The sequence below is a fragment of the Rissa tridactyla genome, chromosome 1 (genome assembly GCF_028500815.1).
Source record: "Rissa tridactyla isolate bRisTri1 chromosome 1, bRisTri1.patW.cur.20221130, whole genome shotgun sequence".
Taxonomy (NCBI): domain Eukaryota; kingdom Metazoa; phylum Chordata; class Aves; order Charadriiformes; family Laridae; genus Rissa; species Rissa tridactyla.
In genome coordinates, this window is record NC_071466.1 from 175,339,803 (window position 1) to 175,628,160 (window position 288,358).

The 288,358-nt window shown below is 38.6% G+C and overlaps 4 protein-coding genes and 1 long non-coding RNA gene across 7 annotated transcripts in view; 1 reads left to right on the forward strand and 4 right to left on the reverse strand.

Moving 5' to 3' along the window:
- Positions 1 to 22,465: 22,465 nt before the first annotated feature.
- On the reverse strand, positions 22,466 to 24,542 carry MYF5 (myogenic factor 5). Its single transcript, XM_054217399.1, has 3 exons — positions 23,913 to 24,542; positions 23,343 to 23,418; positions 22,466 to 23,204 (listed from the first exon to the last, which is right to left on the reverse strand). Exons 1-3 carry the CDS (start codon positions 24,417 to 24,419, stop codon positions 23,014 to 23,016), a joined length of 774 nt encoding a protein of 257 aa, XP_054073374.1. The 5' UTR covers positions 24,420 to 24,542; the 3' UTR covers positions 22,466 to 23,013.
- A 3,489-nt stretch (positions 24,543 to 28,031) lies between these two features.
- MYF6 (myogenic factor 6) lies at positions 28,032 to 32,259 on the reverse strand. Of its 2 annotated transcripts, XM_054188123.1 has the most exons (4): positions 31,527 to 32,259; positions 31,183 to 31,273; positions 30,785 to 30,917; positions 28,032 to 30,253 (listed from the first exon to the last, which is right to left on the reverse strand). In XM_054188123.1, exons 1-3 carry the CDS (start codon positions 32,043 to 32,045, stop codon positions 30,799 to 30,801), a joined length of 729 nt encoding a protein of 242 aa, XP_054044098.1. In that variant the 5' UTR covers positions 32,046 to 32,259; the 3' UTR covers positions 28,032 to 30,253; positions 30,785 to 30,798. The 2 variants fall into 2 exon arrangements, with proteins under 2 accessions (XP_054044098.1, XP_054044097.1); XM_054188122.1 differs by lacking the exon at positions 28,032 to 30,253 and having other exon boundaries at positions 30,260 to 30,917; positions 31,527 to 32,257.
- On the forward strand, positions 30,873 to 39,440 carry LOC128904171 (uncharacterized). Its single transcript, XR_008464422.1, has 3 exons — positions 30,873 to 31,008; positions 34,092 to 34,150; positions 34,508 to 39,440. It is a non-coding gene; the product is annotated as an uncharacterized LOC128904171 (long non-coding RNA).
- A 15,349-nt stretch (positions 39,441 to 54,789) lies between these two features.
- PTPRQ (protein tyrosine phosphatase receptor type Q) lies at positions 54,790 to 194,283 on the reverse strand. Of its 2 annotated transcripts, XM_054224768.1 has the most exons (62): positions 194,160 to 194,283; positions 191,034 to 191,171; positions 190,290 to 190,425; positions 188,948 to 189,202; positions 187,737 to 187,954; positions 185,396 to 185,582; positions 184,975 to 185,259; positions 183,072 to 183,356; positions 182,143 to 182,412; positions 180,668 to 180,928; positions 179,040 to 179,170; positions 178,730 to 178,859; positions 177,332 to 177,482; positions 176,713 to 176,819; positions 176,133 to 176,230; positions 172,183 to 172,345; positions 170,267 to 170,527; positions 167,241 to 167,401; positions 166,176 to 166,287; positions 165,060 to 165,286; positions 161,089 to 161,158; positions 158,831 to 159,030; positions 157,165 to 157,414; positions 153,873 to 154,001; positions 152,956 to 153,102; positions 151,160 to 151,332; positions 148,521 to 148,731; positions 146,776 to 146,928; positions 146,483 to 146,662; positions 145,582 to 145,689; positions 142,767 to 143,048; positions 139,690 to 139,872; positions 138,861 to 138,962; positions 136,359 to 136,479; positions 132,493 to 132,653; positions 130,816 to 130,961; positions 123,888 to 124,053; positions 123,107 to 123,397; positions 122,552 to 122,827; positions 121,621 to 121,772; positions 119,891 to 120,032; positions 117,406 to 117,675; positions 107,215 to 107,547; positions 100,604 to 100,725; positions 96,690 to 96,876; positions 94,144 to 94,388; positions 93,437 to 93,503; positions 92,689 to 92,847; positions 91,236 to 91,458; positions 90,809 to 90,882; positions 86,925 to 87,024; positions 86,020 to 86,148; positions 76,010 to 76,036; positions 75,258 to 75,339; positions 70,112 to 70,202; positions 68,616 to 68,692; positions 66,175 to 66,309; positions 65,937 to 66,062; positions 63,654 to 63,802; positions 61,733 to 61,868; positions 57,914 to 58,037; positions 54,790 to 57,627 (listed from the first exon to the last, which is right to left on the reverse strand). In XM_054224768.1, the coding sequence occupies exons 1-62, from the start codon at positions 194,205 to 194,207 to the stop codon at positions 57,590 to 57,592; spliced, it is 10,161 nt and encodes a 3,386-aa protein (XP_054080743.1). In that variant the 5' UTR covers positions 194,208 to 194,283; the 3' UTR covers positions 54,790 to 57,589. The 2 variants fall into 2 exon arrangements, with proteins under 2 accessions (XP_054080743.1, XP_054080749.1); XM_054224774.1 differs by lacking the exon at positions 76,010 to 76,036.
- Positions 194,284 to 201,715: 7,432 nt separating this feature from the next.
- Positions 201,716 to 288,358, reverse strand: part of OTOGL (otogelin like) — an 89,724-nt gene continuing 3,081 nt past the window's right edge. Inside the window, exons 4-55 of the mRNA XM_054188395.1 lie at positions 286,971 to 287,092; positions 286,046 to 286,251; positions 283,122 to 283,252; positions 282,193 to 282,299; positions 279,217 to 279,323; positions 278,394 to 278,519; positions 277,543 to 277,651; positions 277,244 to 277,290; positions 275,917 to 276,062; positions 274,230 to 274,353; positions 272,378 to 272,555; positions 271,327 to 271,451; positions 269,321 to 269,530; positions 268,365 to 268,530; positions 267,174 to 267,248; positions 266,371 to 266,423; positions 265,521 to 265,683; positions 264,003 to 264,110; positions 262,609 to 262,747; positions 248,925 to 249,059; positions 248,376 to 248,522; positions 246,547 to 246,666; positions 244,209 to 244,325; positions 241,195 to 241,351; positions 240,637 to 240,663; positions 236,574 to 236,741; positions 234,736 to 235,014; positions 234,017 to 234,134; positions 232,712 to 232,791; positions 231,521 to 231,781; positions 228,954 to 229,825; positions 228,124 to 228,301; positions 227,109 to 227,251; positions 225,766 to 225,789; positions 225,544 to 225,636; positions 224,674 to 224,863; positions 222,203 to 222,417; positions 219,317 to 219,458; positions 218,790 to 218,975; positions 218,084 to 218,296; positions 217,066 to 217,170; positions 216,647 to 216,754; positions 216,203 to 216,304; positions 215,062 to 215,166; positions 214,933 to 214,973; positions 213,879 to 213,942; positions 212,721 to 212,899; positions 212,256 to 212,360; positions 211,333 to 211,452; positions 209,300 to 209,345; positions 205,143 to 205,222; positions 201,716 to 202,630 (exon numbers count right to left, since the gene is read on the reverse strand). Of these exons, the coding sequence (XP_054044370.1) occupies positions 202,430 to 202,630; positions 205,143 to 205,222; positions 209,300 to 209,345; positions 211,333 to 211,452; positions 212,256 to 212,360; positions 212,721 to 212,899; positions 213,879 to 213,942; positions 214,933 to 214,973; positions 215,062 to 215,166; positions 216,203 to 216,304; positions 216,647 to 216,754; positions 217,066 to 217,170; positions 218,084 to 218,296; positions 218,790 to 218,975; positions 219,317 to 219,458; positions 222,203 to 222,417; positions 224,674 to 224,863; positions 225,544 to 225,636; positions 225,766 to 225,789; positions 227,109 to 227,251; positions 228,124 to 228,301; positions 228,954 to 229,825; positions 231,521 to 231,781; positions 232,712 to 232,791; positions 234,017 to 234,134; positions 234,736 to 235,014; positions 236,574 to 236,741; positions 240,637 to 240,663; positions 241,195 to 241,351; positions 244,209 to 244,325; positions 246,547 to 246,666; positions 248,376 to 248,522; positions 248,925 to 249,059; positions 262,609 to 262,747; positions 264,003 to 264,110; positions 265,521 to 265,683; positions 266,371 to 266,423; positions 267,174 to 267,248; positions 268,365 to 268,530; positions 269,321 to 269,530; positions 271,327 to 271,451; positions 272,378 to 272,555; positions 274,230 to 274,353; positions 275,917 to 276,062; positions 277,244 to 277,290; positions 277,543 to 277,651; positions 278,394 to 278,519; positions 279,217 to 279,323; positions 282,193 to 282,299; positions 283,122 to 283,252; positions 286,046 to 286,251; positions 286,971 to 287,092 (7,563 nt within the window). The 3' untranslated portion in view covers positions 201,716 to 202,429. The remainder of the gene's footprint in view (positions 202,631 to 205,142; positions 205,223 to 209,299; positions 209,346 to 211,332; positions 211,453 to 212,255; positions 212,361 to 212,720; positions 212,900 to 213,878; positions 213,943 to 214,932; positions 214,974 to 215,061; positions 215,167 to 216,202; positions 216,305 to 216,646; positions 216,755 to 217,065; positions 217,171 to 218,083; positions 218,297 to 218,789; positions 218,976 to 219,316; positions 219,459 to 222,202; positions 222,418 to 224,673; positions 224,864 to 225,543; positions 225,637 to 225,765; positions 225,790 to 227,108; positions 227,252 to 228,123; positions 228,302 to 228,953; positions 229,826 to 231,520; positions 231,782 to 232,711; positions 232,792 to 234,016; positions 234,135 to 234,735; positions 235,015 to 236,573; positions 236,742 to 240,636; positions 240,664 to 241,194; positions 241,352 to 244,208; positions 244,326 to 246,546; positions 246,667 to 248,375; positions 248,523 to 248,924; positions 249,060 to 262,608; positions 262,748 to 264,002; positions 264,111 to 265,520; positions 265,684 to 266,370; positions 266,424 to 267,173; positions 267,249 to 268,364; positions 268,531 to 269,320; positions 269,531 to 271,326; positions 271,452 to 272,377; positions 272,556 to 274,229; positions 274,354 to 275,916; positions 276,063 to 277,243; positions 277,291 to 277,542; positions 277,652 to 278,393; positions 278,520 to 279,216; positions 279,324 to 282,192; positions 282,300 to 283,121; positions 283,253 to 286,045; positions 286,252 to 286,970; positions 287,093 to 288,358) is intronic.

A 288,358-nucleotide genomic window follows, 5' to 3' on the forward strand; every position in this document is an offset into this window, starting at 1 on the left:
GGGTGCCATTGGGAACTCTTGCAGAAGGCACAAAATTATATGCCACATTTGCAGGAGAAGAAACTGTTTATTCAGCTGCTAATTTTAGGGATTTTAGAGTTCTAAATGAAATTAAGATCTCTTGAGCAAACAAGGTTCCTAGAATAAATAAAAAAATGCTAAACAGGAAGGGTGGTTTTGCCTGTGTTTGAAATAATACAGGATTTTAAGCATAATTTCAGAATTTAAAATAGTTATGCTCATAGGTGATGTATTTCATTACAGGATGAGAGAAAGTAGCAATTATTTCAAAATCTTTCTGAAAATGGGATAATAAAACTGACCAAACAGTCTCTTAATGCAAAACTTTGTCTAGAATAGCTAAGGGGATCCTTGCCTATATAAGCAGAGGATTATCAGCTGGAAGTAGTACTGTCCCTGCATAAGCGTTAGTGAGACCATTTCCATATCCAGCATTCAATAAAACAAAACAAGTTTCAAACCCAGAGAGTATTCTGGGACAATTGGCAACAGTGTGCTGCCTGCTGCAATACACGTCTGGTGAGAAATACAGCCCATTGCGCTTATCCATGAGAAGGTCAGGAGGGATTGGGGACAGCAAGAACAGCCTTGCAAGCAGACCCCAGCTCACCCTTGCTCGTCCATGAAGCGAGTGCAGTCCTGAGTTCTGAACTAGCAAAATGATTTTGGTACGTTTGATGGATTCATTGCCTCTACCATCAGCTGTCTAAAAGCAAGCTGTGGAGCTCACACTGATTGTTTCCACAGTCAACACAGAGAGGCATCCCTAGAATGCGATTCATTCCACCTGTCTCTGACATCTATCTTAAAACAGGATAAGGCATCCCATAAATGGTGTTATAAGCAGAGCCACTAACTAAACTGCCTAAATTAGTAGCTTGAAGTTAAGTCTTTTTGGGTTTTTTTGCTGCTTCACTCATACACAGCTTCCTAATAAGTAAATACACAGCCACCACTGTTTGAATTCCGTAGTTGAATACCTCTGCGCGCATAGCTCAGATGACTTAACAGTCCTTACACGTGATCTGGTTTGTAAGGAGGTTCTTGCTGCTACAGACCTGCGTTCTGAAACATTGTAAGACATTTAAGAGCTCAGCGCAGGTATCGTTAGCAAAATGCTTTGGTTGTGGTGTATGTAACAAGCCTCAGTCTGTGACTGCTAATAGCAGAAGTCTATATTGCCACCCGGGCCGCTGGGCTGGTGTTCATGCATTTTACAGTAGAGGAAGGCAAAAAGATGAACAATTGCTTTTAGTTTTTGGTTACAGAGATGCACAAAACCAAAAGCCATCAAACTTCCAACACAGGAATTACTGACACCAAGAGTCATAGCAAAACTTGACCAGTTCTGAAATCTAGAAGCCTGCAGATATCTAGGATTAAGTAAAAAGATTACAAAAGCAGATGATGTCTATGAGGAGCAGCCAAAATCTAAGAGAAAAAAAAAAAAAAACCCATAGGGGTTTAATCTTCAATCTGCTTTTAATTTACTTTCTTATTGTTAGTTTCACTGTCATCAACTCATCTGACCAAAAGGGAAGCATATGATTCAGTTACTGCACTTTTATCAAACCCATAAAGAGCTGATAGGGTGGATCAATACCTCTTCCCTTCCTTCCTCTCTCTGAGGCTTGGGTGAAGCTGGGTTCTGTCTGCAGAAAGGTGACACTCAAACACATCCAAATGCTACAGAGAGTTTCTTCATTCGTCAGATCAGAGTTCCTCCCCACCCGCAATTCTCAGTATGTTTCCTCAAAGTGGGCATTTTTTATAGACTAACAAATTCATGTTTATTTCAAGGAAAAATCAGTGTTAAGCCTGAGGCTGTAAATCTTGCCCAACCTTTTCATTTTGACATCCCAAGCCAGACCAACTATTGCACTTATAATAATCCAGCTGGGAGCCTGGGAATAGCTTGTAAACTTGCCCAATTAAAAACTATATCCCAGGAGTCACTTCTCTAACATTTTTGTCAAAATGAAAGAAACGTAAAAGATAAACATGAAGTATAACTTCTGAAGTACAGAAAATAGCCAGTGCAGTACTACAGAAAGGGGAAAATACTTAGGATTTTTCACACACACGTGAAAACTCCAGGAATATAGAATATTATTTTTCTCTGAACAAGTTGCTTTTCTATGTTGGGAGGACAAGCCACTTCTCTAGTAGCGGGTTTTGGTAATAATAAGGTAAAATGCCTAGCTAAAATGAGAAACAGCGTGGGAAGAATTCCAGGTATGTTAAGGTAGCCACAAACAGTTTGGTGGGTAAAGATGGGTCCACCTTAGAGGAGAGTAACCCAGAGATACTTCTCCCACTGCTCTCTCTCCTGTCCCAAGTCTACTCACATCTAATTCCCCCCACACTTTTTTGCCCCCCAAATTCCCTTGGACTAGAGCCCAAGTATCACCACAAAGCTATTTCAGTTCTCCCCCTGCAGTGTTCCCCTCCCTTTCATTAGAGTTTTCTCTTAGCTGAGCAGTGACACTTGCTGACCACATGCAATCTCCTCAGCCAGCTATGGCATTTAGGCTTTGCCAGGTCCACCTTCACTTGCGCTAGGTATCCTTTACCTGCCCTCTCATGGCCACCATAATCAGCTGTCTTGTTTCCCCCCCACAAAAAAAATTTAACTACCCGTGAGGAATACAGGGGAAAAAAATGTATCGAGGGGGTAGAAAAATGGTAGTCAATTCTTGAAAAAAATTTTTTCAGGGTATACCAAGAATGTCCCCTCTTTCCTGAGTCAGCTCCTTTTCAGCAAGTGGTGATTGTCACCTTCATTTGGTTCCCTGCTGACAAAGCAGTATCTGCAATGACAGAGGTTGTAGAACAGCCATACACGCTTCTCTGGCTGGCTGGAACAACAGCTCCTTGTCTGGAGTTGATGGACCTCTGGACCTGCTTGAAGGCACTGCACAGTGAATTCACACACGTGCCATAGGTCAGAGTTACTGTGCAGGCACTGGACATGTGAGTGGTACAGAAGAAGACGCAGCACGTCTGGCACACAGACCCGTGTCTGTCTGGGATTCCAGAGATGGAAATATGGAACTAACCCCTGGCAATATCCTAACATAGACTCTTCATCCATCCAGTCTGGAAATGTTTGTATTAAGAAAAGACATCCAGGAACCAATGCTCAATCGGTTTCAAAATTCTATTTAAAAGTAAGTTTTCAACAATAAGAATGAGAATCCAAGCACCTTTCTTAAATCGTTAAGGACCAAACATGCAGAGGACTATTAATTTCTCCATTTCTTCATGCTTCAGGTGCAGAACTTAAGATGCCAGCACTACCTTTCAAGCCTCAGTTTTGTGCATGTCTGTGCTTACCTTGTCTGTAGTGTTGACAGAAAGAAGTTAAACTACCATTGGGTCTTAGTACCCCTGAAGGAAAACATAAACTTGGCTGCTTACAGGAAGGGGCTTAAGCTGCGATTAACTCAGACTAAAATGTAGGTGCTGACTAGGTCTTTTGTAGCAATATTGTCTCCACTGTTTTGTGTTGCACCAAATAGACAACTTCAATAATTTCTTCCAAAACATGTTAGATTTGTTTCCTCCGTACATTCCTCCGTTGTACCAATATATGTGGCTGTCCTTACCTGCATTTGACCATGCCTTCCAGTACCTAAAGAGGGCCTACAGGAAAGGTGGGGAGGGACCCTTTGCAGGGAGTGTAATGATAGGACGAGAGGTAACGGTTTTAAACTGAAAAAGGGGAGATTTACGTTAGATATTAGGAAGAAATTCTTTTGCGTGAGGATGGTGAGGCACTGGAACAGGTTGCCCAGGGAGTTGTGGACGCCCCATCCCTGGAAGTGTTCAAGGCCAGGCTGGATGGGGCTTGGAGCAGCCTGGTCTAGTGGGAGGTGTCCCTGCCCATGGCAGGGGGGTTGGAACAAGATGATCTTTAAGGTCCCCTCTAACCCGAACCAGTCTGTGATTCTGTGCTCAGCTGGGCAGTGAGTGTACGGCTCTCGGCTGAATAAATACGCTAAGGGAGACGCCTAGCGTAAAAAGATGTTCATAGCATCTTTAGCCGCTCATTGCAGCGTCATTGCTGTGGAGTTCTTTTTCTGCCAGCATTGAAAAGCAGACGGGCACGGATGTACGCAACATTCATTCAGCATTTTTCCACACCTTTCACAGTGAATGGACAGTTCAGAAAAGGCTCCGTTTAACATGTGGATACTCTGTGTGCTAAGAATGGCGAATAGCAATAGGATAGCAGCAATAAAAGCAATATTCTTACCCTCGTAATAATTCTATGGTTAATGTCAGTGTTGCTTAATATGATTAGCGGACTGCACACTGATCATGCTACAGGGTCTGATCATACTACACCTGCGGTTGGTGCTGCTGAAAATCATACACGTGCTCATGAAAAAATTCCACAAAGCACCATGAGGCAATTGTATCGCCCACGCTGAAGTACATGAACCACGAAGCACACGTCTTTGTGCCTCGCTGAAGGGAGCCGCCTGAACCAGCTGCAGTAACAATTTGATGCAAGTCATGGATCTCACGCTGCAGCAGCTGCTCTGCTTTTGGGGAGGGGGATGTGGGGGATTGCCAAAGGTACTTATCAAATTGGGTTTCCCTGGTAGCTGTGATTTTCTTGAAGATGCTAACAGTCTGTACCGCTGCCTGGCACTACCTTCCTCAGAGTAGCACCCAAACACAGTCCCAGATCATTAGATCCAGCTGTATGGCCTAGCTGTAGTGGCATTTTATTTCCCCTGTTCTAGACACTTCAAATTTTGTCCTTTTTCTCCCCAAACTCTAACTAAGGCTTTGATATTTAGCTTAAGCATGCAGGTATTTGAAAATTTTCCTTCTTTTCAGTAGGGAGAATGAACTAGGAGCTACAGTTTGTACACCGCAGCTTATCTTCTCAGGCAGCTTCCTCTCTGAAAGACGGCAATACCCAAGAAGCAGCAGCTTGATAAATACAGGAAGCATCAGAAAACTGGCACCAATGTTTGAAAGAGAAAACGCACATCGCCAGCGGAGGGCAGCCAGGATGATGAAACAGTCCTACCTTCGGCAAGCTCCAGTGGTAAAGTCCAGACACAGACAGCCTTGACGTTTTTTTCCATGAAACGTAAGGTGCAAGGACAGCACCTAGAACTAAGGCAAGGGCCAGATCTCCTGTTCAGTCTTCATCCTATGAGTATGGGGCTTAACAGCAGCACAAATTCTCCAGTTCTGTTAGGAAGCCACTTACTCTGATAAGGGTTAAAATCCTGGACAAAGAGGGGCAAAATGAGACCTATGCTCATCCTGGTATTGGCTTTAAAGACTTTAAGGCTAAGTGAGGCCAAAAACATATTTTGACACAATGTACGTTGATTGCTTGAAAGCTTCAACTAATAATCTCCTGACATCTGCAAACAAGTCTTCCACTGAGACTGGGGCAGCTGAGGCCAGTTTCTTCCCTGTCTCCCTGGCTAAATCTGGGATAATTAGCTTAAATCTGAAGAGAGCAAGGATGTGAGAAATAACTCATTGGCTCTAATTCAAGTGCAAGTGATTTTCATGAGATACTGAAGAGTTTCCAACCAGATTCTTTGCTGAACTAATGAACCTGTGGCAGCTATCTGCATAACAATTAGTACACCTCCAAAGCATGACTTAGAATCAGTCATCTTGCCTTTAGTAAATTATTCAGCTCAGCTAGTCAGGAGTAATACTGATCTGGCTTACTAAGGAGATAAGTGCGATCTTAAAGCAAATTTGCTCTGCAAACCAAGAGTCAAAGAATGACAACCTTCAAAGCTGGAGAAAAAAATAGGAGGAAAAAAAGAATACTTCCAAATGTCAAATCATATGAAGATTTGACAGATTTTTCAGACTGTAGAAGTGACTGTTGAAGTGGCTGAAGTGACTCAGGAGTCAGTCAGAACACCTGATGTTATTTTTTTCAGAGGCCAGTGTCAGTGAAGGTGCGATTCGTTGCAGCTAACGTCTCTCTAAAATAGAGATTTCTGGTCTAAGCCAAGCATGAGCTGCTGCAGTTAATGGAGGGAACAGTTATCTCCAAGGGGTGATTCACCTCATCTGTGTAATGGTTACTGACACAATATAATACTTTTTTTTTCCCAGTGAAGACAGCAGAAAAATTTTCTAATCGTCCTCCTCCATCCCTCTCCCCTCTGTGTTGCCAGTCTTTACTCCCATGCCAACTTTAACAAATTTCAGCTTCCTCTATTGAAGCAGCATAAAACCTTTCTCTCACCTTCCCCATTGAAAGTACTGTGGTTTCTTGGTTTGTAGGAACATCTTATTCCCACCTTGTGGCTGAAGAAAATATATTGGGTAATTATATCTCTCCCATCTCAGAATATCATTAATGGCAAATGCCTCTTTTTCTTCATTTACTACAGAGGGAACCTAGATGAATAGATCAGGTAGGAAGCCTAAATTTTAGATGCTACACAATGCAACAATCTGGCTGATGGGCACAAAACCATTTGCCACTGGGACAGTAACTGCCAAAGATTTGTGCATAGAAGCCAAGCAAACTTTCTGGCTGTATGACATGAATAGGCAATAACAGAGACAGAGAACTATGCACGTCGCCTGTAGCATACAGACGTTATTGAATCAACAACTACTAGGGACCGCTAGGGTGCAATTCTAGGAAATTGCATGCTACTGGGCTATAAAACCATCTGGTGATACATCTTTTGTTGGCTTCAAGAGAACAGAACATTAAAGATCAGGGGGATCACACTGGCTGAAACCAGGGCTAGGAGCCTCGTAGTCCAACCCCCCAAGAGCGGAAGGTGGGACAAGCGTTGCACTGAGCTCCCCCCCACACCCTGCAACTGTCTTCCAGCTTCCAGCAACTTTGAGTTCCTCAGAAGCTTCTTGAACCTAAAACAGGCGTCACTGTATTTACTGACCCTTGATGAATTTCTCTTACACTAGTTTTTCTATGACCTTTTTGAAGCTCCTGTTTTCAGCAGCCACCCATCCTGTAGCAGTTTCACGCTTTACTTACACATCCTGCAAGTAACAATTCCTTTTTGTTTTGAATCTACTTTTTTTTTTTTTTTTAATGAATTCTGTGCCCTCTGGTTGCTCTATTGGGACAGACATTAAACAATCATTCCCTCTCTGCCTTCCCATGCCACTTATGGGCTTTTATCTTTTATCTAGGTCTTTTAATACAGAGCTGCCTCTTCTTCGAGTCATCAGTCTTCTGATGTTGGATAAATGGTAAGAATTAAAAATAAAACAGAAGTCCTAGGTTACTCTGCAACCTACATTCCTTGTAGAAAAGCCGTTTGGGAATCTTTGATCAAATTTATTGCCTTGCCATGAATTTTTTCCTATTCTGCTACATAAGTCTTCAGATGGGAGAACTAGAGGAGCCTGGTTAGTCTGAGGACGCACTGAGGTTTGTATAAAGACATAGTGATATTTTCTGATTGCTCATTATCCCTTTCTCTATAACACTTAGTACCATTTATTATAATTCTCAGATCTCTTTCCTGAGTGGCAATTGGTAAGATAACCCACGATTTTATACAGGAAGTTAGCAGTGTTTTTCCCTGTGTCCATCTTTTTATATTTATCAAAACTGACTTTCGTCTACCATTTTAACAGCCACTCATGAGTCCCATTAAGTCCTTCTGCAGTTCTTACAGACACTCCTGATTTATTATTTATTATTTACTACCCAGATTTATTAACATCAATAAACTTTTTCTCCTTGCCAGTCACATCTTTTTCCAGATCGCTTACAAATACGTTATGCAGTGCAGATCCCCACAGGACTTCACTAGTGACTCCACTGTGAAAACGAACCTTTTACTTCAACCTCCTCCTGTCTAACTTTTCTCCCATTATTTGTTTATCCAAGCAAAAGGAACAGCAAGATTCCTATACAATTTTCATTACTTTTAAAAAGTGTTATCTTTTTTTAAGATATTTATTCAATTTTCTTGAATTGCTAAAGATCAATTTCCAACTGTAGCAGTTATATACAAAGTTGTTTGGGGGTTTTTTTATTTTACCTCTTCCCTCCTCCAGAGAAGTTTCACATCCCCTGTCAAATCTGAGGGCTGCTGGGAGAGGGGGTTCAGACGATCCACTCAAGGCTGTCGCTGCTCATACCTCCCAAGACTGAGTTTCTTCTGGGCATGCATATGTGGAAAGCAATATGGAAATGAATATTTGTTTATAAAACAGACAAACCATGCCATAAACAAAATAATTCCCTGTATTTTACATACATTTTACTTTATGTAATGGGCTTTTGCCTCTTTTTATTTATTTATTTACAAAGCAACACTAACAACAAAACCCCAACGAGCAGAGCTTAGTCTTACCAACAGACTAAAAGAGACATATGGCTGAAAGAACAAAGACATTATTTCATGAAAACTTGAGCGAAACAACAGTTTATATTGCCAACAAAAATATTTAATTTACTTTAACCGCTTGCCTGGTGCCTTCTAACAATTCCTTTGAGAAGAACTAATAGGAATGACAGAAAAGCGCAACCATTGCATTTACCATGTAAGACCGTAACACAGTTAGCAACCTGCTACTGTGCCGGGCGGCTCCTCAGCCCGGCGGGCACATCATTTCCCCATTGTCACCTGGTGGTTTGGGACCACCCTTGGGGCATGCCACGCTCCCCCAGCTGGTGTCCCGCTGCCCAGGGCTGCCCCTGCCTCTGGGGATGCTCTGCTTACTGCCCACATGCGCTGCCTTACTGCACGTATATATGTGCTGCCCTATGCGGCTACAACGTTCGTGCAAGGTTTAATCCTCCCTTCTATCCCGAATACTTATCCTGAGGCCAGACGCTGCCTGTTTGCCCCTAGAGCTGCAGTCATTCTACTTTCTGTGATGCTTCAAAGAAAATTAAAAGCAAGCAAGCAGGATCTGTGTCTGGAGAGCCATTTGGTCATGAAATGGCGATCCAGTGCTGCATTTTACAACTAGAACCCCAAATCCTCTAAAAAAACAAATCTAAACTCTGCCTGAAATCCATTCCCTGAGTGTTTGAAGTACCACCTGCCTCTTGCTAAAAGAAAAGACTCCAGGAACGAACTTCATACTGAAAATGTTAACCATATCTAGGCAGGATCAACTCATTTTACCAAAATTCATAGCAGATGGCACATAACATCATAAATCATTCTGCAGAAAGCTTACCAGTATTGAACTAGATACAATAGCAAATGATCACAGAAACCCGCCATGTGCAGATTTTAAGATACTATAAAAAAAGGTGACAAAATTACACTTATGCAATCAGCATGTGACTAACGCTGCCTTTGTAGCACTTTCAAAGTGCTATTACTTATTAGGTACTGATTATCTCTTAAAGGTACAATCACAGATCAAAACTTCATTGCAATGTATGGTACTAAGCAACAGAAGGAACGATCGCCAGCTATAGCCCAAGGCACGCAACCGCACACCTGCATTTCTAATGCACGCCCCTGGCTTCACTGGGGAGTCCCTGCCATCGTAAACTGGCCACGCACAGGAATATCCTATTGAGAATTTACAGACAGAATATCTGAAGATTATATATATTAAGATAAGGTGCCTATAAGAAGAGGCAAGACCCATGGACTAGATCCCACAGGCATCATGGGAGCTAGGAAAATCCTCCCTTTTAAACATTTAAGACCAAAAATGAGATTTTTCAGGGTAATCCCAGAGGTGTTGATAACCTTGAAGGTACCAACGTTTACCAGCGCCTCAGTGTCCACAAGGACATTTCTGGAAGCCTGCTCTTCCTGACAGCACCCTTTCTCATCTCACCTTGTTTCACCCTCCCCTGTGACCCCGAATCCCAACCAGAAGAGCTCCCACATCACCCACTTCCCCAAAGAGGCAGGTGGCCACTGCAGCGCCGTGTTCATACCCACTTTGTGTGGCCCTTTACCCCTCACATCACCAGAGTTGTAGATGTGGCATGTTTTACCCTGTACTACTATTACACAGCCCATCAAATAGGTGGTTGGATCAAACAGCTCCTCCTAGTTAAGCATTTCTGCTGTGGACAACTACTCTATATGTTACAAAGATGCTTGTTTAATGGCACGCAATCGGTAAATGCAAAGGGGATGGGAACAGCTAGGTTTGGGTTTGGGGTTTTTTGTTTCATTTCAAATATTCCTACCATTTCTGGGGTTGATTTTGACAGGTAAGTTCTTTGTAGATACAGACATTTCCTAGCTAGAGTGGAGCCATATAACGAACTTAGTTCTGCCCATCTTTATTCCAACATAATTCCTAATACTTGCAGAACAAAGTCCTGGAAAATGTGAGTATGAGATTAAAGGACAGTTTAATCTGATGAAGTCCAAAATTTCAAAGTAGGACTGTGGAAGGAACCGTAATTTGGAGAGATGGTACCATTTGTACCATGGTGATTTATAATAGAGAAGACTGGGAAGCAGCAGAAAAAAGGGCTCAGTTTATACGCATGAGGACAGTATCCACCTTCATTAATCCCTTTCCCCAGAGACTCAGATGGAATATTGTTTTGTGCATTTTGCTGCCACCCCACATCACAACAACTTCTGAAAAGTGCAAGCAGCAGCCTGGCCCTTTGTCATGCGTTAGTAATAGCGGATGGATTTATTAAGGCAGCGTACACTTACTTTTCAAACAGTTTTTCCTTTGGGGGAAGAGGTAAGCAGGTACAAGCAGGATAAGCAGTTAGAAGCATCCTGTGTACTGCGAGATGGACCTTGCTGCTTTAGCATCCTTAAAACGTGCAAAATCCCAGGAATCTGGCACTGGTGACTGCCACCACTTTAAGTCACTTCATCACAGGATTTTAAAGGGTACAGCTTAAAAAAATAAAATAGTGACAAATGCTGGTGCCAGAGGAGTACAGGCGTATGGGGAATCATGCAAATTATACTGCCTGTGGTAAAGAGAGAGGACAAAAAAAATCTGCCTGGACATTTCTGCATCCTTCAGCGTCACCACATGAATGGCTGCCCCCACACATATCCATCCTTAGGGTTTTCAAGCCAGCAATTACTTGACCGTTGGAAAAAAGACCGCTCTGTGCTGTGCGCTGCTGCCGGATCCCAGGACAATCCCCAATCCTTACAGCATGTCCCAGCAACACTGCAATTTGCAGCTGAATTTTCTCAGTAATATCACAGACATAACACAACAACATGCTCCGGCACATGCACCTGAGCTAACTGCTGGTGCCATTTCACCCTCAGTTCATTAACCTGCTTCTCATATAGTCATCATTCAATTCAACCACAGAGATCACAAATACTTGTAGGTAACACAGATTTCTCTCTCTCCATTGCTTATTCAGTGGTCTGACTTGCTGCAGCAGCTACTGTGTGTTATAAGCAAACCTGTTCGTCCTTCTTGGACATGACTATTCAAAGTACATGATCACCACTGGAAAAAGACCTCCTCCAATACTTGACAAAGGCAGAGAATAAGTTATTATACATTGCTATTCCAGTATGTACGCTCAACATTTATCAGAAGCCTTGCTGCAACCATCCTAAAGCTCCAGCTTGTCCCAGGAGGATCAGGTTTGGCAAGGAGGTGTCCTCTAGAAAGCAAGAAGGTCTAGAAATGTTTACCTGAGTCACTCAGCAAGCAGTTGTGTGGAGTACTGCGTGCAGGTCTGGAGTCCTCAGCACAAGAAGGACATGGGTCCAGAGGAGAGCCACAACAATGATCAGAGGGCTGGAGCACCTCTCCAATGAGGACAGGCTGAGAGAGCTGGGGTTGTTCAGCCTGGAGAAGAGAAGGCTCCAGGGAGACCTTATAGCGGCCTTCCAGTACCTAAAGGGGGGCTACAGGAGAGATGGGGATGGACTCTTTATCAGGAAGTGTAATGATAGGACAAGGGGTAACGGTTTTAAACTGAAAGAGGGGAGATTTAGGTTAGATATTAGGAAGAAATTCTTTAGTGTGAGGGTGGTGGGGCACTGGAACAGATTGCCCAGAGAAGTTGTGGACGCCCCATCCCTGGAGGTGTTCAAGGCCAGGCTGGATGGGGCTTTGAGTAACCTGATGTAGTGTGAGGTATCTCAGCGCATGGCAGGGGGATTGGAACTAGATGATCTTTAAGGTCCCTTCCAACCCGAACCATTCTGTGATTCTGTGATTCTATGGTTAAGACCCCCCTGTTACTACTGCTCATACTCCCTCTCAGGCCACAGCAGAGTCAATGGCCATTCCTGCCACAGGGGCTACAGCTCACAGCTCAGTGTCTAAGCAAAGATCCATCTTCTGCAGCAGCCCAGTGGTTGCAAAGTTCTTGGTCTGGGATGTCCACACAGCCTGTTAAGGAAACTTCCATGGGCTGTGAGTCCTAACCCTGCCTACTCTGCACAATGGGAAGTATGGCCCCTTTGTGACCAAAATACATGTCTCATCACGCAAGGGACACACATGAAAGTCGACATGAGCAGATTGCTCCCATCGCATGCCTGAGCATACACAGGTGGCCCTGAGAGCACGCCTGGCCATGATCTCCTTGCAGGATGGAGAACACCAGCAATTTAGCCATTTACTAGTTGTGCTTCCAGGCACGTGACCAAAAAGATCCTCCAGAGCCCATCAGAAAAAGGGGATCATATGCCACACATTCATCCACTCCACAACCTGGGGAAAAGGGGAGCAGGGAGCTGATTTAAGGGCAAAATAAATGTCTGAGAAGCCAAAGTCATCCTGCGAGCTGGAGTTTTAGTCGTGCAGTGGAGCAGCTCAAATGCGCGCTGAAGACACCATGCCCCAAAACAGCCTCTTCTCTCCTAATCAAAGCACTCCCTTCCATATCGTCAGGAAAGGGCACTGACTCCTCTTCACTCCTCATGAGTCAGTGCTGTAAGTGATAACCTGTCTAATAAAATGGGAAAAAGTTCACACCCCCCTTCTACTTTGTAAACAAAGTGTTTATTCCTCCTTAGACTGTGAAATGCAGGGCTCAGGCACATGAAAGAAAGAAAAATCTTGGCTGGGGGAAGGCACTATATTCCAATCCAGATTAAGACATTTAAGTGAGACATGTTCTTCATCAAGTTCTTCTTGCTGTTTAAGCAGAGCCCTGCTTTGCATAATGCATTCCCAGACATTACACTGGGGCCCAGGTGCCTCGCTGTATGCTGTGAATTTCCCGTATTTACAGCGTTCTGTAAAGTTAGAAAACGTTCTTGGCACTGGGCATCCCTCACCCCCCCTTGCGGCTCTGGAGTCTGATTCTTAAATATATTTGAACACCTAATCCCACGGGAGAATTTGAGCCTTCGTCTGCCACAGGGTTTTGAAAAGTGCCTAACTCCTATAGATTTCAATTCTTTAAATAGCACAGTTGATTTCTTTTAAAGTCATATATTTCAAATTCTGCACTGCAACACTTTAGAGAAATAGGATTATTTATTTTTTTAAATCCCACATTCATTCTTTAGAAAATCTGTCCCTTACCTTTCAGAACTCTATTTTTTTTTTTGGGGGGGGGGGGGGCAGAGGGGAATCAGACCTTGTCCTGCACTTCCTGATTTTTTAATTCAGACTAGAAAGATTTTTGCCATGATTAGAGCTACTACTGGGCCAAAAATAGACTTCCATCTCCAAATACTCCCCGGTGACAGCTGAGTAGCATAATGATGCTTTATCCCATGTTACTGACAAAATAAATTGCTTTTCCAGCACACACACGGAGCTTTATAAAAAGAATAATCCCACTGGAAAAAGGATTCTTCAGCTTTGAATTCCTGCACCCAAAAGGGCCTCAGCTGCAGCAGCTTCCTCTGGAGAAGCCAGAGGGAGTGAAACCCCATGCGAGTGCAGGGCATGACTTGAAGGTAGGCACTTCTATTAAGACCGAAATAAAATAGGTTATAGTACTCTTATATTCGAGTGCTGCTGAATTATTTTTAATTTTATAAGTATTGGTGTGTTATACTTTCTGCTGGATCAGTGTTATGCTTATAAATTCCAATTTTCAGGCTACAACTATTTGAGTCTCGTTTGGCTGGGATGTACAGCATATGCTTTCAATATGGATTGGATTTATTTTTTTTTCCATTCTCTTACCAATTGCTTCATTTCATTTAATTGCAGTGGAAGAATTACAGTGTCAAAATTAATCCGTAAGCTCTTCCCCCAACTTCCAGCTCTGAATTAGAGCCCAGGTCTGCCGGTCTGCCGTGCAGAAGAGCACAGACCTCACCTCGGGACCTGGCCGAGTCCCACCTGAGCGTGCATGTCCCTAGGGAACTTTGAGTTATCCGGGTGGAAAACCCCACTGCGCTTAGTCCTGGGAGTGAAACCCACCGGTTTGGGACTGCGCTGACCCACGGGATATGATGTATGGTGTGTTGCAGGTCTCCTGGGATATTTTAAAAGGCAGCACAGGCATGTTCCAAGCAGACCGAGGTGCTGCAGTTTGAAATGCCCTTCTCAGGTGTGCATTCACGACAGGGCGGCAGCGGGGAAGACCGTGTTGTGTGGAGCAGCTCAGCAACCTCACGTGGTGTGTGACGGGAGGCTCAGCCAAGCCCCAGGACTGTTTAGTGTTGGAGCAATGCTCGTTTGCTGATCTAATTCTTACAAGGCAGACAGTTCTCAGATAACCCATATTTTCAAGCAGACTATATACCGCTTTTCTATTTTTCTAAAGGAAACAAGGAACCAAAACCTAAAAGAATTCATAAAACACAAAATATTTGCCAGGCACATTTATTTCTGAACTTAGACGAAGAGCTGTAGGTGTTGCTCATAGCTTTTGACCAAGTGACCTTCAAGATCGGAATCAAACAGAGCTCTTCAGGTGCATAAAACAGGCAGAACTTCACCCTTGCAGAGCTACTGTCTGCCACCAGCCTCCAACTTCTCTAGGGAAGCTCCTGAACTTTCCAAAACAATTGCCTGCAGCAATATGATAATAAAGCTACTGTGGAAAGGCTTTGCTAGATACGCTATGGACATTTGCACCCGACAAGCCAGGATTATTTATGGCAAAAATTAATTAGGCCCTGAAGAGTCTGTCAAGCATAGGATGACCAATCTCCAGACAAAGCTGTCCTATGTCAGTTTACATAAATAATCTGGTAATACTTATGTTTCTCTTCCTTCCCCCAAATCACTGTAATCATAAAGAAGAAACTCCTTGCCTCTATTTTTAAGCCTTGAACTTGCTAAAACTTGCATATGTAAAGTATGCCTGGGTGTAGGTATTTCCACTGGTTCAAAAGGATGTAAAAATAAGCTTGGCTGCATCTTACACTAAGATCTTATACACAGTGATTTCTTTTTAATGATTCTAATTATTTTCTTTAAATGTGAATTGTTTTATCATATGTTCAGCAAAATTTTCTCTCTGACTATACTCTATTTTAAAATATATAGGCGGGGAAACTGTAAAAAAAAGAAATTCGGCTCCAGAGCAAGAGATCTTCAAGAATTCCTCACACTTACAACCTATCCTAGTATTCAGTAAGAGCTGGTTGGCATTGAAGACCGTCAAAAAATCACTGCAGTTATTGTGAGCGTAATTTCAAGCTCCTACTTCTGGAAACCACGGCCAAATAAAACAGAAAACATGATTGTACTTGATATTCCGTAGTGTGTGAACAGAGTGTGGGCCCTGGCTCTCAAGCACGCTGCAAGCTGTGTGAACCGCTCTATCCATTGTAATTGCAATAAAAAGCGATTTTCCGCAGCAGTCTTCATTTAAAGAAAAATTCCTCTCCGAAGGCATTTTTGGGGAGCGGCGCAGCATGTCTCCCAAGGATGCTGAGCTGAAAGGGTCAACCCCAAAATCTTGTCCCGCAGGAGCAGGGAGGCAGAGCCGGTGGGGAGGGCACTGGGCAGCCTTTGGGGCTGGGGCAGCACCTCACACCCAGGCTCCCTGCAGTTAAGCCTCAGCATTAGCCAGGCTAGTCCTTGTTTAAGCTTGACTACTAAAGCTGTGCCCCTGCCCTTGTTTACCCTCAGCAGCGGTAGCCCCCTCCTTTCCAGAGGAAAGGCACAGTTTCGGATACCAGAGGATTTGGAGCAGAGGATCTGGATATTTTAATGTTGTTCAGGCTTCAGTCATCATGAATATCACTTTACAGCTTGGCGCATAAACAGTCCATTTCTGAGGCATGAGAAAATGAATATATTGTAACTATATTCTAGGCCTTCTGGCCCAAATCCGTTCCTGGTGAAACTCCAGGGGTTTCAGTGGGGTTGCAGCAAGAATAAACTTAGCAGTCTAGCTGTACTTTATAATACACTATTTCTGATTAAAAGACCGTTTACATGAAGATGAAGATTTGTTTCCATACATATTAAAGCAAAACGGCATTCAAACTTATTCATGTAACCAAGTGCATTGTTTATAAACAATAGAACTTTTTATAGATGGAAAAAAATGGAGAATAAAAAGCAGTGATAAAAATAGGACTATTCATTCTATAAGTAGGAATGTAAGGAAGTACGGTATTGCTGAAATGATGTGTTAAAGTAAGACTATGCACCAAAATACATACATTTTTTTCTCATAGTCCTTATCTTCCTCAGAAAAGAGAGAGGTGGGGGCTCGGGTTGTGGGAGGCAGACATGGTCAGGAGACCCCTCAGAGCAGACCACTTCTGCTTGAGCAGTCAAATTTCACGAGCACTTTTCTAAAAGGAGCTTTCACTGTCCTGCTTATTAGGAAGTTCAGAAATAACAAGTTTCACATTTCAAAGTTCAGTCATTTTTGTATTTTGCCCAGGCGCTAAACTTGTGAGAAATTTGTACCCTGTGAAAAATGTGCATTTCAGGCACTGGTAGGATACAGCTGTCTCGGCCCTTGTTTACTTGGTTTCTCCTCTACTTTACGCTCGGCATGGGGGATTTTAGAGTTATTAAACTTTTTTCGCCAGTTGCCAAGAGTCACCATCCCTTTACTCCATACTGAGTAGTTTATACAGCCTGAGACAACTGCCCTCCCAGCTTTCAGTGCTTACCTTTCCAGCTTCGGCAAGAGCCCTTTTTCCTCTCACCAGGCACATCTTCCGAAAGGAATTCTCAATTTATGAGACACTTACTTTCCCCAGGGCTGCTCCCACATTTCCAGCAATCAAACAGCTCCAGATTATCGAAGTGTCCCCTTTCCCACTGCATGAGACGCCTGCATGGGATGCATCTTCCTTGGCCGGTAGCAAGTCAGGGATGAACTCCTCCACTACACCTTGCCCAGGTAGACAGTCTCATAGAGTTTGCAAGGAAGAAGAGGGTGGATGCTTAAACTCAAGTTGAGGACAAAAAAATCCCCATTTAATCTTGCTGGGATTATGAGTTTAAATTTTCCTACTTAAGTGCTGCTCAAGTCTTCCCTACCGAGATCCTGCAGGTGCCCAGGTGGGTGCTGCTCACCCAGTTGCAGAAGTTTACAGCTAAACAATTCTCCTACATGTTTGGGAGTTCACAGCGTTATATATACCTGAGAATAACAGGCCTGAAGGACTCCCAGTTGCTTATTTGAGACGCAACTTTAATGAAACATAGGAGTCACAGGACCAGAATGACAGGCATAGACCAGGGGAGAAGGGACTTTGGTGGTCTGTTCCTAATAACAACTTGATACTATCCAACGAAGAATCGTGACAGTGAGGACCAGAGCAAAGGCATCCACCTCCCAGACACCTGACTGACTCTACTCCAGCCTCTTCTGACACGTCTTAATGTTTTTAAAGCTACTTTTTCAAGTCACTGAGATAGTTGAGTTAAATCTAAGAATTTTTGCTGTGATCTCTACTGTCTATGGAGGCATTTACCACAAGTCTACACTTAAGAGCCTTAAATTTGAGGAAGGGATTTCAGATATATACTTCGGATGCAACTTAGTGTGGCCAGCAGAGACATTTCCTCCTCCGCTTTTCAAAGCATTGAGGCAGCGAGTTTCAGAATTGCACAATTAGCTCAATTTGAAGATGCTCCAAAAGAGCAATTGTAGAAATAAATACTTTTCAAAATGGAAATACTGTTTGTCTTTCTATTTCTTCAAAGCATCACAAAGTGGACAGGAAAACAAACAAATCTTGTGTTATTTCATGCTAGTAAAAAAAAAAAAAAAGAAACCCACAACGTCTTGCATATATGGTAACTTCAAACATGGATATGAGGGGAACAGAATGAGTTTTCGGCGGATTCAAATACTTCCATTTACAAAAAAATGAACCTCTTTCCCGGAGCAGTGGTGCATTTGCTAATGAGGCCTTTGCGCTGAGCTATACACAGGTGTAATTGAAATCATAGTCATTGTTTGCTCACCGTTAATTAAGGAGTTATTAATTTATTAATTTAATAAATTCTGTGGAAACAAACTATTAAAGGCAATGGGCTGAATTCAAACTTAATTTAACACACAATTTGCTCCCTATAATGTATTATAGGCACACCAGCTTGAGTTTTATACTCCAGCCAGACCTTTGCTGGGTTCCTGAGTCTCTGCTACGTACCTGAGTCCCACTGCAAGCAGCAGGACTTGGCACTTCCAAAAAAAAAAAAAAACAAACCCAAAGCAAATTAAATTTAGTTTTTGTAGGATTTAATTTTTTTCACAGTGTACAGGTTAAATGGATTTTTAAAACAGAAAATAATATCAGTTCAAAAGCATATATTCATAGAAGATCAGAGAAATAAAGATAAAACCCACACATTTATTCTTCTCCTGCTACTCCAGGTTTGAAGGTCTTTCAGAGAGTATCAGATTCAAATGCCCTTGATTTAATGCAGACACTGAACTACCCTTCTGATCTCTCGGTGGGCTTGCTGACCCTCATATATCATGCCCTATCACCTTCTTCCAGTACAGCTGAGCAATGCCTTCAGCATCATAGCCACCAACATCTTCCATCAGATTGCCAGACAGTCCATAAATGTTACTAGTGCTCAAAATGAAGCCGGACTCCAGGACTGGATGGTGCCTTTCAGCTGGTTTGGGGAGCAGAGAGCAGAAAACCTTTGAGAAAGCAGATGGACTCTGCAGTACAGTGGGTTTGGTTTGAGGTCCATGAGCATCCAGGATGCAAAACCTCCTGGAGGAAGGCAAACAGGACACCTTCTGAATGAAGAGAAAATGTATCACACTGTGTTTGGGAGGGAGAATAGCTCACCCAGTCCAGCCCTGGTCTGGTGGATGGGTTTATCTCTTGGACTGAATGGAGAGAACAGAATGAGATGTAGTGAGGGCAGCGAAGGCGACTGGTGAAGCTTAAGCTCAAAAGAAAACCCAATTAAAGCACAAGAAAAATAGCTCTGCAGTCTCTTTTTTACTCATTCCACTAATCCAGTGGCTGCAGGATAAGCCTAGATCTGATGCCCCAAGGCAGCACGTGGACAGATGCACCACTTGCCCCCTCCACATTTGAGGGTGAACTCCTTCATCCCACACACGGGGTCAAATTAGCCAGCAGGATCCCAGCCCAGTCTCCAGATGGCCAAGCTCATTAGGTCTTTAGTTGCCAGGAAGGCAGTTGTGGCCAGCTGTAAGGCTGATACCCCATGCAGAGCCTGCCAAAGGTCGGCAGTCATCGACTGGCCAGCTGTGGGTCCTCCTGTGGGACCCCAAGGTCCAGCTGAGAGAAGCCAGGAGGAGTGATGAGCGAGTCAAGAGCTCTGCAGAGGAGGAGGAGGGGAGGGAACAGGTCTGGGGTGGGGAGAAGTCAGCTGCCTGCTGTGGTTAAGCCTGACTGCTCCTGACAAGCAGGATGAGCTGGGAAGGTGAAGATGCCGAATTTCCCTGGAAATACAGCCATGATTTTGGTATGTTCTGAGGCATATTTTGACAAACAGTGTGAATTAGGACCCCTTCATCCTCCAAGAACTAATTTCTAAACGTTTATAACTTCTAAAAGCCTTACCACAGGAGAAGAGAGAGGTTGATCTTTGCCTACAGGGAAAATGAGTGTTTTGCCACACAAGCAACTCAGAAATACTAACATAGAGCAAGGAGGATTTTTGTCCTGATGTTGTATTTAAGAGATCTTTGCTAGGTTCCTATGTTAGTTTTGTAATGTACAGTGGAATTTTTGATCTGTGATTAAAATATGTATTTCACTGAAGACCTCTGCTTGGTTTCTTGAGAAAATATAAAAGTTCTTCACACGCTCAAAAAAGCACAGCTGCCTCCCTCAGTCAGAATATAAGCCTAGAAAGCATGATTTTCAGAGATGAAATTAAATAAAAAATTAATTTTTACTTTTTAAATTGCACTTGAAAACTGCCCTTCATTGCAGCGTGTGATCGTCAGAAAACTTGCAGCTTCTGTTATTACATTATTCTGACGCTACGAGGCATCCCTCCACCTGCCTGCGAGGTCACTGCATGTCCTCGCACAGCCTGCAGCGCCCAGCCAGGTAGTAGGAGTTGAGAGAGGCGGAGCTCAGGTTTTCTAGACCATTATCTTCTCACGTATTTGTGGGCAGAGATTTCTTTAAATGAACTCGAATACATAGAATACAAGTCTTTCTTCGCCGTTACACTCATTATTACTATTGAATATGCAAAATCTGACCCCAACGGCGTATCTCTCAAGACAGCAGCCTTTTACACCTTGTTCTTCCCAATCCACGGCCTAGAGGTTGTTTCGTGGTGCTAACTTCCACTCCTTCTGAGGATTACAGCACACTTCGGCCCATGGGAGCTTTGTTTGTAGATGTCCTGTAATTAAGAGTTTGTTTTCTTGGTGCGTATAACAAAACCCTCAGATTGTAATCTAGTCTAGTAGAACCGAGGAGGCTGTGGACACGCATCCCACAGACGGGATAACTTCTCCTCACTCTCTGAAAAGCTGCTTCTCAGAAGTATTGACCTTTTTGCAACTCTTGAAATGTCTGCCAGCCAAAGAGAGGTGTACATTACCAACATGTGATTTGCTAGTGTTACTCTGCATACTTCACAGGCGATGTCTTGCCAAGGTCAGCACAGTGCAGAATGAAATGCTGAAAGTTCTCCAGCTTAGCTCATTTCAAACCATCATTTCAAATGGTCTGCACTCTATTAGACCCTGGCCTTAAGCAGTATCCTTGGGATGGTGTTTTGGTTGAGAGGAGCGAGCACTGCGGCACTGCAGCCATGTGTGAGAAATCATGAATAAATCCAGTGACGCTCACGGTCTTGCATAAAGATTTCTATGAACAGAAGGCTCAGGAAGCGATCGACTGTAACCAAGAAAGACTATGTTTGAGTTAAGGCACTTTCATACTCCTGAAGCACCTGTAATGACAGGAGTGTGTGAATACCTCGTTTATACCTCGGCACGACCTCAATCCAGGGGTTTCAAACCACTTCTTTTATTCGATGATTACTTGGGACCTATCTATATAGACAGAAAGCCCATTTTGGATAAGGCTCCTCCTGAGCTACTCTGTGGGAAAGAAAACATTTCCCTCAAGGTTACACAGCAAGGGCAGAAAGTGATTTTGAGGGAAGCGGCGCAGGTGGGGTCAGGCTGGCCTTGCCCTGCGTCACAAGCACAGCTGCCGGCTGCCCAGCTGGGTGGCTCAGGCAGGTAGGTGCCACCTCGCTTTCTCTGTAGCCCTTTGCACGGGGGGACGCAACCCCTCGAGGAGCTGCAAGGACGGGGCCATCCCTAAGCTAGGATTCCTTCGTCCTCAGTTCAGAGGTGCTGCCAAAGAGCAGTCAGGTGGTAACTTTTAGTGACACGACTACGCTGGGCTGGGTTCAAGTGAAAGATTTATCAGAGGTGAAATGCCACTTGCAGGCCCCTTGGCCACCCATCAACTAACAACATAAACACAAATGGAAAATACATCCTCATCCCACGCTGGTGAGGTGTATATCCCTTCCCACTCAGAGTGTTTATCATAGGAGACATTTCTGGATGCACTGAAGGAGGCCAACTCTCCATCTCATCTCTGTCTTTTTTGTGGGAGTTAAAAAAGTTTTGGATTACAACTAGAGAAGTGTGAAGGGCGAAATTTTTCATGGTAGAAAGACTTAGATTTAGTGCCTGGAAGGAAATACTTGTTAATTCTGAAACTCTCAAAAACTGGCTATTTCCAGTCCCGTGTAAATAACTTAATGAATTTTCATCCTGGCTGGTGGAACCAAAGTCATTAGGAGCAAATAGATCTATATTGCTTTCTGAATATTGTGAAATGTACCTTGTGGATTGTGAAAGAGATACTTGTGGTTTGTTCTTACTAACTTTACTAAATTTGTCTCTGACAGAGCACTGAGGGTGACTGAGAGGAAAATTCCCCAACAGGGTATCAGAGCTAGATCATACAGTTACTGTTTTACAGAGGAGAGTCACCATGCAATTTTAGGGTCAAATCCTGGAATAGGTGTTCAGTCTTCATAGCCAGGGGAACAAACGAGGGCTTTGCAGGTGGTGGTGGGGGGCGAGGAGAAAAAAATGAAGACAACGAAATATTTTTAATTTGCAGAAAACAAAGGAAACTCTGGCCATAGCAGGAGAGGAACAGAGGGAGAATTTGACCGTCCGCATTTTTGTTCCTTATGTACCCACTGGTGATGGGAGAAACATGCTCCCAGGCCCCCATCTGGCAAACCAACACATCTCCCGGCCCAGGACCGCCGTGACGAGGCAGGTCCCCACGCAGGCAGGTGACCGAGGTGGGGACCGAGTCTGGAGCAGGGCTGAACACGGATGCCGGTGGGCACCCCGCAGCCGGGTCTCGCTGCCCTCCCCACTACCAGGGAATGCGCTTGAAGAAGCAGCAGGCCAGACAGCTCTCTTACAGCACGTTTTATTTGCAGCGGGGTTTCCAGGGTAGCGCGTATGTCCCGACCCCCGGGGTCTGTCTGCCCCGGGGGGACCCCGGGCCGGGACACTTTGCCCCCAGCCCCGGGGGGAGGCAGCGGGACGAGCGGCGCTGGGGCTGCCCCTCTTGCCCGACGTGCGTTTGCAGGACGCGGCTGGGCGAGGGGGGCGACCCCGAGAGGGGTTAGCGGTGGCCTCGGAGGCGGCGGTGGGTCCCGGCCCCCCCCTTGGGCCCCTCAGAGCGCCTGGTAGGTCCGTCGGGGCGGCGGCGTCCCGGGCGTCCCCGGCCCGGAGTCGATGCTGGCGCTGGGCGAGAGGGAGTCGGCGTCGCGGAGGGGCAGCCCCGGCTCCTCCGCCGGGGAGAGGCGGTCCACGATGCTGGAGAGGCAGTCCAGGCTGGAGAGGCTGCTCTGCTCGGCGGCATACCCTGCGGCCGGGGGAGGGGGGTCACGGCACGGCAGCGCGTTACAGCGAGGTCCCGCGCTGTAAATGCCACAGGAAGCGGAGCGCCCCCCGCGGCGGCCGCCGCCTCCTCCACCCCCCTTTCCCCGCACGTCGGGCTTACCGCGGGCCATCTCGGAGCAGCAGACGGCGTCGAAGCTGCTGCTTCTCGCCGACCAGACGGGGCTGCCGCAGTCGGCCTGCAAGACAGCGAGGGGCGAGTGCCGGCCCGGCCCGGGGACCCCGACCCCGGGGCCGGCGGGACGCTCCTCCCGGAGGGAAAGCGCCTTAAAGCCCGGCGCGGGATCGGGGCAGCAGCCCCCCGGCCAGGCTGCCGCTGGGCAGCGCCTTCCACGTCCCCCCCCCCGCCCCACGCCTTACCCCTCTGATGCACTAAACTGGGGAACACACACATAAAGACGAGCCCCCGGAGGCTGGGGCGCTTGCTGGGTGCTTTCTGGCAGTGTTACCGCCCCCCTCCCCATGCATTCCCGGAAAGCCCATGTGCATGCTCGGAGTTAAATCTGAGAACGGGCCTGTTTTAACCCAAACCCTCCGCCTTTTCTTGACGTCCGGCGGCATTCGGCCCGTCCCAGACCTCCGGGATCGGCCCCACGACGCTGGGCCGAGGGGGACCTGCCCGCGGGCCTTCCTGGGGTCCCCACAGCCCCATCGCTCCTGCCCCTTCTCTTACCATCCCATCGGAGCAGCTGGAAGTGGGGCTGGTCGGTTCGGAGCAGCTCTGTCCCGGCAGGTGATAGTAGTTTTCTACCTGTTCTCTCAAGAGCTCCTGGAGGCTCTCGATGTATCTGATGGCGTTCCTCAGGATCTCTACTTTGGGGAGTCTTTGGTTGGGGTTGGCAGTGGTGCATCTCTTCAGGGTCTCAAAAGCCTGGTTCACTTTCTTCAGCCTCCTCCTCTCCCTCATGGTGGCCGCCTTCCGCCGGTCCATTGTGGTGGATTTTCTCTTGCAAGCTTTGCAAGCCCACATGAGGCAGTGGCCGGCCTGGTGGTGGCCGGTGGGAGCTCGGACATGCTCCTCTTCCTCGGAGCAGGCGGGCTCGGGGGGTTCGTGAGCGCCGAAGGCGGGCAGGTCCCTGGGCTCGAAGTCCTCGGGGAACTCGCCGTCCGGCGAGGAGAGGCAGGAGCTGTCATAGAAGAGCTCGGAGGGGGAGAACTGGCAGCTGTCCATCACCTCCATCCCTGCAGCGGGGCGTCCGTGTGGGGCGGCAGCCACCGGCTCTCGGCGAGGCGCTCTGCAGCGCGCTGGGGCAATTTCCTCAGTAATTAGCGACCTGAGACGAAGTGTCCTTTGGCTGATGCGGGGGGCCCTTATATATAGATGTAAAGGGAGGCTGGTCCGCGGCGGCCAGTCTGTATTAGCATATCCCACCACATCCCCTGCCGGGGGCTGTCTGGGCAAGCCCCCTCCAGTCCCCAGGAGACAATTTGCTCCGCACCGCTCCTTCGGAGAGCTGCGAGCCGGGCACTTCTCTAATGAACGATCTCCTCACAACCGGTCGCGACATCTCCGAAGTTTAAACCGAGTCTGGGAATTTGCGATTTTGGTATGGAAAGAGAAAGAGGGGCAGCAGACGCGCACGAACCGCTAACATTTGCTACAGAGCCGTTCCTCTTCCCTGTGTTCCCATCTCCCATCACACGCTGCAGCGGGGGGAAAGGGGGGACACCGGCTCTCCCCACGGGGGAATTAACGTCGACCCCCCTCACAGCACCTACAGTGTCTGCTTGAGTATCTTTATTCCCCACAGCCCGTGGTCCAGGTCTAACCTGAAACAATTTACCCCTCTTTTCACACCTAAGATTTGTTCATTTATCTTGGGGAGCGCTTTGTCCTGTAATTAAAGCTGTGTCACCAGCCGCTTAAATTTACAAACAGGGACACAAAAATGCACAGCTCCGCGTGGCCAGGAGAGACGAGGAGGGGGGAAAACCCAGATTTTGGTGCTGTCGGATCGGATCGCAGGGAAAGGTACTCACAAAAGAAAATTGTACGTGTTTGCTGCGAGACAAATCCCTTTCCCATTCTTACTCCTACTCGTGTGACCCGGTGCTGCCAGAGACACAACAGTCGAGCAGTGCCTTGGGCTTGCTAATTTTCTGCTTTCAGGCAAACTTGTACCGTTACAGATGCGTCCCAGCTGCCAGTGCAACAAACCCCTCCTGGAAGTGTAAAATTTCTAACCCCGCAATCCCTAAGTAACTTTACACAAGTCGGGGACAAAAGCTTTGCAGAGCTCCAGCCGCAGCAGTAGCTGAGCGGAGCGGTGCAAGGGTCATTAGAGTGGTAATGAAGCCATTTAACAGGCATTTGCTAACGCGCAGGAATCCTTTGGTTTCATCCAGGTGGCTTTTGTAGTTGAGGAAAATATTGTGAGAAGGCAAAGGAAACCTTCCCTACCTGGGAATAAAATTATGTGACCTAGGTTAACTCAAACGGAGAGCGAGTGACCCAGCAGCGGTTCAAACGCTACGGAGCCGGTCTGCGGGCCCAGGAAAAAGGACTCTTCAATTAGCCTCTCTTCGGGAAGAGGTAATGCGGAGGGCATGGCGAGCCGGTTGTCTCCAGGAGCCGCTCTTCAAGTGAGCAAGGCGGGTAGGGAAACACCTCCTTGGAGACCACAGCCCTGGGAAGCCTCCCGATCCGCCGGGAGAGCGGCCGGGAGCGCGGCCGGGGCCGGAGAGACCCCAGCTGCTCCTTATTCCCACCTCTCCATCCCCCAAATCCACCAAAGGCGGATTTCCACTCTTAGGCTAAAACTTCCCCCCCCCCCCCCCCCGCAAAAAAAACAACAAAAAAACCCCCCAAAAAACCCAAAACAAAAGACCAAAAAACCCCCCAAACCCATGCACACACCCTCCTTCCTACGAGCGGGTGCATAATTATCTAAAGTCCGGGGAAGGCTACATCTGTACCGCTTGGGTTTATTTGGGGCCATAAACGGGGGGAGCCCCCTTTGAAATGAATACTGTAGGAAAAACAGAGAGTTTGATAAAGGGGTAAAGTTACAGAAAGGGGAAAGCTCAGAATTTGCAGGCTTCTGCCGCTCCAAGGTGCAGGTTGCTGTTTAGCAGGGCCACATCTGAAACAGGGCAGTTCCCTATTGTTTTCCTAAAGAAACCGTCCGTCAAGGAGGGGTTTTGGCTCGGCGGTAACTTGAACTCTTCACTGGGCTGTGGCGTACACACACACACAGACGCACAATTTGATTTACCACGTTCGCGCTGGCTAAAATAGACCTGTTTACAGATCTGTGCTTTTTGCACAAATAAACTTGATCTTTTAAGTGCCGGTTGCAGGGTTCTGATCACCTTTCAGGGGTTTCTCTCCGAGCCTGCACCGCGGATTCTGCCGGTGCACAATGCCAGCCCCGCTCTCCTGGCTTCCATAGCTTTAGCTGGCAGCTTTAACTCCTAATCCAGCGGGGCCGGGGTTACTAAGAAACGTGCCTTTCCCCAAAAGTCCTTGAGGACCTAGGAAAATTTGTTTCCTTTTTCCTTGAATATTTTGGGGGAAGGGGAAGAAAGGACGGAACAGCTTGTGACTCAGGAAGGAAAAAAAAAAAATCTGTAATTAGTATCCCTTAAGAGCCCCCGGCTCCTCTGGTAAAGTGATCTCAAAACAAATTTGCAGAAGTGCAGTAGGCGAGTGGAACTAAAGAAAGGGGAGAGAAAACACAAACTGCAGGGCTGGCTAATGAGGCTGATGGGGATGGGGGGGGAGGATAGTGCTGGATTTCAGGAGACGGGAGGCTCAAATCTGGAAAGCGGGAACAGCGCGAGCACCAGACCCTGTCTGCTCCCGCGGACGGGCAGGGAGAAAACGGTGAACGTCTCAGGACCCCTTTAAATGGTGTTCCTCGCCCCAGCCCTCCCCGCTCCGCAGCAATTGCCGCGCCGCACCTATTCCTGGAGGGATTCAATCCCATCTGGGGACCGTTTCCAGAGCGAACGCCCGGCGCAAGGACACAGCAACCGGCAACGAGGGCGTGATTTTGGGGTGTATTTTATTTAATGGTGCCTGCGGGGACGGCGGCCGGTACGAGGGAAGCCGCATCCGTCTCGCTCCGTGCCGCCTCCGTCCTCCCGCCGTCGGTGGGTGCCGGTGCCGGGGAGGGCTCGTCCGCGCCTCCCCGCCAGCAAAACTGTTTCCCAGTCGGGCTGGTGGGGCCGGGCGCTTCCAGGCGTGTGAGAAACGTTTGGTTCCCCCCAGCGCTGGGAACCCCGCGCACCTAAGTAAACACATTAGTACCTGCCAGAGGGATTTGTACAGAAGACAGCTGAAGAAGGCATTGGCCTCTGCTGGCACTCCGGGACTCCCAGGAGAGATCAAAGAGACACGAGGGGGGTTTTAGCAGCCTTGAGACTGGGAAAAGTCGCTAGTTCCTGCTATCGGAGGGACGTCCCAGCGAGCACATGGTTCAATTATTCAACCTCCTCCCTCCCCTGCCCCCCACTCCCATTCCCCGGCTCATTCCCCACAGAAAGGTGGAAGCTCTGGAAAAATCGTAGGGGTAAAGGCAGCAGCGATCCAAGCAGGAATTTTCCCCCTGGAAATAGCTGCCAGGTCGACGCCTTGCCCGCCTTGCCTTCGACCTCAGAAAATAAGGCCCGCCGCCGGCTGCCCGCCTCCCTCTCCGGGTTGCGGGCGGTTTTACGAAGGAAAATAAAGATGCACAATAAAAAAAAAAAAGGCTCTAAACACTCGGTGGCGTCACTTCAGAGCAGAGCGGTGACAAGGCAGCGGCACTGAAGACACCCCTTCTTCCCCCCCCTCCCAGGCCCCTGGGGCGGGCGGCGGCAGCGCCGGGCGGGGTCCCCCCGCACCCGCACGGTGGGACGGCCAGCGATGCCCCCGCACCCCCGTGGGGGCGAGCAGGTGGCTACCTGGAGGAGCGGGGCAGGTAGAGGCGAGGGAGGCCGGTGTTCAGCGTGGGCTTTGCGGGAGCAGCGCTCCAGCCCGCCTCTCTGGCGTTAAATCAACTTCAGAGGGAAAGGGAGGAGAGGGGGGGGGTGAGGGGGGGCACCGGCATTCGTGTAAAAAACTTCGGTGACTTTGTGCGTGGCCCCTCCGGAAAAAGACTTGATTAAATCACAAACCTCTCGTCCTTACCCAGTTATTACCCTTTGATTTTGTGATTCCAGGCCTCTGTTTGGTTTGGCTGGGGACTTAGGTAAAGATTATCGTTATTAATATCAAACACAAACATTTTAATTGCAAACACACTGAGGACCTTCACTGGGAAGCCCGGCATGTCAGCCGCAGCCGTGGGGGTCACGGAGAGTCTCTTCGGGAGGTATTTTCTTTATTTAATGAAAAAAAACCGTCCTTTAGGCAAACTTATTCCAAACAATCGCTCAAGTTACCCTGCTGCTGGAGGAGACCCTGCCGGGGGGGTCCTGCCGGGTGACTGCTGGGCTGAGGGCAGACCCGGCAGCAGGCTGGCAGGGCGTCGGTGTCAGAGCGCGGTTTCGGAGGTGCCTCAGCACCGCTCTTGCCCTGCTGCGGGAGGCGGCTCCTGCGGGGCCGCATCGGGCGTAGGGACCGCCCGTTGCTCTTCTCTCGGAGCCAGCGGGGATCGGGACAAATTCTGAAGGAAGGCGACGAGCTGCAAACCCGGTCTGAAACTCTCTATTGCTGATCGAGTCCCGCCGCTACAGAAGGAAACTGTAATATCTCCGCTTTTTCGCCGAAGTGCAGAGATTGCAGGCGAGAACCCGCGATCCCCCAAGCGCCGCTTTCTAAAGCGCCTCCGGGTTCCCCGAGGCAACGGGGTTTATTTGAAACGAGAAAAAGGTGTGTGGGGGGGGAACTGCCGTGTCACACTGCGTGCCCACCACACTGTGCCGCCGCATTTACTCCTCACAACGGAGTATCTCATTAGAGGGCAATTAGAGCGAGTACTTCACTGTTTTAAAAACCAGGCTGGCGACGGTGGCACCAAAGGGGAGGGAGGAGGGCACCGCGAAGGGAGCCAGCTCTCGGGGCGGTCTCTTCCCCTCCCGAGGGACGTACCAGTACCCGTGTCCGTACCCGAGCCGGCCGAGAAGTGGGACACCTTCCCGAAACGTGGCTGTGACCTTTCAAAAAAACGAAAACAAAAAGTAAATCACGGGTTAAAGCTGGCGAGGCGAGCGCCCGCGGGCAGCGCTGCAGGAGCGCCGCTCGGCTTGTGCCAGCTCCCCGGCGAGCCCCGTGTGCGTTGCCCGGTGCTCGCCCCTTCCCAGGGCACGAACAGCCCGTTACAAGCCACAACGCTCCGACGGCGAGCGGCTCCGCTCCGCCATCCTCAGAGAGGCCGTGCGTTTTTGCATCACGGAGTGAAAGGCCTCATATGTTGTTTACCCCTCCACCCCCTTTTCGGCCGCTTAACTCTTTCCTCCCTGAGGGACCCCATTCCCTTCTCTCTCAGGCTCAAGGGGAGTTACCTTTCCCAGCAGGAAACCACAGCCCACAGCCCCACGGGAGCGGGTTCCTGCCAGAGCCGCTCGCCGTCACCCCGGTGCCGCTAACGGCCCCAGCGGTTTTGCCGCAGAGCGGGCCTGGATCAAGTCCTCCGGTGCCGAGGGAAGGTGAGACATGCTGAGCCTCCCCCCTTCTCCAGGACCGGGGCGGGGGGGTGTCTTTGGCGCTTCCCCTTTCTAAACTCATCCACCTTGTGCGGGACGAGGCCGAAGCATCATCCCTGTCTGGCGAGCTACGCTGCCATTTGAGGCGTTTTGGGGGAGCAGTACCGCTTTCCGCAAGCACGACGGGGAAACGGGCTGCGGGGTCCTACCCCGGCACCCACGCGTCCCGGGCCGGGGAGGCGGGTAATTAACACTGCGAATTAAGGAGAGACGCTCCTCAGAGGAGAAAACGAAGGGAAAAAATGTGTCCTGAGTGCTGCCTCCCGGTCACACGGGTCGTGGCTCGGCGACGTGTCTTACTCCTCAGGGCTTGATGTCGCTGAAGTCAGTTTTAACTCCGGGATCGGGTTATTATTTAATTACGAGGGTGTGTGTGGGAGAACACTGTAACACAAAGAGCTTTATTTTACAATCCAAGAAATCCATCTGTTCTTATATACAGTATCACATTCCACCATTTAAATATATATTTGTTATGTTTACAAAAGAAAAGACAATACTAAAATTATTTACAAGAACGAAACGAGGCGGGAACTCTTTAAATACGACTAACACGAAATGCAACCAACAGCTTCACTCAGACAGGAATGAACTTGCCGGTGAGTCTCAGACAAAGTGGGTCACCGGTACACAGGTAAGTATCTTAAATTAACAAAAAAAAAAAAAAGAAAAAAAAAGAGGGGTGGTCTATGCAACACAATTTAAAGAAAACAAAACTCAGGAAAAAAAAAAAAGGAAAGAAAAAGGGGGAAAGTCTGTTTGGCTCGAGTCAGTGAGAGCCATTTTCTTTGGGGTAGATGTACCTTGACTCGACCTTAACGAGGCTCCTGCCTGGGCTTTCCACTGTGTTAATTTGCTTCATTACTTAGGTTAGAGGGAAGGGGGTGGGGGCTCCATCCCCGTTAAATATACTACCAGAGCAACCGGATTTATTTCTCCACCACTTCCTCCGCGCTGGGCAGTTTGGGCTCCTCGGAAGAAATACTGTCCACTATGGAGGAGAGGCATCGAAGGCTGCTGGAGGCCGACGACTCGACGATGGAGCTTCCTGCTCAAGGAGAGAAAAGGGATTAAACGAGCAAACGGCTCCTCCTCGCCGGGCAGGGCTGGCGGGAGGCGGAGAGCCCGGGCGCCGGAGGGTGAGATACCGCTGGGGCCGCGACCGTTAGGGACTGCGACCGTTAGGGACTGCGACCGTTAGGGACTGCGACCGTTGGGGCAAGGGGAGGGCGCGCGGCTGTGCAGGCGGCGGGTGAGCAGGGCCCGGCGGCTCGGCCGCTCACAGAGAGGACGGCGGCCGCGGTGCGAGTTACCTTCCTTGGGGCTGACTCCCAGGGCTCGGGAATGGTCAGAAACGCTTTGCCAGTCGGAGCTGCAGGTGCTGAGGAAGTCCGAGCTGGGGACCTGCGGCAGACAGGCGGGGGCGGGAGCGGGGGGAGACAACGGGGAAAGGGACGGGTATTAGTGAGGCGGACGGCGGCTCCCCGCGGCGGGCCGGCTGCCCGCGGGAGAGGCCCGAGGAGCTCGCACTGTTCGTGGAGGAGCCCCCCTCCGCGCCCCGCCGGCCCGCCGCAGAGGAGGGGAGGGGAGGGGACGGGCACGGCGGTTTCGCAGCTGGGTGCCAGGGTGGCTGGAGGAATCAAGAGGCAGCGCTTACATTTCCCTGCTTGGGGCTGAAGCTGAAGGGGTCTCCCCCGATCTCCTGCATTTTGTCCTGCTGATCCAGCCTGTGCAAGAGGTCCTGCAGCCTCTCGATGTAGCTGATGGCGCTCCTCAGGATCTCCACCTTGGGCAGCCTCTGGTTAGGGTTCGCCACAGTCCGCCTTTTCAGAGCCTCGAAGGCTTCGTTGATCTTCTTCAGTCTCCTCCTCTCCCGCAGGGTGGCTGCTTTCCGTCTGTCCGTGGGGGCCGACTTTCTCTTGCAAGTTTTACAAGCCCAGATCAAACACTGTCCGGGGCAGTGAGGGGGTTGTAGTCCCGGGGGTGCCAGCACATGCTCCTCTCCGCTGCTGTCACTGCCGGCCTCTGGCGGCATTTGGTCCTGACAGGGGGACAAAGTGCCATCGCTCCCTGGATACAGCGGGGATCCCTCGGCCATCTCCAGCTGCTGCAGAGCTCCATTCTCCCCGTCCAAGTAGAAGAAATAGGAGCCAGTTTCAAAAAGGTCCATCATCATGCTCTCCCTCGGCCTCTCTGCCTGCTTGAGTTGGGTGGCAGGCTCAAAAACACCCCGAGGAACAACCCAGATGGAATTTAATTAGTGCGGTGACATAAGTCCCCCCTGCTTTATATAGGAGCTGCTGAAACCCTATCCAACTTTTAGCTGTCGCGGTGCATCACCCTCCAAAACTGATTCCAGCCAGTCTCCTGGGCGCTGTCCTGAGAACATCTCCTATTTAGAAGGGGGGGAGGGGGGGATAGGCACAAGCGGAGGGGGGCAAAATAAAATGAAAAAAAGGAAAACAAGCGAAAAAGAAAAATACAACCCAACTTCTTCCCTCCCCCCAAAATCTTGTGAGCTTGGAGTGCAGTGAAGGGAGGTGAGGTGGGGGCTCGGGAGCCTGTCCGGGCACAGCGGGTGGCCCGGTTCCCACTGCAGAGCCCACGGGGGCACGTCTGGAGGACAAAGATGCAGGACTGCACAGGGAGCCCTCCCACAGCCCACCCCTCACACCGCCAGCGCACACTCCTTGCCCTGGTGCTAAGTATAGATCTATAAGGAGAGATTTCAAAGGCAGCCATCACTCTCCAAATAGACGGGTTAATATTTTCAGAAGAAGCCCCTGCTATTCCCCCCCCGCCCCGCCCTCCTCCCTTGAAGCATGCCATTCCTGTGACCCAAGCCACCCAGGCCAGCCCAAGGTTAGGAGCCAAGCTCACTGTTCCTCCACACACTGGGGGAAGGTTGCCAAGGCAGAGCTTTGCTTCAGTGCTGAAGCACCTACGGTTATTGCACCTCAGCTTAGGCTTTTAATCTGAACTTTCCCACGTTGCCCGTGAGGTGACCGGAGTGATTCCAGGTGACTGAGTTACAGTCTGATGGAGCTCTCCAGATAGCCCCTGTCCTTGATGGGGTTTAGGGCAAGCAAAGCCAGGCATATACTGTAACTGCAGTTTAATCTCTTGGGCCTGGCAATGTATATAGAGCTTCCTAGCCCCTGAGACAGAAATGGAGCTTGTGATCACTCCCTGTTAGCGTATACTATAATGTCACGTCATGTCTAGTCTTCTCTTACATCAAGAAAGAGAAGGTATGGGAAAATGGTGTGTTTGCTTCTTTCCCTGGACTGCCTTGTGTTCCTTAAATCCCATGTAATTTCTCTCTGTTTATGTAAATATATGTGTGTGTATACGCATATATATGTGTCCGTATCTATAGATACGCACACATACGTATGTATATTTATGTAGATAAGTAAGTATATTTCTCTGTGTGTGTATATAAGCGTGTACATACCTGTATAAACACATATATATGTACACTTTTTCATGGAAACTCACAATAATAGATGAAGAGTGCATGAGCCCCTGGAATACCTTATCTCTCAAATGTAGCTTCTAACAGGAACTGCGGCATTTTTATTCATTTCTCAAAAGCTACAACGAAACTGATCATTGACTTGACTATTTTTCCAAAACTGATTGCAAACCATTTTTTCAGAGTACAAAAATCTTACAGAGTAGTTGTGATTTTGTTTTGACCGAATTGGTGGTGTTGGAATGAATCTCACTTCTGCTTTAATGAAGTAGAACAATATCCAGTTTTGGATGAGACAGAGAAATTCAGACTGTTCTTAGCGAAACTAATTTTGTTATTAATATTCCAGCACTGACGTTTTTTTCCTCTTCAGATTAAAGAAAGTGTAGTTTTGCAGTTAAGGAGATGAACATAAAATACAGTTTCTGTTTCCATGCGCTACAACTTGCTTTCTGTTTGACCTTTGACCAGTCATTTAATTTCCCTGTGATTTAATTTTCTACCTTTAAAAAGGGATATAATGTTGATCTTTACCCATCCCTTGTGTTTCTCATTTAATTTGCTGATTATCCAGGAAGGAGCCACCCCTTGGCGTTCCATGCTTTGGAGTCCCACAGGGATCTTTGTCCCATACCATCAGTGATGGTAGTAATTAAAAAAAAAAAAAAAAAAAGTTATTCTGCTGATTATTATTATTTAAACATTTACAAATTTACTACAGTAATTTTTTCTTTTAATCTTTAGTTTCTTCACTACTGCTCTGGGAATGTTTGGAACAAGACAGAGACGAGATCAATCTACTGGTAAGGTACACAAATGAAAACTTGGTTTAAGGGAGAAGTATCATTACCAAATTGTTGTTGTCCTTTCAAGAGTTTTAACTGGACTTAGGGAGTTGGGAAACTGGGATAAGCCAGATGCTCCTTCTGCTGTCAACAGACATACCCTTTTTTAAACAGGAAACAAAATAAGAAGTTCTTTTTTTCCGGCACTTAGTGCTAGAGTAAACAGATTTGGTTCCTCACAGTAACGTGGGCACAGCATTTTTAGCCCTTTATCAACTGTAACTGAATTTTAGTTTGAATGAAGTCAGCCAGTTTCCCCATCAGACAAGCAACTTGAATTTTGCTGTAGCCATCACACCACATCTCCCATTCCAGCTCGTTGCTGAAGGTAACACGGCTAGCAAACAGCCCTGGCAAATTTGAACAAAAAGTCCTCAGTGATGTTCTCCGTTACAAAAGTGGATCAAGTGGAGCATTCAGAAGTTGGTGCTGGTCTTCTTTTCTTTTCATGCCTTGTGCTCCAGATCGTGTTAGATGTAAGCACAAAGATATATAAGAGGAAGTAAAAACACGTGAATAAGAACAACTGGACATAGAATTGGAAGAAGGATCACTGCTGAACTCGCTCGTAACTTCGGTCTGCTTGATAGCCCCTTGGAAAAACACACTCTCAGTCTGTGAAGCCAATTCTTTATTCAGTTGTTACTGCTTCCATCAGAATACTGTGGTACTTTACTGAGAATGCACTTCCAATGTATTTAAACAAGTAAAATATGACATGTACTGTATTTCACTGGTCTACAAGGTTTGTTATCCTACCAAAGACGTATCTCAGTAGTCGGCGAGTAGTAAATTCAGTAAGTGGTCCAAGAAAGATACACTGCATTTTAAGTCACAGCTTATCTCCAGAATGTCGATCCCTCCAAATTCACTTTTCAACATAAACTTTTCTGGATAGCTGTGGTTGAATAATGGGCCTGGAACTGCCCAGATCACTCTTGACACCTTATGGTTTAAGCAGAAGTTTGGCCCAGAATTACAGGGAAATATTTTGTCATCTAGGACGCACATAGCACTGCATACCACTCCAAATACTTCCTTTTTCTCCTTCACTCTCCTCAAGATTCTTCCAGCTGCAGACAGGCATTGTGTATTTATGATCTTCGATCTCTTCAACACTTCTTTGCAGTGGTATCAGTAATTGGTGGGGATCAGGCATATTCACTCCTATGTGGCACCATGGAAGGGCACCTAAGTGAAGGTGAAATTTTCAGCCTGCCTTTGTTTTAGCCCTATTCCACTCACACAATACCCGCCTTGATTTGAGAGATGGTTAGATACCTTGACTACCAAGTAATGGTTCTTAAGTTGTTTCTTGCAGATGTCTGAAGTGCAGGTTATCAGCATAGGCCCATCTCTGGGCATACTGGAATTCTCAGACTTTGCGCTTCAGATACGGAAATTTTTCTGTTCACATTCCCATTCTCCTTTTTTTTCTTTTCACACTCATATTCAACAGCATCTTTCTTACATAAACTTTTCCTTTCAACATATTTTATTGTTAATATACAATGCTATTCTTCCACCTTTATTTCTGTCTTTCTCAAATGGTTTATATTCTTCAAAACTTGTGTTTCACCAAGTTTCTGAAATCCCTCTAATATTTGACTTGTTTTCTTCTGCTGATATTTCTAACATGTCCATTTTATTTCACAGGAACAATAACACCTCCTTTTTAAATTTTAGTATTTTTCATCTAATTTCTCAACAGAAAAAAAAATAAACACTGTCCTCATAGTCTCAAGGCAACCACTTTAAGTACCTCTTTGCTCTCACTCCTGTTCTCTGTCAATTCCACTTCACACAGAAGACCACCTCACCTGTGTTTGGTAGTGTATTTTAGGTAAGGGTAGGTGGCATGTCTGGGGATAGGTGTTAACATCTATGTTTTGTTGTCACTTGTAACCTGTATGTTACATAGTTAGGACACCAAGCTAAGCTATTAGAGGGTTAATTGTCTGCCTTTCCTCCTGATATGTCAAGAGGTGCACTCCAATACTCACCTAGGATGTGTTTACATTCTCATTTTAATTTGTCAGGAATGCCCATGTGGAGAAAATCTCTGAATAGCCCCCACTTAGTGCACTTTTGGTACTCCTGGCAGGGTGCTCTGAGCATGTGTCACCTTGGTTCTGTTCAGGAGAAACTAAGCTGGAAGACACCCTGAAATGTAAAGTGGATGCTGGGCCTTCAGCACTGCCAGTTTCTACAGATCTGCTCCTGATGCACCTCTATTATTTGCTGATGTATAGTCACAGTTCATTGGGAAGAACTAGAGAAAACCTTCACATGTTCCTGCACCATGCCAAGGATTGCAAAAGCTCAGGAGGATGAAACACTGAATTTCTCCTTTCCCTTTAGAAGAAAATTTTAAGCAGATGTGAGGGATTGAGATATCTTTACTTTTTAAAGATGTTTGAAATGGCTGAGAGGTATGGAAACTGTAAGGGGAAAGTTGGTGCACAAAAGATAGGTAATCTGGTAAAGAACATATATTTATCTCTGAATCTACAGCATATTACAGAAATATTTGGTAAACAGAGATTAGAGATATACCATGAGTTTTCTTGAAAGTCTGGGCAGTGGAGAGTCTATGGGGGACCAGCATTTCCTATGCTGACAATGACCTATGGGAAATTTAAGCAAAAGAACTGTACTGACATTCCTGCTGTGGAACAGAGCAGATGGAACTTCATGGCTCGTGGTGTGTAGGAACACTTCTTAGATGAACTTCATTATCTCTTCTTGCCTTAAAAGGTCTGAATTTCACAGAGGTCTGCAGGCGTAACATGGGCCAGCTAATTCTTGATTTTCATTTATATATGTTGTTAGACTATCAACTGACTTTTGCTTACCTAGACTCTGTTGTTTACTTGACCCTATTCAAATTCTGCTCTTCCAAGGAAATAATATTATTTGCATATCCACATCATCACTGTAGATTTAAGAACTGACTAGAGGAAGTGTGTGTACTGTGCATGCCAGTGCTCATGTATAAGTATGTGCCATTTCAGAGAATTTAAAAGCATGTGGGAGCAACCATCCCTCAAATGCAAGTTTGGCAAGTGGAGTAGTGAATGGTGTAGTGTATCCTCTAAAGCTGGGAAGCTGGAAAGGTAGAAACCTGGAAAAGACAACTTTGGATAATTTTATGGTCTTTGTAGGGGAAGATTTAAAAAATCTTATTCACAGAGGCCTTGGCCGTAGAGCTGTTCCAAATCATTGCTGTTTTCCTTTGATTGGATATGGACTTTAGTGTTCATATCAGTTACAATCCTGTTAGTATCTGAGAGGTGCAACCTTGCTAACTAAACAGACTTCTCTGGTTCAATATGGTAAGGTAGGATTTCATTACAGCTCTCATGTTGGGCAGTTATGAGGCACAGTTCTAAATGGCAGATGCTTTAATGCCTGTGTCAGGGTCTACAGTGACAAATAGTCACCACTGCACAAACACATTTATTTTACTACAAGACGTTTTCCTGGGGAGGAGGGAGTGCCAATCAGAAACCGGAGGCCTGTTGTGCTGTTGCTGGCTGGGACGAGCATTTTCCATGGTTCTATCAACAAGCAGGCATTCCTTGCAGGAAGAAAGGTAGTAGTAATGACAGATGTCTTCTACTTGTGATTGGGCAAAAAATGGGGACATGAAATCTGACATGAGTACAAGGCACACCATGTGCTATACAATAATATTTTTGCCATCACATTTTTTGTAATTACATGAAAGGCCATTTTTACAGTCATATACTTATTTGTCTGTTTACACTACAGACAGCTGGAAGCATTTTCACACTATGTGTGTCACCAGAACGTGATGACTATGACATCTAAACCTAATCTCAGTCGAAAGGTTAAACCATAGTGACTACTACTAATTTAAATAAATATTAATTTAATTCTGCAAATGAAAGTAAGGAAAGGGTGTGTGGAGAGCTCGTTTCTGCATCCAACACTCAGGTCAGTTACATCCCTGCTGTCTATGGACAGAAAGAAGGCTTAGTCCTCCAGCTCTGGAAAAATGACAGCTTACTTTCGGGGGGCTCACAAGGGATTTTTGCAGAACCATGGATCTTCATGGAATACTGGTTTGGAAGTGGAAGCTGCGAAGATACAGTGAAGGTAATGGGTGTAGACAACTCCCTCCTCAGCAATAACATAAGGATAGTTTTAACAGCCCACCACAAAACCATGAAATGTTTATGCCGAATGGTAGCTTTTTATACATAAATTATGTTCAACTGCTTCATCATCCATTGCCAAATATTCTTTTAGTTTCCTGGTGTTAGTTCTCTGACATAAGGGTGTGCCAGCTTAACGAGCCATTTGATTATAGATACGTAGCATTGGATGATTAAGATAAAGTTAATAGGCTGTAGTAAATGCAGGCGTTACTTGGTCTTATTTCCTGGTGCTGCGTTAATTCAGTCCTCAATTATTCCATGCACATGTGGATTTAAAATGCAGAAACAACTGAAATGGGAATCTCCTGAGATATTACTGTTGCCAAAATATAACTAAAATATTGGAAGTAATGCAATCATGTCATAGCCCTATAGAATTCCCTGTTCCTCATGAGATTTTATAGATTTTTCTATGTTGTCTATAATTTCAAAAATTGTTAATTTTATTTTCGATATTATTCTGCCTTTGTGGACAATCAATTTAGCTCATAATTTCGAAGAAGTGTTGGTTCCACCATGATTTGTCCTTTGTGCATTTTACATGATTTGTACTTCAAGGTTTTGTTCTCCATGTGTCATCGTTACCTCTTGCTTTCCACATCCTACATTGCTCTTAATTGAACAAATAAAGCTTGTGTCATGTACTTTGTTATGACTTGCTTGAGATCCTTTGGGTGGTGTGCCATCAATCTTTTACAGTATATGGTAAATACCAAATGTTGGGTTTTCTGTCCTGTCACATTTTCTGCTTTAGCAGAGATAATTGCTATGTCCTAAGTGTTCTCCTCCAAGTTCTTCCTTAGGTACAACGATTAGCTTTGCTGTGTCAGTCTCAGCGTTGAAAAGCATGTATGCACCATCTTAATTTCCATAAATATGTTCCTGACTGATTTGAATGTAATGTTCACAACATGTACTTTGGGTAGTCTGGTATGTGATGATTCCCTTTCCAAGCATCAGTCAGATTCCTTTCTCTGTGTAGCTTTTCACAGCTTTTTTGTTGTTGTTGTATATTCATAATCCTTGAGCTTTAGTGGGCTTTAATGAAAATTAAAAAAAAGAAAAAAGGTTTGTTTAGTTTGTTTATTAATTCTTAAGAACATTTCCTATTTTCTCCCTCTCCTTCTGTGTTGTAGCAAAAAAAAATGTTTTCACAGATCTACCTTTATCCTTTAAGAATACATTGATCTTCAAATGTTTTCATTATTCATTCTGACTTCTTACCATCTCCACTTGGTTTGGGCTGGTACACTAGTTGGTGTGTTCTGGGGCCCTTTTGCACCAGTTACAGTCTCCTGCATCTGCTGGCTTCTTCTAATCATTGAAAGACAAATGTAGTTCTACATCTTCCTGGTGATAACCTAATCAGTTGCCCACCTGGAAGATACCTCAAAAGTCCTTAAAGTTTTATCTCCCATCAAATATAGGGATGAAGTGCTCAACGTGCCAGAAATTATTTGCCACACTGCTGTCCACCAAATCTGTCATCTGTATTTTCTGAGAAAGGTTAGTATCAGACGCTTCAGTGGAAGATACAGGATGCTCTGAAGAGGTTTCAGCAGAGGTTTCTTCCTAATCTCTTCAGTTACAGTGGTGTGAGCCCTCAAACATGACAGTCTGTATCACCCTCAAACTTAAAAAAAAAAAATCTGTATAATGTATCTGGGACTAGAGAAAATGTTAATACAGAATCCCCAGGTATCTTATCTAAATGGGATTTCAAAAGTAAAATAGCTGCTGCTTTTGGAAAATAGAAGCTATTGAGAGAAAAGCTTCCGGAAAGCAATTCGCTGTGTATTAAATAGCAGTAATGACCTTGAATCCAACATATATTGTATCATGTTGTTATTGGAACCTGTTGCACAGCTGCAAAACTGTTTTAGGCTGTGAAGGTCATTCTGTTATTCGTCTATGTATCATTCAAGGTACATGCTTGTAAACAAGGTTGGTTACCTGTGATTTGTCAGTGCAAGAAATACAGCAGTTCATCTTGTAGTCCTTTACCTCCCTGTTCGATTCATTTCACATAATTTCGTTTCATAACTTCTGCATATTTGTATACTAAGATTTCACTTGCTTTGAGATTCCTGAGGGCTCAAAAATGTGTTCTTTAAAGTACACTGGGATCCGGATTTGTAACATCATCTCTTGAGCATGCCTTGACTATGTGGTGCGAAGAAAATCTGCAAATTTGTTGTTTGAGCTTTTTGAAATAAGTAGAGTCTTACGGTCATCCTAAAGGAGAACATGAAATTTCTCAAGGTATGGAAAGAACCTTGGCTGAGCTGACACCCTTCTTCATGCAGTTCACGCACATAGGACACAAGACAGGAGTGAAAAGGAGATAGTATTCAGAAACACTGCATGACAAAATGGATCTTAGCCTTCTCATTTTAGTCAGATTTCACAAAACAAACCATGCACAAAAAATGCCTGTATTTTATTTTTCACCAGATATGGAGAATACTTCAGAGAAACTGCATAGACTAAAAGATTGCCAGATGTCCTCTCTGCCTGCAAAAATAATACAAAATAAGGCTTCAACTGAATTGATGTAAGTGCTTGGATTCTTGGAGAAAGTGTACTAATTATATTTTGGGGGGAAATGATTTGATAATTAAGCACTGAGGAAAAGTTTAGAAGAAAGAAACACAATCTATTCTGATTAGGTAAAATCCCTGAAAGAGCAACCTTAGATCTGCATTCTGAAACTAGCAATGGGACAACATATAGCTATGTTTAGACTTATAGAAAATAGTGAGAAAATATTTTTGTTGTGATGTGTGAAACAGTTGGCTTATAACAGAATCTGTTGACCTGCAGTGTCATTATTTTTAAAACAACATTTGTGTATTACAGCAGGCTAATGGGAATGTTTGGCCGGAAGTGCTAAGCATTACCATTATTACTTTGAAGTACTGTTACTATCTAATAACTGAAAAATGGACAGAAGTAATAGTGCACTAGCAGTTCCTAGATAAACTCCAAGCTCCAAGTGACAAATAATCAATTAATTTTATGTTCATAGGTCCATATGTAGTAGCCTAGCCTGTTGTTCCTAGCCGTGTTCTGTTCAATGGGATCTGCTGAATGCTTTGGACTTCTAAAAAGCTCAGTGTTTAAATGAGATGGCTAATTATAGATTATAAATGTAATTTTATGAGAATACAATTCATTGTAAAATCTTTGCATTGGAACTACTGCCTTCAGTTTGGGACAGCAGTAGCGGAACAGCAATAGCTTTTCAGTAATGTCTGCAGGTGGTTTCTGAAGCCAGATGGTATATGAAAGCAGAGGAGTTAAAACCAAATGAGTTTACCAGTTCATGTAGCTGCATCTTGTCTTTCTTTTCCTTCAGAATAAGTTACTGGCAGTCATGTTAATTAGCAAGCTGCAAATTCAAAAGCCAAGGTAATGAGAGCAGTTGTGCTTACAGCAGGGAGACAGTCTTCTGGGTACAAATCTAATCGCAGATTGCTCTCAACTTGCATTCACATTGCTGTCATCAGCAAACCATGTCTTGCTTTGAGGAATTGGGCTCTGTTGAACTAAATAAAAGATATACAAGACAGAACCTGTATTTTAGAACTGAATACCAATCTGGAAACTACTAGAGAAAAAGAAGTAATCAAACTGAACTGGTCATAATAATCAGGAATATGACTGTCACTGATAAAGTCATCGGTGCAAACACTGAAAACTCAACCACATTAACATTCACTGGACAATGCAAAACCATCCAAATTTCTGCTTTGTCTGTGGAGGACAGCATCAGTGGGTTTTATATCAATTTAAAGATTCTGAGTGGTGTTCCTACAAAGTCAGTTGAGCCCACTCAAGAGTATGAAACAGAATCACCTAACAAAGATTCTCATTTGCAAGCATCAAACATGTCATTAACAATAGGATAAAGAAGCTTTGTCATATTTAGAAGGTATACAGTGAAGAATATAAAGCCCCTGAAATGTTTACAAGAACGATCATTGGAAGTGACATGGGTAGGACAGAAGTTGCCTCGGGTGCTCGTTGTCCATGAAGAGTCAACCTTTTCTTTTTCAAGCTGCAAAGTCCATCCTGCGCAATTTAGTAACCTTCAAGGTCATTATGGTAAAGGAATTAACATTATGAGAAATGACAGATGAACTTTTTCTACAGTTCTTTCCAAGAAAATCACTTTTCATTGTTACAAGAGAGAATTAGAAGTCAGCATCCAAGATATCAGTGTCCTTAGTGAAGAATGGCCAAGAAAGATTGCCAACTAATTAATAAATAATTAATTGAAATTGCTTTTGGAGAAGAGAGCCCTCTGAAGGTTCTGGATCACCAGTGTTTCTCCATTTGGATCCAAAAGTCATGTCAATTTACAGAAACAATTTGTATACGTACACAGAATCACAGAATCTTCATGGTTGGAAAGGACCCTTAAGATCATCGAGTCCAACCAAACAACCTACAATCTCTGCCACTAGAGCATGACCTGAAGTGCCACTTCTAGACGTTTCTTAAACATCTCTAGGGATGGTGACTCAACCACCTCCCTGGGCACGCTGTTCCAGTGCCTGACCACTCTTTCAGTAAAGTAATTCCTCCTAATATCTAACCTAAACCCCTCCTGACCAACTTCAGACCATTTCCTCTGGTCCTGTCATTATTCAGTTGGGAGAAGAGGCCAACGCCCACCTCTCTACAACATCCTTTTATCTTGACTCAGCTGATGATAGGCTTCAGTATTTCATGGAACAAGGAGTTATTAAGGTGATCACACAACTAGCACCGTCTTTATGAACAGTATCATTTATTATACAAGCCAAAAGATAGCATGTGAGCACACTCAAGTAGCATCGGTGCCTAGTGACTGCTTATATTTGGCTGTCCTTCCAGACAGGATGTGTCTTTGCAGAATTCGATTTTACACAGGGAGCAGCAATAGTTTATAAATGATAAAGACTCTGCAGATGCTCAGATTATCTCCTCTCATTGGGGCTCTTTCTCAGTCAAGCACCTCACATTTGACATTTCCATGGTTCCAGGAATTTTCTAACACTTCACATAAACTATTTTCCAGAATTCCAACTGTTCAGTACTATGATTATGTCCTGATGCTAGGTTCAATTAGCAGTGAACTTGCTGAGAGTTTTTGGGAAGTTTTAAGCTGTCCATTAAGTCATGTATCTGAAGTAAGAGGAGAAAATAAGAGACTGGAAAAAAGCAATGTCACTTTCTTGAGATGTATGACATTCTCTGACAGAAGATAAATGTGTGCTCACAGTGTCCCTGAACTGAAATTCAAGGAAAAAATTGATGATCAATACAGAAACTGCCTGAAGTGATCAAACGATTTTTCCCTCACCAACATAAGCTATCTAATCAAAAAGAAATTGTAACTGTTTTTTCATTTTAGAAAAAAAAGTTACTGATTTATTTTAGTTACACACAGCACATTCAAGAACTGCATGTGTGCGTGCACAGACCAATATTGTGCCTGTAACCCAAACTGACATCAGTATATAGAGTTGTAAATGAGACTAACATTAGTCAAACCACTTAATGTCACTTCACGAGAGCTCCAAAATTTCCCAGTAAGACATGATCTAGGATGGTCTTAGCTGAACCAGGCTCTTGCAAGGAATTAGCTTTCTGACTGTGATAGCTTTTGGTTTGAAATATCTTGAGGTTATTTTCATCACAAATATCTGAAGTAGTAACTTGAATTCTTGATCATTTGTTTGTAACTTTGTAGTGTCAGACAACTGAATTGTGTCTGTTATACCAACAGCTTTTTCATTAACACAGGAAATTACACCTCAACATGAGGAAGAACTTCATTTTGCGGGTGCCAGAGCACTGTACCAGGCTGCCCAGGGAGGCTGTGGAGTCTCCTTCTCTGGAGATATTCAAAACCTGCCTGAACACGTTCCTGTTCAACCTGCTTTAGGTGAACCTGCTTGGGCAGGGGCTTTGGACTCAATGATCTCCAAAGGTCCCTTCCAACCCCTGCCATTCTGTGATTCTGTGATTTGAGCTGCCATTGCACACTGCTGATCCCAACAAGCAGTGATGCCAAACTTTGGTGGACACAACCAGAAATGCATTACAGATATTCTTGAAAGAGATTGCATGCTAAGAATTGTCAAGTTCTCATTGTCCTGCGTAGCATCCCTTGTCCAGTTTACTGGACAGTAAGTCCAGCTCAGGAAGATGGCATCTTAGCTCAAATCTTTCTGATCTTAACTCTGTCGTACCTAAGGCAATGCAGTACTAGCACAAACAGATTGGATTAATCTCTGCCATCCTTACATTCCTTTTTGTCACAAGAATTCATATCTCAGACACTATTGAGCGGACCAAATGGCTTCATTCAACAATTACCAGAGGCATAGGACCTGTCTTATATGTAGTCTAACTCTATCATCCACATACTTCCAGAAGTAACTAATGAATTAGTGTAAGTGACTCATCTAACTTCAGCACAATGGAAAAAATAAGTCGCATGTAAGAAATATAAAATATGTGAGAAATTCCCTGCTGGGTCAGTCCATCTAGCAGAATATTCTATTTAGAAAGTGCATTTGAGCCTGTCCATCTCTGGTCACTCATTCCCTTTGTACTTCCTCCGTATCAAGAACTGTCTCATCACGGATGTTACAGGGCACATCCCTGCCTAGTTCTGTTAGTATCTGTTTACGGATGTGTTCCCAATGAATTTGTCTAATCCCTTTCTGAACATCTCAATAGTGTCTCACCTCCCAAAGTATTTTTTGTAATTACTTACATGTGATAGTGCATGCAGGATCAGGTCCCAAAGGACAGGCCACTGAAGGGAAACCTAGATAGATAATCCTTCTTGGACTAATCATGAGAAGGGTCTCAGAGCTGCCAAAAGACATCGGGAAAGGCATAGGTTAGCACATGCCAATTAGGAGTAATGCCATCAAGGGCCTGATTCCACATGGGGCTTAAGTGCCTGTGCCCCACTTGGGGTGCCTAAATTCACAACGTAGATTTTCAAGCCTTGCAGCAAAACCTTAGAGGTGTCTGAAAAGTACATGTGCCACGTTTTTCTTCAGTAAATTTCCACAGATCTCTAAATATCATCTTCTGGACATACGCAGAAACCCCTCACTGTTGTCACAGCAGAGCACCTAGGTGCATTATTTTTAATGTGCTTCTGCCTGATGTATTGGGGGGACCTAGAACAGATGTACTCGGAACACACTTTCTAGATTGGACCTTGTACACAGCTTAGCCAGGGGCATTTTATGTAGCAGTTCAGGACTTACTAGAATGTCATTCTTCTTGATGAGACTGTAACTACCTCTTAGTGAAACCGCAAGATAAATGGTGATCTTGACAGAACAAGACCCTGAGTAACCTGATCAAACTTTGAAGTTGGCCCTGGGCTAGATGACCTCCACAGGTCTTTTACAGCCTAAATTATTCTAATATTCTGTTCTAAAGATGAGGAAGAGCAGTCATGAACAAGGTAGGAAAAAAAAAATGAAGACAGTACTAAGCCTGGGAAAGAAAGGATAGCATAGGCAAGTTAGGACAAAGAAAGGCAAAGGACAAAGCAAGAAATAACTATCAAAAGACATAAAAAGTAAGAAGAAACTTTCATTATGTATTGCAATAGCAAGAGAACTAAGGGAGCCTGAACAAAGAGAAAGCCATTAACAGATGATGTTGTGCTTCATGCCTCTGTCAATTCAAATGACAATGAAAAGATGAAGTGCATTTAGCTAGTTAACACAATTATTAGCACTAGTAAAAAAAGGAGAAGGAGTCAGGACAGGACAGGAAAAACAAGAGGTAAATTAATTAGCTTAACTTTCGTGTCAAAACTGGTTTGGCCTCAGTGTACTTAGAGAACTGGCTGAACTGATCACAATGCCATTTTCTAATATCTTTGAGAACTTGTGGAGGATGAGTGAGATTGCAGAAGAGTATAGATTGAAAATGTGATGCATATTCTTAAACAGAAGGAAAGAGGGACTTGTAAATGAGTAGTTCAATCTAAGTTTCTGTGAAAATACTGGAAAATGATACAATATTTGTGTGCAGCTGGAAGAATATAGAGGGGTGAATAATGCCAACATGGCGTAGTCTTGTTCCCATTAAGAAATCTTCAAGACTAAGCCGTTCCGAATCAATTTATTGTCCTGCCATAACAGGATAACAATTCTTGTGGTTATGGGATAAGCAGAAGTCACTTACTTGATTTTAATGAAGTTTTTTTTTATACAGCTTCACATGACATCCTCATATGAAGACTAGGAAAATGAAACTCCTGTGGAGTATTCAACTGCTTGGTAACTCATCAAAGAACTCTCAAATGAGGGAATTCCCAGGGTTCTGCTCTGGGAACTCATGTTTTAATTAATAACTCAGATGATGGAATAGAGAATACGCTCATCAAGTTTGCAGATGTGACAGAGATGGTGTGAATTATCAGCTTGTTGGAGGATGTGCTTAGATTTCAAATTGATTGTGATGAATCAGAAATATGGTCTTTAATATGTTTCAATTTGATGAGTACAAGGGCACAAATTGTCACTTAGGAAAACCAGATCACTGCAGAAATATAGAGTGAGTAACTAGGTAGGTGGCAGTTCTACAAAGGAAGGAAAGTGATGGTTACAGCGAATCGTAAGATGAACATATGCCATGCTGTTGAGAAAAAACCCACACATCCCACTAGGACATACAAAGAGGAAGGAGGCACATGAGGTAGTCCTTCTGTCCTGTTCAAGGCTGGTAAGACTTCCGATGCAATTCTGTGCCCATTTGCAGGCACTGCATCTCAAAACAGGTGCAGCTGGTACAACTAGAGAAAACACAGAATGCTAACAAGAATGACAAGAGGCTTAGAAATGTTGACAAAGTAAATGTTGGATGAAAGTGGTGGTATGGACCGGAGCACAGAAACGTCAAGAGAAAGTGCTAGCAGTGATCAAGCAAACAGTAAACAATTGTTGCAAAGAGGAACAGAGTAAACTGATGCTGCTGATTATGCGGGTAGAAAAAATACATGAAATTAATTAGAACAAGGCAGATTTAGGTAAGTGTCCTGATGTAAGGAAAAACACCAGTCCAGCTGAGCTGCAGAGCAGCAGCTGTGGAAACCTCTGTCAGCAGTGATGTAGCCTTCAAGCAAAATACAACAGGCTATAAGACTTCCTAAGATATTTTTTTTTTGTCCTTATTTTGCTATGAACTGTGCTGTCATTGTTCCCAATTAGAAAGAATTCTACTTTGTTCGGGATAACTGAGGAGAATTAAGGATGGAAAAAAAGAACGGCAGCCTAGGTCTCAGAGCTCTTGCAGGGAGGGAGAAGATCCAGACAGGCTCCTGTAATTTTTTTAATACTGTACTTGGGTGTTTGAACAGCTGCCTTTCACATTTCATGTGAGAGCCTGCCCCCCTCAGGCTACATCCCTTTCTGAATTAATATTTGGATATTCTTGAAATGGCAACTACTGGGGCAAGGCAGATAGAGCACATGTGATTCCCTGGCAGCCTTAGCCCAGGGATCAGCAGCTTTGCCTGAGATGTGACAAACAGGGATAAACAGATCCCTGCTCTGAATCAAGCAGAGGATGATAATAAATAGGTGTCTCCTATGTATTATTTGCGTGCTTAACGTACAAACCTAGAGCTTTACTCCTGGGTTCTTTGTAGAAGAGGAAATCAGAATTGGCAATTCCAATTGAATTAGACAACAATTAAATTATAATTAGATTATGATTCCCTAACAAGAGAGTACGACAATCATAGAGCTGTGTGGGCACGTACATGTTGCCACTTTTTATCTGCATTGTCAGTCCTTCTTGCCTCCTCAGTCCCATTCATAATTTCTGAGAGCGTTTTTCTAAAGTGGCTGTTTTTCTTCATGCTTTGAGTTTGAGCACTTACTTGTCACCTAAGGATTCTGCTGGAACAGCAGGATGTCCAAGAGTTAAGCACTGTAACACTCAAACAGTCCTCTGTTTTACTTCATTACTTCTGTCTCAATACCTCTCTCTTTGACCTTCAGACAGAGGAAAAAAAAAAGAGAACTTCAGACACAAAAGGGCTTTCTGGAATATGGAGTGGATTGTAATCTGTCAGGGCTGTACACTGAAAGCTTCCTGTGCCCAAGAGCCACAAGTGCTTCTAGTATCCAGGCAAGCAAGAGAAGAGCATGCGTTTGGAAGGGCTGGCATGCAAGAGATGGCATCGCCTGCCCTGTGACCTCACCGCTCCGTTGTGACACGGGACTGGGCTGAGCGTCTGGGCTATTTTGATGATGTTGGCCTCAACAGCTTCCACTGGCTTCACTTCCTCCCGGAGTTTGGATTACCCAGCAATGCCAGCAGACCCTCATTGCCACTCATCTGATACTTCTTTGGCGTGGAAACTTTATATGACTTGTGTGTAAACTGTGTATGGCACAAGGCTACCCTCTGCTGAAATACAAAGCCTAAAATTACTTCTGCAATCCTGCTCCAAGAAGAACTATACGTAGTTCTTCTACAGTGGATACTCTCCCTTGATTTCCTAAATGTGATTGAAAATATTCTATATAGATCATAAAGGATTGTTTCAAAATAGTAACAGAAAATCTTGTTTCGATTGATTCGTAATCTCTTAGAAATAAAACCACAAGGGCTTTCTCACAGATTCGCTTCCTTGGAAAGATGAACTTTTTACCAAAGTTCATCAAAATACTGAACTCTGACTTACGTTTGAATTTCTTAGGAAAAAGGAAAACACATGATGTTGAACATCAGCAGAATATAGTATTTCTATATTTAATTAACACAATATTGTTTTCTTCTAAGCATTTTAATACATGCTGTGTCAAGCACATTGTTTACAATGGATTTTTGTTAAGTACAAGGTTCTTTTCATACAGATATTGGCTCTATTAACATGGTTTCTTCAAGCTCATGTCTAAGTTTTAAATCCTTCTGGAATTGACACCAACTGTCCATTTTGACACTTGTTCATTAGCTTTCTCTCAATGGAAGCATTCTCCTTCTTTCAGCTGTTGTAGCAATTTCATATTTCACAACGTCTCCTTACAAGACCCTGCTGAACATTTTTCCTGGTTTTGGAGAACCAGATGATGTGACAGCCCAAAGTATTTCACAGCTCCATTAGAGCAAATTGCTACTTGTTCCAGTGCACATTCAAAAAAGGAAAACTTCAGTCTGACCCCTTGCAAGTCCTTTTTTTTTTTTTTTAATCAGAATCAATTACTTCTGTAGATCAAGGCTTAATGGTCATGACAACTATTAACTGAAGTCATGCTTCCCTTTGCCACCTGAATCAAGCTAGACACACCTGATCTGACTGATTTAGATGTCCCTTTACTTTCAAAAGCTTGAGCATCCACTTGTGCAGATAAAGGTGTGTGATAAAGGGTGTGTGGATGTGGTATATCATAACAGCGATCACAAGTTAGAAAAAACGTTGGCATCTTAAATAAGTTAATTCTTGTAATTTTTCTATTATTCCTGAGATAGATTCAAGGGATTTTTGCCCAAAGACTGAATAAGAAGGAAGATGCCTTTTGTGACAAGTACCTGCTGTGCTCCTGGGGTGCTCATTTGGAGCCTTTCCATAAAGATGAAGTTATCTCTTTGCAAATGCCTTAGCTAATGCCCTCCATAGTGACAGCCACTGCCTGCCACTAGTGCTGTATTGCCAAGACGAGAGAACTGAAGGGATGATGAAGGGATAGCGAAGCATGAGCATTGTGTGGCACTGATGCTGCTGTTGTGGCTCTTGACAATCTACTGGCCATTGGTTTGTTTTGGGGTGACGTTGACAGGAGAAAGTACTTTGAAAGCATTCTAAGTTGTGATAGGAGGTGTGCAAAGACATTTTGGGAGAAACTGCTTTCCCCACAGAACTCCCAAATATAAATAGATTGGACCCATAAATGTTTGAAAAAAAGGTTTAATAGCAATTTCTTTCCTTTTTCTTTCTTTCTTTTTTTTTTCTTTTTCTTTTTTTTTTTTCTTTTTAGCATAGGGAGTTGAGATACACAGAAATTAAATGATTTGTTTCAGACATGCAGTTTGTGAAAACTTGGAACTAAGCACAGATCTCCTCCCACGCAAGCACAGGACCAGCTTTCTTTGACTGCCAGTTGTTTCTGGTAGTGACGTCAGGGATCCCTTCTGGTTTCAGAGCGAGCACACCAGTATGCAGGAGAGGCATCTTCACCTCATTAAATTTTGTACAGAGTTAGCATAGCTGACACAATTAATCTCCATTAACCAGCAACCTGATATGTCCCCAAAACCTGCTTAGGAGTGCCAGTAAAGGATAAGAAGAACTAGAAGGGCAAAAAGAATGGGAAAATCAAGAAGTGATAAATGTATCTGCCTTCTTGAACATTCAGTCACATTCTTAGTGTACAGTGTATTTATTTGATATGTTCTTACAATAATGGCCGCCCCACAGGAAGCAGGTATCTTTTTGTGGAATTGCAACAATATGGCCATTATTATAGAACATTTTTTTATCAAAGCATCCTCCTTATGGCTGTTTTATCAGGTCAGCTCAATATTTTCCCAAGACAATCTGTAACTATTCCAAAGTCACTATTTCAAAATTCCCATTTGGAAAAAGAGAAAAAAAGATATGAAAAAGAGAAATGTGTCCAAACTTTGAATGCAAACCGTGAAGAAGACAGTATGTCTTTGTAAGCTTAAGGCACTATTAATACCAAATAAATAAGAAGTTTTGCGTCTCAGTGTCCTAAGCAGCAAAGATGAGTTCCTGTGACTTACACTTCTCTGCACAGGGATTTGGACAAGGAATTACATGATGTCTCCATTTCCTACTGAAGTTAAACTAACTTGTACATTTGGTACAAAGGGTACATTTTGTTTAGAAGCTCTCCTCTGCTGAAATTTACAGAATACAATATTTGGCAAATAGTTGAATTGTATAAACTCCTGCAGCCAAAGGAGAGAGACACAGAGTAAATTCACTTCTGTATAGGTGTGTCTCTCAGACATCTCTTCTAGATCTGGCATGAACTGTCCTCTCTGTTTGCCCATGTCTCCCCATTGAAAGTAGGAGATGGTTGGCTTAAACTGCACGAGTAACTATTATATGGCTAAAACTAGTCAAGATTAATTCAACTTTTAACATACAGGAAGATTTAGAGTGCTGATCTAGGCCTTATCAAGGTATTACACCAAAGAAGAACATAAGATGAATCTCAGATAATAGTGATCTTTAGTGTTCAAAGTATAATGACCAGATTGGAAATATTGGTATATCTATTTGCCTTATTGCACTGTGTATAGAATTTCAACTAGTTGCAGGATGATAAATAAAGGTTTCAGTGACAATGCTAGCTCTGAATTTTCTTATTAATCTTTAGCAGAGAAAAGTTCAGGTTAAAATCCAACATGTAAATGTCAGTCAGCTTTGGGAACGTTTTCTGGACTCCCTGCCTGGGATAGTGCCTTGTCAGATAATGGTCCTGCTCTCAAAAGGGAGTAGGATTACATGCTGGGCAGCCAGTCTCCTCAGGGCAATTCCTTGCCTGTGCCTGGAGCGCAGTATGATGTTATTGCAGCTCATAGAAGAATTCTGTGCACAATACACAAGCCCAGATTCACACTATTTGGATTGTCTCTCTAACACTGACACAGAATTAGTAGAATTCCGTAAGAAAAATAGTTAAACAGACCTATGGTGCATCCCAACGGAAGAGCGGTAAATGAAAAGGCACACTTCTGAAATTGTTACATGCTGGATTCTGAGAAAGGGATTACCAATATATTAATCAAATGAGTAGTGGATAAATTTTATTTATCTATAATTATCCCCAACTGGTGAGCACATGCAGACAACAGACTCAGGAAGAGAGAGGGACATACAGGTTTAATTACTTTTCTCTTTGTGCCTCCATTAGTGGAAGAAAATCCTCTCCTCTGTCTATACTCTGTCCGCCCGTGTTCTCTGCTTGTGGCGTCAAAATATTTGTCTATATATTTAAGATTAGTGAAAGTATTGACTAAATAGAGTCCTTTGGTCCCTAGCACTAACCTGAATCACAAAGGATGTTATCAGCTATCATAATAGGTGTTTCCTGTAGTTGTGTTTTTCTGAGCTAGGGCCATTTTACAGTGACGCTTATTTAGGTGCGTTCCTGCGTGAATGGCAAGAGTGCCCTGTATCTTGCAGTACTCAGCTCAAAGGTTGTGTTACGTTGTCCCAAATATGCTCCATGTGTTCTAGGACACATTTCCTGCTCAGCGGGCTTCATGGAATGCAACTGTGAAAGGTAAAGCTTTAGTTGCATATTAGGTTTCCAATATCCAAGTATTCTTTTCATATCGTTCAGAACTCCATCTCCTGCAAAATATTTCAGGAACATCCTTGTAAAACTTCCTTCAGCACATTATTGACTGCAAAGAGTACTGGAATGGTTTATTCATGATTACAGTGGATAGCTGGGTGCAGCTGTCATCCTACAAAAAGATCGCCCTGGTAACACCAATCAACAAGCAGAGTAAGATGATCCCAATATAACTGAAACCTTCTAAATGTTGTCTTTCAACTGAAATATAGAGGCACAACTTTATCCCAAACTTTGCCTGATGAAGTGGGATCCGTGAAATGTATCATAGACGTTGTTATTTGCTGCTGAAAAGCCATTGATTTTCAGTTTTCTTTACATAGTGGAATCTGAGAAATGGCCTACAAGATAAGAGAGCTTTGAGAATAAATAATTAAAATAAGTAATTAGTTCAGCATTGTTTGGGAAAAATTATTGGGAAAAGACAATCGCCATGCAAAATATCAAACATTGGCTCCATCTGTTTTCAACTGACACTGAACAATGACCAGTCCTAAAATGTATATCATAATTTATTATAGCAGTAGGGGGAACTTCTGGATAGGAAGCCAGTTTATCCTTAGGATTGCACACAGTGCCCATGCTGCAAAGACATGCAACCGATACCACAGTTCGGCTCTGCGATCAGCACAGCACTTGTCTCATACCTCGTAACCACAGCCGTGTAGAGGACAGGGCAGAAAATGTATTCTGGGCAAGAGCTGGTGCAAAAATGCAGCTGATTATTCCATGATGTCACCTGCAAATGAACTCACAGGGAGAGACAGAAGGTTTGAAGAAAAACCACTACACACCTTACCTGAGACCGATGCATGCCTGTAGGTTGTGCCTGCAGTATTTGAATCGAGATGATCCACGTTGCTGCTTACAGTTCCTTCTAATATATTCCCATATAGACAAGCAATACAGCGTTAGAAAACAGAACAAAACATGGACTTGCCTTTTCAACACCACGCGTAGAGTGGTGACACAGCAGTCACGCAGAAGTGGTGAAACAGTGGATCACCTTTCAGCACATTTTCTCTCACTCGGTTCCTTAAAATGAAAACCGACAAAGATATGTCCAACACGATGTGTCGGTGGTTTCCAGTTACAGCGTACTGCACTCAAAGCTTTGCAGGTTTTGCAGCACTGAATGGGCATGTAGCTTAATTATAAACCAACCCCGAATCCATTATTACCATATATATATCCCCTAAGACAGAGAGCTAATTGGATAATTTTCACAGTTCTTAAAACAAAAATTAATTTGGATCTTTCTATTTTTATTATTTCTGTATTTCCAGGGATAGACAATGATCTTGTGTAATGCTTAATATACATGTAATACATATTCTGAAACAGGCACTTTTCAAGTTTTATTTTTACTTGCTGTCAAAATATTTCCAGAAAATATCACTTCTGCCCACAGACCTCCCAGGACATTCTGTCCCGAATCTCTGCAAATTCATGTCCGCATCTAGGAGGCTTTGGAATTTCTGTATGCAACCAGGAGAGCGCACTGTCATGTTACTTTGGTATGAAATATGATCGATTCGTTGCTCTTTGCTGCTTTCTTTGTATTACAGCACTACACAGATGGTATTACACAGATTAATACACATTATTAATCTTTCACATAATGTTATGAAATTAAATTACTGAATAGCTCCATGTATACAGTAAGAGCACAAGTTTGAATGCACAATTATTTTTATCAGCTCCTTTAACGGTATAAAAATATCTTTAAATTCAATATGAATGTGATGACCTGCTTTCTATTACTTATCTAAATAAAACAGATCAGTTTTTGAGAGCACTGGTAGTAGCCTCTTCTAATGATATCCAGCAGAACTGGCTATAAAAATATAAATAAAGATTGTTTCTTCTATATATAGAGATATACCAGTCTCTACAGAAATTGCCTGAATAATTTAATACAGTATGACCTAATTTCAATACAATTGTAATCATCCTATAGAATTTGTGTATTCTTCACTTTTTATTCATTCAGTTTCTAATTTTCACAGTGTATATTCTTGCTATATTAGTAGCGCAAAGAATCTGTAGAAAATTGAGTGGGAAAATTAAAAATGAAAATGATGTGCTGCTTTATATATATATTTTTTTTTTTCTTAAAATAGCAACTGGACAAATTCTGCTTGTCTCCAGCTCTCCAGTTCTGTCAGCAGCACCACTGTAGGTGCCACTGCATAAGGGAAGGAGGGCTGGAAGACAAGACATTATGTGGAAATTCTTTCTTCATGACTGAACTGGGGGATCTCCTGCTACACAGATGCTCCCCTATCCCTGTAAAGCATTGGTCAGTTGGTTTTATTTTGTATTTATATTGAAAACCAGTTCTTGGAGACAATTGCTTGGAAATATTTCTTTTCCCGACCATGTATGTTATGAAAATTGTGACCAGTTCACACTGAATATTGGCTTTTACTCTAAAGCCAATACTAAATGTGTCACGGTAGCATGTATCAGACTGCTTACATCAAATTGTACAATAAACTACTTGAATTACTTTTCAGTTTTTCAGTTTGCCTCTACAGGAAAAAGAGTCGCATTTTCTAGTATCTTATCTAAGCTGTCAGACAAGAGTGCTACTGAATGTCGTGTTTGAGCACAGGCAGGTCCCCTAAAGGAGAATGTAGGAATCTTCATCATTAAGTACTTTATAAAATAGAAAACACTTAAGCACATTTGGAACTTCTGGAGTTCATCTGTAAGTTGCATAAGGTTTCTTAGCTTTCTCCTCCAACTGAAAGAGGAATGACGCACACATAGCTCTTCCACCTTTGTGGAGATAAGATTATACAAGATTATGACTCTATAATATCAATTTATCACAGTGCTGCACGTACTGCTACCAGGTACAAATACAAATCATGAAAAACATCTGTAAGTCCCTATAAGCAATTTGTCAGAATACTTTAAAGTACATGTATAATAAATGAAGAACACATGTTTCATAGGAACCAAATGAAACTAGAGCTGTACCGAATGCTTTGCCAGAGACTTGAACAGCTGTGGACATCACCTCTCTCTCCCTCTATCCAGCTTTAAAAGGCATTGTTTTCCTTTTAGCTTGACAGGTGATGTTTACAATACCGTCAGTCTTCCTGAAAGACAGACTCCCCCAAATATGTCTGTAGACCATTTCCTTCTCCTTAAATGCTGCCTTTTGATTTTCATTTTAGATATTTGGCGCTTTCTGCTAAATGACAAAGGGTCCTCACTGCACCATCCTTGCCAGCTTCTAAAAAGACATCAAACACCTACCGTCATTTACTTAGGAAAAAATATCAGGCTATATATGCAACTGTATAGTATTTTCTGTCTGGTACCTAGAGTTAAGAGATGGAAAAGTTTTGTACAGTTAATATTCTGGTCAGAGTGTGTGCACACAAACACACCCACATCCATACGTCTTTCAAGCTTCTAAAGAGGTTTGTCTGACTTTTCCTGAGCTCCATGCCTCAACAAGGCTCTGGATTTCTTCTGTTTGAGCAGAATATAAGATGGAAGCTCCAAAGTCTCTTTGCTATTATGTTTTGCATCTCAGATCAAGGGCACAGTTTTCGTATTATTCAGAACGATACATTTCTTTACACAGAGAAAAACTTAACAACCACACCCTCCCCTCCCAATCATATCAGTTGAATACTGTCACTTGCATGTAAATCCTGGGCACGCAGTTTAATTATCTCTCTATAGTCTTCCTACTCTACCAGTTTTTGCTTTGCTTCTCAGATAAGAGCTTCCTGCTTCTCTCATTCCTGTTTCAGATTTAGCTCCGATAATGACAAGCAGTGGGAGTGGAAGATGTTTTCTTTTATTAAATCTGCAAATATTAGTCCCCATACTTTTCGGTGTCTACAGTGATTTGCCGAACCTGAGAAAGGAGCAACAACTGTTTTACTTGACAACTCTGTGTTATAAAATATATTGGTATTAAATTTTGAGTAACCTTTCAAAATACTGAACAGTATTATATGCAGGAAAGGTGAGTGAATGATACACATTCTATTACTCAAGTCAAGCTAACATGCATTATAATATATAATAAATTTATAGTTTTACTTTGTTTTATCTGCTTTAAAAAGTAGCAGGAATGTAAAACACTTTCTTCAGCACCGAACATATGCAATCACCATTGTATATTTAAAAAAACAACCCGCTGATTATAAGATAGCTTAAATAGCCCCAAGTGTCCCTGAAGAGCTACTGTGTGCTGTGTAAAAGCTGAATAATCCTCCTCATGTCAGAAGGTGACTCTTCAGCTGTTCAGGATCATGAGCTGTTATGCTACCACTTGTAAAAAAAAGATTCAAAACACAAGAACATACATTTAGGTAAAGATCACTGTGATGGTACTGGAATTAATCTGCAAGAGCTGACAAGATTGAAATCAATCTAGCAAGAACGATTCAAGGATCTGTAGCTTTTACTTAAAACCAAACCACAAAGAACACAGCAAATTCACACCAAAATAAGTTCAACGGGAATATGAAATTTCTACATCATATTTGGCTCATTTTTCTTCTTTTACAAAGATAACTGGAAAAAAAGGAATATGTCCAAACACACTTTCTATTTAAATACATACTGAATGCAGTATTCATATAACACTAGAAGTGCAGCCTGTGCAAAAGTACTCAAAATCATTATTGCTCAGTGACCTGAATAAAATACTTTAACATTTAATAAAGGCACATTGATAGAAGAAAAGCTGTTTCAATCATCTGTATTTGTTTTAATCATCAAAATAGGGGAATTCACTTTGGCCCCTGTGCTTAGAAAAATATGACTTTGACTTTCAAAATCGCATTAGCTTTAATATTTAGTCTTAGTATTTACATGGTAGTTTCTTCCCATTCAAGCTCCACATCACCTACAAAAGAAACAGATACATTATATTAACTTGCCTTGTAAACAAATAGTAACTAATGGCAGATAACTGTTTTGGCTGAATTTAACAGACCTTGCAGGGAAAAAAGTGTAAGGCTTGAGCAATGACTATTACCATGTGGGAGACTAAAGGGCAGCAAAATGCTAGAAAATTACACTTCTGAAGTGAAAAAATGCACGTCAAAGTATTTATTTCTACTTCTTAGTCCGGACAAGTCAATGCACCCGCTATGAAAAAATAATATTTGAGACAATCTGTATCTCCATACCTTCCATGGCATCCAGAGAGTCCATCTTTTGCAGTGCTGAGTAATTTACAAAACATATGGGCTGACTACTTCCCCTGCTTGTCAACAGATCCAATACACATTGATGCAAAAATATATATTGTGCCTGTAAGATGTGAATACAAAGATGCTTGATTAGAAGAAAAATGTAAATCTAATACCAAAAAACTTTTCAGTTTTTTGTCTAACATTTAGATCTTCTCAAAGTAAATGCTGTTTAAATCAGCAATCTCAATACTTTGATGATCTCATGTACGCCTGATCTGATTTCATTCATTATGAGGTATAATGCATTAAAATTTGCCAAAACATGTTAATTCTTATGCCCAGTAAGATATATGAAATTAGACTAATCATAACTGAGACTAATAGCCTCTTCCACAATTTTCTGTAAAGGTTTCTTCTATGAAAAGAGCTTTGATTATTTTTTGCCACTGGATTCAGACTGAAGAAACTGAACCACACGAATGTAATATTTAGATAAGAATTTTTTCATTTTCCTAGCATAGAGAAAACCAGCAGGGTGCACTCAAATGCAAAAGTTCAAGTAAATCTACATGTTCTAGGAGCGTACATCATTGCTAAGAGCAAGAAACCACATTATTTCTGGTGATAGATCTTAGACTGTAGCATCATTTTTAACAGACTGTAATGCAAACGGTAGGCAGCTAAAGCTCATCTGACACTTCCAAGGACATAAAGTAACTCTAGGTAATGATTACTGAAAAGAGAAAAATAAACAAAAAGGAAATGTAAGAATGAAATAAAAGAATGACAGTAGATAGAAAGAAAATAAACAGATTAAGCGAATCTTCACATAGAAGAAGCACTGGGTATGTAGATGCAGAAAATGAACCAGATTACTGATTCGTTTAGGTTGGAGGGGACCTCTTGAGATCACCTAGTACAATTGCCACTGCTGAAGCTGGGTCAGCTAAAGCACATTGCCCAGGACCTTGTCCAGATGGGTTCTGAACACCTCCACAGATGGAGATGACAAAAAATAACTACCTTGACTTTTGCAGGGGTAAATATATTAGTGTACTTTTTCTGCTCAACAATTGTTATTTTGTTTCAGAAGTACCATCAATTTTCAATTCAAGTGTCTCAGTTTTACATGAGAAATTTGTGTTTACACAGATATGTTTTAGGGTCTTAGCTCCAGAGCCATGGGTAATTAAACAGACTTTCACAGGCCCCTGAGGTACACAGTAGCATTATGCTTTTCAATAGCTTGCTTACTGAAGCAACAGCATGGCATTCCTTCAAAGTAGCCTTTGTACTTTTCTTGTCAAGATGATAAACTTTAATGAATCCACTGGACAAATACGGATTTCTAGAATAAAAGTCTTAAGTTTCAGTGAAGTTTAGATTGGTTATTCCAATTCAGAAGGCAGACTCTGAAAGCTCCATAGTCTCTTGCATTCATACAGCTACTTGTGAGCCTGTAGCAATGAAAATCTTTCTGGGTTTGCCAGGGCAGAGTGACGCAGGATACCTGGGCAACGTACATGTGACAGATTATTTTCCCAGTTACAGTTAATGATGTTCTTAATTATTTGAAAGTCTTTTTATGGTTGGAAGTGGGAGAGAGAATAAAAAAGTTCACTAAAAATTAGGTTATGCACTTCACCTGTTGTCCAAGGACAGGCCTTGGTAACGTACAGGCCACCAGGCAGAGTACCAGGGTATTGAAATTATATCTACATTATGGAATAAAATAGTGCCTGGGTACATCGCCAGCTGGTGCAACTTGATCATCCAAACTACTTCAAATTGTTTGGATAGTCCCTCACTTAGTTTTGATCCATGTGAACCAGTGCTGTCTCAAGTAATTTCCAGGTGTGTTTCAGGAGTTACTACAGACTATGGGTCATTCCCTCTAGAGAGCTTGGACACAGCTATCTTTTGTGAAGAGAGTGGTAATTGCAGAGGTGTTTAATTGCAGAGATGTGGGACATTTTGAGCCCATTCGCTACAGCGACAGCGAGTGACTCTGTTGGCAAAAGGAAAACTATTTTGAAGAGATAATCAAGCAAAAAACGGGTCTGAGAGCAACCAGTTTTTATTTATTTTACTCATAGATTCTGCAGACAGTTTGACTGAGGGATCTCTAAACTGAGTTCTGGGAAGGACTTGCTCCTCTCTTCATATCTTCTGTGCTGATCATATAAAATCTGAATTATAGACTACTAAAGAGTGTTTTATAACAGAACTGTCAGAATAGCTTGACTACTGAATCCACCATAAAACTTTACAAGATTTGCCTCTTTTTGGGTAAGTTTTAGTGCTGATCAGTATTTTGTAGTCCTGCAAACATGAGCTAGAAATGGCCTGGAAGGAGAACAACCTGCCTGAGGATTTTGCAGCTAGCATATAGATCAATACTCGTTCTGGTTCAAAACTACAAGACCATCATCTCCTATTGCATTTTGGCACATCTTTTTCTAGCCTCTGACAAAATACGCAAATGAAGAGGTACACAAAAATAATACACATTTTAAAAATGTACACTGATCTTATCAAATGTCTTACTGTTTTAAGGTGTTATTTTGGGGGACCTCCCATTAAACTGCCTTCCAGCTTTTGCCTTATTTTCAGATGATTCTATTTCTAGTCAAAAGCGTAAAACAGCAACCAAAAAAAGTATTCCCAGAATTCATCATCACAGGAAAGTCCTGGCAATTGTTTAGCTGCATCAAGACTCCAAAAGGAAAAACTGAAAGCAAATGGTAATCAGACAGCACCTTGCAAGAAAGAGCATGACACATTATCACCAGAAGGCCTCACAAAATCTTCTGAAGTGCAGTTGCTGAAGATAGGTTAATCTCTCTTTGTATGTTCCGACACACTTTTCGTATATTCTGACATGATATATAAGAGCAGAATTGCATTCCTAATGGAACAAGCCTCCTTACATTAAAATCAGTTTAAATCCGTCAGTCATGTGGAAGTTCATCCTGAAACTGCTCACCCATACTTAGAAGTAGGTCAGTCAGGCTGTAGACCCAAAGGCTTCAGGCAGCAGCCCTGGGCTGGATTTGCAGGACACTTATGGCCAGAAGCCTTATGCAAATACAGCTGGATTTCCATTCCACCGGGCATTTAGGGTCAGCTTTGAATTCTGCTGTTACTCCTCCACAAATGCCCAGATCTCCAGGTACAGCAGAGGTCTTCCTTACTAGCAGGTCATCAATAACTTATATCCATACTCAATAAGTCTGCCAGAAATGCACTTCTTTTTTAAACCCAAAACCCACCATTACCTTGATTTTGCAAACTCTGAAGTTGCGCTTAATTCTATCCATGTGTGTTATTTTATTTGAAGCAATTTTAAAAGAATCAAGGAATCATTAATAAGGTCAAAGGTAAACGAATATTTAAAAGTTTGTAGGACCATGCCACATATCCATACACAAAAAAAGACAGTTAAGTAGTAAATAAAGTCAAATTAAGTAGTGCATGAGCAAATAAATTTTTTATTTTAACAACTGTTCTTCACCCAAAACTCGAAATGAACTTTCTCAAAGTCTGAGGAATCATGACTTAGGTTCTAAAAACTAAACATCTCAGAACTCTTTTCAGCACTTGTCAAGGCTTTGCTGGCCAAATATACTTAAATAGATAAAAAGAACACATTTGCACAAAGCTTGAAAGCCAAATAGAAGCAGGATTTGGTAGAAAATGGATTAGGCGGCTGATTGTTACGAGCTTTCAAGTCTTGTTATGTAGGAGATGAGATGATCACATTAGTAACTTCTTAACAACAGAAAACAGAATAGATAAATATGTAAATCTTACCAGATTCTGTACCATACACATTCTTTCGCTTCTTAACTCAGCCACGAGTCCATAGATATCCACAAAATCATGGTCATTTATATGTTGGGTTAAATGGTCAAGTGCAATATAAACACCTGTTCTTCCAACACCAGCACTGCAAACAAAATACACAAGATAAAATGAAGTTTTTCTGGTTTAGTATAAAATATTTTCTTAGAATATTCTAGTTAAATTAAGTTTATTGTGAAAAGAAAACTTCAGAAAAAATTAAATGTTTTTCACTCTGTGTGTGTGTGTCTCCTTGCTGAATGAGATCGAGTGAAATCCGGATTCGAGTCATGTTCTGGTTTTGATTTTACAAGGGGTTGCATCAGACAGATGAGATATAATTCAACCAAACCTGTATAAGTGGAAAAATGGTCCTACAGCTTTTCTGTGAATTTTCTAGAGCTCACTAATTCAAAGAAAAAGACCCACAAAATTTTTTGAAATCCCACCTGGATTCTATGATGCTTTTGCTATTTGAAACAGTATGGGGTATAGCAAAACTTTTACAATATTTACAACACTTTTGAAAGAAGGATGTGTGTGCAAGACACACTGGTAGCCAGTGTTATTTTATTTCAAGGCTTGAAAACAAATAGGATTTTCTCAAAATCATTATCAGACTTCTCTCCACTTAGTGTAATAAATGCAGAGTATATTACTGTAGATAATCAGGAAATTACAGCAAAACTCTTGAATATGCAAGATCTAATGATCAGAAAGTAATGAATAAGCTCTCTGGATATGAGAACACATGCTGCTGCTTTGTAACACTGGGAATTTGAGCAAAGGGGATGGGATTCATTGCAGAGGGGCCCCAAAGCACGTAAGTGTCCTCAAAATACGAAGACCGTGTAGTTCTCTCCTGTAATAGTCTCTCCGGCCCCTGCAGTAAAGGGAAATGTCAAACTGTCAATGACAATGACATCAAATAAAATGAGGCTTTATCACTCATTGTGGGTGGCACGTGTAGGACACTGAGGACAAATAAAAAGAACTCCCAAGCATGATAATCTTGGACTTGATGACCTTAAAGGTCTTTTCCAACCTAAACCACTCTGTAAGTGGACAGTTAGGGAAGAGATTTGTGGCACCAAACCCAGCTTTTTCTTCCACATATTTCCAGACTCACACTGAGTGAGAATGGGGCAAAGAATCAATCACAGACCTCTGAATTCCAGTCACTATTTTGGAGCACTCATTTGGTGGGAACACTGACCTGCATATAAAATGCAGATGCACTCACCACCTTCCTGAAGACTCAGCCTTCTTCACACACTTACTCTTTGAAATAGCTGCTTGAGAGTCTTGGGTATGAAATCAATGGGAACTATGACAGCTGAACACCTCTAACCACCAGACCTTATATTTAAGAGCCTAAATATAGATTTTAGCTGTTTACAGGCATCCAAGCTTGAAATCTGGCACATGCAAACCCTTATTCCTATTCGTCATTCTCTGTGGCTCCCAAAGAGTTTCTTCCTCTTGATATGTGGCGTGTACATTTAATACAATTTTTAATACTTATTTCTTAAGAGGAGCTATAATTATAATGGAAATAATTTAAACCAACATGTCAGTTGCTATTCCTCTTCTTACAATAAAGAGGAAAATTGAGAGAGAGGAAAATCCAGCAGTACTTTATGGTAATTGCTGAACTAACTATTCCACTGACATCACCTCAATGGGATTTCCACAAGTGGAAGAACAGACACATTTTGGCATTTTACTCCTAGAAAGGACTAAGGAGCACCACTAAAAAACCTTCACTGTTGTCCATACTGGAACCACACCTGTGCACTCAGTTTTCATCGTTCTTCTTGCAACTTCCCTCAGCATTAATATGCACTTGAAATCCTAAGATAGTAAATAATGATTTGGTGAATATGCTTACCTGCAGTGAACCACCATTGGTGTATTATCGTGTGCTCGGCTCGCACGGATAAGTTTTACAAAATGGATAATTGGTGCTGTAGTTTCAGGGACTCCATGTTCTGGCCAAGAAGTAAAGTTACACTGTCGCACCATCATGCAGTCTCCATGCTGCGAAATATAAAATAAGGCAGTGTTTGCAGAAGAAATGTGACAGAAGATCTGGTAAGCTGCATCTAACCTTCTCAGCAATTTCATGTAAAAATGAAAGGCAAAATAGCATAATAAGATGTGCTTGTATCAAGGGATAATTCATTGTGAAGGTTTTTTGAGAGCTGGCATCAAGTCCATCTTTTAGAAAGTATTAACGTCTTCAGCAGTCACTCTCCATTTGACTTCAGTCACTACATCAATGTAATTTGTAGACTACAGGTTGAAGCTTCTATAGCTTGTTTAGAAGTTTAATGCGTTGGGACAACAAATTTATTTAGGGAAAAGCAACCATTCTAGGACTGATCGAATGTAATAAAGGCAAACACACATATGTTGGTAAACACAGATATGTTTTCCAAGTGTTTGATGCCCTCTCAATCAGAGCAGCAGCAATATAAACTCAAAGAAAAGAGCAGGTTATGATCTGATATCTAAATTAACTATGAAGGACATAAGAATAAAAGCACAGCATCATGCCAAAGGCCTGTCTAGACCAATATCCTGTTTTCCAACAGTAGGCAAGAAAAAATCTTAGGGAAAATTATAAAACATGACAACAATGTGTCTATAGTTCCACCGAATATCCTTTCGATTCGTAATCGTTTGTGATACGTGAACTGCCTCAGTTAGAGATGATATCTTGAAATTTAGTAGTAATTGTCAGAATTTTCTTCTACTAATTTCTCCAGATTTTTTAAGTCTTTAGCATTCACAATATCTTGCAGCAAGGAGTACCACAGTTTAATCAACTTTTAAATGTATTTTGAACCAACCACTTGCTCTTTTCCTATTGCAAGGGACACTGAACAACTGTGAACAATTATATGTAGCAACTACTTTGGGTCTGTATTTTTAAAATTGATCAACATAAAAACAAGAGAAGTGACTTTGGATGCAATATGGCAATAATTGTGAATGATTTCCCTCACATATGCTTTTTACCTTCACTGGAAGGTCATAAAAAATCCATCCATTTGTAAATGGAAGATGAAGCACAATCTTAAAATCAGCAATGTGGCACATGCAATGAAATGCTTATAAAGGACACAGCTTCTTGTGCAGGGTAGTTCAGCTACAGTAAATGGATCACTTACTCAATTCAGCTTATGCTTTGTTTTCTTTTCAGCCTCACCCTGGTTAACACAGGTGACTTGGCATTTGCTGGCATGCATTTTTACTCTAAATTGTCCCTTTTCTACTCTATGTCTTTTGTCTATGTCATTTTAAAATGCTCAATTGTCCTGTACTATGTGCACAACATATCCGTATGGGGTGACCACTGAGACAATCCCCTATCATCTGCTGTGTTCCTTTTGTCACCTGCGTGTGCCACAGGATGGTAATGTATTGGATTGCCCAGTTCAGGTCCTAGGATGTGGCTGCATTACATACAACACAGGTCAATGTTGGGAGTGCAAAAGAAGACTGACTTCATCTTGGGTCATTATGCCCGGATCGCTTTCTGAGCCTACCTACTGGTCTGACTTAACACTGGGTGCTAATTTTTCCAAAGAGTGGAACCTGTAGTTGTGGATCATGACAAAGATGAACGTCTATGCTGTACCCCTCACCCCCCTTCCCAGCACAAAGAGTGGGAGTAATACTGATGATTCTCATTTATATTGGGTGAATCTCCTGGGGGTGGAGGCCAATATGACGGGTGGTACAAGGAAAAACAGCTGCGCTGCACCAGAGAACTTGCCCTTTAATATGAGAGGGATACATTCAAAGGGATTTGTCTGATCCCAGAATGGTTAGGATTACTCCTTTCTAGAAGAGACAACTGAGGTGTCCAAATAGAAACTTCACCTCCCACCAGACCAGAGGTTCAGTAACCTTGATAGGCCCTTCATAGCATGTCAGCCACATATCTGAGCTCTTTGTGACAGAAACTGGAGAATATTCTCAGGAAAAAAACCAACCCAAATGAGGAATGAAAAAAAATATGCAGGAAAACCGGGCAGTACAATGCATATGCATTAAAAAAAGTAAAAGACTAACACTGAGGGATAGTTGGGTGGGATGGAGCACATCTGATGTTCTTTGAGGTGTTGGATGGGTTTTATTAAATCAGGTTCCAGTTCTGGCTTACCCTTTCAATTTTTAGATCTCTGATGGTCCAGTCTATTTGAATATCTTCCATCAATTTAGTAATCACTATATCCCCAAACACAGTAACCGGTTTATTATCTTCTGGCCAGTACTGATGACATCTTATCTGCAAGGAGATGATTACTAATTAACAATGATCATAGTATAATCTTGACGGAAACTACATACAGAATTTCCAATTATATCAAATGCTGTTAATTGGTACACTGGTAACTTACCCGTCCTTTTTCAAAACATTGTGTAAGCATCACAAGTGTTTTTGCTCTTGTCTCCCACACCATTCTCCAGAAATCGCCCACTGTTCCTGGTAACGGTCCCTGAGTTGCAATAAACTCATTTGGACATAAATAACCCTAAGAAAAAGAAAATACTTAATACATAATGGCTGGCAAGGAAAAAAGAATTTGCATGTGACTCACAGTTGTGCCTGTATCTATCATGCCTGAGGCTAGGACCTTGTCAGACATACTAAACTAATCGGCATAGGTCTGGATAGCCATTGCGTGGCAGATGGCCTTGGAAACCTGAAGAAGTAATGGCATTTTTTCCATCGTCTAGATCAGTTATGCACCAATGCTTTAATAAAGTTTGGGAAATGCCATCCTAATAGAAATGCATTCAGTAGAGAAATTACAGAGATATCAGGTCAGTAATTCCCGTTTTAAAATATCTAAACCTTCACATTAGCCTTACTGCAAATCCAGCCAGAGGCTACCAAGAACTGTGTCAGGAAGAAGCCAACAAAGTAGAATTAAATAGTGCGGAGGAGCAGTGGTCTTTAAGAAACCTTCTGTAGGGGTTGACTTTTATTTTAGTGTTCGATTCTGCTGTTAAGTTCATTTATAAATTGATGTAAAACCTGGGGAGAAGGAAGTTCGTTGAAAAAAATCTGTGTAAATGCTGTGAGTGCATGGCTTCTCATGGATATGGTTTCTCAAAGAAACTAAGCATACCCTACAGGAACTCTAAGTACTACAGAAGGTCTAATATAACAATAGCAATAATAGCAATAAATTTATGCTGTAGAGCTAGCAGTCTATAATATCACAGAGTTCTGCTTATTGCTCAAAACAACTGACACAGTGGTTTATAGCAACACTCCTTGTTGGAATTATAGGCCTATAATTCACAGCTGCCTGTTACTTCTTCCATCTATAATATAGAGAACAGGTGGCAGTGAGAAATTATGTTAATCCTCCCTAGTTTAAGAATGAGGTGAGAAACTGTAATTCAGGGATGTAAAGCTCACAGTTCAGTTACTGACTTTTTCTTGTTTAACCAATGAAAGTAAAAGTAGCATCCAGGTTCCCATTACTGTATACCAGCCTGCTCTTTCCCTTTCTTTATATGTACGCTTATGTATACACACCGAGATAAATAGGTGCTAAATACACACACACATATGTTGTATATTTACAGCTACATGCACATATATATTTACGCATCCACAAATATGTGAAGTGAGAGCGTATAAAGGGCAAAGCTTTAGCCCTGGGAAATGGTAACATGACAGTTGCCTGTTCACGGATGAACGGGGACCTAAAATCAGATACCTGTATGCAGTAAAGACATGCCAAATCTTAGCAGGCAACACTCTCTGCAGCTGGATTTTCCCGCTGTTTTGTGGGAGTTGCTGTTAGTGTTCCCTGCTAAGCCTTGGCATGTCAGTGAGAGGAAGGGAAAGGCGAGGCCACGCTCCAAGCTGCCTGGTCCCCTCAGTGGTTCTGCGTATAGTCCCAGCCTCAAGTAACAACGTGACATGGCTCTTCTTTTCTGCCACCTGTCAGAATCAGGACATTCCATATAAAGTGAATAAATAACTTTTGCTAATGAGAAGGGGAGATGCTGTTAAGATATTCACTCTCAACTCTATTGCTTCTTCCCTGTGAATGTCTCTTAGTTACCTGGAAATAACTATTTCTACTTGCCATTGTGCCATCTGTTTAGACTACACTCTGCATGTCTTGCTATGTGTTTGAATAGTGCTTAGTGCAAGTCAAGTCTTGACCTCACCTGAGACCACCAGCCACTTCTACAGAAAGATAAATGCATAATTATGAGCGATGCTTGGAGCTTCAATGGGAAAAAAATGAGACAGGCAAGACTGGAGACAGAAAAATAGATAGAATTTACTGAGAACGCAATTAAAAAATGGAAGGTCTTGGAAGAAAGCTGAGGATTAGAAGTATAATACTCATTTCTTCTTCAAGAAACCTATTTGCATTTTCCTCCATCATCATTTTCACAACATAATAAAGGGCACACCAAGCCCTTTTTCAGTTATCTTTACATTGTCCTATTCATACACAATAGCTCCAACTGCTGAACCAAGAGACAAAATAATGCCTGTCGCTAAACAATTGACTTCAGCGGGAGTTTCACTATTGTCTTTAATGCTAATGGTATAACACAACTTATAGAAAGTAATTTGCTGGATAGTTTTGATTACTACTGAAAATCATTGCTTAGCAAGGAAAATAGGATAATTTATATTTTTAACTAGTCGTGTTCATTGGCACAGGAATCACTTGAAGCATGCCATGGCAACAGTAGCTGTAGTGAATGAAAGAAAAATTAGAATCCTGCTATTGCAAGTTATTTTTTACTTTCTTCTACCAGAAAACAAATATAGTAAAAATATGAGAAATTCTCTACTTACAGACACATAGCTGGCATTAATGTAGTCAGATCCAGGAATCCCAGCATCAGGCATCAGCTTTACTCTGTTGTTATTATCTATGATGGAAATAAAGTCTAGTTAACTAAAAAATTTGTTCAAAAACCATAGATACATGTAACAAGTGTTCCTAGAGTGCTAAGAAATCATAAGTAATGTTATTGTTGTTAATCTATCAATATTTGACATCGTTGAACGCTAATTATAAAGGCAATTCAACCAATTTCCATTACCGAATGGTTATCCTTTAATGTTCCAGACATATTTTAATATAATACTTTCTTATTAAAATGGTGAACATGCCCAACCCTCAAATTTGACGTACGTATGGGAGGATCCTCTGCCTCAAGGTAGCCAGTGTAGTTTAAGCCATGCTGCTCTAGCACAGACAACCCCCGTGTGAATCAGACAGCAGGGTCAGGGCGCTGACGGTCTTTCCTGTGTACTTGCTGTCCAGTCACAGCTTTGAGCCAGATCCTGGAACCTTTACATACTTTTACTTCCTTAACATAAGGTAAGCTCATTGTTACAGAAAAAATAAAATGATTGAGGGTTTCCGATTTGGGCCCACAGCATGCACGCGGAAATTACAAAAACCAGGCAAGATGTGAATATGTAAATGCTGAAAACAAACATTCCAAATTTTGTTGTTTGGTCCTCGACTTAGAAAAACAGAAAAATAGAAGAAAAATAGAATACAAATAGAATACAAAGTTAAAGATCTATGAAACTCATCTGTTTATATTTCATTGTGTGTCACAAATATCATTTTTTTAGTGACTGTAGCCTAGAGTATGTCTTGAACAAGGCAGTAGATAGCAGGAACAGCTGCTCTGAAAAGTTAATAGCACAGAATGTAGCATTATTAACCAAGGAATGCCATGCTCCCCATCTCACATCACAGCTAATGCCTAAAATAATAATGACATTTCTTGTCTTATTAACTGAAAAATGAAGCAGTGTTGAGTACAGAGAGACAGACTCCTGTCTCCTGTGATAAAATCTAGCCTTGGCTTATAAGTTATCATACAGTCACTCTGATCTTCTGTGGGACCTTTGCAGCACATGTACACATATCCACGACAAAGCATACCCAGGCTCCTGAGGTAGCTGAATGCACAAACATGTGGATTTTATATGTTTAAAAAAAATACTCCCTAAAGGGCAAAAAAAACCCAAGGAAGAATGTTAAAGAGTTTGCTACATGGCTTGAATTACAAAGCTGAGAAACTACTGAGGCTACAGTTTCTTGCACCTGCATATTAAAGCTTGTGAGAGCAGGTTGAAAGCTACTTGCAAATAAGTCTCTAAAAAAACACAATGAAAAGACAGATTCCTTGACAGAAAATTATTTCATAATGTGGACATGACTGTTCTGCCATTTCAAAGACCGATCAAACAGAAACACAGTTGTGTTCCAAATATATGCTGCACTACCGAAAGCAGAGAGCAAAACAGGTATCAGTAAACACACGTACATGGCTTTATGTTTGGGAAACGATTCTTAGACCTGTTCCAAGGCAGATCAGCATCAGTTGAAGCAAGGTCTTCAAGAAACTTGGGGAGTTCCTGCAGGGGAATAAACATTTGTTGGCAAACCTTTGCATTTTACCTTCAGTAAGTATAAAAAATGACACAATCACTCCAGTAAGAGCAAGAATTCTTTAGTTCTGCAACAGAGTGCATTTCTAAGAACAGCTGAAAGCATTACAGAGCATTCCACCTCTCTGTCAACCCCAGTTACACCAGAACCGTTAGCTGCAGCGCTGCAGACAATGCTGTCAAGTTGAACAATTAAAGCTTACATGAACTTTCACCTTTACAAGTCTGGATAAAGTCAGCCCATCACCTTTGGTAGTTCTTTGCTGTCTCTTCATAAAGTTGTATGCTTGGTTACCATGCCCTAATGACTCAGCCTTACTCTTGAATAATGCCTTTTCCTGACTCCTGTAGCTTGGGAGAGTTCTTGCCACAGCATGAGAACTGATGAGAATTTAATTGAGACAACTGGCAATTATCTATTGTTCACGGGACTGCTAGTGAAAGGGGTGGGAAGAGTTATTTTGGGTTGTACTGGAGTTTCATAACTGGTCATTAGTTCTGTTTCTGAAGGGCAGAGATGGATAAATCATTCATATTGAGGAACTTATTTGATGGGGGTGTTTGTGTACATAAATAGGTATATTTTCCAAAGCTGAGTAAAAGAGTGGAAACAACTTCATTACTTGTTAATGGAGAAAAAGTATTAATGTGATGATTTCATAGTGGTGATAAGAGAATAGAAAACTCTTAGAAAAGACAGAATTTAGCCAGAATTTCTAAGTTAATAACCACATTAACTGTAACAGATTTTCCCTTTGACAAATGTTATATGCAAGTCTATTTCAACACCTAGCTAAGATACAAATGAAGAGATCTACTTATTGCTTTGAATGAGTAAAATGCAAAATTTTGCTGCTTGTGCTGAGTAATCCCTTCAAATTTCTCTTTTAATATTAACAATTACTCTCTGGATGGGCTACTTCCAAAAGTGGGGCAGACAGCCCTACTATCAGGTTCCATATTAATTATTTTCAAGTGCTCTTTTGCTCATGTATATGAGACAATTTTTCTTCTATAAATAAAATCTAATGGGCAACTATTAGCAAATAAATAAATGAGGTAATGAAGAATGGAAAAAGCAGGAGTATTTTTTATTCCAGTGGTTTTCTTTCATTGTTAATTAAAATATTTTGTCAGCCTTATTTGATGGGTCAGGTATTAAGAATAATTTAATGTAAGGATTAGCAAAATGGTATAACTTAAAAATTGATGTCATAAACCAAGTCAATAATTCATCTAATCTTATATCCTATTTTGTACAATGGATAACGTTTGACACATAAAAAAGATCTTGAAACCCTTGAACTGTATTATATGCAATATTATCCCATGAGAAATTTCTTTCTTTCACCATCTGACAAAAATCCTATGGCCTCAAGCATGAAGACTACTTCACTCCTACAATTATATCCTCGACAATATAACTGCAGGTGCTTCTGAACAGGAGGGGAAAGATGTTTTCACGATGACAGCAAAGGACTTTCAGGCAAGGGACCTGACTTCTCTTCCAAGTTCTGACACATATTTCCTTGGGAAAAGAGTTAGGAGAAGAACGGCAGAGAACAACTAAGATGCTCATCTCCCTTTGAAAATTAAGAAGGGACTAGATCCCATCCACGCCCTTCAAAATCTCTCTTAATATCTATGCTTCCTAGGGATGAAAAGTCTATGATTACGCCCCTTCTAAAAATAAAGCTTCTGACTTAAAATCACCTTATAAAGAATGGCTGACTTTATATTTACATCCGTACATTAAAGAATTAAAAAGCATGGTTAACCGACATGAAGTAAATACAAAACTAAATGAAGCACTGTAACATACTGTAGAAAAATATCTTTAAAGGCACTCATTATTTTAAAATCTTGTCTTTGAACCAACCTCTGCCATTCTGAAGGCACATTTCTTTAACCTATTCATTTGCCTGTGCCTTTTGTCTCAATAATCCCTTAGAGAAGTAAAGCCACAATCCTACAACTGAACCTAAGGAAAGATCCCTGTTCTCAGACAGACTGACTTCTGCGCATTCCTGTCAGGATTTGATAAGAACAGTAAAACACAGCTAAAGGTGGAGATGTTAAAATTCCTCTCATTCAGAAAGCTGAAACTCTCCCACAAAATTTCAATCATTCAAGTTTGCATGAAGGAAGAACATAGACTAAATGCCTGTGGGGTTTTGCAGGTGTTACAGGTCATGGGATCCCATCTCACAGGCATGTCATGTGAACTTTAACTTTTCCCATTTGCCTGACTCCTCTGTGTCTTAGCTTGCCAGTTGACTAGTATAGAAGTAGCACTGTTGCACAGTACTTTGTAGTAGAGATGAAATGGAGAAGCAGATTATGTTATTTTTGTAATGATGCTTCCATATGTGAACAAGTACTCAAAAGCTGCACACCAATTCTCTGCATCAGTATGGATTTCAGTCTAAATTATTATTTTCGGAGCTGGGGAAAGACTACTTGGATTCCCAGATTCAATAACAAATCATCACAGAAACCATATTTCTTTGCAGGCTCATAAAACTTTGAAATAATTAATTTGCACTTTTTTACTGTAGTACTCTTATGGTACGTGGTGACATTCAGAGGTATTTCACTTTTTTATTCATGAACAGAACTTATTGTAAAACACTTATGGAAGTATTTCTGTTTCAGAAACTTGCCAGTTACTAGAAAAACTTGTTTTCCCAAAGGTATTGAGAGACACATGAATCGTCTGAAAAACTGGAAGTCTGAATATCAGCTAGCTGGTGTCCACCATCAGTTACTGTGGCTCCCTATGGTTTCTTTAAACATGTATTTTCTGACAATAGATGGATCCAGATCCATCCCAAGGTCCAGATTCTCTTCTCATCATGTTTACACACAGGCCATGCTCACATGCGGACCAAGACTGAACCCTAGAGACCTCCAGGCCCAGCAGCTCGGTCAAATCAGCAAATTAGATGAGACCAGGATTGTCCCTAGCTTCCAAGACTGAGTGAAATGAAAAGAGCCACATTTATGTTAGAAAACTCCAAAACAGGTTTGCTGTCTAAAAAACGCCTATTGTAAATGATCCCTAGACTATACCTACCAAAACATACCTTGGAATTGTCCAGGAAGACCGCTAGTTGAAACAGTCCAAATTACCATATTCACATGTCCAGTTCCTGGTATAATTGCATTTACTAGTACAGACACAGCCAGAGAGCCCAGGCGAGCACATGCTTTTAGTTACGTGCTTCAGACACCATGGTCCATGGGTTTATATTTTGAGCCCATCTCTCCTACACACATTGGAGGAGTCTTGAGTCATTTACGTGAAACTAAAATGATGAATGTGGATGGAAACAATGCAGGTGACGAGGTCTGCTTGGTTTTTGTGTGCATTGTCATTTCTGATGTCATTTCAAGCGCATTGTCAGTCCTATTATTCATTTGACAACAGATACTATAGAATATACTCTCAATCAGGGACCGGACCTATGCTGCAATTCTGCCTGTCCTTGGACAACTCACCTGGGAAGATCTCCCTACACTCTGCAACGTGGAAGCTGAAGCTCAGAGAGAAAAAAAATGGAAGCCCAAATGACATACAAACCTGTTGATATTATAAATTGACTCTATAATTTAGTTGAATGAGGCCTCAGCTACTTATATTTCATTAAATTTGAAATGGATTGCCAAGATTTTGATTTGATAAAACACTATTGTTTAAGTTTTAAGGCATTACAGTGCTGTAAGGATTATCCAATGTGGGTCACACCTAAAGAAAGCAACACTAGAAACTACTCAGTGATGAACATTAATATGTGAAAATGTTATTGCTAGTAAAACTTTCATCTGTTCAGTCATGCATAATATAACTATAATCACTCTTGTTCAAGTGAAATAACACTTCTGTTCTTGGAAAAAAAGTTCTCCTTACTTTATTGCTCAGAGAATTTTATGGTGCTTTTTATTATTAAATCCAGACCAATTTTACCTAAGGAGCATAACAAAAAAGCTGTAGGAAATACCATTAATCTTTTCACACTTTTGTTGGTTTTCCCTCAGAGACTGAAATATTATAATCTCACAGAAGAAAAGCCAATTGTTGAGTCTTCATTTTTGTTAATCCAACTGGTAAGCAATTCATGGTAAATCTATAAATCCCAAATAATAAAGTCACTGGAGACTGACAAATTATTTTTGTGAGGGCAAATGACCGTATGTGTTAAAAATGATGATGATAAAGATTCTAGAATAACAAGAAGAGGAGATATTGTTTAGAAAAAAATATGATAGCCGTAAAAATGTTACTTAATGAAAATAGTGAAAACTTTGAGATTTAAATTTGAAAGTATATATGCATTATATTATATGTAATGTATATTTTGAAAGCTGGTCTCTTTTCAGAAAGAAAATCAGGCTTGCTGTGTTCATCTGCTCACATAAGGAGATGGAGGCTATTCACACGGAGGCTATTCTCAAGAGCATGACAAGTATGACCTATTATTTGTAGAGGAAGAAAAAGCAAAGTACCGTGCACAAACTTTTTACTTTACACACTGAAACCTATGAAAGAGAAACATTTCTGAGTTCCATGGCAGTATGACTGGGGCCTGAACCTTTCACAGAATAAATGTCAGCTGTGTTTTTGGGGTCACCATCACTAAGGAAAACGAACTTATTTAAAGCAGTTAAATATAACTGTATATATGTTAGAAAACTATTTCTAAAAAAACCATTCTCAGGTAAACTACATATGCATCACTACACATGTAAAAGCATAAAGATTACAGCGTACTTGCAAAGATCAGAGTCTAAAGAAGATCACCTTTTGCTGTCACTTAGGTGAATAATTCTGATCAGGTTGCAGTGTAGACAGCAGAATCCAAATCAGTGTAATATTACTTTCTAAACATTCAACCTGGTAATTGGGTATTGATTATCAAGGCCAGAGTCCTTCACGGCCTTGCCTGCTTAAAATGGACATGAAATGTGACACATGAAACGACTGAAGGTCTTGCGATGTTGTGACAACTGCTAGCAACATACCGAAAATTCTTCCTGAAACTTTAGGTTGTTGTTTGTGCAAAGCTCTTCAACATGTTGTAGGAAGGATTTCTTGCTTATTGGCCTGAAAGTAATGACAGAAGAATTAGAAACCTATAGGGAATTTCTCTGTCATTCTTTTTATTCTTTTATAACTGCAGTTTATTAATGAACGATGCTTTTCAGATCAATAGAAACAGATACGGATAGGCAGAAAATTATAAATTGCTTACAGCATGCTTATTTGGTTTGTTTTCAGTCACCTAAAATAGAAGCATTTTCTCCCCTTGTTGTTCCCCCTCACCAGATTTTTACCGTTGCTAACGTTAACAGTACTGTAGGGTAGGATTGTTTTTATAGGTAACAGCATTCCAAGGCAAGGTTTCGACATTAATGGAAATTTGTAAAGTTATCATAGCATTCTAAAGTACATAATACTTCTTTGTCGCACAGAAAACATTTTATACATTGCAAGGTTTTAGACATATAAAATATTGCAGTGACCTCATTCTCATAATGACATGGTTTTTAAACCCCGAGGAGTTTAAATATCCCTGTATTACTTCCCAAGCTAAAACACAGACATGCAGACTTCACCCCAGAGAGAGAGAAAGCATTTCTCCAGTTACCATGCAATTAGTCATGCTTTTATGATTTATACGCAGCTTGGAGTTTTTTTCCAATAAACATAGAGGAGGGAACCACACATTGAGACTCACCGATGACCACAATATAAAAATCTTTAATCAACTTACTTGATGGATTTTCTATAACTAAGTAACCTGCAACAGAGATTTTTGTTAAATGTAGCAAGCTGAGAGGTAACCAACATTGCGCATGTATTTTAGATGAAATACTCAAGTAACTAGAGAAACAGATTTATTTCTTTCATGAACTCAAATGCTGTTATATGTCAGATATTTTGGGTGATTGTCTTGCTCTGGTTTTATCTCAGGTATTGGCAGATATGGATATGGTAGATACAGTTTCTATCATTGTCTTCAGATCATTTTACAGTGTTCTGGGCTCATATAGCCCTGGGAAATCCATACTTCCAGCACACCACTTCATATACATTGACAGGCTTCATTTTACACTATGTACTCAACATCATTCTTCTAAGGGCCATTTCAGAGCATAAGGGTAGGATTCACCTGACTGAATACAGACACCTATTTCTGAGCCAGTCCCTCTAGATTCCTTTTATAATCACTAAAGAGAAATAGGTGTGATTTCATCTCATTTAAAGCAGATATCTAAAATAAGTCACCGATGAATCATGCTACTGGTGTGCCTCTACAGAAACCAAACAGCTATGGCTGTTTTTCTAAAGATTTTAAAAATAAACGCCTGTTTCCACGTTCATTTTACATGTTCACTGCTCTTTCTGGTACATGGCAAATTTAGAAACTGTGCTACTTATTAAATCTTTAACTCAATCCCACAGCAGGTTCATGAAGATGTTACATGAGCATCTATACTCAGGGGACGTCCAGATGGCCTTGAAACTTGGTCATCACCATCACCTCTGAACACATTTTAAGAGTGTCTCAATGTTATGGATTGAGAAGCCAAACATTGGGCGCTCAGACTCACAAAGCTTGTCTAAAAGACCAAGCCAAAAAGTTCGAAGCAACACAGTTTAAAAGACAACGTGCCCCTTCAAAAAAGCTGTAAGTATACCTTCGTATATTCTTACGTACAAATACTACAAAAACTATTCTATAATACAAACACAGATGTCTACTGCTGTCATAATTTTAGTAGAAAAGACAACAATTTGCTTTAAAAATATTTTGGTTTATGAAGTTATACTTAAATATTTAAATTTTAAATTAGATAATAAAGTGAGATTAATACAACTGTTGAATAATTTGTTATTAAGTATCAGAGAAGCTAATTTCAAAGCTACTACAGAGGCTTTGTGGCACATACTTTGTCAGGACAGTTCTCTTCAAACAAAACACACTGGCTATGAAAGCCTTGGGTCAGTCTCACTGGAGTGAAAACAAATGTAAGAAGTCACAGAAAAAAGGCTCAAACCCAAAGTGCTTACTAGGACTGAAGGAGAGCTTTAGAATGAAAAAGAAGGCAATAAGATGACAGAATCTTCAGAATGTTTAGACATCTAGCTAGTGCTTATCGTATCACTTATGCTCACATTACGTGGCAGATGAAACTACCATCTAGTAATATTGGCACCATTATAGAGCTAAAATCTCCTAAAGAAAAAGTATTCTTAGTAGCTGTGCCAATGTACTGCACGCAAATAGATTTGTCTTCGAGCAGAGAGTAAACTTTTTTTAGGCTTTTTTCAGGACAAAGTTATAAGCAGTCTCTGCAAGGAAATCACACATTTGTTTTTCCTTCGAATTCACCTGTCTTCACCATAGAACAACAGAAAAAAAGTCATCTCCCAGTTGACATCTCAGTAAGTTTTTGAATACTGTTGGCTTTCCTCCTCTTGAACTGATAGCAATTAGGGGCTTACTGCACCTAATTTACAGTAAGGAAATGCAGTTTTGTGATTAGGGAGTAAAAACTACATCTATGCTGCACATAAGCAACCTGGGTATGTCATTTAGTGCTTCAGTGCTGAAGGTACGTGGATCCAGCAGCAAAGAACAGAGGAGACAAGCAGGAGCATTAACACTATCGTACTCAACAGTATTTCATTTTTTACTTTCACTCAAAGCAGGGACGTAAAGCAGTGATATAGCTCAGGAAATAAACTAAACACTTAGTGGTACATATGTTGCTTTCTAGTTAATTTTTAATATTAATAACAGGTGGGGTTTTTTAAGGCATAATCATATATTATCTTTCACAAGCAGTAAACATTTTCAAAGGAGTAAGGCACCTACAGATTGACACTTGAACCTCTCTGTGGGCATTTTAGTGAAGAACTTGATTTTTAGAACTACTGACTCTCACACTTCTGTTGGTAGCAAGTGCACATTGCAGTGGCTTGGCAGCTCAGAAAATAAGATGATCTAATTTAAATGCTTATATGAGAATTAATGTCTAACTCGAAGGCTGTGGCAAAGATGTTGGCTTTGTTGCATAAGAATCTTCAGAAGGGATGAATTTTGTATGCTCACTAAAGACTTACAGCTATGCTCAGTTTCAGCATTGTCATACTGCAAAAATTTTTTTTCAAGTCTCTTGACTTGGAATATGTGCTAATAATCTTTCTTCAATGAACTAATACTCTACCACCTGTAATCTTGTTCTCCACATTTCCCAGTCTTTTGTATAAAGCATGAGAATTTAGGTATCGCTAGATCTTGATGAGCACAACTTAGAATCAAACCATGAAGTTGCAAATTTCCCTATTTCAGCTGGACAATTCCAGATTCCCACTTGTCTGACTTTGAAACTAGGAAAGAAAAACATTCTCTAAGATAAAGAATGCTTTATTGCCTTAAATCTGATTTTCTTTTAAAACAGTGTATTGTTTCATGTGTGGGATATTTTTGAGGTCTATCAAAAATCTGAATCCCACTCAGATTACTTATGATAGAGCTAGAAAGAAGCCATTTATTTGTGTTGGCAGTGGTAACTGAAGACCATATTGTCACACAGACTCGGCTTTCTCTCTGGGTCAATCAACTGAAATCCACAGGGAATTAAAACTTCGTCCAAATAGAAAACAAAAGAAATGAGTATGTAGGCAAAAGGCTTAACTCATAAGCACCATTGATGCTTCCTAGGAACAACGGAGGAACTAATTTTTAGCAAGTTAATTGAAAGCAATATGGAGCTTAACCCTTCCTAAATATTAAAGGCCTAAGGAAAGAGAACACATGGTCATTTCTTCCATTGTACCATGACACGTACATTCATAAACCTTGTGCTCCTGGGATATAAAGCTCAGGAAGCCTGGTTTTGATAGTTGATTACTAAAGGGAAACTTGTTGAAGAAAAAGGCAAGGCAGGAGCCATGCCTATCCCCACTCAAAGAAAGAAGAAACAGGCTGGTCTAGAGAAAGTAACGTGCGTGCAGAAGTGTTACCTCGAATATAGACACCTACTGAATGCACAATACATAGGAAAGGCAAGATCAGACAATAATTTTATATACAATACTTTTCCATAAAGAGTTCTGATTACCTGGTATTTGCAAGGGTTACAGTGTCTGTAATTCAGAAATATTTCTTCTGAATCTGTGCCCCATTTCATTTGCTTGACAATCTGTTTCACACAGAATGAAACAAAAGTCTCAAAGCGTCCACCATAAGGTGTAACTTCTCAAGGAAAGATCTTAAGAAACGGAGGCCTACATGGCTTTAACCTTGCTGCATAAACTACTGCAAAAGTAGGGTGCCAGAGAAGAAGTCTCCAAGGTGACCACCTGGAACAGGGAACAGTTACTTGTCCCTCGCCAAACCTGGTGCACCCTGAAAATTTAGTGACAGAATCTATTCACAGCAGATGAATGTCTGCTTTGAAAAAGTGACTTTTTCCAGTCTTTGACTTGAGGCTCCAGTATACGTATATTCGGTGTGTTTAATGAACCAATGTTTAATTCAGCTTAGGCTGATGGGCCATATAGCTTTTAAAAAGGGTTATTTTTTTTTCTGTTACTGCATGTCTCATACCATCTCCACCATCATGGAGATCAACATTCAAAGTTAACATTTTGGCTTCACAAAGCGGATCTTATTTTCCACTGAATTCAGTAAGACTTAATTCTCTACATGTGCTCTGAAACTACATCCCATTAATTAATTGCCTAGCAAAGACTTGCTGCAAGATGGTGTATATGTATTAGCTAGTATTAGTAATTTTCAGACACTGAAGTTTTCTAAGTAAATTTTTTTCTGATGACCATTATGTTAAAAAGTTACTACTGGGAACTGAGAAATCTCCTGATTTGAAAAAAATGTTGACCAAAATAAAAAGTTTCAAAATTGGCAAAATGGGATACTTCGCAATTTTAAATTTGATGGTTTTTCTGCTTAAGCTGACTCTTCTAATGCAAAATAATTCATAGTAAAAATGTTATAAAAATGTGTTAAATAAAATGGGTTTTATTAACCTATACTGAACATTTGCTAAGTTTTGGTTCCTTAAACTTTTCAAGCTTTTGAATTTTTCGTCTGCTACATTTCCAGTCATATTCTCACAGAACAGAAAAACCTTTTCCTACTTCTTTTTATTTCTCATGTGATACCAGCTACACAAATTTTCTGAGAATATGAGCCAAGATCACAGGCCACGATCCACTAAGTATGAGAGAATGTCTGAAGGGACAATGTATGAGAGACAGTCAAGAGCAATCTCATGGAGCAGGGTAGAGTATCTTGATTCTGTGGATGAACTGTGTCAGCTGCAAGTCCATGCCTTTACTGATTTATAGTAGTTAACGTGATAAATAATATACTGGCTGAGAAATGACAAGACACCTGGTTTCCAAAGCATCTCCTTCAAATGAGCACTGAATGGGATGACTAGTACGTGCAGAAAAAAATCTATACTGCTCTTCTATCACCTAAGACTTTCACACAAACTCCCCCTCAACCTTTCAGGGTAAAAAGTATACTTAGTTGGACTGGATTTCAGATGATTTACTGCTATCCAAGAAATACAAACAAGCCAGCCTGGAAAAGGAGCCTGCCCATCTATGCTATCCTCATACAAGTACAAGACGCCATGAACTGAAACCAGCATTCTGCAACACAGCAAGCTTTTCAAACACAGCTGAGACAGCTGACTAAATGCAGCCAACGTACGGCAGTGGGTTACGCAGACGCAGTCATGCATGGTCCCGTTCCAAATGCATGGTGAATTTGTAAAGGTTGCGCTGTAGTCATCAACAGGTAATCCAATAGTTTAACATGCTAACATGTCACTGCTTTAACCACAAGTCATGAGAATGGTAAGGACAACACAGGAACTGGGACGGTGGTTGGTTTCTACATAGCTATTCCCCAAAGCCAACAGGTGCAAAAGTTCTTTTGTGGTGCAACTGTGGAAGTCTGAAAAGAGGCAGCAAGGATATTTTGGACATTAGGTTCTGCTGTAAGCTGCCTTGGTGCACGCTGCCATGCTTCCATCAGCTTCTTGTTATAACTCATCATTACTGGGAAGGATGTATCTATGTGAAAGACAGCATTAGAAACACCTAAAGTACAGGCTCCTTAAGAAGGACAGGCAGGGGAGATGAGGTGTCACTCTCTATGTCAATGACCAGCTGGAGGGCATGGAGTTCCACCTGGGAATTGATAAGGAGCCGACCGAGAGCTTATGGGTCAGGATCGAAGGGAACACAGGTGCAGATGGTGTTACAGTGGGGGTCTGCTACAGGCCACCCAACCAGGAAGACCAGGTGGATGAGACCCTCTTGTAGACGGATAGGAGCAGCTTCTCATTCACAAGCCAGGAGGCCTGCATGGATGAACAGGGAGCTCCTGCAGAAACTCAAACTCAAAAAGGAAGCCTACAGAGCATGAAAGCAAGGACAGGTAGCCTGGTAAGAATACAGAGAAGTTGTCCAAGCAGCCAGGGATCAGGTTAGGAAAGCTAAAGCCCTCATAGAGTTAAATCTGAACAGGGATATCAAGAGCAACAAGAAAAGCTTTTATAGGTATGTTGGTGATAAAAGGAAGACTAGGAAAATTGTGGTCCCTCTCCAGACGAAATGGGGGACCTGGTCACCTGGGATATGGAGAAAGTTGAGGTAATCAATGACTTTTTTGCCTCGGTCTTCACCGGCAAGTGCTCTAGCCCCACCACCCAAGTTGCAGAAGGCAAAGGCAGGGACTGGGAGAATGAGGAACTGCCCACTGTAGAAGATCATCACACTCAAGACCATCTAAGGAACCTGAAGGTGCACAAGTCCATGGGACCTGATGAGATTCATCCGCAGGTCCTGAGGGAAGTGGTGGATGAAGTTTCCAAGCCACTGTCCATCATATTTGAGGAGTTGTGGCAGTCCAGTGAAGATCCCATTGACTGGAAAAGGGGAAACATAACCCCCATTTTTAAAATGGGGAAAAAGAAAGACCCAGGGAACTACAGGTTGGTCACTCTCACCTCTGTGCCTGGCAAGATCACAGAGCAGATCCTCCTGGAAACTCTGCTAAGGCACATGTAAAATAAGGAGGTGATTGGTGACACCCAACAAGGGCAAATCATGCCTGACAAATTTGGTGGCCTTCTATGACGGCATTACAGCATTGATGGATAAGGGAAGAGCAACTGACATCATCTACTTGGACTTGTGCAAAGCATTTCACACTGTCCCACATGACATCCTTTTCTCTAAATTGGAGACGCATGGATTTGATGGACAGACCACTCGGTGGGTAAGGAACTGGCTGGACGGTTGCACTCAAAGAGTTGTGGTCAATGGCTTGATGACCAAGTGGAGACCAGTGATGAGTGGTGTTCCTTGGGCATCAGTATTGAGACCAGTGCTGTTTAACATCTTTGTCAGCAATATGGACAGTGGGACTGAGTGCAACCTCAGCAAGTTTGCTGACAACGTCAAGCTGTGTGGCGCGGTCGACACGCTGGAGGGAAGGGATGCCATCCAGATGGACCTTGACAGGCTTGAGAGGTGGGCCTGTGCAAACCTCATGAAGTTCAACAAGGCCAAGTGCAAGGTCCTGCACATGGGTTGGGGCAATCCCATGCACAAATATAGGCTGGGTGGGGAACAGATTGAGAGCAGCCCTAAGGAGAAGGACTTAGGGGGTGTTGGTTGATGAGAAGCTCAACATGAGCCGGCAATGTGCCCCTGAAGCCCACAAAGCCAACCTGAACTGCATCAAAAGAAGCGTGGCCAGCAGGTCGAGAGAGGCGATTCTGCCCCTCTACTTCACTCTAGTGAGACTCCACCTGGAGTACTGTGTCCAGCTCTTGCGGCACCCTTCTTATGTCCAACATAAGAAGGACATGGACCAGTTGGAGTGAGTCCAGAGGAGGGCCACAGAGATGACCAGAGGGCTGGAGCCCCTCTCCTATGTCAACAGGCTGAGAGAGATGGGGTTGTTCAGCCTGGAGAAGAGAAGGCTCTGAGGAGACCTTATAGCAGCCTTCCAGTACTTAAAGGGGGCCTACAGAAAAGGTGGGGAGGGACTCTTTATCAGGGAGTGTAGTGATAGGATGAGGGGTAATGGTTTTAAACTGAAAGAGCGTAGATTTAGATTAGATATTAGAAAGAAACTCTCTACTGTGAGGAACAGGTTTCTCAGAGACGTTGTGGATGTCCTGTCCCTGGAAGTGTTCAAGGTCAGGTTGGATGAGGCTTTGAGTAACCTAGTCTAGCAGAAGGTGTCCCTGCCTATGGCAGGGGGCTTGGAACTAGATGATCTTTAAGATCTCTTCCAACTCTAACCATTCTATGACTCTAAAATGTCTCTTTTGGTCACTGACATTACCAGAACAGAATCTTACACTTATTGAAACATTCTTTAAAGCTTAAAAAAAGCCATTAAAATGAAAAGGTTTTGAGCAGATAAAGGATATCCTGCCTCTCATTACTATACGTATGTTATCTAGTAGGGTCCCACAGTATATGTACTGACTTCCAGTTGAAAAGATGGCATGAATCCTGGCCTGAGGAACTCTCAGTGCCTGCACTTCAAACTTCAACAATTTGTCGCAATATCCAACAAAGGACCTGGGCAAGGAGCCTGCAGTAGCTTCATTGCAGCTACTGTTTGAAAAATAATAATCCAAAATTTAACAGCTGCATCATGTACCTTACAAGAGTGGCAGAAGAAGAGAGTCTTTGCTGTTGGCAATTAGAGTGGGGAAGGAGGAAAGAGAGAAATACAGATGGAAGGACATGACAAACTGCAAACCAAAATGTGACACTGACTGATTAAAACAAGGGTGATGTCACTAAAACTGCTGAAGCACTGTTCATTAAAGGCCTTGCTGTGCATAAATCACACAATGAAATGCACGTAAGTATGAAATATTATAGTTTCCAATTACCCTCTAGAGTTTGAGACTGTACAAATCTGAATATAATTTAGACAGAAAAGTGTCAGATTAGTATTCTGCAAACTGATAAAGGATTTGACTGCCTGGATATGTTGCTGAGATTGTAACAGCATAGTACAAAACAGCTGCAGCGGGAGTGAGTACAAAAGGCAGTGGAGAAAAAAAGGGAACTTCTCTTAAGTACATACATTCTAACTGCCAAGGGAAAGAAACAGCACGTTTCTTACATCGCATTTGCACTACATTTGCTTCAAGGATGTGTTGTATATATCAGTCCTATATTGTCATAACGTGTTACAATCTCCCTGTAAAAATTGCCCTGATTTATTTCAAAATAGTTGTGGGACTGTTGTACCTTAACATTAGGGACTAAAAATAAACATGATTTCATGATGAAAAATACCACTGTTTGTCACTAGTATAGCTGCAAAGATTGACATTTCATTTTGATTAACTGTATCATTCAATATAGGATGGTAGCACACAGGTTAAGAGAACAGAATGGAAAACACACCACGTTGCTTCAATAACACAAAAACTTACTGGATGACAAATATCTCCTTGCGTCTAAAGAAAAATGAAGAGTATCTGGAAGTAAAATCCATTGACACTTTAGTATATATACAAAATTAGTACTATCCTTATTCATCTAACAGTTTGGAAACAAGGCCATTTTGAAGATCCATCAAGATCATTTATACAAGTCACAGTTATCACAGTGCATTGGCAATGGTTCTGTCTTCAGATAATGTTTTCCACTGTTATTAGCAAGTACTAAACAACACTATGTGAATGACACGTGCCCCACACAGAACATACCACATCCATTACGTCGACGATTTCCAGATGATTCATAGTATGTTTTCTCATCTGTTACAAGCAGCCATTCCTGTGTGCACTATTTCGAACAGGTTTGTACATGCAATCAACTTACTCCATGCCACACACATAGACATACACACACTCAAACAAAACAGGTCAACAGCTACCACCTTTCATCTTCCATCTATTCCTAGTCTGCACCAGTAGGATGCCTGACTGCTAGGGCAAGACTATTTTAGGCTTCTCATCTTTAAGGAGACTGCCTACCACAGCGTTTCATCTGACACAGCGGGGAAAATACAGGTAGGTAAAGAATGTTCACCAAACATTTCTAACTCAGTTGGACGTCATATATTGTTGAGAATCAGCATTATATTTATTCGGTGAATAATATCCATATTTCTGGCAGTTTTCCTTCTGATAAATATCTGTGACAAGATTCTTTGTCAGATAGAAAAAATGAATAGTACGGAACTGCTGCATACACTGAGTATGCTATCAGGGTAGCCAGTGTGCTGAGGTCCACAGAAACCCAGATGTTATGCAAATCCCTTTGTGAAAAAAATACTTTCTAAATGTCAGTTAAACAATGACAGATTAGTTCTTGAATTAGTTGACTGGGACTTCTGGGAGTTTGACTCTTTCAAAACGCTTGTATAGGTTTTGCGGTCTACACAAAACACTGGGCCATCAAAAAAACTCAGAAATTCTGCATGTTTAAAAATATGTAGCCCTTTTTTTGCTAACACAATTAAACAGTGATTTGCACTTAGATCTTTATCTTATTGTAAAAAGAGCTGAAGATTAAGTGATTTTCTAAAAGCTAGTGAGAAGCGTCTTGAGGATGGAGGTCATTCTTTGAAAGAGGATCTTAGTGACCTGTGTAAATAAGAACACCACAAACACTTCCAAACAAGCAAAGGTCAGAAAGGGGTCATGGCTACAGCCCCTTTGGACTACTGTTTTGCCTAAGGAGTACGCTTACCGTGTAAATCTCTCATCCTTCAGCTCCAGGTCTGCCACTGTGATCAACTGATCCAATTTAAACTTAGTGTCAATAATTTCAGCATCTCGTGGGGAGTATGTGCCTCCCTCTTTTTGCTTTTGCCGAATTCTAAACAGAAAATAATAGTGAAAAATAAACATGCAAAAGATTAAAGGACACATATGTCAATACTTTGATTAGATAGGCTGAAACTGAAAAATGGTTGCTGGGAATCCTTCCTTGACCTTTATTCTGCTCCAGCAGTTACACTGTCTAAAATTCATACGGAAAGAATCTAGCCTATATACTCTTTCAGTTTTCCTACATCAATTCTTTGGCAATGCCTGAATGATGCAGCTGAGGAAGAAATTATGTTGAATGTGCAAGCTGACACCATGTATGCAGTACATGATGCTTCTTTACAGGGACATTTTGTTCACAATTTGAATTAGAAGTCGATTTCTCTTTCACATGCGAGAATTCAATGTATTTAACTGATAAATTTATTAGTAAGATGGAAAACAGAATTTAGAGTATTTACTTCATGTCAAGCTGTCAATAGGGTTAGCCATCATGCTAACCAGCCAGCTGACGCTCTGATCTGTATCCTCAAGTCAATAGAGAAGGGGGTCTGAACGGGTAAGACAGGCTACTGCTCTGATTTACCCTCTGAAGAAGTTGTTTTTTTCTCCTTCATCTGTGGAGGCTACACTCACTAGACTAAAGCATTTGTCAGTCCCTCCCTAAATTTCTACATAAAGACACAACAACAGAAAAAAAAGAAAAGAAAATGCAATACATTTTTAAATGACAGCCTGGTTCCATTTATAGGACTGTTTCAACTCTTCTTTAAAACATTTTTGAGTGTTTGCAAACGTGATATGGCAAGGATACATAAATCTCACCTTGCAAAAGCATATACTGCAGCCACCAAAAGAACAACTGAAAGTATACACAAAGTAACAGCAAGGATAACTTCTACAGATCTTCCTGACAGTCCTTCTCCTGCAACATAAAGTAGAAATCTATTTCATACATTCATTATAATTTTTACATTTCTGACAGGGTGAAATCAGGGAGTGATGAGAGACAGACACTTTTATCTCTGTACAACCGCATCTGGTTTGTGTCAGTCGAAGGGCAGCTCAGGAAAGAAAAATACAACAAAACCAGAAACAATTTATACAAAGGTTCCTAAGCATTGCTCATCTATGCAATACATAGTGCTAATAGCGTGTGTCTACAGCTATGGGTGCAGCCATCCCCCGCTGCTTTTCAGGTTTGCCTGCTGAACAGGTTCAGGTAGGTGTACACTGCAGCTCCATCGGTCTGAACACTGAAGCCTGAGCTGAGCTCCTGCTTCAGTCTCTGTGCAGCCGCTGCTCTAACAGCTAGGAGTACTCAAACTCCAGAAGGGGAAGAGCCACAACTCTAAAGCTCTGAGGCTTGCAGCCGTCACTCACAGGCACAAAATAAAAGATGCTTTTTTGGAGATACTCTCCTCAGGGTGCTGAAGGAACCCACCTAGTAATCGGATCTGAGCTTTCTGGATTAATCTGCCTCACTGACCGTTGACTCATGCTCTTTATTTATGTGGGAACTGGTGATGTTGTTAGGAATAACCACCAGCAGGCCAAAAGAAATCATAACGGCCTCTACGATGAAAAGGTAAATGTGCTGGTATTCTAATCAGTCCTTCCAGGGGAGAATGAAGGCTCATTCAGAGACTGATAAACCATTTAGATTAGTAGCTTCTAGACCTCTTTTTGAACCTGTTTGGTGCTAAATTTTTGAGACTCATGTAATTCCCCACCCTTCTTGGTAATCCTGTCCCTATCCCAAAAGCCTCAGCCTCTTTTTTCCATAGGCACATGGTGAAAATAAGAAAAGCAAGGGAATACTACTGCTGGTATTGTTCACCTATGCTGACATTCACCTCCACTTGCTGATCCACTGTGGAAAACCAGATCCTAGCTATGAAACTTAGATTTCCCACTCAATGAACAGCATTCTCATAAGGACACACTGGGAAACACTGCGGTCCTGGCTTTGTTCCTCTCAAAAGGCTCTGATTTTTGGATTAGAGAGTATATTGCGGATGATCTAGACTGCATAAACATTGAAGAACGTGATTTAAATTCAAAATGATACTGATTTAGCTGAAGAAGTGGTCTTAAAACAGTAGGATGCAATTTTGTAAGGTCGAGTGCATGGTTCTACACGTAGGCAGTAATAATCACCTACAATAATACAGCACAGTAAGCAGTAGTTAGGTAGAAATTTATCAGAAGAAAATGTGAGATTATTGTAGACTGAAACCAACATAAATAAGCAATATCATGCCTGTATGAAACAATTCTTCCACTGCATTAGTAAAGTTTCACATGCAACACTGGACACTACAAGGTAAGAACAATTCAGGCCAGGGAAAGAGAATAGAAAAGAAAAGCAAGTATATAAAAAAATATTGCAAGGAGAAAAGGAATGGAAAAGTCCCTGCCACTCACTGATCTCTGTGATAAGGCACAAATGTTAGTAACATGGAAGAAGAACAGAAGAATCTCCTGAGGAACCTCTACAACAGTTCTATCCATTTTGCCCTAAACAGTGAAGCTAATTTTAAACTCTATGGGTTAATATCAGTCTAAACATTGTCGAGGTTATTAAACAAAACTGCTGGCAGAATACCCACCAAGAATAAAAAAAAATTCTTTGCAACAGGGAGGGACCACACACCTCTGTAGAGATGATCATGGGCACGGGAAAGGAGACAAAACAGAAGACATCTGTTTATACAACATGTATAATTCTGAGGCACTGCAATTCAATACATGATGATAACAAACCGCAATAATAGAATATCATAAGGTAGGTTTCTATGAAAAAGCCGGTGTCAGGAAACCCCATTTTGATTATTTCCTGTCTCATCAGCTTTGTATTTCACAAGGAAAAAGTCTACACTTACACAGGACTACCAGCTGCCCTACAATGGTTTGCTGAACTAGCTATCAGAGTTTATGAAAAGGTTATAAGCTGCCTTGATGCATTAGAAGTTTAAACAGTATTTGTCACCACGTCTTAATTATCTCATGGAAAAATCCTGACCTTTCATTGTAGTATGGACATTACTTTTGCAGTGTCAGTCATGGATTATGAGGAAGAAACTCCATTTCTCCAACACAAGAGGAGAGTTGTGGTACTCCAAGAATGGTTGAGTGGGAGCACCGTATTAAAATGTATCCTTTACTATAATTAAAAACCCATTATTGCAGCTGTGTGTTCCAATAATTTCAGTTATATAGAAACATTATCTGCTTCTTGTGATATATAAAAGTTTTGTTTCTTGCTGGATAGGCTTTAAAATTTAGAAGTTAAGGCCAGACAAGAGTTTGCTGTAGCACCCATTTTAAAAGCAGTGTTTGATATTAAACTTTAGCACAGAAGGCACTGGATGGGTATGAGGAGCCATGGATACCTGAGGAATTTATCTATTACATTTTATTCAGCATACAAACAGATCTTGCTTGTTTATGATCTACACCAAAGGAGAATGTGTCACAAGCTTTCAGTAACAAGAGAAGCGAATTAATTACATGATCTGCCTGACACTGAAGCATGATTTCTTTAAGCGTTGCAGACTTTTCTGTTAGAAAGGAGAAAGTTGTCCAGAGGACAGGATACATTTTGACTTATTTCCAGGAGGCTTGTTTTCCCTGATTGGACACACTGTCTTTCCCTTACAGGGCAAACTTTGCTTCACTGACTTAGAACTTTAAACTCAGAACATAGAAAGACAAGTTTTGTGTTGCGCTTTCTAAAACATTCAGGGCTAGAGAAATAGTGCCAGATCTTTTCAGAATATTCAGGTAGTGAATTAACATTTCAGGATCTTCAGTATCAGATCATGTAACAAATTTCTAGCATGGATTAGATGAACAAGGGAGCTCATATCACAGAAGATGAATGCCAAATGAAAAATACGTGCCCACTAAAATTCTTCTGGGTACTCATCCAGTTGTCTTGGGATCCCTTTTCAGAAAGACAGGGCTAATGCTTAGCTAAGTAAGTTTTGGCTTAGCAATATATTAAAAGAACTTGCAGATCTTATTGCGATCTGCTATGAGAGTATTCACTCCCAATTTTGGGGGTAGGTCAACACTGCCATGGAGGAATTTATGCTGGATATAAGACCCCATAATGGCTGGCCCATTGGCCAGTGACATCAGAACCAGATGGATTCTATTAGACAATATTAATTTATTAATTAATACGGAGCTTTATCTGTATATAAAGGATGAAGGGCTACAGGGTCGTGTCCTCAGATGAGCTGCCACTCATTCTGATTCTGGTTCAGTTAGGTCCAACAAAACATATGTCATTGTTAGGTTTATGGTTGCACTCGATGATCTTAAAGGTGTTTTCCAACCTAAAGGATTTTATGATTCTATTCCAGTGAGCCTAGTATAGGAAACCTCTTGGCTGCAGTTTGCCAAGCAAGATGAGCTATCCTGGCAAAATGGTACTTTTATTGGTATAACTGAATCTCTGCTAACGAACTTTGTCAATACTGCTTCTTCATTTAACAGTCCAGGCTGAGGTAAAACCTCTTGACAACCTCAAAAGGACATAAAAGGGAATGGATATGTTTCCTCAGCCATTCCGGTTAAGCTAGGTCCAACAAAAATTGACATTATTTACTTCAGGGAAACCACTGCACTAAAAAGAAACATGAAATTGTCTAGATTCTTTGGAAACAGAGAAATACATTAGTAAATGACACTCTCCTTACCTAAAGTTTTGACAGGGTCAGAATAGTCAGAATCTGTAAACTGTCCTTTAATGTTAGTTGCTCTGAACTTAAATCTGTGAAATAAAACCAAGAAAACTAATGAAATGGAAGTTTATGTGCATTTTCTTAAATACTGTTTCACTTAGAAGCTAAAAACTATTTTTCTTTTTTATTATAATATAAGCTGGAATCATTCACCTGCTAAAGTGACATTATGACGGACATCAAGGACTCAGTGTCAATGTCTTAAATGTATAATCAAACTATATGAATTACTTCCCATGACTTCGTGCTTATTTCACTTAAGAACTCAGTAAGCATCTTTCAAAAAAATTTGTCTCCCGTATTTATGCTTTTGTATGTTTGTATATATGTATATTTCATTTAAGTCTTTCTCTTGGAGAAATATTGAGACAAATGTACTTACAGGTACTGCTTTCTTGGTTTCAGTGGACCATTACATATTTTGTCTTGACTGCCTGGTACCATACATGTAGTGTCAGCACCTATGACATATATCTCTTCTTTGCCACTCAAATCTTCTTTTCCTTCGATACATGGTGGGTTTGGAAAGCCTTCATTTGTAAAATACGGCCTCGGTCTGTTGAAGTAGGCATCATACCACTTAGTAACATTCCCATCATGCTGAGCTATTGTCAAGAAAAGAAATAATCAGAAACAATTTACATTCTAACCAGACTGTAATTAAAGAAGTTAAATAGGAAATTAAATTTTTTAATAGCTTAGCATGCTATCAGTACCATTTACACAACTAAGCCTATAAGTGTATTTGCACTTGAACCCAAATTTCCTTATTATCCACACTATCTATATTTTTTTAACTCACAGTTAAGTCAACTGAATCACCACTAGAAAACTTCAGGGGCAGTCTCACACATGAGCTCTGCCTATGGGGGATATAACTTGTGCAAGCCACCTGACTTTGAAACTGAGCATGGCTAGCAAAGAGAATAAAAGGTGTTTACCCTAAAGACAGTAACGACTGTTTCATAAATGAAATTCCTAGATTTCCATAAGTGGACAGTACCCAGAAGCTCAGGAGAAAAATCTTCACAATGTTGCTTAACATGGTATTTGCGTATCTATCAGTTCAAGGGAATATTCACAGCAATAGCTATGAAGCAAATGCTTGTAGCATTAGTGCTAAAATGCAAAATTCAGAAAAAGGTGAAAGACTTAATGTGAATTCACTTAATGCGGATGCTTTTACTTTGAAAGCAAGCAAAACAAGGCAATTAAATACCTGGGATTTGTCCTTCTTAGGTAAAGTAAGCCTGACCATATGATGTCCTATCTTGAAACTCCCACTCACATTGGTAGGCGATTACTCAAAAGAGTATCATGGTACTGTTCGTATGAGTAAACGTTCACGAGTCCATACAAGGGAATACACATTCTAACCCACAGTCTACAGAAGGGATTTATACAAATCCCTCTGCCCCCGTTATGAAATGGGAATATCAACTGCACATGACTGCATTCTTTTACAGGCAACACTAATAGCAACAGAAGAATAACCTTGCAAAAAAAAAGTTTCAGATTTATTTACCTTTCACAAATGCCAAATGAAAATATAGAAATATAATGATAAGAATAGGGCCAGAATAGTATCGGTGCCTTCAAACGGAACGGATGACTCTTGGCAAGGGTTCCCAAAATTCAGTGCCCAGCCCACAGGTATTGTGAAAGATACTTTGCTCTTAGTACTGTCGCCACATCTAAAGTGACTTTTTTGGCTGTTTTCTAGCGTGAAATTACTAAGATCCAAGAAGAGAAATAAGACAAAAGACAAACAGCCTGAAAATAAAGACATAAAAAAAACCTGAAAACAATTTTCAAGAGAACTTGTAAAATACTACCTCCAGCTTCCACAACAAGAACTTGTATCTTCTTGATAGGGCCGTGATCATCACTGTAATAACATATTGGCATTCTGATTGTAATTGTCGTAGCTGTGACGAGTAATGCCCCATTGGTATCATAAACTGGTGCTGGTTTCTTTTTAGGCCGTGGTGGTTCTGTTTTTAAACAAAAATATACCACAGAGTTTTGTTTTAAAAAGTTTTCACTACAAGTATTTTGTTCAGGCGCGTAGCTGTGTTATGCAAGACAAATCTTCAGCATATTTTCAGGGACAATTTAATGTTCTATTTAATGCCTTAAACCTCTAAAAACTGTATTCTGATAAATGCCTCAGCTTTCAATTAAAAGAGAAAACAACAGAATGACTGAATCTTAGTTTTTCCATGAATTTCAATCAATGACTTTATTTATTTCCACAACGGTGATGCTGTGTACTTAGCTATACTTCTGCAATATTCCTCTAAGCTGTTCACTGATGGTAACTAAAATACTGAAGTCAATATGATTACTTCACTGAGTCTGCACATGGTTTACAGGATCATTCAGATACGAATAGCAAATGATCTGTGATATGCAGCGAAACTGAGCACTGAAATTCAAGGCTATCAGTTATGTGTTCCTGTTCCTACAATATGTAGCCTCTAAATAACAGACAAAGGCGCACAGCTGTGTACTCACAGGTAGAACAGTAATTTCTTCAGCATTTAGAGAGATTTCAGCTAAAGGGTACTTTATGAGACATACCTTTGATATCCATGGTTATTTTCAATTGAATTTTTGGCCCTGCACCAGCACCATTAATTGCATAGACCTTAAAAAAACCAAACACTTATTTTAATGAGCATTTGTAATAGCTTCAAATTGGCCAAATCTGGATATATTTGAAGCAGCAACGAATGCTGCAACGCTCCTTTTGTCATTCACACTTTGCTAGAACTTACTTCATATTTCTTTACAATCCTAAGCACAGTAATACTTCATCGCTTGTAATTTAGCTCTTACAAAAAGCAGAAAAACAAGCCCACTTAAACAGTTATGTTGCCTCCTCTGATGCCCTAGTCTCTGATTGTTTGAAAGCACTTCACGTACGTACTTCTAGCAAGCTCCCCTTGCAGAACTGGACCTTTCATCTGAGCCAAATGACAAATGCAAGTAGTGGAATTAAGAGAGAGATTCAGACTTGTACCTGTGAGGATGTGTCACAGGCTGCTTTGCTAGCACATGAACTGGTGGTCCAGAGTACAAAGCTAACCACTATTGATGTGTCCTGCTCCCACTCACTCCACCCTCTTCATTGCTCCCCTCATTCCTCAGACTTGTCTCTCTTCACACCCGCTAACACTCTCGGCATGAAAATCTTACATATTCAGCCTTGGTTTATGTTCCCTGTTCCGGCTAATCTCTCACTCATATCAAAGAAAAAAATCCAAAGAAAAAGTATCAGTTCTTACGCTGACATTGTAGGTATGTCCTCCTTTTAGTCCTTCTATCATGGCAGTGACTGACTGATCTGTTTTATCAATGACACTAAGGTTGTGGATCCGGATGGCAGCAGGGTCATCTTCATTGTAAACCATAGCTTGATACACCTGAATATTTCCATTTGGTTCAGATGGAGGCACAAATGTTACTTGGAACTTTGTTACTTCGTCTGGTATCTTCTGAAATGTTATGTTGTTAGGTGGGTCTTCAGGCACTGAAATTAATATTTCAATGATCCATTTAATCAGTTTATTACTATTACTATCAGAGTAAAACCTGACAAATTACAAATTATATTTTTGCATATCAGTATTATTTCATTGGTATTTTCTGGTTTTATTAAAAACATCTCAAATACTTATTGCATATGTAAGTATTTATAAAGGCAATAAAAAGCTGAATATTTAGCGAAATCCTATTCGTAATGACAGCATTTAATGCAACAAATAGTAAAAACAATGATTAGATAACCCTCAGTAGTCTCTACCCACAAAAGTTTCTTCTGATTTTCTACTCAGAAAGCCTGAAGGCATCATTATACCTTGAAATACCTCTGGAGTAAACAAATCCTTGCATGGGTTGACAAGCAAGAAGCAAGTGTTAGTCTTGAGTATCCCTTTCTGAAAGCTCTCTGTCAACAGCAAGCTCCCTCCCAACATATAAACATCCCACTCTGCTCCTGAGAGTCTCTGCTTATCACAGCTAACTCTTTAGGAAAAAACTTTCCACTAGCCGATGCTCAGACACAAACACAACGTGCATTTTTCCCAAAGACAGTTTTTTGTCAAATGCTTATTCCAGTAGCTTATTCTCAAGACAGCAAAGGTATAAATCATTTTCCCAATGTCCCTATCTGAAAGAAAAGGCTGTAACATTCTTTCCAGGCAGCTAAATATTTATTGCGCTACCTGAGCAGACAAGTATGTAGCGTGACCTCTAAATAGTGAAATCAAGCAACTGAAAGTAAACGCATTCCCTCAGCCAAGGATTTAGATGCAGTTGTCATACCTTCCAGGTTTTTTAGACCAGACAACAAATGCTTACTCAGGCTTCTTTGGAGTAAGTTTGTGTAAACTGGTCCTAACTCAGCCATATGCTAGATTGTACAAACCAGATGAGACGAGATGAGATGGAAAAAATAACTGTTCCTCTCTAAGGTTACTGCACCTCCTAATGTATCGCATTTTTACATAAGAGATAAAAAAGATAGCTCACAGGATAAACCCAGCTACCACCTAATTTAATCTTCATTAATTTTTCCACAGTAAAAGACTATATCAGCCTCTAGGGATATAAACAGGTCATGAAATTGTTAGAATTTAACGTATTAAAGGCATTAGAGAGAGATATACACACACTCATATCATATCATATCATATCATATCACATCACATCACATCACATCACATCACATCACTAGGGACACTGGATTTTCATACATCAAAGAAAAGATAAATGATAAATACAATCACTGTGTAGTATGTCTAAATCTGAATTTAACCTGAGTATATAGCTAAAAAAGCTGACCTGCAGCTAACCTCACTGGAGATAAGGCAATTGTAGTTTATACGCAGTTGATAATTAGTTTGAATGAAACAAAACTTCAGTATCTTTTCAGAAAATATTTTTTGGTTGTTTTGTTTGTTTGTTTAACTATCTTTAGTGAACAATTCAAAACCAGCAAAGATAGTAGACCAGGAACTGTGTAGGTAAAGCTAGGAGTATATCTTCCCCATGTACATCTGTTTATATTTTCCTGAGCAAACACTATCTGCTTTTCCATAACGTAGCCTCTCGGTGTCATGAGATCCTTACACAGTTCCTCACTTTCATCTCTCACTTTTATTTCTCTGAGTAACTTAATAGAATCATGGAATCACAGAATGATAGCATCAGCAACTTTTGTCACCTTTGTATCTACCTCATTCTCCAGATAGTTTTGAATCTGTGGAACAGCTGACTCAAGCACAGATCCCTGTGGGCTTTCACTAGCAACCTCCTTCCACTGAGAATACACGGATCGTGTCCTCAAGTCAGTACAGGTACCATTTGGTAGTATTCACTTCACTTAATTTTTATATGCTTAGATTTTGCAACAAGACCAAGGATGTTGTACATTTTCCACTAGTCTCTTAAGGGAAACAGGCACCTCCACAGGGGGGAGACATCCCTTCCTAAAACAGGTATCATACATATATATACATGCCAATATACATAGGACCTCTCTTCATTGACTATAAAAGTAATCTAGATGGCTGTGTTCCACACACATCCATATTTTACAAGAAGCAAGTTAAGATCTCTGCATTACTAAATGTAAAATGTAAATAAATAGTATTTATTATCACCATCAAGCTTTTTTTGTTGACTGCCATCTTTTTAAATATTAAAGAAAAAATACTGTGACAACAAATCTGCATTAGAAGTGCATCATGTGTTCAAAACTCTCATTTATTTGTCAGATGAAGGAAAAACTGCAAAATTTGATCCATATAAAGTAGAGAAAAATACAAACCTGCTTCAAAAGTGGAGACAATTACTGGAGAACTAGCCTTGCCTTCAAGGAGTGCAGCATTAACATCCCCCGTAAAGGCAATGATTACTACAGAATACCTTGTAAATGCTTTTAAATCAGAAATTTCTAAGACTTTACCCTCATCATTTGTCTTCAGAAATTGAGCTTTATAATTGTCATTATCTACCTGTAAAATAATAATTAAAAAACACAATTACAAGACTTGAAACAGACAAAATCAGGACATTATTATTTGAACACCTTTTTTCTCTTTCCAATTTTCTAACCATTTAGATAGAATGGTTCACAAGAAGTCTCTAGCTGCCAAGACTCAAAAGCTGCATGGGGGAGTACACTTCCATCTCACCCACGTGGTGCCTCTTGAGCACTTCATGAGGTATGGGATTAAGGAAATGGGCTATTTGCTTGGTGCTGTCTTCCACCAAGCGAACATGAACCAATTGGTAGACACTAGGCCAGGGGAGATGCAGTGACCTGAAATGGGAATCAAACTAGGTAGAAATTCAGATGAGCAGCTATATAGCAGAAAATTGGTTGGAATACAAAAACCAACAGAAAATTGGGCAGCAATATAGAATGTTGATATCACTGCAGAAAGTGCAATTCCCCTTGGAATTAATAGAAGCACTACTTATGATATGGTAGGGAGAGAGTAATTCTCCCACTAGAAAAGCTGGAAACCAGAAATAATTGGGGTTCAACGTAGAAAAGAGAGGATGGTGTAAGACATAGTAATAACTTCAAAATATACAAAAGGCTGTTACTAAATTGAAGATAATCAATTGCTTCTAGAGTTCATGAAAACACAAGAAATTTTATTTGCAGCAAAAAAAGATTAGAATTAAATATTACAAAAAATGCTATACCTAAATATGTAACTAAAACTAGGACTATAAGTTTAGTTAAAATCTAGAACAATTTATCAAGGGTTGCTGAGCAATTTTCAGCACCGCATATTTTTAAGAACAGGAAAATGAATAATTTATGAGGGAGACTCTGGGTACACATGTTTCTGTCTTAGAGCAGAATATGGTCTGGATTACTTCTTGGGATCCCGATCATCCCTACAACTCAAATAATCCACAGTTCTGCAGAAAAATCTACAGTGTTGGGATTTATATACAATTAAGCAATTTTAATATAGGCTTTAAAAAGGAGAAAAAGGAAAAAAAGGGACCTTTTTGTGTGTTTGATGAAGTATCATTCACAAAATTATTTTTGTCTACTCCCACTACTTCAGTTAATGATGTTTTCATTATTGTTTCTTCAGTGTGTAATTTGAAAAGAGGATTAGGTAGCTGTACAGTAGTTTTCCCACTGGATGAAATCTGTATTAAATACAGCTGCTAAAACATTAGAATAGTTCAAGCATACCTTTTATTTGACAGATATGCATCTATCCCCACTGAGAATTAACCTGAACTAAACTTTCTGATGGACTAAACAGACATTCATTTCCTGGGATGGCCATGAAGAGCTGAAACACTTTTCCTATCTGAAAATCAAAAATCTGGCATATAAATATTTATACAAGAGCTAAAATACAATCACAGCACTACATCATTAAATTTATTTCTATTCTTCCTGAAGTTTAATGGTTTCGTTCCATCTTCATTTTCAGGAATATTTTATTCAAGACTACTTCTAATTATAGTAGGCAGCAAGACAAACTAAAATATGACTCGAAGGAATAATAATGAGTGAGTACTTTTTAGTTTTTCTGATCTATAAAACTGCAAGGAACATTCTAGCAATTTAAACAGAACCCTAATACATTCACTAATAAATACTAATTACTACCTTTTAAGAATAAAGACATCACAGAGTAGAAATCTGAAATTATTCTGTACTGTGAGCCTATTTTTATAAATCCTTGAAGATACTCAGTTGAGAACTAAAATGAGTAAAGTTACACATACAGGAAGTTTGTGGAATTTGGAGTCTTCATAAAAATTTTCCCACTGGGACAATAAAATATATACTCAAATTTTCACTGAAAAAAGATTGTGACAGCTTTATTGGCCTTTAAGAAGGAATAGATTTGTCTACTAAGATGATTATCTACAGAACTGATCCCCATAGTTACTAATCATTAGACAGACAACATCTGATTACAAGGAATCCCTAAACATAACCTAGATATCTGAAATATAGTTGTAAAAACCCCACTTTGTGAAAACAAAACCAAAGCCCTCAAAACTGAACATTTAAAACAGGTTTTAAAATTCCTTCTGAATGCGGGCGGGCTCACACGAAACATTCCACAATTCATCTTACTTTAGGAATTTTACTGTAACTTATATTGATAAGGTATTTAAACATTTTCATAGTGTAGGATTAGATGACAACCTGTTTATAATTTAGGAACTATCAGACAGTGGAGAAATTGTTTAAATACAAAGTGATTAAATATTACACACACAAAAAAATCAAGCTTTGAAAATTGAATGTGGAAGTTTTATCAAAAGCATGAAAAGGATTTTTTTCTGCTGAGGCACTATAATGCTGTTTAGTCAAAAGTGACAGGAACTTTTCACAAGGAAAAAGTCTTCTCTAACTTTAGTAAAAGAGAAATAAAAATTGTCATGTAGTTTCTAGCAACCTACCCAATGAGCCAAGGAACCGTTCCTTCCCTGTCAGCATTCCCCTTGTTATTGTACTTCCTTCATCCTGTCATACTACCGCTGTGGTGTGTTCAGAACTGACCAGATTGCACTCTACATATTGTACAATGAAGTTAGAGGAAGAGAAAACCTTACTCTCTCTTGTAACTTTACTGAGGAGCTTAAAAATATTAGGTATTTTTTACTGATCTCCCTAGAAATTCTGACACAAAAATCTCAGCATTAATATTTTGGCGTATCTATAATTCTTATGACCAAGTCAGAAACATTGAAAATACACACATAATAGTCTTCCTTTCTTCTCAGAAAATTGAAAGAAATTTCTATTTGAAGTATTTAAATAGTTTGAAGTAGTTTTAAATTTTTTTCCCTGTTATCTAACAAACTGATTCAGGATTTTTGATTTTGCAAACAGCAAGTTTTCCTGGGTAAAGTCTGGTAAACTGGTTCCCATTTTCACTGATAGCTCTGTCTGTATAATTTCTGGAAGATCAGGGAACCTATATCCTACTTAAAACTTCTCATGTGCTCGAACTTAGAAAGTTTCCTATCTCACCACAGGGCAGGAAATGAGGTTTATTAATGGTTGTTTTAAGGAGTATTGTAAGGGTAGTAGAGGATGAAAAGAGAAAGGCTACTAGAGCTTTTCTCTTATGTCAGCCTTTTTTTTAACTTATAAAGATCAAGGAGAAAGAAGTGTTATTGCTGTGCTACCAAAATACAGCTAATCTGATGGACAGAGCACCAAGTGGAAAGTGGGAAATCTAGTTTGACTTTAAAGTTTGCCCTTTGATGCGCTGTGTAACTTTGTACAAGTCAATTCCTTTTGCTAGGCTCTCCACCATGGTTTGTAAAATCATGACAACGAACTTTTCCTTCCTTTGAAGAAGAAGAAAAAAAAAGTCATAATTATTTTTACTGGTAAACAGCTTCAATATTATTAGAAGGAGGTACACCTCTGCAAAGCTCAGCTACTGTTTTCCTGTATACATTTATAGCTACATTTTTCTTTCTCCAAGATCTCCAAGATCACTTTTTCTTTCTCCAAGATCACACATTTTTTAATACCTAGTAACTAACTTATCTTCCATTAAGAAATTTATAAACGTACAATTAATTCTTATGTGGAGTTTATGTGGAAATAGAAACAGTCATATTGTTTTTCAATCCAGTTTAGGTCTGTCCTGTAGTTTCTGTAAGAAATCTGCTGTGGTATTTGTATCACCACACATCTCTATTACTACCAACAATAAAAGAGAGTTGCCTTACTGAGGTAATGTCTATGAGGTAGCATGTTGGTCCAGTAATGATGACAGGTTCACTCCAGCTGATATTAATACTGTGAGGAGATGTGGCTAGAACAGTCACATTTTCTGGAGGACTGTCTGGAGCTGTAGAAAGAAACATGTATGCGAATCATGGTCAAAGACGTTCACAACAAATAACCCAGCAATTTTAGTGGCCAGTAGAGATTATTTTCCAATGTGAAAATAAAACTTTTTCACACATTTACCATTATACACTACTTAAATAATTATAAACTTTTTTTCTTTCTCATATATAAAACATACAGTGTGATTTAGAAACACATCTTTCATTGCAATTACTACAACTTTTCTAGAGTATGAACTGCCTACAAGTTCATCTTTAATTGAAATGATAGGGTTTTTTTAATTACAAGTTATTTATATGTATTTCACGACACAAGCAAAATATATACAACTATTTAGACAAATAGAGAAGCATAATATATTTGCTTATGTCAAACGAATCATTCAAACAAATTGTGAAAACACAAGTTCTTCTGCCTGCTAGAAAAAAATTTCCATCAAGGTTGGAAAGTACTAATGCAAATAATTTTATACAGAAAAAAAATATTTTCTATGTTTCGTTTCAACTTATTCTTAACATGTTGAGAAACTCTGGAAAACACACACAAAAAAGTGATAGGAATTGTAAGCGGGCAACAATGCTCACATTAAGAAATGGGATTTTCCTAAAATTTCCTTTTATCAAGGTGATATGTGAATTAACTTAGTTATTTGTTATTCATGAATAAGAAATGAATGGAATCATAACAACAACATAGCAGTTCTCAGTAAGTGGTATTACTTTTTCATAGTGACCGTGGTAAATCTCAGGAAAATAAAATTTGGAATACTAGTGACAAGATTTATAGATAATGCCAGAACTTGGCTCCACGGTGCCTTTTTTTTCAATCTACCACAAAAAAATACAACTGTAATACATATCAGTGAACTGTCTGTTATAAAAAATGATAAAGCTCATCGTATCTATCCTAATCAGAAGACGCAGCCTCTTTTCTCAAACATGATTAATGCACAAATATGTATTTTTTCACGTTTAATCATCAGGTGAGAGGGCTTAATGAGTAAAATTGGAGACTATACAAGGCTACTTAGTTCTTTAGGTAGAAAACAGGTTAGAAAAAGGGAAAATAGCATGGGAGGATGAATGTAGCTATTTAAATAAAGTGCGAAAGGCTAATAAAGAGAAATCATAAAATTTTGCACTGTGAAGGTGAAAATTTTGCACCACGGTTGCAGAATAAACCAGGAAGATTTGGGAGTTGATAAGGTGCTATGAAGAGTTTAGGGTGTTGGATACGGGAGGTAGATTGCTGTGCTGAGATTAGCAGGAATATACTAGACTTTGTAGGCAGGATCAAATTCAATCATTGGAAGCAGTCCTCAAAAATACTGAATAGCACAGAAGAACTGAATGAAGAGCGTAACTGAATGACCCACGAAAGCACATGAGGGGTGGTGAAAGAGGAGACTGCTCGGAGAAGGCTGGCTGACGAGTGGGGAGCTAGAACAGATAAAACAAAATACAAGGGCAAGCATGTTCCCTAAAAACTAGCATTAGCACAAATCAAGCTTCTTTTGCAGGTAACGTATGTCAGGCTTGTTGCTCGGTGTGTTTTAGTGTAAACAATTCTTTCAGTAACTGTGGTAGTGGTATTACCTTTATCACCAGCTGCAATCTCTGAAAAACAGTATAAAATTATATACATAGCTTCTCACGCCTTAGTTTCCAAACCAACCAAGTTTACAAAGATAATTTTCCATTACTTTTTTATAACATTAACAGAGCATTTAATCTCTCTGTATATTTTTTTCAGAAGCCACATATAGGTTTATGCATTAGACAACGATGGTGTGAAATATTTTCAAAGCATAATCATCTCTACAAATTATCCAGCCTGAGATTATTTGTATGAATAATTTCCATATGTAGTTTATATTTGATACATTTTTAGATCCTTGCAAGAAAATTCTAATTGAGTATGCTGTTTTAAGATACTTATCTAAAATACATCTAAGCATTAATATCTATTTTATTTTCATCATGAAAAGTACAATACCAGACATTAATTGAATGATACTGAAATTTAGGAATATTTTCTGAAATAGCCTGTATAATTACAAAGAAAACTAGAAAATTAAATGTGTCTAAAGTGTCTCATGTCTTACAAAACCCATCATTTTAAAAACTGTGTTTGCTTCAGTGAGTAACTGCCACGTTCTGATTTAGGTTTGTTTGTGAAATGAATCTAGTCAATACGAGGCCATGATATCACTATACCCTTTCACTTATAAATCACAGCAATTTACTCAGTAGAAATGACCTAGTCTTATTCTCTCATTCCCCCATAATCCAATCACTTCCTCTCATAAGCGCTTTTCTCCTGGTTTTCACAATAATGCATTTTCTGTAACTAATAACCATCATTTCCTGATTATCATGCTTCTATCCTTGCACAGGAATGTGGGTCTTATGGAGGTCAGGGTCATCTTTCCCATCCATCTGTGTCCTGATGCTAAGGCAAGTGTGTTAGCTTGAAGATAAGTCTGGATAGCCCATCATTTAGCATAGCCCCCAAAAATAAGACCGAATACTCCAGTCTTCTATAAGAAATTCACGCTTGTGAGTTTGGTTAAGACCAGCTCTTTTTTTTTCTCTTCCCCAACAAAAATTAAGTGTGAGGTTCAGTTATTTCATTTTATAATCACCCAGGTTACTTTTACCTATATTTAAACATTTATATCTTATATTAGACCATAATTACTTTCCATTGTTTAGTTCTGAGACAATGAAAGGAACAAAGAAAAACAAGTTTCAGGCAAAACCTGCCAGAAGAAAAGGCACACAACAAGACATGAAATCTCATTGCTTTTCACCACACAGAAACACTTCTTTAAATATACCAAGCAACTGGGTATCAGTGAGGACTGGGAACGAAGGTGCTGAAAAGGGAAGCATAACCCTCTGCCCCATGCATCGATGTCCTAGCCTTCATGGGACATTTGAACATCTGGGATTTTCCTTTGTATCTCTGTATATCCTGGCATTAGGAGACTTGGCAGCTTACCAAAAAGCATTGCATTGTGTAACTGTACGAGATCCAAAATGAGATCAGTGATCTCACTGCCATTCATTTTCCACCTAACACTGACCCTCCAAAGTGATTTTTCTCTCAGAAAGCACAAGTTTGGCCAATCTTATTCTCCTTATGAATGTAAAAGTGAAACTCGGGGTAAGTGCAGGTGTGAAGGAAAAAGGTTTCCCTAGCTATGGAAAACATTTCTTGCCCTTTCCCTTACTGTGACACAACACTGTGATCTTCTGTGCTGGTAACTATATAAATCTAGGTTATGTTGAAAATATTTCATCTTGCAGAGTAGATTTGGCTCTTGGGTAATCCATCAGCTAAGTAATAACAGTGCCATCAAACTACTTTATGAGACAGTAGGACAATTCCTGCGAGGATAATCTGCAAGACAGAAGGCTGAATAGTTTATCTGTGTGATGTGAGAACTGGACTGTACTGAGAAACCTATAACATTTTCCACAGAGTAACGCTATAACCACTTTCGGTGTGGAACACAGACATTGCTTTTTGTTTGAAACTTTCAAATGCGTTAAGGAATCTTAAAAAGAATTCCTGTAGCCTTAAATTTACCTTCATAATGAGCAACTGAAATAAATAGCTAAAATCCTCACCTTAGTCACTGGATATTCAGAATTATTAGGTATTTCTACTTTAGCACAACAGCCAAATCCTCAGCAATTATAAAGAATACTTAGGGTTTCTGTTATGTATTTTTCACTGTTATTGAGATTTCATCTCTTTATATTCTGGCTACTGAGTCTACCGGTTTTCAGCTTAAATGCTGTAACTTCCTGAATATGAGTAACAATAATTATAGTATTTTTGTTAGGCTTGAGAGAAACATGCATTTCTGAGAACCCAGTTACTGCTGAAGAAAAATCATTTGACTATTATTTCACAACCAAGGTAACTGTACCTTTGGCAGAAGCAATGTCTTACAGAGGCATTTCTTGAAAATCAGAAACAGCGGCTAACTTCTGCCCTCAAATCTGCAAACACAACTTCCATTGATTTTATGGGCTAAGTACTCGGGCTATTTTACATAGCAGCTAAGCGCCCTTAAGCCCTAACAGACCATGTATATTGGCTGTGTACCAGCAGGCTAATCCAGAGGATGCTTGGCCCTGTCCACGAGGGAAAGGAGAGGGGGATCGACACCTGTTCTCTGGGTACGCTCCACAAGGCTGCCCAGAGTGCCGGCTCAGTTTTTTTGTGCATCCTGAATTTCTCTTCCCTGCTACACGCTGCACCCTTTGCAAAAGAAAGAGGGGAACTAAGGGTTTTTTAGTCTGCTGAACGATATTTCTAAGGACTAGTCTTCGGAAAGCGTGAGGTCAGGTACCTAGAGAACTGCCCTTGCTAAAGACCAGCCGCTGCTCAGGGAGGCTCCCAGCACTGCTGAAGCACGCCGGAGCTGCCAGCTGGCTACCCAGCTGTAACATGTCACCTTCCTCTTTGTTTTCCTCCTCAGCTGATTGCCATCACCCCAGGAAAAAGACCAGCACCCAGCCACGATAGCTGGAACAGCGCCCATGCTTCCTTGACTCTGTGGTGGTGTGTTTTATAGGCAGCTCATCTCTTGACGTGTCGCTGATTTAGCTCACAGGAAATTTGTCGCTGCCCACTTCCCTCACCACAGACACAGGCCAGCAGCCCCAGGCACTTGGGCTGGAAGAACTGGTGGAACTTTTTAACTTCTACCCCACCACCATTTGTTAAACTAGCTAACAGAGCACACAGAGGACCCACTGCTGAGAATGCCACTGTATTGGCTTGGAAAGGGCTTGTGCAGTCTAATGGGATTTTTGTACTTTTAACTACCACCTCCTCAGTGGGACTGATAGGAAACTAGGTCTTTCTTAAACTAAATTATCACTGGCCAGAGAGGAAATCGGGAAGAGGCTCTTACCTTTATGTGATTAGGTGTGTTTTAAACTGCCTCTCCCTCAGTTTAAATCCCCTGCTTTCCGAAATTCAGAAACAGTTTTTTGAAGAGAAGTATTTGCATATGTCAGCAGCTGAGATCTATCCAACTAATAGTAAGAAATCTCCCTAGAGCTGTTGGCTCAAGAGTTGCACAAATTCTGTTAGCTGTTTTCTGCTCCACCTGGCGTTATGTGGGTTTTTTGGTTTTGGTTGGTTGTTTCTTTTTTTTTCACTTTCATTTAAAATACTGCATTAATTTACAGGCATAGCATCCCCATAGGAACCGCTGGACAAAGAATGACACTGCACATGAGAATGACTACAGATGATTCCAGTGCTTCTCATTCCAATGGACTGCTTCTGTGCTTTACATGAAAAATGGGCTGTTGTGATGTTCACTATCACAGTGTCCAAATCTCTTTGCCCTTTGGGGCTTAGAATTTCTGTATTGCAATTTCTCATCTGCAAATGAAAATCATAGTATTTCCTTACCTAGTAGAAAAATTGTGAGGTATTTAAGGATAGAGGTCTGTATTACCGTACAGAGAGTACACGGATACTATGATGAGCATTATATAAAAGCCTCCTGGATTCACATCACCTAACTGTAAAAACAGGACCGGAACAAAATAAGTATGTGGACCATTGAATAGTCCTTGGTACACAGCTGTTTAAGTCCTTGGTATCTCTATTGTGATCACTTTGGAAAGGAGTGAAGGAGCTGTGATTTAGTTAGGCCACTCATGGTGGTTCTCAGTTGTTCTGCACAGGCCAGAGGCCGGATCTCTGATGTGCTCTGACCTAGGCTGGCTGTGGACTGGGAGGGAAGGTCATATGTCAACATGACAACTTCCTAAATAATTTATGTTTCACGTTCCGTTCTCTCAAATATCTAGTGATGACTTATCTGTGACAACTAACTCTTCTCTTACTTGGAAACTGAAATCCTCAGCTGAGGCATGACAGTTCTAATATGTGTCACGGCAGTCCTGTAGGTGTTACGTGGCTACTCTGATTTGTAATCTCTGTAGGTGGATATGGTATTGGAAAGAAATCTGAATTCCTCTGAAACTTATGACTTAAATTCTATTGCCAGGAATGTACAGCAGAATTTCAGGAAAGTGTTATGACATTGGAGTACAGACTTTAGTCCAGGAATTAAAAAAAGGACTACTTTTAATTGACGTACCCCACATGTGGAGATGGATTGAAAATGGCATATCAACCCATAGTAAGCAAAATTCAGACTTACCAATTCTGGATGTGGAATAGGGCTGAGGAATGAAATCGCTGTTGGTTAAGCAGTACATACAGTAGAGCATCCAAAAGGCATTAATATCTGAAGTAGTGTCAAGTATGCATACCTCCCACATGATTTAGATAATGATATTTCATACTTGAGGAGTTGCAATAAATCCTTATTAACTTCACCAATATTGTGCCTATGAAGAAATAACTTCTACCGAGTGGTTTTGCTTATTTAGGTGACTATCACATTGTCATAGCATTATGACACATGGCAAACCTCCTTACTTACAGCCAGGAAGTGTTTGTGTAGAAATCCAAGGTGAAGAACTGCCATAACCAACATTCGTACTGGCAGCAACTGCAAATCTGTACCATCTGTATTTTTTCAGTCCATACACTGTCTCTTCTATCCGGTCATCCACGACGTTTTCATATAAATATTGATGCATCTCATATTCAATACATTCCTTAGTTTCCCAGTCACTGCAGTGGATGGACTGTAGCTGTGTGGTAATCTTGTAGTTTTGAAAGTAGCCAAGGATAGATTTCGGTGATCTCCAATTCAAGGTCACACTTGTTGATTGCACATTGGAAAAAACAATATCCCTGGGAGCACTAGGAACTACAAATTAAAACACTTGTAACACATCTTCATTTGAATGAAGTGATTGCAACTATAACTGTTTTATCCCGTGTTAAATAAAATATTTTAATAAGCGTGTCTAAAGACCAAGATTCAATTTCATATGGTTAATAGGGAGTAATACCATTGGCATAAATCACACTGTACATATATAGGTGGCATACATTTACTGTAGCTTTTGAAATAAAGAAAAATACTTTTAGGTGTGTCATGCAGGGGCAGCTTCGAGAGGTGTGACTTTGCTCTTGCTACATTTGGGGCTATGTCTCAACTGAGGGAGGGAATATCGAGCAAAGTTATTTTCGGCCTACCCATAGCATCTTTTACTGCTGTTGCTAACTGGGATTCTCTCACTTAGAAATACTCATTTGTCCCCCTCTCTCTTGGCAATGTATGAAATCCTCAAGCAACACCTTAAGGTTTCATAAGTGTCCTGTTTCACCTTCTGAATGGAAAGTATCAATACATGCAATATGTTTGTCTATGTGTGCTTTACAAGCTGTTCAGCAAACAACAAATTAAAGGAACGCCAACAGGAAGAGCTAAATAATATGGCAATAGAAAGCAAAAAAAGAAACTTCCTATAAACTTTGCTCCCATGTATTTATATACATACATATATGTTGGTATGCACAGGTCATATTCATGTGTATGAGACAAAAGTAGCGCATGTATGTACATACACACATATACACACATGCACGCACATTTATCCGTATCTATATTAAGCCACCGGTGTACTCCCAGCTCTTGCAGACTGTACGCAACATATGGTTTTGTGCTATATCACATAGTCATACAGTAAGCTAATATTATCTCTAAGACTCTGTAAGATAATACTAATACTGTCTGTGGCAAAAACTGTGCGGAGAAATCAGCTCAGAAATCATTTTGTGCACTTAGCTTTAAAGAGTGCTTTAGAGTCTTTGGGGGAAGAAGTATCACTGGTAAAAGAAAAACACACGATACATCCCCAAACTGAAACTGAAGAAGCCCCAAGGCTTACATAAAGAATAAAAGGATCCCAGACCAACATTACTGGGAAGAAAGAGAAAACCCTCCATTTTTTTTCAGCCTTGTGGGAATATCTGATCTCTGCTTTCATCTGCAACAATTTGTTGAAAAAAATCATCAACAAGCTGAAGCCTCTCCACCAAAGATGAATATTTAACAAGAGATGTAAATTCTGAGTCAAACCAAGCTGTGACAATGAAAATATTGAGAAATTCAAATCTCGTCAAATGAGCCCAAAGCAGATGGACCCTGCAGAAGAGGGGCCAGGCACAGCAACCATGGGTGAAGCTTCCCTGAGTCCTTCTGCTCAGCTCTCACACACACGTACACAACAACAGCTCATGACACAACAGCCCCGTGGGCTTGCACCCTGCTACACACTAACCAGACACAGAACAAGAGCAATCTGTCTCAAGAAAAAATCTTCACTAGAGACAACTTTCACCATCATACTCAGTGCTATCAAAATGAAAGCTGTTTTGCTCTGTTGTTGTTAGCATGAAGTACAGGAAGTAGTAAATAAAAACAAAACAGGCAGTAACAGTCTCGCTTGATCACAGTTTTGGAGATATAATACTCAGTTTGCCCACTTTCAAAAGAATAAACACTGCAATATTTTCATAATAGCTCTATAAACTGTATTTGCTACTTGTGTAAATTAGAAGAAAGGGCTTAGTTTGATCATTAATTAATGGAAAATAAAGGCAGAGAAATGTTAAATGTTTAGTATAAAAAAAAAATCTGTATTTTTCCTTAAAAAAATCCTCTACTATATTGTAATATAAGCTATTAATATCTGATAGGATACTGCAAAGAATATGAATCTTACACACTCAATTATGAGGATGATAAAATGTGGGATAGAATGGATAAAACTATTTAAGCGAAATAAAAGTTACCACCCAGTCTCACTCTGAACTTGAATTATAGTATTTTTAAGACCCAATACTATATATTCCAGGAATTAAAAAATTAGGAGTCAGCAAATTCCAAAAACATCAGCACAGATAAAAATTAAAAGAATTTAAGAAAATTCAATTCTCCTCCTTCTCACTGAGAGGAGATTACTCTTTTTTTGATAAGGAATATGACTTCACCTTCTGAGGCACATGACTCCAGGTACTCTTGCTGCGATAGGAACAGCCAGCATTGGCAGGTTTGGAATAAAAATGTGGAAGTACGCAACATGGAGATGGAGACCACTGGTTCTAATGCCTCTTAGTCTACCATTACAAACTTCCACCTGCTTAAAACTGATTATTGGACTATACTCCAATTTAAATGAAAGACTGGATCAAATACTGAAACAGGGGCTTGGAATAAAATAGATGGCAACTGGTTGCTTGCTGGGTGCCAGGAAGAAGATGGAAATATACCTTCACTTGCTCAAATGTGCAGCTGGTAGAGCCATGGCTGGCACAACTGCAGTCTTTGCACCTAAAACAAGTCAGGTTAAAGAGGCTAGTCACAGGCAGAAAGAGCAATGCCCATATTCTAGACAGCATAGTGGGCTTTCCTTCTCAAGGAGAGTACCTTGTTCCCCCAGTTTCAACATGGATGATGCTACCAAAAAGAACTGAGAGCCAGCAACGTTGCAGTAAAGATGGAAAAGACACTTGGCAGTTTCCCTGAACTAGAGATTATATCAGGAAAAATAACAGTGGTTCTGATTTGTAGGCTCTCACACAGACCAACAAAAGTCTAATAAAGCCATCCTCCATGAGCTCTCCTTGTATTTGGTGGAAAGAGACAAACTCCCAGACAGCGAGGGAAAGAACGGGGTGCAGGAAAACGATGTTTCTTTTTCCATCTGTCCCCTGGAAAAGTGACCTTTTTCCTGCTGACTACAGAGGGAACCCATGCAAATTACTCTCACAAGGCTGAAGACAGTCTCTGTGATGATCCTAGTGAGGAATACTACATCAAAACCACCATTTTGAAAGATAAGTTTGCAGGTATGAAGATAACAGATTAGTCAAGTACTTCTTCTTTTCTACAAAATCTTTTGTTTATATTTTATGTCATCATTTTTCCAGTTTACTAAGACCCATACATGCAAAATATTTCTAACCTACAAAAGAAAGGGTCAGTCAGCAGAAGATGTAGGAAAATTTTCTCCATCAATGCCTAGACAGATCTTTAAAATGGAATCAAAGCCTTAAACATTATTCAGTTTAAAATCTAGTCCATTTTATCTCATTGCTTATATAGATAAATAAAATATAAATGTAATCCCTCATTAGAACAAATGAAAAGATGTGACCTGAATCCGGAGCAAATCAGAGGTTTGCTCCGAGGGCGGCAGTGAGGAGCAGTGACACCCAGTGGCACAGTCTCTCTTGCACTTGATGATTGCGTTCAGCGAGACAATTTCAAGACAACTATGCTATTGGGTTACAGATACAAAGAGGATTACAATTACTCTAGCATGGAGAATCAGGTTTCCATTCCTCAAGAATGACTAAAATTCCCCCAACTTTTTCTGTCCACAGATGGTACTGATTTGAACAAACCATTCCATGCTTCCTAGAGTAATCATGCAGCTTGTTTAAATTTTCTAAACATGACTCAACAATGATGAAGTGATCACTGTTCACACTAAAAACAATTAAAGCCAAAAACTGCATCTTTGACAATTATGCTTTCAGATTAAATTGGATCTGTAACAAAGATTTATGTTACCTGCTCTTACACACGGCTGCTTTGATAAGTGCTGAACAGGAACTTTATTATTATTCTTGGTTTCCAGGAAGGCATGAAAAGGCATGAAAAAGGCTGTGTTTGTGGTGGTGTAAGACACTGATAGTCTAGGACTGTGCTCTGATTTGCTAGCTGGCATTCTAGTGCTAATCCCATATTTAAATTTCCCAGGAATCACAGGTAGGTCCGCTCAAGTGTCATCATCATATATCTGACAGTCTTTCCCTATTGAATTATATTGCATTTGCTATAATTCAGCTAGCTCTGGGAGTTGGGAGTTTTTCAAAGTCTGAAATTTTTGGTGCAATGTACTCTATCATTTTCCATTTAATAGCTTTTAATTCAGCTTTTGAAAGCCAGCTAGGGAGCTGGCAGAGAGGCTGGCCATGAAACGACGGTGAATTCAGTTTCTGGACTGGAGGAGGAATGAAGTATTTTCAGGTTCATCCACCATTGTTCGCATGATGGCCAAACTCCAACGAAAAGTGCCTGAAGCCAGATCCACATGGGATTTTAAGCTCCTAAAACCTATTTACGTGCCTGAACTCCCACTGAAGTTGACAGGAAGCTAAGCACCTAAATAGAAGTTACTTTCACAGATCTTGGCCCTGGTTCCCTACGCTCATCTGGCTGCAATGCTAATCAGCCCGTCCAAAGCTGGTGGACTGTTCTGAGATTAAGTTTTTATTTGAGAACCTAAATGAAAAGAAATTCCTGGTAGAAAAAGTACTAGGACTGCGCAAAGACTCAGATCAAGTTGAACGGTGCCACTGCAACTGGTTTAAACCAACAGAAATACTCAGTAGAAAAAAATCTTACAATGCAAAGATAACCTAAGGGCAGTAAAGGACATACACACAAAAAAAATCTACTGAGAAAAGAGAGAAGTTACGGCATTCTGTAAAGACTTCTGTGGAAAGCAATGACTACAGCTGCGCGGGCCGGGAACAGAAGACGGTAATATGATATGGCATAGTTCCTAACGAAGTTAATAAAAAAAAGTCTGCCTACAGAACAGCTGCTTGTAGCTGGAGTTTGGATTAAAAGAACAGCGGCAGCCTAGAAGTCTGTTGGGTGGTATTAAGAGCATCAATAGGAAGAAAGTGAAGAACAAAGTAGAACAGATAGCAACGGGCACACAACGACAGTCTTCAGAAAATGGAGGCATCTGAAAAGAAGATGAATATTCTGTATTGGTTATCTCTATTAATTTTTGAAAGCTTAGTTACCCAAAGGAGTTCCCTGGGTTAAGCTGACATCCCTGATCATATTCAATAGTACTCTAGTATAGACTGCTAATTGCAGGGGGACTCATCATGATACAAAAGTCCTGCTCAGTATGAACAAGGACATCACAAATACGTCCTGCATGATTTTACTAACATAAAAGTGTAAGAAACTGTAGACTATGTTTCCCATGACTTGGGACTGATACTATCAGACATGCTTTAAAGGAAATTGCACAGTTGAGAACACGTCTTAAGAAACCCTGCTTGGACTGTGTCTCTTAGTCCTAAGCATATTAGAAAATTCAGTCTCTAACTATGGGATCTAAGCACTGAAAAATCAAATTCTACATATCTAAGGAGAAATGCACACCTTGAAGCTAAGCTATAAAAGTAGTGAAAAGCTGTTAGTATTCCAGTCTGATATTAAATAAGAATGCTCAGCTTTCCGACAAATGGGACCACTGTTTACTTTTCAGCAATTTATTTTACCTGAAAATGCTTTCAGTGTCAGCTTTGTATGTATATGTCGCCACCTTTTATTATACATTAATCTAGAGTTGACTTAGTCCTTAAAAACATATTTCATTCATCCTACACTACATGATTCTTCTATTTTTATCTACCTGCTTATAAAAATAACATCAATGCAATTTCATTGGCAGCAACGAAGTGATCATTGCATTTGTCTAGTGAAGATTTGCCATAAACATCAAAGCCATTCGCTGACATTTGGATTTACCAACTAATCAGAAAATCTGAAAAAAAATAATCCACATTACATTAAATAAATAGAAATCTATTAAAATAAAAAATAATCAGTCATCTCGGAAAGAAGTGTTTCAAAGATTCTTAGTGATGATTCACTCTGCAATTTTTGGATGCTTTTACTTTAATACAGTTTGGAAACATGAAGCTGCAGCACTGATTGAACATATGAAACACACTGCTCTTATCTGTAGTAGTGACAAGTACACTGAAGCTCTTCCATGTCCAATGGCTTTGCGGTAGCTTGATTTTTCTGGATAACCAGGCCAACACACTGCAGTGCACACTGCACTGCACGTCATGCTTGGGGCCCTAAGGACCGCTTTAGGGTACGGACTTAAATATTTTTTCCAGTGCATTATGGTCATCTGTAGCTCTCTTCACAGGTTAATAAGGAAATTCATGTAACTCCAAGTCATAGAACTGACATGAGCTGCCACCTCCTACGAAACAGATTTATAGTGAAGGAAACAGAGCATTATCCTTGGATACGAAGAAATCTTTAAGCCCACGCTATGTTTTTGTGCTCCTCACCGGCCTGGACGAAAAGAAGACCCACATCTTCCAATGGGCAGCTCCATCCTGCACGTACAAACCCAGAATCTTTAAAGGTTCCACTATGGAGAGACTAAACACGGTTTGTGCACAAGTAACAACAGATGATGATAATTTGCCACCTCCACACTAAAAGACGTAAGAAACTTTCCCATTACGATTCCTTTTAGGCACAAGGCATACTTCTGTGTATAGCTACAAGATGGTATGGGCCAGCAAAATTAAGCACACATTAAATTAGAAAATGTTTCCTGGACACATTCCTAGCCATATTTCTTTTAAATGTAAGTTATAAATGAATCTCTGTTAAGTAGAAAACAAATGGTAAGGACTGCCACTGCAGTTCCTAGAACTTGTATTCAGGTATAGTATTAAGTAGGACTAGCAGTAAGGAGGGAAAAATTACTCTGCATATCTTAATACTATAATAAATATGATTAGTATTTTCAGAGAAGAATAAAAATCCTATGAAGAGAAATCTAACTGAAACAAACTGAAAGCAGCAACAGTTTTCTTTTGATTATCGATGCTTTGAACCCCCCAAGTGGCTTGTTAATTGTTTTATTTTTTTTCTTAACTGAATGACTATTACACCTCTCCCAGACTTGTGAGTTAACTGAATCTTCACAGCTTTAGTATGCCTTTTGGAGAAATTTCCTACCATTTTATGCCTCTATCTCCCTTCCAAAACCTCACTCAACCTTGATGAAATTTCATTTTAATATGTCTGTTTTCTTGAAAATTATCCAAGGATAGCTATTCAGTCATAAAATCCTAATTCATTTATGCATGTGTACTTGTTATATTATCTTTCATACTCTGTATAATATATTGAAATACGAAGTGATATTACCACTACAAAGTTGACAATTTTTATAAATACTGCAACCTGGCAGAAGTGGTTTACCATGACAATGGAGCTAGATTAGACACAAAACACTACTAATCTCCTCATAAATTTAATCTTCATGATTCATGTTTAATTGTACCCAAATACGAACAAATTTACCTCAAAAAAAGGGCAAATAATCTTGCTAAGAATGTAAAGGTCAAACACTATGCAGCGAGACACAGAGCCAAATTCGATTTCACTTTATGTCAGAAATAAATGCATTGTCAGTGACTCAGTGCTGGTTACATATTCTGTGACTAATCTTAGACCACCATAAATAAGAAGCTGACAACAGCTATAAAACTGTTTCCATTCCTAACCATGAATCTCCAATTCCTAGTACCCAGTCACCACAAAACAATTCATGCAAACACACAGTTAAGGAAATGTCCTAATAATAACTAGTTTGTTGTAAATATGACTAAGCAACAACACACAAGCCAATGCTAAAACAGCAAGAAAGGGTCTGTGCAGTGTATGTGGCAAAAAATATATGTATTGTAGTACAAACCCTTAGGAAAACTCCCAGTGATAAGACACATAACCCCATGTTGTCACAAAATAAAGTCTGGGTGTTTTCTCCTGCTGGCACAACTCTATGTAACATAGACCACAACAAACTAGCAACCTGTCTCTCAAGCCCAGGCTTAATACCACATCCACAGCTTCTCCAGGCTTTCCTCAAGCCCTAATTAATAGCCAACCCCCAATTTCTCAGAATTCCCAACAATTAACTTTCCCAGGTGCCAGGCTTCTTTAACACCATTAGAAGCCTTTCCCCCATCCTCCAAGAAGTGAGGTACCTGGGAAGCCTCTTGGTCTCCTCTGTCAGAGGGTAACATGTCCTCTATAAGACTATCTCCAAAACCTTCAGGTTTTGGATGAGTCCAGTTTTAATTGTGCATCGGCCCACCTGTCTGCACACTCATTCCCAGCTTCAGTTTTCCTCAGGCTCTGAGTCTGGGCTCGCTGTTCAGCAGCCCTGATTTAAAAGAAAGGGTGGAGAGTTATGACTGCAGTTGAGAAGCGTACTGAGGTGCACACTCGCACACACACGCATACAGCATCGCCATTAAGCTCACTACACTATTTCCAGCAAATACTGTAAGATATGAGTATGCTCATCTCTACTATTTAATCAATGCTTCCTTCTGAAGTGGATTTTGAAACCTGCTGATGGACAGAAGTTTCTGAGCAAACAAGAGGGTGGATGACCCAGGCAGAAGTCAAATCGCCAAAGAGCCAGACTGGAGGGCACCAACAGGAATCAGAAAATGGCAGAACGTAAAGGGGGCCTGTTGTTGATCAGGAAGCCAATTCAGAGAGGAGATTTTTACCAGAAAAAGGTATGGATGTGCCACCTCATTGTTCAGATAGGGAATGTGGCCCGGCTTTAGTGGGATGGACCTTATTACAAGGAGGGGCAGTCATCAGAGTACAGCCCTGGCTATTTTCACAATGTTGGCCACATTATGCCTTCAAGGAGCTGCTTTGCTTGTCCTCACCTGGAGCTCAGCCATTTGATCTGGAACCAAAGCAGCAATAGTTCAGCTGACGATACAGTCGTGGTCTAGATTCAATCAGACATGCACATCCGCAAGTCTAATTTTAAGACGTGGAAATCAAAGTTCCGAGCAGGGCACTAAGGCTTTGTGAATAGGAGAGATCCAAAGGCTGAACCTAAAGCTGCTCAGGAAGCTACCAACAGGAAGTCTAAGCATAAGGGTAAGTTTGATCTCCTCCAAGTTTAGATGTCTGATTCAAGTCTGCACATTAGAACTGCCCCTTCATCTTGTCATCCAGAACCTAAAACCTGTCACTGACACAGATTCTTCTATTATTTGCCAGAACTGAGCAGTACTCACTCTTTCAGTTGAAATATATATGTGAATGAATGCTGCCACTCATCTTTTAAGTTATTCAATAACGTAGTAATTAAAGTATTATGAAAGTTACATTTGTTTCCTATTTTTTATTGTTATACTGAGCTATCACTGAAGAAGAAAAAACCAAGAGAAATAATCCCAAGAGTAGAAATTGCCCCTAACTAGGAAAGAGAGCTGAAACAGGCATTTAATTCCTGGATTGGGCACTGGGTTTCCAGTTTAGAAGCTAGGTACATAGCTATTTACACAGAAGCAACACCATATTTTGCACAGAATTTCATCTACGAGTGCATAAGGAGGGTTCAGATGGCAGATGAAAGCACAGCCAGGATCAGGTGAAGTGTGAAGTGTGTGTGTGAAGAGAGAAAGGAAGATAGATTTTGGGCAACAATTTTTGACTCCAATGCCAAAAAAACTGCCTACGTTTTTCTTTGGATTTAGCTCATAATTTTCTTTGTTGTTAAAAAATCCTATTCATCAAGAGTTAGGACAAAAGTCTGCCTCAAGAAGTTGCATGCTTCTTAATTGCACAAATTCTGAACAGCTTTATTGTTCTCAACACAGAAAAAGGTACTCTCTCTATGCTTCTTTAAATGGCAATTAATTCCATTCTCATTACCAAGTGTATTCTAAAACAGGAGAAAGAGGAAGCCCTGCCTCTCCTCACCCACTATTAGCATGAAATTTAAACAACAGAAGGATTTAGCCGCCTGAATTGAAACAGGTACTTCAGGGCTGCTTGTTTCGTGGTCATCATTTAAATTAAACAAAAGAATTAACTTGAATAATTTGTTACCTTTTTCTGGAAGCGTACTGGCATTGCATAACTGTTCTTCACCATCACCAGCAGATGTTGCAGCTTTTATTTTGAATTGATAGGTAATATTGGAAAGCAGATTTCTAAAAGTATGCAATGTATCATAAGATGAAAAATTTGCAGAATTTCCTTCGACTGTTATGATGTAGTGAGTAATTATACCGTTGGATGAAGCAGGAGGGTCCCACCGCACTAGGATCGATTGCCAACTCGTTGCAATACAATGAACATTCTGGACAGCATCTGGTACTTAAAAGACACACACGCACCAAAGATTAACATTCCCACACAATTAAAATGGTAATCACAGAACAATACAGTCAGAGAAGCAGACCCAGCCTTCATAGCAAGGGTCAAATATTCCAGTGGCAGAAAAATTGATACTGTAAAAGAAACACATCGAGAGAACAAAAATATGTCTTTGTCCTCATTAGACAGTTCCTTTCCAACTACTATGAACATGCTAGTACTTGAAAGAGAAGAAGCCATCTATCTGGCTTTTTCCTAGTTGTGTGCTACAGTTTTAGTTTTACAGCTGCTCATATTTTCCCCATGTTTTTTTAACCAAAGTGTAGTAAAACATACACAGTAGCGTGAAACCCGTATACATAGTCCACAGCAGCATGAACAGCAGAAGTTCCTTATTTATGTTAGCTTTGTTTCTTTTAGGCACTGTATTATATCTCTTTCCTTTCAGCAGAGGCACGACCTGAGCAGAAGTCATGGGGCAGGTTTCAGAGCTGTCGTATCAATGCCATTACCTCAGTGTTCCCCATCTCCTTGCTGGTTCCAGCAGGAGAATCTTTTTTAAATGCTCATAAAAATTTAATAAAACACAGCAAACATTATACTCATGCTGAAAATAGAGCAATTACCTGTGAAAAACTGGTTAAATAGAACAATGAAATAAGGTATCTCAGAAAGGGCTAAAGTGCTGGCTGTACCCTCTAAGAGAAAATGAATACATAATGAGGGGTGCTGCGATCTACTTCCTCTATTGAAACGTGCCCAGGAATCCATAAAGTAGTGAAAAGACTGTCAGTGAGAGACCAGAAATAGAACAAAACACGTTCATATAGAGGTAAATTGATTTCTTTAAAATGATTCATTTTCTTTCCACAGTTCAAAGAAAAATCTTTTTTTTAAAAAGAAACATCTGCAGAGGAAAGAAAATTAACTGGCACTTTTAATACAGATTAGAGATTGAATCCTTAGATGAACTCAATGAGGAAATGATCCAGCAATTGCCCAAGATCTGGATTGGAGGGAAAGGAAACAACGCTGCAACTAGCTGAGCACAAAATCTGAGAAAAAGCTGTAAAATGACTAGACCATGCTCCTGTGGGCCATATCTCTTCAGTACTTCTCAAGAAAGTACCATGAGTATGCAATGTCAGTGAGGAAATGAGACAACTGATGGATGACCACGGCTGTTGGGCAGGACAACCTCCAGTTGCAGGGATCCAACAGCCAACCCGAACCACTTCAGTGATGGTCCAGATTTCTCATGGTGTAGCAACTGCCGGGTAGAATAAACAGCATAATTTTTCCTGGAACCCCTGCTTTATCAGCTCTGGAAAGAATATCTCACTGGAAGCGTGGTCTTGTAAAGCTGTAGTCACCATATGGGATCTTTTGATACCTTGTTTGCTCCCTTTTCTGTCAGTATAAAGGAACCTGGGAATTCAGACGCAGCCCCCTAATCCATGCTAGCTTTCTGTCACTGACAGCGCTTATAAAGTCCATGAGCCTGGGGATTGCTCTGACCCGGCAAAGGAGCTACAGTTTTCCACAAAGGCCAGTTTCAGAGAGCTCCTGGGCTCTCTTTAGTGAATGCTGAATATTCACTTTCACGTGATACAATTTTCCACTGTGAAACAACCTGCAACTTCAAAAGACATGTAGAAGGCACAAGACAAAACTGTACTTAATTAATTAATTAAGCCAGCTATATTGCATAATACTCCCCAGTTGTCAGGAAGAATAAGATCTAACAAATTACGATATTTAATTAGTAGCTAGCTTCCCTTCCCAAAATAAATTATAAAAAATGTTAAAAATTTGTATTTGTTTAATAAAATTTCCAGTTCATTTGCCAATCTTTTGTCCAGCTGCTTTCGATACTGCTAAAGTTTCAGTTATTTTCACAGGGATCTGAATTATCGCTTTGATCTACAAAGATCTAATTTTCCTCCCTTTATCTGTGATGCTATTAAAAGATTTATAGTAGCCATATAAGCCTCTCATTTCAGATGAGGACATTTCTAATTCTACACTTCCGACATCAAACTTCAAACCCAGCCTATCCGGTACAATAGGAATGTGAATCGGCGTTACACAGGCAGAAGACAATGAGATAGTGTTATGTTACGTTTTCTTTGGAGAGAAGAGGAAGACTGTTGTTCAGCCATACAATGAAAATATATATAAGCAGAACTGCAGCTTAGAAAAAGTCACGTCTAACCTGATTCCATCGTTGTAAACTGGACAGCATTACTGAACTGATTGCCATTCCCAAGCTTCGTAAATGCAGAGACACTGATAAAATAGGGGCTGAACGGTTCTAATCCAACAAGGTTTGCCTCATGGTTTGAACCTGAAACATTCTTAAGGAAGGAAAAATTATTAGTACGCAATTAATCTGTGTAAACATTGTGGGCCTCACCTTGAACCTACTGAAATGAACAGAAGATTTAGAGCCTTGCCCCTTCTACTCTGAGTAGCTTTCAGTCAAAGTAGTTCCTGAGCTCAACGAAAAAGAATGCAGGGTCAAATTCTTCCTTTCCTTTCTCCTCTCCCTCTTTCACTGTGGCTTGTAAGGAAGATATGCCAAAGGATGGGATCATAAATACCATAGCGCTGTTGGAACAGATCAATTCCACATATGCCTTTTTTTACCAATATTGAAAAATCTTGTCACCTCCACACCGCCACATCAACCCTCTCTCACCTCCTACTCCTTACTACACCTCTGCAGTGGAAGAGGTCATGGGTCATAGCTTCTCTTTTCTTTTACTTTACCTAAGGCAGACACACAGCTTTGAAACTAGCTATAAAACACAGTTCAGTTCCTGATAGCTGTTTTTCCCAGAGCATGCAAGGCATGTTTTGTGCAAATGTTGTGAGGGCTATAATAGCAGCAGGGAAAGAGCTGAATTCCAGCAAGAAAACCTTGTGAATATCTTGTGGGATCCAAGTTATGGCGCCTACAATATTTTTATATAAATTGCTCTGCCTGTCTTGCTGCCACAACCTAAACCTAATTTCTTGCCCATATGACATTAAAAAACATGAATAAATGTAGTGAATAGCAGAAGCATTCAAGTGCTCCGGCCAGGTTCCGTATTCTAATTTGGTTTGAGTCTGCCTCAGATGGATAGTGGGGAATAACCTTTGGTGGCCTCCATGAGCACCCAAAGAATGTGTTTCCAAAGGCAGTAATGGACCTCCTCACAGTCCTGTGTGCGCTATAGACTACATGTCTTAAACTCATAGCTCCTGCAGCAATGCCTTTTCCCTGCAGCTTTTACACGTCTCGGGTGAACAGAACTCAGTATATAGTTCCTAAGCCTGAGATGCAGTCCTGGCCTCAGCTTGCTGCCCTTACAGTTCACGGTGCCATCGTTCACATTTCTCGATGCCATCCGAGCAACCAGATTTAAGTAGGTATAAATGCCTTGATCAATTTTTGTATATAATTTTACAGCATCTATTTCAGTTAATTATTTTCAGCTATTCTTATTCTGCAAAAATAATAAAAAAAGCAAATCTCTAAACAATTTTTAAGTATTTTTCAAAATTACTAGGACAGTCTGTTTTCCTTTTTGAATCTCGAAAATCCACAGATGCTAAATAGCTACCCAAAGAGAGCCACAAAACAGTAACTTCTATTGTTTTCTATCATACACTGAAATATGAACTAAAGATCAATAGAACTCATCATTAAAGAAATACTAGAAGCTCAAAACCAAATTAAAATCCAACAAGCTTTTTTCTATCTAATTTTAAAAATGGAACTATAGGCGTGGTGGGAAGGTAAATTAACTGTCTTAACACATAAGAATTTAGAGGAGCTTCATAATTCTAGGAGAATAACAAACATTAAAAATATTTGTCATACATTTTGTTCCTAAAGCATGAAAAAAGTATGTATCTGCCCCCCCAAAATTTAAAGAATGTTAATTATAAACATACCTGAAAAAATATTTTTTCAGTGTTGTTTTGATAAATCTTAAAATTATATCTCATAATAACACCATTTGGCTGAGGACTTGGATCCCATTTTAGCCACACAGAATCTGCAGTGTAGTTGGTAATGGTCAAATTCTGGGGTGGAGCTAATGGCACTGCAAAAGAGAAACAGTCTTGAGTGTTTCAAATAATCCAGGCAAAACCAAACACTTTGGAGAAGCAAGAGAATATATGTACGTTTGTTACTATTTTTATCTGAACTCAACAAAACAGTATTTCATTGTTATATTAATTCTTTTCTTTCTTTTTAGCATGAAAAATTCCATTAACCTGGAATACATGTTTAGTCAGCAAGGGATCTTCTTAGAGAGCTAAGAAATCTGTCCATCACTTAAACATCCCCATTGTCAGAACTAAGGCATTTAACAAAAGTTGTATTATGTATATTAATGGAATGTGATATACTTTGCTTCCTATATCACGTATTGAGCGCAACTCAATATATATTTACAAGATATGTCATTTACCATGCAGATGAGAGGAGACCCATGTAAAGGAAACCTCAGGATGTGTCAGAAATATTTCCATGTTTCATTATTATTCAATTACGTGGGGGGATGAAGAGAAAGGTATTGTTGCTTCCTTCAAAACCCCTGACACTCGGCAAACTGTAACACATTCCAAAGACAAAAGACATTTCTTCTTGAAGTTATTTTTGTACTCCTATGCAGAATGTGACCTCCTTTTGCACACTGTGGTGGGAGGAGGAGAACTCAGAAGAGACTTCCCTTGTAGTGTTTCCTTCTTCTGAAAGCTCTTCACATACAGACCAATGGAAAATTAATCCTTCATCTCAACTCTCTCAGGTCTGATGTTCAGGTCTAAGATGTATAGGGCCAAAATTCCAAAGTTGGTTACAATTGAATTTGCTCACCTGACTCATCTGTGTAGAACTGAAGCACGGCAGATGGACCAGGTCCTTTTATTGTTCTTGCAGCTGCATAAATGCTGTATAATGTGAATGGTAGAAGGTCTTCCAAGATGATAAAATTATTTGTGGTAGAGAATGAATCATTTCTTTCTGGCCCAAATAAATTCAAATCATAACTTATTATAATACCACTCGGCTTAACAGGAGGGTCCCATGAAAGCATAACTGAGGTAATTGAAAGATTGGAAAACGTTTTGATTATAGGTGCTGATTCTGGGACTACAGGAAGAAATAAGAAAGAGAAAAACAAGGATAACTTCAGAAAAATATGAGTTACAATGAAAAATGTCTTTTAACTATCAGTTAAAGTTGTGCTCTAAGTGGAAAATTCTATTTCATGGTCTCAACACAGAAATGTGTAGCAGTTGTTTGTGTGGTATAACAAAAAAGCTTTAAGTAACATGAGAAAAATAAACACAATAATATTTTTCTCTTTTAGAAAGCTATTTGGTTTTTTTTTCTACATTTCCTTAGGAATGTATAAAATACTTATCTTACCATCTTCATCAGTTCGTATATGCAGACTTAGAGCATGCATTTCAGAAGATCCTTTGTCAGTGGCTGGTGTGATTTTCAGAATGTAATCAGTATATTTCTCCAGATTGTCAAAAATGATGCTTGTGTTGTAAGTAAGGAAAGACAATATCTTATTGGTTCCCAGTTGCAATAAACTTAGAGAAACATGAAAGAAGACTAAGCCATTTGGCTGGGATGGTGGAAGCCAGCTTACATTTACAGAAGATGAGGAAATGTTTTGATAGACCAGATTTTCAACAGAACCATCTGGGACTACAAGAGATAATAAGCAAAAAATAAATGCACGGATTACAGTAATAAAGAATCTAATAAAGGATCCAAAACTCAAACAGAAATAAATGTCCAAAGTAGATTAGTTTGTAAACCTCATTTGTAATATTTTGGACAACTTTTAAAAATCATTTATGTTTCATTTTCAAAAGCAAAATAATTTGAAGACATATATGAATAATCATCCTTTTTTAATTTGATTCATAAAATATTCTTAATGATAGTTTAAGACAGCATTTCTATTGCTCTTATCCAAAGAAGAAGCTTGTGAACTATGTTCTTAGTGTTACAAAGCAAAGACTCAGATCAAAATGTCTTACTTGCAAAGAAAAATACTGCAGTGCTGAAAACAGTACTTTCTGGATTTTTTTTAACTTTGCCATCATAACAGTAAAATAATTTTAAAGTTAGAGAACATTTAATAAATGGAAGTACTGATATTCACTGAACATTTAAAAAGGTATTAACTTACTATCCTGATCTGTATGCACGTCTATTATTTCACTGGTTTTGTTTCCATCTCCAAAAGCTGTGCTTGCAGTTAACCATAGAGTATAATGGCTGTATTTTGCCAAGTCATCCAGAACTGCAGACTGGGGCATATTGACATCACTGTCATTACTATGACTTGTGAAATTCTAAAGAAAAAAAAAAGTGTTGTCATTGAAAATATTATTTATTCATTGATTTCTCTTTCTAGTTTCCCATTTAGCCATCACCACGTGATATGATTCTCCATAGAGTTCAGGAGATATAAACCTTACCTTTGACTCTTAATAAGTCCTGATTTTTATTGAAATACTCAATTTATTGTAAGATGTCTATTGTTACTCCTTGTAAGTACTACAGAGTACTGAATTCTCCTCCTGTTGTTTGTAGTTGATGAATGTCAATCCATCTTTTTTTAAAACACATTAAATATGGGATATCGCAATCCATATTGCAACAAGAAAACAACAAAAAAGCTGCAAATTGCTCATAGATTACATGATCACACATGTGATTGCCTTGCCTGACCTGCATGAAGCAAATCAAAGGACTTCTCTCACTTTATTCCATTTTTATGAGAGCAGTTCTTACAGAAATTGTCTCATTCTGAATTTAAAACTTCCAGTGGCAGAGATTTCACCACAACAATTGACAAACTGTTCCTTTTGTTAAATGTCCTTCCCATTAAAAACATGCCATTGTTTCTAATGCACACGTCTGTACCCAGTGGATTGTGTTAAACTGAAGGAACTGACAGAATTTCTTTTCCTTGTGCGGTTACTTGCTAACAAAAGGATTGCACCAGAACCAAGTCCCACTTTCTTTTGAACTACATAAAAAATTCCACTAAAACTGTGACTGTTGCAGTAGGTTTGTGCTCTAGATCAGTCCCTCTGAGGACATTATTCCTGTTTGGAATGAACCATTTTGGAAACTGAAAAGGGACAAAAATAAATCAGATTAATTATGTATTGTGAGCTATGCCACATAACTGGATGTGTCAAATCACCCACTGCTTTATGGGAACCTCACTTAGATGATCCAAAGCTGTTTGATTCATGATTTGCAAACTGTGGAGAGTTCATGTACCCCATAAGCATATTCAGCTCCAGCATTGGGTAGGAAGTCAAAGCTTTGGTCCTGATTTGAAGAGTCAGTATCACTCCTCTCCAGCAGCCACACTGCCCTGTTGAGCAGATGACACGGGCAGCACTTCTCAGGACCAAAAAAGTCCTCCTAATTTTTCTACTCAGCAACATTTTCATGGTGAACTGGATTTTGCGCAACCCCCTGATGAATTGCCTTGTACACATTCCAGTTATTTGGCCTGCCAACTATTTTTGGTGCTACATCTTATTCGCACCTTCCATCTCCTTAAAATCAAAGCTGGCTTTAAATTAAATTATTTCCTAAAAAAGAGAGGCTGAGATAGCAGACTTACTAAAACAGGAGGAAGAGACAGTAACATTTGCATATTTAAATTCAGAAATACCACATATAAACACAGCATATTAAAACTGCATACCAAAGAACGTGTTATATTTCCCTTGAGGAACGTTCCTACTGAAGCAGTCACTGTTAGACACTCTATCAAACAGTTGAGTCAGTATTGTGCAAAATGATAGTTCAGTATGCAATCTTGACGTCTGTCACCAATGTGTATGAATTTAAATATCTAACATAACAACCAATTTTTTTGTACAGGCAGAATTATTTTATTACTGCAGAAAACAATAGGCGACATTCTCATTCATTTCCCTGAGATTTTTATACCAATATATACCAATACTGAATTTGTATACCAATATACCAATGCTGAAGACCTAGTTTTGCCCACAGTCACTAGTGCTCACATAACATAAATAAGTAAACAGTTTGTTTGGCAATGAAAATGTAAACCTTTGTTTTGACTGCAGAACAGAAGCTGCATCAGTAAAAATTCCACCTTAATATATAACTTTCTTCTAAACATAGATGGAAGCTCACACTATCTTCACGTAACTAGCTGAAAAAGGCTGGGAAGAGCTTTGCCTTACACTTGGGTAGTGTAAGATACAGAAAACAGAGGGTCGAATTCTAATTCTTATTTCTGATGCTCAGGCACAGAAAATACCTTCTGATCCAGAAGCATCATGGCAATACCCTCCCTCCTGTTGTTATTATGAGATATTTTAATTATTAATTATTAGTAATTATTAATAATATCTAATAAAAAGATACAAAAAAAGGACCTTAAATAATTCTCTGAGTTTTCAAGGTAAAAATGTCAAAGGTATTACATCAAGTTGTGATTCTAGATTTAATGGGAGTTCATTGGTACGAACAGCTGAAAATCCAGCGCTTAGTTTAAAAAGCATACCTTTACAATTTAGTCAGCTGCCTGGCAGTTAAGGACTCAGTGAACCAATGTGAACGCTATAACAACAGGCTTTTTGATGCTTCAACAAAAACTGTTTTAAGTGGTAGTCCCTTTACTATGAGAAGCCCAAGGCCCAGTGACTACCTCAAACTTCTCATACGACAAAATGTTCTAAAAGAATGAACACTTAATTAAGAGTAAGGGTGAGCAGGAAGAACTGTGTGGGTACAAACTGAGAAAAGAAGCAACTTGCACTAATTGTACCCTGGGGATAGAACACTATAGGAAGTTTTACAATTAACTGTGGCTGCAGATGAAAGCAAACAGCTTAGGATCTTTGGCTACAGCTGAAGAAATTCTTCCTTCTGTCCCCTTCTTCATCCATACATGAAAGAAGTTTTGACATAGCAAAGTATCAGATTATTAAAAGCAGCTAAGTGTAAGCAATACACACAGGCCGTGAAAGCGTCAGCAGAAAGTAGTATCTTCTTCACCTCAGGAAGCAGCAGAAGTTTCCAGTGGCACAAAGCTGTAAAATTAGTTGTATACAGCCAACACAGTGCTGCTGTTCTTCACTGTCAGCCTTTTTACCTCGTTCTGTTTCCTTCTTTAGGTTCATTGTCTTGCACTGTTGTCTTGAGTTAGAGTATCACATATTTGACTCTGGCAACCAGACGAGAGTGGTGACACTGAGGGCTAATCCAAGACATCCCTCAAAGAGTGTAATGCACACTGCTCCAGTACCAACCTAAGTGAAGATATTTCCTTTTTGTGTGCTGTACCATTCTGAGGCCATCTTTCAAAAAATTTGCAGTGTATTTTAGGGAAGTTCCCCTTTTATCTCTATTTTGGTCATATTGGTGAAAGAAAACACTTGGTTGTTCAGGTAAGATAGGATGGTGCCTGCATCCCTTGTCTGCATCCTGAGGACAGGCAAAGCCAAATTTCACTCCGAACTGTATTCAGTCATGTTTGCTTAGGTTGGCTTGAAGTACAGCGGTTGGATGTTCGGAGTCTAATGTTCAGACTCCAGAAGGGCGGTGGGCTTTTTTTCCTTTCCTTAGCTCCTGGTTCCTCTGTCTGGTTTGGCAGAGCAGGACAGTTGTCATCTGTACTGAAATTCCTCCGCTGGAGAACATTCTCCAAGCATGAATTTATATTTGTAATTAGCATCTTTCCCACTTTCTTGCTAATCAAAACACAAGTACAGAGAGCCTGAAGAAAAGAGTTTATTCAAGTCAATGATATCTCTTATTTAGCATAACAGTATTTAGCAATAAGACAATTACTTCCATAGAATCTTTGACTTCTTTCCTCGATAAGATTGAACAGTATGATTGCTTCAAGCATCCTGTAAGGAAACCACAGAGTAAAAATTGCAAAGCTGCTATCGCAAATAGCGAAAGCTCGAACTGTAGGAATCCAGCAGTGTCACAGAGAAGTAATGTGAACAAGAGGTACAGTGCCATGTCATCCCTGTAAGAAGTACCCTTTTTCAGAATATGTGCCATATCTTTACTGCACTGGGGCAGAGTACCGTGCATAAAGGAAAAGTAGCATTTTCCCTAGAGCTATGGCAGCAGAGGACAAAAGATAAAGCTGAACTTGAACCTAGCCTTGTGCTCCTTCTATTTGGTTACCAGTCATTCTTCCTTCTCTGACGCTTTTACAACCTGTCAACATCCCCACAGAAACAGACCACTCATCTACCAAAATCCTCACATTTAATCTCCATCACTAAATTTTTCCTTCTGTGATTCTGGATATGAATCCTGGGTCTGAGCATCCCAGGCCTTCTGACTGGACAACCAGTGTGATTTTTCATGTAGACCTGTAAAGCAAAGAAACTATTATTTTTCTGCCCTAGGAAGGCATGTAACTGGGGCGGGGGTGGGGAGGGGGAAGGGGAGTGCCTCTTTTTAAAGGAAAACTATTTTTCCTGCAAGTTTCTGCATCATGTCAAGGAGCAAACTGCACCCTTTATCTCAGGTCTTTTGCTTTCCCCCCTCTATTTACTCTGCAGCTACCGATTTCCTGTTTTTAACAGTGCAATTCATAATCAGTGTTTTATATTCATTAGGTTTTAATATGCCTGAGGAGTTTGAGAACATATGAGAAATGACAGCTTGAGACAACAGAATAGTAGTAGTTTTAGTATGACTTTTTATCTATTTCAGATTATGACAGCATTGGAAGATGTTAGTTAGCTTGAGATTCTTCAGTGGGGTTGCTTTTCAGGCACCTAGAACATGGGCTTTAAGATTTGGACCTCTGTTATTATTTCCTGACAAAGAAGCAGATGAAAGACTGGCAGAGAATGGCTGCCTACAGCAGTGTGTCTGAGAAGGTGGGGTTCCTAGAAATGTGAAAAGATCACCTACTTTTTTAATTCTCCTGTATCATTTCCCGAACTCAAAATATAGTTTGGATAAATATAAGCCAGAATGGTGACCTAGATGCAGAATATTCGAACCCAGGGTTAATTCTTTCTAAATGTGTGCAATACAAACTCACCAACAGACCCTGCAACCACATGGTTGTATTTCTAAGTTACAGATCGTTGTTATCTGTATATGTGCCTACACTCATACAGCTTACAACTCTCCCTATATGTCACATATACATAACATATATACATATCAGGCTGGTTTTCACATGTGCATTTCTCTTTTGTAGAAAGAGTAATATAAAATATCTGACAGAAGGGACCAGGGGAGAGATGTTTGTTTCTCCTGTTTGAAATCTGCCTTGCACCTACAGGAATGCCAAGGTACAGAATAGGACTGCAATGTAGATACGGTAGTTGCCATGCCAAATAGTGAACGGAGACATGTGAAGGGCAGCGGGAGTTAAGGGAAGCAGACAGATTAGGAGTGGATCATGATTTGAGAGATTAATGGTGATCTCCCATGGCCCGTAAGAGACAGATGCAACAGCAGCTGAAACCTATCTTCTCACAGCTTTCTGCAGAGGGATGGCTTAAAAATCAAAGATGAAAGGGCAAAAATGGTAGTTTCCACACCTGGAAGTGGAGCTACTGTCAGCGCATTTTTGCCATCCACTACATAATATGCCAAAGGAGAGGTAACTTCCACCCATGCCACCATCCTGACCTTGCCAACTACATCACACAATAATGAAACTGGACCCTCACCTTGCTGAGCCAGTGCCACTGTGCTCCACCTTCCCTATCTTGTTCCTTCATTTCCAGAGTCCTGGGCACATCCAGAGGGATTAGAGCTCTCAGTGTAACATTTTCACCTTATTCATTCACCTCAGAGTTCCACCTTCCTAAAGGCAGGAATAGCCCAAGTCTGTAGTCCTCCTTTAAACTTGCTTGAGTTGTCCAGGAATTAGATAAATGCAGACACTCTTCGTAGGATGGGCTCGTTCAGGTAATGCACTGATGTAAAGGTTTCTCCAGGGATTTGTTAGGCTAAGAAAAATGCTGTTGGTATAGCAGTGTGTGCAAGCAGAGGCTGAAGCTCTGAACTGTAGCCCTGATTTTAATCTCATCAGAATGTGAATTCATGGCACAGTCCCGCTTGCATCTGAAACTATGCAGACAGAGCCTGGCAACCACACAGCTTCACAGAAGTCAGAGAAGTGTATATGCTGAAGTATGTCAGCAATTATTCAGTCACAGGTATTTGTAAAATTTTTGAGTATTTTTATCTAGTTATCCTCAAACACATGCATACCTCACACAAGACGTATCTTAAGCATAAAGTTATGCAGGACATGTAATTTTTCATGTATTAGTTTCTTCATGAATTTATCTATCTTTCTTTTCTTCCACATGTCTAAAGCTTATAACCAAAATCCTGTAAAAGAAGCTTATTTCTTCTTATTATAATATATTCTTATAAAGGAGAAGAGAAAAACTATATATACAATTTATAAATGTTGTGCACAATTAAGGATCAAAGTAGCAACAAAAAACTCTACACGAAGATGTGTGGATCACCAAAAAAAATACAAATAACATTTTATTTGTCTTTTATGCTTTAACTTAGGAATCTCAGTATCTTTGTTTCAGTATACTGAACAGTAACTTCCTTTAGAGAGTAACAAAAACATGAAAAAATAATGTGTTCACTAACTTGATTTTATCTTCTTATTTTCAGTACTGTATTAAACATGCATTAAAAAAGTAAAACCAGAGCTGTTACAGAAATGTATTCAAATTTAGATTAGACTAAAATAAATAGTCTTAAGGATGTGCAATGAATGTAATGGTTCTTGTGTTTATCTACTTACATATGTATTACTTGTATGTGTGTACATACATGTACATATAAACCTTGCAATATGGAATACTACTCAAAATCTATTTGCTTTAATGCTTAATGATATGAATGTCCAATGAGGTGCACAATGCAACACATGATTTCAAGACATGCTTCTGTCTATATAAGTTAAAAAACTGCCTTGTGATGAAGGAATTATGAAAAAGCAATAAATTGATAACTATAAACTTGATTTAATCTTTAATGGATTATTAGAACACTTTATTGAATTCTACAAAAGAAGAATATAAAAATAAGCTTACCTGTATGAATATTCCTGAATTATTTCTGAAATAAACTGAGTAGTACAGTATATTTCCATTAGGCTTTTGAGGAGGAGACCAGAATAGCATTATTGACGTGGAAGTAAGGTTTCTGTACACAACATCTTTCGGTGGATCACTTGGTGCTGAAAAAATGTTAAGTTTCAGCATAGTTTTTTTACATTTTATTGCTCAAGAAACATCCACCATAGATTTGACCACATCCTACCTCAAGTTAAATGTATTTCTGATTATGGTACAAAAACTGCTTCTAAAATGGTGAAATCAAATAGTAGGTATAAATAGTTTTTTAAAACCCTATTTTTTCAGAAACATTAGTATTTAGCTGCACTTGTAAACATACTCTTTTCTCACCAAATTTTTCCTGTACTTACTGGTTTGGGCACATGCAAAGTCTAATTTGTAGACATGGAAGTAAGTTGACTGAGTTAGGCCTCTATGCTCCATATATAGTTAATAGGAAAAGATTTGTTTCAGAAAACCTAAATTAAAAGCCTTGTTCTCTCTTTGCTGATTATAAACAGAATTCAGGCTCCCAACTCATGTAGGTAAACCAGATACTTAAGCCTGGACAGTATGATCATCTCTGGTTTTTCCTCTTTCCTTAGCCTATTACGCATGCAGGAAGGACTCTGTAAGTCTTCTTCAATTAGCCTCTCCTCCTGTCCTGTAAAGAATAGCAGCATATGGTCCTTCTCAGTAGCACAGTGATGCAGGAGAGTCAAATTCAGTTCCTTAAGTCAGCTTAAGAGAATTTAAATCCATATTTCTCACCCTCCAAGAAAGTTCTCTACACAACATACAGTAGAGTACTGAACACTGTAACTTATCTCTCCTGCTTTGTGCTGTTCTAGTTTGTAATATAATACTAAAATATTAATTGGAGAGGAAACGCCAGGATCAGTTCCTAAAACTCCTGCCCTAAAAAGTCAGTTCATGTTTCCATAACAGCTTCAATAGCAAAGACTGGGAATACCTACAACCTGATGATTTAGACAGTCTTTTGAGGGATGGCTTGGATAGGCACTAATCCTGCCAGTAATTCTGTATTGGGAAGTCAGTTCATCTATGCAGGATGATTCTGAAATATGCCTGCATACTATCCATTTTGGAACAGATCGTAGCAATATAATTGATGGGAAAACCAGATACAATAATTAAACTGAACGACTTTCAAAGCACAGTATATAGTATGATCATTTATAAAAGTCATCTACCATGTTGGAAGTAAAATCATTAAAATAGAATAAACAAATCAGTGTACACTTGCAGATTACATTTTCAAATTAAAACCATTTCAGACACTAAAGAGTATTTTCCCATCAGTTGTGTCACAGCAAGATAAAGCAAAGAGCTGTTAAAATATATTATAAAATTAATTTTATTTATTTCAAAATTTAAAATAAAATTGTTTTAATTTTACCCGTCTTGAAGGAAAATACAAAGTTTTGCTCAGTAAATTAACAGAAATACCCAACATATAGAGCCATAGATACATGTACACACAAAGACAGATACACACAAATAGACAGACAGAATGCCTGTTCTTGACCAGTCAAATACTGCTTCTGGTTCAGTAGCCTTATTAACTTAAATAGGGCTGATAGAAATGTAAGGCTGAATGAAGATGAAGACTCATACTATATATATGATTACCTCCTTCAGAAGTTCTGAATGTTATAGTATCACTTTTTATGTTGCCATCTCCAAATCTTGTACTTGCTGTTAGGTAAGCACTATAATCATAGTTATTTTCCAGGTCTGTGAACTGCAATGACGTTTCTGTTACATTAACACTCCTTTTTGACATTTCATTCCTAAAGAAAAAGTATTTTATTAATTATATATACACATCATTTCTGTATGCTTACAACTGTGGCATGTGATATAAAATTGAAAAATGTAATATTGTGGTAAATACAAATATTTTAGGCTTCATAAAAAGACTGGGATAACTTTTGTCTTTTATGTTGAAAAGCTCACTTTTGTATTGTTGCATCACAATAGGGCACGCACTTAATTTTGCTTAAAAAAACAACCAAACCACAAAAATATATTTGTCGATTTCATCAGTAAAGACAATGATCATATGGAATATCAAGGAGGAGCATGTCCATCTAGTAACTGCTATCAAATGGTTATGTGGTACCCTTGGGAAGGACACAGTAGGGCATAACTAAACTGTCTCCCTGGACAGGAATAGCGAAATATAAAAAGATTATAGCAGGGAGCATGCCCTACTGTGACTCTGTGAAATTGGTCAGAAGGCTGAAGTTATAAATGGAATAATAGAAGATGATATGGAACAGGAATTAGCTGGTGCTGAGTTAATTCTGGTGGAATGTAGCAGGGGATCAGAATGGAACTCTAGTCAGGTCAAAACCCGCCTAGAAAGACTGTGAGATGTAACATTAATAAAACGCTGGTATTAGGATAGGTATGAAATGATTATCAGAAAGTAAAATAAGATACAGAAATAACTAACTTGAATTCAAAAAGTCTGCTATTCCTCATTAAATTAATTTAATCTTTTATGAAAAAAATAGCAGGAAAAAAGCTACCCATTCCTGTAAAGATTTCTACATGACTGGGTGCCCTGTGTCTTTAATGAGATTTCATACAGGGATGATAATTTGAGAAGTAAAACCACATATCTTGCTCCAGGAGTCACTATGGAGCTCTTCACAAACAAGAGAATGAGTTCTAATTAACAAAAAAAAAAAAGGGGCGGAAAGGCTGATTTAAAATTATTAGATGGGCTGATTTTCATCCTTTCATAATGAATGAATGTCCCATTAGCAAAGATCACCATCTGATACTCCTGAAATAAAGTTACATTAACAAAAAGTGGAATGATAAAATGTATAAGAATGAAAAAACTAAATTCTCCCTATCCCTTTCAGATTTTGAGTGGAATGTCTCTTGATATGGGAAATGCTCTTGGCAACCGAGAAAGTTAACATTTACATTTTTCCCAAACTTCTGACATTTTGAATAGTCAGTAAAAAGATACAAAAGGTGGCAGCTGCAGTTATCAAATTCTATACAAAGAAAAGACATCTTTTGCTGGATCTTTGCCTGATATATTCTTAGTATGGAAAAACGTAGCTGGTTATAATTTAAGTAAGAAGAAAATCCACAGCTTAGTGCTGCAAACACTTCTACTCTGAGTAATTGCATTCTGATAGCATCTTATTTGCCAAAAAACGTTTCCACAACTAGGCATAGTTAGGAAAAGGAACAAAAGCTTGGGGTGTTTCAAGAGAAGTTGATTTTCTCTTTAGAAACAACTGAGATTGCAATCAAAATAATATGAAAACACTGATCAAAGTGAGCGCAGTCTTCACAGACAATGAGAAAGAAAGTACCTATCAGACTAAGCTAAGGCAAAGAATTTTAATGAAGAATAATAATATTAACTTTTAAATGAGAACTTTCAGAAACCCAGACAAAAGAGATTCTAAGAAACTGCATACTTTCACTTGACAAAGACGGGTACCATATTTTCTTAAAAATCTGTACCTCAAAGTAGGCCTGGTCAGTAATTATCTCACAAAAAGTTGCTGAACAGGATAATGCCAAAAGACAATAGCTATATACAGGTTCAGCAATTTGTTAATATGCCTTTAATACTCTAGAATTGCAGACTCGGGCTTTGCTACCTGCTAGCACCCAAAATCATCTTGTCCTGTGACAAATTCCATGAAAGATAATAACAATGAAAACATTACAGATATTACCCTTTCTATTCTAGTAGTTGGGGATTTTTTTTCCCCAATCCATTAAAGAAAGGTTACCAAATTCTCTGTAACTGTTGCAATATATTTAAGAGAAGGAACATTTATTTGTCATCTGTATTAACCTTCCTTTTTCTGCTTTATTGAGAAGCTCTGGGATTAACAATCTTCCCCAAAAATATACTGAATGCCTCCCAAAAGCAGCAACTATGGCACAACAGCTTGCCTTGTCAAATCTCACCCTGCAATGCTTTTTATAAAATTGTATAGACAATTCTGTTAAATACTTAAAATTCCCTTCTTTCCCCTCTCCAGAAAAAAACCCTCCAAGGAAGGAGTGAAGTTGTGGGCCTTTTGAAGGCAATGGGAGTTTTTTATCCAGTGTCCTTGCCTCAAGATGACACTTAATGCCTCTCTAATTTTAGATATGGCACAGTAAGGACAGATAAGACAGAGCAAGGACAATATGGAAGGAAAAAGTACAAGACTTACTTCAAAAATGATGTGGTTGCTTAATTCAAATACTTAGAAAGACAGATCAATTAACAGTTTTTTAAAAATAATTCTTAGTAACTCATTTATCAAAATAACAAAAGCGGTAAACTTTAAGGCAATATAAGGATGAAAAGTTGTATAACCCCAAGTCTTTGAACACAGCCTGTATCAAAAACATAATTCTTATTGTGAAGTAACTCTTTTCTAGCTAGAGGATAGTCTTTAATGTTTTTTGTGGCTAAAGAGCACCAGGCCTTGCCAATACAGTAGAAGTAACAAGACAAGACAAATTTAACTTTTCTGGAAAGAAGAGCTCACTCCTGTTCACTTGATCACCAACTTAACTGAAAGCTATAATTTAAAAAAAAATCACTAGGAACCGAGGCCAAACTCTATCCCAAAATCATCAAGTAACATTAAAATAATAAATACAAACTCAATAGTAGTGTGTTTATAAGGACTGCTGATTCGCGCATCTGGTTCACATCTCATGAGGTGCACGTTAGCATTTGCTTCCTGCACCTTAGTAGTGGCAATAAAATGGTACAGCATAAAAGCAATATATTAAAAGTGATCAATTAAAAAAAATTTTTCACTCCCAGTAGAAGTTATACATACGTCTTTGAAAAGATGCCACATCACTAGACCAAACTATATTATGCAGAGAATAAGACAGAAGCTGCAAGTTTTAAAGTGACAAAACTATTTTTTAAAGGTGAAAAAGGATTCCAGGAGGGATGACAGAAATAAAAAGATAAAAAGAAAAGATAGATGGAAAAAACCCCAACAGAGTAAATGAAAAATACCTGTTAAAAAATACTCATTTGCGATGAATACAATAAATACAAAATATAACACTAGACATAACTGATAGCACATACAAAGACTCAACATTGCTTTCACGCTTTCTACAAAGGAAGCAATATTTCTCTATTTGAAGCCTATTTCAAATCTCCTTGACAATTTAGCATAGGCTTGTGCCCTGTCTTAAAATAGGCCTAATCAGAATATAATGAAAATAGCCACCATGCTCTAAATTAAATTTGAATTCATTTACCATAACATAACCTTGAGAAAAATCTGAAAATGCTTACAAAATATTTAATACCCCAATTTTCAGCTACTACATTATACCTGAACTTGTATATACAAAAGGCTAGTATTTTAAGTGTTGGATGAATATTCATTCTCCAGAAATGTGTAATCAACACATTGTGTAAGAAAAACCTAACATTCCTGATAGGTTACAGATTAATATTTATCCTCAGAACTACTTCCAGAAAATCTTACCAGACGTAAACTGTGTAATAGAGGATAATTCCATTTGGCTCCAGTGGAGGTTTCCATGACAACTTCACAGTGACACCCGACAACTGTTTTACGGAGACGGATTCTGGAGGAGAACTCGGAGCTATAAAATGAGAGAACAGGACACAACATCTTGTTAAACAGCTAAGATCGATGGGTTACGCAGCATCCTTAAATAGGTTTTTAATTATTTGTGATGGAAAGTGAACTCTGTACTACACCAGTACAGTATCCATCAACTAACGTTAAGGCGCAGCTTCTTTTCCTTTTTCTGACAGATGATAAAAGAAGATTTTGCATGGTGGTGTTAGAACATCTGTTTCTGTGATTCAATGGAAAAAGTACTTCATGAGAAAACAGAGCAACGGGTAGGTCACACTGATTCACCTACTGTCCAAGTACATTGCTGTAGGGTTTTTTTCCCTTCTAATAAAAGCAAGAGCTTTATAGGTATGAACACATGTAAAATATGGCAAAATAGTCCCCCTGAGGAAAAAGAGGTGCTGTAAAGAATTATACAAAGCACCAAAAGGTGGAAAAATGGATAAGCATGGCATTGAGAGATGATAAAAATGTGGGATACTAGGCAGTGGTAAAATCTATCCACTCCATCAAATAACCACCACATTCATACATTTAACATGTCACAAGGGCAAATATAAAGATAGGCATTGACTGAGACCCTTAAAATCCATTTTAAGATGAACTCTACGTGACACCATATCACAATTGTGCAGGGAAACAACATAAGTAAATGAAAATATTAGACTATGTTTGATTTCATTCTAAAGCTCATATAAATATTGCTGAGGAAAAATATACCCACGTATGCATAAGTGATACTGGTTTGTATTAGCATGGTATTGAAAAACAAATCTTTTTCTTCATCTTGATTCACAGATATATGTATGACTAGGAAGGAATATTAGAATTACTTTTGTTTTTCTCAAATTAAACCAAAGAGCATCATGCACTAAAAATTCAGGTCATAGCTGTAGTCATGCATGAAAATTGAGAATATGAGCATAGCTATTAGCAAATCTATGAAACATTTGGTCTGAACCTTGGAACACTGTGTTCCTGTGAATAAAGAACATGTGGTGTATTATAAATATTGTTGTTTTTCAAGTTGTTGTTCCTTCTTTCGCTATCTCAAAAGTTGGCATAAAGGTTTTAGAACTCTGCACATTTAAGAAAAAAAAAATCATGAACAAAGGTTCACTGAATTCAGTGAATGTCTGTATTTACTAGCGAAAAATGGTGACAGCTGTATTTAGTGTTTTACTTGTTATACTATCCTCAGTGGCTATATAATAAAAGATCTGTCATACTGTGAATGTCATGTCTTTTTGGCATGTCTGGTTCATTCTACATTTCTTATTCACAGGATATTTTTTGCTGGAGAATAGAGCCTACATTGCTCTAAACAAAATACTCTATGCAAAAGATGGATTTATCCAAATTAGCTGTTCCCAGTGTTCTCCAGCAACATTACTCTTCAGCAAAGGTTTATTGCTGACAGTGTGAATGTAAGCCCATCAATTTGGAGATTTGCAGATCCGTTATCATCAAAAGCTGGATCTTAGGCAAGTCAGTGCTCCCTAAGATGTGAAAAGAGAATTAATTTGGGAATGGCTGGTGGGATGTTTGTGTCAATACCACTTTAGTCTGGGTTCCCAGAGACTTCCTCCCTAAGCAATGGAGAGTGACAGACTCAGCTTCCTCCAAACTGTAATCACGGCAACTAAGTTAAGATTCTGCGCTGAATTTTTTTCAGGATTCCCCTTCCAGAAACTATAGAGGGGACCAATGATAACTTCCTACAAGTAAATGGGGTACAAATATTAATTTAAGGTTCCTCTGCTGATTTGTGACCTACTGTACTAATTAGCAGAGGATGCAATGACTGTGTTCTACCCTCAGCCTGCAGTGCAGAACACTTCCCTGCTCAATTTGGAAGTCCAGTCCTACAGATGATAGACTTTGAGCATTTTCATAATATTAATAATTTTACATCTATATATTTGTGTCTGTGCATGCATCTGTTTAGAAGAATCAAAAAATCTCCAAATGAAAGAACTGGAAATGTCCCTGGACCATTCAAGCTGCCTTTTGGTGGTTTTCCCTTTCTCTGGCTCTCACATTTCTGCAGAACCATATACAAATTTAAGTCTACTATGTGGCATATTAGATTAAAATAACATTAGTAAATTAAGATTCTTCAAATTCATAAGATATCGGTAAGACCAAACTTCCATGCAGAGCAATTACGCCATTTCACTTAGGTTGTACTGATAAATATATTACGTAACAGATAGATAGACAGATGTGTATGTTTGTGTGTAGGTAGATAGATACGGATATCAATACAGAGACACAATTGCAATAAAGTATATAAAACCTACACATATCTGACATGAAGTGTAAGATTAGTTTAAGACTACAAGCAGACAATGATACATTGCAACTTCTGTTCCGACTTACCATCTTCATCAGTTAGTATATGTAGAGGCAGACTACGAAGGCCCTCCCCCACTGTGGTACTAGCAGACACTTCTACAGCATATTCTGTGTATTTCTTTAAATCTAAATAAAGAAGAATAATTCAGTAAACCAACCATTCAGTGGGCCAAATTAGGTTTTTTAATGGACCATAAGTAGTTCTGAAGTGCTGAATAGGCCCATCACTTACAATGATCTGTGTCTTTAGAGACTGAAACAAGCATGAGGAAAACTCGAACACAAAGTATTCTTCACGAATAAAAGAAGGGGCAAAGCGATAATTACCAGTTTATACTTAATTTTCCTAGAATGCTTTACAGATTGTCCTTGGCTGTAGTCTGAAAATTTACTGGTTAAGATGCCAAGCTCCCAGCGTTAACTGCTGTGTCACGCCTCAGTAATAATGTCAGAACATAGAAAAAGATGCAAAGGTGAGTGGAAAGTGAAATATTTATTTTTGTCCCGGCTAAGATCAGAAAGATATGTAGGTCACTTCAGTGTTTACTTTGTTACAAGGATAGATATGCAAAGACATTTACTGAAGTTAATTGTACTCTAAGCTGTATTGTACTCTAACTGTATTGTATTTTAGACAATGAGATGTATGTTAGAGTCTATAGTGATCGTGGCCCATTCCACCACCTTGCTGCAGGACACAACAGGCTACTTCTCAGGACAGGTAGCAAATAACTTTCAGTAAGGACAAGAAGGATCATGTCCAACCAATGAACTAATTTAACTGCATCAGTCTGCTGATCCCTTCTCAGAACAATTTACAGTTGCCATAAGTTCCAGATCATTATATACTGGCCTGTAATACGTAGCGTCAGAAGAGTAGTGTTTATGATTCTTTGCTCGGTTCCATTAGTCCTCTTGAGATATATTGTGTAGGTCTGTATGATTCCATTGGGAATGGATGGTGGAAAAAATGATAATTCAATTTCCGTGGATGAGATGTTCCTATAGGTTATGTTTTCTGGTGCAGAATCAGGAACTAGAAGACAAAATTTAGACTCACAGAAGATTCCAGTTTCATTGATTTGTTAAGCAATTTCTTAAACTGGTTTAAATGAAACACACTGCAAACATTTTTATTTTTATCCTGTTTTTGTACAAAATAAATTTTAAAAGAAGCTGAATTGGAATCAAAAACACATGACAGACACACACTGTAACAAGGTAAAAAAAAATAAATTATGTAAATCACCTTAACACGCTAGATGAAAAAATCCGGAGCATGGCACTAAACTTTCCTTCTAACACCTCATAGCTATCACTGCAATCTTCCAAGTTAGCTCTTGTTAGGAGATTTTTCATGTTGTACTGCCATAATTTACACTTGTACCAGCAACCTGCATTTTCTTCCTTTTCTCTGGGTGATCTTTACAAACTCTATGAATACTTGAACGGAAAAACAATGGGAGCTTAACATATTGCTGTAAGGACCCTGAGAGCATCCCCCCTCCTGCAGGTTCGGCTGCTGGGGCTCAGGGCCAGCTTAGCAATAGTGTAACCAAGGGCTGCCTCCTCCTCCTTGCTGTTGACACGCTCCCAGGCAATGCTGCAGTGGGGTTGACCACTGGCCTCTGGGAGTTGCTTTCAGCTGGGGTGCTTGTGCTTTGTCCCTGTCTGAGCTACATCTCCTGGTACATCACTGCCATGGCTGTGCTTGGCCATGGACCCACTGATCTAGTCCCTGACTTGCAGGCTGATGCCACAACTTGACCTCAGCTTGGTCCCACCACTACAGACCTGCCCAGCTATCACCTGGCTGTGTCTGACTTGGTTAGTGTCACTGAACCTGTTAACTCACTTTCTTGGCTTGACCTCAGACTTGCCTCATCACTGCGGAGCGTTTGTCAATCTGGACTTCAGGCTGCCCTGCTCCCTTCACTAAGGTTGGTGGGACAAGTCCTAGCTAGTGAGGCATCTGCCCCACAGGCCCAGGGTTCCCCTCAGCTCTTGGCTCCCCATTCCTCATGGAGCAGCTGGCCCTTGCTCTATCATAACAATGGGGTTTTGTGCGGATGTGTCTGCCTGTCCCCCCAAAAATACACAAGTATGTTTTCCATCATCCAAAATTGGTCTGATAGCATAATATATCTTGTTCCAGAAAATCACAACCATACAATGACAGCATAATTTGCCCAAAAGGTCAAGTAAGGCTGGGTATGCTTTAATATGCCCTAAACATTCTTATAAATGTACTGACATTTGATGAAACTCCACATTCAAAAGTATAAGTAATTTCTGCTTAAGCATCATCCAGAAAAGGGAATAAATGCCATGAAAGGCAGTGAAATCAGCCCACAATTCTGTCTAATTTCATGGTAGAATGGTAACAGAGAATTCCCAAGAGCTCTTCAAACACCATTCCATTAACAGGTTGTGTTTCACTCAAAATGCTCTATCCTCCAGATCCTGCCTTGTTTTTATTCTTCTCATCTCAGAAGATGTTTTTGCAGCTTCTCATCTCTGTCACAAGCAGCTGGAATTCAAATTTTTGTTTTGAGCATCAGAAGAGCTAGGCACTGAGAAAGAACTAACCACCTTAAAATACAACTTAGACAAAAGATGGATGTCTAAGTTAAAGACAGCAATAAAAAAGGTTATGCCTAAGAACATTGTATCTGATGGGCAGGTGCCTATATACCTATTGTATCTGACCCCCCCAAATCCTCAAAAGTAGCACAATGTCTTGACAGAGCTAGCTTGGTGCTTCTATTATGACTACGGTTGCATGCAATCTAAAAACTAGGTGTTTGTGTCCCCATTCCTTAAGAGCTTGACTTGTTAGGCAGGCCTGGACCACAGCTACTTCACATAGGAAAAATCAAAGTTCATTTCAGAAACAAGGAGAAGGAGCTAATAGCGATTCCACTGTGTCTTAACAATCAAGGAGCCAGAACATCTCCCTGCCCCTTCTGAGAGACATCAGAACGTGCATAACTTTCCTTACTGAGAAAAATGCAATGCTTAGCTCCAGGGCTAGATCTAGGTATAGATAAAGTGGGCAGCTGTCTGAGGTAGCAAATTGGTGAAGATGGCAAAAGACCCCCAAAACTGGATGATCATCATACCAGTGCTACCTGGATATGGCCGAGTCCTAAAGGAAACTAACCTTCATGCCTGCCTCCCCAGTCACCTTTCATTCCTGAGTCTACAGCATAACCCAAACATTTATTCCTCCATGTAAACCATTACCCTCAGTGTTTTCTCTAATACCTCTCCTGTTTAACTCTACTGAAAATTTAATGACCCTCTGCCAGTATTTTATATCCCCTTTTCTACATCGTCTTACCTTACAGCTGCTTACTTATTTGAAGTCTCCTCCTGTGCCTTGTTACACCTCTTTAATGCTCATCCTTTGCAATCTTCATTTCTAAATTTACTTTCCTTTCTTGGAAAAACTTCAGCTACTCCAATCCTCTGCTATTTTGTTTTATCTGTACCTTCTCCAAAATATTTGTAGTAAAATAAACAACTTTGCTACAAAATAGCACCTTATCTGTGAATTCAGGGGGGTTTTAAGCATTAGGATTGAATTCTTATCAAATTTCAGTTCATAACTTGAATTACAAGTCACACACACTTTTTGAAACCCTTCCTCTCCTACAAAAAATTATTTTCCTGCAAGACACAAGGAATCTTCAAGGACAAATAGTAAAACACATGAAGGCCATCAGGCATACAATTTCACACTGTTTTCTTCTTAATTTTCCTTACTATTTCCTTACTTTTGTTTTCTATATAAAAAAGAAAACAGGGTTCAAACTTACTGCTTTGCAAAGCAAACACATACTTTTAAAATGAATTAAACTGATCTCCTGGACATCAAATGTAACCATAAAGCAGCCAATTGTGGGAAACTTATATTTTTATACTCACCAGTTTCAGAAGTTCTCACCAGAAGTGGGAAAGATGACTGATTCCCATTGCCAAGTCTGGTGAATGCCCTTACAGAGATGTTGTAGAGAGTATATGGCTTCATTTCACCCAGTGATATACTTGTAGATGAGGCATTTTTGATAAATAAGTCATTGGAATCACTGCACAGAACTTCATAGTGAGTTATGAGACCATTAGGCTGCTCAGGTGGTAACCATCTCAGGTTTATTTCTGTTGCAGTTACATTTATTAACTCCACGTTTTGGGGTGGGGAATCTGGTTCTGCAATATAGAAATCAAAGAGAAAAAAAACAACTTCTGAGACTTTTAATTAATTGAATATAGGACTGAACTCATAAACCTGTTGGATCCTAACATTTAGATATTCTGAAGGTTACTGTAGCAATATGCATAGCTAACTGTACCAAAAGGGCTACACTCTCTCACTCTCCTTCTCAAAGCTTTACCACTTTTTATCTCAGTTAATTTCTATATTTCTTCTTTTTCACTAATAAAACTAGACATCTTTTTGCATCCCAGACACTTTAGCTTTTCTGGAATTTCTTTTCTCATCCACTTACAAATTTATCCAAAACTGCATCTATTAAGAAAAAATCTCTTCTGTCTAGTCCTCTCATGCAGGTTGATCCTTCAAATCCTCTCTCCAGCTTCCTCGAATTCAAGTTCTTTAACTTTGTCTGAATGGTGTCTTACTGCTTTCTTTGTAAATAACCACCCCTCTTATTTCACCCAACCAACCATGGAACCAGGAGAGGGACTGTACACACTGTAACTAAACTCCCTTTAGTTTACTGATACAGCTGCTAATTGATGACCATGAAGACCCCAGTGTAAATCTTGCATGTACTGGTGTGAAGGTCATGAACAAAACAAGACCAGCTCCGGGGTAGTATGTTGGCTGAATCTACTAGCAACATATGATTTAATGTGACTCCGGTGAGCTAATAACGCATGGAAGTGTTGAAGAAGTAAGTGGGCTGCACTTATGAATAAAGTCAGCTTTGAATGTCAACCTTGATTCCTCCAAAGGCTTCATCACTTCACCCCTGAAATAACCTGTCTATAAAATTTTAAAAGAATGCCATAAGAACCTGGGATTATGCAATTCGGTTTGTGTACAAATACCCATGTACAGATATTTTGGAATTTATCTTGGATTTTTTTGACCTAAAGGTCTCACAAACCATTTTCATTCCTGACTTCAGAGCCCACGAATGGAAAGTGTTAACTGTAACAAATGATTACTTTGGATGGCAGGACTGCTCACATGGGTATTTCCCATGTGAAGAAAGAAGCTTACTTTTCCATTGAAATGCATTTTCCAATTTATGTGACATGGAACAATATTTGAATGCCACAACCTAGTATCTTCCATCCTAACACAAGTTATCTAAGACAGATGTAGTGCATCTTTTATTTGGAGGTATCTAGCTTTTCAACTAATCAAGAGACAAACAAGTTTTCACTCCTAGATTGGCTAGAGTTAGGAGACGTGAATCTCAACTTGAATTACCTCAGGAAAATTAAAGAACAACAACAAGACAAGACTAATTACGCATAGTCTTGTAAAAGATAGGAATTACAGGTGGCTTTCTCAATAGTTTCATCTAGGCTTGCGGGCATCTCATACCAATGGACAAATTGTTGGCCTGAAACTCCACTCAGTGAACAAATTTCTCTCATGCTCAGAGGCAGGGAACTGTAAACTTTCAGAGAAAAAGATACTTAGGTAGGTAATTTTCTGTTCTTGTGATATGCCTTGCCTCTGCAAAAAAAGTAATAGCATAGAAGCATGCAACTTTTAAAAAAATTTACGAGCACTTGAAGTTTCACTCTTTAATTTGATATTTTGGTTGGTTGGTTATTCAAATCATCTAAGATTCATAAATCAGCATAATTTTTAATCCTGTAATCCTTTGCTCTTTTTTATTCCCACTTAATTACTCTTCCTCTATCGTAGCATATTTGGAAATGAGAGAGAGAAATGTCAATTGGACAATTACCTTCTTTATTACTTTGGCAAAAACTGGAAATAGCTTTGTGAAACCAGTGAAAATAAAAATCTGATATAAATGAGAAAAGACTGATGTTTAATACTCATGACTCTGCTTTGTAAATCAAATTCCTGTGTTCTCTTTGCAAAGGCAAAATCCAGGTACTGCCCCCCATACCTTCATGGGTGGAGACTACCTTGCAAGCAAGCAAGGTAGATCCAGAAATCTTCATGAAGTAGCATTATATCCTACATTAAAACTATTCATCAGTCTTAAAATTCATAAAGTCCCAAACCCATATAAAAATAACTGCATATAATATCATTCCGTATAAACCCGCTCACTTTATCAGCAGCTCTGCTTAAAGACACCAATATGGCTTCTGAATTGTTGAAAGCTGTCATTTCCAGATGCTTCAAAACCAACCTAATTTCCATATGATAACATAAAAAAAAAAAAAAAAGATAAGCTCTAGTCCCAAAGAGAATTGATTATGTTTTAGATGGTGCCTAGGAACACATTATTTTCAGTAAAGGAACCTCAGCTTTGCAGCTTTCTTCCCATTTGTCTCTCAGAGTTGAAATTACTTGATTGCTGGTCATGCTGCAGCTTTCATCATTATTTTTAGCATTTACCTAAAATTGGGCTGAATGAAGTCACTGACTGATAGAAGACTGATAATTTCAACATTGCTTTTATTTGTACGCTTTCTTCCCCTCCTTATGTATGTGACCAGTCTTCTGACGAAGCAAAAAGGTCAATATAGAAATCAAATCATCATTGCAAACAATGTTATTTACCATCTTCAGGGGTTCTCACGAAAACATCATTCTCTTCAGACAAAGCACTTTCTCCAATTGTTGTAGAGGCTGCGACTCTCATTTTATAATTTGTGTATTTTTTTAAACCTAAAAAGATCAGGTAAAAAAAAATATTGACTATTGACTTCTTAAACGTATTTTTTCCCTCACAGCTACTTATAAAACTATAAAAATTGTTACTGTTTTTAGAGGTTTTGGTGCACATTTGTCACCTAAAGGACAGAATATGTGTAATACCATTTATTTGGGAAGAGACAAATAGGCACTCATTCAAATCAATAGATTTTGAAATAAGTCAACCAGCTTCAACCCTGTAAATAGCTTTAAGAATTTATTTTTCAAAACAAAGGATGTGTATGTCTACATCCAAATACATGTTTTTATTCTATATGCATTACTCTGATTAGCATAAATATGCTCATGAGGAATGCATTTTCTAAAATTACTATCAAAATTATCACCTTAAAAGAAGAAAATTATGTCAGAAAAATACTGTGAAAAAAATTGAAGCTGAAAGAGAACTGACAATTTAGGAATGTTTTTCTATGTGGAAAAAAGAGGTTGAGGAAATAATTCTAAGGAGAAATCAATTTCACAACTTACTACTCCGTACATTTCACAAATTACTACTTGGCACATTTCACCAATTACTTCTCATCTTACCTAGTCCTCTCCTCCCATCTCACATTCCCTACATACCCTTCCCCAGTGGACAAGTCTGGCAGTAGTGTCCCAACCTTGCTTTTACATGCAGTTGTGTTGTGCGTGTGTGGATGGGGAGATTTGCTCCACCTACCTTGCAAATGGCTACAGTACATCAAGCTGGAAAAAATAATTTTGTATAACGTAATTTATTTTTTTTAATCAAATGACACTTTACCTGTCATAAGTAAGCTGTTGTTTGAAGTTACTGTATGGAATGTTCTTTTTGTATCCAGTTCCATTGCATAAACAGTATAATGAATGATTTTCCCATTGGGATTTGCTGGAGGATCCCAATATAGCCAAACAGAGGAGGAGCTAATATTCTTGTAAGATATATTTTGTACTGAGCTTGGAACTTAAAGGAAAACAGAAAAATATGACAATAAGCAAATAAATTATTAAAGAAATTAAAATGTTCACTGAAAGAAGACACGTATGTTAACTTATATTAGAATTACAATATTTCACCTTGTTCACGTGTCCTGACTGTGAGAACTGATGGTGGCCCTTCTCCAACAGCAGTGGAAGCAGACACACTGATTGTGTAGTCTGTGAAAGGTATAAGGCCCTCTATAACATACGACAGTTCTTCTGCCAAAATGTTAATGGGATACCGATTACCTGGGATTAAATGGAGATAAATAGTTACTCACTCATAAACTTTTTTTTGTCTTTTCCATTCTAAACTCACTGTGACATGGTGACCTGGAAATATTTTATTGCAAAAGAATTAACTTTCACAGCAGTTACAAAAACATAAGGAAAAGTTTACACTCCGTGTCTTAACTCAGTCAAAGAGAAGCTATTATAGGTCGACTTTCATGTGTGCAATCCTCTCTGCTTTTCAGAGGTCTTGTATGAAGTATAGAATTCAGACAGTAGGAATAATGGATAGATTGGCCTAGGTGAAAGAATGAATAGGTAAGAACTAAAAACATGAGGTTTATACTGACAGCTATCTCCAAAAAAATTTGAGAGAAATTTCCTAGGAACTCAAAAAAGCCTTGTAGATGGCCTAGACTCGCCAGTGACTTCAGAACCATGGCTCCTAGGTTATTGGGGCTTTTGGTTTTGTTTTTAATGTCGGGTTTTTTTAATTGAGAAAGACAGATTCCCTCTTTCTTGCCATCCTAACTGTGCTATAATGACTATATTTGAAATGGCTCCCCTCATGGATCCCTTCACACTGGTATTTTTTAGCAGAAGAGTTGTGGTCAGCAGAATAAAGTTCAAAGTCAGCAGCAACCCGACTGTGATAGTCAAAATCACCTGTTACAAAGCTGACATTATGCCACTGCGATATGAAAAAATGTGGGTGCTTCACATAACTGAGTATCAGGTTCAGAGTTTTTCAACACCAGCATTAAAATGGAGGCATGTAAAAATCAGCAGGTCCTGTTCAAAATTTGGCCGTCGACAACTTTAGCTACTATAATAACTACTGTAAAATAATAATCATGTGCAACATACCATGTCTGAAATCAATTTTTCAGCAACACAGACATCTTTTAGCAACTAAATACCCCAAGCTGAATGAGGCTGTAAAAAGAAGATTTGCATTTAAAGCAGAAATTAAAAAGTAAAAACTTGACTTTCTGCATTTTTCAGTGCGAGTTTCAAAACTCTCACTGAAAAAATTTAGAGTGGTATTTTAATTCCCTGCCTGCTAACTGAGGCCTGCTTAATGATTTGTAAATATCCATACTTGGTAAAGAAACACTGGTCCATTGATAATACAGAACAAGTGTACACACTAATGACATCACCATGTCATGGGGTCATCTCCACCTGTTTGTCACCCATATAGCAAAGTTGTAACTTTTTGACCTATTTACCTTCACTGACATTTGAAAACCTATTAGTCAAAAGGCTTAGAAAAATCAAGGTCTCTGAAGGGCTTGGAGATATGTTAATCCCTGACAATCACACCTGCTTTGGCAACTGTAATAACTGATTGTCTATGCAGCTTGGCTGATGGCTTTCGGGTGCTCCTTTCACTAGGAAGAAGGTCAGCTGGGTGACAAGGGGCTGGTTCCTGCCTGTGTGGCATTCCCATTTGCTTCAGAAGGTTATTTGGTAGTAAAAAAATCCGACTCCAGCAAATGACCCATTCATAATTTGCTTGAACCATGTGCTAAAGATCATATCTGGGACAGTGAGGAGGGTCCTTCAGAACAAAGGAGCAGGTAGAAAAATATCCTAAAATATCTTACCCAAAGCAGAATGTAATTCTGCAGATCCATGTATAGCAGGCAAATTATCACCAGAAACACTCGTAAATATTACTGGGGAAGCTGTCTGAATGCTGGAAAACATTTCAGCTGAACCTTCATATAATTCATTGGCTGCTTCCATTGAATTCCAAGCAGGAGAAGGTTTGAAGTTTTCATTTATCGTGTATGGTTCCAAAGAATCAATCGAATACTAAAAATTGAAAGTATAAAAATAAATCACAAACATCGTCATCACTAAATTATTTAATTAAATTTATATATAATATATAAATAATGTTTGTATTTTTGTTCATATATTTACACACACAATATACAAATGTTGGTATACGAATATTATCTTTCATTACAACAATAATTAACTTCACAAAATACAATATTTCTCATGAAAAAGCTCAGCTGCCAGTTGACTACAACCTTTTATTCATTTTTATTGTTTAAACAAACATCATATTCTTTGTTTCCTTTTTTTAAAAATATGGGGTTTATAGTAAAGTAGCAATTCCAGAGCAAGGCCTTTAAGTTCATATAATATAGTGCTATATCCTTGGAATTATATTGAATAGACACATATTTGAGCTTGGGAGATTCCATTTGCGCTAGGCATGTTCTGAAACAGGTTGCAGGCACTAAAAACAAGACAGCTTCAGATGCTCCTACTAGGCTCTGAAGAAAAGGAGTAACAGGTTGACTAGATTGCTGTGAGGAAAAAAGGGGATAATGAGTGAGAAAAACAGAAGCTAATGAAATAAAGGGGAATGGGAAAATAAGGGAGAATATATGTGAAAAGGGAGAATGAAAGGGAGGTGATGTAGGACAGAAGGCACAAAAGACAAATGTTGGAAAGGGATAGCAGTAGCTATAAGGGGAGCAAGAACTACAAAGAGAGGAACAACAAAAGCAGAAGAGAAAAGAGAGACAGCGTAGAGTAGAGGTACAAAATGGTATGTAAGCACTAGATCATTATGCCCCTTCAGAATCTGGGACCAAATCCAGGACTCCAGTGTCTCTAAATTGTTCTGCTGTCATCTGTGAACACTCCCCACTCACACATATGGCCCACTTCACTGCCAGAAAGAGATGCTTTTACAGTGATGTAACTAATACACATTATCTCTCTCCCTACAGACTCTGGGTGGAGAGAGGGCAAAGCAGCTTTTTTACTGTTGTAACTAAGGGGTATTAACCACAGGCAGAGACACAGCATCAGTCTCACCTAAGTACCATCAGGTAAAAGCTATATATGCCCCATCTTCACCAACATTTTTTAGCAAAAGAGTAACCCATATGGAAATACTTTTTTCCTCTGGGTATTTTCCACCTACAAGATAACAGCCTTTTATTGGTACTAGTTATTGAGTACTGTTAGCACTGTGGATCCGACAGTTCAAATCCTGTAGATGCTCTAAACTTGGGTCAAGGGGGTTCTACATAAAGTAATGTTTGTTATTATTTCTTTTGTTTGTTTTTTTTTTAATTAGAAAATTACATTCAATAAACTACAATAAAGCAGCAATGATGCTAAACTAAGAACTCAAAAATTAGGAAATCCCATCATTAAAACATGTCTGCACAGACAATTTTCATTTTTTTCTGTCTGTACTATGATACAATCATTAATTACAGAGTTAGATACTTTCAATTTCCAAGGATGCCTGCTTGGTTTAATGAATGGATCCTTATCCTCATTTTTTTTCCCCCTTACTCCTTATTTAATGTTTGGCTCCAGGGCTTTCTTTAATGTATACCATTCAACTTGAAAGCAAACTCCTTCATTGAGCTCTACATCAAAAACTTAGATTCCGTGTCAGACCCAGAGAAAGACATCATTGTCTCAAAAAAGGAATTATTCAAACTTTGGGCTCCTATGTTCAAAATTAAGACCAGAAAGCCCTCCCTCAGAAAGTACTCCATTCTGAGCTGAATGTTTGTTAGGGGTCCACAGTTCTGTGCTGCATGCTCTGAGCTGCCCCATCTAAGCATGTAGAGCACATCAGCACCCAAAATCCAGAAGCTAGACTGACTTACAGAATAAATCTCCTAAAAGATTTGATCCGGTAGATATGTACAGATATCCTTAGCATACAACCATAGCATGGAGTTCAGTATGTAGTATCAGACATGTAAATTCAAGGATACAACCAGGGGCAGAAAGTCTAGGGGTGTTTGCCTTGCAAGCAGAGCCTTTGACCAGCCTTGGGAGACTTATGTTGAGTTCACTTCTCCATAGGATTCATATCCACACCTTCTAGGAGTTTGCTCGAGTGGCTATGTATCAATCTAGGCACCTAAATCTATACTCTTCCTGTTAGGTCACCCTACAACTGCAAAGAACTCAGGGGCTAGAAGGGATAGTAAGATTATGGTCTACGGCTTCCTGCCTTCATTGGCTAAGAAATCCTGGATCATTTAATCAGAATTATTATTTGTTTTCATGTTGTGGAAACAGCATTACTGGAATCTCTTTAAAACCCAGCCAAAGAGGGTGGGGTGAGGAAGGTGGCTTTTAAAAGCATTGGTAACTCATCTGTGATGGCTAATTTCACATTCTGTACCTATTGGATAAGGCAGAGAAGCAAATTTAATCTAGAAAAGAAATACATATTAAAAAACCTAAATACCTTATTTTTTCCTTCGAGAATAGTGTTTTCCAGAGTCACCTCTGTTTCCTGCATGTGTACTTTAACTCTATACTGGGTAATGATTCCATTCGGTTGTTGTGGCTTCTTCCAAATGATTTTTATAGATGTGGCTTCCACTTCTGCTAGATGTAAATCTGATACAGCACCTGGGACTAATTATTCAAGAAGAAACTTGATTTAATTAAATATCTCTGATTATTACAAGCTTTTTCAGCACTATGTGCTAAGTACAAAGGCATTTAATCAAATTTCACATCATTATCTTTTGAGTTGCTACTGTGCAGGTAGAGAGTTCACATGTTTTTTTAGCAAACAAGTTACAGTTCTAAAAATATGTACACAGTTTTTTGATATATATGACTATGTACGAATATGGTCAAATCCTGAGATGATGTAAATCAGGATAGCTCTACAGAAGTCAATGCACTGGAAGCAAGAAGACCTTTACTAGCTTACTATATGGAACTTCAAGTATATTGAAAATTAAAGCTTAATTCTAAAATCATCGAAACCATACAAGAATGACATAAAAAGCTGGGGGGGGAAAATGCATGTGATACATCATCTTCATTTTATTTTTATAACAGGTTTTGGTTCAATTTCTCCTTTAACTACACAGTAATAATGATACTGTACTTTACATAGGACTGCCAGAGTTCAGAAACATTTATATTCAATAGAATGATATTCAGATTTGTTATGAAAAATATTTTTTTCCTAATATACCACAGAAAAAGACAAACTTGAAAATTACTTGCATAACATAGATTTGATGTTAAAATCAGACATTCTGTGTCACTCTAAAAAAAAGAACCCAACACCAAAATCTTCTTTGGCTTCTGATGGTGAGTTTAGACAGAAGATGAGCATGGCTGTACTGAGGCAGCCCATCTCCGAAAATTGTCTTTGAGAGCTGACAAAAGCAGATACTTCGGATACTTCCGGAAAGAATACGATAAATAAGGACATGTGTTCCTCCTGCTGTTGCACCTTGACAGCAAGCATTGCAGCAATCACTGACTGAAAGGTCTTCTAAATTTGTGCTGCGTGGCATAAACACAACACAAAAAACAACCATCTTGAAATGCCTGCCTGTTACACACTGATTCTCAGATTTTTCTGCAGACTAATATTCCTGCACAATCTCACACACATGCAAGATGATAAACTGCATTTCTGTATAGCAAAGGCTCTCACCTGGTGAGGGGACTATTGGGAGCCAAAACTCCCAGCGACAGGGTTGATGGCTCAGGGGCAAAATTAACCACTTGATTGCCCCAGGACAATGCCTCAGAGCTATGGTCCCTGGTAAAGTGGCTTCATTAGAAACTGGCATGGGGCCTCGCATTTGGTGAAAATTAAGTCAAACGAGATGTTTAATAACAAACATTCGGGGCTGAACAAAACAGTCAGAGGGAGGGGAGCGGGGGGGTGGTGGTGGTGGAATCCTGCGCTGTTCTTTCTCTTCCACTTGCTGCCATCTAACGGGTAGGTGGGGGGCCTGCAACATAATTACCGTACCTAAAAATAGCTACTTTCATTGAGGCAGAAACTACGTAAATTTAGTGACAGTACATGAATTCGAAAAAAATGGATAAATGAACGTACATAATAAATTTTCAGGTCATTTCTTTCATTACCTTACTATCCCTCTCTTGTAAGACTCATAACACACCCGTTCTTTCCTCTGCAAAGTACATAAAAGGCTCTGCAGGGAAAACTGAAACCAGTTATCATGTACAGACCATTTACTTCTCTTCTTTATGCTTACTTACCATCTGCAGGAGTGAAAACTGTAAGGTTAGTCTTTGGCCCTACCCCAGCACTTGTCTCAGCACCAACGTATGCGTTGTATGTTGTAAACGGCACAAGGTTACTAAATACAAACTTATGATCTTTTGTGCTGTTATCCAGAATATGACCTGGAATGAAAAATGAAGAGATCTCGGCTCAAAAATAAAAACAGTCCATTATTCGCTTATACCAAATATAGCTACATTCCAGGACAATGAAAAGACAAATTTATTTGTGAAAAAGCTAGTTTGGCATCAACCTCATTAGAAATAATATTGAATGCCTGAAAAAATCCCCCAAAACCATCTCAAGAACATATGGGGTTTAAGAGGTGGGTATTTTTTTATAGAAATTAATTTCTATTGCTTTTCCTGTGTGGTCCCACAAAAAAAACCCCAAACATTAGTATGCCGCTCATTAACTTCTTACTTAACTACAGGCAGTTATAGAATTTCTTTATATATACTTGTCTGAGTCAAAAAAATTACAAAAACATCAAAACGGACTCATACAGTTCATTGTATGCTACAGGAGAATGAAAATCCTCCAGAATTCTTTAATGGAAAGATAAAAGAGTAAAGGTAAGATACAGAATGATTTGGATATATAAGCACCCTAATTGAGCTGCGAGCTTAGCCTACCATCTCTCTAAAAGAGTGAGGAAAGTTGATTTCCTCCACTCTTAATAATATCTAATGTGAATTTCATTGCTTCCTCTTCCTCATAATGGATAGACTTCTCTCTTAAAAGTAACAAATCTATTAGAAAGTCTATAGTAATAAGGATACATAGCACTGCTTTCAAATATTGGTTCTTGATTTGCAAAGACACTAAGAATGCAAGTGTAAGGAAATAATCACAAAAAAGAAAAATAAATAAAACATCAATTCAGACTTACCAGATGGTCCATACAGCTCAACTCTGTAACTAAACTTTCCTGTTATTATGGTTGGTGGGTCCCACATCACTGAGAAGGACTTTGCTGTAACGTTGCTTTTGGCAAAATTTTGTGGTGGATCTTCTGGAACTTAAACAATATTGGAAAAAGTCTTTGAACATAAAGTAATTTATATTAGGATTTCCCAAAATCCCACACATCAGACAATTCATTGTAAATATAAACATTAAAGATCCTGAAGGGAAGCTACATTATAAGCACATCTCATTAAAATTACCTACTTTTATTTCATTTATTTTCTAAGATAATGCTTGCCAAAGGTATCAGGAGAGCTGGCAGTAGGCAAATAAGTCTTAAAAGACAAAGGTGGCAGGGATAATACCAAGTTTAGCATGGAGTTCATCGTGATATAGATTACATACAAAAGATGCTCAAATACAATTGTGATGCTCAGCAATACAGAGCTCACAGCGGGTATGTTATTCTTCCTTGAACAGGTTCTTCTTTATAGAGACAATACTTCATATTGAAGATTTCTGACAGCACTAAGATATACGTTGTTATCCAACATAATAAAACAGGAAACAATTAAGCTTGCAAAAACATTGCATACTTCAGTAATTTTCTATTTTCATTAAACTATTCAGATGAACTTAATTAATTTACCATTTAATACTCAAGTGAGTATGGGATACTCATACTCATTATGGCATCTCATCCATATCCTTTCTACGGTATTGATAAATTAATGAGAGATTACTATTGAGATGAAAATCTGGATCCAAAGACAATTAAAGGAGGTGGAATTTTTTACATCCACATAGAGTAAAAACAAACCCGATTTTCAAAAATGCTGCATATCCAAGTAAACTTATAGAAACTGCTTGATATAAATTTCTATGAAAATGTCATGTGTGAGATTTAAGCCAATGTGTAGATATAGACTGATCCTGTAAACAAATATGTAAGTTAACTAACGTATTAAAAAGTACTATCGTCTTTTGTAAAAACTAATGTACAAATGAAAAATCCTGTAATTCCTAAAAGATATACTATAGATTAGTCAGTACTTACTACTTAATCATTCTGAGTTATGCAAATTGCATCAGCTAAAACTGCACATAATTCTGAAGTATTGTCTTAAGAGTCCACTTTTTTTTTTTTCAAGTTTTAAATCTTTTTCTCTTTGTAGAAGTATCCTCTCCTCGACAGCTGTCCGAGTAAAGGAAATATTTGCATGCTGGATTTTCACAAAATATTTAGAATGAAGCATTTTAAAATGCTTTAAAGAAGTAGCCCCTTTTTCAAAAATCATAGCAAGAAAAATATCTTTTTTCAAGAACAGAGAAGAGCTTCATCACAGCTCAGACAATTCTGGTTGGAGGGGCAGAAATAATTTTCCACATTTTGAAATGGAACACCAATGAGCTACACAGCAGAGACATATACCACCTTCCTCTGTGTGACAAAATGGGCATGACAACAACTCTGTGTCATGCTCCTGTGTGAGCTGGAAAGTGATATTTGAAATAAATGCACTCTCCATCCTCCCACCTGCTATCACAAATTATAACCTATTGATTCCTCTCCCTCAAGCCTCATCTCAGATACTCCAGTGGGGGACTGAAATGTGAGGTTTTGGCCATACGAGAAACTGGTAACTTGGAGGGGGTGGCTAGGGTTACACTAAAGAGATTCTTGTAAGAACAAAGACATTTTGAAAAGGGAAGTTGATTTCAGTAATTACAGAGAGACTGGATGATGGTGCTTGATAGTGGAGGGCGACCTGTTACAAAGCAACACTCCTAAATCATTATTTTGCTATATAGGCTTTATAGATAAATAGAAACTTTAGCATGTAAAAACAGCTTCCCCACTGAAGCAAATGAAAAGTAAGAAAATGAAAATAATGCAGCAAAACGTCTATTAACTCATAATGCCTTCCTAACAAATCACCAACCAACTCTATGGTCAGCCTCCAAACAGGCTCCTTGGCGCACAGGCATGCAGGGCTCTCAGGGGAACAGTTTAACTGGCACCTGAATGCTCATAAGGTGATGATCTGAGGTGGATCCAGAAGCTTGGATGGGCCAGCGTGCTGCTAAGAGGAAGGACTTGCTGAGGCTTGGGCCATAGGCGCTGACTGTGGTTGTGCTCTGGGCACACCACGCAGTCACCCACACCAACCAGTAAGACAACCTGCCTTTTCCCAGACCATGCTTTAATGGATGAACCCTGGCTGTACAGGCACTCAGTAGGCAAGAATTGGAGAGCTTATCTTTCAAACAGCTGACATCTTTCTATGTATTTGGCAGAACTAAATCCCATTGCATAAGCTTTTAATCATTTTCCAAGGTTTTCTTATTACCAGTGCACCTACTGTAGAATGTTAACAGGGTAAAAAATAAAGTGGGAATTAGCTCTGAGATCGTTGTAACAGAAACTATCCAAAACTTCATTAACCACCGACAGAACAGCAAGCTAAGGATATTTTAATTCTAGCAAAACAATTCAAATGAACAGCGCTAGGAGGAAATTAAATTTCTTTTCATCTGAACAGTGCTATGAACTCCGGATGTATGAAAGGGGAACCCAGTAACATCAAACTGTGTCAGGCAAAAGAATGATGTACAAGCAAACAGAACGACAGAATAACATTTCTCTAGAACCCCTTTTTGGGGGGGTTATATATATAAAATAATGTTGGCCACTCCCTAAGCCATTATAAAGCTCCTGCTCCTGGACAACCTTCATTCAGTGCATTGCAGGTAATCCAAAACCAACTTTCCCAGTGTTTAAAGATTTCTTCAGCCCTGAAGAACTTTCTGCAATATATCCATATTGAGGAACCATGGGACAGGAGTTTTCTTCATACTGCTTATTTTTAAGCTTTAAGTGCATTGCGATGTACACAATACACATACTTCTTAAATACCGTGCCTGACACCTTTTCTCTTTATCTGTATTTTCCATTCTCCTTCCATTGTGCCGTTAATTGCAGTTCTTAAATTATCCTCAGATTTTCATAAAATTTTGATCTGTCCTGAGCATACTTTGGTATCTTTGACTTGTAATAAGAACTGAACTCCCCCACACTGTACATTATTAGATACATTAATATACACTTCCAGTTGATTCCATCAGGTTAAATTAAGTAATTGTGTAAATACAAGAGCATAATACAGATAAAGACAGATTCGGATTGAAGTATTTTGCAAGAGAACTTCAAACTGATATTTGAGGTTTTCACATAAATATGAGAATTTTATTTCCATTTGAAAGCAATATATACCTGATTCTGGTGTCCGAACAATTGCACTGTCAATGTAACCTGCTTCAGTGGTGACTGCAGAGACTTCAAAAAGATAGGTGGTATATGGCCTGAGGTTAGTTATAATAAAACTAATTGGTTCATTCCAAACAGAGCTCATTTGACTTGGTGCCTCTGTACTTGCTGTAACTGTAGTCCGTGAAGGAATTGTGGATTTGCCAAAAGTAGTTGAAGGAGTGGTAGTACTCCACAAAAATGATTCACTGTTATCCTATAAAGACAAAATATGAAATATGATAAGCTGCATCTATAACTTATAATTGTAAATACATATAGATCAAAAAAAGGCAGACCACCTGTGAAATAAAATTACACAAAATTGGTTCTCCTTTTTATCCTTCAATCTCCAAATTTAGGTTATCATTTCATTAGTTGACATTGCTAGTACATGCTGTTAGTGACTGTATTATAGTTTCCTGCCTTATCCCAAAATTTCTCAAATCGAACTGAACAGAAGCAACTCTCTAGGATTCATTTAATTATTCCCAGATTCCATTTTCAGCATTCAGTCTCTCTCTTAACAAAAAAGTCCCCTAGTGAGGTCCTTCTACATCACATCTATGTTCTATGTATGTATATATACATATATAGCTTACATATATCTATATATAATGGATAAGACCAGACAGGGGTTTTCTAATCTGTACTGTCAGGAGACACCTCTGAAAAACTGCTAGACATTACAATAACCAATGCTTATGATTCGGTAGGTGGCAGTCTCCCTTCTCAGCGCTGAATTAAATCAGCCTGATGTTGGGAATCTTCACAATGCCTAAGATGATCTTCCAAATAAAAACTGAAACCAAAGAACCAAAGTCCTGATATCTGTTATCATTTAAAACCGCACTTTTCATTAAAGTACTAAACCTATCATTCCAAAAAAACCAAAAAGTTAGGCAACTTGACATCTGCGTAATCACAACACTCTGCTCAGGATAAAAAGGAAAAGGAGAATAAACTGAAAAAGAGAATTTTCTTCAAGAAATTCTTAAAGATATACATTGGTTACAAGTCTGAATCCAATGAACAGTCAAAATTCAGAAACTTTTCAGTGAATGCGTATTTTAAGGAAACTCAGACTACCAACGTTTTAAAAAAAAAAAAATAAAAATCACTCTGCTAAGAGTGGGTCTTTTTGTTTTCATATGAAAAGTATTTAAATAATGTTGAAATGTGATACACAGAATAAAGCATAAATTTAAAATATAAAAAGCATTGTCATACTATATATAAAAATAAGACATTAACATTACGTCAGCACTGACAAAAAAAATAATTCTTGCCTTTTATAATTGCTGTAAAAACAAAAATAAAAAAAAGAAAGCTGAAAAAAATTGAAAATTATCTATTTCATCACTTTCTGTTAAAAGGACGCCAAATTGACTCTTTCTTAACATTTTTACTTTGATTAAACTGAGCTTTTCAAGGAAAAGTATTCCATTTAAACTATTTTGTACAGAAAGGTTTTTCTTCAACCAGTATATCCTGCCTTGGGCCTAAGTTTGTAAAGTATTTGGGATTGTTCTGAAAAGCAAGCCTCCAAATTTTTTATGTCTCACAATTCAAATATAGAACTATATTCTGCAGCTTGAGTCTACTTCTAATTTAAAAGGTTTATAGCACTTACATTACATTCTGGTAACCTCCCAGACAGAAGGTCCTCTACTTTAACCAAGACATCTTTCACTACAATTCCACTTCTTGCATGTTTCACACTAATCTTGAAACTAGTTATCTTTCCATTTGGTTGCCGAGGGAGAAACCAGATCAGATTTACAGCTGAATAATTTAAGGCTTCAACTGTGAGATTCACTACTTTACCTGGAGCTTGAAAACAAAACAAACAAAAGTAGTGAGACATACTTTCCTTCTCAGCACTGGAAAAAAAAAATAATCCCATTTCTAGCTTCCAAACCCAGAAGCAAATAAATAACAACCATTCACAAACACATGTAAAGCAGCTGATATATAACCAGCTCTTTTCCAATCTAGTTTAAGTGAGAAATTTAATTATTTCAGTCTCATAGTAATACAGTGATTGGTTTGGTCAACATCTTCCTAGAAGTAACTCATCGACTGTGTCAAAAATAGCAAATTTTTGTTGACTTTTGTTTGTTTAAGAGCATATGACAGCACTGGGTGTTTTATTTCATCTTACATGCGTCACCTTTTCAGCTGGATATAGATTTTTGGTAGCTTTAAATAGCGCAACTTAATTTGAATACTTACTACTATTACAGAAATGGTGTTCTTTGTATCAGTGACAGTTTCCAGGCCCTTTTGTCAGAGCATTTGTATTAATCACGGCAAAAAGGAATGGGATGCAGCATCAAAATGAGATTTTACAAGCTATATGAACTTTCCTGAGAATTAGAGCACTGTAGCTCTCTCTTAGTCCTGCCTGCATGCCACGGGCAGTAGAAGTTTCTGTGATAGCTACTTAGTACTAAGGATAAAAGGGTTATGCCGCCTTAAAAATATACACATATACAAGTGCCCACAATTACAGAACTTCCATAGCTGAATTGAGACACATCCTCCAAGCCTCACGTTCAGCTCTTGCTTAGGCCCTGCTGAATCTTTTGCAGATCTTTCACCCCCTTCCCCCTCCTCCCAGACTATGGCTTTTATATTTATGTAATTATATCTTCTGTCTAACTTCCCTACTTTAAACTGTACCTCTTCATGTTGATCAAAATGTTGGGGTTTCTTTAAACATCAAAGCATGAGTTAAAAAAACCCAAAAAGTGAGAAGGTAAAAGTATAAATGTAGTATCAGTGACACAGAACTCTCACCTAGAATTTGAAGAAACTTTCCAATTACATTTATAAGAAGAGATTTCAGCTTTAATAAAATGTAAGCAGAAATGCAGCAAAAAGTAAAAAGCTAATGTTCTCATATGGAGAAACACCGATGCCTCTGTCAAACACGAGTAAATAAAGCTTGCAGAAATAAGGTCTTCTACCAACAATAACATACAGAGGATAGTTAAAAATAATGATTTTGCACAGCTCCGTATGGCAAGTACTACCCCTTCTCATATTTTGTTTCATAGTTCATTGCATTATCCCAGAAATCTGATGCAGAGTGATATTTGCTGACATTAACTCAGAGGTGGAACTCTGCGGTTTGCACAGCTAGAAAAACCAACCAGAAGACCTAACCACAGAGGGATGGGCACTGCCATGGCAGCACAAATTCCATATTCCACTCAGACTTCTTCATCCCAATGTAACTGGCCTGGTGCCAGCTCTTCAGCTCAACTGCTTGTGGAGGGTAAGCAAGACTACAAATGCTAAATTAGGAAAGATTATGCAAATTCAGACTGTAATTATAAATTTTTAGTCTTCAAAACCAGCAAGTCAGATTTTAATTTCAATCGTGTATTATAATAATTTATTTATTTTTTTTGCTTCAGAATTAAGAAATAAAAACTTAGTAAAATATATTCTGTGCTGGCCTTTCTAGAGAAGGTATTTGACTCCAGCACTAGGCAAATATGGCTTGACGTAAGTAGGCAATGCCAGAGCTGATCCCACAACAAAGTCTGTCTCCTAATACTGCTGCAGGCAACAGCAGATGGGTCCACTTGATAGGTAGCTCTGCTCTCCTGTGACCTCGCTTTCTGAAAGTAGCCTACCTAGAAACTGGCATACAAACAGACTTTACATATAAGAAATGCCCATACGTGCACACCTTAATTGCTGTTATTAGCAAATAGGACAAAATGCACCTTTTCCACTGAGTGAGAGAATAAGAAAAGAATTAGGATTTTGTTCTAAATGCATCAGAATTTGTTCAAGTATAAAATGTGCTATGGATACTTTATTTGAACAAATTATAGCAGCTTTAATTAAAATAATTAGCAGCTTTATTAAAATTACCACTTTCTGCAGTCTGAAAAAGAAAAGGATCACTAAATACTCCAACACCAGCACTGTTCTCAGCAGCCACCTACAGAAAAAAAAAAAGCCACATTAAAGAATCTATAGGATATATAGTTTCAGGGACTAGGAAAATCTTAAGGATACACAGAGATCCACCTTCTAGTTTTTAAACTATAAATATGCAAATGAACATGCCGTTTATAGCTGTACTGCTCAATTTATACTCAATATTTAAATGTGAAAAAATAAAATGGAAAAATTATGAAACAGTGTAAGAAAATGAGAAACCCACGTGTGATTGGCGACACCTCAGAAGTTCTGTGTCCCCATTTTATGCTAAAGTCAACAGCAAGAATAACATCAGTAACGCTCCTTTTCCTTACCACAATTCACTTAAAGCAGTTTCCCCATTCCTATTTTACTCATATTATAACTAAAGAGAGCAAAAAGGAAACTAGGTTCTCTTATTTTTTGAGCTCCTGAAGGATAGCAAAAGCAGGTCAACCTCCCTCAGAGCAGAAACCCAGAGCAGAACTGTGGATGCATTTTACGGTGGTTGTGCCTCAATGCTCACGATCACACCAGAGTCTTCCCACAGCAGGGCAGTACATTGTGACTTTGGTAGAATTTACAGAGATAAACACGACAACGATGCTACGTGCTCTGCAATATAGGGCTTACTGATAATTCAACTCAGCAATGGGCCACGGCATGCAATACTTACGAAGAAAGAGGAGTGAAGTCGGACTCCTTATTTTGAAAAGAAGTGACAGAGACAACAAAAGGTAAAACATGAGCAAAATTCCAACAGTGATGGTGAGAAGTGTGTGAAAGAAGAAGCAAAGCGAAAAGGTCTCCAGCAAGGTTAAAGCTGGCAGAGCCGTTCATTCCCTCCTGCCAGTGTCAGGTATGGCAGTGGTGCTGAGGGAGCTGACTGTGCGGACTGTGGGGAAAGTGGGGGTAGAAGGGGCAGATGTGCATGACTATGTGTGGATCATAGTAGAAGTGACAGACAACACGCAAAGGATAACAAAGGACAGAGTGTGGAAGGCACCAGCAGGTCATAAAGTAAAATTGTTTTAATCACTTCTCAGGACTAAACTGTACATCTTTCAGAAGACTGTAAAGCTATTTAAACAAAAGCACCGAGCCACGGCAGACAAGCCACAGCAAAGAAATAACGAGGCAAGATGGAAGACTTAATCCAGGATGTAAAGAGACGCATATGTTTACGACCACTTCCCAATGCAGTGCATGTTCTGCTTGGTGAAGGAGAATCTGTATCACTGGCCAGCTTCTTCCTAAACCACGCAAACGCTCCCTCTCCATGCACACACACCTCATGAGTACAGCCAGCTTTTGTGTCACTGAAAGAATGACTCCAAACAGGCACAGATGAACTCTACAGTAATTGCAACAGCTGAGGAAATTACCCGGAGATCTTCAAGGGATTGACAGGCAATCAGAAAATTCTGACAGTATTAAAATTACATTATCTAAATCTAAAGGTATATCCACACCTGAACACTGATTTTTTTATCTCATCTCAAAGTAGGTATTGTAGAAAGGATCCAGAAAGGAAAACTAGCATTAAACCAGAGATGGAAACTCACATTTCATATGTGTAGTTTCAAGAGAACTCAAGGCTATTATGACATACGCATGCAAAAATGTGCATGGTAAAGATGTCAGCTACACACACCAATTAGCTTTGAAGAGAAATCAAAGCAAATGCTTACACAATGTACTGTTAGATTTTAGAGATCGCTACCACAAAGAGACATAGAAAAAAAGCCTGGAAACATTTAAAAAGGATGGGTATACTATGCAGATGATCAAGTACTATCCAAAGTTCAAGTAGCTGCAGTTCACATTTGCAAGGAGTATTCATTTTTATGCTTTGAAGTATGACATTGACACTAATTATTTAAGTTTTGAAAAAAAATCTTGAGCGCGTATTTTTACAAAATTACCAATAATTTACAAAACTATCCCTGGCTCTCCAACATTTAACAAAGTATCACTTGTAATTGCTATTTCTTTCAAAATGTTTTTTTCATTAAATGTAAAGAAATTAAGACTGGGCTGTTACAAAGAGGTTGGAAACCCATATTCAAAGCTTACAGGGTTTGTTGAACTGTACTGTCACAGTATTCACCAGAAGGAATTTAACAACAGGACCAAGCCAGGTACCCTAAAACAATGAAGAATTTTCACCTATGCAAAAATCAAGAGCTACTTTCCAGCTACTATCAAAACATAACAGACTCCAAAAATTAACCAAAGAACCACAAGAAATTGCTCAAGAGAAGGAAAGCATGTAATGTTTCTTTTTGGCCACATCTGTGCGGTAGAAAAGGCATTTCCACATGAGTTGTTATTGAATCCATGAGGTTGCGCATGGGTCAGGCAGTCAGGGTGCCCACCAAGGCAGAAGGTAACGTAACAGCACTCAGCTTGCCAACAGACTTTTATTCACTCAGGAGAAAAGCCACACGGTCCCTGTTAGACAGAGGCTGTTGGGTCACAAGTCACTTTCCTGAGTCAAATTCTGCTCTAAGATTAACGTTTCAGGCACCAGTAATGGGAAGGATTGGCTCCCATATATGGCAACAAAAGGCAAATTATTGCTAAGTAAAACAAATGATTTAAAATGTTCCATGTTTTTCCTGGGGAAGATTCATATATGGACCAAAGAATGGAATTTGCAAAACCTTTAATACTGAATTCCACCCGAGTGCTACTGAGGTACAGAATTGCAAACTATATTCTCTTAATAACTAAATTTCTCTGAGGACATTAATCTGCTTAGAGTCTAAGTGATAATATTTTTCTCCAATAGTAGCTGAACTTTTTGCGGGGGGGTGTTGCTATTTTTGGGTTTTTAGCAGACGACTGGAGGCAGGAGATCAAAGGATAAACATTTGTGCAGCTGTGGATGTACTGGCTTTTATCGGCATGGTCATCACAAGTAGATTCACAGCGAACAACCTTCCCACAACGGCAGGTGTAATTACATTTGTACTTTCTTACACACACACCCCACCTTTACAAAGAATCACTGCACAGCCCTATTCCTAGTCTGGTCAACTTCAATATTTTTTTATAGTTTTGTGCTGTATGAACTTACATGACATGGAATGAAGCAAAACGAACACATTATTTTGTTTCTTTCTTGATATTCAAAAGAAGTACCCCTCCAAGGTTCTTATGAAAAAGTAAGTCACGTGAAGAACTGCTTGGGAAATATATTCATTTCTGCCCACCTGAAGTCAGCTATTGTTGAAGAGTTCAGAGATGGATCAGGAGTGCCTAACCTCAATGTAAACAAATCCCACATATAGAAGTCATGAGAATACATGTACTGATTTTGGCAGTAGATATTCACTGTGGATATCTAGGCAATAAAATCGATGGGAAGGGAATGGAAAAGTATGACACCTTTTATTTCAGGAGATAACACTAGGTAAAACTCCCAGGCTTAGGGAAACCAGGCTAAGGTGTTTACAGGCTACATCTAAACAGATATTCAGGCAAGAAAACTCATTCTTAAACTAATTACGTTTAAAATCAAAGAAAGAAGTATGTACCTACATGCTTTTCTGGATCTGGCTGAGATGATATCGAAATCTACATGTGCATCAGTGATTTGAAAGATTAAATCTCAACAAAGATGAAGAAGGATTTAGATGTTTTTGAAAATTCTACCCTTTGCTTTTTACTTTCTACCACATAATGCCATATGTCAATAAGAATATCAACAGAAGAAATTACGGTTTAGTACAATTCTGGTTGGAAATTACTTCAAGTAGATTTAAAACGCACTACTGTAAACAAATACCTGGCTGATATATTTTTTTATATGGCAACAGTAATTAGCAAGGTCCTTCAGAAAACACTATATGCACCTACCATAAACTCACACAATGTACAATAAATCAGAATTCAAAATACTCAAAGGCTTTTACCGTAATTTCGTAAGTTGTTCCAGGGTTAAGACTGGTAAGAAGAACTTCCAAACTATCTGGCTTTGTTGTGACCTGTGTATAAGCTGTTTGCATCCATGGGCAGACCTCTTTGTATTTAACAATATAGGAGAGAATTCTCCCATTTGGATTCCGTGGCGTATTCCATGACAGCAGAATCCCAGCAGAGCCCACCCTTTCACCTGCAAGGAACACAGGGGGTCCAGGATCTAAATAAAATTAAAAAAAAAGTAATTTTTTTTTATATACACACATACACATATATAAACCAGCTTTTAATTAAGTTTCTAGATGATGGAGACACCTTCACAGTTTTTATAAAGAAATTAGATCATCTGCCACCAGAAACCAGTAAAACTATTGAAAATTAATGTACTGTTGAATAAAAAGATTTTTTTCTGGCTGGAGTCCTGGTACAAAAATGATTAAACAAATTTTGGAACACTGGGAACATTCTTCTATAAGAATGTAAAAAACGTAATGCTCAAGATCTTCATGGACAAAACAGAGTTTAATGCCAATTTAATATTTGAGATATTCTAGCATGCTTAGTTTCAGTGCTTTTCTCTAAAACCACTCAAAATGAAACTGCACTCTCTTACAAAACATGTCTGATATGGCTACAGTTTTCTGAAATGCCTCCAAATTCTGCCACTATACATATGTCGTGGTTTTGGCCAAATTGGCCAAACTGGACAACGTATAAATTGGGATATGGATATTACTACATGACACAATAGCAAATTTTTCTAAAGCTTACAAATTGTTCTCCTTTATGCTTTTTTTTTTTGGCCCTTTTTTTTTGGCCTTTGTTTGTTTGTTTGTTTGTTTGTTTTTAAATAGTCAGGCTAACAGATGACTACAACTACAACTCATATCCAGGGCTGCTTCTTAGAAGTATCTGATAGAGAAACTCTCATGCTTTTATAAAACACCTCAGATTCAGTGTATATTTTTATGGTTAAAGAAGATGAAAATTTCTAATGAGTGTTCAAAACTGATTATCATTTCTCAGATACTAATGCACATATAATAAATACAAAAAAGCATATTTAAAAAAAAAAATCAAGAAAATTTCATCAGGCATCATTAACTTACTTGTCACATTTGTTGTCACTGTTCTACTTGCAGGTGAACTGTGTAGTGAAGAAGAAACTGCAGAAACTGTGACATTGTATGCTGTTCCAGGAATAGTATTAGAAAAATCAGCCTGAAATAGGACATAGATTCATTTAAGTCTTTTACCAAGAATCATGAAAATGAAAAAAAACCAACACCAAAACGAAAAGTTTAAGCATTGTATTACTGAAAGTGACCTGTTAATAAGCTTTTAGAAATACAACAGTATCTACAACAGTAAAAATAGTAGTTTACATATTAGCTACAGTACAATATTTTGCCATCTTATTTAACTATAGCCTCTATAAGATTTGTATAACATTCAATATTAAAGAACAACAAAATTAACTATTAATTTTATCACAGAATCACCTATCAGTGTATCTATAGAGGTTTTTCTGTATCATCATTGCTATTAAGGTACATACGAAGCATTATAAAATTCCTTTTTGAAAGAATAAACACAAAAGCAGCCTGAAAAACTTACAAGTTTCTGACCCTTAAGCTACCCCATCTTTTGAAATAAACATATTTAACAACTTTTTAGCAAGCATTTATACAAAATACCTGTATCTTTGCAGTTCCAATGAAAAACAAAAGCAAACCAACTAGAACAACCATTATTTCTGTTAATATTATTATATTTTCCTGAAAGCAGAATCAAAAAGTGCTTCTATTTCTTTTTGATGGCTTAGCAGTGAAATGTTGCCTGCATTAATGATTTAAGCACAGATCTTCCTGGCAAGTACACAATTAATGAGTCAGTACTACTCAGTAGCTCTGCCCTTCCTTTGTTAAACTATTCATGAACCCTTGGGTGACCGGCTGTATCCTTCTAGCAGACTTAAAAAAAAAAAAAAAGTAAATTCACTACCTGTTATTAGGTAACAAACTCTGGATGCTGAAATTTGCTCTCACCAATTTTTCAGTAATGATTTCAAATTATATTTGCATTAAATAGCTAAAGAGGTGAGCTTGAACTCCTCATCAGCACAGTGCATAAGGAAAAACTGGCCATGCAAGTCCTGTAATAAAAGCACATACTTGATACTCCCTAACTCCAAGATCTAGGATAACAACAGAACCGTGATCAGGAATAAGATCCACATGAAATCTGTCTACATGTCCATATGGTAGTCTCCAATACAGTGAAAAAGAATATGATGAAACATTGAAGAATTTAAGTCCTTCGGGCTTTGCAGGTTCTGAAAGAGAATTATGGAATAAAAGACATTAACTTAAATAACCCCCTTTATATATAAAAGCATATACTTGCTACATGAAGGATAATTGCTAATTAGCCCAGATACAGCAGTATAGTTGCTATACTACCTCTAAGACTCAGTTGATAATCTCCAAGCTATGCTGTGCAGACATCCCCATTCACAAAGAGCAAGCTCAAGTATCTCTGCCCAGTGTCCAGTTAACAAAGAATCTCTGCACAGTCCTGGTGCTTCTGCTGTCCTCGACCTTAAGGCTAGCACTACTACTGTCATAACTAGTGCTACTGTTACCCTACAAGATGTAGCTGCTGCTTGTTCTGTTGCTGGCCACAGGGGAGTGAACTCGTCTATACTTTTCCTATTTTTGGAATTCTGGTAATTCCATGAAGTCTAGTGAGTTTAGTCCCCAAAATTTGGATGTTTTACTCCTTTTATTAAAGACAAGTTTTCACCCTATCCCTGTCAAACCATCTCACTTTCTTCTGCCCTTAAATGCACCTTTAAATCTGTATCATCCACTCAAAGCTTAATAATGAACGAGATCTTAGCTTCTTCAAGAGCTCATTAAAACATCATCTACTTTTAATATTGTATAATTTATCCACCTGTCTAACCCATAGCCATGTTCATCTGTCTCCTTTCTACTTCGGAAAGTACGTGCAGCTAACTACTGTCCCTATGCTTATCTCCCAGGGCAAGCCCAGTCAGTGATGCTATCTGTCACATTTGAGATTTGCCACTGCCCTTGCACTCAGTCCTCTGACTCCCTTCCTAACATGGTTCTTCAGAATTCAAACTAAATCTTCCAGTACTGTTTATACACTAACTCATACTATGCAGTCTGAGTATCATATCACTTCTGTCCAGTAAGAGCTCCGCTCCTTTCTTATTTACCATAAATCTGCTTAGATTATATAGCTTTCACAAACTCTTTACATAGACTACCCAAAGTTGCAGAATCATTACAGATTGCTCCAGTTTTGCCATCAAATAATCTATCTGATATATTAATATATCCAAATATTATATTTAGATTTTATATTCAGTCTGTAATTGGCTAATTTGTATAATTTTTAAATTGTTGCTTTATTTTAATACTAACAGAACAAAAAAAATTAATAATATATGTGGAGGTGTGCAAGTGTAACTGAGAGCATAATTTCTTCCTTTTAGAATACTTTTAGAAATTCTATGTCCTACTGTTACCATCAGCACTATTATTTCCATGGATCTCAACTTCCTTTAAAGCTGGATTTTATGCTTATAGAGGTCTTTTTACACAGAACCATGATTAATCACTGAGTGTGCAGTTATCACAACACTTAAGTCATCTCTTTACCTCAGTTACATTTCTTCTGACTCAGCAGCAGAAGACAGCATAAAAATGTCCTCATGGAAAGAGAAATTTAGTCCCGTGAAGCTAATGAGCTCTCTACTATTATCCCATGACTGAGAACTACCCTTCCCACTGACATTGAAAAAAATCTTCAGTTCTACCCTTCTGCAGATTTAACCATATATGTGGGAATGCGTATGTGAGTATGGTTCACTCAAGCCTCATTGCACCTGCTCTTCTTCAGTCCTCCTCTCTGTTTCATGCACACACACCTCTTACCAGCAGTGGTCAGCATATTTGTGTAAAGTATATAGCCAGTATATCTGTGTAAAGCATAGTCAGAACAATTTGCTGTAAATTTCACAATTTCTCCTCCAAAAATACTACTTAATGTCTGCAATATATATTCTGAGTGAATGGACTGAAAATTACTTGAAGTTGAGTACATACATCAGTGAATATGGAGTGCAAAACACAACAACATGTTAATTTTTCCAAAAATTAACCATTATAAACCAGCAGGCTCAGCACCACAACATAATCTCAACACATTTAAGTAAAAGGAAGCACAATTAGGTCAACCAAACTGACTTAAGTCTTCTTTGCATTAGAAAAAAATATTAATTGCAATTAAAGTACTATAGCATTGTGGTCCTAGTTTGAACATTCAAAGACGTGTAAGATTTTTCTTATTAATTTTACCCTCAAGACATTACCTCAAAACAAATGTAAGGATTTTCAACCCTACATCACTTTATTTTAAGGGCTCTCTTTGACCTCTTGCTTCAGTCCGCCTGACCAAGGCAGAAGCACCAACAGTTTGTCAAGCACTGATCCCAAAAGAGACATACAAATATCATGACATTTGGTCAAAGTAGTCAATCAATGACAATTTCCAACACTTCTCAGGTCTCTCCCATATAACCATATCATTGCCACGAAAATCCCTATAAAAAGTACTATAAGAAAGTAGTAAAAGAAACTGGCTGAGGTAGTTCTGATGCATCTTTCTGCTCTTTAAATTTCATCTGTAAATTGCAGACACATGTGTCAGTGTTGAGATTTTACCCCACTAAGTTCTAATCACAAACCTAATAAGAAACAGTCCTTGAATGGAGTAGTTTATGATCTAAAGCGTTAACTCTACAAGCATTTGTAAACCTGCTTAACTTCACTCACTGCAAAAAAACTACTGAAATTATATAAGGTATGTGTATGTGTATCAGCTCATGTGCAACTCTTTGCAGGATAAGACCTGAAAAACGATGAAAATAGTAAAAATGGTCAAAAGAAATGCAGCACAGCTAAAGAACTTGTGTTTCTGGTAGCACTAGATGCAGACTGAATAGGGTATAAGTAACGTTTGTCCACAAGCACAGAAACAGTGGTAATGCAAGATCTCTTGAAATTCCAATGTTATTATACAAAGTGAGATGTACAAAGCCAAATGTGCACTGTTATTGACAGCTACCATTCACCCGCAAGGAGAGAAAGAAAGAAAGAATACAGACCTGTTACAATTTCAATGGAAGCAGAAGTTCCTTCAATATTTCCTCTTAATCTTTGCAGTGTGAAATTATAAATGCCCCCAGCAGTCAGGTCTGTAACACTGAAGTCAGTCAGTGCTCCTGGAATCCTGAACTTTTTTATAAAGGTGTTGTTTGATAAAGATGCTTTATAAGAAGTGAAGTTACTCTTGGTTGGATTCCACATTAAAGTTGCAGAGGAAGTATTTACCATTTTTAATGCCAGACCGCATATCCCAGCTGGTTCTAGAGTGGAAATTATTCAGATTAATAAAGAAAAATGTAATGCTTAGTCCTTTAAAATATAAGGAAAGTGCCATCTCCTACAGCTTCATGAAATATTCAGACAAATTCTAGAAGTAAGATTGCATAGTAAACAGTGTCATTATGCTGCACAGGGTAAAACCTGGGAATGTATCTCCTGCATGCACTATGTAATTTATGGAAGAAAATTCCATACTTATCGGATCTTCTGTTAGAACAGTAACGTTACTCACTGGTGAAACAGAATGAGAATGGAACACTTTGTAAACAGAAGCAGAGATTTTATTCAGTTAAAAGTTTTCTAAAATACATCATAGGCCACATAATTTCAGAAAAATGTTCATCTGTTCACTTAGGGATACAGTAAAATACATAGTCTCAGTGATTATCCCTTTTTTCCTTTTTAAATATTCTTTTTGGTTACATTAAGATTCCTAAAATCATAGATAATTATTTACAAATAGCACTCCGTTAATCTGTGCAGCACAGCTGCGGTTAGAAAATAAAAATGTTTCCATTCCTCTTAAAAAATGAGTCTTTCAGATTTTTGATTTATCTTGCTTGAAGATTTCTGAAAAATCCTAATTAGCATAATCCCGTTATGGTCTGGATTATTCATCATGAAAAAAAGTCCTAAAGGTTTGCCATTAAAATGATAGAGTAATCTCTTCATAATCTAGCCGTATACTGGGCTCATCCACAATACTCTTGAAAATATTTGCTTGAGGATAAAAAGCACCTTCAGGACCACGATGATGATTTTTCTGTTGCACTTTTCATTAACAAGAATCTGCAGGACTAGATCTGGTTTTCTTCAGAGATTCACTCATCTTTAAACAACTAAGTGCAGAGCCTTCTTTACTGTCTACTGGGTTAAGGAGTTATAGTTCAAACAAACCACACAAAATCCATCGAAGAAGGGAGGAGGTCTATGACATGCACGTGTATAAATCTCAAAGCTGATTTATTTTCTGATTACACTTAGCTGCTCTTTATCTGCTTTGCCAGTCCAGCATCCAGTATAAATCTATTCCTTCAAATACCTGCCACAAACAAATTATCCTCTTATTGTGCTGTATCACAGCAGCATTGGAAAATCCATGTTTGTTCAGAGACAGAAAATGAGTGTGAGAACAGGTTAATTTTCTGGACCTTGTTAAGCTGTCTGAAGCACAATTTCTCTTACTCTTTTAAGCATTCTGCAGCCTTGTACAGCAGCAATCCTCCAATCTTAGATCACGGGCTTGCAAGAGTTTAAGAGATGCAGAAACAATTGTAAACAAAATGCAAGGTAATTCTTAAAGCTTAGGATGCTATTCTGGCAAGATCTTACTCTGCTAGAGCTGGAAGAATTTTGCGAGTCCACCTCTTTTTTCAAACAGGTATCTGCAACTATCTGCAACAGATAACAGGTATCTGAGGAGTCTAGACTCCTCAACTTCAACCCAGCAAGTTACATACAAGGCTCCCGTTTAAAAAAATATCACAAGAAGCAGCGGAACTTATGCCCCTAAGTTAAAGTTTCATTTTGAACTGTGTAACCCTTTTGAGTCACTTACACAGAATGATTTAAATGTCTCTGAACATTTACTGTTTTTCAAAAAGAAAAAAAGACAAGTTATAAGGTATTTTCTTACTTGTGATGACTTTTTTCTCCACCGCCACAGAGGAATCCAAGCCTTTAACTGTCCTTAACTGAAAAAAGTATTCTGTCCCAGGGGACAAATTTTTCACTACAGCTCTGCTGTCATAAACAGTTCTGGTAAGTACCTTTTCATTATTCTTCAGAGAATATGAAAGCTATGGAAGAAAAAGAATTTCTTACATCAGCCTATTTCACATTATAAAAGTAATGTTCAGAGAGTCTAACTACCTGTTTATATAAAAATATTTACAGTATTTTCCACATTTTAAAGCCAAGAAAAAAATAAAGAATATAGCTTAAGTTTTATATTATGTTCCACAAGGCTGATCCCCTACTTACTCGAAATTCCTTGGTGAAGGCAGTGATTTTAATCTTTAAAAATAGATGGAGGAAGCAAAGATAAGTCATGGCTTACAGGTTTTATTCTCAGAGGAAGGATAATAAAGTGTACTCTGACTGCTCAGTCACACAGCTGTACTGATGAGCTGTGCAATTAACTACAAGGTAGAAAGAATGAGAATAGACGAGGGGAAGAAAAGCAGCCTAAGGATTAATCAACAGGATAAGAATTATTTTTTTTTTAATTCTAAAATGGAGACACTGCCGAAATCTCTGTACCTTTCTGGCGAAAAAAGAAGAAAAAAAAAGAAAAATTAAACAAAACCAACCAACGAATCAACAAACAACCGTGCACTGTTCAGAGCTGAGATTCTGCAAAGAGTCCTAAGGAACCAGCCACTCAACTCTGCTCACTGGTATACTTTGAAAACTCACTTGTTTAGAGCCACTGCAGAGAAGTGCTGCAGATACCAAGTGATTGAATATTGGGCACCTAATATTCAGAGTTTATTCTAGAGGCTGTGAGGGTTCCTTCTGACCTCCTAGATAACTCTAAGGTGAGAAAAAAAACTTCCTGTGATAGTCCTTTCTGTGGACATAGAAAACTGTTGCTGCAGACTGTTTCATACCTGCACTAGCGAAAGGCAAGACGCACACTGTGTCTGCCCTGTGGAGGAGAGCTCTAGACAAGCATCTCCAGCACACACACAAGGGTTTCTCAGATGTGGCAGTTAGTACTAAGAGATCAAGAAGGTTTGCAACTGCCTTCATCAGTGTGTCCTGTCCTTTCCTCCAACAGAAGAGGGATATTCTACACATGGCAGTGACCTAAAAGCACTTCGGTTCAGCTGCTATTCATTTGGGGAGGAACGATCCAATTCCCCTCTGTATATTTTACCAGCACAGTATCTGTTAATACACGCTAAATCTTGAAGACTGTCATCACCTTATTAGAATTACAGCACTGCAAAATGCTAGAAGCAAAGCTATAGATTAAAGATTTACATCTAGTATAAACAAGTTTGGAAAGTACCTTTTGTATGCTTTTCGCTCTACAAACTACAATATATTGCATAGAAAGTTGGTGAGCTGGGATAATTAATTTTAAATGATTAGTAAAATGATCCCTTTTATGCAGGTGCACCTTACTAAGCAACCAGTCTACTGAAGCCTTTCTCATTAAAGATTTAAAGATAAGCTCATTTATTCAGACAAAGCACTGTCTAATGTGGCTGCTTGCTCTATGAGATGCTGAACAATAATACTGTGCCATAAAGATTAATATTACAGATGACAATTACTTTCCACAGGATGGTAAAAATAACCTGCCCATGTACAAAAGTATATCTGAACTGGTTCAAAACATGAATGAGAGAACTGAATTTAATTTTAAAATTTTTAAAAATACTCCAGGCTACATCAGCAAATTGTGCTGTGATAGGTTAACTGGCTACTCTTACTCATTCGGATCAATACAGCTTTACGCTAAAGAAGAGAGAAAAAATGTCAAGAAACTATACTAAGAATAGTCAGATTTCAAGTTTTAGGTAAGGATATAATAAAAATCATGGGGAAGGGGAAAGAAAAGAATTGGACACTGTAATATTGGGGTATAAACTGTGCAAGACCATTAAAGCAAAGTCTCATGGTACTGCTACATACTAAAGAAGTAGTAGTGCTACATACAGAAGATATATTTAAAGAACAGTTTACTATCACAAAGTTTTATTGACTGCATGACTGTGGTCATACAGTGACTGCAAAATGCAAAGGATAATACAAGACAGACTGCAAAAGACAGGATACAAAAGAGAGACCAGTTGAATGTTGTAGTGAAACATGACCCACAGACGAAGTATTTAGATGTCGCAGTGGGTTGTTTCTGACCAGAGAACTGAAAGAACAGAAATAACTCTAGAATTTGTGCTAAGAGTTGCAAAGGTTATGGTTCAAACTACAAATGCTGAAGAGTCACTCTATAATAGCAACCATGAAATATTAATACTCAGCTTCTTTGTAAGAATAAAAATAAAAAGTCCAGCATAGTGACATGTAATTTGAAAAGTAGAAATATTTTAATATGAACAAGTAAATCAAAAGGAAATTATGAGGAGCACCCAAAAGTATCATGGTATGAAAAACACTGAAATGCAACTATAATACATAATACACTACTCAAGAAGTTTGTAGAGGGAATGTAGAAATAGCAAAAACATTTGAACAGTAAAGACGATTACTTTAAAAAAAGATATCCTTACAAAACTGTAGATCATGTCAAAACAAGAAAAATAAAAACTATAAACTTGTCTAATTTATGCAAACTAACTTAAGAAACACAGGTCAGCAAGCCAAAAGAGACACTGAAGAGCAAATTGAAATGGTATAACAGCTAATGAAAACAATAATTTAAACACACAATAAGCTTATCTGGGTGTTGGGGAGGCCATTAGCTGACCAAAGCACAAAGGCAGCTCTCAGTATAGACAAGCCCATATGAGAAATAATAACAGTATGATTTGTTTCAATGGTCAAGGATGATCCCACACCAGAATCATTATTAATGAACTATGAATTTTGAGTCAAATTGAGATGACTCAAATTGAAATGTCCACAGGAGAGGTTTTTAAGAAAGTCTGACAGCAGTCAGAAGTAAGCAGCATGTTATTGCCTAGGAAAGGAATAGGAAGCAAAGCAGAAAACGCTATTAATCTTTTGATAACTCTATTATGCACCCAATCTCAAGAAAGATACCAAAGGCTTAGAAAAATAATAAAAAAAAAAAAAATAAGAGATGTAGAACAGCTTCCACATAAGAACACTTCACAAAAGACAACTGAAAAATTAAAGCTTATAAAATCATGAAAGATATGGGTATGGTAAATAGGGAAGTATTAGCTCTTTATAATACCGCAAGAACATAAGGAATACCAGGTTTAAAATGAAAAAAGTGTACTCTTTCAAATAGAGCATAAAAAAATTGTGAGGTATAACGGTTTAAACAAATTCAGGAGAAAAAGCTACTGTTTTTTTATGTATGTCCAGTTTCAACCTATCACTCAGGAAATCCCTAAACTACTTAGTGCGCAGGGCCAGGACGGTATGGGAGGTATCAAATGTTTGCAGTCTTGTCTTGTAAATTGCTATATTTAAAAAAAAAAAAAAAGGTTTTATTCTGTAACTTTCTAAACAAAATATTTACATCCTTCTATAAAGAATTATTTTTCTTTATTATGCAGTTTAATTAAATTAATTTGTATTACAAACTTGGAAAGCTAAGAAAAAACGCCTACATTGCAGTTGCATTCAATCCTTGACCTGTAATCTTCTTTTTTATTGCACACTAGCTGAAAAACCAGGTTTTGAAAGCTTTTAAAAGCATAATTTTATAATACTTTAAAAAAATATATGTATTATGAAGTACGTATTTAGCTGATCTTCTCCCATAGCAGTATTTCCCTCCCATACTTATTTGAACTATAGAGACAAATATTTATTGTTGGGTTTGCAGTACACATAGGATGATAATTTCAATGAGAAATTAACAAATAAATAAAAAAAATAGATGTAAAGGATTGCATTGGTTTCTTTCCATTCTTATCTCACCTGAAACATATCAAATCCTCCTCTTGGTAGTTTCCAAGAAAAATAGACTGTATTTTCTTCTTGCCCAAACACCTGTAAATCTGACGGTGGATCAGGATCTGAGGTAAAGCAGTGGATGCAAAATTTAACATCAAAATAATCTATATTCATTTGAAGGAAATTAACATCTACAGAAGACACTGCTGTAATTCATTATTTTATAGTTCAGTGTAGAAAGACTACTTAAGAAGAATATAAAATAAATTAAATTCACCTCTACATATTAGCAATAGAATCAGAAATAAAAGCAATTTTGTAAATTTTTATGGAAAAGTTGTATCATCCTAATACTACTGCTGATTCAATTACTGGAAGAATCCCATTAACTACAGAGGAAATTTATTTGTGTTTTAAAAGCTTTTATTTACTTAGTAACTTTTAAGGATGTTTAGATTGACAAGAAAGACATATATACATTAACCCAGACGTTGTTAAGATGCATTGATTTAATAAGGAATAGCTTTTCTTAGACAACACCTTAAAATGTAACAACCCTAGTTAACTGAAATCATTAAAAGTTATTAATAAACTGGGAACCTACAGGTGCTAATCTTGAGGATAGTGGGGTGACTTCTTTTTAATCCTTTGGTTGTCACAATACTGATTAAGAAATCAGTGCCTGGCAGAAGACTCTCAAATTTGTACATTCTACAAAGATTAAAAAAAAGAGATTGTGTTCTTTAGGATTTTAAAAATGCATGTTTTCTTCATATGTTAATTCTTCATAGTATTATGGATATTATTTACACATGATGCATGTATACTTGTGTATATGTTGTCAGTCAAAAACTATTTTAGTATGATAAAATCTTAAATATGATGCATCACACTATGGTTCACAGCAAGTTCAAGTTCAAGTAGAAAGTCTTAAAAGATTAAATTAAAGATCCAGAATGACGCAGAGGTTCTACTGGTGCTCACTCCAGTGCGGTATTTTGTTTGCTCTTCTTCGCACAAACATATCATGTGAGATTTGTAATTTGCTAAAAAATGCAATTCTTAAAATAATCTTTTTTTCACATAGGTATAGCAATGTGTATCAACTAAAACACCAAATACATATCATATATAAGTAACACTGCAGCCTATTTATTTTAAATATACAGTGAAACATCTATTTTGAGTTCACGTCAGTTATTTTTTAAATGTAATCCTCATACCTTACACCGGAACGTAACATTTTCTCCTCATTGAAGACCTTACTGTTTATTGAAATAACATATCCATCAAACGTATTTTGGGCTGGTGGCCAGGTAACAGTTACTGACTCAGAGTCTCTGCTACAGTTCAGATATTTAACTGCGCTTGGTACTGTGTGACAATAAAAAAAAAGCATTACTTTAAAAATACTTTTTAAATACATTACTTTATGACAGGACTCATGTCATCAGAATGCAATGAAAATTGCACAAAAATAATGTCATGTCCTTGCTTATCTCATGGACACACAAACTAATATCACTGCGGTAATGTGTATAGGGACTTCATTATCCACAAGATGCAGAGCCAAACTGTTTCCTACTCTGTAATGCTACTGAATGAAGTTCTGGCACCACTGTTGTGGAGTTCCTCAAAAATGAACAATTGCTCAAGAAGAGAAATGTCAGTATAACAGGTAAGATACTGGGCTGAGACCAAAGTCCCCACTAGCACAGTATCTTGTATTCAACAGTGGCAAAAAGTGTAGGTCTACAGAAAAGCAAGACTTGCATAGAGTGATAATCCCCTTCCATAATCTCTCAGACTGTGGTTTGCAGCCCAAGTATTTCCTGAGTCATTGGTGATACCTGAATAGACTTATTCATAGCGACATCAAAAAGAAGCAACATACTTGTGTTACAAGTGAAAGCCTGATATAGACAGAGAGGAGAAACATAATTCCAAAAATGAGAGAATCATTTAAAATGAACATATTGGCTGGTGTGAGAAAAAGAAGCAGAAAAATCTGACTTCAAGGGATGTTAATTTAGAAAGGAAAAAAATAACAATGAAAGAACAGTTTTTAAATGTATAATGGAAGGAAGCTACTAGCAGCTAGGAGAAGAACTAGAACTAGAATAAAACAGATTTACTAACCCGAAGTAAACTACACATAGAAAACGCCAAATTTAGTCCTGATGTAATGGGAGACCAATGAGAGAATAACATAAAACTAGTTTAGCTCTGAACACCAAAGTGTGTTCAACCTAGCTGAAGTGAGAAATCAAATGTTAAACAGAAGTCTAAGGAAAAAGATTTTGTTTTCTGTAATGTTGGTAGACAGATATTGTGCAAGTATCAGTTCCTGGAGTGTACACCTGCTTGGATCATTATGAAGTTAACATTGGTAGTTCATTGTAGTTCACGGTAACCATACTCAAATTCCCACTTTTAAAGAACACAAGCAGTCAAAGAATAAGGAAAATAACAATGAAAGAGAATAAGGAGAAAATTATGAAGATGAATGAATTGCTTTTCTCTATTTGAGACAAAAATAAAATTGAAAAAAACAGTAGAAGAAAGCAAGACATATAGATGGAGTAAAATAAATGCTGAATTTGACAACGTTGTGGTCTCACCTGTCTCTATTTCCTTTGTCACAAAAATGCTGTCTCTGAAACCTTCCTTTTCTGTTCGAATTGTAAAGTTGTACAGCTTACCAGGAGTAAGGTTAGAAAATGTTGCTGTTTCTTGCTTGACCTTCTGGACCTAGAAAACCAAATACAGCTTTCACAGAACTGCTTGCAAAATTTACTTATTTTATATAAATGGTACCTCCACTTATTCCAATAGGAGTCATGGCATTTAATTTAGCCTCTCATTACTTAATAGGAGACTTGAAAAAATAACTGCAATGCCTATACACGAGTGGTCTTTTAAAAAACATACCCTGAAAGCACTTGCACAGTTTATACATGTGACTTCGTATTGATGAAAATCTCCATCAGCACGGTCCCAAGCAATCTGTATTGAAGTGTCCGTAATGTTACCTTCTCGTATGTTGAGTGGAGCTGCCAGACCTACAGAAGCACATAAACCACATTATTGTTCAACCCAAGGCTTTGTTCAATCCGACACTTTTTATATCTCCTGTGGAGTCATAAAAGTGAAGACGATCAGTAACAGTTTCAAACAAATAGAGGGCAAAATCCCATCTCAGGAATGCAACCACATGGACATTCCAAAATAGGAAAATGGAGGAAGAACAAATAGATAATACTGCCACTATTCAAAGAAAATAGCTTGCTTGCTTATCTTAAACTCACATGGGGCTGAACATGCACTTCTCCCTGAGGATAGAGCTGGCACTCCTAGGAAGAAAAATCCTCCAGAAAGAAGTTAATCCCTCCAATACCACCACCATAGTGCTCAGGATGTACCTAAATTTTGTCAAACTGCTCAGCAAGACAAATACACTTTATCCCTAATTAGTACAGCCTTGTATGGTACACTTCAGATCCCATTACCGAGGACCTTCCATTCTTCTCTGCATCTCTTTCACCCCTACTACAGCTCTTTCTGGCTGGAATGTACCAAAAATTATACTTTTTCTAAGAAAAACTGTATACATGCAAGGGGCCAGTTTGGTTTTTTTAATTCCAAGTTTTTGGGGACCTAGAAGAGACAGACCAAAACTAAGTTTTCTAAGGCAGTTTCACGCTGAATTTAGGAAATACTTTCATAAGATTCATCAAACCCCAAGTTTTTATTAAAACTATTTTTTAAGACAAATCAGATTTCAATGTTTTCACTATTTAGGGAAGAATTTTTCTGTCTTGCAGTCATTCTCTTCTGTCTTCCTTGCTTCTTTTTATCCTTTCTTAATTTTTCCTTTTATAATGTTCCTACTCTGAGAGAAATAAAGTAGAATTTCAAAGGAAAATGCTAAAACAGGAAAAGAAAAACTTCTAGAATTATAATTACCATTAAAAATAGGAAAGTCAAAACATAGAATTTCAGCAGGTATTTTAAAACAGTTCTTAAGTTCTGACTAAAAATCCTTTTTAAAGGCCTTGCTAGAAGGAGTCCCCTTCCAATAATACTTTTTAAAATGTCATTGTTATTGAATTTATTATCTTGAAAAATGGGAATCTCAATGCTTTCATTATTTACTTAAAGATGAACTGGGAGGAAGAAACTTACTAATTTCAAGACATAGAAATAATTCCATTGATACTAATCTTCTTGACTAAACCAAATGATAAAAATGTGGGATTTTTTCCCACAAGGACAACAATTTAATACAGCCTAAATTCCTGAAATACTTGCTAGACATTTTTATAGACCTGATAAAAAAAAGCAGTTTAGAAAGTTTAGAAATGATACGGGATAGTTATAGTCTTGTTTAAAAACCAGCTAGTGTTAGTATAATTCTTAATTGCTTTCACAGCTATATCAAGGTGGTTTTTAAATAGCCTGTGTTTTCTACTGCACTGAAATCAAAATAAAGTTAAAAGAATTTATAAATCAAAATTCAATTTGGTGCAATTTTATAGGAATAAACTTAAAATACTCACATGTTTTTACACCAGATACACAATAAAAAGAGCTCAACATTTTTCCACTTTTTGTGGAGACACAAAAATCATATTCTGTTCCTGCAGTAAGGTTCTCAATTCTTATTTTACCGTCGCTTTTTAAAATGAATGTCACATTAGGTCCTCCTTTACTTGCAACATATATACCATCAAAAACTCCAATATCAGGCATGCGAACAAATAATACCACAGCGTTGCTATATAGCACATAAGGAACTACAATTTGAACAGGCTTGGGTTCTAAGAGAAGAAGGAAAAAAAAAAAAAGCCAGATGTTAAATCAGTTGAAAATAAATTCAGTGAAAACCACACAATAAATCTGAAGCAACTGCCCTGAGAAATATGCTTGCCCCGTGCAAACAAATATCTACCATAATAAACCACGTCGCTCAGAAACAGTAAACAACCTAATCTTTTTAGGTGTTTAGTACTGGAATCCTAAAAGCATTTGACAAATGATTTAGGAATCAAAGCAAGTTAGTCTTCCGAAGGTACCAGTGAATTACTTTTTCAACCACAACTGTACCAAGAGGGTAAGTCAGGAGAGCTGAAAAAATATATAGAAAGGTACAGGTAGACAGGGAGATGAACATGAAGAATGAGATACATTTGATGGATGCAATATTGATGTGTTTCGTTTTCTTCCCTTACAGCTGGCTCTGACAGCTGTGAAAAATCACATCTAGAATTTTCTGTCATCTCTGTCTTGAATGAGGTATTAAATCTAATTCTATATAAAAAATTCTGGAAAGACTAAGCCTGATAACCTCCAAAATACTGAAATCATTTAGAAAAAATGACAACGCAGCATTTCATATATCTATAACCTGACAGCGGCAGCCTTCGTATACCGCATGCGTAAGTGGATCCTGCCCATTCCTTTCACATATGGAAAAAATGTATACTGTGCCAAAAGCATTTCAATATCTTGATAAATTATGACTAACAGGAAAGACCCTTTGATAAACAATGTAAAGTTTCTACCTTTCAGCTACTACTACTTCTAACTTTGAAGTTCTAACTTCCTAACTTCTAACTCCCAGCACTCTCTCACAAATAGCAGGCTAATTTGTCTCTCATGGTTCACAGAACACCTAATGCATCTGCAAAAATTAACGGTCTGTTTCAACCATTCCAATATTTTGTTATTTCAGTGCAAATCAGTGATTCACTAAATTTCTTCTGTCAGTGGGAAGAGTATTCCCCGCTATAGTCCTCATCACAGCCAAACAATGTTCACTACTATCAATGTGTTTCCCAAAGCTGCACCTCCTTGAAAGTTATCAGCACCTGCTTTCCTGTTAACAGCTAGCATTGGATCGGTACATTTCACATTCTAATTTTGATCCTTGGCAAATTGGCTTGCTCTACCAAATCAGTTAGATGATAGTAATGATAACGAGACTGATGTGTGTATTATAGTCTGTAATTTCCACTGTTAAAAGATATCTTACTTAAAGTGCATTGAATAGTCTTCAGCTCACTCATAGTTCCATTACTGACACTTGCCACAGCTATTTCATAAGCCATTCCAGGAATTAGGAGATCAATCTTAAATTCTTCTGTATTGTTTACTAAAAACTTCATAGTGTCATCTATGGCTGCATTAGGTTTCACTTGAATGTAGGATTCATGACCCTCCTGTGGCAGCTTCCAGTGAAGAATTACACTCTCTTCTTGTACATCCTCTGGGCGAATATAAACAGTTGTAGGTGGACTGACAGCTTGATCAAAGAAAAAGATGTCAGTATGAAACTATAGATCAAACTTACTGTCAGTTTACAGTCACTTACTAATGATGCCTTTTGGTTTATTTTTTCTTCTAAAAATTTCATTATTTTAAAACTACTAATTCACTTAATTATTTCTTAAAATAATTTGTAGACAGCCACCTGTTACAGGCAGATTCTGCTTTCTGTTTTCTCATAACAAAACGGGACTCATTTTACAAGCATACTCTGTTCCACTGGATATATACAGAGCAACAAAGATGACACAATCAGAGTCACAGTGCCTATGATTAGAAAACTAAATTAATCTGTCTTCACCTACATAATTTGAGAAGTCATGGTAATATTTCTACTTTGTTAAAATTAAATATACAAGTCATAAATATTTATCAAATAGGATGTCACTTCTTTAGAATAATGTGCTTTACGTAAGTGAATAAATAAATAAGGGGATAGATACGTTCACTCTTTTAGAAGGTTCTGAAGGTTAGAATCCGTAAACAGAGAATATAGAAAAGAATTCCCCTGACTTTCCCACAATACATCCCAACAAACTGCAATCTGTACATGGCCTTAAAAATACTTTTGTGCCTTGTATTTTCAATGTAAACTCTTTCTAGTGCAATAAAACCTCCAGAAAATGGATACATCACCTGTTGTGATTAATATAGGCTTCTCATGGCAGCTTAGAGTTCCTTTTTCTGCTACATTCTGTAAATATACCTGATACCGATGATAAGGTTTTACATTTCCTATTACTATTGAAGCCTTGCTTTTTTCAACTGGCAGCTGTTCCCAAATGTTGGTTTCAGTATCCAAAATGTTGACCAGGTAGTAATGAAAAGAAGCACTGGATGAATGTTGTGGAGGTTCCCACTTTAAACATATTTCTGCAGATGAAACATATGTAGCCTCTAACTTCTGGGAGTGCAAGGGTCCTATTGAATGAGATTAGGAATAGAAATAGGATAATAGCTTCTGTTGTCTCTTACCAATAACTAACCTTTGTTTCAAATACAGCCTAAAAAGCTAACAGTACACACTTACTTACATAAATGCTAAATAGTAACAAAGCAAATCAAACAAAGCAATTTTGTCTGTATAATATTGATACGCATGGGAATATTCTCACTATGTAATTAAGGTTTCCTGAATCACCCAGCTCTTTACGTAGAATTCAGTCTCCTCACTCAGGTCCTCTCTCTTGTACTTCAGTCAGATCAGAAACACCATCTAAGCAAATGGTATGAATTGCCCATGTTGGTTAAAACCTGCTACTAATGAATTAAATGGCAAAATCTACTGAATTTCAGAAAGTGTAAATGTTCAATTTTTACCAATCATTTTTAAACAGTTCTTCATTATGTCTCCAACATCTCGTCCAACAACTCAGTCACCAGTCTAAAAATAAGTATTGGTCCTATTTTTCCTTGCCTGGACAATCATGTTTCTGTAGATAGCAATGTTGCAGCTGAAAAGCTGATTTTGGAGGTGAAATATGTATTTGCTTCTCATAGAAGAAAGCAGGGATATCTTTCCTCCATTATAGAGGTAACCTGCATTACAAGGTCTTATGTACAGAAAACAAACCATCAGATTAGGCAGCAGAGAGGCTAGTAGGCACAGGAGATGAGAGGACCCTCAAGTACACTAAAGGAGCCCAGACTAAGTAGTGAATTCTACAAAATGCACTTGCTGGAGAAAAGGAACAGTTCTTCCCTCTAAAGAAAAATCTGGATTTTATTCTGACTTGAAGAAAATGGACCTCTGTCTCACCTTTGCACTGCCTTGACAGAATTGGTAAACATGTTAGGGCAGTATGTTTTCTTTAACTTTTGCAAATCTGTATATTTTCCCAGTACCAGAGAAAGGGAAACCTGAAGAAAATACACACATAAAATTGTGTCTGTGAAGTAATTTTTCCTTGAGGACATGTCCATTTCATCACCTTTAGATGCAAAGATATTTTTCACCTCTACCAACTGGCAGGTTTCATTTGATTTCATTCATCTATATTTTACTAGAATACAAGTTAACTGGTTCAGGATTTTTTCTTATGCCATACTGCATCTTGCAGTGGGTCAAAACACAATGTTTTTTCAAACCATGAAGATTTTCTTAATCTTTACAGCAGATATATAGGGCTACCTCTATCTATTCCAACAAAAACTTTTACTTCAGATGGGAATACATGCTTCTGCATTTCATCAGCATGGCCAAAAAATACCTTACTGCTACTCTGATATCCAACTTTCCCTTTGGACATCAGTAGGAATTCTGTGACTAAAATTATGTTAAGAATAAGCTTTTAAAATATACTTCACAGAAACAGAATTTGTAGCTAGCTTTCTGCTTGGGGCCACTGAAAACTCCAGAGTTTTTCTTCATCAGTCTCAATCCACTATACCAACTGGTCAATCCTGGATTCAGAATTCATGTTCAGAATTATTTATATTTTCAGACAAAATATCACCAAAAGGAATAGTATAATTAAAGGAAAAGTATAAAAAGTGTATGATTATCTGGTTATTACTGCTATTTATTTTCATAACTTACTTGTTTCTACCTTCAGAATTGGACTTAAGGTAGTCTGTGCCCCTTCTGGGTTCCTTGCAGCTAATAAAAAACTATAGCAAAGGCCAGGAGACAACTGCACGATTTTTGTTTGAGTTGTATTCACAGGCAAGCTCAGAATGTATGGTTTCCACTGATCAAAATAGTACTTAATTATAAGCGCAAAGCCTGACTTAAGCCATATGTCCATATCACTCCACATAAATATAGCTTCAGTTGTCTGGACATCACGCACACTAAACGTGAAGTTTTCTGGTACCAGAGGTACTGAAAAAGAACACCGAAAATGAAAAAAATCATTGAAAATCATGAAAAACTTTTTATATGTGTGTCTTCAAAGATAAACATAATCAGGGGAAGGCTTTTAAAAATAAATGCAAAAGACAGGAAGAAATATAGTTACATTCGTATTCACAAATATATGGTAGCTGTATATAGCAGAAAAATCCAGTGAAGAAATAGCCTGGACCAGTGGGATCTCTCTGAAGGGCATAGCAGTCCGTTTCATTTTCTGGTATCATTGACAAAGTTGAGATAGCAGCGTTTAGAATATAAGGAGATCCATCTGTCCACAGGAGCTGACCTTCTTCCTACATTGAAAAAAAAATCAAACAAAAACTCCATATATTTTTATGTCATATTGATGAATTATTAAGGCTTTTGTCATTGCAAGCATATCTCCTAAACATCCAAAATTTACATACTTCATTTATACAAATTAATTATATAGGTAAGTTTTGAATGAAGTAAATGTTTCAGTGTAAAACTCAATCCTTTCTATTACAATAGATTACAAGATAATAATATAAGATAATAAGGCTAATGTAAAGTGTTTGATCATTACAAACAATAATGGATAGCAGATACAGATCAAAATAGGGTTAAAGAAGGAGAAACTGTGAGAATACAAATGCTACAGAACTAATCCTGCTCACAGTGTCACTAATTTTTATCAGTGTCACAGTGCCTGGCAGTTTTCCTAAGGCTGATGAAATCTTCTGAGTAGGTTATAGTCTCAACTTTCATTTAATTTCATAGAATATTTCAAGTCCCATAGGTAGTGGGAGAAAAAAACCTTGAAATTAGAAATTTAACTCCCCAGTGGTTCAAATATGAAAGAGAAAGCAAAAATAATCGAGCCTGTATTTTTTATCTCAGATTTTAAACAAGTCCTGCAATTCCTATTGTGTGTTCCATAATCTTTGAACTCCTGGGCTAAGTAAAATCTGATGTAAATACAATTTGGAGTTCTCATAAGATTAGAGCAAATGACAACAATGACATTTAGAAGGTCTGTAGCATGTTCATGCAGGACTTGAACACACTAATTAAATACAAATATTTAGAAAAGAAGTGCTTGAAAAACAAGCATTTTATTATTATTCTATGCTGTTCTTAAAACAAGGTACTCATCTAGTTCATTTAAGTGACTAGACTCCCACAAACAGAAAAACGCATGTAATGATTAAACAGTTGACTAACAGACAAATTCCAAACTGGCAATGAACTCTTTCCTGTGTAATCAGAGTTTAAAAAGAAAAAAAAAAAATCCACTTTCCTATCACTTTTTCCAACCTGCAAAAATATCATGGTCTCGCGGGACGTCTATTTCTGGCAGCCTCTTACAAATACTACCTTACTTCTAAAATACCAAGTTGGTTAAGATTAATATCACTATAGTGTAAAAATTACAGAATTCTAAAATCTCATGCCTAAAACAATATTACATGTAAAATGCATATATTACTGGTGCTTTACTACCAGGAAGGTTAGAGCGCTTCTCTAACCACAAACCTGCACAGGTCTGGGTTTCCTCAGTTTGCATGTTATCCCACTCTGACTTGTTTATGTAGCCCCATTAAGTTATTTAACAGAGTCTGCAAAAAGAAATTTTCTGTCTGTAACTTCACCTACCACCTGCCCTTACAAATAAAGTTTGTTTTTACTGTTTTTCAACGCATTTATTTTAAAATTAATTTGACCAAAACAATATTAGATTTCAGAGTGTAGATTTTCCAAACTGAAAAACAGTGGCTTCCTCCCAGCCTTCTGATACTCACCACAAAAGAAGTTTTCACTAAGCCTAATCACAGGAAGACTGGATCCCCCCACATTCCTGGCAGAGTGCCTCCATCTTTCTGAGAGCTTTCCCAGTACTTTTATGTATCTCTGTAGCTGTTCCCAAATCATGCACCACACCGCAGTGAGTCATTTCATAAAAAGAGTTGGCGTTAAGAACATTCATATCCCAAATATGAGTAACAGGAAACTTTTAAGAAGAAATATCTCGGTCCACTCCCTTCTTCCACTGGCTATCCAGCATCCATCCATACTGGACAGACCTTGCTAAGCTCAACACTCAACATTTCAGAAACAAAACTGAGAAAGCCAACCCCAGACTTTGCTATCCATAGTAACACACGTAGAGACTGAGGTTCAAAATCTGGTAATGCAGCACCACCTACAGGCAAAACAATATCCCTGTGAAGTACTCACAAAAAAAAAACAAAGAAAAATTAAGCAGGTTATATATAAACTATGTCTTTTTTTTCCCCAACTACAGACTGCTAAATATTTTCAGTATTTCTAAGTAGGAAGAAATAATGATTCCTCTTATAACTGCTAAAAACATAAAAACAACCAATTTACTGCGCAGTGTTTTTGATTCCAAAGAATTGGCCTCTATATTTCAAAATTCTCCTGCTTCTATATATGTAATAGCACAGAAGATAGAACAAACTGACCTTTAGGTCATTAAGACCCGTCCATAACATGATTAGTTGACTAATTGTCTGGAGATAAGACGAAATAAAACTACGTTCTTCTTCACTCTCTATGTCAAGAAGATGCGCCCCTGGTGAAGATGTTTCACAGATTTGTTGTGCCACCTTCCATGGCCTGCTCTCCTTACCCATTTGATAGCAGCTGCTTTGGAATGCCACCCACCCTTGGGAACAGGTGCCTAGAGGTGAACAAGGACAGGATTTTAAAGATGTTCTCGATCATTCACGGCAGTGGTACAGCTCAAGATTTTTTATAATTACACAGACATTTTGATAAAGATAGCATTAAATTAATTCACAATAGCAAACACCCAAAAATTCAATAATTATGAATCAACTCTCCTTCAAAATCCTGAGGGTCTTGAAAAATCTGATTGACTGAATTAGAAGTGTATCAACTACAACCCACTGAAGGAAAAAAAAAAAGAGATCCATTAATTTTTATCCTACTTTAGGAAAAAAATTGTTCTTTAAGCTTAGTTTCTGATGGTTCACTTTTTAAATTTTAAATTTGAAGTTAACAAATTGTTCCTTTTTAATAGTTTCAAGTTTAGGAAAATAATTATTCCATTGCGTTTGAACCTATATCTTTTCTTTTATGTTCTTAATTTTAAAGATTTTAAGTTGCGTTAGCAGAGTAGCACATTTAAAGAAATGAAGCTACACAAGAAGACATAACATTCTCAGAATCTGGCCTCCATCAAAGCACTTCTAACAAAACAGTGCAGTTAAGTTAGCCACTCAGCAGTGCAAAACTATCACTTTGAACACTGACAAGAAGTGTTCCAAATCCCTGTCAAAATCATGATTTTCCCTGCCCTTTCATTGAAATCATATAGCAAATTTTATCTCTATACTCAAGAAAATACAATGCTAAACCTCAAGATTCACTTGACTCTATTTTAGACTGCAAAAAATGTAGTTAGCTTAAAATACTTGCACATACAAATTTGAATTCCTGCTCCTAAAACTATGCAGAAGTATTAATTATAAATAACCTTTCTATGTCATTAACATCCAATTTATTCCAGCTTTCTAGAAAAGAAATAATCCACATCTATTAAAAATGGTAAAATGGAATACAGCCTTTCTACAATTTACTCTTAACTCTTCTAGAAAATACACAGTGCTTCCTTGCATTCACTGTGACTACAACAAACTCTAATATATACCTGTTTCAGCTTGAACATCCACGGACTGGGACACATTCATAAATTCCAGATGTAATTGTTCAAATATAAATGTAAATGTATATAAAGTGGCAGGTGTCAAATTATTCCATACAAAGAATCCACTGGGGTTTTTTATAATCTGAGAAGTATCATTCAGTGAAACTGAAACTGAAAATTCTTTGGTCATTGTACTCCAATTAAAAGAAACTGTAGTAGCTGTCACAAATGTTTTGATGTCATTTTCTGAAATTCCACCTGGTAGACCAAGAAAAAATAAATACTGTCTTTACCAAAAGGGAATAATTAGGGCAAAGTTTTATTGCATCAATATTTTTTTTTCTTTTAAGAAGTGATGAGGGATACACACAGTAGGGTAAGAAAAGTAGTGTCAAAACAGAAAATGTCTTACTGAGAAATTAAGAACTTCATGCTGTTTTTTATTGTCATGGTATGTAAACTTATGTCTGTGAAGCAACCAGAAATAAAAGTGCACAGTTTAAGGAGTGTTTAACTGTAGAAGTACGTACTTTGCTAGAATATCAGTTAAGTAAAAGGTGTCCAGTGCGGTAGCACCTTAGTAGCATAACCATGAATTATTTTCTGTAGTTTGCTGAACATACTTTCAGCGGAGTCAACGGCTGCTGCACTGTTTTCAACTTACTATGTGTTTTTCCCAGTTGTTTGTGTTCAGATCCCAGACTGTATTCCAAAGCTAGTATGAGCTTGTAACGTGTACAAAGGTAATGCTATAAACTATTTTAAAGCAACTAACAAAATTAAGATTAGAAACCTCTTTCATTCTAGTAATTGGTGGGACTTGTGATCCTGCACAGATTTACAGCTATAAATTATGTTTTCATAAATTCAGTCGCTAGACTCACAAATTCTTTTACTAAAAGTCTGCCCCATTTAGCCACAACAGTAAGATCTTCAAGCAAGTCATTAACAATTTTTAAAGAGGGACTGTCATAAAGCGGAGACAACAATGTTTAATAGTTAACCAATATATTTAATTTACGTAAGACAAACAATCACAACCCTACATTGTATGACATTGACAGGCTTTAAGTAACTTTCTCAATGGTCCTCTTTTGTAAATCTCTTCTCCTAGAACTGCTATAGTAGAGCAAAGCCTGTAACATTTAAAAATCTCACAAACTTTTACATCAGTCCCATACTGCAGAATTGTTACACTAACAAAACAAGTTATATAAAACTTCTGCTCTTCATGACTGAAAACATACAAATACCTGACTAAGCTCAGGATTTCAACACCTACTTCTTTAATCTTCAGTATTAGACTAACTATAATACCGAAATATTTTTGTGCTACTCTACTTACGTGTCTTAAATGATTTTACACTTAAGATTCGGCCATTTTTTAGGGATTCTATTGTAATATCATACTTCTTATTTTCCTCAAGCAGAATTGTAGTACTGACAGGTTTCTGTTCAACTTTAGAAACGTTTCTTACATTCTGCAAGTTAAAAGAATTTCTGGATATAGTGACAGTAATAAAAATACAATTAATAAATGATCTTATGAAGTTTTTTAAAGGGTAGTTTATATTGCAGCACATCAAAATTAAGGCTGCAGATAAACTGCAAAATAACCAATGCATTTAAAACAAAACCTTTTAGAAATCAAACTATTAACGAACATTTTCATACTAAAATCCCCATATTTTCTTTAAATTCGAGAACAACCTGTGCTCAAAATAAGAACAACGCAGAGATCTCAGGGTAGTGTCTGTGCCTCTCCTGCAGAAGTTAGACTCCTCCTTCTAACCACAGTACCTTGAAGAACTTGCATATTCTTAACTTTGAACATATGCCTATTTATCCTTATTCAATCAGGATACTCAAGGGGCCTTAATTAAGTCCCACCGGCTTCAACAGGACTATTACAGAGTGCACATAAATGACATGAATAACAGAATTCAGTAGAATTTTTCTGAACGTTCTCTTTATTTGCTATTTTACATTATTTTTTTTTAAACAAACACACAACGCTATTAACTACTGGTATCTACAGCTTAAATGCATTTGGAACTACTTATGGCTTAGGTAGATTGACGAAATTTACTTTTTGACTGAGAGCATCTGTGCACTGGTGTGTTACAGTATAATAGTCTGGATCCTCTCCTCTGCGCAATTCAGTCCACTCCATCAAAACTGCTCTAGCAGGCTTTTTCACTTGGTCACAGTCTAGACTCTCTGAACCCTGTAACAGAAACATACATGAATCCAACTTAGTAGAAAATGCAGAAAATGTACCTCTAACTAAATAAATTCTGTCAGTTTTAACTACTTTTGCCTAGAACTTCTCAGCTAGCAGCAGTTTTTATACGGACCAGTATCACTAGCCTTACTAGTATGAAACACAGGGGCTTCATAATTTTTCACAAGTTCTGCAGGTTCAGGTTCTATTTCTCTTTCTCTCTCCAGAGGTGGCCAAACCACATCAGTTGACCCAAATATGCCTTTCTAGGAAAAGAGAAATCTGTTGTCATTTTAGAAATGAGATCAGGGATTTCACTTGCAATGTACATATTGCAATCACAGTTATCATTCAGTCAGGAGCTGGAGATCTCAGTCCTGTTCTCACATGGCACCACTTTCACAGCTTCTGAATATCTCAGAATAAGAAACAGCAACCCTCAAGAAGTAAATAATTCATTAAATGCCTCCCTACCAATCCTATTTAGACATGGCAGTACAAAATTCGTTCAGCATTCCACCTTCTTACAGAGGTCAACTCATTCTAGACACAAGTCTTCTGTATTTTTGACACTACCTTTTTTATAACTGTACCTGCCTTTGAAGGGCTTTGGCTTAGCTCTTTAGAGAAGCAGGTTCCTTCTGTGTTTGAATTTCATTTGGAACCAGAAACTTATGGGTTGCTTCTATCTAACAGAATATAGACCTGAATCACATCTCTAAAATTCAGATAAACTGGGGCATGTGATGCCTATTCCTATCACATAACATTTACTAAAAGATTGCAGTTCTGTCTTTTAAGTTGCATTTTTATTTTCTATATGGATTGGGATGACAAACAAATGCCATCACTTAGCAATGAACGCAAAACACAGTTCAAAAAAACAAAACAAAAATCAAATAGGAACCCTAGTACACTAAAATCAAGATTAGGATTTTTATTATTATATTACTTTGTGCTGTCCTGTAAAGCAACCTACCACACACACAAAACGTAAAAAGCAAAAGCACTCTGTTCTTTTCTATTTTTTAACACAACATACTTTGGAACTCAGTCTGGTTTAAGGTAACTTCCTTTAACTAAGGACTAACTAACATAACTAGACTAGTATTGATGGCATACACAAAAGTGTTTAAGGAACACTTCTCCAGGAAAAGTAGCAGGCTTTTATTTGATGGATGTATAGCTGGCTTGTGTTCCTTGAAAGCAATCTAGTCCAGACAACCCAAAGGGCAGCAAAATACGCTTTTAAAGATAATGAAAAAATTTTTATTTGCCAATAATAGAATTAACCATTTTTAATAATTTTCCACCATCAGCAATATTGTCTGCTATTTTACTGTACATAGATACATATTCCTAGACCTAAACCCAAGAATTAAGTGTACACAGAACCATACTTATATCTGATGAGAGAGACTTAGAATGTCCCTTTTTGTTGCCAGCACTTTGTCGGTACTTTTTAGGCTCTTGCCCAAAGACTGCGGCAATAAAAAAAAATTAAATTGACCACAAAGAGCTAAGGTTCAAATCTATTTTCAGGCTAGTTACACACCAGCTAGGAGACCTAGACAACAAACACTTATTGACTTCTGCTATCGACTGCTTCTCAACGTATGACTCAAGTAGTCTTCTCAGTGTGAAAAAGAGGCACTTTAGGGGAAATACAACATAGGTCAATAAAATCTTAAGTAGCCAGAAGTCAGCAGAGATTGATTTTTCATTTTCTCTTCAAGTACAAGACTGTGAAGGATGAAACATAGCTGGTATGCTCCAGATTCAAAGCAAACAAAAAGAGGCAGTTCTTCACAAAATAAATCGTTTATCTGACAAAGCTTAAAACAAGTACTAAAAGTTTTGATGGGCTTCGAGGGAGGCTGGACTAGTTCATAGAAGAGAACTACACTGAAGCTCACAAAATGCACTGCAACTACATCCGTCTCAAGTAGCCCTTAAGCTGCAAATGGTGGGAAACCAACCCAGTATAGGTAATTCTCATATGATGCTGTTCTTACAGTCCTCCCCAAGGATCTGCTTTTCTCCACCGCTGGAGGCATGACACTGAACTTGCTAAAGTCTTTATTTCACCCCCTACCACAATCCTTAAGAGCCAGGCACTCTCAACTACTCTGAAACTGTCAGGAAACTTCCCTCACTAAGGTGGATCACAGACTGATGCACGATGGCTTCAATAAAAATCACTCGTTCTCAAGCTCAACGCTGGCCAGCACAACCAGACGCTATCTCGACACCCTCGAGGAATATACTGGGAGGCTGGGTACCACAGCAGCATTTCACCACCCTAAATACATGGCTCTCTTCTCTGAAGGAATGGAGTGGTATTTGTACAAATAATTGACAGAGCTTTTAAATCACCTTTGCTGCAAAGCATGTTAAGCTATATGTAAAATAAAGACTACACATACAAAAACTAAATACAGAGAAATATGGACAAGACTATTGCAAAGCGTACTAGAAAATTAAGCACAAAGATACACATGGTTCTTATGTGTGTGGTTCTTTTAATAACACTCAAATTAAACACAAGGGGCTAAGGCACAAATGGCAGTTTTGGATCAGAAAGCGAAATACTTCTTGCAGAAGCACACTTCGTAAAGGCACAGCCAGAGTATACCATTGGGTACCAAAATAATCTTGAATTTCCAGCATCACAGTGCACGTCCCTGCAGTGTCCAAAAGATGACAATTTACACAGCAATATGAGCTACTTTAGGACTTAAAGACACTGGGATCTCTTACTTCTGGGGAACGGCATTAAACCAGAAGCAGCAGGTAATAAAGCAGATTACGGATCTCAAGAGAGCTTCCAACAATTTGAACAGAAGGAAGACTGAGAATGCTCAGTAGCAATAAATGAGAGCTCCCTGTGACTGCTACAATGACAGAAAAGCAGTTCAAATCACAAACCATCAATTTTTAGCATTCAATTAGCGTATCTATCCACCTTCAAAAAGGGAATATTTTTCTTACCTTAAATAAATATTTTAATAAAATCAGGAGAAGAATTGCTTGATCCATGGGAAAAGAAACGTTATAGTCCCAGTGTCTCTTATGTGTTTCAATCACCACAGCTTCAAAATAAAATTGTGTTAAAAAGGTCTGAGGCATAAGAAGAGAAAAACTAATGCTCGTATTTATACCTCATATAGATAGAGCAGCAGCCAATCGTGCACCTCAGATTTGTGTCTTTACCCTGGCCCTGCCTCTTCCCAGGCCTCAAATAAAGTTTCCCGAGATCAGCAGAAGGCCGTCCTTTAACTTCACTGAACTGTGGATGTGCCTGTTACTCATTAGTCATTTAAAAACCCCTTCAGTGTAAAAACTGTCAGGGCTTTGTAAGCTTTACTAGTGATTGCATCAAAATTCATTGAAATCAGTGCAACCCCTTGCACTTTCCCTAGGGGACTCCGGTCGTTTTCCTCAGTACATACTTCTAGCAAGTTGCCCCTTTGTCAGTGTTCAAAATAAGCCTTAAAACACTTTTTTCCATGGAAGTACTAAACGCACCTGCAGAACCAATTGGTATGTCTTGCCGCCGTGGTGTCCATGAGGAATAAATACAAATGGTGTAAGATGATGATTAATTTCTGTTAAATTTGCTCATCACATGGCAGGTGCAAGCCAGGACAGCACCAAGGACTGCGTGGGCACATCTAAAACTGCTTACAAAAATACAAAATCCTACTTCTCAGTATAAAAGCAGAGCCTACAAATTTCCTACACAAGCCATTTACTAGAAGACTCCCTGAATTTGTAGTTAGTAACTACAGCATGCAATTCCCGGGGGAAAGCTTTCCAGCACCTGGAAGGCCTGGGCACGAAGGGCGGACTGAAGGACCGCCGCCGCCGCTGCTGGCTCCGGACATTCCCCGCACCCCGACGGCCGCCCCAGCCATTTTAAAGCCCCCCCTTCCCCCCGACGATGGATGGTCTCCCACCCGGGCGGCCTTGGGGAAGCGCTGGAGCCAAGAGCCGAGCAGGCAGCACTCGCCATCGGTTGCTACCGCCCCGCAGGCCCTCCCCGTCAGGGGAGAGGGCTCCTCCCTCCTCTAGGGGAGAGGGGGGGCACGGCGGCCGGGCAAGCCGTCTCCTCCGGCCGCTTTCCTCTCCTGTTCCTCGCTTTTTCTGTCCCCAGCCCGCTCCCCCCATTCGTTCTGGCCTTTCCTGCACTTTCCTTGGCTGCCGGGCGCCAGGGGGAGGGTTGAGGCGGGGGGGAAGGAGAAGCGGCGGATTCGGGCTGCGGGGCCGCGGCTGCTGGCCCTCGGGTCCCCTCACGCCCAGCGGAGCCGCCGCGGGGGTTCAAACGCGAGGCTTTCCGCTTGTTTCCCGCTCCCTGAGGAAGAGCAGCTCCGCTCTTCGAGGCAGATGTCTCCGCCGGCTGTGGGACGTGCCGGCATGAGGGGAAGCGGCGGCGGCCCTGGCGCCATCCCGCCGCCGGCGGTGAGGCCGGGCCACCGGGAGCCCAGCACCACAGAGGCTTCGTCAAAATTAAAAAATTGTCTGGAATGGTAAAGTAGATGCATATGTCTGTAGGAAGTGACAGTCGAACTATTTCTGTGGAGAAGGAAGCGGGGCGCTGAGGGCCGAGCGTCGGCCTGAGGGGCGGCCGTGCCAGTCTGAGCGGCCCGTTACCTTACCCCGCTGTGCGGGAGCGTGCAGCCGTCTTCAGTTCACCGCCCGCAGATCTTCCTCAGCTCTTTTCACGTGTAGTAGCGATGTCTTTGGGGCTTTATAAATAAATGGGCGCAAAATAGGGAGGTTACTCCCAGGAGTACTGCCTTTAATTTGCGTTGAGAAGGTGCTTTCCAGTTAGGCATTACAGCATTGCAGAGTACACCCGCGGGAAGCGTTAGTAACAAATAAAATCAGAGCAACTTGAATGAAGTACTGTATTATATCTTTTTAAATAGCTAGACTCTTAGCAGGCATTTTTGCATTCAAGATTTTACATGAAAAGGGTTAAATCAGACCGCGTAGAAATAAAGCTGGTGTCAGAACCCATACAGTCGCTCCCCGGTGTGACACCAGTTTCCTCACCAGTGAGTATCTCTACTGTAAAACGCGGAGATCAGCACGGAGGAGAAATAGACACTGACATCATCTCGCTGCTGGAGTCACTGTAAAGATCACCGTTTACCTCCCTGAGGCAGAATTTCTCCTTGGGGCAGAATTTCTGATTCTCCTTACCAGGCTGCTGGTAACTGTACCCCAGTTCCACACAAAGTTACCGGTGCAAGCGTCTGTAAACAAACAGTGAAGAATATGTAACAGTGGGACCACTGATTTATTTCCCAAAGGCTAATGAACAAGAACTTGTCTCTGACAAAAACTTTGGCTGACATCCACCTTTGGCCAGATTTGAAGCAGTGAATTCAGAGGTAAATTCACCTCAATGTAATTCCCAGTGACCTAACCTTCCCCAACTTAACCTTTTGAATAGAAAATTAGTTTTCCACTGTGCTCTTGGAAATTAAATCAGTTTAATAAGCTGATAAAAATTGTTAACAAATTATTTCCAGACGAAGTAGTTAAAAAAAAAATTAGTGCCACTGTATATATGTACCATAAAAAGTAACCGACGCTGATAATATTTATTGTGTATTTTTTTAGGTGCTATCATCACATAATATTTCTGTCTTGAGATAGTATCTTGTTCTTTGAGGGATCGTTCCTTATTTTTCCTAAAAGCTGTATCCAACTGAACATTGAATCACGAAATAAGGAATACAATTTTTAATTAGAGCTTTACTTAGAACTTCTAGTAAATAAGGCAGGCTTAAGCTCACCAGAAAAAAAATAACATTTTGAAGCTTCTGTGTTACCCAGGCTCAAAGAGAGACGTAGTAAATCAAAAGCTGCTGCAATGAAACCCCTGATCTCAGAACACTGAGTCAGTGTCTCTGGGAAACACACATGGGTATATTACCTGAACGCTATTTTAGCTGTAAGTGCCACAAGTTAGCTGCTGCATGTTCAGCTGTTTTACAAAGCAAACGTACTCCTTTTTTTCCCGAGCGTTTTGTAATCACCGAGCACAAAGGGAGACTTTATTAATGGGGTGATTTTCAAGACAACAGCAGGAGCCTGCTCTTTTTAACCTCATTAAATTAAGCGTGTGAGGCACATTCCACCTTAATCAAATGAACACTCCCCAAAATATAACCACTTTCCTTTTATTCAGCATTTCCAGTGATTAAGTTTTAACATCATTAACTCCTTGTTTTCTCCAGAATGCAACATCAGTACGGAGGCACCTCTTCATGTTCCCCCATTCTTCCTACACAAACTAGTTGTAAAAGTAGAAACTACACGTACAAGACATTTTTTTCAGACTATCTCCTTTGAGTGACATTCTCAAATCTCTGATCTCAGGGAATCTTTTACCACTGATTTCAATTGGTCTATATGTAGACATTTTTCAAAATAGGCAAAAAAGGCAGTTATAAAATGGTCAGTATGTGGCTGCCAAGAACTCGTCAATGAATGGCATTTGCAGTTTCTAGAGTTCATTGTTCTTCAGCTCCGAATATGCCCTTCCACCCTGAGCTGTGGTGACTTATTAGTGATAATGGATAGATAACTTTTCAAGTTTCCTTGTTCTCTAGTCAGCTTGAACATTCCACTTGGGGTGTAAAGAAAGGTTAGAGAAAATTTAGTACACAATGTTATGTACAGACCCTCTTGGCCATAACGTTTCCTCAATTAAAGGCTTTTTTCTTTTGTGTTAAGTGCTGAAGTCTGTCCCTCGAAAGATCTTTTACATTCACATCTTGAATGTTTTTTTAAAATACATTCCCCAGAGTGGATGGGAGTGTGAAATCCTACCTAATCTAGGAAGTATAGTACTGATATCCCGCTGTAACTATAAAAATTTTCTGCTGATGTTCTTGCCTTCATTTTGCCCCTCCACGATCACTATATTGCCACAGTTATGTGTGACAACTCATTTATGTTTTGTCTTCTGTACTAGAACACATATCTGTGGGATTTTTCCATAGGAGATATACCTGTACATGGTTATGCCAGCAGCATAACCTCAAGGTAGCCTCTGGAAAAGGATTCGATGGGACAGAACTTGAAAAAATTAGTTCAAATCAATGTTTCCTACTGCCACAGTATTCCTGACTAATACCTCCACATTTATTTGGCAGTAAGTTGTTACACAAAGGTGAACCTCTACATTTGGAAGTTGAGTTTGTCCTTTAAAGTCTTATAAAAGGAGCGATGGAAGAAAAAGAGATGGGGAGAGATACATGGAACTAATGCATAATAAAAACAATTTATAAAAATCCATGCTCTGTAAGCGGAGTTTATCAGCAGTGAAGGGGTCAAGAGAAAATAATTGAATTTCTGTCAGCTAGAACAGAGCATGAAAGGGGAAAGGAGCCACTTCTGAAGCCACATTTTATGACTGTTTAAGCGCTGTGAACAGCACAGTGACCATTTGTCACCCTGGAGTGTGTTCTTGTGAACACCTCCACCTTTCAGTATATTATGTGGCTGGTAAGTATTTTCAAACAACATACTTCAGGCCTGATCTTACTCTCAAAAGAAACTAGTAATGAAGACCTCAGTACAAATAGCTGTTTCGCCAGTAAACAGGTGCATGTATTTGGGAAGGTGTCTGCCTGCAATGCGGAAAAGCAATAAATCATGCAAATGTATTTTTACTGTCAGTTTTTAACATACACATTTGGCTAGCTAAAAATGAGAATATTAGCTGTTTGTATACCTATGCTCTATGTCTCGGATTGTATTAATGAAAACACACAGTAAGTGGCTTAAACCCAATCTTAAAAGCTGTGCTTCAAATTCTAATTGCATACTGGGGCAAGAATTGATGATAACAAATGACCTGGTAATAAGGCAATGGAATTATAAAAGTCAAATATTATAAATAACATGGTCAAAGCCTTACTATTTTATACAGGCATGTTCAATCACAGTCTAAGTATATAGAGAGATTTACATTAATCCCTAAAAAAAAAAATCTCCGTAGTTTTATGGGTAAGCCTTTATATTGTGGAATTCCTTGTGCAAGGACAAGTGGGAGAACAGAGCAGCGGAAATGCAGGAGTGAAGGACAAGCGCAACCAGCTGCGACTGGGGTAAATGACAGGGCCTTTGGTCACGCACAGAGCTTCCTCCCAGTTCCTCACATTTTCCAGTGCCAGCGTGGGAGTTTGAGAGAGGCAGGCATTCCTAGCCTTTCCTTTAGGGGAGTAGAAATGATTCGAGTCTTAGTAGGAGAGGGGGTAGGAAGGAGGGCACTCTGTGGGTGTTAAAGCTCTTTTAGTCAATAAAAAACAAACTAATTAATTTTGGTATTTAACTAGATTAGGTTTGAGTTGGATGAGCTTTCCAAACCAGCTCACAAGACGCCTGCGCAAACAGGGCTACGCAGAATTTGAGGCTGGGCGTTGGGGCAGGAATGCAGAGATGAAGAGAGATGAGGAAACCAAGACTCCATCTTGGTTTCTGAGGAAACCACAGACTCCATCTCCATTTCCGTTTAAGTTACAGACTGAGGAAATATTTGGATCAGAACAGTCCTGTCACACTGCAGGCTCATTCAAACCTTCTCTCCATTGCAAGGCCTGTGGGGGCTGGTTCACCTTATATAAAACATACCGCATGGTGCCATTGTCACCTTCATGGAGGTAACGGGGGTGGATGGCTGTCCAGAAAATGGTTCACAGGTTTTAATAGATGTTCACTTTCTGTCCAGGCCAAAGCAGTCTGAATTTCAAGTTTAGTTGTAAAATGAAAGGCAATCTTAGACCATACCCAGCTGTGCTGAAGATGTAAGAATTTGTTGTAGGCTTCGGGGAGGATCCTGACACAGTTCCTGTTGATTGTTGCACTTAAAAAAACAAATTGGGTAAGTGGGAAAAAGATCTTTTAACACCATTTTCCTATTGCAGGTTATCATGCACTTAATTTTAAGCATAACTGCTTTTAATTTCCAGGTTTACCTAAGATTCTGCAGTATCATTCATCCATAGTGGCACAGATAAATTAAAAGAATCAACAATGATTTATTAGCATTCTGCAAAATAATATTTATTAATTTCTCTTTAATTACAAATACAGTTCTAAATCTTACAAAAGCATATTGCTTACAAAAAGCACAGCTGTTCAACCGAAACACATCAAGTGTTCGGTCATTATGTGGGAAAATGCTATCTTGTAGGAGCTTCCTGAAGTAATTTATCGAATGCTAAGTTCATTAAGAAGTTTTTCGCCAAACTCACTTGATGCAAATAAAGGATTCCTATCTCTATGGTAATAAATCAAAAGGCCTTACAGATGTATTTTTCTTTTAAAAGTTGTCCTTTTAATTGGCTGTATGAGTACACCAACATTATGGCTACCAGTATGATTTAATTTCCATTTCTGGCCTGCATTAAAAGTTTCTGTACACAAATTCCAACAGCGATATCAGAGAGTATTTCGGTTCTAGGCCTTAGTATATAAAAACTTGAAATATCTGCCATATAAATCATAAAAACATGCAAAAGAAACATATACTTTCTCAAAATGGCACTTTATTTTGATTGCTAGGTGATCACTATTTTTTATAACAGCTAAATATTTTACTGATAAGACAATGGATTTTTCTTTAATTTTTAAACCAAGTCACTATTTTTAAGGAGATGGATGAGTAGATGACAGTCTTGTTAGTAGAGACAGATTTCACTGCATATGCTATTTTTCTTTATAAGCTGTCAAACTGAATACAGCAAAAGTTTAGAGATTTGTCACACGAAGTAGCAAAATAGCCTTGGATTTTAAATGGTTTTGACTTATTTTTCATTGCATAAACCAATGTAATAATGCAGCCTTTTTGTAATCAAATGATGACAGCTTGAAATAAAAACTGTTTGTCAAAAAGTTTTCAGACTTTTAGGCAATAATTTTAATTCTGAAACCATTTCTATAAGGAAAATACTGGCCACGCTGAGGTCAATGGCAAAACTCCCACTGTCATCATTTAAATAAGTTTCATTCAGTGAGTTTATAAAGCAACGTAATCTTCTAAAAAATAAACATAAATTGTACCCTTAGTTTTTAAGAAAAGATTATATAGTATGTTTAATAAAAGGGAGAGTATATTCAGCTTAAGGTGCTGAATCATGGGCATTCACAGTCTGATTGGACATGAATAGCTCACCTAAGCTCTTCGAAACATATATCTTACCTGGATTTTTTTCGTGGACTCAAAAATTATGCATCCTAAATTCAGCCAATAGTCCAAATCTCAATATTTAAAAAAGAAAAAAAACAGTTTTTATGTGTTTTATAAAAATATACTGACCGCAAATCTTCAAACTGGAAACAAAAGAAGAAACCTATTATGAATAGTTAAAATGTGCAGTATCCTGTTTTTTTAATAAATATATATATATACACACATAGAATCTTATTCTACAGCTAACAGACAGCCAATTTCTTATTTGTGAAAACTGAAAAATGGATATAAAATAGAGTCCTTCGTATCAGAAACAGCTTTTAGGTATGTTTAATAAAGGCACAAAAGCTTGAACTCTTCAACCTTTGCCTAGTCATGCTTCATATTTATAATATATAACAAAATTAAATAAACGTCAAAGGTTTAAAGACATTATTATGATTCTACTATATGGTCTGGAGATACAGACCACAGTTGTGGTATTTCTGTGACTTACAGTGTATTCAGAGTCTCTTCATTGACAACAGCTTAAAGGACTAAAGATAAAAAATGTTTCAGTTGAACCCACTCTTTGTTTAATAAATTAATTCAGTCATTCTCAAAACCCTAATATGCTTCTTTCCCATTTAAACATGAGACCGGTGATGGTTCTTAACTGGAAGTTTCCAAGTAAAAGGAAAAGAACAACTGAGAAATGCTGAACTTTGATCGGAAGCCACAATGCAAAATTTTAAAACACTGGAAACACAGACGTTAACCAGAAAGCCAATGAGTAGAAATAAATGATGGCTAAATTATACCTTGTTCAAAAGGATTTATATTTTTCTTTCTATACATGCCAATATTTAAAAAAAAACTTTGAAGAACAACAAACAACATAATCTTTACTAAATTTGTGAAAATTTACATTATAAAGCATAATTGAGGACATTTTAATTTTTAATTTTTTTCCCTGCAGAGTACTATAGCCATCCAAGGTCAAAAAAGGGAGTCTGGTAAAAGGAAACTCATTTTAATTCTTCACATTAAATCGCGTCCACAGTCATGTTCAGTTCCATTGGCATGAGCAGTCTATAGGCTCTTGAATGACGTACATAATTTCAGTGCCATTTCCTGAGCAGTGTAGTGGCACAGTCAGGTTACGCGTTCCATTTTCTCGACAACATTTACAGAATCTTAAATGGCTATCAATATTGACATTGAAAATTGTTGCAGACGGGCATTTTCCATCACAAGAAGCCACATTTATCTATGAATAAAAGAATAACTGAAGTTAGAGATGTCAGATTATGTTATGAACATACTACATTTCAAACCTCGTTGTGAGTAAAACCCATTTTCGCATTTGAAAAGGAAGGACCCCTGTCTTAAAAATTGTTTTATCTTGTAAATTTCATTCATTCTAAGTGTAAACACATTTTTAATAATTTTTTTTAATTAAACTTTTATTTTGTTGTTTAATCATGTATTCTGCCTTAACCCTGAGCAAAATGTTGTGCTGCGGATACCAGAATTGAACGCCTAGTTTACAAATTACTAACTTCAAAACAGCACAGATAAATTCATGTTCTTTTCATGTTCATTGCTGAAAAGGTAAATTCTTCTAAGCAAAACAAAGGAAAATCTATCCTCTTCCTTGAAGGTTCAAGAGGAAAAGCATACCCGTGCAAAAGCTTTGCCCGTTTTTATTCATACTGCTTGTGACTAAGGGCACACCAATATTAGCTGGGTTATCACCGTAACAAGTATATCCAAAAATTAGATGCAGAAACAAACCAGCAAGGGCAGAGACTGGCCATAAGATTATTTGTGCTCTAGACTCAGCAGAACTGAGCTTTCACTAATACATTACGTGAAGAGTCTTGTTACCTGATACTCTGACAGAAAAGAAACTGATACTTTTTAAGCAGAGTCGATATGCTGTGAAATTGAGAACGGCCATGCTAGATCTAGGTCTTTTTCTGATAGTTTTAAATCTGTTTCTTATGCAAGTGAGGCGTATGAAAGAGGCCTTGATCCCTTCCAAACGACTTGTGAACAAACGGGCCATATCCAAACAAATTAGACCAAAAGGTTACTCTTACAGCTTTCCTGAAATTTGACAGAGGAAAAAAAAGACCTTATCCTAAGCACTAATACTCTCAGTTATTAACTAATTAAATGTAATCATACTCAGCCCTATCCAAAGTTTGACAGCATTAATCTGGCCAAAGAACGCTTTTGTAGTTCCAAACCGGCCATAGGAGATGGCGCTATTTGATGGGCCAAAATCACGTGATTGAAACAGAGTGCCACGGGTTTTGCAACGGGGGAGCTGGAGGGCAAAGGAAGTGGAGCTAAGGATATGAAGAGAGATCTTGAGGACATGAAAATCTGGAGGTGCTTCTGGGTGAAGCGTAAGGGAATCTGGACAGTGGGAAGGGTGGGCAGCCATCAGGGAAATGGGGAACAGCAAAATACTTGGGGAAAGGGAGTTGTAATACAGCTGGAGATGGGATAGGGGTAGGTCTTCTTGGAAGGTGGGTAGAGGGGGAAGGAAAGATAAAGAATCTACAATAGCAAGTCATATAATGAAGGCATCATTTGTTGTGCCATTCATAGACTGACCTGGCCAACATTCTCATTGCTCGTCTCTGAACCCTCTCCAGTTCTGCAGCAATGTAGAGGGACCATAACTGCACAGAGCACCTCAATAGTACTGCACCATTGGCTCGTAAGAGGCACTAGAACGAGTTTGTTTCCACTCCCTATCCTATTCCCTAAATGTCATAATTCTTAGTTATCCTTTCCGTCTGCAGCAGAACATTTATCAGAGGTTTTCACAGAACTGGATGCAAGGGCAAGGTCCTTTTCAGCTACCTTGAAAACCTATGAAGCTTGAGTAAATCTTTATTTTTAATATTCTTTGCTTTAGTCAATACCATGTCTATTTTCTTATATTGCTGTCCCTTACCATAGGTTGTTGAAGTATCTGTGAGGCTCTCCACAGTCTTCTCTCCTCTTAACTATTACAAATAACTGTAATTTCATCTACATATTTATACTCCCTCATTACCAACCCTTCTTCTAAAACTAAATAAATAGGATGGAAATTAACCTGCTCAGCTTTCAGTCTGTGATGATATTCTGCCTCTTTCTTTATGATTGTTAAGTTCTTCAACAGAATCTTACCAGAGGCCTTTTGGAAGTCTCGAGATATCGCATCGATTGCTTCTCCTTTAAGTGCAACGGGAGAAGCACATTTGCTGCTCACATATGTCTTGCATTTTATAGATGGGGCTACACCAAAGCTGAGAAATAAGATGTCTTAAGCAGACCCATAAATAAATGGGATCATGAATTTATGATATGGAGACACATGCTATGTGGAGGAGAAGACACCCAGAGAGTAAAGGTCTTCAAAGAGGAATGTAGCAGTGTTTCCATCACATCCTAAGTGGAAGCATTTCTACTCCTCTTTTAGAGTGGGATGTTATTTCATGGTGAAGAGTTCAGTGCCTTTGTTAGTTACACGCAATTATGCTGTGTACTTTTCATCTGAAGCCAGATGTTTTTCCAGGTAGGAGGGCTCAGTCTTTCAGCCATTCGGAACAGCTAATTTTACTCCATTTACGAGTAGGATAACATTCCTAGGGTCAAAGGCCTGCTTTGGAGAAGATAGCAGCATTTTTTTGTTGCTTGGTGATAGCTATAAGCCACTTCTTAATACTTGATATGGTATGCCGTAGGCCTAGCAGGAAACACATGTCTTTTATGCTTACCGGACTTTGACTTATACAGTCATTTTTTCTTATGGTTGTCCTGATTGTCATTTTCTGGCAAATCCTTTCTTCCTTTTTGCCTGATAAAATACAGAAAATGCATACTGAATCAATCCATTTTTTGTACTTTATTTGCTATGAAAAAAGTGAAACTATTAAAATAATTTTAATAATTATACTTTAGCTTCATTAATGTACACACTGCAACTATTACTTCCATAATTAAATAATTTTTTAGAAAAAAATACCTCATATATTAATAAATACTTCCTGTACAGTATTATTGATTTTATAGTTGGCACATATGAGGCATTAAGTGTCCTATTAAGCTATATATATTTCATAAATATTAAAATATTAATATAATTTTTAATTACAGATATGGCAAGACAAATATAAGCAATTAGAAAAAAGATGTCTCAAGTGGATTTGAATAGTATTAGAATTAATTCTGTTTTAATAGGAATATTGAGTGTAAATAAGATTTTGATTCTGCATTTTAGAAAATTTTCAGGACTTAACATTTGAGAAGGTAAAACTGTGAATGTGATAATAACATTGATGTTATTTTGAATGTTTAAAATTTAAACAGAACTATATAGTTTCAATATATTTTTGAGAAAGACATCCCTCAATGAAGCTTTGAAAGAGAGGGATTCATGTATTTGCTAAATGTGTTGCAATTTTTACCACCAGAACCGAAGCAGGTAGCACTCAGCGTATGGATCTAGGATTATGGAAATACTACATTTTTAAGTACATTTTGGGAGATATTGATAGTTTTTTTCTTTTATTTTACAAACAAAGGTCTACAGTGTAAAGCCATTTTTAAAATAATAAAAATCATAATATAATACTGAAACAATTAAACGTACAATCTTTCATGCAGCAGTCCATATCAGACTGTTTGTTATTACTATCTGTGTAACAACAGTTATTTAGATCTTCTATTTCACTACCCATCAAAATCACATTAGTTTTGCTACGCAACCATTCTGGACATCCAGCATATAAAACGATAAGCACTATTCAGCAGAGTTTCTCCCTCTTCAGCACATGCCATCATGGTTGGGTGTACACAAAAAGAACAAATTTTCTGTCCCCCAGAAGCTTGTGAGCAATTTTATAAGATTAATGAGCTCTACTTGAGTAATCAAGATATTCTGTAGTCATAGCTCCAGTGGGTATCTAAAAATTAGGCTGGCTTCACAGTACAGCTAAATTTTAATCTGCGCTTGGAAGGATCAAGCGAGATTCTCTTATTGAACCAGCAGATCACTGTACAATCAAAGTTGATAGTCTACAGCATCCTGGTTTTCCTCCCTCAGCAACACTTAAGAAAAAGAAGCCCTGTGATATTTCCATCAGAAAGCTCTTGCCAGTGTGTAGACAATGCAATCTTTGTACTTCTACAAGTCATATAGAGCAATACATGACATTGCAGAGTATAAGGTGCTGATGACTAATGGAAACTCTGCTGCTATACTTTTCTCTCTCCCACCTTCAACTGTGAAGAAGATCTGTAATCAGTATCAGGTATGCTTTTTTTATTCACTCCTTATTTGAGTAAGGAGTTTCAGAGACTTACCTATCCCTAAAAGCAAAGAATTATGATCATGCAACAGTTCTGTAACGTTCTGTAGTTTCTGGTGTAAAGAGCATTTATTAATGCAGGATAGTAATTGTATGTTCCCCAACATTTTCATAACTTTGTAAAACATGTTATTTGTGACAAAGAAGAAATACAGCATAAATCCATAACTGCAAAGGTGAGACCAGGCAGTAATGCACACTCTTGCTCTATTTTAAGGCACAAACAGTTCAATCATTAAATTCAGAGACCTGCGATCAGATTTAGAATCTCTTGGTAACAGTATTCAGGATGATGGCACTTCATAAAGTAACATTAAATTCATGTATTAAAACCGATTTCAAAATTGAAGAGGAGGAAGAACCATCAGCAGTATCTACCATAAATGGATGAACCTAATTCTGACAGGTGCTGAGCAGTGAACCTAACCAGGCTTTAGAAAACCACTCTCTGGGAGGCCAACAGGGGATCAGCATCTCTCAGTATCAGGCCCAGTACCGTTAACTGCATGGTAACATTTAACGGTGATGATAGCTAAACGCATGTATCAAGCAGTGCTTACACTATTATTAAAAAAAGAAAATACATTATTAAAAATAATACCTGGTTCACAATTAATAGTACCAGTAGGCACTACTGGACTAATGGCAAAGGGTAATAGACCCAATCCAGAACCTGGCAGAATCATTGGGAATGTAAGTTTCTCATGAAATAAAAACATTTTTATATAAATGACATTTCATTAATTCTTACACTGCCAACTGCAATTATTTATTTTTTTTTAACAAAAGATGATGAGCTTTCCTGTTAGTCTTCCAAATTTAGAAACTCTGCAGCTGCTTCAGGTCTCACTAAAGATGGCCTAAACTTTATTACTCTCCCGGTTATCACAAAACTGGAACGATGCTTCCTTGTAAACCAAACTTTTGCAATGAGAGTCTCTATGGCAAGGTAAGAATTAAATATATGCGCTTACTTTGCATGCATTGAATCAAGCTCTTCCAGAAGGATTATTTGTTCCCATTAAAACCCCAAGGTGTTGCAAGCTCTATGTATAAGTACTGTTTTTAACTGCGTCACCACAGGGCACATGCTTTGAGTTAAAAATAAAACAAAATAAACATAAAATAGCATATAATTGTATTAATTATATCTGGTTTTTTAGCAGCCACCTCAGCAAGTATTTCTGAAGTATAACAATGCCTTTCCTGAGGCCACAGAATATGGCCAAAATTATATAACTTGGTCAACAGAAAACCAGTAGCCATTCATTCTTTAGACTAATTTTCTAAATAAAGCCAACCTGATCTGGGGGGATTTAGTTAAATATTTGTCAAGATAGCTTATCTCATTAGAGAAAGAATATTATTAATGAGATTTTAGCACAATTCTGGTGTGTTACTTTGCCGGTTCTCAGCTGATTCTAATTTTTTTAAAAAGTACTCTGTTGCATTAAAATAGCTTTTATTTTCTGTGTTTTGGATATGATAGAACAATACTTGAAGTTCACTTTCAAAGCTTTGCATAACTTAGAAACCTGAGTATTTTTCTGTATTTGATAAATATTAATATTTTCCCTTATGTTGCCAAATTATTTACAATACATTGCACTTCTGAATTTTATTTAATAAACTGTGCAATATATGGTTATAAATCTATGACTTCCTATTCAATATTATTAAGTAATGGTTTGTCTAAAAAAGTTCCAAAGACTAATTTACTTCAGTATTTTAATGCTAATGTTGAACACAAAAAAGGTCAAAAAAGAGGGGGGAGGATTTTCTGTGGCATTCAACATGTTCTTGCTCTACGCAATTAGATTTACACAAGAGTGTTTTATTTTTATGTATACATAATTATATACCTTGATACTAAAATCTTTCCTAGTCAAAACTACAGAGAAGAATCAGTTTGTTCTCAATCCACTTTTAAAATCACGTAACTTATGAAACCTTTATATAAGCTTGCATCACAATTCATCATATTTTAAAGTTACACACTCAGAAAATGTGAAAGTATTCACAGATATTAACATGTCAATTTTATCTAAGGGTTGCAACATCAGTATTACAATAACTTCTCCTCATTTGGGATTTTAAAAATATATTGTTCTAGTATTTTGGCCCTGGAAAATAAATACTACTGATACAGAACAAATTAATAGGTTTGGAGACGTATTTCAAAACATCATGGAATTAGGAATCATTTTAGGGGAGGAAATGGTTATCTTTTATGGTGAAAATTATGTAGGTGATATTTTAGAGTCAGCTTAGCAATAAAGAGAATGTTTCCGTTATTTTAATTGAGAGAACTTTTCATCTTCCACAGGTTATATTTGGAGAGATTTGGTTATACTCCAGAACAACAATGTTAAAAACCACCAAGTCAGCAGCCAAATGAAGCAAGACCTTTTAATAGGAGTAGTTAGGTAACTACAACGATTTCATGTGATTTGTGGGGGGATTGCATGCTTTTTCCTTCTTTATGTCCCAGCAACTGAGGTTAAAAAACACAGCCCTGCAAAACCAAAGCCAAACTAGCACATATTGCAGCCTTTATCACTTACAGGTCTTGCAGCAGCCATCATTATACATCTGCACAATTCCTCCATTCTAGGAAAATAAAAGGAAAATATATCAAAAAAGACTGTGCCCAATGCAAAAGTCAACTCTATCTCAAGACATTACATGTTTTAAAGATGCTCAACTAATAAAAGATAGTATTACTGAAATCAAGAGAATATAGATATGCGTCAGCTGAAAGTTTGGTTCACAAATGCTTTACAGACTTTAACATTGAAAATGAACTCGTCACTGCTTATCTCGTCTGAGCTGGTCTCCTTTGAATAAGCCACTTAGTTTCTATGAGCATCCACTACCATCTATTTCCCCACCACTGAGATTTATTAGGATAGTTTAAAAAATTCATGTATGCAGCTTTGCTGCTGATGTAAAAGGATTTATACTGATCATATGCCAAGGAGAAAATTAATACCTAATAAGTAGTTCTTTACAAGATTAAAATATATATGTGTGTGTACACACTTTTGAAGGAGAACATTAACTGCAGAATTTCAGAACCATTTTTGTGCTCAATTCTTTTTCTAAAACAATTATAGTCTGTTATTGTTTTCTTATAAAGTTTCTTGTTAGCTAGAAAGTAAAAATATATCAAAGTGAAGAAAATACCCTTTTGAAATCAGAAGAGAGCATGAAAGGAAGAGAGAGGCAAAGAGGTTGTCGGAATCTGTCAGAATGGGTGCAAGCTAGAAACAAATGCCCACAATTTTAGTGCTTAGCCCAGAACTGCCTATCAAGCAGACAACTGAACGTAAAAAGCACTCTTATGATAACAACTGACAAAAGTAATTTTAAACTTCTATCTTTTCATGCTAGCATGCATTTTTTTTATCTCATTACAGAAAAAAATTACTGAATAAGTTGTTCAAGATCTTCTTAAATGAGCACTTAAACTCAGCCTCTTAAATCCATATTCCTAAATTATCCTGAGCTGCCTGTCAGAAGAGCTTTCTCCTTGGCTACTGGCTCAAGTCTATGCTCAGCATCTCTGAAAAACAGGTCAGACTGAGTGAGGCAGTTAATGTTAGGGCTCTGTTCTTTAAAATCTTAACCGTTATTACTAAGGAAGGATCCTAATAGATGGTGACAAAGGGGTTCCAAGGAAGAAACTTGAGCATAAAGTCAAAGTAGAACAGGCATTAATTTTAGATAGAGTGCCTTCTTCAGGGTTGGAAGAAATAAGGACTTTCTTAACAAATGCAACAGATAAGTAGGACTTGTACTGAATTTATAGCATATAAATTGTAGTCAAGGCAGCAATGGTACTTACCCTATCTACATGTATATTTATTTTATTATTATTTGTATCTTATATTAAATATATGGTGTACTGCAAATGCAAGAACTAGAATTATAAGAAGTATTATAAAGCTAGAGAAGTATTAAATTAGAAGTTAAAATTGTAAACAAATATGTAATGTACTTGAAGCATTCACATACTTCAAAACACTTTATATGGATATGCCAAATTTACAGTTTTGATATGATGTAGATAGATATCTTTTCATGTATAACAGGTAATTTTTGTTATGTTATACAAAGTTTAATTTAAGATATAATAAAGTATATATATACTCTGTCATCTTTCTTATCTTTGCACAGCTTAAGGAATTTTTAATATAGCCCACTTTTATATGCGGCATTTCTGAATTGCTTGATCTAATTTATTTAGTGTATGTGTACTACAAACTTGTCAAAGTGTTATTCCAAACTAAAGTAAGACCTAGTGACTAGCACTTTGTACAGTGGTATGTCAAGTGGGTCTCCAATTCCACAATAATTTAAGCGCAGTCATCATTAAGACCCAAAACAAAACAAACTTTCATACTCCTCACAAATATTTAGTCAGTCAAAAAGCAAACAGGAACATAGGAAGCAAGACTGTAAGTTGCTCACTTACTTACATGTTTTTACTTACCACTTTTGAGTTTAAAGGAAGTGCATGAGGTATGCATGCGTTGTCAAGTATAAGCCAAACTCCAGATCAGTTATTGTCACTTACCTCACCCAAAGTACAAACCTTTGTACATTCAGTGTCATTAAAAGGGGGGCAGACAACACTTGATCCCAGTATGATGGCCCCCGCAGCAGTCTTTGCACATTTGTAGTTGGTGCAGTTGGAGCTCCAGGTGCTTCCTTCCTGAATATATAAAACAAAATCATTGTCGGGAAAGACAAAACATTTCAGCTTTATCTCCAATGCCAAATGCCTGTAAAAGTGGTGCCCTCATGCTGTAGTACCTACTGGAATTGCAAGTTTGTGGCAAACCACCCATAGGCAGCAAAGGGAAAGATCATCCTGTAACTACAAGTGGTTGCTCCTCCCTGCAGCCATGGCTCTGCTCTCCAGCATGGGGCTCAGTGTGGTGGCCTAGAGCAGAATGAAAGGGCTCTGCACCAGGAAAAAAGTCCAATAGTTTCTTTTGCTCCAGAATGATGGGAAGCATGAACTAAGTCATGGCCACATCTAAATTTCCTTGTATGTGGATGCTGGAAAGCACCATCAGGATCCTGAACCCCAGTGCTTCAGTTTGCACGCTTGCCTTCTGTAGAAGCCAGGCTGGGGAGAAGAGTGGCCCTGGGAAGAGGAGCACATAGGAGTCCTGATGTGGACTCAGAAGAGCCCAACTCATCTAAATCACAGTGTATGACTTGGAGTTACAATTTGATCCCTACCCTGCAGTTAGATGTAAATGATGACATTCGCATATCTATGTAGAAAATCTTACAACCAATAAAATGAAATAAGGTATTCACTTTGTGTGAAATGGCAGGTCTTCAAATAAACACGCTTTTTTCCTATCATATACCATAAATAGTCCCTAAGTACAGTAAGGAGGTGTGAAGCAAGACTCACAGCATGAGTTAACTAAGAAGTGACTGTCAGACACCTGCTTATCCCATCATTAGAGTTATTTTCTATTGCTGTCCAGAGAAACTTACCTCATACACAAGTAGTGTTCCATTCTCAGTATGAAAAGAGCAGGACATGTTTTGACAGGTACCACAACAAGTATGGTGACTAGAGGAAGGCATATATATTTGATGCTGGAAAGAAAGGAAAGCAAAAAAAAAAAAAAAAAAGAAAAGAAAAAAACACAAGTTTCTTGTAAACGTACAGTATATGAAAATTCATTGATTTCTGAAAGTAAAAATACCAAGAGAAACAATATATGGGTGGATGGATGGATGGATGGATGGATATGTTTATGTATGCTACTAGAAATTGCCTCTCAAAATAATCGTGGAGACACAAGATACACAAGATAACTGTTAAGTTCATCACTGTTAAGTCCTCGAGTTCTTGCTGAGCAAACAGGACTAGCAAAAGTCTTCTCTTTGACTTCTATCCTAATTGTGTAGTTGTGCTCATGAATTGCATCATTCCTGTATTTTAAAAATACTCACAGCTTCACATTGCTGGGAACAGTTCACCATTGTAAAATTCATGGCATTGTATCCTGTGTTCTGATCTTTTTCTTGTAAACACTGTACAGTGTAACAAAGGTCTCCATCCAAGTACTGAATCACTGACTGCCCAGGATTCAGTACTGTCACCTCTTGGAAGATACACACATCATCCTTCTCTAACACCAAAAGAAATAGATGTTACCAGAGGGGAAAAAGAAAATCATCAAGCATATTAACAGAATCACTGAAGACAAAAATAGGGCAAAGTCCTATGCTCTGCAAAAGTTTTCTAACTTTCAGACCTGATTGGTCTGTGGGTTTAATTGCCAAACAAGGAGGGGGTAAGGTATAATTCAGCTACAAAATTCTAAACTACCTAAACATGACAATGTTCCTACTATGGAAGCAAAAAAACCCCAAAAAACTGTTGTTCTTATTTTTTTAAAGAGTTCTAATATTCAACATTGTTCTAAGTACACTATCTGAATTACTCTGCACATCACAACGTGTAGCCTTTCTGTCAACTAAACCAGTATGTTTACAATGACCTGTGGGACAGTAATATGCTCAAGCCGCGCTGTAAGTGTGTACTTTGCTCCCGGGGGCAGTTTAGCCTGGGCTGCAGGCTGCAATCAGGATTGCAGCATACCTCAAGCACCTCCATGCACAGTACAGCTGAAATTCGGTCTACGTGGGGTGACTGAGTGAGGGAAAGGAGCAGGGTCTGATCTTAAGGCTGGGCACCTACCCTCATGCTGGCTGGACAGGTCTGTTGCTCTGGTGTGAGATGTCAGCTCGTTTGTGCTTGACAGTGAAGTAGGAGCAGTCGCCCTGCTCACACTCAGCAAAGGTTCTCAACCTGCTTCCTATCTGCCTCTCACCAGAGAGACCATACCTGACTCTGAAAGCACGGGCAGTTCTACAACACTCCTACAGCCCCCGCTGGAACAGCCACAAAATGAATGGGTTAGTAGAGAAAGCATTATATTCAAGTAAGAGAGCATAATTGCATCACTAGGTAGACACCCATAAAATCAAGATAAAAGAGTCTTTACATTTGAGAAGGTTATTATAGGCCTATTTCTGCTTTCTTTGCATGCCCTTTTTAATATAAACTTTTAAAAAAAAAAACAGATAGGAATATGAGAAAGTTACCACAAATGTAGTGAGTGCATCCACAAGCGCTGGAAATGCTACTATCTATTTTTTTAACTTCTCCCTTAGTAGAAAAAGAGAAAAGAGTTTTCAAAGTCATGTGCAATTATATGTAGTGCTAAACAGATAGTTTTTCTCTAAAAATGTAAAATATCACTTTCATCACTTCCATCCCTGTTTTCATAAATGAGAAAATTTGCAATGTACACAAGAAACAGTAGCACATTCAGAGTTAGTAAATGTATTTATCTCTTTAAACAGGAGGAAAGCACTTCATTTTCTCTAGGAATGCATATGAACACCAGAGTGGCTAAACAGCATTTTTTCCTGAGATACAAAGTTATTTCAATAATAAATATATTAGCAAAAGCCTGCCTTCTATGAATTTTCTTCGAAAAGATAGGTGAAAACTATTCAAATTTGCAGCTCCTGTTTAGACTTCACATTACGCAGTCTTCACATAAGGGGAAGAGAAGGACAAGCTACAGGCATTTGATAGGGAAAGTGTCCCCGTCACAGTGCTAATAATGGGAGTTTGAACATTCATTCATAATTATTTTCGAGATCACAATCCCTATTACGAGAAAGTATGTGAGGAGCAAAATATTTCTGACTTCCCATATCAGCTGAATTCAAGAACGTTAAATCATTTTCATTAAAAGCATAAATGATTAACAAAATAACACATTTCCCAAGATGATACATATGATCACAATGTTCATCCCTTATTAATTATTAAAAAAAATAGGAATGATTTACGTGGAAAAACTTCCCAGCATATTATTTCGAGTCAACATTGAACAGAATAATAGTACAGTTGCTTTACTTCTTTTGCTATCTTAAGACCTACGAAGTGAAATTTCCCCAGGGAATAGTTGATAGCAGTGTGCGGACACTTGATGGAATTACATGCTTGAGCTGGGGCCTGGGAGGCAGAGTCCCAGCCTGTCCCTGTTCGGCCTCATCACCTTTTACAACTAATTGAAACACATGGAAAGGGAGGAGTAAGAGGGCTGAACACTATTAATAAAAATAAATGAAGGACAGTGCTTACCAATTTACAGGTCAGCATAGTAGTGTTTTCACAGCTACATTCTGAGAAGAGAACAAGAAAGACATTAGTCAGTTAGCTAATTGTTAGCTTTTGTTTACAGCAGTGACTAGGAAATAAAGCAATAATTACCACAGTGCCATTCCGGACAACACTGCCCAGGTATTTTTTCCTTCACAAGTGTCATGTCATCTGTGCAATTCATATGGGGCTCAGAACAAAGATTTTCATCGCAAACTAAATGGGAGAAAAGACAGGTATGAAAATTTACTCAAATTTCCTTTGAATTTTCCAGTTTATGTTTCTCTTGATAAACTATTCTAAAAATAATGAAATTTTTAATAAATTTTTGTTCTGTTTCTTAACATCTCCATTAGATTTGGAACTCAAAAATAAACCAAGATTTTCAAAAGTGCTTTTAGTTGCCTTAGAACAAGTTTAAATTTTCAGAAAACACCACACAGCAATTATTTAATATTCTTCCTACTTCAGAGTGATTCAGGCTGATAACCAGTACCAAAGACAACTAAAATCACAGCTTTCGGAAAAACATATTTTGTTTTTCACCTCAGCTTTGTTGTAAAGCACATTTCTGTAAGATAACAAGGAGCAGCTGCCCTCCTGGGATGACTCTAAGAGAATATTTGCCTGTCTTACCAGAGGAGGCTTACTGGGACTCTGAAAAAAGACCACATACTAACTTTCTAGCTGCTAGAAGTTGGCAAAAACAGTGACAAAAGGCTTTGCAGAAACTTTCAGCTGGGTGCAAGTACTAGGAAAAGGAAAAAACCAAAATGTGGAACCTGAAGCAAAAATCACAACGCTCTAAACTTACTGGAAGACATTTTATTTAAATGAAATTACACAAAGACTGTAATAGGACGAGCGTTACTGCAGGAATACTCCATTGATCTAAATTAAGCAGTTACGCTTATAGACATTAGTTAAGAACACACAGCACAACTTCAGGCTAGCAAAGTGACTACCTTACATTGCAAATATGTTTCTTCTGGCTGCTCATTGTTTGAACAGCAGTCAGCCCAGCACTCTTCAAAACCCTTGTCCTACTCCTTCCTCCAAAAGCTAAAAGTACAAAGAAACTGCCTAAACATTAATGAATGGTACAACAGGGGAAAAACAGCAACATGTAAGCTGTTTATTACAAGTGTTTTAATATTGTATTGTATACAATTAACAATTGTATATTTCTACCCCAAGGATATAATTTTTACTAAATTTGGTAACATAAGGAACTGACAACAGTTACACTCACCGCAGTAGTAATGAGGACAACAGTAATGTATGGTATTAAGGTCTACAGTGAGAATTTCCCCTTCATTACACAAGGGAACAGGCTCAATACAGGATTCACAAACTAAATTTAAAAAAAATAAAAATCAGATATTTACAACATTTTAAATACTAAAAAGTTAGCACATATGAATTCTATTTAACAGACTATATAGCAGGTCGTATTATGTTCGTTACCTGGATAACAGAGCTTTTATGGATTGACATTCAAATATAAAAATGTAACAAAGTTCAATGTCTGAAAAACCCAAGAATAAGTCATACTCCAGTCAGCCTGACCTGTGTGAAGTCCCACTGACCTCTCCAAGAATTCCTGGCTTAAGTTACTAGGTTTAGAACTATAGACTATTTTTGTAAATGCTGAACTATTTCTTAGTTTTCCATAAAAATATTAGTGGCTTCTTACCACAGAGGTAAGAGAAACAACAGGGATCTTCCTGTTTTGCTTCAACAATAAATTGGTCTTCTCTGCAGTCTAGCTGGGAAGCATTGAAACAAACTGAAGGATCACATTCTGTAGGATATGAAAGAAACAGTAGTTTAAAAACAGCCACAGAAACAATACTAAAAAGATAAAGAAAAGGTATTCTTCATCTCCTTAGTAAGAAAAAAAAACACCCCAAATTGACTGTAAATCAAAAGTCACACAAAACGTAAACACAAAAAAATACTGGAGAGTGTGAAAAAAATACATTGTTGCCTGGTGCTATTTACAATTTCCCATTCTAATAACAATCAAAATAACTTGTAAGGAAAATTTTCTTACAGCACATATTACAAGTGTGGAAAATGTCCCAGCAACTATTTTTTTTGTGTTTTCCTTACCACATCGGTACTGTGGACAGCAGGACAGGGGGTGGTAGCCTACCACTAATTTTTCATTGGGTTTGCATGTTGGAATAATGGTGTCACACAATGACATGTTACATTCTGTGGAATAGAAAAAAAAATTATATAATTTTTTGACATATTTCAACAGATACAAGTGCAAGTGCTATACCTCAAGATATTTATACCATCTAGTATAGAGATCCGCAAACCAAGAGCAGCCCAAGTCATCTTAAAGTGCACTCCATACCATCATGTAGACCTCCGAGCTCAACCCAGGGCTGGTAGAGCTCTGTTCATGTGGCATTGTGCAAGCGCAGTTAGATCCCTCTTAAAGCAGGTGTTTATTTGCTCTGCTTCCTACACATGAAGTCAGCTAAAATGTCCCAGTGAAAATATTCCCTAAACAAATTGACAATACAGTGTCGGTTACAGGTACGTAACTAATGAGCAAAAGTGCCATATCAGCTGGACCATTTGTTCTTGTTTTCCTTGAAGATGTTATGAAGTAACAAGTATTTTTTGCTTAATATTTTAGGAGCAATAAGCTTATTCCTTTTTCTAACAACCATGGCTAGACAGAATATTAGTATTCAGTGATCAGCTCACAGAATACTGCTTCTGGGAAACAGCAGTAGGTCAGAGGATACTGCTCATGACACCAAAGCAAACAGAAATAAGAAAACCAGACAGGCTCTGATGACCGTCCCAATTACCAAGGTACTTCTATCATCAAGTATTTATGAATTTCTTTTGAAATTCCACCTAAGACCTTAAAAATTCATCTTTAACAGAAGTTTTGCTTCACTAGTGGCCTTCTAAGAAAAAAAAAATATTTCAATGAGTCAGTTCTTACAAAGAAAAGAAGCCTGCTTTGCTGGCCCAACCAGCCACAAGTACCTAAAAATTACTTCTGAAAAATGTTACTTGGAACCCTGTCTAATGATGGTCATCTACCAGTGAATGTCAAGCACTTTCCTGATACTTCTGTTACTGAAAAAGATGTGATACATACCACAGACTTTCTTCGGACAGCAAGCTCGTTCTTCGATGACGTGGACAATAACTTCCCCTTCTCTTTCACAGACTGGTGGTGGATCCTCAATGCATTCAGGTTCTACAGCAACAACACTTCCATTTGCTAAACAGTTATACATGCAACAGCCTCTCATGGACCCATTCCAGATCTCACCAGAAGACCGGGGTTGTCCATTGTTATCTGTACATGCTGAGAGAAAGAACATTATATCCCTTCAACAAGCAGAGAGTGCAGATTTCCTACAAGCAACTATGAATTGCATAAAATTATTGCAAAAAATAGAGCACTGTGGAGCATTATGATGAAGGAATCCAAGAAAAAATCATGACCTTAAAAACCCCAAATGAACAAATGCTTCGCTATAAGTGAAAATAAATACTGAATGCAAGGGGAAGAACCTGCCCGTGCTATTCCTTCCAGAGTACTCAAGGAAAGACAGCCTGGGAGCTATGGAAGAATGACCATCATTTTTCCCCAACAGAAGTACAGCAGCACTGGGTCTTGAATCCAAGTGAACTGAAAGCACAAACTGCTGCAGCTTGAGCTAAAGCTAGGCTTTGTTGAAGGGACCTGTACCAGATTCACACTTACTGAGGACTGACACAGAACTTAAACATCACGTCCACTGAGTTGAGGTTAATATTAGCATATCAGCAAAAGCACTCTGTCCTGCTGCACTTACTGCATTTTTCTTCTGGTATACAGAGGTCAGAATCTGTTCTGTGCAGAATAGTGCCATTTTTACACACGCAGTCTTCCCTCAAATAGGAACAGGGAGAATCTTCATAGAACCATTTATTCAAGCATGTCTTGGCTTCACAGGGTTGCACACAAGGCTGGTATTCCTTGCCCTCAGGACAACTCAATGCTGCAAGTCATAAAAATAGGACATTGAGTGCTGCTGTTATTCTTCCAGCATTTCATTGGATAAACAGGTAGTAAGAACAAGTGAGTGTATCACAGAAAGTATGCTTTTATGTTTTTAACAGTACTTTAGGTAAGAAACTCATTCAATCAAGATTAAAGCTGATTCGTGACACTTTGACTAAAACAACACATCTTAAGAACTTGTACCCTGATTTACTAATGCTGTGATAGAATGAGATAGTGCTTCCAGTAACAACAGAAAGAAATATATTTTTAACTCATCACTAAACACTGCAGCAGTGTAAAGCCACATTGGGGTATAGAAAATGGCTATCTGCTTACAGCAGTAATCGGGTGTCCTCCATTTAATGCAGATGTTGTGCTTGTTGCATAAAGCCACATAGGCAGAAAGTGCGTCACACTCATAATTCCAAAAATAAGTACTGTTGATCCACATCTTCTCACAAAACTCCTGTGGTGACACCTAGGAACATATTGTAATTGAGAATTAACATGTAAAAGAGCTTTCTGTAATTAAAAAAAATCATTAATTACAGAAATAATACATGAGCAAGGGAAAAAAAATCACAAGCAGTGTCTGAAGTAAAAAATACCATTTTTTTCAGAACACTCATTCTGCAAAACTTAAAATGCCAGAATTTTTTATGCTCATTAGTAGGCACAGAACACAGTCCTAATGAGATTGCCACACTACTTACAAGAGCTTTTGCAGTATAGCCCTGTCAGCTGAAAGTCAACAATCTCAATCAAAGCTAAACATTGCTGCTGTACCTTCCATAAAGTCCTGATGTGAACAAATGATTACTGAGTGCTCTGTTTCTGGGTCTATAGGACCCGATAGCCTATGTTACTGGGTCTAAATGCAGGTAGTCCAACCTATCTTATTTCTGTTGGGTTTATTTGCTTATAAGAAGGCAGAAGAAGTCAGATTTTGTTTTATTCTGTCTGTTCACTACTGTGTTGCAGCCCAGCTCTCCCTGTGGCCACAGCAAATCTTCAAGTATTTGATCACTTCTGCCATAAATTTCATTACACAGATGAGTCTGTTACATATCCTTGTCCAACTGCTTCATGCCTGTGGAGCACACAATACACTCCATCTGCTCTGGCTCTGCCACCATCAGGTATATGTTCAGCTTGTGTTTGTGTTTGGGATTGCCCTGACACAGGCGCACGACCTTCCATTTGGCCTTGTTGAACTTCATGAGGTTTGCACAGGCCCACCTCTCAAGCCTGTCCAGGTCCCTCTGGATGGCATCCCTTCTCTCCAGCATGTCAACGACACCACACAGCTTGGTGTCATCGCCAAACTCACTGAGGGTGCACTCAATCCCACTGTCCATGTTGCTGACAAAGATGTTGAACAGCACTGGTCCCCATACTGACCCCTGAGGAATGCCACTCGTCACTGGTCTCCACTTGGACATCAAGCCATTGACCACAATTCTTTGAGTGCAACCATCCAGCCAATTCCTTATCCAGTGAGTGGTCCACCTGCCAAATCTATGTTTCTCCAATTTAGAGACAAGATTGTCATGTGGGACAGTATCAAATACTTTGTGCGAGTCCAGGTAGATGATATCAGTTGCTCTTCCCTTATCCACCAGCACTGTAACCCTGTCATAGAAGAACCTCCTGGATTGCTTATGTCCTGCTGTGTTGTCCCTCCAGAAGATACTGGGGTGGTTTAAGTTCTCCATGAGGACCAGAGCTTGTGAACGTGAGGCTGCTCCTGTATGTCTATAGAGGGGCTCATTTGCTAAGTCTTCTGGTTGAGTGGCCTGTAGCAGATCCACACTGTAATGTCCTTGCCCTCCCTTTAAGCCTGACCCATAAGCTCTTGGTCAGCTCCTCATCCATCCCCAGGCAGAGCTCCATGCACTCCAGATGCTCATTGATGTGGAGGGCGACACCCCCTCCTAGTCTCCCCTGACTGCCCTTCCTAAAGAGCCTGTATCCTTCCATTCCAACAGTCCAGTCATAGGAGCCATGCAACCACCTCTCCCTGAGCGGCATAGCCCTGCAGGCATGCACATGTCTCTAATTCTTCTTGTTTATTCCACATGCAACCTGCGTTTTCATAGAGGCATTTAAGTTGGGCCCCCGATGAAGTTGACTTACTCGCTGGAGTGGCTGGAATTCCTTTGTGCTGCATTTCCCTTTAATTATTTTTAAATTATATATGTTAAAACAATTATGAAAAGCATCCTGCTACCCACTGGTGCTACTCTCCCTTCTTGATTCCGGACTGCTTACCACTGCTCCCTCCCATTAAGTTTCTATTGCAAATATCTATTAATCTTTTTTTAAAAAATAAAAAATCTCTTTAACCCCCTCCTTTCAGAACTTGCATTTTTTTCTACCTGAGGAAAGTGAGGAGAGGTCTTGGGAGTTTGAAGGGAGGGGCTCAGCTGTCTGCAATATGTTTAACAGCATTTGTCTGTGATGAAAATCAGAGTAACACAGTGTAAACCAAGGGTGGAAAGGCAGAACAGCAAGAAGTGGATCAGGAATCTGGACACATCTATCTCTGAGAAAGAAAGGGCCACTCGAGTAATTAATCCTTTTTATTTCTAATTAAGCGGGCAGCGTAAGTCAGACCTCAGAAACTTGGGGCTTCCTCATTTCCCCTTCTGAGAAGCAGCTGTGCTGCACTACCTACCTCTAGCGGTAGTCTGCGTGCTACAGCTATGTTCCCATGGGAAGGTACAGTGTCCAGAAACACATTATGATTTCTGTAATAAATGCTACCAAATTGTCAGTGCAATAGTAACTATATCAACATTTGTTTAACTGGAAATTTATTTAGTCCAATCAGTCTCAGCTTGCGTGAGCTGCTGTTGTATGCAGCAGAAGCATGAGACTTTATGTTCTAGTGACCCATGTAAAGCATTTATTAAAAAATAACTCTGTTGGAATGCTTTTGTGTTGAGATGATGATTTGATGTCTCTCCTTTGACCTTTGCCTGCTCAATAATTTGAGAAACAACATAATAGCATAGGGAACCATATCGATGTGTGTTTACAATGGACACTATGACGAAAGTATTAAAGTCAACATGACAGGGGTATTAAAGCCACCCATCTAGTTGTCAACTCATGAAAATAACTAAAACATTAAAAATGTGCATATCTCTCTCACTCTTTTCTTAACTATACATCTTTTATTTAATTTGCACCTGGAATTTCTCTGATCTTCATACTCACTTTCTTGTGACAAGGGATGAAAACACTTCTGTTTAACAGTTCCATACAGTATGTGCAGTTATCTTCAGTACAGTTTCTTACTGGCCTCCTGGTTGTCACATCAAGCGATTTCCCAATTTCCCAGCTCTTAATGAACACTTCAATTTCCTCCATATTTGTAATTATGGTCCTGTTTTGCATTTTCAGGTCATCGGTAGGATCTCCATTACACGCCCCTGGAGACAGAAAATCATGTTTAAAGCATGAAAAAACATGCCATATTACTTCCTTTGGGAAAGGAAAATGCACTTGATAAGGTAAGATTAACCTTGCATCAGTCACCTATGAGACTTAGTCATCTGAATTTATAAATGAAAGCAGCTGTATGTCCACTGTCGTTCCAACTTTCTACTTGTTACTTTAGTTGTCAGCTCAATGGCTTAGCAAAACAAGCAGACCATGCAATACAAGTAATGATACTTTTCACAAAAATTAATTAACTTTTGAGAAAAACTGCTACCAAAATGTGCCGTTGAGTGCAGCAAATTCACTGACATGTCATCAGATTCTGATCTCATTTTCCTGAATAGCAATCAGCTCCATGGGAGTAAATGTAGATGGCTTTCAAATTAACTGCATGTCGTTGATGTTTTGACACTGTATTGAAACTTAATTGAACATTCTAAATGCAAGAAATTATGAAAGGAATCTTTTGATGAACAAATTGCTTTCTCCAGGGAAAATATTTTTCTCACTCAATTTATTAATACAAAACCACCAAAAAACCCACCCCACTCAAACCCCTGACATCCGTTGGCTACCTGAGTTCATTATTGTGTGTATTCAGTTAATTCATCAATGAAAACATATACTTCCTATAGCACATAACAAGTCATTAATGCCAAAAGTTTAATCTTCATAATAGCTTTTTACAGCTCATGGACTGATGAGCCAAAGTTCCTATATCCTTTTTTCCTCTTTCCTTCTGCATTGCTTACCACAACCTAAGTCCTTGCCTTCGTGCTTCCAGCCCTGCATCCTGATGCTCTCCCGGGTCCCTTGGTAGAACCGGGCTAGCCTGGCGTGACAGGCTCTTATTCTCTCCAACAGCACGGAGGAACACAGAAGATGGTATTTGCATGATAAGAAGCATTTGACAGTAGCATGGCTTTCCAGTATTCTTAACACTTCTGCTCCTTGCTGCTGTCCTAATGCCATCCCACAAACTGTGCTGGCATTAGAATTTGTAAGGCCGTACTACAGAATTGCAGAATCAATACAGCTTTAAAAATAAAGCCAGTTTACCGCATAGTCCCACAATTTTTTGAGTATGAGACAGAGAGGACAGGAGAATCCCAGACAGGAACAAACAGCAGAAACAGGAAAGAAGCAATAAAGGAGGCTTCAGACTTTACTGCAAAGTATCAGGTAGAACAACACTTCAGAGCAGAGGTTGGATTTGTCTTCATAGTCTTCCTCTTTCTGTCTTTTCCTGGCACAAAGAGTAACTATTCTATAATCCTTCCTATATTTGACCTCATCTCATCCCCATCTTTTTCAGCATGCATGGACAAGATGGCATCATACTGGGAAAAAGTTGCAGTATGTGCCAGGGCCAGCATTCACCTTCTATCACTAGATCTAGGAGAACTTTCCTTTTGTTCAAGCAGAATATAGCAATTGATTTTAAAAACTTAATTTGATTATATGTGTATTTAAACCATATCGGAATTGTTTTGTTTGCTTTTAAAACTAAAAGCAGTTTAAAAGACTATGAAAAGTTAATTTTCCTGTTCAATATGGGGTAGATTATGTAAAATTACAATGCACAAGAAAATTAACATTTATGACTCTAAAATACCTTCTTACACTTTTCCGTATAATTCATACTGGCAGAGTTATAAAAAGGCTACCAAGGAAGCCTGAAACATGCCAAATTTACTGTCATTGTCTGAGACACCTCAGCACAGTTTTGAACCTTGGATACAACCTTAAAGAGGTCTGAATTTGGATTCTCAGGAGACTTGGACCCTTCCCAAGATACACCTTTTGTCAGTATTTGCATAGTGATAAGCTGCCACTGCTAACATCTCACAGTTATTCTTTGCTCCCATAATCACTGAAATATACTGTCACTACATGAAATTCTTCAGCAGCCACTTCTCCATTGAAAATTTCACCCTTTTCTTTACTTGACTTCAACAATATTTTTAAACACAGGCTGATAGAGTAAATTTTTTACAGTTAATTAGATACAAGGTACTGATCCTTACTTGCTCTGAGAACTACTTTATTAGCAAGCAGTTCTTTGAAACAACATTATTGATTTATTATTATGAATTAATATAATTTCACAAGCCCACCTCAAATGGGCTTGTCAGTGTAGTTAATGGGAGTCACAAGGAGAGCTATAGGGACAGCAGGTCACAGACACAAAAGGGAGGTGTAAATTTTGAATGGGAAATTATTATATAAGAAAAACATTGCCTTACCACAAAGTCCTTCTGTCTTCATGGATGTGTTAGAGTGTAATCCATACTGTATATCTATGATGCCTGTAACATGAGCCCACTTGATGCTAATACCAGCTGGGGTATTAACGACATACATTGCACCAGTATCCTGAATACTCAGTCCTTCTTTTGAAAATGGTAATGATTGAATTACAGAATCCACTACTACCTAAAATAAACCAAATAGATTTTAGGGATAAAACCAGATTGTGAAGATGTGTTTTATATGTCTTTGTATTTTATAGCAAAACATATTTTTTACAGCCTCTGCCACATATAATAACAGTCACAGTGCTTAAATCACAAAACTTCCCATCAGTGCCATTTCCTATAACTGCAAACAAAGTAGATAGGAGAAAAAATAATTATATGAAAATATTTTCTAATTAAGGAAGCTATAAAGCTTATTTTTTACATATCATATGATAAAACAAAACAAAACAAAAAAACCAATCCTCATCCCAATTATTCAAAGTTATCTGTTCTGACCGGTTATTGACTAGCAGGAAAGGGAGATTAAGTATTTATCATTTCTTGGAACATTTCTGTCCAGTTCAAGGTTTTCTGGAAATACAGTCTCAAGCATAAATGCCTTTTGCAGCTTCTTTAAAATCTCAAAAGAACTTTCAAGTTCATTTTGGATAAATGACATATAAATGAAGCACGGCATCAGAAATCTATCTTTTTTGCTTCCAGCATACCATGAATTACTGGGCACCTGAACAGCAAAAGTAATCCTAATCCTGCAGTACATTCATTATAAATCTGATCTATTGCATTCTACAACAGAATAGCTCTCCAGATATCTTTTAAGTGTACACATGCTATATACTGGTGATGTATACTTACTTTTCTTGCTAAACGATTGATAAGTAATTTATATGTGCGTGTTGTTACATTTAATTTCTTAAAACAGAGCCCTGAAGTGCTTGCAGGGGGAACCTTGAAAGAAAAGTGACAAACAAGTTTAGTTACTACTGTTTTTCTAATTCTGTACCAATGCTATAGGGAATTTTTCAATATGTGCGATATTAATATATTTTATAATTAGTAAATGAAAAAAGTACTCACTAGTTTTCTTATTGAATTTGCACTCTGGAAAACATTGAAATAGATTAGAACGATAATCAGTAGCATTCGTATTTGGCAAAAATATCAAAGTTCTTCTACAACCAGCTTCATAATTAAACTAATTTAATATATCCCTTATAAATAATGAAACATACACATTTCCCAGCCAACGTAATGTACCTTTCTATGAACTATTTTTAGAAACTTGATTTACTTGTTAAAGATTTAAATCAAAGGGGTTTATGTGGAAAATAATACAGAAAAGATAGCACTGTGACCTGAAAAAGTTGAATTAAAAATACATAGAAATACAATGGTCAAGCCAATAAAATCCCCTGCCCTAACTTGGATAAAACTCCTATTTTACCAAGGTATCTTTCTGCACAAGGTTGCAGTTCTAAATATCATACTTCAGCTGGCTTTTAACTAAACAGCTTTAACATTGAGAGCAATTCATTACTAGCTTCACAAGAATCAACATATGCTGCAAAGCCCTTTCAAAAAGTATTTCTTAAGGAAGTACAGCTACAGACTTCTAAAGCTCATCTGCCTATGCAAGCTGCCTTCATACCTTTAGACTGCAACCAAGAACAGTGAAGAGTGCAATTTAAAAGAAAACCTCTAAAACAGTGTAAGACTTGGGACTTAAAAATCAAATGTACAGTTGCCCCAGTGAGGTTAGATAACAGACCAAATAGAGATGGGAAGGAAAGAAGCTTGATGAAGTTCCTCATCAGGAACTTGTTTATCCACAAAATACAAGCCAGTCATTCAAGGGTTGCATAAATTAGGACTATGGACAATGCAAAGGAAATGTATGTACAGACTCTAAGGATGAGGCTGACCTGACCTAAAATGGCGGTCTAAAAACAAAGTGGCTGGATCCCCTCCGTAGGCAATGCAGACAATTAGACAACTACAAAGAACAACTCGTCACACTAACCCCCAAATCATTAAAACCTTCCTAAAATAACCACAGAAGATTTTTGTGACTATTCAAAGTATTTAATATTTTTACCACATTGTAAAGTATAAATTCAGGGCCTCGAGAAGATTTGTGGGTGGAGAGCCTGAAGTTATGTCACCCCTGATAGTTTAAAAGGAACCTATATTTGAATTTTCTTATAACATAATACAACAATTACTATTTAACCTGAGATAAAATTTGGTTATCTAGACAGCATGATAAAGCATGCTCCTTGAAAATTCAATAACTTGCCGTTTTTCAATGGATACGGCTTTTATCTGAAAGTTTTAAGTGATAATTTTTTGCAGAATTTCATACCTATGACACAAAAATTCAAGAAACAATTACAATTATTGTGGAAATGCAAGTATCTTACCTGATTAGCAGGACATTTTTCAATATGAGCAACAATAATTTCCCCTGGTAACTTGACTAAAATGTAGGAAGCCATATTACAGAGGGCGATGTTGTTTCCATCAAATGTAATCACACTCAGTTCAGACAGTACAGAACATTGACCTAAAAAATAACTGTCATTTAATGAGGTTACCACAAAATCTACTACAAGGCATTTCTAAAAACTTTCAGTTTTAGCAATATTTGCTTTCATATGACATATGCTCATATGTATATTGATGACCTTGTTCTGCAGACAGCATACTGAGCCGTGAGCAGAAACAAGTATTTTATGTTACTCAGTGGAAATACCTTGACCTACTGCTACGCATCCAGGGTAGGGGAGAAATCGTAAATTGTTGAAAATTTTTACCTAAATGAACTTTTTATGGGCAACGTCAATGAATCTGTACATTGTCAGATAAAATATATGCATTAAAATATACATACTTTTGAGGTACTGATAACAAGAGACTGATCTCTCCTGTCTTGAGACAAATACTTAAAAGTGCGATATTTGTTTCAGTAATGCTGCAGGGTTTTTAATATGACTTTTCTTTGGCCTTTTTGTTCCATTGGCAGACAGTGATCTGCCAGTTTCTGAAGTTTCTAAATATAACTAAAAACTGCAGTTAGAGTTAACTGAAATTTGGGGGTTCTGCCTTTCAGAATATGCCAGTATTTAATTTGTTTTTTTCACAAAATGTTGAAATCTCAACATTTCTACTGATATAAAATCTGAAAAGTCTCAGCTCAAAAATATTGATATTCATGTTGCAGATTTCATTTCACCGTTTTCATTCAAAACAAAGTAGTTTTACTCTCATGAATGTTAATTCAAAGACATTCACTATATTTCATTCTGGTTTGCTGATGAACAGCTCTTTTAAATTCATTCCAGTATTCAACCTCATATTTCCACTATAATAAACCCTTAATTTATTACTTGAAATTTACAGATCTATGTTGTATTTAAAAATAAAACAGTGACTTACAGGGACATTCCCATTCTGGGCAACAACTATCAGTGTTAACTTGAACTGGCATTCCTCGAAAACCACAGTCTGGCTTCTGCACATCCTTAGGGCAGTTCCTTGAAAGGTTGTATAACATCCAACCCATATTAACACATACATACTGGCTACATTTGTCGACAGGTTCAAGGTATCTTGGCTATCATATAAGGAAAAAACAACCAGAATCAACTTTACATTCATTGCCCTTATGAAGTCCAAGCAATCATTTGTTCATCACTCTGCTCTGAGAGAATCAGCATATATATGTGACCCCTCATCAGTTATTTTGGAATTAATTGCTTTTGGGTGGTTGTAACAGTTGACAATGATGCACATCCATTCACCCACATCCTTCCTGTTCCACCTGGCTTTGGTGGAATACTCTGTGTAAAGCTTTATACATTCAGGCTACATATTGTATTCAGTAATAATCTGAAGCATTTTAAGAAGTACAGAATCGTGCATTCCCATCATTTTAAACCCTATGACAAAGAAACAAATGCGAAAAAGAAAGACAGGGTAAGATTATGCAGAAACCCCAAAATTCCATGGATTATGGCTTTTTCTGCATCTCAGAAATAGATTTCACTGTCTAGAATCAGCACATAGCTTTAAAAGCCATTTTATTCCAGAGTAATAAGAGCAGAAATACAACAATCCTCTAATAATAATTGAGTATTTTAAAATATACAAATAAAAACAAAAATGGGAGATATTTAAAATCTCCGGTATTACATACATAGTGAAACAGAATGGGCTGAAAAGCAATATATATTTTAACACATAGGGGCAAGTAAAATTGATCATACCACACATTGGGAAGATGTAGACATCAGCATATGCATCATTGTACCAAAGGAAGCCTTGTCAGCTGTAGCTGTCATTGTTTCTGTGCTTGCCAGAGAAGTTTGTGTTTCCACGGGCTCTGAAGAGGAAGGCAGAGCCATTCCACCACTGGTCTGCAGCTCTGTGGGCTTTGTTAAACCAAAATAAGGTTTAATGGTTTTCTGCGTTGGGATTTTGGACCAATCAGACATTATTACACCCAGGACTCCAGAAAAAGAGGGGTTTTTTGCTGAGGTTGTATTTCTTGAAAAAGGCGACATCTGAACTGCCGATACTGTCAAATAAGGCAGGGAAGATTTCTCGGTTGTGGTTGACTTTGTCTTGGTAACATTTCTTTGCTCATCTGAAGTCTGACCACTTTCTAAAATATCTGCAGTTCTTTCAAATGAGGTTGCTTCTGAAGCTGTAAATGAGGTGCTCTTCATCTGTGATAACGGACTTGTAGCACCAGTTGTTTTAATGATCGTAATTTTTGGAGTTTCTTTAGTGATCTGTGAAGCTTGAGTCACTGCAGATGTAAATAAAGACTTGTGTGACACATGCATGGGTGTTTCTATGGTGGTAGGAGTTGAAGCTGAAGCCCTGTAAAATTCCAAATCAGCAACAAAAGAATCAGTGGTTTTTGTAGTAATCCCAGAGGCTACAGTAGTGCCAGAAGCAACTAATAAACTGGCTGAAGAGCTATCTGGTATTTTTGCAAAAATATAAGGTGCTTTTAAAGATGTAGCTTTCATTGTTGTTTTCATGACCATTGGTGTAGTGGATCGAGTGATGATTCCAGCTGATATGGCTGATATTGTTCCATCTTCTTCTGAAGAACTTACTGAAGAACTTCCTAGAGAAACAGTAGAGATACGAGTGGTCTTAGGAGGAGGTGAAGACACAGAGACCTTACTGGACTGGTTTTCTAAAGTGGTTTTGGGAGTTGTAGGTGTTAGTGAAGAGGGCATTATAATGGATGTTTTTAGTGCTGTTGAAAGGCTGGTAGAAGGGCTTATGTTTGAAGTGAATGTAGAAAAATTTACCAAAGAAGCTGCAAAGTCTATGACTGGACTTTTTGAGGTTCCTTGTGTATCTAGAGATGAAATTGGTGATTGGGTAGCAGTTATATTTTGTGTTAATGATGATGTCGTACTGACTATGGGACTCAATGAAGAACTTGTAGTATCAGATGTCACATAAGATGGTACCGATGTTGATAACAAGATTGTAAATAAAGATGATGACTTTGTAAGAGAAGGATCTTTAGGAATGAAAGTGCCTGAACTTCATGCCACAGGGTCAGTTTTCAATTCTGTATGTGAACTGCTTGGGTACTCTGTAATTTCTGAAGTGGTTATTAATGTAGCATTTAAAGATAATACTGATGTCCTAAGGGGGAAGACTGTAGATCTAATGGATTCCTTTGGCTTTTTAGAAATGGATGACACTGGAGAGGAATCAGTGTGCATTATGTATTTATTTTCTGTTGAGGCTTTATTTGCCATAAGAATATCAGAGATCGCTGGATTGACTAGAAGAGTGGAAGCAGTGGAAGGTATTTTATAAAGACTTTTGGAGGCAACAGTGACATCCACCATAACTTTGGGCTTCAAGGAGGTAATCAGAGAATGCACTGGTAGTGTGTGTGTTACAGGAGGACTTGAAGAAGTGTTTATAGGGATGTGAGAAACAACTTGAGGTGAAGATGCAGTCATTATGGGCAAAACAGCAGAAATACTGCGTTTTATTAATGGAGATGTCTGCTTGGGAACAGTCACTGAAATTTCCATTGAAGATAAAAATATCTTTGGAGAAAAACTAGCTAAAGAATTTGCATTTAAAAATATCAGAGAAGTTTTAGGCAAGGGTTTTGCTGTTGCAAAATATGAAGCTGTGTTTAATTGAGGAAAACTTGTCTCAAAGCTAGCAAATCTAGTATTCATAGGAATTTGAGGAGCAGATGAGGTCAGTGCAGAAACGGCTGTCGGGTAAACTGCAATTTGACCAATGCCAGGCCTAGTTCTAACAGACAAAGTAGGTACAGGAGAAGCAGATGTGTTTAGTGACAACCATGAACCTAGAAGAAATACAGGTCTTGCGGAAGTTGCTCTGCCAGCTAGCAAAGCAGACAAAGACGTTTCAGACGATACTGCTGCTCCCTTAGAATGACTTACTGAAGGACTCCTACTCTTCCCCATCCCTGCAGGCAGCTCAGAAGTGGCAAAAGACGGCTTAGACGTTAAAGTTGTTAATGCTGAGGTAGAGGGAACAGTTCCTAGCTGAGTGATTGATGTTTCAAGTGGAAATGGAACTACCATTAGGGAAGTGGGTGTTAATAACACAGAACATGTTGGAATAGGACTTGCACTGAGCAGGGTTGTTGGAGTCGCTATTGTAACAGGTAAAGAAATAGATGCAGTAGAACTGACAGTATGTGATGTGACTGCTGAGGCTTGAAGAACAGTTGGAAAATCTGTTGAAGAGATGAGTTTGGAAAGGACAGTAGGGCTGGCTGTGCTGTGAAGTACATCAGAAGGCTTCACTGTACTTGGTAATGAGAATGTTGAATAGGTGGCTGCTTCCAATGAGTAAAAGTCCGTAATAGACTGTGCTGACATATTCATTCCCCTTAAAGTTGTGTTTTCCTTCATGGTTATTTTGGCTGTCACACCGGTATGTATTGACTCAGTCCCTGAAGTAACAAATAAAGGAGGTGTACGAGGAATTCTCTCTGTGGTAGCACCCGTGTGAGGGATTAACAGTGAAGGTTTTGTTCCAGTTGCTGATTCTGTAGGAGTCACAGGTATGCCTAAAAGGAAAAATGCATATTTCACTGTCTTTTATGGATTATTGGTAAAGCAAAAATAGCAACATCTATTTCTACTCAAGTCCCATTTAAATATTAGAAAATCAGAGCATCATTTTGCTGAGAAGATAACTTGCCAATGGTTCCAGGTTGCCTGATGACTTCGAGGAACTCAGCTGACTCAAGAAGTGTTCCAATTTTCTTTGCAAATGGAGTAGCTAATTATTTATTAGTAGTGAAAACCTTGTTTGTGCAGAACAGTTTTGAAGCAACAAGGGAATTCCATGGGAAATTCAGTAAATCCAAAATAGTAAAATATTTGGAATAAATACATTATAGAATATGTTATCTTCTTTTGTATCTTTGGAAGGTAGTATACTGTATGAGATAACTTTGTACTAGCAAATATCAAACTTAATGTATTTAATTCAAAACTTGTAAAATAGAATGAGAGACAGTATTAAAATGTAATTTTAATGTTAAAAGACTACTGTATCCCCAAAATAAGCAAATAATGTGGTAACTTCACACACCATAAGTTATGAAATGATGCACTGTTAGTGTTGGCTCGTCAACTGAAAAGTCTGAACTTTCCGCTAGAGCAATATTTCTTCCATTTGGGATCTTTCCATTATATACATATGATATATTAGCAGTATATGATCAAATATAATTGTGATGGATATAACACCACCACAAAAGGTTAAATTTAACACAGTATTAGAGAAAAGAAAGAATTCAACTTTAGATATGGCTTGTTTAGATGTAAGACATGTATTTTGGATGACTGGGAATGCAGTGGATGTCCCAGAGAAACATTCTTCTTCTGGTAAAGCATTTAATAAAAAACATCAACGCACATTTGATTAAAACATTTCCTGGGATCTCTAGAGTGATTTATGAGATTAGACCAACATAGTAAAATATACTTACAGTCTTCTGGATAAACACATTTAAGTGTGACCTCATCAAGGATCATGTTTTTGGGACAGTATGGCAGGCATCCTTCAACCCTTTAAAATATTATATAGTTAATTTTAAAGCCACAGTAGTAATATAAATTAATTTTAAATTATTTCACTTTGGCAAATTAAAAAATTTAAGGTCTTCCCCATCAGAGTTCTGAGAACTTTCTGGTGTAATGGTGAACACAGCATTTTGAGGCATTTTAAGGTCAATAAGACATTGAACAGCACAATTCTAAATTGTTAATCATCAATTCTTTGCATAGGCTGATGAACATAATAGCTTTGGACAATTTTGCTTCAACAACCAGGTGTAGGTTCAGATCCCTAAGCAGAAACTTCTCCCAGAGGGCAAAGAACTTCACTACAAGACCACTGTTTTACCCAGATATGTTCATTTGAGACTTTACAATATTTAAATGGACTCTATAGAAAGTCTCATTCTTGATTCACTTTCAGAGTAGAAAAGTACAGACAAGTCTCTTACCTTTTAATTTTGATTATTAAATTAACAACCAGTGTGCCTATATGAAAAAAGCTAAGAGTAGCAACAGAGAAAATTAGTAATATTAGTAATTTTCCTAATCATAAACTGCACATGCCGAGGGAGATAGCCTGAAATTCAAAATACCATTTCTTTTCCACTAGATTTTGTGCCTTGACTTTTTAGACATTTTTCCTTTTAGTTTTATTTTAAAAATTGTGGTTCCACAGGTGCCAGGGGAGATCCATGGAGACAGGAAATCTTGGTACTAACAATATAACATCAGCAGTGTGAAATCTCTCAAGTCATGCCAATGAGCATCACTTAGTGTAAAAGTTCCTTCCTCTTACAGGAGAGGGCGTAGTCCACCCTTACTATTCCTCCAGTTTTCGATCTCAGTTGTACAAACACCAGAAAGATGTAGTCATTTACAGCGTCATGGGATGCTGGTTTAGGATGTGAATATAAATCCATAGACAGGAACAACCTTCATTTAATTTAATAGGTTTCTGCCTAACCACTAGCGGAAGCTAAACCCCTGGGTTAAATACAAACTCTCTTATTCTTGTGTTGAAAGATTGCACGTAAACAGGAATATATACTGTGGGAAACGAGAGGCTGTCACAAATGTTTTCACATGATTTATGAGAGCTGCTCACAAGAATGACACTGAAATCTGGATAAGTAAAAATGAATGGATATTGCAGCTGCAGTAATTTTCAGAAAGCATATGGTACACAGAATAAAAAACCCCAATACAGTAGCAATACTGAGCTTAATTTGACTTACGGAGGAAGGAATTTACATGCTATTCCTTCAGGATCACTACATGTTTTAACACAAGGATTAGCACAAGATTCGTATCGCCATTCACACATCCTTCTATAAGGCACAGACGCATCAAGTTCTGAGAAAGAAGGAAAAGGTATTATTTATTGATTGTGTCATCAATAAACTATAAATTTATATCTTTTCTATCATGTACATTGGCATTTTTCAGAAAAATGAAAACCAAGTAGAGAAATCCTTGAGAACTTTCAAATAGGTAGATTTTGTTCATTTTCAATTTCAAGTATTTTAAATTCAATCAAGCTAAAAGACTGAAGCTTCAAAGATACAGCTACTTACTTGTACAATCTATTCTATTTAAAAACCTTAAAAAACAATTAACCACTGTGAAAATACTGTCGGTTGCAGAAGCAATACAGTTAACCCGTTCATTTAAAAGAATAGGTATCTGTAGGTCACTAACAAGACATTAACACAAATCATTTTTTGACATGCCAAATTCATTTTGAAAGAATAAAACAACAAAAATGTAGTCCAAAGGTAAAGTAATCATCATATCTGCAAAAATTAGAAAATAGTAACATTTGGAGGTGGGGTGGAAGACAAAGAATAGTAATTAAAAATAGGATAAAAAAATATTTGTTACTATTGCTGATGAAAGTGCTCTACAGGCAAGCAGAAGAAACCATACTTATCCCTGGGGATTATGCAAAATTTACCTTCAATACTAAAGCTACTCAAACGTTTGAATTGTTCTGAATCATCGTACTTTGCCACTTTAACACCAGATGAGGTGAGAATGATGAAAAAGCCTTTTTTACTGTGCAGTTCAAAGGCGCTGAGCCCTGGACTCCAGAGGCCATGGTGGTGGAAGAAGGTGGCTCGTCTCCAAAAGGAGGCACTTGCCTGCCACTGTTCCAACCCAACGGTTTCATTGTCGTGTACGTACAGAAAGTAGTTTGGTCTTTCAGCAGATTCAAGGGAAACAAGAGAGAGCGCTTCCACAGAAGAAGAAGAAAAAAATAGTAAGATTTTTCACTGAGAACAACTTAAAGGTGAGATTAAAATCACTTTATTGGCTGTTAAGTGATTCCTTTTAAACAACTACTTTTCACAGAAAAATATTTCCGTTTTATGTTACTCAAAATATGTTAGAAATGCAGGGTCTAAAGGAGATGTCAAATAATCATATAATCCGGAGCCATCAGAGAGCTGATCAGTTAGATCAAAACTAGATTCAGCCTACTGCTACCAACCTTCAAAATAATTCATAAGCAGTCTCAAATTGGGACTTGCTCAAACTGGGAGTTTTTTCTCAAATTCAGACAAATGCCTGACAGTTCAGCTGTACCAAAATTTCATGCATAAATAACATCACACAAATATTGTAAGAACATGCTTGAATTCACCTTGAGATCAGTCTTTTTTTACATACAGTCATATCCAGCAATACAGTAAGAAAAACTGCGGCCAAATCAAAGATTTGACCCTCTGTTTGCTCTACCTATGCCAAAAATCAGAAGTGAGGAAAATTCTTTGAAAATTTAAGAACTTAAAAGAAGACTTCAGATTTGATTTTCAACTTGAATAAAATCTTAAAGTGCCTTTAATTTAGATGAATACGATCTCATTCCTCACAGATATGAAAACTACCTGTGTATTGCACAGATATAATGGATGTTTTACTTCCACTTATATCAATTGGAGAATTGACAAGTCTGAATTAATTTTTCTGTACTTTCTCATTTCAAAATCATATCTAAAAACCTATTTTGTTCACTGCAAAATTGTCAATTGTTTGTGAATATCGTTTCAAATTTTACTGTGGAGACAGCCCTTTGTTGATTTTTGAGGGATTTTTTCAACAAATTAAATTCTATGAGAAAGCAATGACAAAATCTGCATAGACTTAATTGGCACAAACCCAATAGATGTAAAGAAAGGAAAATATATACAGAAGGAAAAGTATTTAAACATATTTATTTGTAGTTCTATAGTTTGGATCAATCTCTGATAAGTGAAAAATAAAGCTTAGGAATAGGTATTCACCTAAGAAACTTCCTTTTACATTGTATGGAGATGCTGCGTACTAACAATGCAGGAGACAGATTGGTTGCACATTTTATAGTACACTGAAAATCACAAAAAAGAAGAAAAAATAAAGTAGAAGTGATTTTACTGGAGACAAAAATATCCTGCATTCACCATCAGTGTTGAGATTTGCCAGATACACGTGCAAAATTTCCCAGTTCCTAGTTATACAAAGTAATTCTTTATTTACCAAAGGAATTCAGTTCACTTGTATTTTGCAATATTTCTAAAATAATCTTTGAAAAGTCATCTTTAAATCTGGCAGTGAGGTTTTCCAATATTAAAAAAAAAAAAATTAAAAAATCAGCATTCTTCCTCAGTTTTGAAATTGGCTGCTTCATCCTCCCTTATTCCAATAATTAAAAATATCTAGACTATTTTAGGAGATTTAGAAGATGCAGCAAAAATCATTCATATAGTTTGAAATATATGTATTGTCATTAGCAAAATTGTTGAGAACACTTACATAAATCTTTATCTTTGAAAAGGCCTGGAGTTATCATGAAACTGAAAATTACATTTCCATATGCTCCAGTTCTAGGCAGGGGAAATATCCTTCTACTGGATACATTAGCTCCTATAATTGTGTCATTCTCTCCATAACTGGACAAAACATAGGGTCCTTCACCAAGACCTAAGGGAAAAAAAATCAAATAGAAAAAAACAAATTCTCCTTGCCCAACATATAAAATGTAAGTCTTATTTCTTATTGCCTTAGATATTTCACCATACCTGGAATCAAATAAATTTGGAACTACAGCTCAATACCTCAAGGTATTATGCTGGCGTGGGTCTGTACCTATCTGTTTAATGTACTTCCTTGTTCTTTGCTTGCTGTCCAGAATACAATGGATACAAAGTGATCACAAAAAAGTGGCTTACTTTGGCTGTACTCACAAGTGTCTGGCTATCCTCACAAAATGACCTGTACAAGCAAGCAACCTGGGCTGCTTTTTTGGGGTGTTTAGTCGTTTACATGTCCTTATTTCTATACTTCGAAAGACCAACAGACCAACTTTAGTATTATTCCCCAAATAGACACTGAAGCCACTCTTAGATCTAGAAGGCAATTCCCCCCCCAGAAATAACAGATTTCAAATGATAAAGTTGTAATTCAACTTTTGGGAGCAATATTGCTTAAGCAGTTGCCTAGTTCATCCTCTCCCACAAGCCACTTCCTTCTTCCCCACTACTGCCCCATTTATTATGCCATCCTAAGTGCTTCAGCAGTGAAGTGATCCAGCTGAAAAATAACCAGCAAATTTTTCCAGTCTGGTTCACCACATCGTCATTCAAAAGCTCATGGCAATATAACGGTGACAACAGCTTCAACTGGTACCCCTGCCAAAACGGAGCTGGCCTAACCATGCCCAGCAGCAGACCCCTGGAGCAGTTGGTTACTGCTGGGCTGGAAAAGCTCACAAGGATACACCCAGATAAAACAGCATCCCTCTTTGTCACTGTATCTCACTGAAAGAACCAAGAGCAGCATACTTCTAAAACCTTACCTTGTGAGTAATAAACAGAATGTGTAAGTTTTGTGAAAGCTTTTAGTCCTAACTGAACCCCTTTCCCAGACTAAGGCAACTCCTTTCAAATACAGCTCTTCCAAGAGGGAAGGAATTTTCATAATGATGAGATTTGTCTCAGCTAGAAGTTAAACACCAATTTCTGGAGAAAACTGCATGAAAATAACTACCATTTTTATACGGAAACTATACTGGAGCTCATAGGCACATGAAGCCGACAAGCTTGCAACAAAATGGCCACATTTAAAGCAGTGATGAGGCAATTTATCTTAAAAAGACACATTCTAAATTATTGGATGTTTATCCCTACATATTAACAGATATTTTGCCTATGACTTGAGCAAAAGCAGGACCGAGCTGTAATTGATAAAGTCTCCATAAAGATTCAGCAGTTTGATATCATGCAGAGCAAAAAAGAATGAGAGGAGGAGCCATCCTAGTCCCAAAAGATGTTTTGCTGGCATTTGGTGGTGGAAATAACACCATTCTTGACTTCAACCCAGTAGGTAGCGAAGCACCAAAAAGCCACTCGCTCATTAATACTCGTGGGTTGAGATAATTGATTTTTAGTTTAATAAGGAGAAGAAGAAGAAAAAAAAAATCAAAGGAAAACAAAACCAAGAAAAGTGATACAAAAACCCTCAATTGCTCACCATCAGCTGACCCCAAGCAATGCCAGCCCCAGCAAACTTCCCCTCCAGTTTGTATTGCTGAGCACAACATCAGATATTCTGCAATGACCCTTTGGTCAGTTGGGGTCAGCTGTCCCGCCTGCATCCTCTCCCACCCCCAGCCTACTTGCTGGCGGGGCAGCGTGAGAAACTGAAAAGGCCTTGATGCTGTGTAAGTGGTAGCTAACCTGGGTGTGTTATCAACACTGGTTTCATCACAAATACAAAACATAGTCCCGTACAAGTTACTGTGAAGAAAATTAACACTATTCCAGCCAAAACCAGTACACATTACTACTTTTTAATGAAGACAAAATTCCCTATTGCAAGGAAATTATGGAAAGTCAGCTATACCTAGCAGGATCTACAAACTGCTACTGTGCTAGGCCAGACTTCTTGGGGCAGAAAAAAAAAATATCATATACTGCATGATGCTCATTATAGGATGCAAGTCACTAAAAAGATGTATCAAAAGTCGCATTCATATCATTGCATTTAGTCAAGTTTCCCTTCCTTTTTAATATCTTGTTCCCCACAAAATACGTGCACAGCATCCAAATCTAAGAAGGGATGCCACAGGAATTTAGTTTATTAAACGAATACCACTCTCATTCTAATGAGCTGTTCTTTACAGTACAGTATTTGTGAGACTTGTGCATAAAATCCCATAACCTATCAATTTCAAAATATAATAGGTCCCAGTTCTGAAATTTACAGTACAAACACAAGCTAACATCTTTCTAGAGCTTCTTTGTGACTGCCAAGATATGCTGCGCCGTGCATTAATCCACCCCCACATTGAATATGAGGATGTTATTAATTGAGACATTAGGGAATACTTAAGATATTCAACACAGCTGGGCTACTGACCTTCACCCATTAAAAATAGAAGCAAAGTTAAAACCACATACATCAAGTCAAAGAAAAAACCCGTCAATTAATTCAATTGAGTTTTTAATTGAACCAAAGGAATCTCTTTTATGTGTCAATGTAAGAAGGAAAAATAAAACAAAGCAAGACACTTCAGAATGAAAACCTAGAAGATAATTGCATAATGTGAAAAATCTTCATAAAATTTATACAGCTTTTTAATTTTTTTTCCAAAAATCATACCAAATTAATTATTATTCTGATTAATCTTAACCCAGTAACATCAGAGACGCGTTATATCCACATCATTCGTTTTTGGAAGAAAGGACTTGAGTTTCCCTGTGCCAAAGGCAGTTAGTTCAGTGAGGTGAAAATTTAAGTGTTAATAACCATGTATAACCTTCCAAGATGAACACTAATGCGTCGGTATTTGAATCCGATACTAATGTAGGATTTTCTGTGTTTATACAGGACAAATCTCAAGTAATACATGAGATATTGCACAGAAAAACAGTATTTTTAGATATCTGTAGCAGAACAGGAGGGAAGATAAAGTCAGTGTAATGACATAATGATATTAAATAGGCAAGGGATATATGGCGAAATGACATACAATACTCCAGGTTCATAAAAATCACTTCTCCTTTCTAATGGATTTGAAGGTCCAGTGAGCTTGAGGGATTGTGACTATGCAATCCTACCCTAGGGAATGGGGAGAATGGAAAAGAAGATAACCTGCAACACTGCTGCAGCTGACAGAGATTCTCCTCAGCAAAGGGTTTTATTTGCAGCATGCGCTGCATCATGTTTCATCTGAGATGCCAGATGTGTCATTTTGCTTGCAACTATGGTGTTTGTTTCCATGCCACAACTATCCCTGGACATAGAGCAGAAAGACTCATGGGGACTTGCTTTGCTAACTTCCTGAGCTCACTAAACTCACATAGCCAAATCAGGAGTTAAAAAAACCCCAAAAATCCAACCAACCAAACAAAAAATTTCATTCTAACCCATGAAAGAAGTTACCAAACTGTATTTTCTCCCAGGGCTAGTTTGAGTGAACTGCTATAAGAACATAAAAACAGCATCTCTTGCTGGTTTTTGTTTTTAAGAGAAACAAAATAAGTATAGGAGAGAGACATAAATATCTCAAAATAGTGCCATACAGAAAGAAAGATGGTAGAATAGTATGTCAAAGATGTCTTCCATATTCTAGAGTGGTCAAAGTAGGATTTTTTTTCTTTAAGTCAATGGCTTATTTGTGACTAAATGCGTTATAAAAATAGATTCTATATTGGAACCAGGGAATACAGATTTGTTTGTACAAATGCTAGTACAAATGTATGTACAGCTAGCACATAGCTAGCTGGTATGCTAGAAAACATGAAGAATAAGAGTATTCAGCAAGGTATATAAATAGGACGATGAATGGAAGACAGTAATATCAAATACTACATACCTTGATTGTAATATTCACAGTCATAAGCTAAAAGAAAAAGAAAACAAGCACATTATTATTAGAAAGTAACAGTAGAGTCACTGCATATCTGCATCGTAAAAATGTAAAATTAATTTCCATCAGAGCAAGTTTAATTTTCTGTAATATATTTCAATTAGTGACTTTATTTCCTTTGGCTTTTATTCAGTAACATACAGCTGTATTTAAATAGATGCACAAGGACAACAGATCTGAAGGAGAGAACTGTTCTCACTGCCAATCAAAAGTAGAATGGACTGAATCTCTTTGCAGCCCCCTGCCCAATGCTGGATGTACCCCAGCTCTGGTATACCAGTGCCTTTACAACAGCCACCACGCTGGCATACCCTGAGCACGGCCAATCCTCTTGAGTAAGACAGCAAATCTCGGTGTATAAGACTAACAGCTAATATAAAGACAATTTGAAAAACGTGAAGAAGCACATTTATAATCCACCTGCTTCCGTCATATTTTATTGGGCAGCGAAAGGCCAAAGATGCCCCAGATTAGCTCCGGTGTGAGGCCGGCACAGGTACATACCACAGAGGGAAGGAGATCGCCAGTGAATCGCTGCTCCTTGCTGGCAGCATTTGTGGGCATAAGCAGCAATACTGGTACACAAGCACTCACAGTCTCCGCCAAGATTGCAATTACATGTATCTGTGTGACAATTCTTGACAAAAGAAGTCACATCAATCTGGAAAAGGAAAAAGAAAAAAAAAAAGAAAAAAAAAAGGGATGGTGACCCAATTGCATGATCGTACAAATTCCTATTGCTCCATTTTCAGCAGGAGTGCTACCTCTGGATTGTCTGAACTAATTTAACACAAAAATAAGGCTTTTTTTAAGTTTGGCTACATTCCTACACAAAAAGTATACTTCGAATGATCAGCTTGTACCTACGTTACAGGCCAAGACAAAATTTTCATTCAGTGACTATTAACAAGTGTGTCTGTCCACACACTTGCTGTTCATCGATTTTGGAGAGTATATGGAAGTTGGCAGTTCTGTGTTTTTATAAAGCAAATGCTGCCATCTATAGTCATCCTGTCAGTTCTGCATGAACAACAACAGAGAGCTGCAGCTCTGATTATCAAGTAATTAAAATAATAATTTGCAGAGGGGTTTTTGGCCAGGGAAAGAAAGCTTGAGCATGCTGGTGACATTTGGCAGAAAAATATTTCTGCACTTACCAAAATTTTAATATACTTTGCCTGCAAACCTTCATTAGATCAGAAATCCACTTTCCCACTCTAAAATCCTATCACATTATTTCATGGCTTTACACGATACAATATTTTTTAGGTTGTAGTCATCTTCTTTGTAATGTTAAGCGATGTTTCTAAAACAGTGTTCTTACTCAACACATGGAATGTTTAAAGCAATGCTTTTCTTCGGTTTAGACTCGTTTTTAGACTCTGGCCTAGCTCAGTTGTAAAGCACTCAAATGGCACGCGTCAGTTTACAGAAATACCATCACAGTAACAAAGCAGCACTTATCTAGCATGGAGACGGCTTTTCAGCTGGCACTTGCTAGAAGCTGGCAGGGATATGAAGACTTTCTGTCTTCAGTGGAGAGAGATGCCATTTTGCTTTCATTCTTTTTCTTATTTTGAAAACAGGGATAGCACTGGAGGGGGAGGCACGAGTATTAGCTCTGTTGAAAATGTCTGTAATAACTTCACAGGAACCACCAAACAGCAGACCAGCTCCAAAAAGCAGAACCTGTCTCTCATGTCTGCAGGACAGCATCTCTCCATGGGTCAGCAACATCCCGCAGTTGTGACAAACCGTGAGCCTCAGGTGAAAGCTACTGCTGAGTTCAAGAATGACGAGGAAGACCTTTTTTTCCTGTGAGTGTCAAGGCTTCTCAGCTCCTGCTGAGTTCAGCACTCAGCCAGGCAACTGCAATCCATCAGTCACTGCCAACCACAGATGCAAGATTTTGTCTCCCTGAAAATGGGGTTTTCCAGCCTCAGCTGAACTCTGAGGCTGCCTGCCCCATGGGCAGGAGCTTGCCTCCATGCACAGCAGGACCCTCCACCACCTGCACAGCAGGAACGACTGGAAGAGCGCTGCTCCAAGAATGTCCTCAAACCCACATCTACACTTTCTGTTCCTGCCATGCCCCCAGTGTCAGTCTCTGCTCGGGCTTTTCTCCTTGGTAGCCAGTTGCCACCCGTGCAGCCAGCAGTCAGCTGCAGATATCCTTGTAGGAGGTCACTTTACGTTACATTTGTAAGAGCCATATTCTCTCACACTGATGAGAGGTTGTAAAAACACCTGAGAGGTGTTTTCTTTACAGGCTGTCCCATACAGGATGGATGTGTGCATATGAAAATACTTGACAACTAATTAAGTGTCATGCTTTGTACCTGACATGCATTTTTTAATATAATTATGCTAAATTTTTGGCATAATGTTTGCAAATATTAATCACAACATGGATAAGATATAGAAAATGAACGTGAAAGAGAAAACATCTTTTTTTATGAGTTATTATAATACAGCTCCTTAAAAACTTCCAAAAGTTCCATTTTTATTTATTACTTTCCACTTTGAAAATACACTCATCACTATGTGCTCAGGCACGTGCTCAAAAAATTCTTTACATAGTAACTAAAGTCAACATTAGTAAATCTCTTGGGTTAAGATACTGCAACCTCCTCCTCAGGCAAATTCCTAACCATGTTGATATCAAACTTCAGTCTTGAAAGTCAGGAGGCTCAGCTGGGACATCTAATGATCTCATTTAGTATTAATAGTCATACAGAAAATAAGAGACTGAGACAAAACATCATAGTGGTTCTTGCTTGCACGGGTGTAAAGAAGCACTTTCAATAACTAAATACCTGTGGGAGGCTAAAATCAGAAATTGGAAAAAATGTATAGAGAACGTCTTGTGGTGATAAAGAGTGCACTAAAATGGAATGAAAGATCCCACACAAGCTATTGTTGTTCCCCATCTTGCCTAGACTGAACTTAAGGACTTTCTTGTAACTCGAGTCCCAGGCTCAGCCAGGTATTGGGACAATGAGGACACCACAGCTCAGAGTTTTGATAAAAAGCAGATAAGCTGTCAGCCAATTAAAAATACTGGTAGATCTGAAGCCAAAATCTCACTCTCATATTTCTGTCTATATTGAGCAGGACAGTTAACAAAATAAAACCATTGGAGATGAGCCGTAGGCACATTACACAAATGCTTATTTTAGAATCCTGCAATATATACAAAAGCCTTAAAAATTAAGTTACCTATATAAATAAAATATATAACTAAAAGATATAAATAAAACCTAAAGGGAACAAAACCTTGATTATCCAGTCTACTAACTCATGGCTCCCAGTTATCACTATTATGTTTAGGCTCCAGCCTTGAAAGGAGCAAGCAGCTCTGCACAAACATAGCCCACCCACATAGAAATACTTGCAGGGCTCTACTCCATAGCCTCCACGGCATTCAGACTGAGGGGAATGGAAAGAAGAAATTAATTACTGGAATTTTAATATTTTTCTACATGAGAGCACATCTTGGATATTTATAATAAACTTACCACGTTGCGACAAGGTGCAAAAACGTCACTGTATAAAATTGAGCATTCCTTTTTGGCATAAGGGAACTTGCTCTGGTGTACCTCACATGGTCTCAGTGTTTCATTTGGGCTCTTGCACTTAAAAACAAGCAAAAATACCACAACCATTTTATACGGAGGTGTGTTTACCATGGACTCAGGTACACTGTACCTGCATACTCAGAAAACAAAAGAATGTTTAAATGCTATTTTCTTCATCTTCCCCTTTCCCTGACTTCTGATTATAATTGAAAACATTTGCATAAAAAACAATCTTTGTGTTTTGTTCTGAAGTACTGAAGTGTTCCTGCTGTCTGCTCAGCGCATAAAGACAAAATGTTTTCTTTGTGACACATTATAATCATTACCAGAGCAACCAACTGTAACATCACAAACAAATACATGGTCCAAAGCCATCCCTCGTGGTTTTGCACTGACTTTAAATGGAGTCACACTACAGATGGCTTTAGCCCTGTAAGTTCAAATAAAGAAGCAGCAGTAGGAAGAGAGCAACCCATAAAAAAAAAAAATTAGAGTCAAAGATCATCGTGATAACTCAAAAAAGGCTGAGATATAACTCCCTCTCTTAAAGTCTCTCTTCAAGAAGAAAAACAAATGAACAGAAAGATATAAGAAAAGGACACTCTGCTCAGAAAACACAAGTTCATCTAAAACCATACTCTTGCAGGGAAGCAGGGAAGCCCAGGAGGGGGTAATGATAGATCCATAGGCAGCACTGGGGTGTCCCAATGCAGCCTAAGCTGCAGTGCAGTTGCCCACCCACGCTGCTCTCCTGTGCAGATGCTCAGATGCCGACATGGGGGGACATGCTACCGCTCCCAGGAGGGAGAAACCCTGGAAGCATCTCACGCTTCATGGTGCCAATGCAAGCACGTTTGCCAGTAGCAGAGTTGGGTTCTAGGCCTCCAGCTATCAAATACTCCTTTACAGCATTTAGATTTTGCAAAAAAAAGATTACCTGGGGACATCTCTATGAAGGCCAAAGGTCCTTTCTGACAAAAATCCGTAACACCTACTGCAGAGGCAGATGAAGTGTCAAGTCTGGCTGAGCACAGGCTGCCTGAGAGGCCAATATTGAACTCAGATCCTGTGTGCTCTGGCAGCCACAGAAATCAGAAGATTACGTGAGATTTTACAAAAAAAGAAAAATATATATATAGGGCCACAAAAAGGCAAGTGCAGGTTTGGGCTGCATAAACAAAGGTCATAACATCCTAGAAGTTAATGTGCTGTGCAAACACTACACACTTTTTTTAAAGCTGACACTGAACTGATAAATTGGAAAAGAAAAATTCATACACTTCATACAAAGTCTTTACACATTTCTTTATGTACCACCTTCTAGATGAGCAATATAATCACCAACACTATACGCTTGCCTGGCTTGCAATAAAATAAAATAGAACCAAAGGGAGATATTGAGGGAGAGAAGCTTCAAAATCTTTACTCTAGAGTGGAATAAGTATAATATTCTTTCATGAGGTGAGAGGTTTTGGTTCAATTTCCTGCTGTGGGTCAAGGAGAGAATAGATTAAAAACTGGTTCTCACAGACATCCTAAGGGAGTGCTTTACAAATAACTGATTTTTCAGGAAGTTCACAAGGCTTTAAAACATTTCATCTTCTCAACACAAATTAATAAAATACCTATTCTCCTGTGTTATAAAACAGGAGAATTGTGGTCATCCACTCTCTACACCCTCTTCCCTTCTCCTCAGAAACCAAGTTTCCATACTGGGTTGTGCCTGTTGCTGTTCTGAGCCTTTTCTGTCTCATCCCTTCACCACCACTGCTTTGTCAGTTTGTTCTCTGTTTACAAACTGCAACTAAAAAAACCAAAAATCACGCATTTTTTTCCTCAGTGTTCAGAAAGAAACCTTTTTCCAGACCATTTTTTCCAGCATTCAGATTCTATTTGCTTTCAAGATCCCGATGCCTCTTCCAACACCAGAGAAGTGGTTGTTTTTAAAATTGGGCAGAATCCAAAATATCAGAAGCAATGGAAATAAATTTTTAGAAAATTGAAATACAGACAGCTATGATAATTATCTCATATAGGGAAAAATGTATTCTTCCCTAAAGAGATTATTTGGTTTCATTTAAATGCAGTATATGTTTGTTATGATATAAGACTTTATTAGCACATTTGACATCTACAGACATAAGAGTTAAAATGTCCTCTTATACACTGACGGTGAGTTTAGAAAAATCTCTGTACATCATGTGCTCATAACATGTTCATTTATAAATTAAAATTATCATCCTTTTTCTTCTAAATTTTTACTGGACGTGGGACTTACCTGTCCTAATACCCAGCTGTCTCCAAACACTTGTGCATTTCTCACCTCCATGTTGTTTGATGTAGTAAGATCATTTGAAGTATATTTGTCAAAATTTCCACACAAACCTGCAAGTTTACCCTAAAAGAGAAGGATTAATTTTTTTACGTATACTGATAGTCCATAATCAGTACAAATGACATATGTGGAATAAAACATTCTTGAACTGGAAAAGGTGAATGCAACTCTGATTTATACTTTGAAAACATCTGACAGTTCACTATGCTTACAGTTCCATATTGCAAATAACTTTTAATAGAAGTTTATATTTTTCCTTTTTTCTTCCTATTTTCCAGAACCCGTTCTTACTGTCTGCCTATGAAAAGGGACTGGAATCTAGTTGTATTTTTTTTCTGAAAGCTTAGTAGTGCATCCAGTCCAAAAGCCAAAAGTTCAGGTGAATTACCTCATGATTGTGAAGCCTGGCTAGTTGTTGTCATTAAAATTTGCTACCTCTGATTTTATCTCATAATAGCAAGAATATTTGTAATGGCAGTTACAAAAGAGACAGCTGCAACTGTCTTGTGTTGGGGTACAAGCTACTGATGGAAAAAGTATATATACATGCATAGACATAGACCTACTTAGAGAAAAAGATATTTCTGCACAACAGTAAATTGTAGAGTTGGATTTCTAGGGTGCTGGGGCTCACTTTAATCAATTCTTTTTCCTTAAAGTCTGCTGCAGACATTATCTTACTGAGCTGGAACCTCTGGAAGAAACAGTCATTGGAAACAGAAAAAGCTTGAAGGATTCGTGTCCCTGCATGCAACCTGTAGAACTCAGTTCCTTGCTAGCTTATTCAAAAACAGAAGAAATTTTTTTACACTATGTGTATTGATGGCTGATAAATCAGCTTGTATGTGAAGTGAGCATTTTGTGGCTGTTGGGACAAACGCCTATAATAATGTTGCTTTAAAACCAGATTAGATGGTTATTGTAACTTTGACTTACACTTAAAAAAAATTGATATTGTATTCTACCATAGAGTGCCTTCTTTTCTTTTGCTGGAAAGAGCCCCCTCTCAATATGTGTGTTCATGGTTGAGACAAAGCAGGAATGTAAGTATTGAATGTACAGATAAAGTTACTCTGCCAGGACCCAAAGACTGAGTTACAGAGACACCAGGGCGGATGATGGTATAGGAATGGAACAAAGAGCAGCAACTGGCAAGACAAGGAGCCTCATATTCTTCCCCACATCACGGCTGAACCCTGTCACAGCACACCTACTAGGTTTAAATGTCAGGTTTTGCCTGGATCCTTTCCTGTATCTTGTTTTCTTAATTTAAACCCAGGATGTGATTCCATCTGTTCATCTGTGCAGCCACTACTACATCTCAGGGAGTAGTTCCATCTTCAGCCTAATCTAATCTGTGCTACAAACCTGCCATCTTCCATGTTGCTAGATATGGAAGCTTCTTTTCCATTGGCTTCAGCAACTATGGAAACATGCAGTGAACCGGGCAATTCAAAACTTACCCTCTCTTCCCACCCCCAAAGTAACTTTGAGTCAGAGCTGAATCACTATGTATCTGCAAGGCCGCAATTTGTGTAGCAACAGAGTAAATGTACATGTAGGAACCACCCCTTATCTTCAGGAGACCAGCCATTAAATCGCATGCTCCGTCTCTTCTCACCTGGGAAATGCTACCAGCTGAACATCATGACAAACAGCTATATCGGCGGGAAAGTTAGGCACGAAGAAAAGACAATCACAGTCTTCCAATACGAAATCACATTAGTAACATTGAGAACTACACGAAGTCTCAGGTTTTTATTTTGGCTCACCTTCCATCGAGGTCCAACTTTAACATGCATCATTGTCTTCTTATCCCACAGAACTGTAATGTCTTGTTCTGGAAAGTGTATCACAGTATAATATCCAGCCTTCCAAAGCTGATAGTTAGATTTGTTTTCCTGTCCCCTTAAGGTCTTCTGACAGAAATGAAGATTTATTAGGATCTTTATCTTTCACATATAGCTGAATCGTTAATATTACTAGAAGAGTTGTTTAGTACTTTGATATTTTGTCTTTTCAATAATTCCAGTTTGCTTTGATTTTGTGTTTTGATTTCTCTTTCAAAACCAAGTGGAAAGAAACAAATAAATGCCAGCATGCTTCGACTGCTTGAGGCTTTTGAACAGTCTTCTTTGTAGAATAGAACTTGAAAAAACCAATGAAAAAATAAGATTTTTCCTGCTCTTTATCCAGGCCTAGGTACTTGTACTATGTTAACTCAGACTGAGAGACGTTTTCCAAAAACATGCTCCTTTACAACTGTAACTTTACAATGTTTATCTTAAGGGGCAACCCAAAAAGGAAAGAAAATAACTAACCTGCTTCTCAGAAGATTCACTGAAATAAATCTCAGTGTCTCCAACAGTGATGAAAACATTCTTTGAGCAAACAATATCATTGTCAAAGCACTTTTTGTTCTGAGCAATTATAGATATATTTGAGTTATCTGTGCTCTGCAATATAAAGAAGAAATCATTTTACTTATAGATTCAATCGCCGTTCACTCCTGCAGATTTATTCCAAGCTTACCATCACAGAAAGATGGATGACTTAGTACTTACACATCTTTGAAATTAAATTTAAGAAAAGCTACCAAACAAGGAAATGCATTTTTAAATTCAAAGCTGAACCCACAAACAACTCAAACTTTGGAGTTGAACACAAAGAACCATTACGTTCAGCCATGAACCCTCTTTCTGAGGACTACACAAACTCAGAGGATCAGCCTACCCCTAAAATAAGAACCTAGCTTAGGCTTTTAAAATGTGCTCATATGTGGAATCCAGTATTTACTGCACAGTATGGTTGTCAAAATTGAGACACACTATAAAAAGAACTTTATTTTTAAACCAAGGTACTTGAGATCAAGCTGTTTTCATATTTTTAAAACCAAGAAACCTGCCCTCCGTCAGTAGTAGATAGAACAATTTTTGTACCACCACCCATCAAAATTCACAAAACTATGAGTCATACTCAATGTTTTTGGAGGGGGCATAGGTTTCTGCCGATATTTTCATTTGTGCTTTTTTCTTTAACATTTGGAAGATTTGTCTACTCTGTTGTCTTTTGATTTGCTGGTGTTTTAGTACCCAAAATTCAAATTTACTTATTTCCCAATCCCATGTCTGTTTGCTTTCCAGCCTGTAAATTAATTTTGCATTCTCAGCACATAAAATCACTTTTGCACCTTGGCTCAACATGTTAATTTATCCTTCTGCAGCTTGTGTGGTTCTTCTGTACCCTGAGGGAAACACACGTGCACCCGATGCTAGGATTGGTACTAGAACAAAGGAAATCAGCTGTATTTTCATAATTGATAACACTACCACAAACAAAAATAAATCTGAGTTACTCCTATTATTTCTTATTTTAATTTCCATTTCAATTCATGTCTGTACCAATCCTTGCAAGTCAACAGGAAGCCATAACTATAGAAAAGACTTGAGAGAGTTAACTTCTTAACATTAATATAAGCCAAGTGCTTCTGAATTCAGTTTAATTTTTGATCAAATTCAGTCCTACAGTCATTACAAACCTGAGAGAAATAAGTAATAAAAATCTTGGAGGTGGCAAGCTATATATCTCACCTGCTGATTCATCCAGTCTTATATGACACTTGCATAGAGCTGGAAACAAAAAGATGTTTAAACTTCTCTTCTTACTCCCACCCTCCTTTGAACACTCTCTGAGAATATAACTAGCTGAAACTAATTGCAGGTGCTAATAGGCACAGTGGGCAAGACAGGAAATGGTGGCTTCAGTAGTTCCCCAGTCCCAGGAACTCCTCTTTGCTCCCAGCAATGCTCTTGGAGAGCTCCACTTGGCCACAACGGGAAGGAACCCTTGCCTTGGTTTGTGCCCACAGCATCGCTCCCCAGAGCTTTGCTCCCTCCCTTGGTTGAGGTACCTCTCCCTTAGTCAGCATACCCCTGAAAGGTGTTGGGTACATACTCCTAACTACTCCTTGCCTGTCTCACATTTGTACCCTTATTTGTTCTGTGTTCATCAGAATTCAAGATTTAAAAAACATATCAGCAGTTTTTCCTCACCAGTGAGAAATACTGCATACAGAAAATATGGGAAGGAACTTTTTGGAACTATTTTTTTTCCTTAGTAAAAGTCATAGTGACCAAACTGCTTAAACAACACTTTCAGTCTTAAAAAAAAAAACAAACAAAAACAAAAAACCACGGCATTCAACCCTAGATGATGGGAAGCGTAGAGGTATTTTTGTTGCCACACAGAGGAGGTGCTACAGCTTTGCTGCCCTTAGTCTAGCATGGTCCATAAGCCAGAGGATGCTGCTAGTTGGCATAAAAAAAAGCACTCTACAGCAAGTGTGAGCAAATGCAATGAACATAAGGCATGGGAGACTGCCTGCAAGCTTTATGTTACCCTAATGCCAGGGCTTAAGAAACAGGTGGTATGTGTTAGCAATTAGCTTAGAAGACAACAGTTAAGATGGGTAAAGTCAGCTACTAGCTGCTGCTGCTGGTGATAAGGGGGTGTAGGAGATCAGCTCTTTATGATTTAGCAGGGGAACGCAGTTTAAAAGTACTGAAAGCTTCAGGGTAAAGCAAAGTTCATCTGTTCCATTCTGTTATAAAGTTGTTTTAGGTTGCACGAGGAATAAAATTGGTCACTACCTTTTTGGGAAATACACTGTGTTTTAATTAAGCCAGGCTTGCTGCTGGAGTCAGTCCAGTAATTATTTCCCTCAAAGTCAGATAACAGCCCAGAGCATTTTTGGATTTATTGGAGGTGATGTGGTAAATTAAAAAGGAGACAAACGCATTAGTTTGGTAGATAGGATGCAAGCTGATACATTCTGTGCTGGCCAAAGGAAAAGTGAGAAAAGAATCTACCTCCCCACCATAAGTCAGTTCAGAAAAGGGCTTTTCTTGCAGTCTAGGGGTCTATTTGATGCTTAGAACATTGTGGGCTGTTTTCATTGCAGAGTTCATTCCTCTTCAGTTAGCTTGGCCTCAGCAAAAGGGGACACTCTGAGTTAACAGGGAAGCAATGTCTTCACTGTAAGAAAAGAGATGGAGGGCTTTATTTTAAATAAGGATAGTTAATTCAGGCTAATTATCCCACAGTAAAAATACACCTTTTTTGGCAATGAAGACAAGTTCTTGGAGCAGCAGTGGGTAGCTGTATTAGCTATGTTAATTGAAGCTGCTGCTTGTGCCTTCTGACAGTCCAGGCCAATCCCTTCAGTGGAACAGCATCAACATAATCAAGTCAGAAGTTTTGTGTATGGTTGGGATTTGAGCCAAGGGCAAAAGTTGAGTTATATTTCAAGTTAACTCTGCAGTAGAGAGAAGCCTGGAGACAGGGAGTGTTTTGCTGACCAAAGCCAGAACAGGGAGTTCTGAAGACCTGTGAAGTACTTCCTTACTTGTAGGACTGCATGTTGGTGTTAAATTACTAGAAATGATGCAGGATGGAAATGCAGAGAGATGGTGCTGGTGGTTCGGTGGAGCTATGAGTAAACCAGACATTTAAGAAAAAGGGCTTCGCATTAAATCCTGAGTCTTCTGTGCTTTCTCTCTTTCTAATTAAATCTTAGACCTAAACCCAAATGTAAAACCACCATTATGGATTATGTATCTCTTGTGGCTCAAAGCTTTCATGACAAGATTTGCTGCACATACATACCCTTTCCATTCTCTTCATACATCTCAATAAAAACTGAGCCTTTCCCAGCCATACACTGCCAGCCCAATTCAAAGTTGAATGACAGTTTCTATCATAGTCTTCAAATTATTCTGTAACTGCTACATGTGCAGCCTCTTCTTCTAGCAGGGAAGAAATAAAGTGCAATTGAAACTTGGCACTTAAACTTAGCAATGAAAAAGAAAGAACAGGGACTATTCAGATTAAGTAAGGATCATCTTTTAATGTTTGTATAAGACAGTGAGGTCTTGGGCAAATCTTGACAGCTTTTAGGGACTGTGATAGTACAAATGATAGTGATCGAGTTCCATCTCTCTAATCTGCACTGGATCCACACAGGTATGAAAACAACCTTTTGTCAGTACCGCTGAAAGAAATGTCTGAGTAGACACTAGGAGCAGATGCAATGAATAACAAGGTGGGGTTTTTTGTTGGTTTTCTTTTTTTTTTCTGCACAGTCTCTTTCCAAGGCAGAGTCGCTCTTTACCTTTTTAGGTAAAATGCAGCCAACAGGGGATGTACTACAGTTCATCATGTGAAACCTACTTACGCTGACAGAAACTAGAAATAAAATGGTTTTCCCACTGCAAGAGTATCTTCCCACGTAAATTACCATATCCAGCCTGTTCCAACTTAATATCAGTTTCTTTGTGATAACATGGAGTTGCCAGGCAACAGGGAAGACAGAGTCACAGCTCCGGGCAGTCAGTCAAAAGCTCATTGTCAGTCCTGCTTCTCAGGACATTCTTTTTCTAGACTTCGCTGCACTTTTTTTCCATATTTCTTCCTAGCCGAAAAAGCAAAGCCATGCTTTCCTTTTTTTTTTTTTTTCCAGTAGTGCTTGAGAATGCTAGGGTTTATTTTTGTTAGAAACTTTCTATTTCAATATCCCGTTAGAAATTTTCTATCACTATCAACCAATAACAACACTGTGCAGTGTGCTTACATAGTCAAAATGCAGCCTAGGAGAAGACAATTTAAAAGTGGCTGTATCTATCTTCTTTGAAAGTTTCATTAAAATCTCTTTAACTGTTCAGTGTTCAGACTCATCCTTTTTGACTCTTACTACCCTGATTTCCCCATATTTTTGGTTTTGTTCCCTACAATACACTGACTTGCAAACTAGGGTGGCTATAAAAGATCTGGGGACATACTGGGAACTGTATAGAGATAGATTAATCCTATTTTCCTTTTGGTTTAATGACTCTTTAAAAGTTTTCATATATAGCCACATGCACAAGCAAATGCAAAAAGGTCTAAAAATGCTGAAAAAAATATACAGTAGTTTAAAAAGTAGAATTTGCTTTCTCCTTCCTACATATTTTCAGAGAGATACCATTAGTTCTGTTCAGAGTTAACCTTTCAGGAAATTTTGTGGAAACTCGGAATTAGTTTTGTCATTGTTTATTGGGCTCTGAGTTTCTTCTGAAGGAACTTAACATTTGAAACTATTACTTCTAGTGAGCTTGATCCTAGGATAAGTAAAGCATCTTAGCCCAGATTTAGTGGCATTTAGGTATAAATATTTAAGTGGGTTTGGAGATCAGACGAATGCCTTGGCACCTGACATGATCTTGCCTTGTTAGTTTCTTGAGACATTTTACGGGGGTGTGGGGGGTGATCTCCAGATAACCAGTGAAAACACATTAATCATGCAAAACTCGTTCACAATTTACACCAAGAAACATGTCGTATTGGAAGGCTTCTTTCATTTTGTTGGTGTGATAATTTCTGTACCATTTCAAAATTATATGTATGCATTGTGTGTAACTTTATTTAATCCCTACTTTTGCATCCTGTGCAAATTATTATTGTCAAATGCCTTTCCCCATAGCGATTCAATTGGAGCAATATTGCTTGGAGTCAGCAGATGGCACTGATGCACACTGTGTCAGTTTGAGAACTGAACATGAAAGTCGGGAAACAATATTATAGGAAAGATAGTAGGTGATCCTCTTACAGGAGAGAGAAAATGAATAGTAATAGTCTTATTTTTCCACTGATGTTATGCATTTCTATACAAGTATTTAAAAATAAAAAAAAAACCAACAAAAAAACCCCAAAACAAAACCAAACACATTTAGGAACTGAGAACCTAAGACCTACATTACTCATGCACACACACAGGCACATAAATTCTCTTTTTCTCAGCATATTCCACAGAGATGCAGATTATTTGATTATTTTTACTTAAAATATGCCAAAGAAACTTGCAATATGCGTGTAAGGAATGACACATTTCTAGCATCGTAGTACAGTTGAGTAGAAATGAAGGAGAGTAACATGATTGAGTAGATTCACTGATGCAAATTCAAAGGGAGTGAGATTATTCCATCTACTGACTCACCCTCAAACAACTTCCAGATGTCTGCTAATGCATCGACTACAATTCTTTCCTATTTCTTTAAAAGTGACTTCCCAAAAGGATACACCTCAGGCAGAATAAACTCTCAACAACTCTTGAGAAAGATTCATTAAAACTATTTGTGTGTATGTATACAAGCAATAGGAAAAACAAATCATTATATCACATATCCTTTATTATACATAGGGGTTTTGTAGTAGATCTTATGGCAATAATGAGTTGTTGGGTGTTCTGAGGTTTTGTCAACAGTATTTTTTAAATCCAAGTCATTTTTTAAAACCTACTGCTAACAATGAAAAGTACATGACAGGGAATATTTTACACGATATACTTCAAAACCTTGTTCTGAGTCAACGTTTCTTAATTTTGAAAAAGTTGATTAATCAGATAGAGATCACTGGGAAGGTTTTGTTTTTCTTTTTTATATTTTAAGAGAACTATATTAAAAGGTTTGAGAAATGATCATTTAAAGCAGATTTCCTTTTGTTTCATTTACTTAGCTTTGCCTGCTTATGTATCTGATTTGGCTTTTGCACAGGTCACATTACTGCAATCCCCTTCTAATTAAAAATGAGATATACTGAAGATTAAGGATTTGGGAACATTCAAACATTTGTTTCCAAGTGACACATTCTGCAACATGAGCTATTCTGAATTACAAATCAGCAGCACAGTTGGTGGTGTTATTTTAAAATATCTAAAGGTATTTATATGAGACCTATTAGTATTATTTTATTAATAAGTGCATGATAAGTGACAATATGTCATCATTGTTGGTTGTAATGATAACGCACAACATAACACAGAAAAAAAGGACAAGAAATCATGGTGATAAATTTGCCTTTTCTGAGCTGCAGCAAATGATGTCAGGAGCTAGAAAGCTGGAACTTGCACAAAGCTTTTCTTTATAAATATAATGAATGTTAAATGTGTTCCTTTACACTGCTGAGGCTTAGTTTCTAGGCATTCAGAAACAAAAATATTCATATCCTGACCTAAACCAGAGTAAATTTAATTCACAGTTCTCATAGCTCACTGACAAGTCAGAGGCCATAAACTGCTAAGCAGCATCTACAGGTGACTAGCCTGAGCATCCTCCCACTTCAAACACAACAAAAGGCTTTCATTTTACTGCTGCCAACATACAGTACAGCTTCCTGAAACAGCAACACATGATGCTGGGTTTTCCTCATCTTTTCCTGCTGTATCAGTAGAAGATTGGCATCAACAGTCCACAAAGCTGTACCCACCGGAGGTAAACCAACTCAGGCAGTCATTGTTACAGTGACTGCCTTTTCAGGCAGCCATCAGATTATAACATTGTAGAGTCAGTATAGCCAAAGGGCTGTTGGATGCCAAACGTTAACCCAAAAGCAGAAATCCAAGGTGAAAAGGTCACTTTCTTCAAGCTGTGTGGTCGCTAAATGGCAAGGTCCTCAGAAAGAGGATCCAACTTCTGAGTCACACCATGCACACACAGCCTCCAAATTGCCATTCTCATGGCAAGAAACTTTTCCACAAGCCTTTTCTGGAAGCCCTCCATGCTAATCTGCACAAATTGAAAGAAATCTTTCCTTTGTTGGAGAATAAAAGTGATTCATTCACTGCATAATTTAATGGTCTGGAGAATCAGGTGGTGGAGACGGAAAGGCATGTAGAGGTAATTGAGTCTGAAATCATTGATCCGGAGAAAATGGAACAAGAGCATAAATCCATTGCCAACTGTAATCAAATCTTTTGCTCACAGAAGGGGTAGAACAAACAGAAAACCAGGTACAAGCCAATGTTATCTCAGCACCGTGCTTCCCAGCTGAAGACAAGAATGAAAAGGGAGGTCTCCCACAGGGAGCTCACTACTGACCCTTACAGGACTTCCAGAGACCTAGAAAAAGAGGGCATCCAGAAAGGTTTCCTCTGAAATCATGGGACTGATGAAAAGAAAACTGTTGGTGTTCTTTGCAACTAGAGCAAGGAAACCTATTCACAGTAAATAATATTTTCATTGAAATGTAGTCTCTGCCTTTTTGGACACAAATTTGCCACAAATTGTCAAGAAACACATCATTATTTTCACACAGTTACCATTGCTATAAATTATTTGACAAGTGGTTTAGGTGGACATATTTTGGCACATCACTTACTCATGGAACTATTTGCTGGAATATGGCTTTGAGGATTAGATATCCTAATTAAAAAATTAAAGGCATTCTGATTGGGACCCAATGTTACAGTTTTGTTCCCTAAAGAGATGAAAATTACTTTTAGTGTCAGGTCTCCAATGTAAAACAATTGTAATTTCAAATTCAACATTATTTACCTTCCCATTAAAATCTTCAGAGTCCATTAAAAGAAAATACTTGTCTTAACTATGACTAGTCAGCCTGACAATGTTGGTCAACCATGAACCTGCAGTTTTAGTCCTCCGTAGGGTGACTAACAGCAAGCAGAATGTATTAATTTTACGAACAGGGTATGAGAGAGACCACGCAAAATACTGTTTCATTCTATAGGTTTGCCAGCTTCATGGATCTACAGAGTGGCTACCTGGCACAAATGATGTTGAAAAAAGCTGCACAAAAAAATTACAGACACTCAATAAGGGGAACGGAATAAAGGCTACTTCTGCTTCCTCAGATGCGACAAATGAGTAATTGAAGAATTGTTGCTTTGTGTGTGATTGCTCCGGCTTATGCCCAGTCATCATTTAACAAATTTACCAATCAAGATACATATATCAGCAAGCAACAAGTAAAAGATTATCAGTGCATCAACCAACTTCTGTATTAAGCACTGTAATAAAAGCATCATAAACTAAGAGCTTTGAACTTGCCTCAAGTTTCAAAAGAAGAGGTATGCAAGAAAAGAGCTCCCTTGCTATATTCCCCAGGGCAGACCAGGCATCTAACACTGGGGACTGCTCATCAATAGGATAATCGTTTGGGAAACTGTAGTACTGGTTCACTAGATATGCATGATTTGTTAAATGAACTTCTGCCTTAAAAAATGGGCTCTCCTGTGGTGTCTCCCATCCCAAAAGTGTTACATCTGCATTTCTAATTGGCATAACAGTTCAATTATTTGATCAAATATCTGCTTTCATAATCCTCCAACACACTAAATCTGGTGATAACATTGGCTTTAAAGGAGCCTTCATGGTTGCATCAAAAAGATTTAAAAGGTGACTTTAAAATGGCCAAACCCCCAATGTCAAATTAAAAGAAGTGCAAATATTTTTATCGCATAAAGTTAGGACTAATCCATAAAAATGTGAATACTTGAGGATGAGGGGTTAATTCTGCTGACCTCCGTCTTTCAGGACACAGGAATAGAATAGTCCTTCCCCTTCTTGGCTTTAGGACCTTATTGACAACTGACTAAAATTAATGGAAAGACTTCAGTGGGTTGTTTTGGTGGGTTTTTTTGAAAGGCAGATAAGCATTACAACAGAGCTCCCTCTCATTAGAGGATATTCTGATGGGTAGACTGTCCCTCTAAACTCTTGGTTGGAGACTCCCCCAAATCAGAGAAAACATAATTCTTAGAAGAGAACAGGTTTGAGGGGCCCCAAGGACACTGACCCTCCAAGCCTTAATAAAGAATGCACTGAACTGCAGTACTGAAACTACCATAAAGCTAGAAAAAAGCTGACAGGCTTGATAGAAAAACAGCAATTTTACTATAAAAAGCAGAAGTCAATGAAACAGGCAAGTGGAAGAAATAGACCACAAGTACAAATAACATGCAGTAAAAGTTTGCTAGAAAAATAACACCGTTTTGTTAGGGAAAGAATGTAGCATCATCAATGACAGAAGATAAGCAAGAAAATGCAAGAAAGCAAGCTATTTAAATCTTTTTAATCAAATAGGTCAGCTTAAATTCAGCAATATTCAGATTAGCTAAAATGAAGTGTTCACATGATCTATACTGATGAAAGTTAAATGAGTTGGTCTGCCAAGATTTTTCTTTTTTTTCCTTTAAAATTACAGAGGCTTTAAAATGTTAGAAGCAAATACTGATGCCTTCTCTGTGAATATCATTTACCCATACAGGGACTTTACTTCTCGGTGTGTAATGTAACTCCTAATTCCTTGAAAAAAATGAAGTTATCGTTTCATAAGACATTACTGCCCTAATTGTCTTAATTGCTGCATTAAATCTGATTGATCATTTTCTAACCAATGGATATATCTGTTGAACTAGTTGTAAAGGGCTTTCTCATACACCTACTGTCACCTTAAACAAAAAGGCCTGACAGACGATACTGCTGTTGAAAGCAAAGTTTGAAGTTTCATAATTGGCTGAAAGTTGATACTTGATTTTTCTCCCGTAAAAGCACAAAAGCTCCTTATTAAAAACATAGCGAAAGGTAAGGATGACTTCTTTGTTTGGTTCAGTGCAATACACTGACAAATTAAAGATCTATTCAAACAGATCGCATTTAGGGAGGCTAACAGCCAAATCAAACAGTGAGGGCTGGTGATGTGGATGAGAACAGTACGTTATCATGCCACTAGGGACATGGGATTCAGATTATAATTCTTGGACTCATTTCTATGTCTGGGAAGAACTAGTATGCCAATAAATTTATTGTAGTTGTTATTTTCCTTATTGCACTGCTACAACACCTTTGTTTAGAGTATAAAAGCAGAGGCAAAGCTGCCCACTTCTCACAGGAAAAAAGATTAGTAAAAGGGAAAGGACAAAGTTATTACAGTGTTGTATATACAATATTACGACCACTTCAGCTGTTTTGATTTCAAGTGTTTGGTGAGCCTTTTACATGTTACCTATAAAAATCAACCTCAAAACTAAAAATCAGCACTGCGAACTACTATTAAGTCAATGGATAGCGTGCTAGCAACTATCAAATCTAAAATGTTCTGTAATACCTTACAGGTGGGGAACATGAAGCACACAGCACATACCCCCCATGGCAGGGCAGTTGGACCAGATGATCTTTAAAGGTCCCTCCAACCCAAACCATTCTATGATTTAATTAAAAAAAACATATATATATATGTTTGTTTGTAGAAGAGGTAGCATGGTTTAGGTGGCAAGACTGCCCTGGACAGCTGTGCCTGCCAATGTGTGAGGCAAGACATTTAAACTTTTGCAACTACATATACTTTCCCACATTTCATCTGTCTTGTTTATTTGGATAACAGGCTATAAGAGGCAGGGCTCTCTCACATACCTTCTGAACAAAGAGTAGCTCAAGGGAGACTCGTTATATTACTCTGACACTACTATTAAAAAATGTCACTGCACATGGCCATAATGTAGGGGAGGATGATTATGAAGAGACAGCCATGGAAACCTCTGCTTTAGGAACAACAAAGCATATTTCAAAAAAGAACAGCCTCATCATGCTATCATGTCTGCACATATAACGTAGTTTAACCACATCATTATGTGTTACAACTGTGTCCATGTACGTGGTACAATTGTGGTGTGTGTACATGCAAATAAAAGCATATGTGAAACTGGAGAACAGATGACACTTTGGATTATCACTCAGGCTGCCACTAGGAAGATGCCAATTAAATCTGCTTCATATATTTTTCTCACATAAAATTCCATTCCTGCATAGTAGTAGCTAATTTAGTGCCTATCTTCATGGTAGCATAGTTACAGTTATTTTTTCTGTTCCCTGATTTGCATATTTCATTGTTGAATTTCATCCTCCATTTTATCATGCAGTGTTTTCTGACATAAGTTCTTATGAACCTTCTGGTGGTCTGTCTTTGTTTCAGCTGTTCAAACTGATTCTTTACCATCAGCATACTCCACCTCAATCCTCACACCGCCTTTTCAAAATCATTTCTGAAGATGCTGAACACAGGTCTCAGCATGGATCCCTATAGGATGTCACCAGGATTTCTCCATTCAAAAAAAAGGCCATTTATTCCTATCTTTTAACTTCTAACTTTTAATTCATGTCCCAAAGAATCCTCACTCCCATCCTGTGAGAGACTAGTCTCTAAAAAATATTTGTTGAAATTTGTCTCTATAAAGTCTTTAAACTAAAATACGCACACATTGACTTGATCATCCTCATCCATATGTTTATTGTCTTCACGGAATAACTCAGAAGATTCATCGTGCATGAATTTCTTTTACAAAAAAAAGGAGTTGAACTCTTCCCCAATTATCATTTCTCTTTATTACAATTTCTATTAATTTCCTTCTTATGTAAATCAGACATACTGCTCTGTTCCTGCCAAATTCAGCCACAGAGTTCTTTCAAATTATTTGGTTAAACTGCCATCTTCCATTCCTCTGATTCCAGGATTGCACACCACATAGTTCTTCAGTCCTGTGTTTCAGTTCCCTCAAAGCTCTTGGGCATTTGCCTTATGATCCCATCCTTTGTTTCTTTTATTTTTTCCTCTAAAACTTCTCCAAACATTTCACAGTCAAAAATGAGCCCATAGATACATCATCTGTTCCAGACATAATTATGCAGTGCCTAATTTGTAATAAACAGTCATTCTATATAGATCATGAAAGTTTTCCATATACTAAAGAGCGAAGAAAAACAATCAACAAATTAGGCCGTATTTTCTCATATTAGCTAACTTTGGGGAACAAAACAGCTTGAAAAGCTGAAAAAAGTCTGAAAAGCAGATCTATGTAGGCAGTGTCATCATATTCACCTGAAGAAAGGCCTATTGGCAGTGTGACACATGCCTTAATTATGTGGCTGCCGGCTTTATTCTCGGACTCCAAATTCTCCTCATGGTTTGTTTCCAGATAGGTACTTTGTTATGCAGAAGAGTGGCAGTTGACATTTGATTGTAAAAGCAAAATGTTCCAGTATCATACTAAAGCTTGAAAAAGCAGCATAGATTAGTCTTACACACCTCTCTGTCTGGATGGCATAAGAATTAAGAAATCATAACATACCTTTCCACATCATCATACAGGCAAGATGATTTTACAGGTAAACTAACCCCTATTTTTGCATCTTATAGGAGGAAGGTTTGTACAAAGGTTCATATATCTCTAAGAGTAAGAGCTCTTTTATGAGACAATGTGATGCATGCCAGGAGTTTGCTATGAGGTATCCTTATTATCTTTAGCAAACCTCTCTCTTTTTAATTTTTATTTTTTTTAACAAAGAAAAAAATCTGGAACCAATCTATTTTATTTTATTTCATAGCTGTGAATACTCTACTAAAGTGTTCATGAAATGAAGTATTTGCAGTAGTCCTTGTTGAGAAACCATGCTTTTTCTTAAGGTTAGACAGTCAGGGTTGACAGAAAATTAATATCCTTCTAGATATATTACTGTAACTCAGAAGACAGACTCTTAGCCTTAATAATAGCAACAATGATAATAAACAATGGCGTTGTTAGTAATAGAATATATTTCTAAATGTCAGTAATGGTATTTTTAAACAAAAAAGGCTAGCAATGTACTGTAAATGTGTGCTATGAGGAACATTAACATGTAGCTGCCAGACAATCTCAATGAAGGATTTCATTGTTGAATTATGAAATCATTGTGTTTGATATTATTATACACATACACTCCAGATCTGATGCAGATCACATTCAAGAGGGATTCCAAGCAGCCTCACAGGACGTCATTAACCATCTGCCAAGCAGAGTTTACTGATAATTACTAAATAGATCTGTAGATTATACCTAGTTCTAGAACAGTTTCTATGGTGTTATTCTTTGCTCATTGTGATGAAAACATGGTTAAGGTAGCACAGAAAACACTGTTTTCTATTTTTGTCTAGACCACATAGATATGTAAGGACACACCCATATACCATTTTCACATGGCTGAGCACAAAATGTCATTCACAGATTCTTCCTTCCTGACACGTTTGTTCTGCACCTGTTTTCTCAATGTTTGTTTCTCAGATTATCTCCTGATGTTCAAAATACTTGCCCTGTCATGGAAACTTTCGCTTTGATACATGAAAATGTATGACTAATCCTCCTACCTTTAGCAGGTAAGCTTGGCAGTCACTGACATAATCATACTCCAATCCATCAAAGGTGTAATAATGTCGATCTCCATAAATAGTGCATACAGCAGGACAGGGGTAACTAGTGCAATTGAATATCCCTCTCCGACAAACACTGTAAGGAAAATTAACAATCAGTATCTTCTCATAGCAGGGTCTTTATTTTCAAGAAAAAGCTTTCTTGTGTTCTTTATTTCAAGTTATTCAGAAACTCATGAAAGGAAGAAAATTCTCAGACCTTGAACCACAGAGCTATTCTATAGATTGCTTCTGAAGTTATTGGTGATGCCATGGCAGAAAAGTGTTGAGCATTTTGCCGTCAGCACTTATGTACAATAAAAATGCATAAAAAATGAATGCAAAAATCTTAAAATTTTTATGGCTTATGCAAATATTTCCTCACTGCTTCCAGTATAGATAAGACACCATGCCACAACACGCTTATTAATAAAACATCAATATTATATTTTTTCTCAAGAAATTTTGATTAAAATCTGCACATATTTGATGCAGAAGACCTCCAGTTGCTACCTGTAAGACTTCAGGGTATCAGACAAATATGGAATGAGTTTAGGAAATAAATGCTCATATTTTGCTGGGATTACTTTTCCTGTCAGCTACATTCAGTGACTTACACTAATTTGTATGAAGGTAGTACTGACAGCCTCTACTTTTGCTTGTGTAAGTGTATAAACTCAGCTGATTTGCCAATGAAGTTTTTAACTGATTAAAAGCTACTATGCCAAACTTTTTTTTTAATTATTATATATATACTTAACTGAAGATAGATATTTTGGCTAGCAAATTATAATGGATGAAAAACTGTTCTGCATCAATATAAGTCAGTTAAGGCTCCTTTAAAAAGATGCTCATTTTCCAATTCTAATGCTTTTTTATTTCCTTTTTCTTTTTTGATTGTCCATCTTCTTCCTATACAGTCACTCAGGCTGACTGGTAACTCACACTGCAAACAGTCCGGTTCCCAAAGGAACAGACTATTTACCACTGTCATACATTTAACTTCTCTTTTTTTCTCCTTGGTTGTCTTTCATGATATTCTCTTCTCCAAAATGGCAAATGTCTTTTATTTCAGAGATTAACTGATATGTATGGAATCAAGCACTTGTTCTTGACTACTTTTTAACTCGGATATCTTCTGCTTCCCTTCAGACCCGAAGAAGCACTCACCCAAAAGTCTGCCAGTTCTTCCAAGTCTATTAGTGAGCTTAATAAAAGATATATCCTGTAACTGTCTGTAAACAAACATATATATTTTTGATTTTCCATGTACTCAACACATTCTTTGTATCAGTTTCACTTTGTGGCTAGACACAGGTGATTTAGAAATATGCAAAATGCATGTCACTCACCAGGTGTAACATGGTGTAGCTATCATTTCTCCTGACAGAAATTCCCTGTCTTTCCAGGTGCATGGACAACTGTCAGGAATATAACATTTCCCTCTATGCTCAGCCATCCTTCAAAATAAAAGAATTATTAAGATGAAAGCGTAAATTCACAAACAGATCAACAAAACAGAATGTGTAGTGTATTGTTTAAACCTCACCAAGGACCAAGGACAAGAAGTCAGCCAGCCAGCCAAGGACAACCGTCTCAGCAGCAAAAGCTGCCCAAAACAAATGATCTCCACTGTGCACATCTGGAGACCTCACAAAGCTCACAGCTGTGGCTCTCCTTCTATCTCGAAAAGGGTATGTTGGCGTGGGGCAGGAGCTCCTATGCCAGAGCACAGGTAGTGTAGGTACTCCTCCCTGCAAGCTGTAGAGCATCTGTGTGTCGTGCACACTGGTGGGGACTGGTGGGGCCTGCCCCTCCCTCCCTGCTGCTCCCACATCCTCATGTCTCAGGGAAGCAGCTGGACTGATGTGCCTGCTCCTCTGCACAGAGCAGCAACCGAACTGTTCTGAGCACAGGATAGTGAGCTGGGCTATGGCACAAGTTGCTGGAAGGGGAATTCTGGCAGTCTCGTTACACTCTGGTCTGTGCACAACCTGTATATTGTCAGGGGGACTGCTGGCTACACATACAGTGAAATAAAATCAAATGTTGAGAAAAAAACAAGGAGCACTCCACCTGAGGTCAAATTGCAGCCATTTGCATAGCATATTTGACAAATCTGAAAGTGCATACAGCAGGTATCAGAGGAGGGAATGGAAGCAGATGGAGGGAGCACTGTATGATCCTGATAGAAACTTCACAACAAATGCTTTTAGCTTTTGTACTTTGATTTGATCCCTGCAGAGCTCAACAGACAGTTTCTGGGCACCAAATACAAATTCATGAGCTGAGAGAACGAAAACTTTCGCTGAGTTCAGACAGGCAGAGAGAATGAAGGGGAAGAGGGCAGGATCCCACCTGCACCTCCCACCTCCCTGCCCCAGGTTGGGCATCAATACTGTAAGTCTGAGTAGAAGTCTAGGTGAGACAATTACTTGGGCAGTAAGCAGGAACACAGATGATTTTTTTTCACATTTTCACTCAAATAAACTATACTGTGGAAGTGATGGGAGTCATCTCCTGTCCAGAGAGTCCCAAATACCAGTCAATCAGACTGGTAGCAAGTTCGACATCTTATGGGATTCTGGAATCACGGTCTCAGGGTGGAGAAACTGGGGTACTCCAACTGAGGAAGCATTAAAACATGGACCCTTACACCAGCGGGAGGGAGAACAGGACTCTCAGAGACAAAAGAAAGAGTTGGCATTTTAACTGTGTCTGTATATCTGCAAAAATTTATAGAACAATAGTTTAAAAATTAGAGGTGTGATACCACTGGAATTTAAAAAGGAAAAAAAAAAAAAAAGCAGATTTAAACTGTGAAAAACATGTATATGGCTTGTGCTCAAGGTTTTTCTACCAAAGCTTACCCAGGGGGGCAAATGCAGCCACTTGCGCAGGGTGGTGAGGGGACACAGGAGAAATTCATGGCAAGGTTTGCACAGGAGATCCCGCAATTCACACCCGCTGCGGGTAATCCAGGCACAGGAGATCTGCAGTCATAGTAGATTTTTCCTTCAGGGCATATGTGAACTTCAAATGCAAAATGCAGATTAAATGAGACCAACTGCTCTTTTACGTTGAAGCTTTTCTATTTGTTTTCATTCACAAACTATTTATTTTCATGCACAGCATTAAAAAATAAATTAATTTTAGCATACGTTGTAGTACACATAAGAATATAATCTGAATAAAAGTCTATAGCTTCATTTGTATCGCAGATATAAAATTAATATATGTTTTAATGTTTAAAAAAAAATCAGCTTAATATTAAGCACCTGGATCTATGTACTCTGGATCTGATACACAATGCATTATGCCTTAGTAGACAGAATCTTTAAAAGTGGCATAATTTTCAGTGTACCGAGATCCCTTCTAAATCTATTAGAAACTCATTAAAAATTTACCTTCTAGAAATCAAGGCTTCCTAAGGCTTCCTAAACATGGATAGTGAGCCTAATTTTAGGTATTCACATGAAAACATATTGACCTATACCTCACATGTAGTTAGGGTTTTTTAATTTCCCAAGTGACTTAGTACAATTTGTGCTACAGAAAAAAGAAAAAGAAAAGAACTTGTGCTCCTAACCTCCTATTTTAAATATGTCATGATATTAAGTATCTCATAATGAAAATACATATAAGGAGAAAACCAAATGACTATTCAACGTCAAAAACTTTCTCTGTACAGCTATAATATGAGACAAGACCATAAATTACCTGTATTTTCTGTAGTGTCTTCAATACATTTCACTGTTCCATTCAAACATTGACTGGAAGAGAAAAGAAAACCCATCTTTATTCAAGGGTCAAACGTTTTGTAGCCACCATGTTAAAAAAGATAATGCAACTTAACCCAATCTCTTAACCTCTTCCTTGAAAACTTAACCCCTTCCTTAAAGAAATAATTGTGGGGAAAAAAAAAAGAGCATTGGAGTGGTGTAGCAATGGCAGAAAAATTAAGCCCCTACTCTCACCTTTTCAACTACAAGCTTCAGTTATAACAACTACAATACATACGACCTCAGCAAGAGCCAAACTTGACGCTCAAGTTGCAGACATGATTTTAAATCAGCAGGTTGAAAACATTTCTTCTAAAATGAACAAGTTTGACCAGGAAACCTGGGAGGTTTCCCCATTTATTTCGGAGAGGTCAGGATTCCATCATGAATTAATAATACAAAATTACACAAATGTAGCTCCCTGCAAGCCTTTGTTTGACTGACTTTCCAAAATAGAATCCCATTGTTTATTTTTCGGAAACCAGAATCACATTGCTATCATAATGCCCTCAGGTCTAAGAACAGAACTGCAACCTCCATGCCTGTGTTTTGAGATACTCTTTAGTCCCTGGCCTACCGAATTTTCCAGGTATCCTGTTGTTAAAATAAGCAGGTACTAATCCAATTTATATTAGTTTTGACACAGTAGACCTTCATTCTATGTGAAAAAATTCTTAGGGCTCTTGAGTAGCATCCAAACTGTGATACATCAAAGATAAAACTCTTGGCGTTCAAACCTACCAGGAGCCTGTTGGCGTAGGAAGGATTTCTCCAGGCTGGAGGGTTTTGCCCTTGTAATGACAACAACAGGCAGATCTGTTAAAAGAATATTTATGCATGTAGATACAAAAGCAAAATGAAATGGGATTTAAGGGCAATCCATTTATCAAGCTATTAGGATAAGCAGGCCTTATAATTAATCAAATCAATCTTTTTATTTATATTTACAATATACTTCTAAAGGCAAAAATTAAAGGATAACACCCTGGTTGTATTGAAGTCAATGGCAAAACTCCCACTGTCTTCAACAAAGCCAGAATTTTCCTCAGTCTCCATATTATTTATTTGCTGTTTCTCTGCATTAGTCTTATAGAAAGGAAATTTTCTTCCCAGTTATGGGAAGATTATGGCAATATGTAGCTCCCATTAAAAGTACTGTCAAAATCATGGGACAGAGGAATTATCATAGCAAAATCTATTAACTCCGTCTGTGATAAAAGCCAGATGGGACAGAAGTAGCAACAGAATTCCATAGAAACCATGCAAAAATATGGGAATACCAAGTTACCTCACACTCTTCAATAGTTTGAAACAGCCTTTATTCCCACAGTATGGACTTTACTCATCTTTCAAAAATATATGTCGCAATGAACAGCAATAACTCTGTATAATCTTGACGTTTATAAAAACACTCATTCCAGGTTTTAATTCAGTACCTGAACTCAGTAACTCCCCATGGTGGTAAGCTGTACACAATATACAAAAAACATTTCCTTTCATTGACCATTTCCTTCCATTTAACTGAAGGATTTTGCATTGTGAGACAGAAAAAAGATACTCCTAGCTGGTCTCGCCATACTATCCGTGATGTCATGGATTGCTAGTATGTGCATTCCTTCTCATTTTTTCTTAAGTGTTAAAAACAAGGTTTTCATGTGAAAATGCTTTCCCATTAATTCAAAAGTTTCATAACGCCTCTCTCTAAAGCAGTGTGACATATCTTCTCTGAAGTGCAGTAGATGGCTGTACGCACAGTAGCAGATGAGGCCCCACTATTTATTAGTACAAAAGAATGAGAAATCTTCACATATTGCTTGCTATCCTGTTTAGGCAGTCGACATCTTGAGGAAAACAGCAAAAAACCCCTACTTTAAATCTTGCTGGAAAGAGGAAAATATGCCTATGCATATATTCTATTTCCTTATGACTTACATTGATACACAAGAGCTGACCGACTCTTCAAAATATTTCCCATCAGGACAATTACATCCTTCTGCACAGTCATCACCACAGATATTTGCCACAGAAAGTGAAGCACAGGAGTGTTTACAAAAAGAAGAGCACTGATGATAAACCATACCACTGTGACACATCACAGCTGGAGGAGAGAGAGGGAGAGAGAAGGGAGAACAACATACTCTTAAAATGTGAAAAGTAGAAAACAAAGCAGTATATCATGGGAGTGCAAAACAGCAAAGCAAAATGGTCTCTTGCTGCACTAGTCTGACTTAAAATGCATAAGAAAAATATGCTGGTTTACCAATTTCTTAAATTAGAAATGTTTAGATTTATGTGGAATTATGTCGGAAAATTCCTTGGCTGGAATTGTCTATTTTGTAAGCAGTAGGTATATGCTGTGGGGGTGAAGTGTGTGGGGGTGTCTATCTAGTAATTCAGGCTTCCAAGAAAGGATGAATGGTCCAGTTAAAGTTGAGGCATTACTCTATGGTTTATAAATGCCTTGGTTTAAATCATTGGTATATCCTACTTGGCAAATCACTCCCTGCCCTGCCCTACCCTGCCTGTCCCAGGGAGCCCCTGCCACCCCAGGTTGCCTTCCCTTAGGGAACAGCCCTTCCTTCTGCCCCTCTGTGACTACTTTAGCCTGATAGGGGCTTCCATATGACTTAGGAGCTCAAAGTCAGAAATTTAAATTCTCTGTGTAGCCAACAGAAAGGGACAGGCACACCCTGTGAGGCAGCTCATGTTCCTCGACTCAGATGTCTGACATAAAGACTATCAGCGTTCTCCCCTGAGTATGTCATTAGCTCACGGCACAATTCTAGTTTACAGCAAAAAAGGTCAATACCTGTATTTTGTGGAGCAAATGACACTTGTAGAATTTTATGCATTTCTAAAATATATTCTACTCTGCAAACATTACTCACCACAGTAAGAAATATGAGATCTGAAGTCAACGAAGACCCCATGCTTGCCACAGACATAAGCATAGTGCGCCAGAGCGTTACACAAACAACTGCTTCCACATTTGCACGCGTCAAAGCGGCATAGCTGGTAGTATAATCCTGGGCTGATGTGGGCATGGCAGGGAGCAAAAACTTCTTGATGGATGATATCACAGTGAGATGCATACCCAGCTAAGAGAAGGTGACATTGTTTTAGCCAGATCCATTTTAATATAACAGCCAAACAGCGCAGAGTATTAAAACCAAACTTAGCCAGTTGTACAACAAAAACTTGTATACAATGCCTTTCTGCAAAGCAACTCCCTCAACAATAAACTCCACTTTATATAAAAATAACTATGTAAAAACAGTTATGACTTCCTCTAGTAGCGTGGAAAACTTAAATGGCAAAATAACATATTTCAAAAGAGCTAGTTAGAAGAGTCCTCCAAAGCTTGGAATATGTTTTTTCCTACTTGATGTTTCATTTAGCTTTGAAATCAGCAATGGCCATATACCTCCTGGCTTGTGAACTCAGGAAGCATAGCAAACTGGAGCTCAGGGGCATGCAAGTCCCAGGCTGGCCATGTACTTTCTAGTGCCAACAGACCCCCCTCCTACCACTGAAGCATACTACCACCACAAGTGGTGGAATATCTCAGGAAAACCATAGTGTGAATCATATTTAAGCCAATTTTGCTGCTAAAAGAGTGTCCCTACCCTTCATCCTCCCTGTTCATTCCCACATACGCACACCGAAACAAGACTTTATGGAGTCTCTCAGTAAATTAGATTCAAGGACTGAACTTGAGTTGGTTGAAAAGTAACCTGACAAAATAAATAAACAAACAAACAGTCATTTCTTTTTCAGTTTCATCAGATTAAGATCATCACAGGCCTGGAAAAATGCTTGTGCTGGCTCAGTACCCGTGGTAGCTTGGGGCAGAACCACTTACTCAGGGACTGCTTTTTCCAGTGATGATCACAGGATCACAGGAAAATTCAGGCTGGAAGGGACCTCAGAAGGTCATCTAGTCCACCGTCCTGCTCTAAGCAGCTTACATTTATGTCAAACTCCACCTTTACTGAGGAAGCACAGAACTGAAGGTGAGGCATGAAGTATCTTGGAGAGAGCTAACTTGGCTGAGATGTACTGCTTTAGAAGACAGCCAATCCTGAAGGCATAAAAAGTCTTGGAATGCCCCAGATTCTTAAAGGTTTATGGTTATTTTAGGCTTTCCCACAGACTCTAAATATGGCCAAATTGCACATCCCTAGTCAGGCCCTATGTCTGAAACGTTAAAAACATTAGACTAAATTCTGTCAGAATTGGCAAGTACTGTCTGCTCATTGTCTTCATTAATTGAAAAGAACAGCAAAATGGAAAGGAGGAGACAGTGAAAGTTCAGTGCAAAACATACACACACCAACCAGCCAAAACTAAATCTTTACTCAGGAATTTGAACAAATCCCAGTATCTAATTGTTTGTATCATTTTGTGTCAGAGAGCATAGATGGAGTATAAGGAAACTTTTATGCAGCTGAGACAGAGAGAAGCCAGAGACAGGACTTTTGATCTGAACACTGTCTTAGCAACACACTGTCTCCTGTACTTTCTTTGTTGACCTACAAACATGCACCACATCATTCCTCTTAACTGGAACAATTTACAGGACTACAGATGGTGTAGCCTAGGACTTTCATATTTATTATACAGCAGAATTTAGAACTCATAGCCAGTACACCCAGCATTAACGATCAACTAGCTTGTATTTATGAAGGACTTATTTCATGTTACGTGCTAACTGCATGGAAAGAATGGTCTTTGCCAAAGAAGAAAAAGGAAAGAGTGTGCATCTAAATCTGAAGTTAAAATACATGTACATATCCATTAATGAATAGGAAGTAACTGTGCAACTCATTCACAGAGAAAACAAAAACGTCCCATAGTAATACAGCTAATTCCAGAGTCCTATGTGAAAACATACCATTTTGCTGATTAACGTTGCAGGGATCAACCACAGGAATATTGATAGGCACAGAACAAGCTGAGGAAACCTTCCACGCATTGGCATGAAGTTGTGGGGTCCCTTCTATCATTCCTGCTGGAGAACTGAAAAGATTAATACTGCAGGCATCCTGCTGACCATATGGACTACATGGGTGAAGACGCAAGTACATCAAAACGGCTTAGATGCCTAGTCACATTGAACATTCAACATGTCAAAAGAATTTCTATCTGTGATGTATGAAAGAATAGAGGGCATGTGAAGCTTTTTCCTCAACATTTTACTCATGCAAAAATATTCTTACATTCAAAGTCTGTCCTCATTTCTGCTTAATTCAAGTACTCTGAAATCAGTTGGAGGAGGCATTAATGACAGCAGAATCTGGCCTTTTTTCAAGTACATACATACAGTGAAATCTCAAAAATTTGGCCTGTTATCTAATTTCAGTTTTCTAGAGGGGGGCTGTTTGCATTTTGATACTGTTTTTCACCAAGAATTTCAAAAGCATTTATTATTGCTAGAAAAGTTTTGCAATATTATAGCTTGGAGGAAATGAAGTCAAAGGATAAGGAAAGTGTGCTCTTCTAATTAAACTGTTCCTGTGGTTCAGTATTAATTTTTTTTTCCATTAAAATGTGGTATGGAAAAAAAAATCAAGCAGTAGTAATTGTTACTCAGGTGAAGATGCTACTAGTATTATCGTCTACTCTTGTCAGTGCTTGTGTATTTGCTCTGATGGTAAGAGAGCAGCAGGGATGAAAAAAGTGCATTCAAGCAATATCATCAACCAATAACTTCTATAAATAGTATGGTAGTTTTCTAGAATGATTTAGCTAAACATCTTACAATCACCTAGCTATATTTATGAGTTTCATATTTTTAGAAGTAACTAACATTTTCATTAAGAGATTTTGTATTGATTAGTTTAGTAAAGTATGAGCACATTAATGAAATGAAATAATCAGATTATTACATTCAACAAAACTTTTCACTTGTTAAACATGATCTAAATGTACAATATACGACTTACAGAAAATCATCTCTTAAATTCCCATTGTATGTTCCACATAGTCCCAATGTTCTTCTCTTCCAGCCAACATCAACTTGAACATAGATTCTCTCTCCATCTTTAGCAAACAATATCTTCAAACCAAAATTAGTTTTCAGTTGAACAAACAAAGAAGATATATCCTGAATTTCAATAGCCCCTGCACATAGCAAAAGAAAAAGAAAAACAAAGTCACTGAAATACGACTTCCAGGTTGTATTGGTTTACGCCTTAAACAAAATAGATTTTGAAAACTCAGAAATAAAACGAGAAACTATGCACAACCTCACCTGCAGCCAAATAACCTCACCCATTCTCCATCCGAACTTACGAGACTACATATCTTTTTCATTAGCAACACAAATCAGGAATTGCAACTACTGTCAACAGTAAAAAATCTCTCACCTTTCTGTACCTGTGAGTTACCCAGAAACCCCTCTCACATTTCTATTATTTTTAGAAGAAAGCAATGCAACGGCACACCTCTGGCAATGAGAAGACAAGACAAGAAACCACTTGTTTCTTAGCCCCAGGGATGTTATAAGATTAATTAACAGATGCCTGTAAAATGTATTGCAATCTTCAGATTGAAGGTTCCCTTTTATTACTATTGATATGACATCAGTATAGTTCTTTCCTTAGATTGTATGTGAACTAAAGCCCTATCAAATTCCCAGCTTTCCTTCCCAGCAAATCCATTATGCGAGGAAATGGAAATTTCACAGTCACAGCACTCATTTGCTACACATTGTTGGGCTACTTGCAGCTGCAGGCTTAAAGCATATCTACCTTCACAAGCAGCCTCTACACATGCAAACACATACACTCAGCTCCATAAACTGAGAGGAGGCTGATAAAATACTTATGTGAGCTTAAAGGTGTTCTTAGCTGATAAGACTTAATAGATAACATCCAGTTATCAAGAATGTGACATCGAAATATTTGACATAGATTATATTTGTTGCAGAATATGAAAGGAGACAAGAAAGTGAATAGGGACTCATTTAAAATACATCAAATGAAATTATCAATGAAATTATGAAGCAGAACTTTAAACATAACTGAAAGTATAACTGAGCTATGAAACTCATTGCCATAGGAAGCTACAAATGACCAAAGCAGAACAATGACTGGACAAATTCAATGAAGAAAAGGCATAGCTGCAACCACCAGCACAGAACTCCCGAAACTCTGTTTTGCCAGAGACTGGGAAAGAAAAGGGGAACAACCACTTTGGTCTTACTGAAAGAGACTAAAAATCCAGTAAGAATTTACTACTGATCACTGTTAGACACAAAATTTAGCAGTATCATTTCCACCTACAGTGCTTTATTTTATAACATGCTTTTAAGGTTGATTTATCTTACTATCCTTTCCAAAAAGGTGAAGTAATCTGCCTGAAATCACAATGTAAGTCAGCGCTGAAATCAACGTAGATCCTGTAGAGCACAGGGTTTCTATTCCATGCCATTTATTTCAAAAACGTTTAATCAAGCTAGACCTTAATGTCAGCATCAAGATGATTTCCATCCTCTCTTCATCTCCCTCTTTCTCTTACCTATGTCTGAAGACAAACAAAACGAGTGGAATTTCTAGGTACTCTGCGAGATAATAAATACAAAGAAATAAGGGCGTAATGAAGGACTCTATTTCACAGGCTGAAAAAGTATATTTCTAGAATCATTGCTAAGGTTGTAAGAAGTAAGTTATTGTACTTTCATAACGTATGCGTGAAAAAATTCCTTTTCCATAGATACATATTATTAAAAAGCTTTGGAGCATACACAAGAAAGAATTTGAACCCTAGTAAACTTGTAGTCCATGCACTTCTTACCATTAAGGTTAAAAACTTGGTTAGGGCCGGTTTGGACTTTACCATATCTTGTGAGAGTTACTTGTTTGCTCACATCATCTTCAAGAACTAGAGTTATAGACTCAATGCAGGCGTGGTCAAAGTTCTAAGCAGAAAGAAGTTTCACCATCAGAAATAGGTAAAGACATTAATATTACCATGGAAAGCAAAAACAAACAAATGGGGAGAGAAGGCAGTTGTATAGAAAGGAAATACCAGAACTGTCATCAGGTAAATCAGTTGTAAACTATCACTCAAAGCATTAAACAGAGCACCCAAAATTGTATGTAGAATATAATAAAACATTGTATATGAATATAAAAGCAAGGAGAATGCATTTTAGTTATTATGACAGTATAGTAGTAAGTGGGAAGAGGTCCCCAGGTACTGATACTGGGTTCAAAAGGCCACACTTGCATGGCCGCCCTGGGTACTCCTCATTGCCGGGTTAACCAGTGTTTGGGACAGAGTCTGACACAGTCTCTATCAAGCTGGTGCAATCAGAGCCCAAACGCAGTGAGAAAGAGAAAGAAACTATTGTACACATGAAGATGCTTCTCTTCCACCTTGACACCTAGTCTTGAACTCTGACTGCAGACAAAAGGATACAATTTCTCCAGAATTATACTAAAATAACTTCTGAATATCTGACTATTCAAAAAATGGCTTTACAAACTAACTCACACTCATCATTTTAAAGTGCTATCCAGGCAGAATTTATGAACCCAAATACAAGACAAAAGGTGACACATAACCAGCTTAAACCAAGCATCTTACGCTCCCTGGGGCCCCTATGATTTCACCCAGGAACTTTCCAAGGTGCCTAGAGTTGTGCTAAGGGTCATTTCCAGTAGCATCCTTGTCTCTCAGTGGCTACCTAACCAATCACTTCATGCTTGAAGCCACCTGAAACGCACAATCAGGAATCTCAACACCTATGCAGGAGAAGGGCGGTGCCTACAAAAAAGCAGAGGCATCACCTCATAATCTGAAGTGACACAAGAGACAGTCCCACAGTAGGGCAGCTTCAGTGCATCACTCCCTGCTGATGAGTTAAGGCATCCCAGCCCTCAGCACATGGGTGGCTGTGAATCACAGTCTCGGAGACTTCTCCTGAGAGCCTAGGTGACTAATAACATCATTAAATCCACTCTCGTAGATAAGTACTTTTTATAAGCAGCTCTATTGGTAAAGCCTGTTGTAGGATACCTGCCAAAATACTTTCAAACAAATATGTGTGGTGGCTAGTCTCTTCAATAGTTTCTAAAAGGCATTGCTCCAACAAATGAAATAACGTACCAAATAAAAATCTAAAGCTAACAAAAAAAATCTCTTGCCTAAATAGCAGTGTATTAAACCTGTTCAGTGCTTCCAGCAAGTGCTTTTCTAAAGCCTAAGACACCTGTTTGTACCATAACCAAACATACTTGTTCAATGTGCATAAATTAATACCTCTTTAGACTTTATCCCTCTAAAGATGCAATTCATTTTACATAGGGCAATACAACACATAGCAATACAACCAGCACAAAAAACATGTAAAATGTTTTCAATTTATGGTATTTTTCTCTTAAACATAACGCAGTAGTTTACCATAGAACCTATACAAGATTGCCTGAAAAATGGATGTACATATTTGTTGTGAATGTTCAACAAAAATGTGACTTACTTGTCCACAAGGTGCTTTCTGTAAAGTGATTGTGAATTTGTTTTTCCCGGTGCCTTTTACCAAAATGTACTGGCAAATCCCAAGAAAAGTAAAATGACGTCCATCAAATGTCGTGAAATGAGAGCTACCTGTGATGGAGCACTCAGCTTGAGAGAAAAAGGATAAACAAGAATGTTCACTTGCATAAGACTGTATCATTATTCTGTAAATGATGGAAGAGAGGTAAATAAGAAGCTTTCTCCCCATTTCTAAGCACATAATCCAGGCTAACTTTAATCTATCTAGCTATTACGGTATTTGGAAATAAAGCATGGTATATTCGCCTATTTCCATCAGATGCCATCTCATGTTGCATAGACCACTGTGCAGCATCTTTTGGTTCTAACAAGATGAAATGCCTTTGAGTTATGAGTTCTCTAAACTACAAAAGAGCTTTCTCTTATCACAACTCCGAAGCTTCCTAGAATCTTCTTCCTCATCATCTTTTGGCATGACTGAGTGTGAAAGAGGACAAGCTTCTTTCTCCTTCCTTCTAGGTACTATGGCACTGCTTTTTACTGCAGGTATGAAGAGGCTGCAGGCATTTATTCCCTAGAACCAGACTAGAGTAGTCATAATTAACCCCTGACATGCAAACATAACACACACAAGACGTGGGGTGGTTCTCGGTGTCAACTGTTTTACACTACAGGTCCACCCTGTCAAGCCTTGCTTAGTGACTCTTAATCCTTGTTTACTACCTCATTCAGAAGTGGCTCCTAAATTTGTAAAAAATTCTCTTTCACAAGTTTCATAGTATAATCTTGTCTAAGATACAGAACTGTCAGGAGAGTTTCACTAAGCAATTACTGCATGTTCCTCTAACTCATTACAGAGACATGTAATCTTCAAAGATAAGGATCATTATCCAAACGTGAACTGGTGTTACAAGGGAGAAAATACAGCACACTGAGCATCAGAATGATGTTTTTCCTATTATTTGTATTACAGTTGCAATTGAGGAGATCCTTATATCTGGCCCAGATACTGCACAGGCAGTAGAAATAAGCCGCCTGCCTCAAAGAACATAGAGAGTAAACAGGAGATAGAAAACAAGAAGTGGATGTACCACACTGAGTTGGGGAAGCAAATGGGAAAGGGTAAGTACGGTCAGGCAGTTAACAGCTTCACCCCAGATGGCCCACTGCTACTCTCAACATCCATCTGCTTTACCTTTCTTCTTAAATTAGTGCCACAAGCCCTTGGATCATATTTGGTTCTGTTGTCTTATGAAAAGTTTATCTCTTATGTTCATTGAGGAGAGAAAAGAATAATGAAATACAGATACCTGGGCAATCATGATCAGTGCAGTTCCAAATGCCACCAATACAAATACTAAAAAGAAAAATCACAAAACACAGAAATTCAGTGTTCTGATCTTTAGCAAAAAGAGCAGCTTTGAGCTAATTAATGCCTTGAATTCATGCTTTCCATAGAATAGCCTATATATTTTAGTGATACACAAGGCCCAGACTGTAAAACACAGATATCAACTATTCTTTAAAATGGAAGAGTGACTATGATGTTAAACTAACTACAGGCAGCAGTCACAGAGAGAGGAAACACAGATGTGAAGCTTTCACATACCAGTTGCTACATTCTTGTTCAATTTTTGAGCCTACAGGGAAGGCAGTTCCATGATAAATACAAGGACAATTTGACACAGAGATACAAGTTCCATTTTCCATAATGAGACCTATTGGGAGGGAAGTTAATAAATGAGATAAAAAACAGGTTAATGAACTCCAACCACCGCTTTTCCCCCATCTGACTCAAACATTCAAATTTGCCAGAAGGTGATCTCATCAGTCTTAACTGGGGACCAGCAAAAAGAGTCACCCAGGGAGTGCAGAGAGCTCAGTGATGAACAGTGGAGCTTTCTCACAGCAGTTGCCACTCTGAATAGTGGCTTTATGAAAAATGTCTGCCTTAAGCATGTAAAAATGTACAGACTCAAAAATGAAAAGATTCTGAGATCACATAATCTTTAGTCCTTTTAGAACAGGACTGTTCACAGTCCAATCCCTAATTTTTATTCTGTACAGGTCTCAGGAATTTTGTTTTCTTTTACAGGCATCAGGAAGTTTGTCTTATGCTCTGTACAAGAAAACACATTCTGTTTAAACAAAATCTCAATACATTTTGGAATAATTCAAATAAAGTTAATTAAATCTATGTAGTATCTTATTGTAGAAAGCATTAGTGATGGCTCCAGATTTTAAGCAATATTTCATTCTGAGACACATTTGTATTTTAGAGAAATATTTAGAGCACAATAAAAGGAAAAATCACAGTGAAAACAACAACAGCTGGAGCAGAATTTACAATATTCATATTTTCTGGATTTAACTTCAAGCACAGTCTATTTAGGCAACTTTATTATGATGCTGGATATCAGCTTTACACATACTTTTTAACATTAAATTGACAGTATTTACCGTCTGGACAGTAACAGCCATCTAAGCAGTGTAGGTTGCTGCCAAGACAATCTTTTTCAAATGTGCAGGTTGGTGGACAGCAACTGATACAGTCACGGTGTACAAAGCTGTCTTCACACTTCTCAGCTAGAAAAAATACATGGTACATTGAACAGTAGTGCAATTTCTCTTTCCATACTGGGAAACCCCTCTCAAATAAAGAGTTCTGCAGTTCTTCTGGCATAGGTAATTTTTCAGATCAGGTACAATGGATTGGCTGGAGAGGTTTTAACTGATAACTGTGGTGAACCTCTCACCAGAATTTAAATCTTTCTTTGCCGAATTCTTACATCACCACTCCAAAAGAAGTTATAGTTTCTGTGACAGGGGAACATGTGCTCGTATCTCAGCCAGTTCAAAATCTTGTGCATGAGACTGAACTGAAATTGATGGGTGATGGTGATAACTAGAAGGAGATGGATTAACTGTATTAATTCTGTTATAGGGCCAGTAGAGGCTGAAAGGTCATCTGGGAAGAGGGGCAACATCAAATCTCCACAGATGTTTGTTCTTTGTCCTAGAATATGACCAGCACACATGATGTTTCAAGCAATCTGTGGAAACATGGATTTTGTGTGGATCTAGATCAGATCACAGTGGAATTTAAATATTCCTCTAGCAAGTCATTGACTTCATTGTTTGCCAGCAGTAGTGAAGTTGGCTGATCTACTTCAGTATCAGGTTTGAGTTCTATAGTGACAAATGTTGTCAAGATGGAATTACTTGAAATGGACACATGGGGTATCTCGAAGGTCACATAGTATGCTTTATTAAATAGTCTTACTACAGGCAGGAAAGTCATCCCTCCAGTCCCGCACCGGGGACCCAGCGTGAGAGCATGCTCTAGCATACTCTGTCACCGCCCTGCAGTATGTCTCATCATCATCCACTCTGAAATGATAAAACAAGGGATTAATCAAGGAACTCAAATCCCATCTACAAATCTCTGCCATAAGATATTGCACAGGATACTTCACACACAGCTGACACCACTCAGTCATAACGGCACACAGTGAAAATACTATATAAAAAGGAACGAGCTATATTGAATATCCCCTCTACTCTGCTCTGGTGAGACCCCACCTGGAGTACTGCATCCAGCTCTGGAGTCCTCACCACAAGAAGGACATGGACCTGTTGGAACGGGTCCAGCAGAGGGCCATGAAGATGATCAAAGGGCTGGAGCACCTATGCTATGAGGACAGGCTGAGAGAGTTGGGATTGTTCAGCCTGGAGAAGAGAAGACTCCGGGGAGACCTTATAGCAGCCTTCAAATACTTAAAGGGGGCCTACAGGAAGGTTGGGGAGGGACTCTTTATCAGGAAATGTAATGATAGGACACAGGGTAATGGCTTCAAACTGAAAGAGGGTAGATTTAGATTGGATATCAGGAAGAAATTCTTTACTGTAAGGTTGATGAGGCACTGGAACAGTTTGCCCAGAGAAGCTGTGGATGCCCCATCCCTGGAAGTGTTCAAGGCCAGGCTGGATGAGGCTTTGAGCAGCCTGGTCTAGTGGGAGGTGTCCCTACCCATGGCAGGGGGGTTGGAACTAGATGATCTTTAAGGTCCCTTCCAACCCGAACCATTCTGTGATTCTGTGATTCTGTGATTCTGTGAATATACTGTTGTGGTTTATCATTTGATATTACAAAAAGTTATTTCGTTTTACCTTTACTACAAGGAACAAAACCACTAATTTATTACAAAAAAGATAAAAGTTGCTTATGACATTGTCTTCAAGACAAGTTGTCCTTGTCTTGGAGACAATGGACAACTCAACAGTCTTAAGATCCGCAGCTCAGGCCCTCTCCCTCCTGCATGACATGGAAACTCTGACCTACACTAATAAAAGACATTTTGGACCAAGTAACAAGTTCAAGTTTCCAATTCCCTGTCAGTCCTTGAACTGAGGTGAGAAGAAACCTGTTGGTGGACTCCTGACCTTGTGCTGAAGTGCTTGGTGCCAGAAGCATTAACTATTGAATACTGTAGACAGGCTCAGTGATTTACAGCACAACCTTGGGCAAAGACATTATCTCTGCCTTAGTCAATGCAGAAGAAGCTGTACAGTGTGTTTTTGCCAGGGTCATGTAAAGAGACATTCATCGGTGTTTAGGTAAGCTCAAATTTTATTCAGATGTAAGTCACATAAGGCAAGATATCACCAACTTTTTGTTACTGTGAAAGTCCAACAAGTCCCGTCACTCACTGTGATGGACTTGATGCCAAAATGAACTAGTCATAACACAATATTTCTATTATAAGCATGACTGTGACAGATCAGCTGAGTTTGTCTTTCAGCACACAAGATCATGCTTCCAATATTAATGGTCTTAAGAATATATTATATTGTGTTTGTATTCTGCTTTCACTACATCTGTTATCAAATCAAACACCATTATACTCTTTGTTACAGTGATCAGACTCTCTCCAGCTCTCCTTATCTAATCCAATTAGATGGGTCTTAATAGAAAGAATACTTGGCATATACAATGGCCCCACAAGAAACTTGATAAACTGACACTAAGCCACAAGAAGAGAGGTCTCTTTTATAAACAAAATAAGCCCAAATTAATGAGGTTCTGAGACACAGAAACTTCGTTCAAGGTTTTTAACGTTCACACAGTTCTCATCAACACAGATGCACATTGGCAAAAATCAAATCCACCTTAACAGCGTGACACTGATTCAATATCACATTTGAAAATTTGCTTTTCATTATTCTTCTTTTGCTAAGAAGAAGTCACAATAAATTCCTGAGTTACAAAGTGACCATGCAGAGGCAACTCTTCTCTTCTCTGAACAAAATCAATGTACAGAGAACAAACTTCAGGAAGCACACTTTGGAGATTTGCCTACAAACACAAATTCTTCCATTTTGACTTGATGGCAAAGCAGAAAACTGAAAATTCATCAAAAATGAACCAACAAGTTGTAGTGGATGCTACTGCGTGATTCGTACTTTCAGTCTTGTGATCCTTTCTGTATGTTTTTGATTAAATTGATACTCCGAGAAGGCCATAATAGTATCTGACAAAAATCCTGCTATTTATGACAATTACTTCTTAATTTAAAACCTACTAAAAAGGAAGTGGTACGCTGCTCAGTCATTTATTCAATTAACTTTGGAGCACCAGAGTCTAATTTGAATGACTGTCAAGAACTAAACAGGAATCTGGACAGCTAAGGGAAAAATACCAGGCTACATGTAATACCAGAAGCTGAGGAGGTGTAATACCCTCCAAAGCTAATGAGAGTTGAATTTCTTTTGACAACTCTGAATTTACATATATAAAATAATTTTGAAAAATTCTACTAATTTGAACCGTAGTGGTTGCTCATAAAAACAGTCCAACTGTGTCAGACAAATGGTCCAGCTCCTCCACTATCATTGATATTTCCCCCAGGTATCATCTCCATGTATTTCTGATTCAGGGCCTCCAGATACAGGTTTCAGGGGTTTTGTGATTAGCAGCTCCTCTTATGCCGTTAGTGACTCTCCATGGATTTCTCTTCCATGTATTTGACTAGTATTTTGTTGAATCCATGTAAACCTTTAGCAATCAAAATATCCCTTGACAGGCTGGTTCTGTGCCCTTTGTTTCCACACTATATGCCCCACTGAGAATCCCCATCTCTTTCACTTTGAACTTTTTTCCTTCTAATTTCCCTCAATGCTGCACAGTTCTAGTCTCAAATGAAAGAGTGAGCATTCATGTCATGTGTCAAAAATAAATACACAAGAACTCCAGTCTTACCTGCAAAGATCATTCATACAGCTGGAAATATAAGAATACGGATCTATGCTTTCATGACAGCTGAGAAAAGGAAACTGTAGGAATATTTGGCACTTGAAGAATATGTCCTGTGCGTTAAGGAGAATCAATAAATGGCAGTTAGCAAATACTTTCTGAACAAGCATAATTCTTTCTAGCTTTGTTTCCCTAACCTAGAGTCCCTTATATCCCCATTAAAATTTGAGAATCTCACAGTCTCAATTTATTATTATGTCTCTTTTATTATTTCTTCACCATGAGGGTGGTGAGACACTGGAACAGGTTGCCCAGAGAGGTGGTGGAAGCCCCATGCCTGGAAGTTTTTAAGGCCAGGCTGGATGGGGCTCTGAGCAACCTGATCTAGTGGGAGATGTCCCTGCCCATGGCAGGGGGGTTGGAACTAGGTGATCTTTAAAGTCCCTTCCAACCCTAGCAGTTCTATGATTCTATGATCATTCTTCCTAAAATTTGTCCTCTCTGCCTAGGCTGCCTTGATCGCACGCTTCTCCTAAACCAGCTGGGATGAAAGAGTGTGAAATGACAAAAAAATCATTTTGTGTCAATGCACGAGCTGAGCATGTAACTTCTGCAGTATTTCACAATTTCCAAAATAATGAGGTGTAAGATGGCAGGACACGAAACTGAACCCAGGTTTAATGCAGCAATGAAGAGTCTGCCAGCAGACCTGTGCCACTTGGCACATCTTATCTGAACCTTTGTACTTTTAAGCTAAACATCTGAAGATCTTCAGACGTTCCCTAGCAACAGTCCTGATATGAATCTTCCCTTTCTCAAAGCCTCAATGCATCTAAAGCTTTTTTCAACATGGTGTATATTGCTAGATTCTTGAACCATTACTACGCAGTGAAGATTATGAAAATATATATATATGAGAAACATGATTAGCTTACCTCAGTGAGTTCTGCATTAGCTGAACAAGGACTGGAAAAATCTGAGGCAGTAGGTACACAATCTATGTCATTTGAGGTTTGCACAGCCCAGCTATTTGCAAATTCAGCAATATCTTCTGTATATTCACCAACTGCATAAAAACATTGGAAGAGCATCCAGGGAAAAAAAAAAATCAACAACATAAACACAAAAAGAGCTTGAAAATTTCAGGTAGTTTTTCAACGTGTTCATTACCTCAGTTACAGATATGTTCAAAGTACGGGTAGTGTAGAAAGTATGGGTGGTGTAGTGGGGATTTTTTTAGTTTCAGGTAGTATTTTATACTACATTTAAATGAAAAGATTAAAAAAAATATATGACAAGGTGCTGGTTGGGGTTTTTTTAAGTGCAATCACTGAAAATTTTATAACAAATATGCAAATAAGGACGATGGTAATGCATTGAATACTTAAGAAAAAATACATTTCTTTAAAACAGTTTAAGGCTTTCATCATGTTTCAGTCAGCACTATTATTCCCCTCCTTTTCCCTTGCTGCAGGAAAGCCCTACAACAAACACACCACTACATACCCAGTTCTCCTCACAGCTGGACCATGGGAGAACTAATGAACAAGACGCATGACTGGAAGTCATGGCAACAGGCTGAGGAAGATACATGAACACACAAGAAGGTTGGCAGTAAAGAAACAGACCAAAAAAATCCATATTTTTGCAGTAAGAACTAAATATTACATTTTCTCTATGTTCTTAAGTATGTTTAAAAGGGTGTATTGCCTCCACCTTGAGGAACCTTACAGTAATTGGTATGTATGCTGCGGTTGTCTATATCTGTGCGTGGTTAGGAGGTGGGGGATTGAAATGAAATCAGCTACAGTTTTTTTCACAGAGCTGTGAAACTTAATCTAAATCCAAAACTTAATCTAACTTCTTCCAGCACAAGATGTACAAAGTTTGACACTCTGCAATGTGGAAAACCCCAAAGAACACTAATCACATATTTGTACTTGGATCTCCACAAATAAACAAAGATAAGATCCTAACCACCAGTCTATTTTACTTAAGAGACAGGGAGAGTTAAAACATTTCTCCACCTCTGACAGAATAGTTCTTTATGAGGAAAACCCTTTCCAAACATAAAAAGCTGGGGTTTAATCTAAAGGTAAACCTTTTGGCATAACTCTGCTTCTGTGAAAACATTAAAAATATTTTCTTTACATTTTGACATGGCTTGAAAAATTTTCTAAGTCCTCAAAAATAAAATCACTGTCCTTGAAACAGTTCTACACACAGATACAGCCTTGTATATTAAAGCAATACAAAGATGCCGTTAAAGGTGAAGATAAGGAAACGGAAAAGGAGTTTGTTTTTAAACTGTGCTTTGAAATGGAGTATTATGTGCTTCTCAGCAGCTTATTTACTTGGGGCATTGCAAACAAAGAGCATTCAGACACTGAAAGACTCAGGATAGATGTAAGAGCTTCCCTTACACTACTGGGGGAAGTAGTTTAGCTGGGGGAGATATATCATCATCCCAGGTGATTTGTAAGATTTGGAAACACTTAGGAAAAACGTTGTGGCTTAGAAGTAATTTGAATTAGCAGTCTGTTCTTGTGAAGGCATCAGAACTTCATGCTTTGTATTTGCATGGAGTCAAGGCACCATGAACAACTGGTTCAAGGTTAAAATGATTCATAGTGCTCTTGATTGTACACTAAAATAATACTATAATTTCCGATAAATAAAAATGCTAGAAGAAATTATGGTGATGGAGAAACTTAGCTCTGTAAATTAAGAAAGCTAGGAACTGGAAGTCTTTTATAACAGATAATACATTTAAAGATACTGAAATTACTATTTTTTACAGATCACGTGAATTCATTGTCTCCTCCAAACTCCATTTTTCTCCATTATTACGGATCACCAGTTTTAACTAGTTATTAAACATACTATACTCTGGTGTGCAGAAGTTAATGCACAAAACGGGGAATTTACTGCTTTCATGGCAGAAGTAGCATGAGAAATTTATATTGGGCAGATTTTTTAAGACTATACAAAGATAGGTACACCGTGTCTTCCTTCACTTAGAAAGTCAAAATCTCCACTATCAACCATAAAAAATGGGCAAAAACAGAGGAGGGGAAAAAAGTTAAAGTGAGATAAGTTTTGTGACTTAAGAATATGCAGGGCCATGGGACTAGATTCTCTCAGCAATTACTGGTAACAGTAAAAGTCCTATCTTTGTTTTTATCAGAGACTGAGAAAAATATTCCTCATATTCTCAAGCTTGTTTGGTTTTGGGTCTGTTTTTTTTTCACATTAGTTGCAAGTAGGACAGAAGTCCCTGTAAAGTATTCCTGACATAGACTACAGAATATTCTACCAGTTTAGGAAGCAATCTCTGCCTCAGACTCAGCATTGGGCAACTCATTCTACAAGGCAGTCAGAGGCCCATAATATACCACACCAACAAAGAGATAGAAGGAATTCCCTGGCAACAGCTTTGAAATTTACTTATTTCAACTAGCATTTTTATGATAGTCATATAAATGAATAACTCGAGATAGTGCTTTTTCCAAATATTAATATTTTGGCTCTTCTTTCCTTCTCCCTCCATCCTTAAACATAGAGAAAACCACAAGCATTTGCTTATTTATTTATTATTTGAAGGCACTTTCATCAGCTAAGATAAACATACCCCAAGTGCTTTGCTGAGCAATAAAAGGCTTAAAATTACATATAAATACTTTTTTGAACTGGGACTTTTTCCCTTAGCATCTGTAATGATGAGGAAGAGTAGAGCAGATATTCTATTTTCTGATGAAATAACTGAAACAGGATTCTGTCTTTTTACTGCAATATCTTTAAAATGAACATAGAAGCTGTTCACACAAAGTAAGGGCATATTTCTAAGCTATTTACTTACTATTTTTCAGTATCAGGTCATCATATTTATTGCCATTAAAATTTCCACAGAGGCCACAAGGTTTTCCCTTATGATCTTCTGTCAGCTTAATATAAATACCAGAGTTTCCATCCCAAGCAAGAGAAAAACCAAAGGTAGTCTTCACCAGAATATAGTCAGCTAGTCTCTCAATGAAAGCATTTCCAACTGTCTGAGGCAACATTAATCTGGAAAAATAAACAGCGTGCTTCAAAGATCTCAGATGAGATGAGGTTAGTGCTAGAAAAATACCACATAAAACATCGCCTTCTAACTCACTAAGCCCTTTTTCCCAGGTGCATACAGTCACTTCCATTCAATTCTTCATTATGTTTTCACTGTATTTTTTTCTGTTTACTTCTCTGTATGAACCGTTAAAAAGGAATGCTTTTCTGCTGTATACCCCTATCAGTTGTACCAAGTGAAATCCTGAAAGAATAATGCATGTTCATTATTTTCAAAGTCCAGCACAGGCATGTTGAGGAATACATGACTTCATGAGCATGCTGCATTGCACAGGGAGCTATGTGACACTGTGACCACCAGCATCCCTTCTGAGCACGGGTCCTCACTGGACTAGATGTCTGCAAATGGAAGAACTTACAGTACAGAAAATACTATTGACCAAAATACTGTATATCTTCCTCCTTTGGCCAAAGACCACCGGACAATAGTATTGCAGCATGGATCTAATCCCAATCATAGAATCATGGAATTGTCTAGGTTGGGAGGGACCTTGTACAGACCACCAAGTCCAACCATCAAATCCTCCAAAGTTGTTTTTGTTGGGATGAACAGTATCACCATAGCTATCAGTTTCAGATGGTAATGGCTATAGCATTACATCAAAGGGGTTGGCAAGAACACTTCATGATAAAATGTTAAAACCCACCATTAAAACACTTACCTGATTCCTTCTTTTCTTACTTCATGTCCTGAAATAATTATTTCTTCTTGGTTTGAAAAAAATAAGCTGACGGACCTCTGACAAGTATATACCGAACCGTAACAGTGAGGACTGTTATGAACCTTAGAGGGGAAAAATATACATGCAAAAAGAATACATGTTTGTTCTCAATAATGTCATGCAATTTTTCATAAACACATATATGATATTTTATATTTCTATGCACCAATCACTGAAAGAGCTTTACAAATAAATACTTAGAATATAAAAATTCACAAAGATATGCAAAACTAGAAGTTCATGCTACCCAATACTACTGAGAAATACAGCAACTGTTTAATATTACAAAGCATCATAAGACAGTGGTTTAAATACTGGATGAAATACTCAGGTATTTTATGTAGATGAATTTCAGAGACACTGTAATGAGCTAGCTTATAACTGCCAACGCAGGCCCTGAGGACACACCCCTATTGCTCTGTTTCTAGAATTCTGATCTACAAGAGGGGACTACAAACCAATACAAAACCTCAGCGTAATACCAGCGACCAGCATTCTCCATGCCAGCCAAGACTGGCACCAGCTGAGCTACAACACGCCTTCCTGAAGCACTCAGGATTTGTTCAGATTTTGGAGTGTTCCCATAGAATACTGCAGGCATCTAATTTACATGCATCTGCTAAAACCCATTTTGTGCTGGCTTTCCAGCCCTGCTAATGGAGAAGGACAGGCTTTTCCGAAGTTTGCTTCTCCCCATTATACATATATAGCACAGTGAGCCAGGATATTGGTTTGAATCGCGTATCAGCTTCCCTAGTTTGAAAAAAAGCAACGGAAATACAAGTTTCAGTCAGCTAGAGAGAGATTTGCAAAACTGTGTGTCTCAGATATTGACAGTGTGTGACTTCCATGACTGCCCACTACTAGAGAGAGATGTTAAACAGATCTCGGATGCGTGCTTTCAGAAACGAAAGCCATGCAACTCCGATCTCAGCATGTCTATGGTTTTATGGTAGTGAAGTAGATCTCTCATAAAAAATGTGTAATGAGACCTTGCAACAGGCATGATAAACCACCACTCCTCCTTTTTACAGTTTGGCAAAAAGGAGGCTAGCCTTAAAGTTGGACTTCATTTGCATTCCCAGCCTTTGGCATGGTAGAGCATGACTTCTGCAGGAAGGTTCTTGTCCCCGGAGACTGCATAGATTTGTTGGCCAGGGCATGCTCTCAGAACATGAAAACTGTGCGTTCAGATTTACTCTGCCTGGTGATAGGGATATGTGTCTCCAACTTTCTGTGCATATGCTCTAACCAGTTAACTACTACCCAGTTTTGAATTACACACACAGAGTCTAAGAGAGTTTTAAGCACATACCTGCTCCAAGAGC

Excerpts from the sequence above, each read along its gene's own strand:
- MYF5 (XM_054217399.1), bottom strand. The coding sequence starts at position 24,419 with ATGGAGGTGATGGACAGCTGCCAGTTCTCCCCCTCCGAGCTCTTCTAT. Across the intron at positions 23,419-23,912 it reads CCAGCTGCTCCGATGGGATG|GCCGACTGCGGCAGCCCCGT; the intron begins GTAAGAGAAGGG and ends GCTGTCTTGCAG. Across the intron at positions 23,205-23,342 it reads CTGCTCCGAGATGGCCCGCG|GGTATGCCGCCGAGCAGAGC; the intron begins GTAAGCCCGACG and ends CCCCGGCCGCAG.
- MYF6 (XM_054188123.1), bottom strand. The coding sequence starts at position 32,045 with ATGATGATGGACCTTTTTGAAACTGGCTCCTATTTCTTCTACTTGGAC. Across the intron at positions 31,274-31,526 it reads TCAGCCCCAAGCAGGGAAAT|GTCCCCAGCTCGGACTTCCT; the intron begins GTAAGCGCTGCC and ends TGTCTGCCGCAG. Across the intron at positions 30,918-31,182 it reads GGGAGTCAGCCCCAAGGAAG|GAAGCTCCATCGTCGAGTCG; the intron begins GTAACTCGCACC and ends CTCCTTGAGCAG.
- PTPRQ (XM_054224768.1), bottom strand. The coding sequence starts at position 194,207 with ATGGATCAAGCAATTCTTCTCCTGATTTTATTAAAATATTTATTTAAG. Across the intron at positions 191,172-194,159 it reads TATTAAAATATTTATTTAAG|GGTTCAGAGAGTCTAGACTG; the intron begins GTAAGAAAAATA and ends TTTCTGTTACAG. Across the intron at positions 172,346-176,132 it reads GAGGATTTGATATGTTTCAG|CTTTCATATTCTCTGAAGAA; the intron begins GTGAGATAAGAA and ends TTTCTTCCATAG.